The following is a 243,793-nucleotide window of genomic DNA, read 5'->3' as shown; positions in this document are numbered from 1 at the left end:
AAATGAAAGTGATTTTTATATGTTAATTTTATATCCTACAACTTTACTGAATTTATTTGTTAGCTCTTACAATTTTATGTTCTTACAAGTTTTCTATGTATAAAATCATGTCTGCAAACAGAGACTATTTAACTTCTTTCTGGATTTGGAGGGTTTTTACTTATTTCTCTTACCTAATTGTCTGGTTAGGACATTCAGCGTTAGATTGGACAGAAGTGATTAAAGTGGGCATCCTTGTTTTGTTTTTGATTTTAGAGGAAAAACTTTCAACTTTTCACCGATGTGTAAGATGTTAGTGATGGGGTTTGTACCCATGGCCTTTGTTGTGCTGAGATGCCTTCTGTATCTAATGTATGGAGAGTTTTTATCACGAAAGTATGTTGAATTTTGTCAGATGGCTTTTCTGCATTTCTTGAGATGATCATATGGTTTTTGTCCTTCATTCTGTTACAGTGGTGTGTCAAATCTATTAATTTATTGGTATTAGGCCATCCTTGCATTCCAAGGACAAATTCCACTTGATCATGTGAGTGATTTTTTTAATCTGGGTCTTGAGTTTGGTTTGCTACTATTTTATTGAGGATTTTTGCCATTGTGTTCATCAGGGATATTGCCTTTAATTTTCCTTACTTGTCTGGCTTTAGTATCTGAGCAATGTGATCTCATAAAACCAAATGATTTATCTTTTTTTTCCAAAACATATTCTTTTTTTTTTTAAATAAAGAAAAGCATTATCTTTTCCCCTCAAGTCTGGACTCCACCAATGAAATCATGGGTTATGGAGCCAGAAATGTCTGGAGATGTCACTACCAGGCTCCCGGGTGCTTCAGGAATTTTGACAATTCATTTAGTAGACACTTTGCTGTTTCTCCCCTGTGATGTGATTTGCCACATAGCCCATTGACTCTAAGTCAAGAAGGCTAGGAGGTGACTTCAAAACCTCCGCAGGCCTGGTGGGTTGGGATTTCCTGGATGGGACAACTATGGATACTCCAGTCTTCCAGACCTCCACAGATGCCAGAGAAACAGAAATGGAGCAGTGGCAGGTGACCCTGATTCTAGATGCTGGTAGCAGCTCTCACATCTTTAAGGGAGAACCTGCCAACCCTAGAATCATCTGACCTGGAAACGTTTGGCTTCAGGATGCTGAGTGTCATCTTGGACTTTTCTCTGTATTTAAGTAGAACCACGTGTGATGTCTAAGGATTGGATTCTGAGGGATTCCTATAGCACAGGAGGAAAAAAGTACCCAGTTTATCACATGCTGGGTAGTACTGTGCACCTGAGAGCATTTGCTTATTGTTGTGGTTTAGATATAAGGTTTCTCCCAAAAGCTCATTCGTAAAACAACGCAAGAACATTCAGAGTCAGAATTATTGGATTAAGAGAGTTGTAACCTAATCAGTGGCTTAATCCACTGATATGGATTAACTAGTTGGTAACTTTGGGCAGACAGGATGTGGCTGGAGGAGGTGGGTTACTGGGGGCTTGCCTCTACTCTGTCCCTAGTGAACAAAGCTCTCTCTGCTTCCTGTTGCCGTGTCCTGAGCTGCTTTCCTCTGCCATGACCCTCTGCCATGATGTACTCCTTGACCTTGGGCCCAGAGCTGTGGAGTCAGCTGGCCATGGACTGAACCTCGGAAACTGTGAGCCAAAGTAAACTTCTCCTCCTCTTCGTTGTTCTTGTCAGGTCTTTTGGTCACAGTGGTGAAGCAGCTGACTCACACACTCACTCAGTTCCCCCATGGACCCCATAGGTAGGCAGCCAGCCCTCTTCCTTTTCAGCAAACTGTGCACTAGGCTCCTCTTTAGCTTTGGTTCCTAGAGACATTGGTTTAGGTCAGTGGTTCCTCCCGGGGACCGTGGGTTCACCAGGAAGGGTTCACCTGTGTCCTTGACTCTGGGCCTGTCTCCCAAAGAGTCTGAGTCAGCACATGGTGTGTGCTTGGCTATGCCGAGGTAGAAACTTCTCCTGGGAATGTGGCTGGTTCTTAGCCTGGTAGTCAACACACACACTGTGCAGTTGACACTTAGGAGGCAGCATAAGTAAAGGGGACACTGGTGATGTGTATTTCTGACATCAGATGATGCAGACAAAGAGTAACCATAGGAAGGCAAGAGACCAGTAGTTGGACTTCACCTCGGGGCTGGGCCTCCACCTTGGGAGGATAGAGGCAGAACCCTGGATGGTGAGTAGAGAGAAGCCAGCATCCCTCCTAGCGCCCTTTCCTGAAGGAAAACATCCTGCCTGCCTTTTCCAAAGAGCATAGGGAAGCTTTGGCCATAGGGCTCCTTGGACTCCTGTGGGAGTGGAATTTCCAAAATTCCAGCACCTTCCTAGAAGGGTCCTTGCAACTGCCACTGTCTGCCCTGTGCCAGCATCTAGGAGCCAAGGGTGGAGACTCAGCTGCAGGCCAGGTCCTGGAAGGAGTATGTAGAGACCCCACATTTCTTCAGCCTGTCTTTATGAATGGAGAGGAGGGAGGAACGCCGGGGGTGGGGGGGAGTTAAAATATCTAGAAACACTTCAGGTAAATTTGACAAAATGCTATTTTTTCAAAAGGAAGCAGGATGTCTATATTCACCAAGATGAGCGTCTCATAGCCCTGCAGGATGTCCATAAACACCTCCTTGCGTTCCTTTAACCCAAGGAACTGAAAAGAGACAGAGCTGAACGATTTGCCATATCCCTTCATTTTGAAGGGGAGCAGACAGCAAGTTGTTTCTCGGCCATACTCCAAGACCCAGTGTTTAAATAATACATGGCCACGCGGAGCCAGGGAACAAATGAATTGTTTTCCTAATAACTGCACTTAACTGCCAAAGGGTGAGCTGAGGTGAGCTGCTCTCTCCTCTGGGGCCTGACAGTAGCCCAGAGCTTTCAAATGCAGCCACTGTCTGCCCCAGGCACAGTCAAGAATAAAAAAAAAACTGTAATTTAAAGCAGCCCAGATCTTATATAAAAACAAGTTCACGGGTAAGCAGCAGTGGTCCTGCTGCCCGAGAAGGAAAACATCCATTTAAATATTTGATTCGTGTCCAAATTCACTCCATCAAAGCCCTGGCCCCCGCAGCAATCTGCTGACCCATTTGAGAAACAACACGCACATTTCTGGTGTGCTTGAAAAGTGGGCTCCGCGCCCCAGGCCGCCAGAGCCCAAAGCCGTAACTGGCTCTGAGTATCGGGCATCGGGTTACTCCATCCCAGGGTAACACATGGTCAAGTTCAGCTGAAATTGGAGCTGCTCCAAGTGCTGATGTATGCTGGCTTTGGGGCCTCCTGGGTCACACAGCCAAATGGGGCCTGAGGTTGTGAGGGGGATGGGCTGGGAGCTGGGGGCTCCAGCAGCTTGGCCCCATCCTTCCCCGACTCCTTCAGCCTCCCTCTTCCTTCCTCTCGCTTTCCACTGCTCTCTTTGGATCCTTTGGTGGCAGATTTCCTAATGCTTCTGCCAAAACCCAAGGCAGCCAGCGAATCATCAGCTGCAGTTTGCGAAGCCATTCCATTCTGCGGCTGCTATTTTCATTCAGAATTTTCTGGAATCCCAGCTGCCCTTCACCACTCCCCCACCGCCCCGCAGTGGTCTTGCAGGGCACTTGGACCTTTGAGGTCAGCCTATGGGAATGACCTGGGTCCTCTGCCCCATGCGGGAAGGAGGGACTGAGAGGAGAGGCCGGCAGGAAGCCCCCCGGCTTCTGGCACTGCCCACCCTCAGCTACATGCTTCAGACAGGGGCTGACATCTGTGAACAAGCCAAGTCGGAACAAACGCAAAGTAATGAGACCAACAAATCTCCTGGCTCCCTCCCCTGCCTGCTCCTGGGAGTTGCCCAGTTAGTGTCAGCTGGATGGAACGGTGGGTGGAGAAGATGGCCCCAACTCCTTAACTCTCCTTCAAGGCTTGGGAAAGGTCAGGTTACTTGTACTTCGCAGACGGCTCTGGGAAAAGCTCCTCCTGATGGTTTCTTAAAAACAAACATTTTGCGGATGGAGAACATTAGAGACATTTTGTCTCCAATATTCAAATATGCATGTCGAGGAGGGAAGCAGACGCGGTGGAAGCTGTTCTTTGAAACACTTTGTTTATTTAAATTGTGGTAAAACATGCATCATAGAATTGACCATTTTAACCATTTTTTTTTTAAGAACACAGTTCAGAGGCATTAAATAGAGTCACAAGGCTGGGGGTGTAGCTCAGTGGTAGAGGGCTTGTCTAGCATGCACGAGGCCTGGGTCCAATCCCCAACACTGGGAAAAATATGTGTATATGATGTGTGCGTGTGCGTGTGTGTGTGTGTGTGTGTGTGGTCACATGGCTGTGCAGCCATCACTACCATCCATCCTCAGAACTTTCTCATTTTCCAAAACTGAACCTCTGTACCCCTTCCCCTCTTCCCCAGCCCCTGGCAAGCGCCCATGTCTTTGAATTTGACGACTCTTAAGTGCCTCGTGTAAGTGAAAGAAACAATTTTTTTAAATTTAGAAAATGTTTTGTGGCTAGGGAAGGAATACTTTGAACTCACTGAATTGAAATTTCTGTTCCATTAAGTCCTAGGGAGAGACCCTCCGGGGTCCCCTTTTACTCCCACCACCATGACCAGCTTGTTTCTTGATTTTTATTTTTTATATTTTTAATTTTATTTATTTATTTATTTATTTTTGTCTCTGAGGCAAGTCACCAGGCCTAAAGGGACAGGAGTTAAATTGTGTTAGAGTCTGAAATAGTCCCTGAGTGGCTGGACCCAGGCTGAGGCCTCCCAGCTAGCAGGGCAGGGGCTCCGGTGGCGTGGGAAAGCACAAGGCTCTGGAGCCTGTACCTCTCACCTTCCCTCCCTCGGTTCTCGTGTCTCTTCGGCCTTTGACCTGTTCCCGTCTCTCCTGAGCAGGAGACTCCTCCGCCCAGCTCCTGTCTGTTGTGGGCCCCCAGCCTGCCCCCATTCCTTCCCTCTCCATCCCCTCCTCCCCCATCTGGCAGCCTGGCTTCATCCCCCTCTTGTTGAACTCACCGATGACTTCCCAATGGCCAATCCCACTGGTCAGTTGTGGGCTGAATTGTGTCCCCCCCTCCAGATCCCAGGATTTACTTGTTGAAGTCCTCACTCCCAATACCTCAGAATGTGGCTGTATTTGGAGATGGGCCTTCACAGAGGTGATTAAGGAATGAGAGGATCATTGGGGTGACCCTAATCCAATACAACGGGGTGTCCTCAGAAGAAGAGGAAATTCACACACACACTCAGACCCAGGAGTGACCCTAGGAGGACTCAGAGAGCAGACTCCAAAGCAAGGACAGAGGCCCAGGAGAAACCAACACCGCCATCTTGGGCTTCCCGCCTCCAGAAATGTGATAAAATAGATTTTTGTTGTTGGAGCCTGTGCTCTTCTGGTACAGCAGCAAACTAACAAACGGCCACCAGACTCTGTTGGGTCCTGTCTTCTTTGTCTTCTCCTGAGCACACACTTTTCAGGGCCCCTGTGTGTCCCATCTTCTGTTCTGAAATCTCCCACCCACCCATCCTCTTCCTCAGCCTGTCGGAGGTGCTGCTGGTCCTGAGGGAACCCCTCCTCTCGGGCCACACACACTCCCTGGGTGTCTCTCGCGTTGCCCTGGCACCACCTACACACACAGGACTGTCCCATCTCCCGGAGCCTCAGAGGAATGCATTCAACTGCTCGCTGGAGATTGTCCACAGGCACCTCCAGCCCAGCGGGGTCGGAACAGAACGCATGGCCCCTTTCCAACACTCCCAGTTTTCCTCCCACTGTCGTCTGTTCCATTTTTGCAAGCTACAAACCTGGCCATCGTCACTGACTCCTCTTTCCTTCAACCCTAACCCGTCAAACGCCAAGTGCTGCTGATCAGACTTCTAAAGCATTTTTTAAAAAAATCCTTTCCATGGTTCCCAGTCACAGATTCTAGCCCATTCTCTAGTATATGAGGCCCTCAGAGACCTGGCCCCAGATTTCCTCTGCCCTAGACTCCAGCTCCACCTCGAGCACCACCCTGTCTCACGTCTCTGGGACACTCTCAGCCATGCCCGCTGCTGGGCTGTGTTCTCCTCGTGGGCCTCACCCCCTCAAACTCCCCCTTTTAGACCCAGCTGAGGTATCACCTCTGTGTCGGGCAGCTTTTCGTCACTGTGACCAAAAGATCTGACAAGAAGAGCTAGAGGAGGGAAAGTTTATTTGGGCTCATGGTTTCAGAGGTTCAGTCCACGGTGGACCAACTCCATTGCTTTGGACCTGAGGTGAGTAGAACAACATGGTGGAAGGGCGTGGCGGGGGAAGGCAGCTCTGTTCATGGCAGCTGGGAAGCAGACAAAGGAAGAAGGGGCAGTGGACAGAGAGAGTTCAAGGCTATGTCCCCAGCGATCTACTTCCTCCAGTCATTCCCCATTTGCCCAAGTTAGCACCCACTAATCCACATGAATTAGTTATCCATCAAGTGGATTAATCCACTGAGAGGTTACGGTTCTTACAACTGCATGTTGGGCACCTCACTGAGTGTTATATCTCCTTGTATCCTTACAAAACCCTGTGAGGGAGGTATTTTCTTATCCCCAGCTCACAGATGGGAAAACCGAGGCACAGAGAGGGTAAGCAGCTTGTCCGGGGCCATCGTGTACTGATAGCATCTGTCATAACATCCGTATCATCACTTTGTCTTGTAATCTGCTCTTATAGCCTCCTACCTAAGTGGTCTGAAGGCTTTTAGGTCCCCTCCCCCCCAAAAAAATTCATGTCAAAACCTAGTCACCAGTGTAAAAGGAGCATCAGGTGGGGGGATTGTTAGGAGGTGATTAGGTCGTGAAGTTGGAGACCTCATAAATGCTGGTTTTAGTCAGCTGTCTCATCACTGTGACCAAAAGACCTGACAAGAAAGACTTAGAGGAGGAAAAGTTTATTTTGGCTGAAGGTTTCAGAGGCTCAGCCCATAATGCTGGGCCCAGGTGAGGAAGGGCATCACAGAAGAAGGCTGCTGAGGTCTTGGTAACCCGGAAGTAACCCTTAGCGACCCACTTCCTCCAGCGACACCCTACCTGCCTACAATTACCCCCCAGTTAATCCATATCAGTAAATGAGTCCATTCATCAGGTCACACCTCATAATCTAATCACTTCACCTCTGAACCTTCTCGCACTGTCTCACACGTGAACTTCTGGGGGACATCTCAAATCTAAACCATAACAATGCCTTTACAAAAGGGACCTCAGAGAACTCCCTTGCCCCTTTCATCATGTCAGGATAGAGCAAGAAGGTGCGATCCATGAACCAGAAAGCAGCCCTCACCAGACACCTGGGTCTGCCAGTGACAATCTTGGATTTACAGTTTCCAGACTTGTGAGCAATAAATTTCTATTATTTATAAGCCACCTTGTCTGTGGTGTTTTGTTATAGTAACTCAAGCAGACTAAGTCACTGCCCTTAAGAATAGGATATAATACTTAATTTATTTTTGGATCCCCAAGGCTAGCATAAGCAGTACAGAAAGGAGGAGTTGCCATATAGACCTGAACTGGATAGACTGGACCTCGAAACCTCTCACCAGGCCAACCGACCTGTCAAAGTCAAGACACTCTACCTCCCGGCTCAGGCTCCTCCACTGTCCTGCTCTGCCCCAGGTCTGGAGCTCACCCTAGGTAAATGCTTAGTGACAGAGGGTTCATACATATTCAGGTCTGTCTCTGAGAAAGGACCTCTCTCATGCATAAAAAATATCTTTCCTCTGTGCTCTACCAAACTGCAAATCTCTTTAACTGAATGAAGGCTTTCATTCCATAAGTAAAAGTAAAGAGTTGAAAGAAAACGAAGCCAATCCCACATTTCTCTGCTTGACGTACCTCAGTTCCATGGGTCAGTTGGTTGATTTAGAGACCTGCCCTTCTCTTTATCAATTAATCCCAGAACTCACAGCGCTCATTTTTCCCTCTATAGTCATAAAGAATGCCTGAGCCTTTGAGAGGTACACATGTAAATGTAGTTATTTCGTGGAAACCAGTCTGATGAAATCTTTCCTGTATTATTATGTGGTGCAAAAAGAACAAGAGAGGGTATTAGGAGAGTGTTTTAGATAAAATGCAGATGCTTCTTGACTTATTGGTTATATCCAGGCAAACCCATCGTACATTGAAAATATCATGTCAAAAATATTCTTACTACTCCTACCCTATCAAACCTCCCAGCTGAGCAACCCAGCACACCACAGACCACTGGCTGTTTCCTCTTATTGCCTAGGAAAAGATCCAAATTCAAAACAAGTTTTTTTCCAAATGTATAGCACTTCCACAGTATCACATAGTTGAAAAAAATCATCATTAAGTCATTGTAAATCAGGGGGGTATCTGCTTAGTGCTTCTTAGTTGGAAGATCTTTTAAAAATAAACTTTTAAAAACTTGAAGTCGAATATATGGACAGAAAAGCCGTCCGTCCTCAGTACAGCTTGATGAATTGTCTCAGAGGGAACACACCGGGGACCAGACCCTAGATCAAGACATAGAATATTATGGGCTGGGGAGATAGCTCAGCGGTAGAGCACTTTCTAGATGCTCAAGGCACTGGGCTCAACCCCCAGCGCTGGAAAAAAAAAAAAAAAAGAATATTACCACCAACACCCATCCTCCTGTTGCCACTGAGTCTCTCAGTGAACTTCTGGGGGGACATCTCATATGTAAACCATAATGATAACCATGTCAGGACAGAGCAAGTGTTCTAATGCCGTGTTCAGTGCACATCTACCTGGAGTCCTGCAGCACCAACTCTTTTGTATCTGGTTTCTTTAGTTCAACATTGTGGTCATGAGATCCCTCCACCGACCACAGATATTCCATTTTTGTTACCATAAGGATTCTATTTGTAAACACATTACAGTGTGTGTGTCTGTTCTCCTACTGACCCACATATGCGCTATTATGAGGTACCGCTGCGGACATGCTGGGGCACATCCTTAGTGAACATCTGTATTTCTTTCAGGCCTGTGCCTGGGAGTGGGATTTCTGAGTAACAGAGTCGGCTTGGCCTCTGTGGATACTGCCAAAGGTTTTCCCAAGGCGGTCCAGCTGTTTTCTTGTCTCACCAGCAACATTTGAGCACTTAGTTACTTCACACTCATCAACATGTTAATAATGCTTTTGATTTTGGCCATTCGAGTAGATGTGTGTTGATTTCTTACTATTTCTATTTCTTACTATTACTATTTCTTAGTTCCATTTATCTCATGGCTGACAGGGTTCAGAGATTTTTCTCCCACCCTTCTTCCTCCCTGTCTGAGGGGGTGAGGGGGTGAGGGGAGGGAAGGAGAAGCTCTAGAGACTGAACTAGAACAAGATACATTCCATGTTTTTATAATTATGTCAGAATGGATTCTACTGTCATGTACGACTAAAAACAACCAATAAAATAAACACAATGCTTTGCCTATTAGGTATGTTACAGACATATGTCTCTATCTGTGACTGCTGTGGTTTGACTCCTAAATGTTCCCCATGGCCCACCTGTTAAGGGCTTGGCCCCCCAGGGAGCTTCTCTTGGAAGGTGGTGGAATCTCTTAGAGGAAGGACCTAACTTTTGACAATGCGGATTCAAGAGGACGGATCTGGATGACATGGTGTTATGTTACATAAGCCCTACCCAAAATATTATTTCATTTGTATGAAAAATCTAAACAAATAAAATTCATAGAATCAGGAAAAAAGAGGTTGAGGTCTTTGGGTCATTGGAGCTGGTGAGACCCTGGCACCCTCTTCTCTTTCACTTTTGCTTCTTGGCCAAGAGGCAAGTGGGTTTGCTCCACTCTGTGCCTCTGCCATGATGTGCTGCCTCACCACAGGCCCAAGGCAATGGGAGCCTTCAAAACTGTGAGCCAAAATAAACCTTTTCTCTTTATAAGTTGATTTTTCTTAGGTGTTTGTTATAGGGACATAACGCTGTTTAATACTGTGACTCCCCCCCTCTTTTTTTTCAAATATTTTTATTAGTTGTTGATGGACCTTATTTTATTTACTCATTTATGTGTGAGAATCGAACCCAGTGCCTCATGCATGCTAGGCAAGCGCTCTACCACTGAGCCACAACCCCAGCACCCCCCTCTCTATTGACAAAAGGAAGTGACTAATTTTGCTATCATCCAAGGTATCAGTATTTTCTTTTGGGGTTAGTGTTCTTTTGTGTGTGAAGCTACCTCCTTTGGAGCCTTTAAATCTCCACATCCCTACAAGTCCCACTGTTCTGATCCCTATTGTGTTCTGTGAAAGGAACTAGCACCTTCACAGATGTGAAGATCTTCTACTTTGTAGAAAAACAGTACCTTCACCATCTGCCAAAGGCAGGACAGCAATGGAGTTGGCCAACCAGGGACAAAACCTCTGAAACATGGGCCCAAATAAACTTCTCCTCCTCTAAGTTGTTCTTGTCCGGTATTTTGGTTACAGCAACAAAAAGCTGATGAACACACTATCCAACATCTGGACACCCTTCTTGCATTAGAAGAAGGTGGTCCTGATGCAGAAGTGGGGCCACCCCTTGAATCCCATAGGTTCAGGTTGTGGAGAAGGGAGGAGTGGGGTGTCCTTGGGCAGGGCCAGGTCAGAGCTGTGATTCTGCAAACAGACTGGGGAGACAGAAGAGCCTGCTTACATGGCCCTGGGCTGCAGGGCTGCAGGAGGTGGGACAGGAGCAGATAGAGCCAGTAGCAGGAGGAGCAGGACAGGAGGAAAGGTTGTAAGGGAGAGAAAGGGGAAGTCTCCTGTGCTGGCAGCTCAGTGTCACGGTGCGGGGGGGGGGGGGGGGGAGGTTGCAGCAGGCTGTCCAGGCTGTTGGGAACTTGCCCAGTACAGGTCATGGGGCAGAGCCAGAGAGCTCATAGAGGCGGGATCAGGGCTGCCAGGGGAGTGGGGGCTTCAGGTTAGGGCATGGCATAGGAGGAGCCCGCACCAGATTACCTCCCTCCCTCCCTCCCTCTCAGAATGGAGAAATTTAAACACATGATAACAAGCTCCTCCTACAAAAAGAAAGTATTTGCCTGCTGGGCTCAGAACTGTATTGTAAGCAGTTTGCAATCCACTTACTGTGATAGAAAGCAGATCAGCATGTTGTTTGGGATGGGACAGGGTGGGGAGGGTCTGTGGGGAGGGATTACCACCAGCAGAAGGAAAACTTTCGGGACTGACAGATACGTACACTGTCTTAATTTGGTGACAGTTTCATGGCGGGGCTAGAGGGGGATGTGAAAATTTGCCAAAATTTGTCACAGGGTACAATTTAAATATGTGCAGTGTTGTCGTGTTGATGACATGTCAACAAAGCTGCTAAAAAGTGTCCCCCCGCCCCTGCAGATCACATGCGTGTGCTTGTGCAAGCTCATGCACTCTGCCATGGAGTGGCCCAAGTCACAGATGAATCACTCACATGCCAGGATCTCCCTCTCCAGACCAGACCTGCCCACGTGCAGGAGCCCTGGGTCTTCAAAATGTCCTGGCCCCGGTTTCAGTGTGGCTGCGGACACCACATCCAGCTCAGTGTCCTAGAGTCTGTGATGGCCCAGACAGAGGACAGAACCTGCCACGGTTCAGAGAAGCACAGACTCTTCACCTGCATCTAATTCCTCCCCACACCCTCGACGCACAGGTGATCTCTGGAGCTTGTGACTTGAACTTCAAAATCGGCAGCGCCACCAGGCGATGGAAGAGTCCCTCCATCCTGAGAAAATTGGAAATTGAGAATGAGGAAGGCATGCGTGTGTGTGTGTGTGTGTGTGTGTGTGTGTGTGTGTGTCTGAGGTGCTGGGGATGGAGCCCAGGGCCTCCTCAGGCTCGGCACGCTCTCTGCCACGCAGCTGCTCCCCCAGCCTGGGGAGGTGGATATTGAATCATCAAGGGGATAAACCACATCTGAGGGACCCAGCACAGAGCTGGGGGCTTTGTTCTTGGGGTGATAACCACACACTTTTAGGGAACAAAAAGTATACGTATTTTTTTTTCTCCAAAAGTATGTTTTTGTGATAGTTTCTCAACGCAGAGGTTTCTAAAGCTCTGAGATTATCTCTAGTAATAAAGAAGGGGGTGGGGAACCAACCCAGTGATGACTGACTCAACAGGTTGCTACTTGCAAAACTTCACAGCAAGGTGTAAAAACCAACAGGTCATTGTTCCTTTTACTGAAAAACATGTCTTGGCCTGGGAAGCTGGGCTTCAGAGGTCACTGCCTTGCTGACCAAGGCAGGATGATAAGGTCCTTGCTTAGCATCTGGATGGCCATCTTAAGTGACAGCTGCCATCTTAAGAAAAAGTTCTGCTTTCCTGTCCAAGGGCCTGAGAAAGGCTCACCACTCCCTCACACCAACGTCACCCTTAACCGCCCACATTAGGACCCACCCAGCTCTGATCCCTGAGGCTCCCCTATAAAAGTCCAGAACCCCAAGCCTGTTTGGCCTCTCTCCGTCTATGGAGAGATGGCCTCTGTTTTTCAGCTCTGACAGATGAACTCTGTGTGTATCTCTGCCTGGTCTCCGTCTCTCATTTCTCACTTACCCATCCCTCGTTCCTTGCTTTCCCTTCATTTTGGTGTCAAAACCTGGGATCAGGTCCCCCAGTGTGCCTGCTCCCCTCTTTGAGGATCACTGAGTGACCCAGGGCCCCAATCCAAATTCCATTGTGGGACCAGGCCCTCTATTCTGCCAAACGCCCTCTCCGCACCCACCACCAGACATTTCGGGTAAGATCCCTGTCTCCAGTCGACCTAAATGACCTACAGGTCCCAGGAAGTGACCATCGATCGTCTGGCACTCCCAGGGTTACTGTATGGTCAGGGGGACCCCCCAGCCACAGCTTTCACAGCTACAGCTGGTCCCTACTGTCAACCGGGTTTCTAGGTGGTCTTTTGAGAAAAATGTTCTTGGTGAGACCTCGGCCTTGGGTTAATCTCTATGGCTTCTGCCCCTACTTAGTCCCAGGCAGGTGCCTAAGTGCCTCTATGGGCCCTGCCCCTGACGCTTACTCAGCCTCAGTGGAGTGATGACCCCCTGAGTGTAGCCATCCTCTGGACTGGGTGATACTAGAGGCTGGGGACACCCCTCTCTACACTCACCTTCTGCGTCTCACCACGGGCGGCTCCTCATCCCTTCCCTCCCATAGTTCTCTAGGCTCCTCCTGGCTAGCCTAGGGTCTCTCTCCTACCTGGACCTAAACCCCCCAAAAACTTATCCACTTGTGCCATCAGCTCTGGCCTCAATCTCCTCCTCTCTCTAAGCCCTCTCGCTCAACTCTCGCTCTCCCGCACAAGTCCTCTGAGCTCTCACCTCCCCTTTCTTTCTAATGAAGCCGCGGCTGCAAGTGTCCCCTCGGCCCCTCCGCCCTTCTCTCCTCCTACCACGGGCTCACGGGCTGCCGCTGCAACCGGCATCTCTGTGTCCTCTACACGAGGTGGCTGAGGTAGATGGTGTAATCCGGGTTCATGTGCCTTTCTCTTTGTCAGACCTTTCACAGATAGAAAAGGGGCTTAGGTGCAATACTTCAAGTCCCACCACATATATGCCCATATGGTCTTGTCTAACACCCTCCTGCCTGAGGAGTGCAGGCGAGTTTGGGAGCAACCTAGAAATTATGCCGATGAGGTACATGAGACCTCCCCTGTCCAACCGACTGCCACTGAAGCAGTCCCTGGTCAGGACCCCAGTTGGGATTATAATTCGCCTGGAGGAATAACTAGTGGAAGCCAATTCATTACTTGCCTCATGGCAGGACTTAGAAAGGCCGTCCATAAGGCTATCAATTATGAAAAGCTTCAGGAAATCATCCAAGATAAGAATGAAACCCTTCAGCATTTTTAGACCCCCTGACCAAGGCTTTATTACAATACACTAATCTGAACCCTGAGACTCCAGATGGAAGACAACTACTCATGACCTACTTTTTCTCCCTGAGTTTCCCCAATATTAAGGTGCCTTGAGAGGGGACCCCTGACTCCCCAAGCTGAGGTTCTGGGAGTGGCCTTTAAGATATATAATGGGAGAGATGAGAAGGCCCGGAAGCAGAAATATCAGATGTCACTCAAGCCATCCATCCGGCCTCAGCATCTGTCCAGTTCCACTGGCCTGTGGAAAGGTCCTTTGTGACCGCCCAGACTCCGTTTTACATGTGGTTAGATGGGTCACTGGGCTCATACATGTACCAAGCATCACAAGCCTCCAGGCCCTTGTCCTAAATGCCATCAGGAAGGACACTGGGCTGTGACTGTCCCTGAACCCATAGTAGCCCATGGACATCCAGCCCTTCTGGTTCCCTTTCCAAGTCTTAGGACTGGCTGCAGAAGTTTGATGAGGCCCAGGTCCCCATCACCTGACCACGACCACCACTCTGTGGGAACCCAGGGTAACTGCGTATTTCAGGTAGGCCTGTCTCCTTCCTCCTGGACACTGGGGCTACATATTTATTCCTCAAGGAGTTCCGGGGGCCTGCCACTCATTCTGTGACCTCTGTTGTCGGGGTAGGGGGCAAACCTTACCAGCCCTTGCAAACATCCAGCCTGGTTTGTACCTTTGGCTCTCTAGTTTTCCACCCACTCTTTTTTGGCCATTCCACAGTGCCCTGTGCCCCATATAGGAAGGGACATCCTCACAAAGTTGAGGGGTACACTCTCCTTCTCCCCTCATAGGCTTCCATCCAGACTCGCCTGCCGCTCCCCCAACCCTCACCCTTACCTTAGGACCATCCCCTATTCCATCTGCCAGTGCCTTCCCATTAGCCCCCTCCGAGGTGGACCCTACTGTCCGGGATGTTTCAAGTCCTGCCATGGCCTCACGCACGAGCCCATTCACATCCCTCTCAAAACTTTTTGCGGAGGAGCCTTGATCACGTTCTCCCATCTGCTTTGCTCTCTCCTCCAGGGATCTGAGCTGCTTTGGGATCCCGGCCTGCGGGCCCAGGAATATGACCACAGGCCTTCTCCCACTCATCTAGCACTCTTCTTCTTATCCACACTCTGCCTCATTTGGGTAAGTGACTTCGCCCTTCCTAACCCTGGAGACAGCAGTGACAAGTCTCCTCTAGAACTTAGATCCTGGCCCAGCACCAAGATTCTCGCCCATGCCTTCCCCTTGGCGAGTTCACCCTGGGTCTTGGTTCTCAGCTCCTCAGCAGAGCTCACGAAAGCCCTGGCCAGGCGCCAAGACTCTCTATGGGCAAAGCCCGGGACCAGGAAGTAGCGGGTCCTTTCTCTCAGCCCCAGACTCCAACTCTCCATGGGGACTCCCCAATCCCATCTGACTTACTTCTCGGCCGTCTCCTCGCCCACTTAGCCCCACTCGGTTTGGCTCCTGATCTAGAGGCCCATCGACCAGTTCAACCTTCCAATCTCCATAACTTTTGCGAGTGCTCAGGAAAATGGAAGGAAATCCCTTATGTGCAGACCTTCTCCTTCCTCCATTCTAAGCCTTCCTTTTGCTCCTCTTGCTCCCAGCCCGGCTTCTACTTGCCACTAAAGCTCTGGATTCCTCCAGAGACCGGACTTCTAGACAAACAAGGGACCCAGAGCCCTCCTACATTGTAAAACCCTAGGCCGCCATCTTCCTGGCCAAGGCCACACTGAAGTAAGTTAACAATGACAAAGGACAGACTCAGTAGACTTGATAGACAGGCTAAGGCGGGGGGGAGTGTCAATTTAACTTTCCCCTTGGCTACAACACAGAAGAATGACTCCAAAACTTTCTCTCTCCATCTCCCTGATCTCACACACTCATTTCACCTTTACAGGGCTGAAAAACAGGGATTTGCTTTAGGGGTCCTTGGACTCATGCTAGGGCCACCCTTTGCTCCTGTGGCTTATCTATCGAAGGGTCTTGACCCTACTCTTCAGGGATGGGCCCCTTGCCTACGAATGTTGGTCGCAGCCTTAACGAGTCAAGAAACTCACCTTTGGGGCCCCACTTACCATCCTGGCTCCCTGTCACCTAAAGGATCTCCTCACCTACAAGGGCTTACATTCCTTGCCCCCCTGTCGCCTGTTATTTCTACAGGTTTCCCTGGTGGAAGATCCCCGTCTCACTTTCCACACTGCTCACCTTTAAATCCTGCTACCTCCTCCCCGCTGCTCAGGACTCTCCTCCTCTTACCCATTCATGCACTGAAACTCTGGAGGAGTTACTTCCACATCCCTCCCGCGTACAGGAAGGCCCCTGGCTCCAGGCAACATGCACATGGTTCACAGAGGGCTTCCTTCCTTCAGGAAGGAGTTGGGCAGGGTATGCCATAGTCTCTCTAACCTCAGTTATGGAAGTGGCTCCCTCCCTAATAATACATCCTATCAGCAGGCGGAACTGGTTGCCCTCACCAGAGCCTTCACTGTGGCCAAGGGAGCCTCCCTCAGCGTCTACACTGACTCCAGATACGCTTTCCGCATACTTCTCCCCAGGGAAGGAACTTCAATTACTAAAGCCCCCTTTATCTCTGATCTCCTTCAGGCCTCAAAGCTTCCCACAGCCATTGGAACTGAGGATGGCAGCTACGCCCCCTTCCCCAGTAGGCACTTCCTTCCTGACCTCTCTCCTTGTCATAGGCCTTTTGCCCCCTGCATCATTAGATTTATTCCAGACCAGACTCAAAGGATCTCTAACCAAACTGTGAACCAGCTTCTGTTACAGGACTTTCAACCTCTCACCAGCATTGGGACATCCAGAGTCAGCATTGCCCTGCACCTCCTGACCACACCATTGCTTCAATGACACCCCAAGCCCCTTACAAGGGTCCAGACAGGGCCCCTTCCCAGCAGTAAGAAACTACAGAAGATTGATCTATGCCCCTGTTCCTTAAGGGGCCCAATAACAAACAAAAAAGGGGAGAATGTGAGGTTCTTGCTTAGCATCTGGACGGCCATCTTAAGTGACAGCTGCCATCTTAAGAAAAAGTTTTGCTTTCCCCCCAAGGACCTTTCTGAGAAAGGCTCACCACTCCCTCACACCAACCCCCCACCCTTCACTGCCCGCATGAGGACCCGCCCAGCTCTAATCCCTGAGCCTCCCCCATGGAAGTCCTCAACCCCAAGCCTGTCTTGCCTTTGCCTCTCTCTGTCTATGGAGAGATGTCTTGCCCATCTCCCGGTTCCTCGCTTTCCTTCTCCAGGAGGCACGCGGGCCCTGACCGTTTAATCCGCATCTGTCCATCCCTCTGCTGATGGACAGTTGTCGCCCGCAGTCAGCCAAGGTCTTTGGTGAGGGACCAGAGGACAGCAAAAGGCCCCCCAAGCCAGGACCACACTTGGTCAGCACAGCACTCTAACCATCACAGTGTCAGCCAGTTCCCGGGGACAAGGAGAAAGGAACAGAAAAACTGAGCCCCAAAGAAAACATTGGGAAGTTCTCTCCTCTCAAAAACATCCTGCAGTGGCCCTGGGGTGACCAGAGCTCCAAAGAGAGAATTGTTTGCTTCACAGTAAAACCTACCAAGTTCCTACACTGCACCTAAGAGAGAGGACGCTGCTAACACCTAGGCAGCCCACCCAGGCTGCCTCAGGATGGACCAGGAGAAGCTGAGGTCTCTATGTGGGAGGAAGGAGACCCAGGCTGAGGCGCCCATCTGGGGACATCAGCCAGCTCCCTTTTGGAAGTCTGGATTATGCTTCTTGAGATGGAGGACAAGAGGCACTTAAACAACAGGTGCGTTTTGTAAAAATCACTTAATTAGTGTGATAGCCAGATGTTCATCACTGTGACCAAAATGCTTGACAGGGACAACTCAGAGAAGGAGAAGTTTATTTGGGGTGCATGGACTCAGAGGTCTCAGTACTTGGCTGACTGACACCTGCCGCAGTCTGGCTGGGCACAAATCACGAGCCACTGAAGAAGGAACAAACTTTATTTCTGAACTCCACCAGCACACTCCACACACGCTCCCCGGGAATTCTCCCAAACGCGCCACGCAGCTCGTCCAGGAACCAGCAACCGGAAATATCCCTCCTCCGGCACTTCCCCAACCAATGGGAACTCTCCGGGAATCCCCGCGAGAGCTCAACTGGAACTCAATGGGAACTCTGTGAGAACTCGCTGGCGTCACCTCTCAACCACTACTTCTGGCAAAAATGCCATGCGTCATCCCCACTCGGCTGTGGCCCTCAACAGACACCATCGCTGTGGACTTGAAGTAAGGCAGCACATGGCAGAAGGGTTAGCAGAGAAAATCTACTCAGCTCTAGGAAGGAAGGAAGGAAGGAAGGAAGGAAGGAAGGAAGGAAGGGAGGGAGGGAGGGAGGGAGGGGGGACAAGGAACCAGGGACAGACATAGTCCAAAGGCTTGCCTCCAGTGACCTCCTAGCTCTAGCCACACCCTACCCATCAACAGGTTCCACCCAGTGGCCCATTCACATTAATCCATCTAATGGATTAATCCGCTGTTGGGTTATAGCCCTGATAATCCAATATTTTCACCTCTGAACATTGCTACGTTACCTGACACATGAGCTCTTTGGGGGGATATTTTTAGACTCAAACCATAATGAATATTTGATAAAAAATTAAAACACCATAGAAATTTATTTGGTAACAAGTTTCTCAAGGTCATACCCACTAGAGGTAGGCAGTGTCAAGTAAACCAAAAGCTCGGTGTGTTTTCTGTGCATCTGTAACTGCCCCTCACCACCCAAATCACCAAGTAGTTCCTGCCCTGAATGACACTAAGCTTGAATCAGGAGCATATGCATCCAAATGAGTTTCCTTCCTGAGTTTATGGGGGTGAGTAGCAAGGGTTTGTAGATAAAAAAGGGGTCTATGTAAAAATGTATCTAACTTTATCAGAGCTTGATAGTGAAAGTTTGTGATCCTCTGGGGTCATTTCAGCCCTATTTTGTATTTTATTTAGAGACAGGGCCTCACTGAGTTGCTTAGTGCCTTGCTTTAGCTGAGGCTGGCTTTGAACTCATGATTCTCCTGCCTCATCCTCCAGAGCTTCTGGGATTACAGGTGCCTGGCAGATTCAGAGGAGGCCTGAGGAGAAGTGGAACATCATGGCAGAGGTTATGGAGGAGGGAAGCTGCTCATCTCCTGACAGCCAGGGAGGAGAGGGGAAGGGGAGGGGGGAGGGAGGGGTAAAGAGAAGGGGAGGGGAGGGAGAAAAGGACCAGGAACAAGATCTACCCTTCCAGGCACACCTCTCAGTGACCTGTGTCCAACTAGGTTCCACCTCCTATAGTTTCTGCCACCTCCCAAAAACACCATCAAATGATTAATCCACCCATGAATTAATCCACTGGTTAGGTCAGAACACATGTGATATAATCAGTTCCCCAAAGTCTCATCTCTGAACGCTGCTGCAGTGGGGAACAGGCTTTCAATACACGATCCTCTGGGGTCATTTCAGATCCAAACCCTAACACATGGCTGTCTATGTCTATGTATATGTCTGTCTGTCTGTTTGTCTCCCTCTCTGTATTTATCGAATATCAAAGTGAGCTCTAATAAGATCTATTCTATGCTTGTATAGTTATATCAAAACGGATCCTACTGTTATGTATAACTAAAAAGAACCAATAAAATAAAAACATAAAACAAGCAAAATGAGATCTGAGACTGCACAGCCCAGGTGTGTGTATTGCTGTTGCTCAGCAAATTATCCCCAAACTCAGGGGCTTAAAATAACAGCATTGATAATCTCACAATTTCTGGTGCAAAACTGCAGGTGTGGCTTGGCCAGGTCTTCCAGCAGAGGGTCTCACTCAAGGCTGCTGGTAGAGTTGACCAGACTGTGGCCGTCCTGCCACGTGGCGGGGAGGGAGCCCTTGCAGGGGGGAGCTGGCAGGCTGGAGCGCCTCCCGGGCTGCTGGACTGAGGCTCTGCATCCTTCACGGGCTGTGCGATGGCCACCCTCAGTTCCTGGGCTCCTGGGCCTCTCTTTAAGGCCACTGACTTCCCCCAGAGTGAGCCAGAGAGAACACGTGTGTGCAAGTTGGAAGTGACAGTTTTCTACAGCGGCTTTCAGAAGTGGCACCCCCTGCTTTTCCTGGGTCCCATTTATTAGAAAGACATTTCCAGGTCCCGTGCCCACTAGTGGAGAGGGGACACGTGAGGATGGGAGGATCCGGAAGGGGACTGCAGGAAGCCAATGTAGAGGGTGTTGGCCACACTCAGGGACTTGCAGAAATCAAACCTCTCAAGACCTTTTACCTAACTGTGAGACCCCCACCCTCATGGAAGGAATAGGAGAGTCCATTCTGGTAGAATGTAGCTCAAAATATTTACAGGCACACTAAATAAAAATAGACCAAATTCTTGAGTGAAAAAGCAAATATTTTTCAGGTTACATTTAACATATGAAAATCTAGACATACCTATATGCTGTTTATTTACAATTACTACACCTAAAGCTGAAAAATTAAAAGTGAAAGGTAGAAAATATACACTGTGAAAGTCTCAACCAAACAAAAACTAACATAGCTATGCTAAAATCAAAATGCCTATTAAAAAAGTATGTTAGGAAAGAGAATTATTCCTTAAAGCAGCAGATTGAGATCTACTAAAACTATAGAACAGTTGAAAGATATAACGGTTCTCAATTTGTGTGTGCCTAGGTGCTTATTCTCAAAATATGTAGAGGAAAATTGATAACTCTGTTTAAAAAAAATGCAAAATCCTAAAGGGAGTCTTTTGTGTGAGGTTGATCTCACTAAATTGCTGAGGCTGGCCTCAAACTTGCAATCCTCCTGCCCCAGCCTCCCAAGTGTCTGGGGTTATAGGTGTGTGGCACTGTGCCTGGCTGTGGTTAATTTCTAAATGCTAGTTAGTGTTGGGAAGGCTTGTTGGACTTGCCCAGTTCCTCCAGATGTGGAAATAGCTTGCTGAACATTACAGTTCTTTAGTGTGTCCAACTTCCACTTGTAAACAGTCCTGAATCCTGAGCCACCTAAAACCTCAGACCACCCACCCTGCCCCACAGCACCACCAGTTCTGCCGCTGTAGAACTGTAGGCCCACGGAGTGCCAGGATGGGCTGCCCTTCCTCTTCGGGGCACAGACAAGAGGAGCTGCTTGCCCTGGGTCAAGGTCCCAGGATGCCGGGATCCCAGACCAGAGGCTGTGTATGATTTGATCGGTCTTGTGTGGCCAGGGTGTCCTGAGTTTTTAAAGCTCTCCCAGTGATTCTAATGTGCAACGCAGATCCACAAGCCCTGCTCCCATGAGCATGGTCCCTTTTATTTTGATCTGATTTTGGTGGGCGAGTATGAAGAGCACATTTTTCCCGGGTTCGGATCACCAACAGGCTGTGTGATGATGGGAAAGTTGCCTGACCCCTCTGGGCCTCAGTTTTCTCACAAGTTACACGGGTGCTTTCCATGTCCACTAAGTCCTGGTTGCTCCCCAGGACCTTTGACCCTGCCCTGAGGGCCTCCTTTCTTCTGCAGGGAAGCCTATCCCAGCCTCCACCAGGCATGTTCTGGAGGCTCAGAGATACCTTCCCATCTGTTTGCCGGGGCACACACCTGGGGATAGTGTCAGAAGTCTCAGAAGTTGCCTATGCTCTGGGACAGAGGGACATGGGCAGGGACAAGTTGGTCAAGAAGACACAGGTCAGTATCAGGCCACCCAAGAGGTGCAGGGGGTGTGGTCCAGGGGGAGTCGATGGGACTGGCTTCCTGGGGCAGTGACAGACCCAGCCGAGGGAGCAGGGGGTCCGTCCATGGCACTATTTAGTAGGTGAATCGTGCAACACACTCTTCACCTGGGAGAAGCTGTAACATCTGCTCATAAGAGTGCAAGACAGCAGCGTGCAGTGGGTTGGAGCCTCTGATGCTGCCCATCCAGAGGGTATTGGCCAAGCATGCTGGCCTGGCCCTCTGCACACCCCACGGTCACCCGTGACCAAGGGTGGGAGGAGCCACGGAGCGGCCGTAGACAGCCACCCCTTACCTGGACTTCCCTCCCAGGCCTTCCAAACTCTGGTTCTTTTCATTTCTTTAGCCTTCTCTGGTCTTGCCAGAGATGTCATAAACTGAGTCAGTTTATCAAGACTTTTTTTTGGTACTGGGAATTGAACCCAGGGGTGCTCAACCACTGAGTCACATCCCCATCCCCTCCAGTCCCTCCGGCCCCTGCCTTCTTTAAAAACACAGTCTTGCTAAATTGCTTAGGGCCTAAGTAGCTGAGGCTGGCTCTGAACCTACGATCCTCCTGCCCCAGACTCCTGAGCCACTGGGATTACAGGTGTGCACCACCACACCCAGCTCGAGACTTTTTGAGAGCTCTCATTTTATACATTATATATGAACATACCTCGTGTTCTCTATAAAATGTCGTGTTAGCTTTTCGTCACTATAATGGAGTACTCGAGGGAACTGACTTATAAGGAGAAAAGGTTATTTTGGTTCCAGTTTTGGAAGTTCCAGTACAGAATGGGGTGGACACGTGGCTTTGGATCTCCGGCGGGGCATGCTGGAGGGCCTTGGCAGGGTAGAAACAATTCCCTCTGAGGTCACACCCACAGGGCCCTAAAAACCTCCCATGTAGCCCCATCTTCTGAAAGTCTTACCACTTCCCAATAGCACCACCCCGGGGACCACGTCTTTAACACGTGGACTTTTCTGGGGGGATATTCAGGATCCCCATGATGCGTACTCTCAAAAAATTACATGGGCCAATGCACCAAGTATTTAGAAGAGAGCTGGGCATGTGCTGCCACACTACTGTCACCCTTGTCACAACAGAGGAAGCAAGTCCTGAGTGGCACTAGTGGTCTCCAGACCCTCTGCTTCTTGGGTGGAGGGGACTGAGCAGTCTTTAAACCAGGAGCAGGGAAACACCAGGGAAGAGGACCTAATAGACACAAGAGCATAGTTTGGTTTTGGTGCATATCCCTTTAAGGTTTTAAAAACATAAGATATTGTTGCTGTCTTCAGTATATTATTTTATAAATACTCCATTCTTTTTCTTCCTTCCTTTTTGTACTAGAGATTATACCCAGGAGTGCTTAACCACTGAGCCACATCCCCAGTCCTTTTTAATTTTTTGAGACAGGTTCTCACTAAGCTGCTTAGGGCTTCACTCAATGGCTGAGGCTGGCCTTGAACTTGCAACCCTCCTGCCTCAGCCTCCCAAGTCACTGGGATGGCAGGTGTGTGCCACCAGGTGGGGCTCCATTCTTTTTCAATAGCTGTGTATTCCATCGGGTGGTCGTTACACACAGCTGTAATCACCCTGTGAGCTGAAAATGCATTTACCACACGTAACCTGAGGCACGCTGCAGGGTGCTGGTGGTTTCCCTGGTGCCTGCTGAGCTGACAGCTGCCACTGCCCAGCCTCACAAGAGTATTAGACCACATAGACTCAAAATTCAAAGTACAGTTTCTACTGGCTGTGTATTGTCTTTGCACCATCATGAAGCTGCAAAACCAGAAGTCGAACCATTTCCAGTCAGGAACTGTCTGTAATTACTTAATCAAAACCCTATTGTTGGACACATGGGCTGTTCCTAACTTTTCCCCATTAGGCACGATCCTGAGATGAATGGAACTGCATATAGATCTCTCTTCTCACATTTCCAGTAAGAATTTATTCCTTAAGGTGATTTGTATTTAAGGAATTTATTCCTTACAAATGGAATTGCTGGGTCCAGGTTTTCAGTGATCTATTTTGACAGCGACTGTCCAATTCTATAAAATTGTACCGATTTAGACTTCCAATATCAAAGTTTGCATTTCCTTCCACACTCACCGACTGGGTGTGAATCTCAGAACTTCACCCACGTTGCCAGTGTTCCTCCAAGTGCTTCAGAGAAGGGCGGACAGGGCCTGGACCAGCCACGTCCAGGCTGATGGAGCCAGATTCCTACCCTGAGAATCTACTGGGCTAGTTCCCTAGTGGTCAATTCTAGAAAGCAGACAGAACCAGGGGTCGTTACTGGAATACGGGTTTTGCCACACTGACCTGGCCTAAGCCTGGTCTTATCCCTGACCGATTACCTTTGTGATTTGCGTCAAATGTTAAAAAGGGAAGCTTCCTTCCTCTAAGACAGGAACGAAAATACCTACACTGCAGGTGTGGGTACAGAAGAAATAAGTCACAGAGCCAAATCATAGAACTTATGTCTGATATGACATAAATGTATCAAGTTGACAGACCTCAGCAACATATTTTAAGAATATTTTCTTTGATAGAGAAGCAGGCAGTGGTCCCTGGCTGGGGCGGGGGTAGGGCTTTGGAAGGATCTGACTGGCTGTATCCTATTTCCTGCCTGGTGGAGAGTTACACAGGTATATTCATCCCACTAAACTGCACAGACGTTTTAGTACATTTTTCTATTTCACAGAAAAGATCAGAGAAGACATCTCAGGAGAAACCTTGCAAGTGAAGAATCACAGAAACATTTCAAATGTGTTAAGAAATATTAGTTTTATTTAACCAGTTTTCACAGCTGAATATTTATTCTATAAAAACTTTACAGATTGTACAGTTTATATATAGTTCAAACTACTGAACAAAAAGTAGGTCCCACAGATGCAAAAATACTGTACCAATCAATCCAAGTAAAGGCAGATTTACACACTGTACAGTTCTCCGCGTGGTCGGGGCGGGGGTCAGTTCTAAGTATAAACTTCAAAACTGTACAAAAATAAGGTTTTGATTTTATTTCATTCTTCATACATTCAATATGATTGCAAGCCCAGAAGCCTTACTAATAACAGGCGTCTGTCGTCAGGAATCAGTCCCCACTCCTGAAAGGAATGCGCGTCCCCGTCCACACAGGGCACTCTGGGACTCTGAACTGTACTCAGGATGTGGTGGAGACATAAAAGCAGAGACCAAGAACATTAAATGTTGAATATAAGGTAGTTCTTTTTTGTTTGGAAAGGAGTTTCTGTATTTAATAGTGTGCCAAAAGAATTTTAACTTATTAAATAAAATATATTCTAAGTGAACCTAAAAATTACACTTTATAAACATAAAAATACTTTTTTTTTTGGTGTAATTCAGTCATATCTGCAGATAGAAAACCAAAAACTGTATATAACAGAGTATTTCTCACCCAGCAACAAGAAGTGCTTATGTAGTTATTTTCCCAAAGGGTCAGAGGAACTATTTAAAACCCACTAAGACTAACTCATAACTTAGATACTCATACTGAGGCTATTCAGTGACTCACTAATACTGTAAAACAAGCTTTCTTGGAGAGAGTGGTTTCTTCATGTTAACTGGGTAAGAACTAGACATAATAAGAAAGAAGAATCAATCGACATCTCAGCATAAATCCTAAGTGCATGTTTATGTCTTTCAGCGGAACTACTTTTCCTTAAAGGTAAGTCTTACTTTTGATTTAGAATTTTCCATCTCTGAGGTATCTGTACCTCTCCCCTTGGAGACGAAGGAACGCCTCAGGTCTTTTTGTATCTCTATTTGGGGGAGGGGGAGATGAGGTTGGCTAATACCCCTTTAGATTCTGTGTTCGAGAAGGAAAATTGTAAAAAAAAAATGAGGAAAATAAACATTATTCCAGACTTTCTATCACCCAAAATGAATACAACACAATTCTCTTTTTATACAGTACTAGCCAAAGGAAACAAAAGTTAGAGCGTCCAAGAGCAGCCTAGTGCTCCCCATTATACTTTTATACTTGTGAGTATATAAGTATAAAATAATGACGTTTGCACAAAGGAGCTTTGTAGTTATTTATTTGAAAGTTACAGTACTTAAAAACTCCTCGATAATAAATAGCCTGGATGTTCCCAGCCCTGCTTCTAACGTGTGCTACAGGTAAACTTGTTTCAGGCTGTGAGGATGGATCGTGGCAACTGGGAGCCGCCGATGTCCTGCTCAGACCAGTTTCAGGGTTGCTGGATCACGGCCTGCCGATCAAAACTCATCGATTTTCCTCTGTAAGTACTTTAACATGGAGTCCATGCCCTGGGCCGAACCCCAGATTTTCTTCAGCACTTCACACTCCCTCTCGTTGGCCTGCTCCAACTCCATCTTCATGTTACAGCGCACGAGGGCCTTGGACTCCTCCAGCACCTGCAGCGGGCAGCAGGGGGCAAGTTAGCATGCTGACCTCTGCGGGCACTGGCCCTGCGTCCCCACCTGGGGAGACCGTCAAACCCGAGCCACTACTTGTTTCAAGAGCCAGCAGCCCACCTCCAGGGCCCCCACACACGTCAGGACAGCTGGCCTCTGAACCGGTGGGTTCCACATCTGTGGACTCTTATCAACACGGCACTGAAAATATTTGGAAAAATCAGTGCCTGTATTGAACATGTACAGACCTTTTCTTGTCTCAACAATAAAGGTATAAAACACCTACCAAAGTAGTATTTACAGTGCATTAGGCTTTATAGGAGGCAAATACCAAGGTGTTTTTATATAGGGGACTTGAGCACGCAAGGAGTTTGGTACGGGGAGGCCTGGAACCACTCCTTGTGGATGTGGAGGGTGACTCTACTGCACTACTGTCATAGGCAGGTGTGGACCCCTGAACTGGATGTCCACTCCCTTGATACTTTGAGAACACCTGTTGAGCACATTTTCTAAACAAAGTTTAATTTTAATTATGAAGGTTGTTCAGATGTCTGGGCAAGTTTAGATGACAGTTATGGCAGTTAATATTTCATCCTATAATGTGTTAAGTGCAATTTGTTAGAAGATTATTATTTAGCACATTTATTAAACAACAACAACAAAAAAAATAGGCTCACCAAGTGTGGGGGACACTAAGTGTGATTATATGAAGGGGCTTCACCAGCAGGAAAGAACGGTATCAGTGTTGGTTGTGGTAGACATTCAGTGGACACCTTAAATTACTAATTCAAAATGAAGTCTACTCCTTTAATTTGGGGGGATATTCATAGGGGGACCAGGTGCACAGGTCTGGGGAGACAGCACCCACTGTGGTCTGTCAGTACTGGGCTCGAAGGTGGCTGTGCTGCGGTGTGGGGGACTCAGGATATACAGGTGAAAGAACCAACTGCACGTACCACTGGGTTACACGAGGCCAGTTCCTTGATCCGAACCATGACTTCCTGGGTGAAGGTCCCCGGCCAAAACACCTGGGAGACCAAGCCTTTGCCACAAGCCTCCTGTGCAGTCAGCTTCCGCCCACTGAGCAACATTTCATTTGCCTGAAACAAGAAGCGTTGACGGGGTGTGACACTGGGGAGAAGACAGCAGGGGAGACCCATCCCCAGAACCCACCACTCAAAATCCAAACTGAGACGGAGATTTAAAAACGCTGGAATCTGCCGTGTCCTCCAGGGGCCACCAAGAATAAACCACGTGCGAGGGCACGAAGAGTGGGGCCTACTGGGAGAGCGGGGTCACCTCAGAGAGACCCTAAGACCAATTCTGGGGAAGTGAGCCCTAAGTAAGGCTAGGCGAATCAGAACCCAGGACCCGAGCCAGGACTAGGCCAACGGGGTGGCCTCTTCTCCAGACACAGAGCCAATGTTTTGGTGGCAGTGTGCTGGGGGTTGAAGCTTTGAAGGCCACACTGTCACCTGGATATTAAAATGCGAAATGATCCAGGCAGGACCCCAGTGTGTCCCAAATCACTGTGATCTGTTTAAGAGGGCTAACGTGAGACCCACTGGACAAAGCTAACATTTGCTTTTGTTTAAAAAAACCCACATGTATAATTGACACTGATTTTGTCCTGGATCCCAGGTCACTTTTCAGGTGCCTGGAGACTGTGTGTGGATCGGCTCACACTGTGAGAGGCAAGAAGGGAAGGACGCACCTGATGGGCTTTGGAGTGGCCTAACATGACAACTGCCTGCCCATGGTCATCCTGAGATGACCCCTTCCCCAGTTGGGAAGAAGACCTGACCACGAGCGAAGTCCTCTCAGGAAGGCCTACAGTCACTGAGTGTGTCCCCTGTGGGCCCTGCTTGTCCACTGCAGGTGCAGGCCGTGGGCACAGGCAGTGTGTGGCTGGTGTGTGCCCTTCAGCAGAGGGGCAGAAGAGTCGGGGACGGGCTCCTCACGAGATAGTTTGCCAGGTCCTCAGCTTCTCCCAAAGTGCAGCCTGCTCTACGGCTCAGTCTTGGGACAAAGCTGTGATGTGTGAAGAGTGCTCAGCCCCCGGCGGAGTGAACAGCTCCCTAACGTGACACGACCTCGCTGCTGGCTGTGAAGACAGCTTTTCTCAAGGCAGACTCCAGGGCAGTGAGGAAGGAGGCCGGAACGGGGCCCCTGTGGCAGGCTCGGTGATGCGCCCCAGGGTGACTGACTGTCGCTTTCCTGGATTTTGTCTCAGTATACAGTGAAGACAACACCACTCAATCCCTTGGTCAAGGAGGACGATGTTCTCCAACAAGACCCACCTGAACCAGAGCCTGAGCTGGGCCTCCCACACCCAGGACCGCCTGGCCGGGGAGGATTCTCCTCCATCCCTCCCACGGCTGCCTTCCCTGGTCCCCCTTTTCCTGGTTCTCTGGACCTGGGCCCGCCAATCAGAACTGCCCTCCCCTCCTGCAAGCACACTGCCCCGGGGGTCTGTCTTCCTCTGAGCCCAGCCGGCTCTGCACTGCGACGGTGGAAAGTCCTTCCCTAACCCTAGCTTTCTCTAGTCTGGATGGCTGGATGTGCCGGACATCCAAGGGCATTTCTGAATTTACCCCAGAGTATCAGCGTTGGGGCTGACCCTGGTGGCCTCACATAGGCAATGGTTCACTTGGTCATTAAAACCACCAAGCAACCATTAAGAAAAAGCTAATAGACTCCATCTGAATCAGGGCACCCACTGCCCCCGCCCCCATTTTCACTAGTCATAAAATGGGAGGTTTTAAACTTCTACCCAAATAACAGACTTGCAAAGCTGTGGTCTCTGGGAAATTCACTAGCTGTGGACTGAACACGAGACCCTGGGAGATGACCCACAGAAACAACTCATGTGGTCGGAACTGTCCAAATGTCTACAAGTCACCGTGTGAGACCTGGACCTGAGGAGGAATGCTGGAGGAAGGAGAAACACAGGCCTCGGCCAAAAGGACACGAAGAGGCACAGGGAGAGCTTGGGGCGGGGGGGGGGGGGTGGGGGTGGTGGAGGGTCTGGGTTTCGAGCTACAAGAGCAGCTGTGGCTGGGGTTCTGCCACTTACTCCTGGGGCCACCGTCTGTAAATGCCCCAGGAGGGCAGCTCTTGTTGGTGAACTCAGGGAAGGACGTGGCCATTGACTGGGCACTGCTCCAGCCAAACGCCCCATGAGGACTCAGTGGTCCAAGCTCACAAGTGGGGCCTGTTTGTGGGCCTGGGTCCTTCTTTGTGCTCTCCTCAGCCGAGACTCTGTGTCAGTCACAAAGTCCACAACTTCCCCAAGCATGTAGGCTCCTGGGGGTGGGGTGGAGGGTCACAGGCTGATCTGTGACCTTGCAGAGTGTCTGGAGTATAGTAGGCACCCCGTGAATGTCTCCTGGGGACAAGGAGGGTGACCCATAGAATGGCCTCCTGAGCTAACTGCCATGGTGTGGCTGCACCTGCGGCTAAGCGTCATCTCCCCGGCAATGGATGGAGGGCTCCTAGCTTGCTCCATGATCACGTGATCCCCTGTGTATCTTCAGTCTTGCCTCAGATACACCCAAAGTTCAAAAAAGGAAGTGCATCATTTCAACAAGAGCAACCCCAATAAGCGACACCTCAACACCACTTATTTACTTTTTGTAGAGGTTCAAATACTCTGCCTGAAATCTGATGCATTTGCAGGTGTGAAGTGTAGGATCCTCCCTCTTGCTCAGAGCAGTTTCTCTCTGGGCTCTGGAGTCATTCGGGGATGGTATTAACTTTGGTGTGGGGGCTGCTGTGTGTGTTGGAGGAGGCTGACCAGCATCTCCTCAGTTGGGACAACCAAGACAACATTTCCAGACAGACATTGCCCCATGCCCTGGGGTGAGCAAAGTTGCCCCAGGTACATTCTAGGGGAACCAAATGTATCTATTTGTCAAGACCTGTCCAGTGGGGAAGACAACTGACCCAGATTTGTATATGATTTGGCCAAATCCAAGCCATCTACAAATCCTGCCAAGCAGTGAATACCAAGACCCCCATCGCCAAGCAGCACGGGGCCCAAGGGCTCCACTTCCAAAATGCCTTTGCCCAAAAGGTGCCTGATGTCCAAGTTTGCCCGTTTCCCCCAGATCTGCCCTTCCCGTGCACCTACACCTCACAAATATTCTCAGGTCCTACAACAGGAGAGAACAGAATCCTCAGACTTCAATCTCTATAGAGAAACCCAAAATGAGCTTATTCGCATGATGTTATTGTTGATAAGGATTCTCTACGCCAGGATTATTATGAAACCACCTACCCACAGTGAGAACTCACTCAAAGAAATTGTAGTGATGACCTGAACCTGGAACCAGGCAGCGGCAGGTAGGTGCAGCCTGGTGATGCGGACAAGACGGACAACACAGATGACCCGAGCTTTCATGTGGGAAGCATGGAGCACTCCCTGGGGTGGACAAAAATACGCCCCCAGCCCGGGAAATGCTGGCTGCCCAGCTGCTGGGAGAAGGTCAGCAGGCAACTGAGAGCTTCCAGCTGGCCTTACCCATGGACTGGCCCTTCCTGGGGCTGCTACTGTAGCCAAGTGTGGCGTAACCATGAGGCCATGTAGGCTCCAGAGCTTCGGGGGCTGGACAAGGCTTTGCCAGGGCTGCACCCCAGCTTTGCCCTCTGCCCAACCCTGCTTCCTCCTGCCCTTCCACCGACGATGACACCAAGCTCACCAAATCCCACTTGCAAACTCCACCTCAGCTTCCAGAGAAGTGAACTTGTGGCAGGTGGGAATAGAATGAACGCGGGGGGAGGGACTCGGGGGCTGGATGGCTTCCTGTTGGCTGGCAGAGTACCAATGGTGCCCGCACAGGGGCCTTCAACGTGTCCCCGCCTAAGGTAGGTCTGTTAGGGAACCACAGAACGTGGCATGGGACCTCTGGGTGGATGCCTCCAAGCCCTGAACTTCAGACTCCTCTGACCCTATGTGTCCCCAGAATGGTCCAACTGTCCCCACTAACAGCACGCTGCCCTGCTTGAAGGCAATGTGGGTTCACTCTCAAGACAATACTGAGACCTGTCCCATCCTCCACAAACTGAGACCCCTAAGACCTGTCCCATCTTCGCTCAGGTGTCAGGCCTGTAACTTGTCTCCTCCCTGAGAGTAATCGTAGAGCCAGCCACAAGGTACCGGTGGGGGCAGTGGAAGACTTGTGGGTCTCATTCTAAGGGCATATGGCCCAGGGCCTGACAGGAAGGATCAATGGTGTGACCTCACTCCTGGATAGTGCTGAGAGTGGGGACTCACTCTGAGCAGAGCAGGAGGGCCAGGACAGCTGTGGCTGACAGTGGAGGGGGTGGGATTGGACATCACGTGGAAGAGCCAGGGGCAGGATCACAGGATAGTTCTCAACGCCCTGGAGCAAGGTGGTGCTAGTCTCAGAAGGGAAGGATGTGCCTGCTGTGCTGGCTGGGACTTGTTAGAGTGTGTGGCCATGGGGCACCAAACAAACACATGTCAGCAACGTCCACCAGAAGCTGAGTCACACCAGACCCACAGGTGTGAGGCACAGGGGTCCTGCCTTAGCCCATACCTGTGGCCACCGGGGGATTCCCTGTGACTATGCGTAGTCAGTGTGTGGGTATGCAAGCCAAAGGGGAACAGCAACTTGACTGATGCCTTACAGGGCCGTGGACATAAAGAACTGCGATGAGGGGAAACGCTACCAAGTGGGGGGTGCACCTGGAGCAGCAGCCGGAGATCCAGTTAGAACACTGATCCACAGCAGGGGTGGGGGGCCTGGATGGCTGGCTGGGCTGTCGTCCTGACTGCAGCCATCCCCGTGAGGACCTGACAGCCCTATGAACTGAGCAAGGGATGGTTTCCACAGCATGGGCCCTGAATGCCAAGGTGATTTTAGCTACTGCTGCCTCCAGTCAGCCTGCACAGCACTGTTCTTAGAAGCGCACCCAGTTGGCACCTGGTGGTGCCAATGGGAATGTCCCACCCCTGCCCCCAGTGTTGCCTGGTAATAGCAGGCCCTCAGGTCTGAGGCTTAGGGAGGGTCTAGTCCACCAGCACAGAGTGCCACAGAGCGCCACAGAGCATTATGCCCGAACAGAAGACCCTCCTAGTGGTGAGGGACTTACAGGAGGGGGCCAGGACCACGGGGCCGTCTGGCTGAGCCACACACAGCATCTACAGAAGCTGTGGCCTGATGGAGGGTCCGCAGACCAGGGGCAGGCAGAGCACCAAGGTGGCAGTGTGTTCCCTGGGCACAGGACTTTTTCTGACTCGTGGTGCATACAGCACACCCAACACCTGCTACAAGTTGTGTCCCCAGCTGGAAGGATGCATGGCCTGGGGCAAAGGTGAAACAGGACACTCTAGGTCCTGCCCTGCCCAGTGGTACCACTCTGGCTTGAGCAATGCAAGGTGACCAGGCCTGGGCCCGTTAGTAATGACACCAGCAGAATGTGGTGAGGGCACATCTAGCTGAAAAGCAGGATGGCCAAGGCCCGAGTGGCAGCGGGCTGCTGCTTGTTCTAAGGAGGAGATTCCTCCTCCTCACGGGGTTTTTTTTAAGGGGGTGGGGTGGGGGAGTATTCTACTTTTGGAACACATTCAGGCTTATGGAAACATTATCAAAACGTGTAGGAGTTCCCATTAGCTGGCCCAGGCCTCCCCACATTAACAGGTACCTACCTGTTAGGAGGAGCAAACCCTGGGCGTCACCACTGACATCACACGACTCACCTGCACCACCCTGGCCAGTTTCCCCACTCAAACCCTTTTTCTGACCTGGGATCCCAGGACTGCTTTGAGCTGTCCCATCCCCTGTCCTCCTGGGTGCAATGGTCCACAAGCCTCAGTGTCTCCATGCCGCTGACACTTCTCAGGAGCACTGCTCAGTACTGCAGACTGCCCCACGGCCCGGGTCTGTCGGGTTTTCCTGGTGACTAGACTGAGCAGTGCACTTTGGCAGGAGTGCTGTGATGGAAGCTGTGCCATCGCAGGTGTCACGCCTGGTGCACTGAGGTCCACAGGCCTGGCTGGTGGATTCTGACCACGAGTCTCTCCTCTGAAAAGCTCTTTTCCTCACAGCCCATAACGAGAGGGTGCAAATGTCCTCTTCCTCCCTCAGGCTCCCATTCCCTCAGTTTGGTAGTCTTGGACGGTTATTACCGCCTGACCTCGTCCTAACCCCGCAAGGGAGGTCTTGCCTCCGTTGTGGGTGATGCCACCAGCCGGCAGCCATTGGCCTCTGTAGGGACTCCCTCAGCTGCAGAGCCACCCTGTCCGGACCACATGGGCTCCAGAGCCCCCGGGTATGGCAGAGCTGCAGTCTCAGGTCCTCCCTGTCTCTCAACAGGTGCCCACTGGTCGCCTCCAACTTGTCAACTTCTGGGGAAGCACACCAGTGGCACTGCCCCTTGCCCTAATTCAAGGACCAAGGAAGGAGGTACGTGTGTCACTGTGTTTCTGCGCAAGGAATCAAAACCTACCAAACACATGCTATGGTGGGTTTGTTCACACAGTTAAAAAAATCAAACTAAAATCACGTGGGAAACCCCCTCTTTTATCCTTTGCAACTATGCTCCCCCATTGCTTTCCTGACAAGTGCAAGGTTTATGAGTTATTAGGTAAAGAATTTTTCAGTTGTAAACTCTGTTGTCTGGCTTACACCTGGGGAATTATCAGTGTTATCAGTGTTGGTTATGCAAAGTTGAAGGCTTCTGTATGAATGGGGTCCTTCTCTAGAGAAGGATGCAAAATAGTATCATAATGTCCCATGAACCAAAATCTCCATTACAAGTGTATTTGATGGATAGTTCCCACAGAATGACACACTGTATTTTGAGAAAAACAACAACCACACTAAATTTCTTCAGGACATTTTCTAGAATGATCTTTTTTTTTTTTTAAAGGTACTCACAGATGCTCCTCCCATAATCTTGGGAAACATAACGGTAGAACAGCCATCTGGACTCTGTCCGAAGGTAGTATAGGGTGTTTGAAACCAAGCCTTTTCGTTAGCCCAAACCACATCACAAAGAGGCAATATGGATGCTCCTAGTCCAATGGCAGGGCCATTTACTGCTACAATAATAGGCTTCTTAAACTGAATGAAAGTATTCACGAAGTTTCTAAAATGAAAAATAAATGGGGAATTACTCAAAACATTGCATATTTGAGCAGATGAAAAAAAATCTATTATGGAACTCAGTTTTTACCAAGATGTAAACTCTGTGGAAATCATTATAAGCTGAAATTTGTTGAAGGCCCTCTCCCAGAAGTTTCGAACTTCGGATTTATTTACTGAGTGTCGTAAAGGCTTAACAAGAGCCAGGACACAACCCAGGGGGCAGCTCCTTAGTCATCTGGGAACAACAGATTCATCCTGAACTTGGACTGAACTAGACTGAGTGAGTGACCTGGGGTGTGTGGAAGCAGGATGGCTCAGACACCAGACCAGAAAACAAGAACCGCAGGTCCAGCAGGCACACAGCCACACCCCCTGCTGACCCTTTAGCAGACTCCACTTGGCAGCAACTCAAGGAGAGCAAGACCAGGAGTGGGATGGCCGCCACAGAGCAGGCAGATTTTATTAAAGAGTCAACACTGCTTTAGGATCTGGATGGAAAAGTAAGCTGCTTTTCAATTTGGGGAGATGGTGTCAGACCATATTGGGAATGAGCACGTTCCTCCCAATCCCAGAGGCTACGCTGAGAAGTTGTTTCTTATTATGACTTAACACAGTGGAGAAAAGGGTAAACATACACCAAAATGAATTCAAGATAATCCCTTTAAGGCAGTTCAAGGTCTAGATTGGAAATGCACAATAAAGAGAGCTTTCACACTGGATGGATTCTAAACCTGAACCCTTGTTAGAACTGAAAATAGCCATCTGATGCGCTCTATAATTCAGCAATTTAAAAAGCTTGAAGCAATCTGTTCAGATTTCTGAAAATCATACTCAGCATGCATGAACAGCTCCCACCCCCAATACTGGCAGGATGAGTGGTATTTTTCTGGAGGGGGCAGGATGGGGAGGCGAGGAGGGTGGGCATGTACAGGAGTATGTGTGGAGACCAAGGCAAGGAGGGGTTACAGAGCCAAGGAGCTTGTTAAGCTCTAGTCACTGCAAGACCCCCAAGGTCTGTGGGATCTTTGCATTGAGCAAGAATCCATTCATTCAAATGAATGAGCTTGCTAAGACTTGCTAAGTGAGAAGACCTGAGGCATTGTCACCAAGATCACATGGGGTCTACTGATACAGAGAGGGTCAGGAAACCTCTTAGCCAGGCTCTTGAAATTAGCCTGGAGAGTCTATGAGAAGCTACTTCAGTTGTGCTGCTGTTTGAGGCTTTGAGATGGAAAGACATTTCTACCCTCAGTTACTGGTGCCCCTTGGAAAGAGCTGCTGACTTGCCCCCATGATATGGAGCAGATGCTCCCAAAATATGTCTCCTTCAATGCCTGGAGTAGCTCCACATACAGGCTCAGGTGGAGTATAACATGCCCCAGTGCTGACATCTGGGAACCACCAGGGTTGGCAGTGACATGAAAAGGACCATAAAACCAGGGTAATAATAAAATGATTCCGTAGAGAAACGGTAAGAGGAACTAATTACTTCAAAAACCCGGCTTCTAAGGAGATGAAGAAAAATCAGAACTGGGATTTTAGCAACCTGCTGAATTTTTTGCAACTGAAATTTTATTTTGATTTTTGCCTGCAATAACAAATTCAACTGAAACCGAAAGCTCTTTTTAGGAGGGGACTGAATTCACCAGCATACTCTAGAGCAAAGATTTTCTCTTCTCGGAGGAAACTGGCCATTTTGTATGTGAGCTCCACAATACCAGAAAAAAACATGGTCCGCCCAGAAAATTGTGTTGTCAACAAAACCCTTCTAGAAATGCTGTGTCTAACAGAAACTTCTCAGGGCCACTGAGAACTCAGCCTTGTGACTACAACTCTCCAGGGGTAGGGAGTGGGGACAGCCCTCAGGCCTGGACAGGACCTCAGCAGCCTGCATCAAAGGAGACCAACGCTTGTGCTGGGTGTAAAGCAAGTATATTCAAAACTAAAAACAAAACACACAAGTGTGTGAAATGCAACATTTAACTGAGTTAAAGGCTATGCTGGGGAGGGCAAGGAAGGAAAAGAGATGCCATAACATTAGCTTTAAAGATTTATAATTAAGTACATTTACCAATGTATAAACATCAAAAAGCTAGATATTCACCTAAGGTAAGAGACCAGGAATTGTTTGGGGAAAAGAGGCCAAGAGGGTTTCAATGGCTAGTCCCTGCCATTTCTCAGCTGAGCTATTCATAAAATTCCTGAAACTGGAAGGACTGAATGGGGAAGAGGTCAAGATTGGGTGCTTTGCCCCTCCTTTGTTCCCTCTCCTGTCCTCTAATCTGGGGACAGAGCCCCTCCCCTTGGGCTCCCTCCTTGGTGGGGCAAGACACCTAGCTCCTCGAGAGAGGAAGCTGCTTCCTTACCCACCACCTGAAAGGAAGCTACTGTTCCTGCAGACTTCAAAAGCCTAATGACATAAATGGATTCCTGGTCATTCTGTGTTTATCACTAAAGAGCTGGACACTTTATGACAATGAATCTGCAAACTGGTTATCACCAACAATTCCAATAATGGAATTAGCTACCTGGCAAGCTAATGTTTAGTCCAATCTTCTTCTTTTGGCATTGCTATGATGAGGTCCTTTCAAAGTTTTAAGAAATTTGAGATAAGACACATAGAAACAACAACAATATATATATTATACACACACATATACATATACACACATACATATGTATATATACACAGTAAGCCAATTTTGCACATATAAAAATTAATTTAAATGCAAATGAGCAAGAGAAAGGTTAAGTGAATGTGGTGTAACTAATTGTTTTTCTGATCCTTCCAGAGTATATTAAGAAAAATTGGCATGGTCAAAAATGTATTCACTTAGAGTAAAACCAAGCAGGTTTCCTGGAAGTAGGATTTGGCTCTTTTGCAGAACACCAATTCAGTTTTGTGGGGAGCAAGGAGAGCAGAACGGAGTGGGGGCGGTTGGGAGCAGAAATGGGAGTGGGGGCTCATGAAATTAAACACTGAAAGTCATCTAGAAGTCCAAGAAACGAGATCTCTAAACCTGTCTGGACCTGTCTTTTCTTTGTTGTACTAGTCCCAGTGTCACAAGCTGTGGCCTCTGCCAAGGGCAATGCCACAGCGGAGGGAGCAGTGGGCTGAATGGCAGAGACTCAGTGGCACTCAGGGCAGCGCCACATGGGAGTGCGTCCCTGTGGCTCCAAAGGCACTGGAGGACAAACCTCATTTTCTCACTGCAGCAGAGCCACCCAAAAGCACAGTACTAAGGGTGAATTCAGTGTGATCTCGCAGAAAATAGTCATCATGGGAGGCATAAGGAGTCTTTAATTTATGCAATTCACCCTGGCGGGGTGTGCTGGTAGTAAGGGTTAGCTGCAAGTAGTCACAGAGGTTCTGGGGCTCTGTCTCGAGAATCGTGCATATCAATCAAGAAGTTTAATTCAAATTAAATAATCTAGTACTATACCATAAATCTGAAATTATTTAGGAGAACAGAAATAATACTTACATTATAAATTTCAAGCTATTTCTGAAAACAAACAAAAAACTATCACGATAGCCTGAAGATGGCAAAGTACAAAAGATTAAGGAACAAATAACCTCCTAAATGCAGGTGTATACATAGATTGGTCATAAAATTATGAACTATATCATGAAAGGCCAAGATATACCCCATAACTAGGAGGCCTGGGGTTCCAGGAATCTCTGGTGGGCTGAGTGGGTAGTGCCCATGAAAAGCCCCTTGGGGATCTGTTACAGAGAGATACCCAGACCCATAAAAACTGAATGGTTTAGGGGACCAGAAAGCCCAGTGCCACAAAGGAGTGCTCGGAGCCTCAGCCTGTCAAAGCTCAGTAATTATCAAAATCTTAGCTTCAACTCTGTGAGTATCTGGGGCTTTGGAAGAGATCCAATCCACTTTACTGCCCTTCTGCAAGTCTGCATCTCTTATCCTTTTTATCCTTTTATAAATTAAAAAGGCAAAACCCCTTAGCGGGTCACGTAGGGATATATCCTTTTAGGCTACAGATACGAGCCTCCCTGGCTGGTGACTGGTCTCATTCATTTCATATAATTCACTTCTGAAAAATTAGATACTTTCAATTACACACATTGCTTAGTATTATAAATGAGAGGATGTGCTTACAGCGGAATTGGTGATTCTAGGGGGAGCTTTTCGTACTGTTATGATACAGTAGTGGAAAATCCAACAGAGGAAGTGGAAATAGCTCAAAGTCCTACAGTTAGAAAGGAGAAAAGCGAGCTGCAAAAAGCAGCACACGGTGTAATCCATTTATCTAACAGAACTACAACAAATCTGCATTATGTGTGTGTATATAAAACATACAATTAAAAATGCTGAAGTCAAGAAAACGACTGTACACCATGGTAACTATAGTTAACAACACTGTACTGTATGCCTGAAAACTGCAAGAAAGTAGATTTCATGCTCTCACCACAAAAATGGGTACATGAGACAATGCAGACATATAACAAAACATTATGCTGTAAAAAAGAATGAAATTATGGCATCAGTGACTAAATGGAAATGGAGAATATCATGCTAAGTGAAATTAGCCAAATTCAGAAACTCAAAAGATTGAATGTTTTCTCTCATATGTGGATGTTAAAGTTAAACAATGAAAAGGAAGAGAGAAGGATGATATAAAGGACCAAATATAAATTAGTAGGCAAGCAAAATAAAGTCCTGTGGAGTAGAGGAAGGAGAATTGGAGAGGGGAGGGATGTGGGGAGGGAAAAGGGAGAGAAGGGGGGGGGGTCATGAACTTAAATTGATTTCTATGCACGTGCGAATTTGTTAGAAGGAACCCAATTACTATGTATAACTATAAAGCTCTAATGAAAAATTCATTAAAAAAGCGAACATAAAAAAAAAAAAACACCCACTATGCTGTACACCATAAGTATTTGCAATCTTTACTTGTCAATTAAAAAAAATAAATCCTATGAAATAAAAAAGAAATTGTTTAGTGGAAGGTTGTGGAAGACATCAAGTGAAGAGTGGGGTGGAGTGAGAAAGGGGAGTCTTCCTCTCTCCTGCGATCCAGTCTCTGTGCAGCTGGAACAAGCCGCAGCGAGCGGGGTCTGCACTAGCAGAGCAGCTCGCCATGCCGCACTGAGGAGCCAGCCTGTCACAAAGCCCACCAAGGGATGGTGGGGTCTGGCAAACTAGTAAGTCATTATCTGGAACCCAGAGAACGACTATTCACGGGCCGAGGACAACAAATAACGGAAAGCCTGCCGACACATGATCCTGCAGAGTCCTCTGGTCACTGGAGCCTTCCCGGGCGCTCTGGGAAGGAGCCAGCCTGGAAACTGGTTACCAGCCCAAGGCCAGCAGGAATTTTTGCCAGGCCCACAGAAGAGGCAGGTGACTCATTCATTCTGCTGCTGCGCCCCCAGAGGTGAGAAGCCTGTCTGGGTTGCTCTCGCAGAGACTGAACACTGAGCACAGAACACCCCAGCCAACATCCACCACACACCATTTCTGCATACCTGATCGCTTCCGCCATTTTAGTGCTTTCTCTCTTCCTGTCGTCTGTGAGACGCCGTATAAAATAAATAAAGTCAAGACCGCAACAGAAGACGCTGCCCACCGCGCTCAGCAGCACCAGCTTGCTGTCGTCCGCAGCTGCCGTGTTCAAAGCACTCTGGACTTCTCTCATTACCTGAAAGTCACCATAAGTTCAAGTGGTAAAGAGCATTTGGGTACAGAATCCCACAGCATTTTATTATCAAATAATCTAGGCAAGGAAGACGCATTCCCAGCCTGATGGAGTTTGTTACACCCACCAAGACTAAATAATTCGCACATTTCTTATTTTCTATAACTGCAGACTGGGATGCTGGGAGTGGAGAATAAATATGACTATATAAGTAATTAGAAATAGGGCACAGGTATTTAAGACAGGTTATTTGTATCACCTTCCCATTCTGTGGCCACTGCGGCTGTCAGAAGATAAGGCAAGTCACACACGGTACCCAACGGGTATTTCTACAGTTTGGACAGCAGGTGGCATATTCAACCAGTTCAAAGGAACAAGTTCAGTTCTGTTTCTTGGTTGCTCTTTCACATCAGCCTACCAACCTAACACGCTTGGGTCCGAGACCTCAACGGTTCGGTGCAGCAGCGCATTAAGTACAAGCACTCAGCACGGGAGGGAATTTCAGAAGGGCAGAAACTCATTTAAAAGGATCTCTCTGAAGCATTTAAAAATAACCAGCGAGGGGACTCTGCAGTCTAAAACTGTACAGAGAGGCCTGGACTGGCTTGTTAAATGACCCTGGCCAGACACACAACTTTCTGTACTCTGGTTTTCTGTTTGGAAACAACTTGCCCAAGCTTCTCACAAGGACAAAACCACCGACCACCAGAAGTAAAACTTTGGTGCAGTACAGAGCGAGCCCCAACACTCTGGTCCTGATACTCTGTGGAATTAGCTTTGACTCCAGCCTCCTGGGTCTTTGGAGGCTGACTTTCTAGGTACTACCAACAATGAACGGGTGGCCGTTGTGTTGGGCTATGCTGAAGAGTATCTGTATGCTAGGATGTCACCCCCTCCCCTGAGCCTGGGACCCAGGGCATTTTAATCTTGTTTGAACAACAAAGAACCTGTTAAGAGTCTGATGACATCTAAGGCAAAGCACACACACAAACACTTCCCTTGTGACTTCGGGGAGGCTGTGTGGGCTCCCGTGTCCCCCATGTCCTGCAGATAAAGAGCTCCTGAGCTCAAAGAGGAGCGAAGACAGGGGTGTAGCTACTATCTCCCTGTTTGCAGCCACGGTTTGCACAGAGCTCACACACCCAAGAGAACTGAGTGGACACTCGGCACAGGCCTACTGTCCCCATGTCACTACAGCCAGAAGTATGAAGAGGAGCAAAGCTGTCAAAGTCACCTCTGCTTCCTACTTCTGGTGGGCATCGTGAGATGGCCCAGAAGGAGGTCAGAAAGAGCACAGAGAAGAGCGTCAACTCAGCAAAGCAGGCCAGGAAAATGGGGGCGTGGAGAAGCATGAAGCACAAATCAGCCCAAGGAGCATCTCACCTCTGGATTGAGTGAGTTATTCTCTGATGATTTTGTGGATAACAAGATGTGGGTGAAGCCATCCTGCTTCCTGACGACAATATCTCTGTATCTGTAGGCACTCTCTGTTTGCCTCACACTGAAACGCAACCGCTTGTCAAAAGGCTGGTCTCTTCTGTCGTCAATAAATTTCCTTTTCCCAGCCGTCACTCCTGTAACAGACGTCTGTATGTTGGTTGTCCCATTGGCTGTTAGCGCGTCCATGAACGGAGAGGAACCTGCCAAGAGCGTGAAATCACAGTGGTCTGTGATGTCCTACCACCAGCTCGCTCCCACTGTCACCTCTGAGCTAGATTACAATGTTCTGCCAGCCCAGGACTACACAAAAATCAAGACCTTCAGAAAGTTGGCTTTTAAGGTATTTGTTTCCTTCAAACAAGGAAACCACCCACTTACTTATCTGGCCTAAAAGATAAAAGATGGAGAGATACTTACTGAAAGGAAGCTACAAAATTTGAGAATTTTGAAGAACAGAATTGAAAGAGAATGGGTTGCTTGAAGAGTACCTATTCTAGGTTTGAGAAGTCTCAAGGAAAAAGGAAACTAATTCAAGAAAACAGAGTTAAGGCCATCTGCCATATAGCCCAAACTCCATTTTCTGAATGTGACTGTACAGACATGTGTATGCAGGCACCTGACTTCCCAGGTCTGGAGGGCTGAGTGATGGCTGCCATTTCTGACCACTTCTACCCCGGGTGCACTGGAAATTAACGATGTCTTCCTTAAAGGGTCCCAGTGGTACTTTTTAAAGAGCCTTTTAAGTAAATGAAGCCAGCTTCCTTCTCTTCCACCACATAAAGTATTCCACCAATGTTCCCATGTGCCACGGCTTCTCCATCAACAATTAGCCGTAAGATAGTCTCCTGGACTTAACATTTCTTTTTATTTATTTGTTTATTTATTTGTTAGGGATGAAACCCAGGGTCTCAGCCATGCTAGCTAGGTATGTGCCCTATCACTAAGCCACATCCCGAATTCCGAACACTTCCCCCCCTCTTTTTTTTGCAGTGCTGGGGATTGACCAGGTGCCTGGCACACGCTAGGCAGGCATCCCACTGAGCCACATCCCCAGTTCCTAACACTCTGAATTATAATAAAAGCCAAGGGTTTCAATTAATAGTTTATTGGAGTTACCAAGATGTCAGAGTAAGAATTTAAGTATTAAAACAAATAATTATTCTACTATGTATATTAACTCTCCAAATATTATCTAGCATGGTAATGAATGTAAGTCTTTGGGGAAAAAAGGAAAGAGATTATGAAAACTACATCAGATTTTATTAGTAAAATTAGCAATGGTACAAGTTTTCTGAAGGAAAAATTAAAAAACTAAGAATCAGAAATATTCCTTCCACAGTAAAAGAAAGTAAGCTATTGCCACCAAAAGACTAATAAATGGTCATTTTACAGAAGTCAAATAATCTCTCCCATAAAACAACTTGGCTTTCATTCAACTGGTAAAATGATAATATCTACTTTAATCTTTGAAATGAAAAAAATTTAAAGAGGTTATAATACATGTATATGTTTTAAGAATCTAAAAATATAAACATATACGGTTAAAGGCCCCCTCCTGCACCCACTATTGGCCCCAGGCCACTGTGCCCCAGTCAGCCCCTGGGGGTGGCTTCTCAGGTGTCCTTCCAGTGTCCTTGTCTATAGACAAGGAAATATAAATATGTACTTCTCTTCCCTCCCTTTTCAAAACTACAAATGATAGCACACTAGACAGTGTTTTGTTCTATTTTATTCTCTGCATTGAAGTTATTCTTTTCTCAGACTGCACAGTAGTCTACTGTACGGATGTATCAGAATTCATTTTTCTAATGCACACTGGGATAAACACTAATATTCAATGATTTTTAAAATATTATAACAATCCTGCAGTGTGCGGCCTTGGCCATGTCATTCCAATGCTGGCAAACCTAGAGGGCAAGCTCAAGTGCTTCTAACTGAAAGAGCACTTGACATGATCTACCTGTCGGACGGGATGCTGCCAGTCCTTCTGAGGAACTTGGGAGAGATCCTTTCTCTTTCTTTTAACCTCTTCTCTTCTGCGAACCCTCCCTGTCTGGGTTTAAAGTGCTCCCCAATCTCTTCTGCCCACAGACCCTCTCTCACCGCTCTCCTGGCACTGTCCTTCCCTCCCACACCTCTGCACCTCACCTGCTCTGCCCCTGCTGTCCCCACCTCTCTCTCTGTCCATTCCTGGACCCACTTCCAATTAAAAGCTAGAGTCAACACAGCCAAATAACTTCTGAGTACAGAAAAATGGGTCATGGATGTTCTGAGCCTCTGAGCTGAGCAGGAAAGGGAGAGAACTTGGTTTTATCCAGGGTGGGTCTTCAGGGTCGGAGATGGCTATTGGGGACCGGTGCCCAGAGAGGATGGCGGAACTGACAGGCAGTACTCCAGAGGGAAGAGCTGAGGGCAACTGAGCCTGCTGCCAGCCAGCCGGGGAGAGCCACACCCAGAGCCAGAAGACCACCAGGGCTGAGGGTGGAGAAGGGAAGGAAGGTAATGCAAGGGGAGGTCAGAGGGCACACTGCACAGAATCCAGACTACAATGAAACACAGACATAACATGTTAAATGAACACCATAAACATTCAAATCAAGAATATGCTAAAACAGCCGCGCATGGTGTCTCATGCCTGTAATCCCAGTGGCTCTGGAGGCTGAGGCAGGAGGATCACATGTTCAAAGTCAGCCTCAGCAACTTAGCAGGACACTTAGCTACTCAGCGAGACCCTGTCTCTAAATAAAATATAAAAAACATCCCTGGGTTCGATCCTCAGTAGTTAAAAAAAAAAGATAAGATTATGTTAAAATACTGGTTTCAGGAAAACTGAAACACGACTGAAGGTGAGAGGACACTGACATTTAGGAGAGGCTGACAGTAGGGATTTTTCTGGTCTAAAATACAGATCATGTTAGGAACAGTCAGGTTCAGGGGCAAGCATGAAGGCCATGTAGCCTGGTGCAGGAGGGATGTGACAAGGAACACGTAGACAGGCTGGGCCTCTGGCCTTCTCAGGAGGAGGGCTTCTCACAGACCACACCTGAAGGTGTGCTGGGTCTCAGAGTTACTTAATCCAACTTTTAATGATGCTGTTTTTCAAAGCACAAAAAATTGGTCCTGGCATCAGAGGGGGAGTGCTGTGGCTGTGGTATGAACGTGAATCCCCTCCCCATCCAGACCCTGAAATCCTCCGGGAGCCTCCACTAGACACAAGTCCGCCGGCCCCACACTCTGAATGGAGCTGACCCCTGCTGGAGCTGCGCTGGCTCCCACAGGTCCTCCCCTGCTGGCAGTCACCACCCTGAACTGCTCTTCCTTCTCACAGCATCTTTTCTTTCTCCGTTTGAAAGTTTTATTCCTCTCCCAGCAATTTTGCTGGTGGCTTCCTTCTACGGAAGCAGGATTTCTAGGACACGAGGTCCACACGGCCATTACACGTGAGCTTCAGAAAAAGCCCAACATTTTCTGAGGCAGCAGTTCCTAGGGAGCCTTCTGTGGTTCTGCAAATTTAGAAACGGATTCCTTTTGGCTCATGCTGCCCAAGACGACTGAACTTGGCTCTTGGCTGCTTGTGTGAAATCTGTGTTCGCTCGCTGTGCCACTGGGGTCCCTGCTGATTTCAGATTCTGATCTTGCTGGTGCCTCAACTACCACACCCTCCCCAGTATAAGGCCAGGGACCCTGTGTCATCCGTCTGTGAAGAGCACGAGACAGGAACCCTGCCCCGCTCCCTCTGCTCCTGGCCTCATGTATGTCACTCTGAGCTCATCCCAGGGGACCAAGCCACATGTTCTTACAACAGCCGGGTCTGTGCCCACTTCAAGATCTTTGTGCTCGCTCTTTCCTCTGCCTAGAATATCCTGTCCTAGAACTTCAAATGGCCAGTTTCTTCTGTTCATCTGGAGGGCAGTTCCAATGTTAGCTCCCCATACAGACTTGGATGTCCCCATCTAATGCCAGCCCTGTCTCGTCACCATTTCACATTACCCCGTTTTTCTTCAGAGCATACCTAAAGCCATTTCCTTCTCAGTGTCATCAGTGTGCTCCACCAAGCCTTGCAGGAGCCAAGACCCCCTGCTCATCTCCCTCACCCAGGTATCCCCAGGAACTCAGTGAATAGTCACCGAAATAAGAAATGAAGTCCTGCCACACTCTTGCCTGTAATCACACTCAGGAGGCTGAGGTAGGAGGATTCCAAGTTCAAGGCCAGCCTTGGCAACTTAGTGAGACCCTGTCTCAAAAAATAAAAAGGACTGGGGACGTAGCTCAGTGGTAAAGTATCTTTGGGTTCAATTCCCAGTTTAAAGCAAACAAACAAAAACAAGTCCCTTTAAAGTCCAGATCCCTTGATCTAGAGATAAGATGACTTGCCAGATGTCACATAGCCAACTGCCTCAAGCCAGAGTAGGGGCAGTCAACTCTACAGTCAGAGAATGACTAAATGGGAGCAAACCCTGGGACCCAGGGAGAAATGTCCTCCATGAAATAAACTGTGTGAACATTTGGAGTGATTCACTGGAGCAACAACTCTTACGAAAGCAGAGGAGTCCCAGTGGCCTTGAGAACGGATTGTCCCTTAAGGATGAGGACGCAGAGACCTCCAATGTGTTTCCATGGGTTATCAGTATAAAATCCAGAGAGAAAAGAAAGGAACTCATTTAGCAGCTCTTCTAATAACTGGTTTCCTTTTAAAGTACTAAAGAGCCAAAGATATCATCAAACATGGTCGGTGTGTTAAATATGGCTTCAAAAGGTAAAGTCTCTCTAAAAGTGCCTTGACACGTGCCTCGGGTCTTAGGAGAACGGAAGGACGGTGCCTGGCCTTCTCGCCTCCACTGATAACTAGGGAGCTGGACAGCGTGTATGCAGCGGCTGATCAGACGCTGGGCACAGGCAGGGCGGGCTGCTGAAGCCACGGGCCTGATGCAGCACCCAGCCTTCTGCTGGGAGGTGACCTCCACGCTGCACCTGTAGGGAGGGAGACCCAGGCAGTTTGCAGAAATGTTGCCCTCGAACGTGGGGACCCAGGAAGCTACAATTTTGGGGGCAGTGTCTGGGAAAGGAGGGAGCTACACACAATTAAGTTCCAGAACTTGAGTCTTTCTTTGCTGAGCACCAATGCGGGTATACACAGGGAGAAATTCTACAAGTCTGAGCAGGGAGCAAGAGTTCACAAAGGGTCCTCACCAGCCACAGTGAATAAACCTCATGGAACTCACGGGGCATTTGTGGAGAATCCAGGGAGGCACATATTATCAGCCAAACTAATCTAGATCTAGAATAAAGAATACTTTGAATTGTACCAACAAAGCTTAAAAATTAAGCCTCGTAAGGATCCAACTGATGTAAGTTATAATCTTCTACCAGAACAAATCTAACACTTTTTCAAAGCATACAACAAAATCCAGCATCCTGAATCATGAAAGTCATAATTTTCATCAACCAACCAGATATGGACAGGCAAAGAAGCAGCAAGACTAATGACCAAGAGTCAATCTGTTAACAGAATAGACCTAAAAATGAGAGTGATGGAATTAACAGAAAAGGACATTTCCACAAATTAGTAACCTCAACTTGAGAAGATTAAGGATGGAACAATAAATTGTAAATGGGATGGGAGAGAGCAGGCATGGCAAGTTGATGGTCCTTGAGGTGCAGTCAGACCTCCTGCACCCTGTGGGGACAGCACTAATTTACTACAGCTGCTCTCCATTATTTTTTTTTTTTTTTGTACTGGGGACTGAACCCAGGGGTGCTTAGCCACTGAGCCACATCCTCAGCTTTTTTGCATATTTTAGTTAGAGACAGGATCTCACTGATTTGCTAAATGCCTCACTAAGTTGCTGAGGCTGGCTCTGACTCTTGATCCTCCTGTCTCAGCCTCCCCAGCAGAACCGCTGGGACGACAGGCGTGCACCACAGCCCAGCAGCTGCTCTCCTATTGAAAGAAGAGGTGGAAAAAGTCTTTTCAGAACATGCCCCAGGCAGCTAGGACTGTTCAACCATGGTGGGCACCTACACAAATTGGTATATATTTGCCTTCCCACTCCTAGATATATTTCTGTAAAATTTTACTTATATTATACCTATTTCTTAGGGGATATATTTCAATAAAGAGCTACATTTTCATACTAATGAATTAAGATTGCAGACTCTTTTTTTTTTTCCCTCCAGTCACAAAGCAGGCAAAAAGCACAGACAAATCATTTGGCCCCTACTTCATAATACAAAGTGACATCTCTACCTTCTGACCCACAGAGATCCAGCTAGCTCCCAGCAAGTGTGAGCTTTGCAGATACTATCCTGTTTGCTAATGGCAAACACTGGATCATACTATGAAAAAATCTCTGCCTCTTAATGGCTCTTACTCTAGTAAAGGCAGTGGGGGTGGGGTTGTGGGACGGACTAGTCGGCTGTAAAGAGCATTGCTCTGCTTATGCAGACAAGCATTAGTAGTCATTGTATCACTGTCTGAAATATCACTTTATGATCTGTGTTTTGGATTTTAAAGATTCCAACCAAATACAGTTTCAGAGCAACAATCCTCAAATGTTGTTTCAGAAAAAGAGCGAAAGAGATATAGAGATAGTAAGAGAGTGAACACATACACACGTGCAGAAAAAGCTCAAGGATTTCAAAGACATGAGCACTGTGTGGAAATGGAAGATTAGAAATAAAAACTTCACTGGATATTTAACAGATTGGATACTACTACAAAACAAAAGATCAGAGAACTTGAAGACAGCAATAGACTATTCAAAATACCTCATGGAGAGAAGACAAAACAACGAACAGACCTACCAAGTAGTCTAGCATACATATAGTGTGAGTTTTTAAGAGTGTGTGCCAAATATCTGCAGAAATAATGCCTGAAAGTTTCCCATATTTGATGAAAGCCAGAGCCTACTTATTCAAGAACTTAACAGATCAGGAGACATGCACAACCTAAACTAAGGCACGTTATAAGCTGCTAAAATCTGAAGAAAAAGATGACAAAAAGGTGGAGGTGTACTATAGATAAGACAATGGGAGAACAGCTGTGTACTATCATTAAAAAAAGAATATAATACAGAAAAAAATGGAATGTATCTTTTTTTGTTTGGTGCTGGGGACTGAACTTAGTGGTATTACCAGCGGGTGCCACTGAGCCTCGCTTGGAATTGTATCTGTAAAGTATGTGAAGGGGGCGAGGGCAGGGGAGATGAACTTAGATAGCAAACAGCCAGCATAAAGGTCCTTCAACAACACAGGACAGGTCTGTTTTCTCACTGCCATGTCCTGAGCTGCTTCCCTCTGCCACATCCTTCTGCCACGGTGTCGGGGCTCACCTTGGGCCCACAGTCATCCTGGGTTGACTAGTCATCTAGGGACTGAGAGGTCTGAAACCACAAGCCAAAACAAGTATTTTCTCTAATTTGTTCTTGTTGGGTCTCTTGGTCACAGCATTGAAGGTCACTAAAAATGAAATTGGTCCTGGGAAGGGGGTTGCTGCTGTGCCTAACTGACCATACTGTTCAGCAGCCGTAGATAAACACAAGACTGAAGAACACCAGAGCAGAAAATATATGGGTAAAAACGAACCTACCCAGATTGCATATTTAGTGTAAGTTCCTAACAGCAGGAAGTAGAAACTGCTTGGCCCACTCACAGGAAAACAATATCTCCACTACGTTCCTATCGACCTAACAAAACCAAATAAAAACCTGTATCCTATAGAAGTATATTAAAATAGCTTCAAGAAAATGATCACTGTTAGAAAAATATGAATTATCAAGACTGATTTCTGATGTAGAAATTAAAAAGAAAAGAAAAATAACCAAGGGGGGGTTTTAAGAAAGGGAGTTATAAAGAATTTCTTCTGTTAGCTTCCCGTTACTGTAACAGATATCCGAGATGAGCAACTTGCAAGGAAGATGTGTTTGATTTGGCTATCAGTTGCAGAGGCTCCACCCAGGGTCACACGCGGTCCTGTGACCTTTGGGTCTGTTGTGAGGCAGTATTGACCGTGGTGGGAGCATGCGGAGGAGCAAGCCGCTCACCCAAGAGCAGCTGGGAAGCAAAGCAAGAGGAAGAGAACACAACCCACAATCCCCTGGGGACACCCCCCAGTGACCTAAGGCCTCCACCTCCTCCCAACAGTGCCAAACTGAGGACCAAGCCTTCAACACACAGGCCTTTGGGGGACACGTAAGATCTAAACTATAACAGCTTCTTAGGACCATTTTGGGGCCAGGCAGGTTATGAACAGTTGACTACAACAAGTGACTTCAGAGAACAGGGCTAGAAGGAGAGCCAGGATGCATTCTGCAAAGGCAGCTTCAGTGGGAGAACCTGACACGTACGGCCAAGAGCGAAACCACACACTGATTTTGGTTATTACACCATCACCATCCTATTTACCAATGGTTGATCGTCTGCGGCAAAGGGCATTTTAAGAATTGTGAGATATCTTAGTGCCAGGGGAAAAAAAAAAACACACCGAACAATAGCTCTTCTACTTTCTAGGAAGTGTTCAGAAAACAGACATTAAAAATCCATCCAGAATTGAACTAAAACTAGGGTCAACTTAGCCTTCAAGAAATACACACAATGAATAAGTAGAAATCAATCCTATTTTACCAAGGAACATTTTAAAAAAAGGAGTGGGGAGAGAAAGTGCTATGATTCTAGTGGACACCAAGTCCTGTTAAGCTCTCTGTTGTTCCCAATTTTAATTCTAAGATTTCCAATCAAAATCTCTGGTTAAGATTAAGCAAGAAGACAAACTAGGAGACTTTGAAAAGACTGATGAGTAACGTGTACCTTACTAGTTTTCTAAGTCTGCGCAAAGAACACAGGTCTGATACAGAGAAAGCTGATGGACTAGAATTAGCTCCCCAGTGATCGTACCTGCATTACAGACCAGATTATCTGGTATAAAAAACTATAAAGCTGTTCATTAAAAAAAAGTTTTATTTAATAAAAAACAGCACAACATATGATTTTCTAGATGAAAAGAACAAAAATGGACAGAAGAAAAGCTAAAGAAAAATTCAAGTACAGACAAATTGAAAACTTCCTCAATGAAAGGCTATTTTTTACATTAAAGCACTGATAAAAATGGATTTAAATGTAAAGAATAAAATAGACATAAAATATATAACACACTTAAAAGGTGTACAAAGCAAATTCAAATGATGGAATTAAAAACACCAAAACATGAAAAATGGATTTGAAGGAAGGAACCATCATCTACTTTTAGATTAGGAAAACTTATGGCAACTAAATCAGTGATAGTGAAGGGGATACAGACGTGAACTGGCACATTGTTAGAAAGCAACTGTGATGTACCAGTCAACTTCTGCCCACGTAATTCAACTTTCATAAGTTTACTTCTAAAAACTAAAAATTATATGAGGTCTTGTTTTATGTACAAAAGGTATTCACATAACTTTTCAATTCCAAAAAAAGAGCTATCAAGAGCTCTAAATTTAGTGCCTGAATGTAAGGAAATAGTCAAATTAATCATAGATAAACGACAATATTATGTATCTGTTAAGATTTAAAAAAAATAATCCAATAAGTGCATTACAGCTGCTACCATTTACATTAATACCACAAATGCTGAAGTCTTATCATAAGCCATTTCTAGGAGTCCACACGGTGCACCTGGAACTGTGTGCTGGGCCTGCAGACCTGAGAGCTAAGCCTGTGTCCTCCAAAGACGAGAAGAAAGAAGTGAAAATGAAAGATGACCAAAGGAATGCGTGGAGGGGGAGAGGTCAACCACGTCTCCATGCCAGTCTATTAGGAGTGTAAATCATAAAATTGCTAGTAATGGCTCCTTTTTGTAGACAGAGATGGATAATTCTTGTATTTTATATTTTGTAAATTTCTGTGATCCTATTACTGTTATGATCAGGAAGCCACTTGAAAAGATACTATAGCACCCCAAATCCAGATAAAAGTTCCTGGATGTTGCTTTTCATTAGGCAAAGACAGACTGGTATTTCCCCATCTGTGAGTTTAGGATTGTTTAATCAAGAGTCAGCAAGTTTACTATGCTGTGAAGGCAGACTTCAAAAGTATTCTTGACCATCTCAGATATTCATGGTCATTAATTTTCTTTAGTCTAAAGTTGGACTCAAGAACTATAGCATCTACAGAAACCCATCTTTGTAGAGTTAAAATACTGTCATTCAAAAATTTCAAAATACTGTCATTCCCATATCCGCCCCCCCCAAAAACCCCAACAATTTTATAATCTGCAAACTGAATTCATTAAGGGTATGTTTTCATATGGACATGGAAATACAGATAGGGTTTAGCACTTGTCTAGTGCACAAGGCCCTGGGTTCAATCCCCAGTACTGCCCCGAAAACCCAAAACAAAAAGGTAGGCTTTAAACACTAGTGCCTCTTTTCTCCATGACATGTTAAGTGAACCCTTTATAAATAATTATAAATCTCCTCTGCTCCAACTCCTTTAGTTAAATAAATTCCCTATTCACAGGGATCTCCGAGCTTAAGGTGACAAATGCTCATTCTCAGTCACCTTCAAGAGAGGCAGTGCTACCTTAATGTTCTATCCAACGCAAGTGATATGCCCAGACAATGAGTTATATCGCAAATTCCACGTGTTTATGTGCAATTATCTGGAGAAACTCAGGGAATGTATGACTGCTCCCAGCTGCACCTGGCTGAAAACACTTGAACACACCTTAAACCGCTGTGCCCCCGTGCCAGCTGTGACACTTTGCTTGATTTCAGATCACTCTCTTTCCACCACCTCACAGTACCTCACACTGCAATCCTTCCAACATCCGATTCCACAAGCAAACTGCTCATCTTTCCCAAGGCATGCTACCACAAAACCCCTTTAACCAGTGAAACTGTGCTGTTTCATTAGTGTCTTGTCTTGCATTTTTGATGTGCCAGTGATAGTTCCCTCCTCCCTCTTTTTTGCAGTGCTGGGTATAGAACCCAGGGCCTCATGCACGCTGGGCAAGTGCTCTACCACTGAGCTGCACTCCCAGCCCTAGTGACAAAGTTTTTGAGTGCCATGTCCCTAACGTTGTTTCCCCCTTAAGCCCTGTAGTTTTTACTGAGCACTGTGAGTGGTGTGGAATTTTCAGGAATGCACACATCACATGACAGCAAACTGACTTATACAGTACCGGTTGTTCTTTTTCACTTGATTCAAAGAAAATTCATTCACAGTGACATTTTAGACCTGGTCCTAAAACATAAAGTTATCTGATTGGTGATATGCCTCAGATGTCATAAACCAACTAGCAATAAGAAAGAAAAAGAAAGGACATTCCGAGTGCTGGGTTCTCCACGGACCCGTCCTTCAGGAGGAAGGGGCTGTCAAAGGGGCTCTGCGCAGACCCCACTGCAAAGCAGGCTCCTCCTCCAACAGGAAGGAACTGGGAACAAAGCACTTCCCCAGCTTGGGGCCAAGGCTTCTCCATGCTCCCACTGCCGCAGAGAGGCCTGCGGGGCCTCGGGGTTCTTCAGCAGGAAGCGGGGCTCTGCTTCCTCTGCTGGGCACCTTCTCCCCGTTCTCAGGGTTCCCTTGGCCCCTAGTCCTCCCTAGTTCTACCCACCAGACACACAACTGGCTACTCCCAGACCTTCGTCTCTATTTGGACATCGTCTTTGTAGTTTCAAGCTCATTTTCAAGGTGACTGTATCCTGTCTGTTGGAGAGAGAGGACACCTGAGCTTTGGAAGGGCCCTGGGACCTGGAGCGCACCTGCACTGCCCTGAGGGACTCAGGAGTTCCTGCTCATCCTTCAGGCCAAGTCACTGAGCACGGTCAAGGCTTCTTGAACACCACTCCGGGGCATATCCTGCCCCACCGGACACAGCCACTTCTGATGACAGCAGACCCAGTGCAGCAAATGGGAGGAAGGGCTACACTGTGCTGGCCCCACTTGGGCTTCTCCCCATATGTGTGCTAGAAACCACAACAGCCCACCACATCAGACGCGGCCCGGGCCTTGTAAAATTGCCAGCCACTCAACACAAATGCCTGAGCAGTCTTGCTGTTCCAGCAGCTACCGCCACTGGTTTCCATGTCGGGTCCAGACCAGAAGGTCTTCTTCTAGGTCACTGTGCTAACCCTGGAGCTGTCTGAGGGTGCTGGATGGGTGCTGGGTGGTCTTTCTCTGGAAGTAGTTTACACCACACCATGGTGCCTGTTGAGCTCTGTGATGCAAATGCAACTGCATGGCTACCAATCAATAATTATTTATTTCAAACAGAATAAAATACAAGAAATTAGAGATCATGGCGTGCCTGGGCAGTGAATCATCTCTTGGAGCGGGTCACCTTGGGAGAAGTGTGAGAAGGCTGCTTTGGTACTGCAGTGCCTCTGTGTGCCAAGGACATCTTTTGGAAAGCACCAGCTGTGCTCCCTGAGGGTTCCAACCCCTTACTCATCTGAGCTCGGAAGGCACCGACCCCAGTGTAGTATCTGACACTCGAGGCACATCTGATAAGTGAATAGCTCTCACTGGCCCAATCTCACGCACCTGCTTTCTAAGAATCATCACTGTCCCCCTCCCTGCTCATCACCACCCAGGGAGGCATGTGACACAGAGGGAGAGCAGGACACTAGGTAAGCCGCCCAAGTCTCCCATTAACAATGGCAGGGGTCATGTCATGGGCCTCTGGTGGCCTTTCTGGCAATAGAAGGAACAAATGCCTCACCAGCCTGGGCTGCCCACTGCCCTCTGCACTCACAGCCGAGCTGTCCACCCCTTCCTTAGGTCCCCCTCTGCGCTGCTCTCCTGACCTGCAGATTTCACGGTCCTTCTCCTGAACCTGGACTCCCCACCCACCTGGCGGCTTCTCTGGCATCTCCTCCTGCTACTGCTCTCGGCCACCGGCCAGCCCACAGCCAGAATGACTCCCCTCACACCTGTAATTTAAGTGCTTTCCCTGTGAACCAAAATGTAAAACCTACTAAATCTAAACTAAGATGAATAGTTGAGGTTTCTGTGACTCAGGTCTCTTTCTAGCATCCCTGGTGTCACTTTGTGACAAAGATCCAGGTGCCACATTCCAAGACAACTGGGCCTGAGACTCTGTACTGTATGGCTCCTGGCATGGTGTCAGCACAGGGGGAAAGAGTTGCAAATAACATTATTATTATTATTATTACTATTATTATTATGGCATCAGGGATTGAACCCAGGGGCGCTTAGCCACATCCCTAGACTTTTTTTTTGAGACAGAGTTTCACAAAAAAGGTTGCTTAGGGCCTCGCTAAGTTGCTGGAATGGCTTTGGACTTGTGGTCTTTCTGCCTCAACCTCCCAAGCTGCTGGAATTACAGGCATACGCCACTGTGCCCGGCACTAATAACTCATTATTTAAAGAGCAAAAAGAAACCTAAGAATGGAGGATGCATACGTCATTTTAGTCCATGATGCATACAAATAGCTGAGGAACGCCAGAAAGAGACGGAAGGCAAACAAATGGAAAATAAAGAAATGAAGACATTAAAAACCCAAGAGCACATAAGCACTTCAGAAACCAACAGGAAAAACACACGCTGTAGTTTCTTCAATTAAAATGATTCACTCTAATAGCTAACTTTTCATAGAGAACCAGTCTAAAAACAGCATGAAAAGCAGCGAGGAGGCTTAAACAGAAAACACCATTTTGAGTTGTAAAGGAAGTATGACTAGTGAGACTAAGTAACTTAAATCAACTTCAGATAGTTAATTATGATTTCCTAAACCTAAGTAAGACCAGCCTGATTAAGCCCAGGGATACCTAATAATGCTGCATTTGATGTGTCAAGTGCAACATGTGCCGTCTACAGTGGGGGTTCTCGCCCTGACTCAACAGAACCACTGGGGACTTTTAACAAAGTGCTCCTTGGGCCATGTTGGCGGCCACCTGAGGTTTCCAGGGTGGAGCACAGGTCCTCTGCCCACAGGATGCTGATGCAGGCTGAGGCTGAGGACCACAATTCAGAGTCAGTGTGTTTGACACCGTTTACCAATGGAGGACACTTGAGAACATTCAGGTAGGCCCAAAACAAAAAAATCAGGGCAGCAAGACAGATCCGAGTAGCAGTAACACTTCCTCCAAATCAGAGGAAGGAGTGTTAAACTCCAAGTAATCAAACAGATATCACAATGAAGAGATGGGGAAATGGACGCTGGGGGCTGGGAAGCCAGCAGGGAGCTGTGAAGTGGCTGACACCAACACTAACTTTCCTTATCAAAAACTGTACCCACAGAAGCAAGCTCAGGATTTCACAGTGCTATCGTCCTATGTGGAAATACTTCAGCGGTTGGTTCTTTTACTTCTTGTATTTGTAATTTTTCACGATTAGTGTCACTCAGGAAAGCAGAACTGTCCCCGCTGCGATAAGCCACAGGGAGAAAGCCTTTCTGTGTTACTTGGCGTGTTTCTTTGCAAACTCCCCCACGAAAGAGAGGAAGCTTATCACGTCGGAGCACTGCCTCCTCTCTGCCCTGGTAACTAGCGCACAGCCTGGTGGCCCAGCACGGGCTTTCTCCCCGTTTGTGGAAAAACAGTCCCTTATGGCCCTTCCTCCCAGGTTGATGTCAGAAGCCACAAGAGGACTGCAGCTGGGAGTCCTTAAAATTTAATAAGCTGTGAGCCATGTGTTGGAGTGACATCAGCACTTGGCTTCACATTTTCTGGCTCTTGGAAGATCTTTCACATCCTCTCTTCCAGGGCCCAGTTTTTAGTTTTCCTGGAAGTGGGGTGAGATTTGATCACCTTAATCCCTCCTCATTGCCTCCAGAGTTGTGTCCATATTATTTAACTTCTGCCTCTAACCCCTACGAGACCGACTCAGACCTGTTCTCTTCCATTCTGGCTTTGTGCCCTAAACCGTCCTTGGAGTCCTCTGAATCGAGGCGTATCTGGCCACCTCGGATTTTTGCTGACTGGCACAGTACCTTGATTTGCCATAATCTGATTCTTACTATTTACATTCAGCAGATACTTATTGAGCAACTACTGCATTCAAAGCATTTGAGAACCAGTTACAATCCCAAGTCCATCAAGCTTAACCAGCATTACCTGGGAGTGTTCCTAACCTTCTTGAAGACCCTGCTTGTCATTAATCACTCATTTCCCCATCTGGTTGTGAGCTTGAGACTTGAGCTTAAGACACTCAAGAATTCACTGAAAAACTCACCCCCCCTGGGGTGGGGGAGGGTAATTGGGGAATGAACCCAGGGTGGTTCTACCCAGCCGGTCTACTTTGTGATTTGAGATAGGGTCTCACTAAATTGCCCAGGCTGACCTAGAACTCAAAATCCTCCTGCTTCTGCCTTCCAAGGTACTGGGATTACAGGCATGTGCCACCATGCCTGTATTTCCCTGAACAACTTCTTGACCGTAGGGCAATAAAAATAACTTGACAATTTCTGTTTTTCCAGGACAAAACGTTCTAGTTGGCAATATCACCATGAACTATGCAAAGTTCAGGGTACAAGGAGAGCCAAGCAAGTGTCCTTGCCAGAGTTTTTAAGGTTTTGTGGTGTAAAGGTCAGTGGTCTGTTGAGTATCATATGGATGAGAACCCTCTGTCAGTTTTAATCTTCATTTTGAGTTATGCTGAGCTCCTCAGAAACCATTAATCCTTAAGGGGATTTGGATTCCTAAATCTAGAAAAGCGATCTTTAGTACCCAAAGGAAATGTAAATGCCCATCAACACAATGAAATTAAGCAGCCACAAAGCTATCAGCTATACCCAACATTGTACAATCAAAATTTAAGGGCGTTGAGGAGAATAAAATTCTTAAAAGTGAACTATCATTTGAAAAAGTTAATGGACAACTTAAGAGTCTTTAATTATAGATGCAAATTCAAGCTATTAAGCTTAGTTTCCTTTTGAAAAAAATTACTAGGCAGGGGCTGGGGTTATGACTCACTGGTAGAGCGTCTGCCTTGCACTGGGTTTGATCCTCAGCACCACATAAAATTAAATAAACAAAATAAAGGTATTGTGTCCATCTACAACTAAAAAAAAATTTTTAAATTACTAGGTAATATATAAACCCCACCATTCTAACTAAGCATACCAGTCTAAGTTGCTAAAGTAAATTCAACAAGATAGTTGATAATTCAAATTTAGTTCATTTTATTTCTTCAATAATACTTTGCAAATAGGCCAAATACTGGAGAGAAAAAGACCCTACAACAAAAAAGACCCATCAAGCTACAGAAAACAGTCATCCTGAAATACCAAAACCGAATGGAAAACCATTCAGACCTATCCTTCTGTTTAGGATGGAAAATAAAGGATTAACAGGAAAAACACAGTGAAAATGTAAGAATGACTGGGTTCAATCCCCAGCATCACACCCATACCTACATACACACACACACACACACACACACACACACACAACAATAAGAATGACATATCTACATGCTATAAGCTCTTATAAATAATAAAAGACCATATTGTTGATCATGTCAATAAAACTTTTGTTCCCAGAAATTATGATTCCATTTTACCTGATACTCATTCAAATTTCAACGATTTTCTTCACGATGTTTATGTTGTCTTTTAGAACCTACCAGCTTTTACAACTATTGTTTTAGTGAGGTAACTAATCAACTGTAAGCTAATTTCAAATCTTAGATTTTAAAGGAGGATACTATGTTGGTGAGATACATACAGAATAGTGAAACATTAACTCACAACCTATATTTACTATACTGGCATAGTCTAGGCTAACATGTTCAGTGCTAATTTTCCATCCCTACTGCAAAGACACCTCTTGTGAACCAAATCTTCAAATAACCCCTTTGGAACTATATTATTACCCACAGCAAAGTCATGTTCAAGGCTTTGCTGATAAGCAGTTTAATTCATCAACATCAACAGACTGAGAATGAAACTTGTTATCTACGTTTTTCATCTTTTCCAGGTGCTACCATTTCTATCAACTTCTTGAGTATTCAAGTAACAGAACACACCACGGGACAGCAATGACTTCTCTCTTCCACCCCGCCACCTATCTCTAAATCAGAAATAGTTAAAACTGGAATAATGCCTGCGTTAACTTTAATGCTCCTCCACACACCGTCATGATGACTCTTGACACTCAGCTCCCTCTGTGTTACTGTATGTTATAAATGCTGGGGGCAGAAGAGCCCATCAAGCTACAAAGGCCAAGACTACCCAAAGCACAGGGCCCACCATCAAGGCAAAACCAAAGGTGAGAACCCAGAAAACAGTCAGTTCTGTGGTCAGTTCCTGAAAGTAGGCCACAGACTTGACTTCTGGGGTTTCTAGAAGCCAGAAGAAGGTTGGTGATTTCATTAAATAAAAAAAATTAAAAAAAAAAAAGGAGGGGGCGGGGGACTCAGATACAAACACAGCTATGATTTAAGACGACAAACTGGTAAGATCCATGAGACATCTCTCCCTGGAGTTCCTTAAAAAAAAAAAAAAAAAGTCAACATACACACTCAGCCACCCCAAAGCAGAAGGAAGGAAAAGAAAACTTAACCACAAAAGCCAAGGGCTTGGCAGGTTACAAACCCAGAAGGCTCCTCAAACTGCACAAACCAATTCTTCCCTTAGCATCTCTCATACATACAGAGCCATTTTTTTTCCTTCCCTAAATAAAATCTCACCCGGACCCACAAAAACAAAACCAAAACAAGCAGAGGAACTCTGGTGGGTGGGGGCACCCACAGAGACCCAACGCCCAGCTGTACAGGTGGCCAGACCTCCTTCAGAGGAGCTGCCCAGCAAATGGGGAGAAACTCACTTCCTTGGATTTATGAAGCACCACAGAGAATGAAAAGATGGGACTCCATTAGTAAGAAAGACTGGGGAGGGGGCTGGGGAGACACCTCCGTCCTCACAGAGCTCAGCTGTTTGCCCGGAATGAACTGCCCCTCAGGATGAACGGTCAGAATCGCCAAAGGAGAAGTCCGGACTGGAGAACAGAAACTGCCACCAGCCTTGTCATCTCCTGGGCATGCTTCAGCTGGCCTTTCAGTTCGCTTTCAGAACACAGGAACATGGTCTTTGTTTTACCCACAGTGAACTTCTCAAGAACTGCCTGCAGTTATTCATGACATTCACTCAATCTTTAATTTTAGGGTTTTTTTTTTTTTCCCAGTCAAGATTTCATCACTTGGGGCTGGGGATGTAGCTCAGTGGTACAGCACTTGCTTGGCATAAGTGAGGCACTGGTTTGATCCTCAGCACCACATAAAAATAGATAAAATAAAGGTATAAGAAATAAAAAATACAATAACCTTAAAAAGAAAGATTTCATCACTCCAGGACTACTTCAAAGAAAATTTACTCATAGGAACAGATTTTTATATAAAGAATACCCTCAAAGTTTAAAAAGTCTGGCATGCAAAAGAGAGGGATATAAGAAAATATGCCATCCAAAAGATGGCCACTCCGAGCATGTCTACGGCTTTTTTCCTTTAAATTTCTAGGTACTGAAAGTGTGAAGCAATCAAGTTAATTATTCAGATATTACAAGAAATATATATGTTTACCCAACTTCTAAATTAACAAAAGCAAAGGGCAAATACTGTCAGGGCCACAGTATGCCCACAATGTACATGATCTGAGGAGCACGCATGGCATGCAAATCTGTGAGCTGTGGATTCTTACACACAGACCACATGTGGGCACGGCATGATGGCAAGGACAGGGCCAGACCTCTGCAAGCTGGCTCTGCTTCACCCTCTTGCCCACTCTCACCTACGGATCCATTTCCCAGTTTCCTGCCATGAGCACGGTCTCTTCTCATCCTTTCCCACATGCTGAGGACACAGAGGGTCAGCTGCAGGGCTTCTGCTGCTGAACTGGAATACGTCAGCACTAGGGCATGAGCTCACCATCTAAGGGCAGCTTTATAGACCACACAGCAGTGGCACCAGGCCACACGAGACCCAGCTCTGGCTCATCCTGGATGATGCCATCTGTGGTCTCTGCTCTAAGAAACCAAGTCAGAACCTGCTCCAGTTGGAAGACCCATTCTGTAAACCTCACGTTCTACTGCTACAGAAGTCCCATGGGGAAAGCAGATGAAAACTCAGAAGGAACAGAACTGTCAATGGGTAAAAAGTTGATTGAAGAGCTGAATAAACTAAAAATACAACTTTGTTGAACTCGGTGAGCTGAGGTTGCAAGATAATCAAGAGCCTGAATCCACAGAAAGATGGCTCCATGCAAGGAAAGCTGAGGCACGTGGACCGTCTCCACTGTGGAGAAGGAGGAAGAAGAGAGACCAGCCAAACCCTACAGACCTGCTAAGGGTGGAGGGAGCCAGCCTAAGTGTACAGACCTGACTCACAAGGAAGACTTGGGCTCCGCACAGCAGAGACGGCCTCCCTGTGGGAAAGGCATGAACCTCCTCCACCTCCCATCTGTTCTTTCTCTCAGGCCTCTGTGGGGGAGGGGAAGAAAGGGAGCAAACCCTGCTGACCCATTAGTCTGAGGAAAGGGCAGTGTGGGGAAAACCTCTTGAGACCTGGGGCAGGGGAATGGATTCCAAGGCTGAGGTACAGAGCTCTAAGCCTGAGACAGAACCAGAAGACCAAAGAAGCACCCCGCTCCCACTGCCCGCTGTACCCCCACCCCAGTCCAACAAGAGCTAAGTAAAAACCAACGGCTGGCTCCTGCCAGGAAAAGGCAAGGGCACACACTTAGGCTGATAGCTGCCAGCAGGCCACAAACATTGAGAAACACTCTCCTGCAGCCCGGCCTCCATCTGAACCACAAAGCATCTTGGGAGGAATCTGCAGCTCAGATGCACTGAGGGCAATCAGGGAACACAGTAAACACAGCTCGAGATTGACTGGCTGGCCGCTGGAGACACCATGCCCAGGTCTAGACATAAGTATTATGTACCTCAATCTCTCCTGCTTGTTGGGTATCCACCAAAATTCTGGAACCCACAGAGATCACTTTGAGAAATAAAGCAATCAACAGAACTGGAACTCAGCAGTGACTTGAGATTATGGTATATCATATTGGACGTCCCCTAGGAGATGTTCAAAATAGACTGGAAGAGGTGGACAACTTGCACGAACAGATGGAGAATTTCAGCAAAGATACAGAAACTCTTAAGAAAGAGTAAATATTATGGCCAGAAATAAAAAATACGCATTCCTAGGCAAATCATTTGCAAATCTCTAAGAACCACAGTGAAGTCTAGAAGGGTGCCAGGTGGAAAACCCACGTGACACAGGAACAGAGGCTGACTACAGACCTCTCATCAGAGCAGCACCTTTGAAATACAGAAAGAAAACAACTGTCAACTGAGAAATCTACCCAGTACAGACTGACTTAAAAAACAAAGACACAATTAAGACTTCAGGAAAAACAAACAAACAAATAAAAGGCTGAGAGAATTCCCTCATCTCAGTAAAGATATTAAAGATTTGAATAAATACACTTACATTTGTCTAACTTATACAAAAAGGACTAACAACTGAAGTCCAACATAAAATTTCCAAATGTTTAGAAACTAGTACACGGCTAAGTACAGTGACCCACGCTGTAATCCCAGCAGCTCAGGGGGCTAAGGCAGGAGGATACCAAGTTCAAAGCCAGCCTTGGCAACTCAGTGAGGCCATAAGCAACTTAGTGAGACCTGTCTCAAAATAAAATATAAAAAGAGGGCTGGGGATGTGGCTCAGTGGTTAAATGCCCTGAGGATCAATGTTCAGTACTCTCCTGCCCACCACCCGCAAATAAGTACAACTATAGGAAAATAAATTAGAGCATAAAATTGCTGAATAATAAAAATGTATATCAAAACATGCGGGATGCCACCAAAGCCTTGGGAAGCAGAAAATTTGTGGCCTTAAATACATATACTTAGAAACAGCTAAGAGCCCAAAACATAAATACTCATAGCAGAAAGTCAGAAAATAAGCAAGTAAAACCTAAAGAAAATAGAATGGAGGAAATAAAAGCACAGAAAACAATGAAATAAAATAACAGAATAGAATCAACAATGACAGAAAGCTTCTATTATAACAAAACTGACAACCCCCTGAACAAAACAGATAAGTTAGAAAGGGGGGCAGAAAGAACCAATGTCAAGAATGAAAAGAGCAGACACCTCTACAGAACCCAAAGAGATATTAGAGAGAAAGTATTAGGACCAACTTTATACAGATTTGAATATGAAGATGCAGTTCCTAGAAACACAAACTATTCTAAGCTGACACATGCAGAGACACAAAATCTGAATGGGAGTGACATCAGTGAAAATGGTTAAAGACCTTTGAAAATTCTCTTTTCCACATAGCAGTGAGAACTCTGTTAAAAACAGGAAGAAAAGGGAAGGCAGAGAAAGGAAGAGAACTTCAGAGGGCGGGGGTGCCAGCCGGGCGCACCGACATGCACTGGGGACCCCAGAAGGAAGGGAGAGCAGAAATACTCATCTGAAGAGACAGTGGCTCTTCCAAAGTCTGATGGCAAGACATTAACCTGCATATCCAAGAAGCCAGGGAACTCCAGGCAAAGTAGACTCAACAGACCCCCTCCAAGGCACAGCAAGATCCAAGTGCTGAAAGCAGGAGCCCAGGACAGAACCTCGAGAGCAGTGAGAGCGGCCCCTCCTGTTCAAGGATCTCAGTAAGACAACAGCAGCTGGTTTCTCAACAGAAACCACAGCGGGCAAATGGAATGTGGCAACGTATCTAAAATAGTGAAAAAATAAGACTGTCCACCAAGAGTTTGATATAACTATCCTTCAAGAATGAGGGAGAAATTAAGACATTTCTAGATAAACAAAAACAGATTCATCACCAACCCGACCTGCTATACAAAAACAGGAGACCTTTTGGCTAAAACGAGAAGACTCTAGATAGTGACTCAAATCCATGAGAAGAAATAAAGAACACTGATAAAGGGAACTGCAGAGGTTAAATATAAAACACAGGATAAATGTGCTTTGGTTTATCCTTCTCCTACCTTATTTAACAGACACCTATATAAAACAAAACGACTCTGTGTTGGGCACATACTTGTATGGCGACAGCAGCAGGAGGAGGGAGAAGAGAATGGAGTCTATAGGAGCAAAAGTTCCATATGCCACGGAACTTAAACTGCTGTTAACCTGAACTGTATTTTCATAAATTATCATGTTGACTTTAATCTGCAGAACAATCACTGAAAACAGCTAAAACTACATAGTATTAGTAAAGAAAACATGAAGGAAATAAAGTGGTATACTAGAATATACTTATTTAACACAAAAGAATGCTTTAATGGGACGGGGCGGGGGGGGGGGGTTGGGGCATGAGTATATAGAAAATGGCAAATGTAAATCCCACTACAGACACATGTTGTTTAATGACAGGATTAGGTTGTGAGAAATGCATCATTAGGTGATTTCACTGTGCAAACATCACAGAATGAATTTCCACAAATCTATGTGGTACAGCCTACGAAACCAAGGGTACATGGGTACTTGAAGCTACACCTGGACAGCATGTTACTGTGTTGAATTCTGAGGGCAATTAAAAAACAATGGTTAAGTATTTGTGCATCTAAATATATCTATGGGCTGGGGCCTGGCTCAATGACAGAGCAAAAGAAAAGGTACTGTTACACTACAGTATAAAAGATTAAGAAGAAGGGAAAAAGCTGGGGGGCGGGTTCGGGAGGCTGAGGCAGGAGGACCGTGAGTTCAAAGCCAGTCTTAGCAAAAGCAAGGTGCTAAGCAACTCAGTGAGACCCTGTCTCTAAATAAAACACAAAATAGGGCTGGGGATGTGGCTCAGTGGTCAAATACCCCTGAATTCAATCCCTGGTATCTACATATCCCCCCAAAAAAGAAAGAAAAAAAGAGTACACAGCTCAGGCACTTTCCATAAAAGGAGCTTGAATGTGAAGGCCCAGGCCATTACTGCACATGGCTGCAGACTTTATGATGACCACACACTTAGGCCACACTAAATTCATTAAAATTTTTAATAAATTTTAATAAATTAATCTAGGGCTGAGGTTGTGGCTTAGTGGTAGAGTGCTGGCCTAGCATGTGTTAAGCACTGGGTTTGATTCTCAGCACCACATATAAATTAATAAATAAAGGCCCACCAACAATTAAGAATATTTTAAAATAATAAATTAATTAATTAATCCGAGCTTACTGTACTTTAAAAATTTAATACCTTTTTACTTCTTTGTTAATAACACTTATCTTAAAACTCAGTGCAGGTAATAGGGATTTTTTAGCTCTGTTACAATTTTGAGACCACTGTCATATATGTGATCCATCAATGAATGAAGCGTGCACAACTCTAATTACATCCAAGGTGATGAAGCAGCCAATCCACTTAAAAGGCAGAGATGGGCAAAAGGAATGAAAAAACATGATACCACCTTATGCTGTCTACAAGGGACCTACTATAGATTCAACGCACAAACAGGTCAAAAATAGATGAATGGAATATGACTGACCATGTAAACATTTACCAAAAGAGCTGGAATGGCTATACTAGCATCAGATAAAACTCAAGACAAAAAAAATATTACCAGAGGAAAACAAGATGGGCTGTATTTTTATAGTAATAGAAGGCTAATATATCAAGACAACACACACACACACGTATAACAGAGACCTAAAATCAGACAGGACTGGAAGAACTAGGGTACTCAATAATAACTGAAGGTTTTAATATCCTGATTTCAATAAGGACATTGCACCAGATGGAATGAACAGGATTGGACTGAAGATGAGCAGGGAAAAAGACGACCTGATGGGATCCACAAACAACCAGACCTAACAGACAATCACCAAACACAACCATACACTCTTTTCCAGTGCACATGGAAGACTCTCCAGGATAGAGAATAAGCTAGGCCACAAAACAAGTCTGACTAAATGTTAGAGGTCTGAAATAATATAAAATATGATCTCTGAACACATGGAATAAAATTAGAAATCAGTAACAGAAGAAAATTTGGGAAATACCTCCATTTAAAAAATTTCCAACCACTGGCCTAAGCTTCCATCCCAAGAAACTAGAAGAGTAAACTAAACCCCAAACAAGCAGAAGATATAATAAAGAACAGAAATTAATGAACCAAGGAGCAGAAAAATAGCAAAACAACAAAAACAAAACAAAAACCCAACAACAACAATGAAATCCAAAGAAACCAGAAATTGGTTCTTAGAAAAGGTCAATAATATTGACAAGTCATTAGCTAGACTGGCTAAGAGCACTTAAAAGTTTGGAAATTAGTACTGAAACAGGAGACATCACTACCAACCTTACAGAAATTAAAGAGTTATAAGGGAACCCTATGAACAACGGTGTGCCAGTAGATTAAGAATACCTAGACTAAATGGGCAAAGTCCTACGAAGATACCAACTACTAAAAATGACTCTAGAAGAAATAGAAAATTTAAAAAACCTTTAATAAGTAAAAAGATTAAACTAACAACAGCAAAATTTTCCACCAGTCCAGACCAGAGGGCTTCTTTAACTGTTAAATTCTACCAAACATTTAAAGACTAAACACCAGTTCTTCAACATTCTCTTTAATAGGAGAAAACACTTCTGCACTCATTTCCTGAAGCCTCCTATTCACCTGATACCAAAACTAGACAAAGACCTCAAAGACCTGAAAGCTGCAGAGCAATATCCCTTATGAACACAGATCCAAAAATCAAGAAAACACCAGAGAACGGAATCCAGGAGCATATAAAAATGATTATACACCTTGACCAACTTGGTTTGTCTCAGGGATGCAAGGCTAGCTCCACAAAGGAAATAAATGCATTAAGACACATGAATAGAAGTGAAAAACCACATAACCATCTTATAGTTGCAAAAACGTATCTGATAACACCGAGAACGCATTCCTGATGAGAGCACTTGACAAAGCTGGGCAGAAAGGAACTTGGTCCACCTGACAGAAGGCCTCTATGAAAACCCCACAGCTGGGACCACGCAGCCATGTAGAGTGTGACGACAGTTCAGTCAAGAGCAGACTGCATGGCAGTCTTACGGCAGTTCCATAAGATCATAATGGAGCTGAAAACCTCCTACTGCCAGTGTGTTTTGAGTCACTGTAAAGTAGTAGTGCAAGGCACTACTTGGGTTGTGGAGATCCTGTTGTGAACAGACTCACTATGCTGCTGGTTGTACAGTAACACAGGATGCACAATTATGTACAGTGGATAATACCTGATAATGACGACTATGTTTACTATACTTTTTGTTATTTTAGTATGGTCTTTCCACTTCTTAAAAAGTTTGCCAGCAGCGGCTTCCTACAGCCCGTGTCTCTTAGCCCCATCAAGAGACCACGTCCAGTGACTGACCTAGACCATCTGAGTTTCTGCAAGTGTACTCTAGGATGTCTGCACAACGCCAAATTTGTCTAGCGAGGCCTTGGGCTATGTCCCCAATGTTAAGGATGCAGGATGTACTACTGCCACCGAGGGATGAGCCATCCCCAGGTTCACGGTTTGGCTCAGCTTGGTGTTTTTTGCATGACACTGGGTACACTTTGCACACACCAACTCAAAGGCAAGTGTAAGGTCCTTATTACAAACCATGTCCACTCTCCATCCCGGGCCCCAGCAATGAAGCTGTCCCTCCTCACATACTTGCTGCTCTTTCTCATCCCTGCCCAGTCTCCCCTGAGTTATACCCTTCTTCATTGCACTTGAAATTTCAAAATGAGTATGATTAAAGACAAATAATAATGGTAATTTTAATTATATCTTGAAAAATCATGTAATTTTAACTTTAATCATGTGATATCAGTGAGTGTTGAATCTTCTTGCTTTCCACAAACTTAAAGCAAATAAATAAATATCCCACCCCACGCCTAGGACAGCATTACACAGGAAATTTCCAAAGCCCAATGGTCTTGCAGCTTCTTCCCGCCCCCCTCCTGAGACTGGGCGGGGGGGGGGGGGTCTTCACACTCCCTAACACTTCTGCAGGTCTTTTTCTGTCTGTTTTCCCCATATCACATCTGTCTTCAGAGCCCTTGCACCCTGCATGTCCCCTCCAATCATCTTTCAATGCACAGCACCTTTTCAAACACACTGGCAAAGAGGCAGGCCTCCTTTTGGTATGCACAGAGACAAATCAAATTAGTGACTGCTTTATCTTCTCATATTAACAGGCACTTCATCTTTGAAGATGTAAATCACTGTCTGAAAAATACCAAATATCTCCCAGATCTAAAAAGGGACTCTTTCACAGTTATTAGAAACTGATTCTTAATGAGGACTTCTCAAAAATTTGACATCAAAATGAATCACTGAGGTGGCTCTAAAGCCCATTGTGGCTGAGTCCTTTGATAAAATTCTAAAATCAACAGTTTTGAGACATTTACATCTACATCCCTGTGAGATCTGAAGAGCTTATTTAAGATGTAAATTTTTATGTAAGACATTTTTATATTAAAACATATATCTAAATATTATTTAATATTTGCCACATCGTTTAATTTCCTACATGCTATCAATTTCAAGACCAAAGGTGAGCCAGGTGGTCACCAAGCACTTTGGCTTCCAAAGGCCCTCTTCTAGTTTCAGCCTCCTTCAATACATTTATTCTCCCCAGTTTTAGGCCATGTCAAATTTTTGGAAAGAATTGTATCAATTCTATTACACGGTTCTTTGAAAACCAATCTATAACTCAGAGGGAGTACTTAAAACACAACTACTCATGAAACACAGTAGTGCAGGTAACTTTCTTGTTTTCCTTCTTTTTATTCTTGGTGTGGTGCTAGGCCACAGTCCCTGGACCCTGCAATTTACTTTTAATTCTCTGTGGCAAAAGGAGTCAGGCACGATGCTCACCACCCGCTGCCCCTTCTCTCTCCTCATTCACCCGCCTTCCTGACACTGCCACAGCCAGGTTTCGGGGTTTTTTCCCTCTGTGCATTACGGTCATGCATGACACTGAGCTCTGTCATCACGCATTCACATGATGTCACAACACGATCAGGCGGACACCGCTTCCCAGCACTGGCACCTGTCATTTCTAAAAACTACGTTCAGTGCTTCTGCTGACCCATCAGTCTGGTGGGGTTCCTTGTGCTTCGTGCCATCCCCATTTCAAGGCTTGTCCCACCAGAATGACCCTGGGAAGTCCCAGTCTCTGTCCTCCCAGCCCCACTTGTCCTGAGATGACCACTAACCTGAACTGCTGCTCCCTCTCCAGCACAAGGCCCAGCAGATACCTTCTAAGGGAGCAGCAGGGCGAAGGCCTCCTCCTCACTGGGGACCTGTCTCTGCCCTCCCCATCCCCCCTGCTGTGGACAAACCCTTGGGTGTTGGCCCCTCTTTAACCTTCCCTCCCTCTTCTCCTGGAGGTGGGCAGACAGATGGCGACCCTGTCTACTTCCTGTCTATCTGGTCTAGAGGGCTGGAGGTGGTGGCAGCAGGAGAGGCAACCTTCCTATCAACATTATTTTGTCTCCAGAGAGTACATCTGAGAACTGCCCTATAATCAGAAAAGGGCTCTACGCAGCTCCTCCCTACACCCCAAAACACACTGAAACAACCCTTTGGATGCCGTCTTTCTCTGAATCCCACCCAGCCCTGCTGTCTAATAAAACAGCCCTCCCTACGGGCAGGCTCTATTCCACACTTCCAGGTTCCTGGGTTCAGAGGGGTCTATGGACGAGTCCCCGTGTGTGGCCCCTGTAACCTGACTCATCACCCCATCCTTAGGATCTGCTGCCTGACAACTAGAGGCCTAATTTGCTGCCCACTGGCAAGCCAATTTTCTAGACGAATCATTCCCTTGGCTTCAGTGTATTTTAGTTTCCATCTGCCTTGGTGTCTTCACTTGAAAAAACCAAACCCCAAACCATCTAATTCTGAACAGTAAACTGCCTTCAGTCTTTTTTTCAAAAAGGTCTAAAGGTGTCAGGAACACTTTGCCCCCTGCCTTCCACCCAGACCGTCTCTTCCAACCCTACCATTGGACTGAACCCCATGAAGCCTTCCAGGCCCATGGGGATGCCCTTCCCCTCTTCCTGCTTCCGTGGGGCTCAACCAGACGCGCCCTCGCCTGGAACCTCGGGAACCCTTCTCCAAGTCGCCAGGGGCATTTACACGCTGCCTCCCACAGGGTCCTGTCACTGGCTTCTCTCCTCCCCAGCAAACACCGGCTCCTGGACACAGACTAGTTACATGGTCACGTGTGTGTCACCAGTGGACCTCGTGGTTCTTGGCACAAAGTGTCCCGTGGGCTTAGTACACCAAGTCGGAGGACAGTGATTGCCACATGCAGAGCCTTCACTCCTTCATTCCTGGGCACTCGGCCAGGAACACAGGGACAAGGCCACGGAGCCTGCCCTGGCAGGAAGAGAAAGATAAGAAACCAGGACCACAACTTAAGAACGCCGAGCAGTCAGCCTGGCTGGCACTGTTGCCGAGGCGGACTGGGTATGGATGGTGCCTAACCTGTAGCCGGGTGAGTGACCAACATGAGCTAGAGCTGGAGGTGGATGCTGGAGTGGCAGAGTGTGGCCGAGGTGGGGGGGAAACTGGGGGGAGTCCAGGGGTGCCAGCTGGGCTGAGACCCGGAGGAAAAAAGCTAACCAGATTTTTAAAAAAGGGAACACGTGTAAAACCCTGAGAAAAGAGAGAAATTGGCCAATTTCATACAGCACAGGAAGCCCAGTCCACTGGAAGCAGTGAGAAACGCAGGGCCAGCCCCCAGGCCGTGGGGGTTCCGAGCAGCAGTATGAGTTCATCTCAGGTACATCAGAAAGTCAGGGAAGAGCCCCAGCAATATGTCAGTGATATGACTGACATATGCTGAGAAATAGAAAATGAATTGAAAAAAGGCAGTGAAGGATGTTAAGGCCTGGGTGCTGGCAACGGTGAGAGGCTGCGGAGGGCGTGGGCTCGGGGCTGGCTGCTGGGGGAGGAGGTGGGAGAAAGGAGCCTCGGTGCTTGGCCTGGGTGACTGAATAGAAGAGAGGGGCCGGGAACTGGCCTGGTGGGTACAGTGCTCATGGGCAAAGGCACCAGCTGGAGAAGTGAATACAGGGCGGAAGTGATCACATGACAAACACACCTCCTTCTAATATACTCGCTCCCCTCCTTTCTGGCTGGGTTCCTTTAAGAGATTTCGCTCGTGCCCACAGAACCACAGAGCAACAGAGCTGAAATGCAGAGGCACCCCACCCCATGACCCAGCCCTGCTCAAGCCCAGCAGCCTCCACTTCTGCACAAGGGCACGGCATTTTTCAACCCTGGGTCCAGGCTAAGTGAGGAACTCTCTGTGGATTAACCAGGCAAGCAAATCTCGCAAAGAACACAGCATCTCAACACAGCAGGAACATGACCATGAAAGGGAAAGGAGACTTCTACTGAGTGTGTGTCGCAGTACAATTAAGGAGGGCGGAATATCTGTACGTGGACGGACAGAGTTGCTGGAGAACTTACAGTGGGTCAGATGGGTATGGGCTGCAGGCTACACTAATCAGAATTAAAGCTTGTTTCTGCCGGGTGGAGGAGAAATGCAGAAAGACAGCAGTGAGCTCAAAGGTGGGACGTTACCTTGCAAGTAGCAGCAGGTTTTATGGTAAAGAAAAGAGACTCTGGAACCATGGAGAGCCAAGGAAGCAGCCTGCTGGCCCACAGTGTGCCATTTACCATGACTGTGGTCTGAGAGAACTGTGAAGGTGTGTGACACTGTCCCATGGTGAAGGACCATGGCGACTTATTTTCACTAAGGAGTCAGCTTAATCTGAAAAGCTAAAAGGCAAACAATCTAGGCTAAAATTAAATATTTCCTTAAGCAAATTTCTAAACCACACAGTTAGTTTTAGTCTGTACCAGTGCTTCTCAAATTTGGGTCCAAAACCACACCACAGTGAGGTTAACATGGCCTTTAAACCCATGCCATTGTCCCAGTGATGACTTACATGGACGGCACCGCCTGCAAGGACAGGCTCCCTCCCCTCCACCAGGGTATTTCCAGCAGCACCTACACCCTTGGCCTGAGCCACAGTCCATGACAATCCCTGAGAAGGGACCAAGATAGAGCAAGGAATTCAACATGTCGCTTCACAGATGTCCAGATGTCCAAAGCTACTCAAAATCCACTGCAGAAGGCTGACCTCAGCACAACAGACTCAGAATACAAACAAAAACCTGAAAGCCACACTTGCTAAGTTTTTATAAACATAATCTAAAAAATTACATGGTGATTTTAAAATCAAATTCTGAGCTCTGTTATGACTACTTAAAAACCATACTAGAGCCACACGCTGACACAGGGCTCATTGCTATTCTTCCATATATTAAGGAAGTGCGTGCTAAAACTGCAGCAGCATGCTCTGTGCCATCCTAAACTCAAGTGTATACTCACCTGAGTGGAGCTTGGAGCAGCGACAGTTTCTAATGTGGTCTTGTGATACAGTAACACGTAAAACTCTCAAGACTATGGAAAAGTGCCACCCAGGGCTGTCATAGCAGTGCACAGAGTATATAATCAAGAAAACCCAGTGTGTAACTGCTTATTAAATGCATATTAGAAAATCCCTGGTGAAACTGGAAAATGCACAGATCAGATTGTATGCTAGGTAGCTCTTCCAAATGGTTCATGTGATGGGGGAAAGAATGGTTTAGACCACTTGTTGAGAACACATTACTAGAAAATGGCATATGGAGTACCCAGCAAGTAGAAAATTGACTAGGGCAAGCTTTCTTCCAAAATAAAACCAAACCAAACCACAACAAAACAGCCTGGGACTATTTCACCCACTCCTCCAGTTGCTGTCATAAAGTTGTGGCAATTCAGGTAACAGAATAAACAGCTTGCCACAGTTTTAGAACTTTTGTTCTATCGAATATGGTTCATCAGAAAAAGTAAAGTCAAATTTAGGACAGGGATCAGGAGAATCTATTTTCTACTTTCCCTTTAAAATCCTTCCAATACTAGTTCATATCATGGGATCAGCAGCACCGTACCTAAGGTGACACCTTCCGAGCTGGCCTGGCAGCCTGGCCCTGTCCCTCCCTCCCCTCCCAGCCTGGCACCTTCTTAAGGCAGACACACAGAGGCAGCCATGCAGCACAGCACAGCACTCAACGATTCAACATGGCGACACGGCGTTTAAACAGCATGGTCCTTGCTGATAATGTTCACATGACGCTTTCCTATAGAATTCCTACAAAACCCAAACATCATTTAACCTCTGGAGGTAATGCCAGGCTTTGCTCAAAGTATCATCCAAAGAAGAAAATGCTAGAATTATATTGCTACCACGGGATACATAACTTAAAACATCAGCAAAATGAAAACTAATCCCCATCTCGTTTAAGAGCTTCAGGTTTCAATGTGTGCTGCATTCAATAAACATCACAGCACCCACCCACAGGTCAGGCAGTTTCCCTTACCTGATAAAATGCAATACTCTCCCCATATCACCAATATAATTAAAATTGTAGACTCTCCTCCTCACAGACCATGTCAGATTACTATTTGATTTTAAGAATTTACCAGGACTAGTTATCTTTTACAAGGACCTTCCACGTGACTATAGTTAATAGTAGAAATGGTGCTATGACTATGGAGTGTAACAGTATTTTCTGTTACTATAAGGAAATACTCCAGTTAGAAAACTTTTCAGGTTGCATTTCAAGGGCCTGGCACTGGCATTGGATTGGCTCGGCTCTGGTGATAGCCGCATGGCAGATGGCATCAGGGCAGGCGTATATGAAAATGACCACACAGACAGACAAGAAGCCAGGAGGAGTTTGGGAAAATCGGGACTCACAGTCCCTACATAGAGAATGCTCCCAATGACCAAATCCCTCCCACTGGGCCCCTGCCCCACCTCTTAGTACCACCACACTAAGGACTGTGATATACCAACATTCCGATAGCCACACTGTGGTGTGAATGGTAATGTAATGGTAAAATGTAATGGTAAATGTGGTGATTACCGTAAACAGGGGCTATAAGTTCTTTAGTTCAGAACATGCTAGAACAGGGACAATGGCCCAGCCAATGGAAGAGCTGTCGTTATCTTCCTAAGTCTATTGTGCAAATGGCGGGGGCTCACCCAGAGGTCAGCTGGGATGTCACAAGGACTAACAGGTCTGCTGGGATTAAACATCTGCTTTACTGCCTGGACTTTGTGACGATTACTTCTCAGCATGAGGGTCGGGTGAGGGGAGTTACAGGACATGCTGTGCTCTAAATAGACGACAAGGTCCTAGGCAACACCTGCACTTGTCCCTTGAAGCACAAGGTCATTTACACTCCTCTCCCCTTGCCACACATATATAAAGACTTACACTGCAGCAGAATTTAAGATGACCATGACAGAGGTAACTGGGCAGAAAGGGGGTTATTTTAAGGTATAATTGAGAATCTAGAACGTTCCCATTAAAAACACTAGCAACTCTTAAATAATACAGTGGGGGGGGGGGGGCGGGCAGCAGTTATCATAAATAAAGCTGATAATGAAGTATCATCTCCCCAAAAAGGGGGTTGTGGGGGAGGCCCAGCAATGAAAGAATGAGCAGCAAACCCATCTGCCCCGAGAGCAGGCGTGCAGCTCAGGAAGTAATCTGGAATAACTCTCACTCTGGAGGGAAGGTTTAAAAATGTTCTCCTAATATTCCCTATTTTGAATGCCTCGGTGGATTCTATTTATGGTCCTAGACAGAGAAGCCGTTACATTAGATCCTTATCACTAGGGGAGATGGGTATTTACTATATTAGGGTAATTACTTTTTTATAGAGACAGTTTATCTCATTAGATGTCACCACCCCAGCAAGAGCAGGTCTGTGCAAGGATTACTGCATTACAATCTCCTTAACAACGGTCTGGCACCCGGCTCTTGCTCTAAGGAATGCTGCCCACCCCTGCAGGGCAGAACTTGCAACACCACAGAGCATATGGGCCTCTGGTGTGCGGCCTGCGGCTCTGTCAACTACAAAGCCATTCAAATGGCCCCATGATCAGAAACTCAGGTTCTTAAACATCTGCCAGCAGGCTAGAAGCTACCAGAAGTCAGGGGCAGTGTGTTTCTGAATTGAGACTTCTTGGCACACAGCAGGTGTTCATTAAGCATGATGAGAGGGCATGGCTTCTGGAAATGTCCTCATGCAGGAGTGGCTGTCAGTATACGGCATGGGACATAATCAGAACCTCAAAACAAAGTTGATATAAATGCCTGATAATCAGAAAGAAAAAAAAAAAAAAAAAAACGTTTCTGGAACTCAGAAGCCACAGAAGATAGTTAATCAGGAGCCCAGAACTTGGAGAGCCTCATTCCTGGGATACCCAGAGGCAGGCGAGCACCCCCAATCCAGGTGGGGGTGCTCTTTATGATTCCTTTTGTATGTTGAAACCTAATGACTCTTTGAACTAGATTTTTCTCAGATAAAACAATGTAGTATTAATCTTCAAAAAAGGTACTTATGAAAAGCATGTTAAGAAGAAAATGCTTCATCTGTGCCAGTGTGGCGGGGAGTGGAAAAACAAGGATGGCACGTCTCAGTTCTCCCTTCCAGGAAGGTCCTGTGCATGCTGGGGTCTGCTGGGAAGAGGAATATATCAATTAAAAAAAAAAAAAAAAAAAGTGTAAGTGCAGGAGGGACGTGGGGGCAGGATCGTAAACCCGCTGACCTCATCTAATTACGAAAAGGTCCTCCAGGTGCCTAGAGCTGGGGTGCAGGTGGCCCTGGGCAGCCGGAATCCCACATGGGCCATCTTGTGCACCAAACCAACACCCTCCGTGAGTGCCGCAGCAAGCGGTGTCCCTTAGGGGTGTCAGAAGAACAGTTCACAAAGGCAAATGAGAAGAAATGGCCAAAGAGGCAAAAGGTGAACAGAGAGAAGAGTGTTCTGGCAACAAGGATCTTAAAAACCAAGGATGACATGAACGGTTCTGGTGAGGATGTGGAGAACTGGAGCCCCTGTGTATCTCCCGTAGGAATGGGACAGCTGCTGTGGAAAACTGTGCAGGTGGGTGCCATGGAGCACGCCTGTAACCCCAGCAACTCTGGAGGCTGAGGCAGGAGGATCGCAAGTTCAAGTCCAGCTCAGGAACTTAGCAAGACTTTCAAGCAACTTAGCGAGCTCCTGACTCAAAAATAAAGAGGGCTGGGGATGTGACTCAGTGATAGAGCACTCAGGGTTGGATCCCCAGTACCAGGGGGTTGGGAGGTGTGGGGATTTCTTCAAAACTTAAGAGCAGAAGGACCATACGACCCAACAGTTTCACTTCTGAACGTTTATCCAAAGAATTGAAGGCAGCAGCTCGAGTAGGTAGCTGCACACCCGTGTTCACAGCAGTGTTATTCCCAACACCGAAGGCGAAAGCAACCCAAGTGACCAGGATGGAGGAATGGATAAACGAGATGTGGCATATAACACATCAGGGAACACTATTCAACCTAACAAGAAATGAAGAGTCTACACAGAAAAAACTGCACGATTCCACTTCACCCAGGAGTGGTCAACTCAGGCGGAATGCAGGAAGGTAACTGGCAGGGACTATGGGGAAGGAGAGGCAGTATTGACTGGGTATGGAGCTTCTCTTTTATAAGATAAAAGAGTTCTAGGGGCTGGAGCTATAGTTCAGTGGCAGAGTGCTTGCCTTGCATGTGTGAGGCACTGGGTTCAATGATTAGCACCACATAAAAATAAACAAATAAAATAAAGGCACACTGTCCCTCTACAACTACAAAAAAAAAAAAATTAGGGAAAAAAAAGATAAAAGGATTCTAGGATCTGTGCATGACAAAATAAATACATATAATGTCACTGAACTGTATATGTAAAATGTTTAGCATAAAAAAAACTTAAAAAGAGGTCAGGGGATGTAGCTCAGTGGTAGAGTGCTTACAAGGCCCTAGGTTTGAACCTTGGTGAAGGGGGTGGGAGGGATGGGGCTGTGTAGCAAAAAATCTGAAGATGTGGTGAACCTTCATGTGACTAGAGTGTGGCTTGTTAGCTGGGATGGCACAGAGCCTTGGGCACTCTGCCACTGAGCAACAGAGCAATGCCCCCAGCCCCAGGAGGGCTGGTTCTGGGGGAGTCTGAGCACCAGTGCAGACCAGTGGCCCTGGTGCTGAGTGTCTGTGAGAGAGGAACGAGCCAGACGGAGGGGCAATAAGCAGGGAAGAGAGCTGGCAGCACTGAAGTGAATTCTCCAGAAGTGTGGCCTAAGAACAAAGCAGAGATCAAGGTGGCAACAGGTTTTCTTAAAAAATAATAATAAAATTCTCGCAGAAAAGGGACTAATGGGAACTCCAGACGCTGAGAAATTAAGATTGCTGGTTACAAGACGGGGATGGGGTGGGGGCAGGGGCATAAACTGAACAGAAAGAAGCAGGTGACGGGCATCTGCACCTGAAAACCATTTTTCCCCCTGTAAGAGAAAATCATTCCCAACTATGGAGAGGACATAGTGGGAATGGGACTTGGGGATTAGGGTGTGTGATTTGAGCAGGCTCCTTCCCATCTTTCTGCCTGGTGTATTTCATCACTTGGTGGCTGTGACCACAGGGGTAGTGGGCCTAGACACTGCAGGTGCACTGTGAATGGCAGCCATTGCTGGGAGGACAGAGGAGGCCCTACTGGCCTCCCCTTGCAGGCTGAGTCCTCTGAGGTTATGGGAAGAGCTAGAGAGTGACTCAAGGCCTCAACTCAAAAGCCCACCTCTCTGAAGGATGTCGGAAGAGGACCAGGAAGCTGGTCAATCAAAGCAAGAGGGGACAAAGGTTGGAACACAGGACTGGACAAGGAAAGGGCTCCTGGGAGTGCTGCTGGACACCGCCCTTTGCTTCCAGGGGCTGCAAGGGGAGCTGGGCTGGGTCTCGGCGGGGCAGGAAGGTGTGGGGAATCCTCATGGGAGGCTGAGCACTAGGGGAACTGGATGAAGGCAAAGCCATGAACATGACAGTGTGTCACCAGGTCAGGAGGTGGGTGAGAAGGGGCAGGAGCCAGCTCAAGGGGGAAAAGGGCCGTGAAGGCTGAGGCTGGCGTGACAAGGAGGAAACACATGGAGACAGGAGCCCGGGTTACTTCCCCCTCCAATGACCAGGAACCCTAGGAGCTGGGACAGATCTGCTGGTCTGCAGCTCATTTTGAGACTGCGAGCTGTGGAGGTGGATCCATCCAGGTGAGAGGCTTGACAGTGGTCACTATCAAACTCTGCCTGGATGCCGTCACAGAGAGGCCTTATTCACTGGTACTTATAAAAGATGTCCTGTAACGTTAACTTTGTTTTGTGGTTTTAGGAATCACTTCATATTTACCTCCTCCTGTTCGATAATTTCTTAATTACCCAGACAATCTTTTCAGACTATGCAAACACAGGATGGAAGCACAAGTGGTAGAAATTCCTCCAACAACTCATTCACACACACTGAAATGTAGGTTAAGCACCTGTTCTGTGTGAACAATTGGACTAGACAATGTAGGAGATTCTAAAGATGATTTGAGACGTTAGTCATGATACTTTTCCATTCCCACCATCTGAAGAGTTGGTGTATGTGTGCGTCTATTCTGGATCTCTCTGAATTTTTTCCATTACATTTTCCATTTTCAGAGATTCCACCAGAGAACTGACTCTCCTTCACCAGATGTAGGCGTCCCAGCCACTTTGTTGTTTTGCAGTGCTGGGGTCTTGGTGTGAACTCTGCCACTGGGCTGCACTCTTCCATGCCACCTAAGACTTTTTTTTGCACAAAGCAAGAGTTTGGGAAATTTTGTTCCCTAGCATCTTCCTTCAAGAGTTCCCAATAAACTGTCTTTCAAATAGCCTCTCTTTTGTAAGGAAGTGGCTGACTGATAAAAAGTGACATGTTAGGAGAGGATAGGTGCAGTGCCTCTCCCCGCAAAGACAGGACTTGAAAATAGAGTTAAAAATACAAAGTGCAAAGGTAAACACAGAGCTCAGTCTCCGGCCCAGCTGTACAAGGAGGATTAGGTTGTTTGAAAGGACTGCTCCAAAGCGGAGCTGCACATTCCTCAATATCATTATTCATGTGGCTAGTATCTAACACTCGTGATTATTTCTCTAACTTTGAAAAGTAGTAGGTTTTTAATGCACGTGGCATATTTGTTGTGTCGAGCCTCTTGACTTCTATGTTCAGGTCTGCCCAGTACCTACTTCCACTGCCAGTGGCCCTGGAATTCCCTCAGGGAATCCCAACTCCCTTTCTAGATTAGAGTTTAGAAGTTTAGATGAAGTTGATCTCTCCTTTTTAACTTCTTCTTTTTTTTTTTTTTGGTGGTATGGAAGACTGAACCTCGGATGCTTTACCACTGAACTACATTCCTGACCCTTTTTAATTTTTTTCAGACAGTCTTGCTAAGTTGTAAGAGGCCTTGAACTTGTGAACGTCCTGCTTTCGCTTCTCAAATTAGTGGGATCACAAGCATGCACCATATGCCTGGCTCCCCTTTTGAACTTCTGAGGAGAAGTCCCTTTTCTGTCTGGTCTGCTGAGAGGTCAGACACCCTGACAGTATCTTGATTCCAGGTGGGAAGGGTCTACCTGCACTCAGAGGAGGTTAAGGGCTGCCTCTCTATTTTTTCAGGCCCTGGATCTTAGTTATATAAGACAAAAGATGCATTTGACTGTTTGATCCAATTTGAGTTTAACTATGTACTTTGAAAAGAGAAAAAGTCCTGTCTCACATAGTACCTATCAGTAGTATGAACTGTACTTACAGAAAGTCACTTGAAACCATGTGACAACATTATAAAGAACTAGATGGAAGTCAGGAGTGAGTTCTCTACCGTGGATCCTATTCTCCCAACAACTCTGCTGAAGTTACTGTTATCAAATCACTTTCCCTTTCACAACCAGTTTCTTCTATTCAGCAGCATTCTCTGAATTAGGAAGAATGTTGGAGGAACTCAAGACAAGCAAAGGCAACACAAGAGCCTGCTCGGGGGTGAGAGCATGATGTACAGGACTGCCTGTGTGCACAGATGCCCCCACCCCTCAGATACAGGATGCCACTCCAGGAATCTTCTAGAAGAGCAGTACCCAGCTGCAAATGACAGCAGCAAAAACAGGAATACAGAAGATATGTGGGACTTGTAATAGGTATTCAGCTCCCACTGGTATAAAAGCAAATATCACAGCAATGAGAAAAAATATTAAATTCAACACAAAAATGTGACTTTCTTCTTTTGTCCCTGAACCAAAGTTCAAAAGGAACAGGAATTATAGCTAGAAATATTCCTTTGACATCTGCCCTAAAGAATCCAAATTTCTCTCATACTCCAAATTAAAGCAGTATCTTTGGTTTTAAATATGTATTTTTAGTTGTAGTTGGACAATACCTTTATTTTATTTATGTATTTTTATGTGGTGCTGAGATCGAATCCAGGGCTTCGTACGTACTAGGCGGGCGCTCTGCCGCTGGGCCACAACCCAGCCCCTAAAGAAGTATCTTTTGATGTATGCAAAATGCAGCAAGAGGGCTGGGGTGTGGAGCCCTCATCTCAGTGGTGGAGCACTCACCTAGCACACGTGACCCACTGGGTTCCATCCTCAGCACCACATAAAGATGAAATAAAGATATTATGTCCCCCTACAATTAAAAAATAAATATTTAAAAAAATGGAGCAATAACCATAAAATTAATGCAAATTAATTTGTGGTTTTCTAGTCCCTTGAGGCAGGGACTAGTCAGTTGTAACTATGGAAGTATCAGCCTATGAGTAGGTCAGCACTATAAGCCAGGGACCTCTTTTGAAGGGCACCCTTTTAAGTACGCACACTACAGCTCAAGCACACAGAGAAGACTGTGTAGTCCCTGGGCAAGAACATGCACATTCCAGAAATCTTCCCATTTTGAAAAGGGTAAACCACCCAAAAGAAAAGTAGGTAAGGGATATACAAAGGGAAGTAAGAGAAAAATGCATGCAAATAGTCAACGTATTTAAAGTTTTCCTAGTTTAAAATCTAAACGAGATATCATTTTCTACCTTCTCTGGCAGATACTGAAAAATGGACCAAACGTCTGTTAGGAACAGGTAAATGAAGAGTCCCAACCTCACAGCTTTCTGAGACAGCAATGTGGCAAAATCTATCAGACTCTCAAATCAGCTATGGAGCCTGCGTTAGGCTACTGTTTACAACAGCAAGTTGCCAACAAACTCTAAAATAGTTCAGGGAAAAAAAAGTGCCTCCACATATACGTATGTGTGTATACACACACGCCTGGGCAGAGGGAGACACGGGACAGAGAAAGCAAATAAGGCGGAAGACAAAGGCCTGGTGACTCTGGGCGAAGAGAACCTGAGTGTTTCTTGTACTGGTCTGGCAACATCTCCAGGAACATGGAATCATACCTATATAAAGGTAAAACTTTGAGAGAAATGACATATCTTAAAACAGAGCGTTCTCTAAGACATGATGTTAAATGAAAATGAAGGATCATGTATCTAGTATGATCTCATATTAAAGAGAACACACAAAGAAAAAGGTCTAAAATGATACCCAGCTATTAATGTTCTCTCTGGGGCACCCAGTATCCTGTGGAGAGGAGGTAACAAGTTCTATGTTTTGCTCAAAGTACTTCTAAAGTACTTGTGTGAACATCTGTGGCACTTATGCTGCTACTTCTGGTTAAAACAAGATGTGTTAACATTCCTGCAGCTGTAACATCAATGGTGGGGACCTTTGAAATGTCTACAGTGCGGCTCTCACAGACTAGGGGCCCCTGTGGGATATGAGTGTGTGGGCACCGGGAACCTGGGACTCTGGTTTATGACAATGCCCAAAGCCATACCAAAATCTTAAGGGCAGGACTAGGGACACTAAATGGGGGGGGGGGGGGAGTGTCCAGCCCAAATCCGAAGTGCTCCTGCTGAGAAATACTATTTGTTACGGTTTGGATGTGAGGTGTCCCCCCCTCACACATCTCCCTTATGAGATGATGCAAGAAGGCTCAGAGGAGAAATGATTGGGTTGTGAGCGTCTTAACGCAATCAGCGTTAAGTTAAGAACTGGGTGGTAACTGAAGTGACAGGGTGTGGCTGGAGGAGGTGGGAATTTGGGCATGGCTTTGGGTTATGTATTTGTCTCTAGCCAGTGGAGTCGAGTGTCTCTCTCTCTCTCTGCTTTCTGATCCCCATGTGAGCTGCTCCCCTCTGCCACCCTCTCCCGCCATAATGTTCAGTCTTACCTTGAGCCCCAAGGAATGGAGCTGGCCTTCTGAAACCATGAAACCTCAAATAAACTTTTCCTCCTTTAAAATTGTTCTGGTCAGATCTTTTAGTCACAGCAGTGAAAAAGCTCACTAAAACACTGTTTATATATATGTGTGTGTGTGTGTGTGTGTGTATAAAATCTGATAAACAAGTGACCACAAGTCTTTTAGAAGAATGGAGTTAAGTGATTTGTGTGGATATGAAAAAATATCCAAGATGTATTACAAAATGGGGGTGGGGGGAACAATCCTAAGAGAAACCAAACCACAAGTTGTAGAACATATAACAAGTATGTGCAGGTTTCTACATATTTAGACCATTTTTAAAAGAAGAAAACTGTTAACAGCAGTTATTTCTAGAAAGTAGGTAGGGATTTTGTGTGTGTCAATGATTAGGTGTTTTTTATTATTTTGTGATGCTTGTTAAAATCTGTATTAAAAATGATCAAGCTGGGTGCAGTGGCACACATCTGTAATCCCAGTGGCTTAGGAGGCCCAGATAGGAGAACGGCAAGTTCAAAGCCAGCCTTAGCAATTTAGCAAGACCCTGTCTCTTAAGTAAAATTTTAAAAGGACTAGGGATGTGACTCAGTTGTTAAGTGCCTCTGGGTTCAATCCCTAGTAGCTCTTCCCCAAGTCAAAAAGCCTAAAGACAATCTTAAATCAAGATGCTAGACTTGGGCTGGGGTGTGGATGGCGGTAGAGCACATGCTTATTAGCATGTATGAGGCACTGAGTTAAATTTCCAGCATGAGGAGGGGGCGGGGGGAAGATATGCAAAGTTAAACAATCTCAAGATAAAATAGGATAAGAAACTAAATATATGCTATAAATGGAATTATTTAACAGCATATTTTTATTTACTTTCCACTTTGCCAACCAAACATAAAACAAAATACAACAGAGTAAACCTTGGCAGGCATCAGAACACACAGAGAGCTTGCTGGATTGCTGGGCCCCAACTTGAGATTCCAATTCAAGAGGTGAAGTAGGGCCCAAGAATCTGCAATCTCACAGGTTCCCAGATGCTGCTGGTCTGGGTACCACCTATGAGAATCACTGGCATTAACAAAAAGAGTCAAAACAACAGAAAGTTGAAACAACAAGAGAACTAAGTGATCACATCACATTCCAACTTAGTTTCTAGGCTAGAAGCAGGGTTTTAAGGGCTCACTGGATAAGCATTGCCCAGAGTCCTAAAATCCTTAATAATGTCATAAAACATTTTAACAGTACAGTAAGGATGGGGGCATTCTCTGAAAAGTTTGGTGCCTACAGAGTAAGAAAGTCAGCGTTTAAGCCTGGCTGCCACAGGTGCTGGTCAAGAGCTGGCTGGTCTGTTCCCTTAACTTCTGCAAAGGATCAGGCATGCCACTGAAAATGTGCCACTTTGTTTTAAGGACTGTTTTGAGTTGAAGGCAAATGAGAAACTACAGCTGGAAGAACCACTGTACCCTCCCCCTTTCTGCTTAGAAGTGGGGCATAAATTTCCATTTACAAAAGCGTCCTCCTTTTCAGAACCAGGAAAAGAACCCTTATCAATGGAGGTGGAAATGAGATGAGTCTCCACGAACAAACCTTACTAACAAGTCCTTATCTTCATTAGTTTGCTCAGATATTTACCTTTCTCAATTTATATATCTAGAACCCAAGCCCTCGGTGCCCTGTCTAGTCACTTCATTGTCCTTTGTTAAATGGCACATAAACTCTTAACTCTAGCCACTCCTTGGGGAGTTTCCTCTTTTCTGTGGCAGCCTAACACCCAAACACATAAAATTAAAAACATCAATTCAGCGTATAAGCCTTTTTTCCTCCTGTTCTCCTCTCTCTTGTCAGTTCAGTTTTACTCACAGGCCCCCATGAACCTACGAGGGGAGGGAAATGCTTTTCTCCTTCCCTCCACTTCTTAGGCTGGTCCAACTGGTTACGTTTCATTCACTGTTGCATAAAATTGGAGATGTGACCACAAAAGGGGAGCTTACACTTCAATTAAAACTACATCACATGCTTTGGACAGGCTTTAGGCTAAAAATAAATGTGAAACCAGGTATGAAAAAGAAATATGAAGAATCCTTCCCCCCTCCAAAAAAAAACCCCCACAAAACAAAAAACTAGGACTATGCATTCAAGATCCAGAAACATAAGCACTTCTCTAGTTTAAAGAAATCTGAACTGGAAAGAGTAAATGATGATTCCTGGGTGTGCTCTACGTGAAACAGCACCCCAGTCAATGGATCCATACTTGAAAGGCCCTGGCTTTCCAACAAGTGGCAAACACAAGTATCCCCTTTTGAAGGGCCTGGCTATACAACAGTGGTTGACATAAAAACCATACATTTATAAGTTTTAAAATAAAATGATTACACTTTGTTTGTATGTTTTCAAGATTCCTGGGGACAATCCACTGCTGGATCTTCTCAACGTGGTATTGCGTCTAGTGAGAACTCCGCACTAGAATTCTTGAGCACACCCAGGTTTGGGGACCACTGAGCTGCCCGTGAGAAATGGAAGAACCTATCTGCGCTGGGTGGTCACATGTTCTACCAGAGGACATGGGCGATGCACACTGGGGTGGGGCGGGGAGAGAGTGTCTATGTACTTGCCTAAAAGGCTTATTTTCTTGCGGTGTGGTTTGGTTTTCAGCTTCTGAACCGTTCCATGTTTAAGCAGCTCTGTTCCTTGGAAGGACTAAGTGAGCACTTAGAAGCACTGAGCACGGGGCCTGGTACACAGAGATACCAACTGCGTGCTGGTTTCAAATTGAGACCTTTCTGGATCAAATCCTTACAGACACTTTCAATTGCTTGTCTGCTCTAACTTGGCTTCAAACATCTGCTGTTCTCAAGTGGACATTTCTTTTGTGACCCCACTGAATGGCTGTTGCTACTGGACACTGGCCTCCTGAATTCTTAACCTCCCCTGGGGTGAAGTCAGTTCTGACTTCAGAACCTCAACACTTCAATGAAAGCTACATCACATGCTTAAGGATTCATCCCTAACTTACTGATAAAGAGGGGTAATAGGACGACAGCTGCATTAACTGCATTTTTAAATTTCAATGGCCCTGTGGGGTGAGGAGCCTCTACATGAACCTGATGATCTTGGAGAAAGGGGAGCCAGATCATCTGCTGCCAGCGAGAGGAAGTCGCACTCCAGCCAGGATGCCTAGAGCAGGCTCTCCTGGGACCTTCCTTTGGTTGACATGCTCATGGGACAGAAGGTGTGCCAAGGGGCTTCCAGTCACCTTCCTGCTATGTCTGCTGGCTTTCACTTGAACATCTAACGGCCAGCTCCACATGATAACACTGGTGAGGTTTACACATTTTTTTGGTACCAGGGATTGAACTCAAAGGAACTTGACCCCTGAGCCATATACCCAGCCCTATTTTGTATTTTATTGAGAGACAGGGTCTCACTGAGTTGCTTAGAGCCTCACTTTTGCTGAGGCTGGTTTTGAATTTGTGATCCCCCTGCCTCAGCCTCCTGAGCCACTGGGATCACAGGCGTACGCGATGGTGCCTGGTCTCTTTTATTTATTTTTTCAAAGTTTTCTAATAGCATTTTCTCCAAATCCTTACATATGGAATGATGAACAATTGTATGTTTGAACTCATGAAAGAACAAAATCATGATAATCCAGTTTTTAAAAGCAAATTGCTTCTTTTGTAGGATTAATTCATTCGGCAATTAAAAGAGCAAAGATTCATCCCTAACTTACTGATAAAGAGGGGTAATAAGATGACAGCTGCATCAACTGCATTTTTAAATTTCATTTGAGTGAAGCAGTGTATTCATCTTTTAAACCTTAGCTTCACACTTAGAATAGTTAGAAAGTAAATGTCCATGTGGTTATCTATAAATGTCCCAGAAACACCCACCCTTTTGGTTCCCAGACACTCAAGTATCTGTTGTTTTATGTGGCAAATATATCCCTCGAGTGCACATGATTACTGTCTTGAACAGGAGATGGTTCATTTCCCAGCGACTCTACCAGTATCTGCTTCAATTAATTTTAGAAAACAAATCAGTTTTCTTATCATCTCTAAAATTAATCTGGAAAGTAGAAACAAACAACCACTTTAAAAATGGGTGAGTGTGGCCCAACAATCCACCGGAGCTTCACTCAGCAAAGGGCAACACGTGGCTTCTTGGAGGTCTTCTCTGGCCCTCGTTCCTTATAATCTTGGTTGCATTTCTCCTCGAGTTGCTCTGAGCCAGTAATGGGGGGCAGGGACAGCACAAGGACTTGTCACAGTCTCTTCAGTAAGCACCCATCCTCTCAGAATCAGTCACACACAGGGATCTGCAGAGAACCCCCCCCATTCAGCCGCCCCCCCTGGACACACTACCCCCAAGGAGCTTGCACTTGTGCCATGGAGCGGTGAAGCACCCGGGAAGCCAAGGCCCTGATCCTCCTAGGCCCACCTAAGAGTCCGCAAGTGGCCCAGCTGCCCAAGACACTACTGCTTTTGTCATCTTGTTTATTCATGAAGGACACTCCAATGGCAGGAAGGATTATTCTCTAACTTATAAATGTGCAAGTGTGACTTCAACACAGGCTATGCTACAGGGTATGCTACTCACCACTGTCCTATGCCCTCAGCCATACACAGGTCGCAGGGCCAACAACCAGGCGGAAGGGAGCAAGAGGGGATGAAGAGGACAGTAGCTTCTGGAGAAAGGCCATGGAATGACAGCATGACTCCCACACCAATCCCCCTAATGCCACAGACCAGGAGAAAATAATGGAAGACTCTATGCTTCCAAGTCCCTTGTGGTTTTAACCAAAGCCACCCTTGGGACTTTTTTGTTGCTGTTGCTTATTTGTTTGTTCCTACAGGAAACTGGAACATGGGCTTCTGCTGAGGAGCCTCAGTGTGAAGGCTAAATGCATCGCGGCCCACAGGAACACCTGTGCAAGAGCAGTGACCAATCAAAGCTGGCCTTCCAGGTTCTCAGCAAGGACCATGGTTCTCAACCTGGATGGGTTAAAGCCTTAGATCCACGGGTCCTCCCATAAAAATGTGCATACACATAGCCTCTGTGACCAAGAAAGGGCCCCCAATCTTCTAAAGCCTTTATGTTTCTCCAATTTAACAAAAAGCCCAAACACGATGACTTCCCAGAGCCAAATCGGCAAGCCTTAAACCAGTCTCTTTCAATGACCCAACTCTGCCTTGTTGAAGGAGCATGGCCAAGACAAAACACGTGATGGTGAAGCAATGAATGAATCAGTGAATGCGTGTAGCCGTCCTCCAACCAAACTTTATATACAGATGCATGAATTTTAATTTCTTAATTTTCATGTGCTAGTAGATATTCCTCTCAATTTTTTTCAGCCATTAGAAAATGTTAAAACATATTTAGCTTGAAGGCCATAAACTAGATGGTAGGCTGGCGGGCTGTTAATCCCTGCCCAAGTCCCTGACTGTGGCTCCAGAGCCCCGCTTAGTACCTGACCCTGGGTCATCAAAGACGGGAGGCTCTTGACTAGCAGAGGCAGCGCACCATGATAGGGAGAACACCGGAAGAGGGATAGTGGCACACTCTCCCTCCCTCCCTGGCGCCTGCTCTCTCCACGAACATCGTGCTCTCTGGACTTATCAGGAAAACAGAGCATGCTCTCAGGTGACTTATGAAGTCCCCTGCACCTCTGACCTTCTATGAGCCTTCCTGTACAATTAAGTAAGAGAACTGTACCCATGAACAGGCTGACCCAGAGGAAGGCACATCCGTAAACAAGTTCACACGTCCCAGGTGAGGGTCACACTGGAGCAGAGGAGTGGCAGCATCTGGGTCAAATGTGAATCTGAAAAATGCTAGCAAGGTGGTGACTTCCTGTCTAGAGGGAAACCCCCCATTTCTGTCTCTATCCCACTTGGCTGCTAAGCAAGGGTCAGGCCAAGATGGAAGCTTGCCGAATGCCCCACAGCAAGGCTGTCGGGGTACAGTCTCCCACTGAGGAAAGCAGCTCCCCAACAAACCGATACCTCTTTGTTTGGCTTTATACTATTCTAGTGGGCGGGGGCCGAGGGAGACTCACACAGATGGTCAGAGGCAGATTAGAAAACTGCAGCCCAGAGAACAAGGAGTGAAGAGGCCCCAGGAGGAGGCGCCCCACAGCCAGGCAGAGAATCGGCTCCAGGAGGAAGAGGGAGTACACTGCCCTGGTGCTGAGGGAAGGCAGGTGAGGGTGGGGGTGAGGGTGGGCTCACAGGTGCTCAGAAACACGTGTGCTACCCAAGGCCATGGGGGAGGGGGCACTGGATGGAGAGCACAAGAATGGTGGGAAATGGAGGGAGCTGTCAAAGGCAGGAAGCAGAGAGAGAAATTGGGGGGCGGTGCATGGTTCAGCAGTACAGTGCCCCCTTAGTGTGCACAAGGCCCTGGGTTAAAACCTTTGCACCACTACCCCCCATCCCCCCCCAAAAAAGGAAAGGAAAGCTATGGCAGGTAAAGTGAGGCAGTTCGACGCCTTGGAGGGGAGGAATATGATGGAATTCTGTAAACGCGGGTGACCAGGAAGGTGTGGGCAAGTGAGGGAGAAGTCTCAGGTGAGCCATCTTAGGAGACGGGCAGCTCACAGTATAAATGACGAAGCTGCAGAGTCTAAGAGCAGGAGCAGGGGGTGAGAGGAAACCCCCCGTGGTGCCATGTTGAGCAACGGGATCCGAACAGAGAACCCGAGCAAACTCCCACCAGGAGTCCCCTAGGCTAGTGATGCCCTCGATGAAAGGCACTCAAGGTTACTCAAGAAGGTGTGCAAAATAAGGAGCACAGCTTCTAAATCTATACTGGCCATGCTGAGAAACTACAGGTGGGTTCTTAAAGATGAGACCTACTGTAGAGGTAGAAAGGTAGGTAGTTTCAGAAAGGAACTTGATGCAAAGAAGTACCAACCACAACGAGTTTAGAGTGAAAAACTGTTCAGAGTGAGTCAGTGGGGGGACACAGTAGAGAGCGCAGAGACAACGAGTGCTGATTAAAGAGATGAATGCCGAAGACTTCAGGGAAAGAGAGTGAGTGAGTCGGGAAGACACCTGTGCAGGTTCCCGATTTCTGTGAGCACAAGTAGACGCTCTGAAAGCCGTCCACTGGGATCCTGCTCTTAGGCCTCTAGAGAAGGATGTGCCCCCTCCGGGGTCGCTGTCCAGCCAGCAATGGGCAATGGCCCACGGCAGCCCACTGGACACTCACCTTTCCCATTAACAGCTAAGCCAGTGGCCATGGCGGCAGTCACAGGGCCAGACACCTGAGGCACTAGTGGGTGTATTCGGGGCCTGCTCCCCATCCTGGCTCGTTCTACACCGGGCCCCAACAAAGCTCCGACAGGCTTCTCGGCTGCTACTTCCGGTGCCACTGTGTCCTCCACACCCTGCTCCACGGGGTCCAGTTTCTCAGGGCTCTCGCTCTGAAAGCCGTCCACCGGGGTCCTGCTCTTAATGGGGCTCTTAGGCACAAGGATCTTGATACCTGACTTTGCAAGGTCCATGTTCTTACGGCTCGAGGGAGATGGGGATGTGTTTTTCCTGAACTTCTGGCTGGCAGCGAACAACTGGCTGTTTTTGGCCTCGTGGTCTTTGCCGATTACGAGGGCCTTTGGAGAGGTCTTGGAGAAACTGCTGTTGGTGGACCTGGAAATCTGCTTCCTGGCATTGTTGGGAGAGGTCCTGTTGGTGCGGGTCAGGGTCCCCTCTCGCTGCCTCTCGGGGTGGCGCCGGTTGAAGTCATGGATGTACTCCTCACAGTTCACCAGGTGCTGCTCCGGCTCCCACGTGTCGTCCTCGCTGTCATAGCCTTTCCACCGAACCAGGTACTCCGTCTTCCCCTTCTTGTTTCTCCGCTTGTCCACGATTCTCTCAACCTGATGGAGAAAAGAGAGAGTCTTAATAAGATCTTATGCTTTCAGAAAGGTACAAGCTTAACAAGGAAACATCAAAAACAATAAAAAGCACCATAGATCATGAAAACGATCTTTTCTTCCCAACCCCAATCATCTGAAAATAAAACAGTAACAGAACACTTGGGATTTGGGCTATTTCCTTGAAGTGGAGTTGAACAAAAGGCTTGAATTTTATGCTTGGCATGTGTGAAGAGTATACATATATCAAAGCATTATATCAATATACATGATTTCTGTTAATTATTGGGCAAAAACAAATTTCAATGATTATACAATAATGATTTATCAAAATAATTTTATTTTAAAATGTATTCTTGATTTAAATATCAATAAGACATGAATTTTTATTTATCAGCAAAGAGATGATACATGGATGTGCATCGGTGGCTTGTTTCTTTGTGATGCAAAGGGGCTCTTTTTATTTCTACACTGAATCCTGTCCACCTGAGCTGGTTTTCAAAATTGTGACTGGAGCAGGAGGGGGCATCTGCAGCCTTGGGCCTGGTCCTCCTCAGGTGACCAGCAGTGGGCAACAAGCAATGAAACACTGTGGACTTCCCATGGTGTGGGGTTGGCTCACTGAGCAAATGTAATTGGGATTATAAATATCATTCTGAAGCACTCCCCCAAAACTAAAAAGGTAGTTTATGATAATAAAATGGTCCAGGATAGCCAGGTTATTTATCTTCAAATCTTGGTTTTAATTTTATGAAAGTATCTTTAAAGAAAGATGCTATTAATCTCTGAATTTAATGATCGATATGTTCTGTGCCAAACTGTGTAAAGTCACACACCCTTGCTTTGTAAGTATGTTATTACCCTGACATGTTCTACTACCTTAACATTCTAAAAGTAAATGGGAGATCTTCTACAGCTTACATGAAGAAAAAACATTTGACACGATGCCCTCATGTTATTGCAGAAATTTAGAATCTGTGGTTATATCTGCAGTTAATGCAAACTTCTCTCCAATCAGCCTTCTCCATCAGGGACAGCATGTGGCTCACATCTTGAGGTGGAGGCCCACAGCCAGAAAGCAGCTCTTTAACAAAGGTCTGAGCCCTTCAGTGATCAAAAATATCAATGTTTCTGGCAAATTTGAAGGTTATATCAGATGACACAACAGTGTACCTGACTTTGATACTGCCTAATGACGCTGGCTGATTGAATACAGTGTAGATAACTTTTGCAGAATGGGAAAATACCCACCCCCACCATTCCCCTGTTCTTAATATGTCAAGACAAACTACCCAGTACATCCACTTAAGATATACAGAATTAAAGCCATGAATTGCAGAAAAGCCTACAATTCAATGCACATTACTTCCGTGCAAAAAGGATTAAGAATAGAAAGGCCTTGTTTCATCGGGAGGCAGATTTCACGCCTAACAGATCTCCCGAGTCAAAAATTAATGTCAGATCAGCATGAGCAAGTCCACACAGTCCATAACATAGCAAGGAGAACTTTAAAATGTTTTTTCTCCCCCTGCTCCTTCACTTGTGAATAGTTTTGCATAAAGGTACAAGCATTTAAGTAAAAGATGTATTTCTGGAAAATTTCACACAAATTAATTTCACGGCAGCAACAGTTTAAAAGTTTTAAATGCAAGGGGTAAAGAGATTATCTCTGTGGGAAAACTATGTTTAATGTTTTTTTGTTCCCCCTAAATCAATTTCCATTCCAGAAGCATGCACATTAAATCAGGGTATCCCCTTTCCCTGTCCTCTATTTCCTTAAAGCGGTGAAGCGAGGGTCTGGGGGGCGGGGTATTGGGTGAGTCTCTCTTCCTCCTCCTCCTTACCCTAGTCTCCCGGGATTACCTCCTTAAAGGGTCAGGCCCCACTAGGTACTGTACTATACTGCTTCCTTCTGCAACCGACAGGTAGTACAACAGCACTAGCTTTGGCAGGGTGTGTGTGTGTGTGTGTGCGTGTGTGTGCATGCACGCGCGTGCACGGGCATGCACACGTATATATGTATGCTCAGTGGTCAGAGTTTTTACAGATGTAGAAAGAGAGCAATGGTAGATCACGAATTGGCTCTTTATGGAAAGTGCCAGTGTTTTAGTCAACGTTTTACGTTTGTGGGCCACACCATCTCCCAAACACTCAGCTCAGCCCCTGGAGCAAGGACTCAGGCACAGGTTATACTTAAACAATTAGGGAGGCATTAAACAAGAAAACCCTACTTATGGACACTGAACTTTGAATTTTGTTCATTTTCATGTGTCACAAAATAATATTCTTTAATATTATCTGTTAATTTCTTTAAGTATTTAAACATAAAAACCACTTGGAGTCAGCTGTGGGCTGTAGTTTGCTAATCCTGCATTAGACCATGATGGCACAGGAAGACCTTCAGTTGCAGACAGGGTGCACCACTAGGTTCTTGTGGTAGACACTGGGTGCGAATCAATGGAACACACACAGGGACAAGGAAACAATACATGAGACTGTGAAGTGGCGCCGAGCACAGGGTAGGAGGCACCAACTCACACCTTAAGGTACAGTGCCAAATCCAACTTTAGATTCAACTGGGGACATGAGGTATCCGAAGGTCAGATCTGAAAAGTCAAAGTCCTGTATGATCCCTTTCATTTGAGTTAATCTCCTACAAACAGACATCACCTAGATTCAGTAAATTGTTATATAATATTAAAACCTATTTCTTTTAGGATGGTCAGTGAGGAATTTTAATCCAAGCACGTAAATAAATCTTTCAGGTTTCATCGTTCCTTTCTCTCCGTCTCCCACCCCGTGTGACTGTTCCTAAACGGTATCAATGTACTACTGTCTTTCTCAAAGTCTAAGCAGTTGTCACTCTAGTTTTATAGAATTTCAATGCAAAGAATTTTACACAAAATGAACTCTTTGCGGAAGGATATACAGAATTGCAGTAAAATTCTAAATTTGTTTTCAAAGTTAAGACACAATGAAGAAAGAAAGGCAGAAAAATCTCACCCAAATCACACAGACACTGTTCTGCAATAATGTTGTTATCCTCAATCACACATGGAGTAAAAATTTAAGTGGAAAATCCAAATCATAATAGCCTTAGTTGCCTGTACAGTAAGCTGGCCAAAATACTTTTTTGTTAGGATATTTCATCTAAAACCCAATCTAAAAAAAAAAAAATTAAAAATGCTAAACAAGTAAAAACCTGGCTTTCCTTAACACTGCAAAGCCCTGTGATGGTTTGCAGAGCAACCCCCATCCAAAAAGGCTGCTGACCACTGTCCAAACACCTACCCGCCTGCTCGCTCTGCCTCCCTGGAGCACTCTGAGAGCCCTGGGCCCAGCGCTGCACTCAGAGCTGGAGGAGTCAGAAAGGAAAGGATGGAAGCAAGGCCCAAGACCACGTGAGCAGAAATGCACAGAAGAAACTGGTTCTGCCCAGGCTGAGAAGGAAGAAGGCACCTGTGCCACTACTGCAGCAGAAAACAAGCCAAGGCAAGGCACGCAGATACACTGACTTACGAGAAAAAGACGGAGCTGCAGAACCATCATGGTAGGAAAAGCCTGCGCTCCGCACCACTGCCAATCACCTCGTCAGCAGCAGCCATGCCGGCTCTGCGCAGCGCGTGCCATCAGAACTGTGTGAGCAGGCTGCCAGGACAAAGTGAAACCTGAAGCCATCTGAAAACTTCTCTTGGGTTTGGATAGTTTTAAATCACAAAGCTTCACTCCTGAGAAAGATAATGCCTTTATTTAAACTGCTTGTAGCAAAGACTCCTGGTGACCTTTAAAATTCAACAGTCCCTTGGATGAGTAAGGTAGGCTTTGCACCAGCCCTTTTGAAAGCTGTCTCAGCTATTAAGAAGAAGAAACGTTGCCTTGACTTTTAAGAATAGTTTTTTATGTACAAACACCAGTTCCCTTTCAGGTTTATTATGGTGTGAAAGCAATAGACACTCAGTAGAACCGGACTTCTGACCTTTTCCCACGCTAGCACTATGGGACCCGATCCCCTCTGGTGATGCTGGGCAGGGGAAGCGAGCCACAGCTCCGGGTCGACCCCGTGATCACAAGGGAAACCCCAGGCACTCCCCTGTGTGCCCTAATGCCAGGCTGTGGTGCTGGTGTGGTAGGAGTCTACACGCATTGCTAAGATTTGCAACCTATGATGGACTTACTGCCAAGAGCCCCATCATGACTCAAACAGCATTCTCTATTATAAAAACAGACAGATGGTTCCATGGCTGGAAATGGAATCATTTAAGTACAACTATCTGTAGAAAGTGGAAAGAAATCCAATCCAGGCAGAAGCCAGAGGGGACTGGAGTCTTAAAAAGAACCACACCGGGCTTCGGCTCCTCGGGGAGCCCCCCGCTGGCTGGCGCACGGTGCTGACAGAGTGGGAGCAGAGGGCCGAGTCTTACCAGCTGGAGGACAGAGTTGGGAGTTGACAAGGTGGCCTGAAATCTAGGGAGGAGATAAAGACAGGATGCATTACCGAGAAGTGAGCCCCTAAACCAACATATCAACACCTTCAGATCCTGGGCACACTGCTGAATGACACCAGGCCAGTAAAAACGCAATGGCTGGTGTGCCCAAAGTCCCTAGACCACCTGGGACTCACTGCGTGGGCTCAGGTCCTGCATACCATCTCACTCAACTTTATGACTTTACTACAGTAGAAGGAAACTAAAAAACCAGCAAGAGAAAAGGTACATGGGTTGACATCTGGGGTATGAGGCACAAATCCAAGAGTCCTCTCCTAGTGCCGTCACACAGGACACATTTCACTCCTCCACCAGCAAGCTGCGGCCACACACGTGAAATGCTGTGGCTAAGGAAACCAGACCAGGTGCCAGGGCTTTTATGGAGGATGGTCACATCAGCACCCACTGCCTGGTAGGTACCAAAGTTCCAGACTCTCAAAAGGCGTGCAGCATACTCCAGACCAACGAACCTCACAGAGAAACTTGAAAATAGACAACAAGGACCAGCAAACAAACAACAACAAACAAAGCTCAGGAAAGCAGGAACCAGTGGGTGGGGGCGGAGAAGTAAGGCCACAAAGCAGAGGCCCGAAGACAAGGGCACACCCACCACGTGCTGAAGGGAAGGCCCATCAGCTCAGAACTGCATCTGGAAAAGAAATGCGGCCAAAGCAAAGGCTGAGCCCCACTTCTGCAGTGGAGACACAGTGAGCCCTACAGACATGCTCCCAAACACACGCAAAGTTGGAGAAAACCAGTCCTGCAAATTGCCCTAAGGACACAGAAAGCATGAAGGAACATTTCTTTAAGAGAAATGTTACTACTCAGAACAGAGAAAGCGTGTGACATTTGAACCATACTCCATCACCTTCCGGTCTTCTGCCCAATCCCCAATTCAGGGCACAGCTGCTTACTCCAGGGGATGGACCCAAAATCTTGGGCTCCCCATGTCATCTTCAGCTCCCAATCAAGGCCACCACTGCCTACCACCCAAAGTGGTGGTTCAGAGATTTTGCCCAGGGGACAGGCAGTCCAGAAGAAAAAGAGAACCAGTACCCAAAACAACTGACTCTAAGACAGGTTCAAGCCTAAGGGCACTCCTGAAATGACAGTTAAGATTAAGAGCAGCAGGCACCCAGTCCACCCAAGGGAACCCGGGAAGAGCCAGAAACAGTCCTGCTGGGTCAGAACACACCTGGCTTCAATCTAGCCCCTGACCAGATTTCACAGGATCAGATTGATCAGCAGTTGAATGCACCAGACACTCAGAAACAGTGTAGCAGCAGCCACCAGGAATAAGCAGAATTTAATGAGCTGAGTGCACAGCAACTGAAACCACAGCTTGGCAGCAAGGTCGGGGAAAAAGACAAAGAGCCCAAACACTACAGTCAACCCAGAGTGACTGTGTGCTCCCCAGACCTGTGCCCTCGGAGAAGCCACATGAAAGGCAGCACACAGGAGCGACACAGGCTTCACAAAAATGGTCTAGCCAAGTCACAAAACAAAGACACCAAGCAAATACCAAACAACTCCTGGGGAGGGGAAGGGGAGCCAGGGTACAGAGTTGCTCTGACGTGCAACCTAAATACCCAGTTTTTTTTTTTTTAATTTGTTCTTTATAGTTATACATGACAGAAGAATCCATTTATACCAAAATGGAGTATATCTTACTCTAATTAGGATCCTAGTCTTGTGGACGCACACAATGGTGAGATTCGTTGTGGTGTATTCCTAGTTATGTCTGATTTATTCCATTTTCTTTCCTATTCCTATCCCTCCTCCCTTCCCTTCATTTCCCTTTGTCTAATCCAATGAACTTCTACCCCCTCCCCTACTGTGGGTTAGTTTCCACATATCAGAGAAAACACTTGACCTTTAGTTTTGGGGTATTGGATTATTTTGCTTAGCATGGTAGTCTCCATATCCATCCATTTACCACAGAATGTCATAAAGTAATTCTTCTTTGTTGCTGAGTAATATTCCATTGTGTATTTATATAAAATATATATATTTCTTTACCCATTATTCTGTTAATGGGCACCTAGGTTGGTTCCAGAGCTTAGGTATCGTGAATTGTGCTGCTATAAACATTGATGTGGCAGTGTCACTATAGTATGCTGATTTTAACTCCTTTGGATATATACCAAGAATTGGGACAACTGAGTCACATGGTGGTTCCATTCCTAGTTTTTTTGAGGAATCTTCATACTGCTTTCCAGAGTGGTTGCACTAATTTGCAGTCCCAACAACAATGTCTGAGAGTACGCTTTTCCCACATTCTCACCAATGTTTATTGTTACTTGTGTTCTTGATAATTGCCATTCTACTTGGAGTAAGGTGAAATCTCAGCGTAGTTTTAATTTGCATTTCTCTAATTGCTAGCGATATAAAACACCCAGTTTAAGTATGCATATTTAAATATTACATAATATAGTATATATTTTTGCCTGCAAAGAAACCAGGAATAAGTGACTCAAACATGTAAAACAAATAAAAACAAACTAACAAAAACAAAACAAACCCATGACTACTTGTGAAAGGGAGGGATTCGAGATATAACAAGATGTCAATAAGCCAAAATAAATATGTTCAAAGAACTAAAGGACATCACACCTGAAGAAGGAAGGTATGAAGACATTGCCATCTTAAAGAATACCAATGAACAGAAGACGTAAAGTCTGGAGTTGAAAGGTACAACTGAAAAGAAAAAATCACCACAGGCTCTTTTCAAGTTCACAATCGGTGAACTTGAAAAAAGACCGAGATTATACGTATGAAGAGAAGAGAATGGAATGAAGAAAATGAAGAGTCATAAGGAAACAACATATTTAGGCACACCAATATACATGTAATGGCAAGAAAAGAAAGGAGCAAGAAAAAAAAAAGAAAAAATAATGGCTAGAAACTCCCCAAGTTTATTTTAAAACCACAACATATATATATATATATATATATATATATATATATATCCAGGAAACACTAGAGACGACAAGGAGGATAAGTGAAGAGATCTATGAACAGACTCGTCATAGTTAAAATACTCAAAGGCAAGAGAACACTGAGCCGGAGCAAGACAACTTCTCAGGTGGAAGAAAATTAAGATGCACAGCTGACTTCTCATGAGAGAATGAGAGCAGAAAGCAGTGGGAGACATAGTTCAGGGTCAAAAGTTTGTTTCAAACATGTCAATCTTCGAGTCAGCGAATGTGTCTTTCAAAACTGAAAACAGAAAAGGATCTGTGCTGTATGCTTCCAACCATGGGAGAGTCTGTAAGAAGCAAGGTCAGCGGTCACTAGGGGTTGGCAAGAGGAGAAAAGAGTAATAGACAAAGGAGCACAAAGAGGTGACTACACAATGGTGGACACATGCCGTTACACGTTTGCCAACCCACAGAATGAACCTCATGAGAGAACTCCAAGGTAAACTGTGGATTGGGGTGGTATCGCTGTGCCACTTTGTTACAAGATGTTGATACTGGGGAATCTAAAACAGCAACAAAATATATGAAGCCCACACTGAACAAAAATGAAGGGGGAAATGACTATAAATAATACCTGGCTCAACCTGGGCTGGGGTTGTGGCTCAGCGATAGAGCACTTGCCTGGCAAGGGCAAGACCCTGGGTTTGATTCTCAGCACCACAGAAAAATAAATAAGTGAAATAAAGGTGCCAGGTCCAACTACAACTTAAAAAAATTTTTTTTTAAATCAACCCCAATGTCTATTAAGGGACAGAATAAAACAGAAGGAGACATAATCAGGCTGGGGGTGTAGCTTAGCGATAGTGCACTTGCGTAGCATGCATGTGGCCCTGGACTCCATCCCCAGTATTGCGAACACAACACAAGCGTGTGCGCGCACGCACACACACACACACACACACACGAAAATAAGACCTGAACAACACAATACACAACTAGACCTAAATGACACCTATGGGGACCTCTACCCAACATCTGCAGAAGACACATCCTTTTCAAGCACACATGGGACATTTCCCATGACACACAAAGTATTATCATAAATAACAGGAAATTGGGAATTTTTTTTTTTAAATGTGGAAATCAACATATACAACATTAGCAATGGGCCAAGGGTATGGGAGGAAATCACAAAATAAACTAGAAAATACCTTGAGGTAAAAGAAAACAAAAATCCACATATGAAAACTTACGGGAAGGTGCAGTGAAGAGGGGGAAAGGTATGCCTGTAGGTGCCTGCCTTAAAAAGAAGACAGACCGGAAGTGAGAAGTGGAAGCCAGGCGGATGGGGTGAGTTCAGGGCCAAGGCAAACTAAACCCAGAGCACAGAGAAGGGTGGCAACAAAAAGCAGAGAGCAATGTCAGGAAATAAAAACTAGAAAAGCGACACTAAAAGTGATAAAACCTAAAGTTCCCTTGCAAAAACTCAACAAAAGTAATAAACTTTAGCTGCACTGATCAATATGTAATAAAAAGTAATAAACCCTTAGCTACTCAGAGGCTCAAAAGGCTGATGCAGGAGGATTGCAAGTTCAAAGCCAGCCTCAAGAATGGCAAGGCACTAAGCAACTCAGTGATACCCTGTCTCTAAATAAAAAGTATAAAATAGGCTGAGGATGTAGCTCAGTGGTGGATTGCCCCTGAGTAGAATCCCCAGAATTAAACACACACACACACACTCACACACTCTCTCTCTCTCTCTGAATAAATCTATAAGAAACAAAAAGACTGAATTCGCAATTAAAAAAAAAAAAAAACACAAAGTACAGAACTCAATGGCTTCAAAGAATTAACACCAATTCTTCAAAAAAGTCTTCCAATAATCAGAAGAAAGAATACCTCAGCACTGATCATATGAGACCAATAATATATCTTGATGTCAAAACCAAAGACATTTAAAGAAAACTATACACCAATGTCTATAATGAACAGACACAAAAATTCTCAATGAAATACTAACAAATCCAGCAACACATAAAAATGACCATGACCAAGGATTTATTCCAGAAAGGCGAAGTTGGTTTAATATCCCCATATCCATTAATGTAATATGCCACATCAAATATTGAAAAGGGAGCAGAAATCAGGTTGTTTCAATAGATAAAGAAGATATGATACCTTTTCTTGATTAAGCAAACAAGTCAAATAAACATTCAATAAATTAGAAACACGGGAACTTCCTCAACCTGATATAAAAAGATCTAGACCAAATAACTTCCCACTCAAAAGTGAAAGACTAAGTTTTCTCCCTAACATCAAAAATAAGACAAGGATGCCTGCTATTGCCACTTTGTGCAAAAGTGTGCCAGAGGCTTACCAGAGCAAGATAAAGAAAATTTTGAGAAGGTATGCAGATTGGAAAGAAGTAAATTAGTCCCCATCCTCAGCCCATTAAAAACCATTAGAACTAATAAGGGCAGCAAGATTTCAGGATACAAGATCAATATATAAAAATCAGTTGTGTTTCTTTAAGAGTAGCAATGATAAAATCAAATACAAAATTAAGAAAACAATTTAATTTACAACAGCATTGAAAAGAAACATACTTAGAAATAATTCTAATATAATACACTGAAAACTACAAAACATTATTCAAAGAAATATCTAACTAAGTGAAAACACATACTATGTTCAGAGATCAGGAGTTAATATTGTAATACACCTCAAACTGGTTAAAAAAATTCAATTCAATCCCTGTAATTCCAGCTGTTTTCTTTCTATAAAATGGTGTGCTAATCCTAAAAATTGTACAGACTTGAAGGTCTCAAAAGAACAGAAACAATCTTCAGAAAGAAGGAAACTGGAAGACTCACACTCCCTGATTTCAGAACACTACAAAGCTTCAGCAAGTCCAAACAGTGTGGACCTGGCACAGTTACAGAGACCAATGAACAGAAGAGAGGGTCCAGAATAAACCCTCACATACAGGGTCAAGTGGTGTTTGACAGGGGCACCAAGACAGGGAGAATATTCTTCTATTTTCCCTGAAGAGTGCTGGGGCAAGACGCAGGCTGCCCTTTACCTCACTCCTTGCACAAAATTCAACTCCAGTGGATCAAAGCCCAGCATAAGGGTTTAAACCTACGTCCTGGAAGACAGGAGGGGTGCTCCTTCAACAAGTTAGTACACACTTACCATAAACTCTCAGATGTACAAATGCATAAGTGTGCACTGTGACCCTGGATCAGGCAATGGTTTCCTAGATATGACAAAAGTGACGGCAGCAAGATAAAAAAAAATGTAAAAAAGAAATCAAAATTAAGAACTTGTATGCTTCAAAGAGAACCACCAAGAAACTGCAAAGACAAGCCACAGAATGGGAAAAATCGTTTTTTCTCTAAAGGACTCGTATCAAGAATATATAAAGTCTTATAACTCTATTTTAAAAAGACAACCCATTTTAACAATGGCAGAGGATCTGAATGAACATTTCTTTTGCTTACAAATAACCTGTACTTGTAAGATAAGATGCTCAGCATCATTAGCTACTTTAAAAATGTGTCTCACAACCGCAATGAGACACCACTCATGACCACCAGGACAGCTACCATACAAAGGTAACGGGTGTTGGCAAGGATATGGAGGATCGGAAACCCTCATACTCTACCTGGGAAATGCTGAATGGCTCCAACATCCTGGAAGACAGGATGGGTGCTCCTTCAACAAGTAAATACACACTTACCATATGACCCAGCAATTCTCCTAAGTATCTACCCAAGAGGAGGAGAACTTGTCTCCCATCAAATCTTGTCCAATGAATATTTACAGCAGCATAATTCATAATGGTCAAAAGCTGGGAAACACTCAAATACCCTCTAACTGATGAATGAACATGATATGTCTATACAATGGAATACTACTCACCCATGTTATAACATGAATGAGCAGTGTAAAAAAAAAAAAAAAAACCCAATATGCTAATAAGCCAGTCACAAAAAGCTAAATGTTGTATAACTGAATTTTTAAGAAAATTCGTAGGGCTGGGGATGTAGCTCAGTGGTAGCACATGGACTGAGTACCCACAAAAACCCTGGGTTCTAGCTCCAGCACCCCCCCCCCCAAAAAAGGGAAAAAAGAGTATAAATGTCTATAACAGGCAATTTTATACAGACAGAAACAGATTAGTGGTTGGTTGTTTGGGGCTTGGGAAGAGGTAGTAGGGTGAATAGAGGGATGACTGCTAATAGATATGGGCTTTTTTTTTGAGGTGATATAAAAATGATCTAAAACTGACTTTGGTGATGGATACAAAACCCTGTGCTGTTTTGTATTAAGCCATACAATTTAAATGGGTGGACTGCTTGGTATGTGAATTAATCTTAACAAAAGCTATTTTATACAAAGACAAAAACAAAGAAATTTCAGATGAATGAAAGCTAAAGGGATTTTTTGCAATGGACCAATCTGAAGAACCATGAAGGATCTGAGATTTTACTATCTATCAGGTTAGTTTCTGATATTTTCATATATTGTGGCTAAAGATTCCTCATCAGAGCACAGCATTAGCTACTGTCAGCTTGTGAGCACTTACCTGAACCAGCATCTGAGCCCCAGATCCTGCAGAGCAATAAAAACAGGGCCAGGTAACAACTGCTCGCCCAGCAGGCAGCATTACCAGAGAGGAACTGAGCTCTGGAGACCAACATCTCTATGACAGGCAGCGACCTGCCTGTTCCATCCCTACCACACAAACTATAAGCAAAACCCATCCTAAAGTTTGAAGGGAGACACTATTTCTGTTTCCAAGGCTGTTTGCTCCATCAACACTATTGAAAATCACAGTCCAGAATAAATGCAACTTTTTTCCTCCAAAGACAGAAATGTAAGAGACCCCTGGAGAACTGTCTTGCAAGGATACCCTTGTTTTGACATTGTACTGGCTTCAGGCAACATTCCCTCAGAGCACCCACTCCATCAGTCGATCGGATCAATCTGACCAATAGAGGCTGGAACCAAATCTGCTCATTGTGTCTCACAACATTTAATGAAAGCTATCACAAAAGGACTCTGTCTCAGGATGAGCCAACCACACTGCTGACCTTACTCATGCCTACCAGTGAACTGGACCCAACCTGCCCAACAAAGGCAGAAATAAAGGCATTTTCAGATGAACGAGAGCTAAAAGAATCGTTTTGCAATGAACCTACCTGAAGAACCAAGAAGAATCTGAGATTTTACTATCTGCTAGGTTAGTTTTTGATATGTTCATAGATGATAGCAGAAGATTCCTCATCAGAGAAAAAACAATTAGCAATTGTTAGCAGATCAGCACTTACTTGCAACAGTATATCAGGGGTCAAACACCAAACATCAGGGCTCACCTCAGAAGGCCCCATGACTCTCTTTCAATGTATGAACTGATATTTGCTGTTGGCTGGGGCCATTGACACGGGTATGATAGGACACATTAGCAATTGTGTGAACTTTGTCTTGGCCCAAAGGAGGAAATGTGGAACGTTTATATCACCCATAAAATCCTGGCCAGTGGGTTAAGACTGTCCAGGTATCTTCTAGAACCAACGTGTTTCCAGGACAAATTTCCTACCACCTTGTCTGTTGCTGATGGAAGCTGTGTACAGTGAATCAATTATGCCTCTGAAGAGCTACGGAAGGGTAGCCTCACTTTGGAAAGAACTTCACAGTCTTACAACACCTAGATGATCTTTTGATAGTTTCTCCTTGAACTTGAGGGTCTTTATGTCCCTCCTAAGGTGTAAGTAAAACTGTGTTTTAGGGAGGGAAACAAATTGATACCTGGCCTCCACAAGAAATACAGTCCCAATGGTACATACTAGTCCTAAAAAGTGCTGTTTATAATTATTGGGGCTCCCCCAAGGGGTCTTACATTATGGGGACACAGTTGACAGTGCCTCCAACATAGGTGTGGTTGGTTACAGTCTGGTTACAGATGTTACAGTCTTCAGCTCAGTACAAATTATTTAGTCTCATCCTTATTTTTGGAGGGCCATGTAGAGCAGTCAGTCCAATCTGTCCCGTATCATCCGACCAGCCAGGTGGCATTATCCATGTCATGGGAGTAACTGAAGGACGGCCGTGAAAGGGGATGGGACGGACATGGAGAAGTGTTAACAGGTGTTCTGTGTGACAGGTGCAGGAGCTGGAGCCATCCTCTGCTGCCTAGGTTAGTCTTCTCAGTATGAGGCAGAGGAACACACTGCATCCATGAGCGGCTTGGTTCCTGTTGGTCTCATCAAAGAATAGGCCCCTTACCAGAGGCACCCACAAGAATGACCCCAAACAGTTCAGCAGCCTGCTTGGTTTTCCAAGGGGCAGACCAAAAGACAGCAAACCACCCAAGAGTCAAACCTTTCTTTCTGCCCAATGAGCAGAGCCGCCACACTGGGTTCTGAACAGCTGCCAACAGGATGAACAGCAGCAGTCTCGGCTTAGCTGAACCATGAGCAGAACATGTCCAGACACTTCAGGGGAACTCTGTGAATCCAGGCCCCAGTGAGCCAGGGGCTTTGCTTAGGGTGAAGAGAAGAGGCTAAAGATTCACCCCAGGGACAGCTGCCACTTTTCTAAATAAAATCAAGAAGCTACCAGGACCAGGCCATCTAGTTCAATAGGACATTCCCACTTAGCAATTGAGGCTTGCTGTGCCCGTCTCATCTGAGTCATGGATTCCACACTGACCACTCCAAAGAGGGAATAGCAGGCTCGAGAATCACAAGACCTCCATGGGACATGCATTTGGTTTCTCCGAGAGCCCAGTATCAAGGAAACACCCAGCTAATAATAGCTTGCTTCTTTTCCAAAGGGGTGTGCCTCCAGCCCAGTCAGAGTGCTGGGTGGCTTCCATACAACCTGTCACACTGACCCCCAGCAAAGGTTGCTGACTTTCAGCTTGGTCTACACGAAGGGACAAGCAGAATGCCCCAGTGAGGACCATGCTGTCTCCAATACCCAGAGTCCAATTAGGGGACGGCTCCTTTTCTATGCAGGGGCCAGACAGCAGTTACTACTGAGTTCTAAAGGAAACCCCCTGAGCACTGTGCCTCTGCCCGCACAGTCCTAGAAACCTTTATGTGGCAAGTGGGCCATCTGCTGGTATGCGTATCAGCCACTCAGGGCACTTGAGACTGAGGCTTCTAACATGTTGTGTTAGTCAGCTTTTCGATGCTGTGACCAAAATACCTGACAAACAACTTGGAGTTAGAAAAGTTCATTTTGGCTCAAGATTTCAGCAGTTTCAGTCGGCAGTCAACTCGCTCCATTGCTCTGGGCCTGAGAGGAGGCAGAAGGCACGATGGGAGAAAACTGCTCAGAGCCTGTGGCCGCCGGGAAGCGGAAAGAGACAGGAGAAGGGGCCAGGGCAGGAGACCCTCTCCACGGCATGCCCCAGTGACCTACTTCCTCCAGCTATGCTCCACCTCCTAAAACTTCAACCAACCCCCCACACCGACAGATTATTAACCCGTCAATGGATCATCCACTGAGGAGGTCGGTGTCCTCACGATCCAATCACCCCCACCCCGAACACGGCTTCATTAGGAGACAGGCCTTGCACATGAGTCTCAGAGGACATTTCAATGTGCCACACATCAGGGCATCACCTACAGAGCGACAGCTCTGGGAACAGAGGGTAGAGGCACTCCTGTGAGCCCAGACCTCTCATCAGGGGCAGATGGGGGAGGAGCTCGTCCACGCCTCAAGGCCCCAGCTCACACCCAGCTCTTCCCACCACTGATGAGAGGGAAATGCAAGCATGGAACCCGCCGGGAGAAATGCACCACACACACAGGACACTAAGTTAATCCAGGAGGCCCCGCCCACAAGGGCCACATGTTACCTGGACACAGCTGGGCCAAACCCCATCTGTGGGATTCAGATGCCACCTCTTCCCACAAGACTGGGAAGGCCAGTGACTTGGGCGAGTTTATCCAACAGAGTACGTGTGAGCTCCTCCCCGGCCCAGAATTCCCTAGGCTCCCTGGAGAAGTGGGCAGGAGCTGCCATCCCTCTTGGGGACCTCACCTGACCCCCAAGCATCTCTTCCTAGTGCAGTGGGGTCAAGGCAGAGTGGGAAGAGGGCCAGGGCACAGCAATGGGACGGTGCTGCCCTGGTGCTCAGCCCAACGCCCTCACTCACCCCTCTTCTCAGGGGACAAGGTCGCTAGTGCGCCATCTGTCTCAGTGTTGGGGACTCCTTGCCTCAGCAGTCTCAGCTAGTTTTCCAGCGGGGGCCACAGAGCTTGCACATTTTGGCTGACTCAGGCCTGAAGTGCTTGGCAGCGACTTTTAAAGGCACAGGCCCTAATTAGGAGCATCTGCTGTCCTGCCGTCCTGACATTGCCTCTTAGTTTTCCCCATGTTTTAGGGAAGGGTAGGAAAGTATTTGAGCAGCAGAACAGACTGCAAGGATCTATCTCACCTTGTATGGGATGGGCACCTTCCTCAGCACTAGACACCAGACCTGGGTAGGAAGAGCCTGAAGCCGCATTAATGCCTCTATTTGATGGCCTGTCGCTGTTTTCCCGCAGGTGTCTCTCTGTGTCAGGTTACCTCCCCAACAGCAGCCAGGATCCAGCACCAAAAATAAATGCTGAGCCTTTTGTTGTCATCTCCCAGGGGACCTGAGGTTGGCGAACTGGACAGGGCTACAGGAGTGAGTGTGAGGCAGTCCAGCTGTTACCATCTGCTTAACCAGTCCCCTGCCCCTCATGTCCCAAGAGAGCTGCCCCTTGTGGCTGTGAATTCCCTTCCCTTAACTGTCTGAAAAGGGCCAGAAACCATTGGCCTGTAAGAAGGGTCCAGGAGATCCTCCCACCCAGAGAAGAACTGGCCACAACCAGAGGACTGGTTCACATCTGTTGAAAAACCTCTTTCCTGGCAGCCAGTCACAGCCATCCCCTCAGTCTCTCCTCATCAGCAGGCAATGAAGTGGAGGATCGTCCTAGTAGGTTGACAGTTTGGTCAACATGTCAGAATAATGACCCGATGGATTTCCCTAAAATTTCAACAACCAATCCAAGAAGCTCTCATGCTCTTATCTGAGGAAACTACGTCCTCTGTCAGCTCCCCATCCTCATAACCTACACTGTCGAAAACCGTGACAAGTCTGCGATTTCACCTCTCCCACAAACTGGTTAGTGAGCCTGCCACTGTTTCATGGATGCTGGAAGAAGACAAGGGACTCTGGAGCCACAGACAGAAGAGGTTACTGCTGTAGCCAGAGTGCCCGAGCTTTCTTACTCCAGCTTAGTAAGCCTCCAGTGCCACAGAGCCGCATGACTCCTCTGCATTGCATACAATGGGCTACGCTGCACCAGAGGAGCCTGAGCTCAGACGGATGCAAGCATGCCTGCCCCGACCTTTGGTAGAAGAAAGGGGGTTCCAATCCTTTTCAAACAGTGACTTGGAATTGTCACAATGACAGATTCTTCTCTACAAACACCCCTGAAAAGAAGTCTTATGGTTTGGATATGAAGAGTCCCCCCAAAAGCTCAGGGGACAATGCAGAAATGTTCAGAGGTGAGATGATTAAATTTTGAAAGCTGTAACCTCATTGGTGGATTAATTCATCTGATTGGTAATCGGAAAGGACCACTGGGGTAACTGTAGCAGGTTGGGTGTGGCTAGAGGAAGGAGAGGTCACTGGAGGCATGGCCTTGGTCTATGTCTGGCCCTGGTCATTCTCCCCCACTCTTCTGCTTCCTGGCTGCCATGAGCTGAGCAGCCTTTCCACCATCATGTTCTGCCTCAGCTCAGGCCAGGAGCAATGGAGTCGACTAACTACGGACTGAACCCCTGAAGCCATGATACCAAAGAAACTCTTCCTCTTCTAAATTGTTCTTGTTTGGTATCTTGATTACACTAACAAAATGCTGACTAACACAGTCTAGGAGAATAGCAGCTAGTGTTCTGCTAGCAAAATGTGCAGAAATGCAAGAGACATGTGGAAACTGTCTCCCAGCAATATCCATTATTAAAAATGCTAAAGAATATGATTTGGGTTGAAGCAAAAATGATTATCAAGTGGAACCTCAGATCTACAGGAACAAAAAGGACCAAAACAATAAATAAGTGAATAAACATAAATGACTTCTTATTTCTCTTTTAATTTTGTAAGACACTGTAGTGTTAAATGAAAAATTTGAAATATAGTATTGTGAGACTTACCATTTCCAGATATAAAATTCACAATAGCACAAATAAGATAAATCAATTGGATTCTACTGTTTGTTAAAGTATGTGTTTTGCATAAAGTGGTACATCACATCTCCACACATTTCAACTGTTAACTATGCCCAAGGCTTCACCCAAGAGTCTGAGGCCTAGACACAGCCCAATAATTTATGTTCCTAATGAGCTCTCATGTGATGCTGAGCCTGGGGCCTAGGCAGAACCATCATTCTACAACAGTCACTAAGAACTAACGGAAAAAAACACAGTAATAGAAACTAATATGACCAAAAGCCATTAGACAATTAGAGTAAAATGTCAAATTTCAACAATGTTATCCCCTAAAAAAAAATTATATATGTATATATATATATGGTGATTGAGGGAATGAGAAGATAGGCCACACACTGGGAGGAAATATTTGCAAAAGGTATTATCTGACAAAAGACTGTTATCCAGGGGCTGGGATTCTGGCTCAGTGGTAGAGTGCTTGCCTAGCATATGGGAGGCACTGGGTTCAAGCCTCAGCACTGCATAAAAATAAATAAAATAAATATATTGTGTCCATCTACAACAAAAAAAAAATACTTTTAAAAAGACTCATCAAAAAGATACAAAGGTCTCTTAAAACTGAACAATAAGAAAATGAATAACTCAATTTAAAAAGAGCAAAACTCATCTCATCAAAGAGGTCTAGATGGCAAATAGACATGAAAAGATGCTCCAGGGCACACATCACCAGGGAAATGCAAATTCAAACAAGGCTGAGGCACATCACTATGAGAGCGGCCACATCCAAAACACTGATGACACTGAGTGTGGGCAAGACAGAGAGACAGGAACTCTTGCTTGCTGCTGGTGAGCATGCGAAATGGTACAGCCACCATGGGAGACCCTTTGGCTGTTTCTGACAAAACTAAACATGCTCCTACCATATGATTCTGCCTGCCATCATGCTCCTTGGTGTTTATTCAAACAAAACCTACAACAGACAGTTGTACACCTTCAGTTATAACAGCCAGCAGACAGCTCAGGAGGTGAATGGGTAAGTAAGCTGTGGTACATCTAGACAGAGAAATGCTCTTCAGTGGACGGCCAAAACACAAAATGACAGGGACCAGCCTTACCAGCCTATTGCCAAGTGAAAGCAGCCAGTGCAAAAAGGCTGCACGCTGTGGGATTCCAACTATAGGTCACTCTGGGAAGGCAAGGTGACACTGCAGTGACAATAAGATAGAAGTCGCCAGGGTGAGAGGGGAGAACAGGAGCGACACAGAGGCCTGCAGGGCAGTGAAACTGTTCTGCATGATCCCGTAATGATGGATGCGGGTCATTAAACGTTTGTGAAATCCTGAGAACGTACAACCCTGCGAGTAAATGCTGACGTGAACCATGGGCTCTGGGTGGGAACGATGGGGGGTGCAGGTTCATCACTTCTACCTAATTCTCCGCCCCGGTGGGATGCCGATGCCGAGGGAGGCTGTGGTATGTGGGGACAAGAAGTATGCTAGACATTTCCGCACCTTCCTCTCAATTTTGCTGTGAACATAAAACTGCTCTTAAAAAAAATAAAGTCCATTAAACCAAACAAGCAAAGGGAAATGGAAATATAACTATTCTTATATGTCAGGAGACATCATGAAATTATTTTTTTAAAAGCTGGTATTTATCAAAGTGAACTTTAAGACAGGCAGGATGAGCAGAGAGAAAGAAAGAATGGCTTTAACAACTGGGCTGGTTTATCAAGACACTAGGCCAATCCTCAATATTTACTCATTTAGTAAAAGCCTTCAAAATACATGAAGGAAAACCATCCAGGGACAAAGAGTAATCCCCAAACTCAGCTGGAAATGTTAACATCCCTCTTTCATTGAATAGAAGATCAATAATCCATTGAAGTGTTTAACAGCACTCTTACACCTTAACCTGGTGATATTTATAATACTACAGCCAATGACTAAAACTATATATTAAAATATACTTAAAATAGTCACAATTGGAGACCACTTGTTCAGCCACAAGATAAGTATATCTCAGTAAAAATTTAAATGATTGACTTTTATGTTCTTTGACGGCAGGGAAATTAAAGTAGACAGCAATAATAACATCAGATCTAAAAATAGCCCAGTTATTTATAAGTTTTTCTTTTAAAAAATGCAATCTAAGTTTCCACTTTAAAAAACACAAAAAGAAGTTTAACCCAAAGTAGTAAAAATAGGGCTGGGGTTGTAGCACAGTAGTGCCTAGCACATTTGAGGCGCTGGGTTCAATCCTTAGCATTATATAAAAATAAATAAATAAAGGTATTATGTCCATCTTACAAATAAAAAACATAAAAATAAAAAAGTAGTAAAAGTAAGGAAATACTTAGCAAGAGAAATAAACTGGAACAACAATAAAAAGCAAAAAGTCAAAAGATGCTTCATTTAAATATTATTAAAATTTATAATATATATAATAAAAATTTATAAATATATATAAATTTGTAATATAATTATGATATTATAATATAGTCAGGGTGGTCAGGAAATATGAGAATACATACGTTATCAATATTGAAATGAAGAGACAACACTACAGACCCTATAGACATTAAAGTACAAAATACTGAACACCAGTCTGCCAATATTTTCATCAACTGAGATGACACAGACATACTCCTTAAGAAATAGAACTTAACTAAAACGGACACCAACATGAAACAAAAATATAAAGCTATAGCACCTGATAAAAAATTCTCAGAAACCTCCCTCCCTAAGCCCCAGATGTTCAACTACTGAATTCTATCAAACATATAAGGAAGAAAAAAGAAATAAAGAAACTGTATCATGAAAAATAAGAGAGGGAAGCCAGGCTGGGGAGTAGTCTGCCCGGTATTCACAGGCCCTAGGTTTAAGCCTAGAACTGCAACTGAAAAAGAAACAGAAACGGGGTTGGGGGTATCATGTTTTTCAAGAGATGCAGGCCTCTTGTCAGGGACTTCATGACGCTGTCCCAGGTCCCCCCGCTGGGTGTCCCGGGGGAACTAGACAAGGCCCGGGACTAAGCAGCCAGCCTTACTGCTCATGAAGATTCCATGGAGAGTCACACGGTTGTGCCATCAGTATAATGACACAACCCTTTTGACGTTAGAGAAAATTAAGGACCATGTTTTATACGTCCTGAAACTCCATGACAAGACTGACCCAGAAAAGCTTTCGGTAAATTCTCATTTTATGAAAGACCTGGGCTTAGACGGTTTGGACCAAGGGGAGATTACCATGGCCATAGAAGGCGAATTTGGGTTTGAAATTCCTGATACAGAGGCAAAAAAGGTAATGTGTCCACAAGCAATTGTTGATTACACTGCAGATAAGAAGGATGTACATGAATAAAAATATCAGACCCCTTTCCTCACGGAGAGAGGACTCAGATGATATTGGCGAGTGTGTGGAAGTGAGAACCCATTCTGAAATCATCACTGACTGGGGACCTAGTTCGGGGACAGAGCAGTTCTCCTGGACTTGTACCTAAAGTCTCTAAGTGCACTGCCCTTTGAAAACAAATCTATTTTTAAAAAAAGGGCTGGGGATGTGGCTCAAGCGGTAGCGCGCTCGCCTGGCGTGTGTGCAGCCCGGGTTCGATCCTCAGCACCACATACAAACAAAGATGTTGTGCCCACCGAAAACTAAAAATAAATAAATAAATATTAAAAAAATTCTCTCACTGTCTCTCTCACACTCTCTTAAAAAAAAAAAAAAAGGAGTGGGAGGCATATCACTGAGAATTAAAACCTTAAATAAATACAGAGATATTCCATGTTCATGAAAAAAGAGCAAGTACAGTTGAGGTATAAATTTTCCCAAATGCAACACAGTCCCAATAATAATCCCAACAACGTTTTGTGTGGAAATTCATAAGATAATTTTAACGCTTACATGGAAAGGAAATGAACCAAAGCAATCCTAAAAAAGAACTTGAAGGCTCACACAACCTCAATTAAGGAGTATTCATCATAAAGCAAATTTCAAGGCAGTGTAATTCGTGCATAAGATCTACAAAGAAATCAATGACACATGAGAAAATAGATAGAAAGACTCCTGGTCTATATGGATGGTTGGTTGGTTGGTACTGGGTCACAAAGTAATCAACTTGGTTAAATAAATGGCACTGAAAGACTGGCTACCCATATATAAAAAGAGCAAATTGCAAACCTTATCATATCACATGCAGAAGTCAATTCAAGATCTATTATAGACCTAAATACCAAATCTAAAACTATGAGGATTTTAGGGTAAAACATAGGACCGTCATTTCTGTGACCTGGGGGAAAGGATAAGGTTACTTAGGTCACAAAAAACAATAACCATGAAAAATTAGAAAACTGATAACAACAGATGCTCAAAATTTCAAATCCTTCCCCATCAAACCATAGACTAGGAGATAACAGACATGACACATTCTGCTCTCAGTGCTGATCTCTGTCTTTACCTGTTGGGGCTGCGACAAATTTACTGCTCACAGTCCTAGAGGCTTGGGAAGACCAGGGTCAAGGAACCAGCAGTGTCTGGTGAGATGGTGCCTTATGTGTCGTCTTTGATGTGGGAAAGGTGCGAAAAAGCTCCTGTGGACCTCTATAAGATGCCAAGCCCGTGGCAGACCCTCATGACCTCACCACCTCCCACTGGGGATTAACCTCCATCATCGGGGAAAGGAGCCCCCACAGGTGCACAAACATTCCTTCCACCCTAGTCTCCAAAATTCATATTCTTCTCAAATACAAAATACATGCATCCCATTCCAATAGTTCCAGTACCTAAGAAATAAAATTTCTAGAATTTCATAACGAAAAGATAAGAGGCAGACAGCACAAGTACACAAAGGATCTGAAGAGACACTTCTCAGAAAATGATACATGAATGGCCAGTAAGCTCATTAAAAAGTGATAGACATTTTGTCAATTAAAAAATTTTAGAAAGTGATGAAACCTGCTATCAATGAAGAGACTACAAATTAAAAACATAACGAGCTACTAACTATATACCCCTGAGAATGGCCAAAGTGGAAAAGAATGGCCACATGATGGGGTTTGGTTACAAAAGTTCCCTGAGCAATCCATCTGGTCAAGTCTTTTTAATAAATGGTGCTAGAAGACTGGATATCTATATATGAATAAAGTGAACCACAAACCTTGTTACATGATATAAGTTAATTCAGTGTTGAGGAGCGTGGACATTCATGCATTGTTGGTAGGATTTTAAAATGGTTCAGCCACTTTGGCAAAAGATCTGACAGCATTTTACACAACTAAACAAATCCTACCCTACAACTCGGCAATCCTAATCCTTATTATCCAAAAAGATGGACCAACAGAGGAAGAGATGAATGAATGGTAAAATGAGATTCTGTGTCATGAGTTTATGAACGCTCAGCAAAATCCTCAACTTAGCTGTATATTTCAAAATTTTAAGATGTTGCAGGCAAACAATATATTATTATTAATTTTGAAACTCAGAAAATAGAAAAGACTTCACAATTGACTGGGGAAAATGTGTGAATTTAGTCATTGGGGGACAAGAAAAAAAATCACAAGATTTTTTACATATTAGTAGTAACCATTCAGAAAATGAAACTTTAACAACAATTCACAAAATAATCACAGAACAAAATATTCAGAATAAATTTAACCACAAAAAATAAGACATTTACAATGAAAATGACAAAACATGGCTGAGAGAAAACCGAGAGACAGACCATGTTTATAAACTGGCAAACAGTATTATTTCGTTGTCAGTCTTCCCCACACTGACATACAAAGGCAACATAACCCCATGCAACATAATCCCAATCACCGATTCCTAAAGGCTTTTTCGAAGAATTTGATCAACTCTAAAATAAATAAACCGCAAAGAGCATAAAAGAGCCAAAACAATCTTAAAAGAATAAAGTTCTTCAGGTCGTACAACACCTAAGTTCAAGAATTATTCTACTGGCTAAAATTGATGACAGGAAATGTTGCTGAAGATGTAAGACAAGAGCGACTCCCAATGTCTTGCTTTAGAGTAAAGTGACACAACCACTCTGGAAAATGTTCTGGCAGTTCCTTCAACACACAGCTACCCCAGCAAGTCTACTCTAGGAATGCTGCCCAGTCCACAAGCAGACCTTACAAGACTGCTCGAGCCGCCTTCTTCCCCGAGAGACAGATGGAACGAGCCCAGGATCCACTAACGGGAAAGTGCGTGAGCAGGCTGAGGTGCTCATATGATGGCTACAGTTGGGTGAGGGTCCCCCAAAGGCCTACACCAGCTTGTCACACTATTCAGAGTTGGTGAACCTTCAGGAGGTGGTGCCTCATTAGGCAGGATCGCGGGGGTGTGCCCCTGCAGGGGGTTCTGGGGCACCAGCCTCTGTCACTCTTTACTTCCTGGTTGCCAGGAGTGAGCAGCTTCTCTGCTGCTTGGTCCCACCCTGAGGTGCTGCCTCACCGAAGGCCCCCAAGAGGGGAGCTTACAAGTGACCATGGACAGAAACCTCTGTGAGATTTTTGTACTGTGAGCAAAAATAAGCCTTCCTCCTTGAAAGCGGACTCATCTCGGGGATTTGTTAGAGTAATGGGACACTAGGATGATGTTCACAATAAAAGGACTGCTACTGATCGTGCAATGTCACCATGCTCAGCAAATGGAAGGAGACACTAAAGGACACACACTGTGTGACTGCATCTGTATGACGTCATGGAGATGGCAAACTGGCGTGAGGAAAGAGGAATGGACAGTGGCTGAAGTGGTGGGGGTGGGGGGAGGAACGGGCTGGGTGGGGGGGTCTGGAGGTGATAAAAATGCGGGCATCCCTGTCAGGTGGTAGTTACACAGGTGTATATGTCTGTCAGAATTCACCTACCTGTGCACTTAAGATCCATAGACACTTACTGTATGTGAACCACACCTCATGTAACAAGTTTAGCAGAAAGTCACCTAGGCAGCCCGTGGTCTGGAATTAATCGTGGCGCAAAAAGATGTTTCTGGCCAAAAATATTTAAGACTCCTCCTGGTCTTGTAGAGACCCCCCGGTCCTCTCAGATTCCTGTGAGGAGCACAGCACACTAGTTTCTACCACACGATGGGGAGAAGGCGGCTTTGCCAACCCTAATGCCAACACTGAACAGAAACATTTAAAATGTATGTAATATACATAAAAAATGATCGTAAAATAAGACTGACAGACTGTGACTAAGAAGCTAAATCTTAATGCATAAAAAGCTCTTTCAAATCAGTAAGGCCAACACTCGAAATTGAGAGTAGACCAAATTCTGCCTAAGCCATTCATAAAAGAACATAAACTACCAATCAACCTGGAATAGCATTTAACTTTACCCATGTGAGAGACATGTTCTGTCTAAAAGGCTTCCTGGGTATGAAGAAGCCACTTCCTCAACTGCTGAGGCTAGCAGGACAATCTTACAAAGGGCAAGTGAACAGGAGCATCCAAGGGTTTCAAGACAATCTCACATGGGAATTTAGTAAGGAATAATCCCCCAAAATAATTCAATGGGTGCTCGAAAGAAGGAGCAAGCCGGAGGCACAGTACCCATGAGTGTTCCCCACAGGAGGTCTCTCGGCCGTTTCAAAGCAGGATCTCAGAGCCTGCTCTGTAGCACAGCACGAAACCAGATACACAACATTTCATTATTTAGTTCCTTCAATAATAACGAAATTCTATATTTTTACATCTGCCAATTAATTGACTCACTCTTGGAGCACACTGGTAGAATTAAAGTGCAGGAATTTTCAATAGCCCTGTTTCCAAAGAGTGAAATGGTAAGTTAACTTTTAGAACAAAAATAAAGGGGAAATTCAATGGCTTAGGTTATTAGCAAATGTGAATTTCCATCCACCCCATGAAAAACACTCAGGACACCATCAACACTGCCCTTCTCCCTCCCCTCCCGTGAGGACACTAGAGACCAGGGATGAAAAACGCCTCTCATGATACGAGGAATTGCAGGTTGTGGCCCTCTCCTCACCAATGAGACTGAGAGATCAAAAAGATCCTTTTGGCTAGGGGCCATAGAATTCAGTATCTGATTTATCCATTTTTTTTTAAATAGGGCTTACCCACGCCTCAAAAAACCTGAATAAATATTTTGCAAAGGAGAAGCCATTGAAAGATTTTACCAATAGGTCACATTTCTGGTGTTTCGTTTGAATAGTGTAGAGTGGTATCTGGTACGAATAAATCTGCTTGCTTCTTTTCTACTTGACAAACAAATCACAAATTGAATCAAATCTATATGTGTGTACTGTATAAACAGGGCGCATCAGAACTTCTCCCACACAGCTGCTACAACTGAAAAATAACTATAAGAACTAATTTCACAACAACTGCATTACTCTTCAGATGCCTCAAAGCAGGATAAGACATTGGCTATTTCTCACTGGCAACACAAACTAAAATTACTAAATAGAGAGATCGAAGAAATCATAAAGAAATTCCTGTTCTGAAGCTGAATGATGCTACTGTGCTTCCAAGACTGCTGTTCTTAAATGGATAGAGACAAAGATGATATTGTTGGGTAACTAAAAATAGATAAACTAGGATGTCTGAGGTGGGGAGTTTTCAATCTAATTCTATTTTCATAACAGCACAGTGAAGTTAGAAATTACAGTGCTATACGCAAGCCTCCACACATCTTAAATTTTGAAACACTTGTCCAAATATTCACTTTTAAACTTAATGTTCCACAAACAAACAACCCAAGCCAAAATGCCAAGAGATGCCAAAACATTCAGGTACAGAATATATCAGGCACCTGGTAGACTCTTGGTAAAAGCAACATTTATGATAGATTTCACTGAGGTAGTTGACTGGTATTGAAAAACTCCCAAAGCCTCTGCTGAAAGAAATGAATCTATCCACCCAGGAATAAAACTCACTCCAGTGTGTAATGCAGCCCACAAAAGACTATTCAAACTACGCAAAGGCACACCTACACACACACACACACACACACTCACTCACTCACTCACAACCAATGATAGGCAAATAAAGCACTTTAGGCAAATAAAGCACTTTATGTTCCACAAACAAACAAACCATAACACAACTGCTTTGGCCAGAAATCAAAATCTCAACTTTTGCAGAGGTCTGGCGCCATGTTATAGAAGCCATAGCATCTTCAACATCACAAAGCAACACAGCCACAGTGCCAAGGAAGAGCATGAGGCTCGCTGCAGAAGACTAATGGGACCTCTGGTATTCAACAATATTAGAAACGGGCATGAGCCAGACCAGGGTGCGGGGTGGCTTTTGTGAAAAGTGTACTTTCTCCAAGTCCAGCTAAGTAAGGGAGACTGTACAGGGTAAAGAGGACTTGGCCAAATATAAATTTTAAACAGCACTGCAACAAGCTAGAGAGAATCTTTGGGAGTGATGCTCAACGTCTGTAGACTTCAAGTCTGACAAACTAGCTCGGAGATCCGCCAAGTAAGAGGTGCTGACAGTCGGGTGGAAGCCCCTGAACCAGGTGGACTCCCTAACCAGTCAGTCCTCGCTCCTCCGATATTTGCTGGGACTCCACAACACATCAGGCTTCCTGCTGTTGCTGAGACTATAACACAGAAGAAAACACAGACATCACTTCTCCCTCTTATTCTCAAAGCTATGTTCAAGTGAGGGAGTAAAACAAAACGAATAAGTTTAGCACAGTCATGTACACAACTGCTGGGAGAAAGCCCACAGGAAGAGGACAGGGTAACGGCAGAGAAGTTGTCCAGGAGGCTGTGAGTCATGTGGATGCCCGAGGAAGAATATTCCGAGGAGTGGGCAGTGCCAACCTGGGGACTTCTCAGGCTCCACGATTACATGAGCCAATTTCCCTAATCAATGCCCCCCATGCACACACACCCCATCATCCACCCTTCCAGGCATCCGTGTCCTGCGGGTTCTCTCTGGAGATCACCAGTACCGGTGCTCACAGGACTTCCTGACGCCCTGGGCATGGACAGAAGAGACATGGAGGGTGAAGGTTGACCAAGGAATCTGACCCGAGCGACCGCTCCAAGGATGGAGCTATGCTGACTGAAACGTGACTGACCCAAGGGTCTAGTTTTAACAAGCTGAGAGGAGAGGGAGAGCAGCCTTTCGACTCACAGATCCAGAACTCAGGCTAGACAGAGAGCTGGCATCAGAGGGCACTAAAGGGTCATTAGATTCCCGAGACCCCAGGAGTGAGTATGGACCAGGGAAAGAGAGAGGAGCCCGACGGCCGATGCCCAGGGCACTCACCCAGCTGAGAACCCAGAGAGCAGGACGCAGGCTGCAGAGACCTGAGAGAGGGGCGTGGCAGGGAACCAGTGAAGTGGTGTCCCCAAAGCCAGGCTTCCGAAGAGGGGACAATCAACGAGTCAGATGTTTTTATATAGGTTCTAGGCCTGGCAGGGGGACTTCCGCTACAGAGTCTGACTGATCCTTTCTACCGGGGAGGAAAAGAAAACTTTAACTTGAGAAAATTAGCAAAAATAATCATTCCAGGCTCTAGAAAGCCAAAACAGGCAAGTGATAAGGCTGGGGGAAAGGGTCTCCCCAGAACAGCACAGTGACATTGGCAGTGACTGGCTGGCAGGGCAGACAGACACCACAAGGGTCCTGGGCCTCTAAAGCTCCCGATGAGCACTGCACGGCCCCACCCTCTGCGAGCCTCTGGGCACACTGCGCACACCCGAGCGGCCCAGAAAGACCTGGGGCAGCCCAGACAGTGGCCCGGGCCTCCACTGCATTCCCAGCCCAAGCAGGACGGGAGCTTGTGGGTTCCTGAGGTTCACACATGGCCTCCCACCAAACCTGGCTCACAAGTAAACCCTCCAGATATCCAAGAGTGACTCCTAGAGAGTGAGGCTCAGGAGTGGGGTGATGGTGGGGAGCTGAACAGAAAAGTCGGTGTGACAAGATTTCTTGGGCTACATCAAACAAGTAACTTTAAAGCACACATATAAACACATACCCCAAAATGCTTTGGGCAAAACAATTTTTTATATCCTGAAAGCAAGCAAGCGAACAGAGTAGGAAAGGGAGGGAAAAAAAAAAAAAAAGGAAAAGCATGAGCCCAGCTTGAACAGAAACATTCAATGGAAATTTTCTCCAGTTTTTCCAGAAATTGGATTTAGCTGAGAAAAGATTTCAAACTAGGCTAATAAAAACATTCAAGATATTTTAAACCAGGAGCAGTGGCACATGAAATCACAGAAACTCGAGTCGGAGGCAAGAGAATCCCAAGTTTGAGGCCGGCCAACCTATTCCAAACTTTACATGATAATAAATAATGATGATGATGATGGTGAGTATAAAGAACTGGAGCTGCAGCTCAGCAGGAGAGTGCCCCTGGGTTCAGTCCCCAGTACCTGCCCCCGACACACAGATGTTTAAAGAATGTTTGAAGAACTAAAGGAAAACATGACAATAACTCAAGTAGGAAACATCCACAAAGAAATACAAGTTATCAAGATTTTTTTTAATTAAGCTTAAAAAATACAATCTAAATTTTTAAAAATTTCACCAGATTTTGAGATGGCAGGAGAAAGAATCAGTGAATTATTTAGAGAGCAACAGAATTTATGCAAGCTACACACAAAAAAGATGTAAGAAAATGAAGAGGGGTGAGAATGTGCTCATGGTAGAGCATGTACCTAGCACGCAGGAGACCCTGGGCTCCATGTGCAGCACCCCAACAACAAAGACAAAACTAAACAAATTAATGGACCCAAGAAACTCTGCAAAATGCAAATAACATAAACACAAAAATATTCGCATAAGTACGTCCATTAAATATCTGGAAATACAGGCAAAGAGAAAAGCCTGAAATCAGCCAGGAAAGCAAAATGCCACCATGCCCGGGGGTTGACTGTCCATCAGCAAGGAGCAAGGCCAGAGGGCAGGGGAAGACATCCTCGAAGCACCAAATTAAAATCAAGATTCTATGCTGCACAAAATGCTCCTTCAAAAATGAAGGCGAAAGAAAGGCATTCCCAAAAACCAATGCTGAGAAAAGCTGTTGCCTGCTGAACACCAAAGGGGGTCTGGGGCTCCAAGGAAGACAGCAGACAGCCCCACCACGCCAGGGCAGGTGAGGGGGTCTGACAGGGTGAGCCACCCACCTCCTCTATGTGAAAACTATCTGGCCATTCCGGGAACAGTGTTCTCGCATACAAGTTGTCATCTTGTGTCACACAACAGTGACCAACGCGGAGAGGCAACAAAAACTAGGAAAGCAAAACCCTTCTCACTTTGGGATTTTTAGTGAAATTATTCTGCATCTATAAATGGGGAGGGGTAAGAATTAAAAGTAACAAGCCTTCCCATCCACCAACATGGAACACTAGTCTATTTATCTGGTTCGCTTTAATTGTCTTCAGTAACATTCTAATTCTTTTCATAAAGATTTTGCACATTTGGATTTATAGATTTGTGGTTATGATTTTGTTGCTACTATAAATGTTTTCTTAAGTATTTAAATTGGTGCTCTGATGGAAAAACAGTTCATGGTCTACCTTGTGTCCCCCCTTACTGACATCCACACCTGCCTGTTACATGGACAGCCTTGTTTCTTGGTTTCCAGGTCTCAAGCCCACTGCTCTGTATTTTAAATAGAATACTTGTAACATTTCATCATTCACCATGTTTAAAGCAAGTCTGAGTAGATACCCTATGTCAGAGCAGGTTCTATTGCTAATTTGCTAAGAGTTTTTAATTAAAGGCAATAAATTATAAAAAAGACCCAATCTCTTAGTTGAGATGATTTTATGATAATGATATATATTACATGCCATTTTTGTATGTTAATTTGGTCATTTTTTTAATACACTGCTGAATTCTTGCTCACACTCTCTTTAGGAAATTTTATGCCTATGTTCATAGACATAAAAACACCTGAATTCACCGATGAATCTTAACCTCACTATAAGTGGGACAACCAGATATCATGTGCTTCCTGGTTAGATGCCAACGGAAGGCTGCAGCACTGTCTCTAAGGGTTCTTGACAAAGAGACTGACCTGAATTTAACAAGCCCCTAGATCCAGTAACTATCAATTTATGTAAAATTCGCAACTTACATGGGGACAGAAAAACAAATACAACTAGGATGCAGTCAGCTATTACAGACTTGGGACAATCCACACCACAAATGCCCTGGTTCTTTCAAGGAATGATTGGAACGAGGACAATAAAATAGAGAGAAAGAGTCAGGCCAGCCAAATGTGGAGTCATAGTTTAGAGCCCAACTAAAATAAGCCAACTGTAAAAGTGGCATTTTGAATCAATATCATTTTATGTAATGGTGGTTATTATTAAAATATAATGGTATTATAGTATTCTTACAGTCCTATTAGGTTAGAAACATTTAGGATGATGTTGAATCAATATGCATTCAGGGGGAAAAAAAAAAAAACCTGCACTTCAAGTGTGTGTCTTTTCTTGGCTGGCAACATGCGCTCCAATCAAGGCAGAGCAGCAGAAGCAGCCAAAGCTCCAAGCAGCCGAGTAAGGGGAGGGGGGTGTGGTATGCCTGCCCTGTGGGGCAGTGGGGGTAGGGGGGTGGTACACCTGCCCTACGGGGCAGGTGTTGCTAAGCTCTGATGTGCCGCGGTTGGGGGCACTCGATGCATTTTATACTTGTACTTCCAACCCTGGATGGGCTTAACAAGACACAACCCCACTGTAACTTGAGGAACGTCTGTACACTGGAGTTATCACTGGAAGAAATCACATCTCTTGAACTTGCGTCACAGTAACCCACAAACAAACTCCCTAACACTAAACTATCGCTGGCTTCCTTCGACTTTTTCTTGGGGTGCATTGGGAACTCTCTGGGTCTGGTGTGGGGGCACGGTGTGGATGAGTAGGTCAGACCGCTGATTCCTTCAAGGCTCCCTGCTCGACCTGCGTCCCCGCAGGTGTCTGTAGGAGTTGTCTGCTTTCTGAGCATTCCGACTGCTCTCAGCCGCCTCTCAATCGTCTGGTGTCTTTTAAGTGCAGTGTGGTAATACCTGTACACTCCTAGTGGTATTTCAAAGCTATTTTGAATTCAAATTCCCAAAATGTATGTGCTTAGAAATTCAGTTTCTAATTTAATAAGCTGTGATCAGAGACCATAGTATAAATTTGGTATTTGTTGATGTTTACTGTTTTGTAGCTTAGTACACGGAAAAATTAAGATTATGTCTCACATTTTAAAAGTTTAACTACTTATTAAAGAAGGGGTATTCCTGTCCACTAGCTCAGACAAAACTGCAGCTATTCAAATCTATCTCAACAGTTTCTCTCTGATCAACCTACTAGTCACTTATGGAGAAGTCATTCAACAATTTCCACTAACTACAGATTTGAGGTTATATCAGCTTTGCCTTATATATTTTGAAGCTATGCTTCCAAAGATAAAAAAATTTAAGATTATTTTATCTTCATGAAGAACTGTGACATTTATTTTTGTTTTCCAATACTGTCCATGCTAGGCACGTACTGTACTTTCAAGCTATGTCCCCAGCCCTTTAAATATATATAATACATGTGTATATACATACATACATATATATAGGTGCAAATGGACACATTGTCTTCTATGCATTTATTTTTATGTGGTGCCAGAAGCAAACCCAGGGCCTCACACATGTGAGGTAAGTACTCTACCACTGAGCTACAGCCCCAGCCACTTTTTTTTTTTTTCAAACTTTGAGACAGGTTCTCACTAAGTTGCTGAGGGTCTTGCTAAGTTTCAGAGGCTGGCCTCAGACTTATGATCCTCCTGCCTTAGCCTCCTGAGTTGTTAGGATGATGGGTGTGTACCACCATGCCCGGCTGAGAACTGGTTGTTTTAAATCTACAATGGTATCTTCCTAACCATTATCTTTTCCAAAATTCTCTCATCAGACCCTCCTTTCTCTACTCAGAAACACATAATTGACTTACACAGTTGGACCTTCTTGTGCCTCAGTCACAGCCATAGGTCCCACAAGAAGCAAAGATCAGAACTGTAAGTTTATTTCAATGAAGGCATTTACAACTAAGCCGCTTTTGAGATCAGCTCTGCATTAAATATTTGTTTTGCATTCCTATGAAAAGCTTCAAATGGCTATTTATTTCCCTGATTAATTTAGATGCTTGTAGGAGAAAGTGGCTTTCTTGGAGCATCTTTTCAGACTCACCCCCATGGGACATACCATTTTGCAATAGGAATCAGCTGTGTCAAAGCCAGGATCGCTTAGGCAGGATGCCAACAAATGCAAACTTCGAGCAACACCTGGCTAGTCGAAACTCTTGGAGGGTTATTCTTTGTGAGTATAAATTAATTCCAAAGGATTAAGGAACCAAACGGCCCCCTCCCCCCATTTCTGGCATGAAGTGGAACTAGAAATGTTCTTCAGGAAGCACCCATCTGAAAAGACGTTTCTTGCTCAAATCAGCAGACACTGACTAGCTGGGAAGCCATACCAGGCCCTTAACACCAAGGTAGACTAGAAAGGCCTCGCCATAGACAAGCCAAAGAGTCACTACCAGGCAAATTCCCTTTGAAGCTACTCAGGAGTAAGAGGCCTAGGATCTGCAAAATAAAGACGAACAAATCAAATAACTGTCCTGAAGCATTTCATGCGTCTGACTTAGCCCCAACTTTATTAACTGAACTGCCCCCAAGAGGCAAAGAACTTTGTTGATCCATTAGGTCATGTTTAGAGGTCTTTCACAGGTTAGTTATAAAGAATACTGTTTTAATAGAAATCACAATGAGCGCTATTTACTATGGTTTTAAGTTTTATGGCTCTGGCAAAAATTACTTTCTTTTCAAAAGAAAGGGAGTAGTTCGGGTAGGCTGTCACCAGGTGGAGCTGAGATTTCGGCTGTGAGCTTAAGTCTTCTTTAAAGGTTCCACCAAAGTCAGTGTAAATTCACCCTACTCCCTTGAAAAAGAACAAAATGCCTCTAACCAAACAGCAGGCACAGCAGCACTTAAACCTTTCTTTTGGAGCTAAAGCACACATGGTCTCCGGGATCAGGCACAGCCCCAGGGAGGAGGGACCATTCGCTTCTCATCCTAAAGCATTTTGTTTGTTCGCAGGAGCTGTTAGAACACCACCACCAGGCGCCCCAGGGGCCGCACAGCATCTCCAGGAAAGGCTGCTTAGTTAACACCCTGTCTGTTTCCAGTTCCTGGAGGGGGGCTGGCAGGAGCAGAGGGGTCTCTTCCTGGTTCATGACCAGGGTTATGCATTCATATGACTGGCTTATGATTTAACAGGGAATAGACCCTTGGGCCGGGTGCTGATTTGAAGGACATGGTCACCGGTGTTCATAACCTGACCACTCTCGTGCCTCTGGCAGCCAAGTTGCTCACAGCTTATTGAGGACAGAAGTAGAACTGCACGACACGAGGCACAGGAGGTGAACTACACAGGGAGCCACACAGCAGCACAAGGGCACCAGGCTCAACTCCTGGGGCAGTTTCCAGAGGCCCTTAGAAGCAAATCTTTTCTAACTGTTCTCCCTAAAAGGCAATCCCATAAAATTAAAACTCCTTCATGGGGTGCACAGTGCAGCAACAGCTTTACTTCTAAGGACCTCCTTAAACATCACAGTATGCACCTTAAGAAGTGGGTTTCCCTTTCTTCTCCTGGAAGTCTGGACCATCATTTCCTGGCCCGCTTGGCCCTCACAGGAATCTGGTGCTGGGAACGGGGCTCAAACATGGCCAAGGCCTGGGCAACATCTCCAGCACGTCACTCAGGTGACTTTGAAGAGCTACTTAGGGACGGATGGGTGACACAACTGTCAGCAACCTTCAAGAAGGAGAACTGGGGCCACCTCCTTCCCAGCAGCCAGCCTGGCCCCCAGACAACTCTAGCTAGCCAAGCCCTCTGCGCCTAGGTGCAGGCCTCGGTGACCAGCCTAGAGAATTAATTAATTAATGTAGGCCTCCCTGTGTGAGCCCAAAATAGATATGACCAGAAAGAACATGGGTATGCCTCCCTAATATTTTGCTCATAATGTTGTGTTTTTCACTGACATTTAACTGGTCTGTATTTTTAGGTCTTCTGCGTCAGAGAAATAAATAACTGCTGCTAATGAATTAATGTCACCTTCTATACTATTCTGATCACTGGTAACAAGCTCATAACTGGAGCCTCACCACCTATATGCTAATGCCTGCACACGACAGGATCTCAAGTCACTAATGTAAAGCCCCAACACAGCAGCCGGCGGGGTGGAAAGGAAGTGAGGAGAGAGTATGACTGGCAAGAAGTAGTGGCGATGATTATATACATCATGCACATGTCATGAAATATGCAAATCAAACTTCAAAAAATAAAACCATTAAGTACAAGCTTGTTCTTATGATCCTTATAAACTGTGTATCTATTAAAGTCATCCTGTTGGTCCAGCCAGGACACAGCTATTCAGAACTTGGAGGACCTGTAGTCAGTGGTCAGGTTGAGGGAAAATGGAGGAGACAGAAGAGGTGGTTCCTGCAAACAAGACACTACTTGTTCACCAAACACTGAACCTGAACTTTAAAAGTGCTTGTAGATGGGGGCTCCCAAAAGATAACATACCTCCTAAATAAGGCATAATCCCTAATATGCAAAAGTGTGCAAAACTAGTACCAGCCAAACAGTCTCAATTTCTCACAACAAAATCACAGTAAAAATGTTCTTTTATGCAATTGTCAATCATAGAAAAGAAATGAAGCTTGCCTTGTATGAACGTGGTGAAGCCCTGGAGGCCAGGTGGGGTGTGGCAGGGACATAACCCTGCTTGTTCCCCATCTGCTTGGCCAGGACAACTGATTTGGGCTGAATTAAATGAATTCTGCGTTAAGCAATTCACTGAGGCATGGCTGATCTGCAACAGCAACAGTGGGCAGCAAGTAGCTGGTGCTAACTGGCACAGAGAGAAAAGACCTCAGGCAGAGGCACCCGTCTCCCAGAACGGAGCTTCCTTGAAACAAAATTTCCCTGTTGTCATAATCCAAGGACAGGTTTGTTCCACAGAACACACCTACAATGTGACTCACTGAAAACAACACACCACTAAGGAAAGCTTCAAAGAGACTCGCCAGCCACCAAACCAACAGAGAACCTTACTGAGGATGACACTTAGATAACAAATCAGTTAAAAAAAAAAAAAAAAGTGCACATGACTGGCTCCAGCACTACTATCAAAGCACCCTCCCAAGTGAATCCGTCATGAATAAGCCCAGAATGAACAAAGGACGCGATGGGTACCTGACATTTAACATGGGTAATTAACATTTGCAGGTGCTTATTTTGCAACCACTGCTTTAAGCTCTTTATCTATATTAACTCATTAATTCTTGCAGAACCCTAATCTGTCCTCCCCTTTCTACAGAGAAGGGACTGAGGCACAAAGAGGATTAGGTAACTTCATCAAGGGAACAGAGGTAGCCTAATGCAGAAGTCTCCCCTCTCTACCTTCATGACGGCCTTAAATTTTAATCTGTACAAAGATATGAAACTATTTCTAATATATACTTCAGTTTAAAAAAAAAAAAGGCAGGACACAGAAAAATACATTTGCTCTAGCTATGCACAGCAAGGAGGAGAGGAAGTCACAGACAGGTTGGCTGGGTCCCAAGTGCACACCTGCCCGGCTCTGGCCCAGTGGCTCTGAGCAGCTTCCACAGGCTCCAGCAGCTCCGGTTCACTCATCGGCATAGATACGCAGCAGTTGTCAGAGTATCCCTTATTCAAAAGGCTTGGGCACCAGAAGTGTCTCACATTTCTGAGTTTTTCGGATTTGAGCATATTTGCACAGACTTGACCAGCTGAGCACCCTAATCTAAAAAACCCCAAGTATGAAATGCTCCCAAAACCCAAAAATGTTATGTGCATTTTGACTGTGTTCCAAAAGTTTCGGACTTGGGGGTATTTAAGATTTTAGATTAGAGATGTTCAACCTGTACCCACCCCTAGAGGGTTGGTGTGAAAGCAACTCATGTGTCTGGGTGTGAAGCATTTTGGAAGTTGGTAACTAAGGCAGCATTCATGTTGCCATTACTGCATATGAACAAGATGATGATGTGATTAATGTAACAGTGTACCAGCCAAACAGTCTCAATTTCTCACAACAAAATCACAGTAAAAATGTTCTTTATGCAATTGTCAATCATAGAAAAGAAATGAATGCTTAAAATTTCTGATGCTTAAATTTTATGTGAGTTTCCACATTCTGGCATTATTCCCTTCACTGCTTGGTTTTTTCCCCCCCTAGATAAGTTTTTTTTTAAGTTGTTGGCAGACCTTGATCTATTCATTTATATGTGGTGCTGAAAATCGAACCCAGAGCCTCACACATGCCAGGCAAGCGCTCTGCCACTGAGCCATAACCCCTACATAAGTTTGTTTTAAAAATACAAACTATTTTTATTTGAAGGAGAACGAAATAAAAGCCTGATGTGAACAACAAGCACACTGTGAAATAAAAGGAGATAAAAGAAAGTGAACGCAGAAGGCTCCCAGTTGAAACTCTCATAATCCGAAACAAGTATGACTTTGAAGGGCGAGCAAAGCCGGTGAAGGGAGCCAAGAGCCTGGAGCTAGTGCCACACGTAAGAACCAGTAAACGGGACAAGCTGACTGGTGAGGTGGAAAATCTTCAGACTGGCTGGGCACAATCAGACGCAGCAAAGCCAGGTCTCTAAATCATGCTACTTCAGCAAAGCGGGGCGGTGGTTCTTCTAAACAGGTGCAATGGGAAATAAGGATGAATAAAGCTGACTTTAATTCTGCAGAGAGTTCAAGGTGAAGCAGCAAACATCAGGCAAGACCCTGCAAAGACACCTGAAGGACTTGGGACAAGCTTTAATTCAACAGGTGTTTTCTATTTTGTTTTGTTTTGTTTTGTTTTGTTTTGGGAGAAGCAAATGGCAAGGAAGAGGATTCTTGAGTCCAGTAACAGAGTTCAGGGACACAGAGAGGGACGCTCAGCACACAGGTGCAACTGTGAGCACAAGAATCCCCTGGGATTTCGCGGCAGGAGACTTTGAAAAGCATTCACACGTATCAGAAGGCCACAAGGGGTCTACGTAACTAGCCCAATTTGGAAGGGACTTTAAGGGCCAACAAAGCCATCCAGAAGACACAAGAGGACATTTGCTGAAGGGGGAATTGGCCAGAAAAGGTGGAGTCCGGCAAGAGTCCCCTGGACTTCACAAGAATTCTGTTTAGACCCCAAGTGGAGAAGCTGTCCGCTAGAGAGGCTTCCATGACATTTTTAGAATCAAATATTTAATCTATATGAAAACATTTTTATGTCTGTATAGTAATTTTTCATGGTAAATCTGGGTAACTCTGAGGTACATTTGAGAAGGAGATCTAAGTGCAGAATTTCATTTTTTAATAGTTCTGGAGATGTTCTGAGGTGGTGACTGCACATCAGCGGGAATGTGCTCAATACCACTGAACTGCACACTTAAAATGGCTCCCAGGTTAAAGTTTGCATTAGGTGTATTTTACCATTTTATTTTTAAACCCACATTTCTCTAATTGGAAAAGGCCACAAATTATACCACTGAACCATATGGGTGCCAAAAGATGGAGGAAAGGCACCCTTCTCCTCTTCACAGCTGGTTTTCTCTTTCTGCTCAACAGACTTCCTTCCCCTGGCTGGTTGAGAAAGAAACTACCAAGAACTCAGCCCCACAGGAAAGACAGAGTGGGGACAGCCACTCTGTCTACAAAAACATAGTAGCCAAGCACAAAAATGTCATGGCCACTCTCACCAGAAGCTGTTTTGGGCTTCTTTTTCAAACAAATGAAGAACTGTGCAAAAATATAAATGAAGGATCCTGACACCCTCTTGGCTTTTCCGATCAGACTGAATCACATCCCAAGTTCCTGTGGGCCCAGGCTGGGCGCCTGATGCCCCAGCCCCCACCTCAGTCTTCCCAGTCTGTCCAGGCGGCGTGAAGCTCGGCTCTCCTCTCCTCTCCTCTCCTGCCCAGATCCAGTCTTTCTGGAATGGGGGCACTCTGGCTGTTCCTGCCGCCACCATCCCACCAGGTCCTGCGCACCCTGCATGCAGTTCCTCTGATACCCCGTGCTCCCCAAGCCTGATCAACAACAGGCTGCCCTCTGTCCCCTCAGCCCCCTCCCTCCTCTCCAGAAACCATGGGACCCTCCCACTCAGGGCAAGTTGGCAAATTCCTACCTCAAAATAAAAAAGTAAAAAAAAGGGCTGGGATGTACCTCAGTAGGAGAGCCTCTGGGTTAACCCCCACTGCGGGGGTACATGTTCTCTCTCTCTCTCTCTCTCTCTCTCTCACACACACACACACACACACACACAATGCTAACACCTCAGTGACCCTGCCTAAAATCCCAAACCTTATCCCAGCCCTTCGTGTCCCCGTCCCTGCTTTGCCTCCTTAGCACCCACCACAATCTGCCATACGACATATTTTGTCTCCAACTCCACCTGTCTCATCTGTTCACTGCTATACCCTGCAGCTCTTTGCACACCTGTGCTCTGACCACAAGGAGGCAGTAGACTGGCCTTAACCTTAATCACTCTTTTTACTTTTTTAAAGGCAAGTAGTCAAGGATGCCAGCCGAGAAGGTAAGAGCTCTACAATTTATAAGACTAGTGTGGGTCAGATCTCGATACTGTTGATATGCCAGAGACCAACCTGTAATTCTTTCTGAGTGCTTGAGGTAAGCACATATCAGACCTGATCTGTCATCCTGAGCAACAAAGACATAATGACTATAAGAACTATGTGCAAACATGAGACACTCTGACACAGAGCCTGACTGTGATAAAGCAAGGGTTCTAACACCTGGCCCCCTGGCCCGCTGAGAGTCACATTTGTCCAACTGCAGGTGCAGACCCACTAGCCATGAAGTTGCTTTAACTGATGGCCCTTCATAAAATGAACTACACCATGACAGAGCACATAGCAAGGCCAGTGCTCTGCAAGACTTTTTATGTTTAACAAGTGTGTGCAGTAGATGGTGATGCACTAAAATATTTCCCACTATACCCTGAGGTCAACTTTTAGAGAGAAAGAGTCCACAAATAACTTTGCTGGCCCTCCTCACAAGGGAAACCTGGGGGCACACGGGTAGCTTTCCAGATTGAGGATGCATGGCTTTTGAGCAGACCCCAGAAGGGAACTACTGTGTGTGCAGGCTGAAGACTGCTGGTAAGAGAGTATTAATAGAAAAGAGGGCTGAGTCTCTCTCACTCTATTTAAAAATGAGTCAGATTTGGGGCTTTCACTGTTGAGAATCCATTATGGATCCATTCATTTATGCAAATAATTTTCAATCTAGCTATACAGTCCACCTAAAATACCAAGCTTACTACCTGTGAAATAATCCTTTCATTTTATCCTAAAACAACTTTGCCTAAACACAGACTAGATCTAGAATTCCAGTGCTTAGTAAAGAAGCTTCTTTTCCATATGTTTTATAAAACTGTAACTAGACTCCCTCGAATTCCAACTTTAGCCCCGACTCAACGCGGTCTTGGCTGGTGATCCTCAGGGGTCGCAGTAGACTGGCCTTAACCTTAATCACTCTTTTTACTTTTTTAAAGGCAAGTAGTCAAAGATGCCAGCCACATCTAACGCAGTGTGGAGTGTTTCAGGGGTGTGCTCTGCAGTTCTGGTCTCTATGTCACTGGTTGCACACATGGCGGGGGGTGGGGGGCGCAGGGGGGGGGGATCATCTGGGTCTCCCTTGTGCTGCCATAAATAGGTAGGGACTTAACCTTGAGGCAATATTTATCCTAAATGGGACAAACTTGCACCTGCCAGTCTTGACCACATATCTCCCCCAACTAGGGTCATGAGATTGTCCTGTACTTCATCCCAGGTGGCTTGGCATTTCCACACTTGAAAATTTTTGCTGTAGCAGAGTCTTGGCATAGGAACACTTCTAAAAGGAGGGTACACATTTGGCTCCTGGTGACTAAAGTCTGTGTCATTTAATACACCAAATTGTTCACTAGGAACCTACAGAGTGCACAGTTCTTTGTACTGAGAAGAATCAAGTTCAAATGTTGTGATCTGCTGGACTAAACATATAACTAAGCATTGGACTGTACTACAACCCATAAACAGAGTGCTGAGAACTGTGAATGTTGAGTTTTTAAGAAAACTGGCATGAGAAAAAAACGTCCTGAGGACAAGCTGAACCCTACCACAAGACAGCATCAACTGAATAAAGAGTCCAAGGGGCGACTCCCATGAGGAGAACCAAGCTTGAGCCTGTTCAGGTGTGTGCTGAGCGTTCACAACTGGTACTTACACGCTGACTGAAAGCTGCACAAGATGGATCTGTGGAGCTTTGTCCTGGTGTGGCCTGCTAGAGGAGATGGCTGTACCCTTGAGGACACATGTGGAAAGTACTGTGCTTCAGGGGAACTGGCCAGATGCAGGGATACCTCTGCAGAGAGAGATGGGAAAACACATTCCCAGGGGAAGCCCCTCTGGGCTGAATTTTGAAAAATAAATAAATAAAATGAAAATTTAAGAGTGGAAGGATTCCAAGAAGAAACAAAATGTGCAAGGTGTAAGAGCAAGTATCAGTGAGAGGAGAAGACAAGCTGGCCTGCCCTGCAGGTATGGTGGGAGAAGCCTGCGTGCCATGGAGGAGGCTGGCTCTGCACTGTCCACCAAGTGGAGCTGCCCTTTAACAGAAAACCCTTTTGGAATGAAATTATGGCATTTGCCAGTAAATGGATGGAACGGGGGACTATCATGCCAAATGAAATAAGCCAATCCCAAAGAACCAAAGGCCAAATGTTCTCTCTGATATGTGGGTGCTAACACACGGGGTGGGAGGGGTTCACTGGATTAGACAGAAGGGAATGAAGGGAAGGGGGAGGCGTGGGAATAGGAAAGACAGTAGGATGAGTCGGGCATAACTTCCCTATGTGCATACTGAATACACAGCCAGCGTAACTCCACATCGTGCACAACTGCAAGAATACCAAGTTATACCCCATGTCAAAATACACTCTACTGTCATGTTTAGCTAAAAACAACAACAACAAAATCATGCTGGCAGGACTGATCACATGAGGAGGTGGAAGGCAGGAGGCAGAGACCCGATGCAATAACCTAGAAGAGGAATGGGCACCTAAAGCAAGGAGAGGAAGCCGAGAAGAGCCAGGAGATGCTGCAAGGCTATCCTTAGTGCAAAAGGGCAGGGTGGGGTGGGGGCAGGTCTGCGGGAGCTGACTGACAGTAACAGGGCAACTACTGGATCGGATGCAGGCTGTACCATTAGCACCTAGCTTTGGAGAAGTTGTGTTACCACTTCTTAAGCTCACTGAGCTTTGGTGTCTTCATTTTACATGGAAAAATAGAAGTACCCATATCCCCAAGGTTGTGGTAAGGACTGAATGTGGTACATTCACTTCTCGTGAATTACCAGTCAGTGTCCAGTGATGGCTACTGTAATTACTATTGTGGTCAACTATGCAGAGAAGGTAGGCCTGGGCCATCTTTCTGTGCCAAAAAGCAATAAAGAACTTAAAGACCAATGAGGCAGTGAGGATGGATGTCAGAGGGGGAAAAAAAATAAGACATGCACAAGAAATGGTTCCCACTGGATAGAAGTTTGATGGTCAAAAAAATTGACTATTTGCACCACTGAATAAAAATCATAAGCCCACAGTAAAACATGATAAAATTTAAATCCTCACTTATCATCATCAATGAAGGTAATTATTAGACTGAATCTAAACTTTAAAAATTGGTTTAAAAATAAAAAGTAGCCCGTCTTCTTAGGAAGAACCCCAGGTGCTGAGAGAAAACCCCTTTACATAATATTCTACCCACGAAACACAGCAGCAACGGCAAACCTAGAAAATCCCACTGCGACACACAGCAAGTCCCAGCAGGAATCACCAGTGGGAAACGGGAGTTCCACCTGGTGCCAAGTGTCACCAACAGGCAAGGGGCACACATCCCTTCACAAGACAGACCACTTACTAAGCCATCAACCCAGAGCCAACCGCTGGGACAAGCTGCCGCTGGGCCTGGCAGTGGAACCTCCAACAGCACAGCAGAGGCTGCCTCGCGTCGAATGGAGCAGCCCAAGTCTCACAAAGCCTTTAGAACCTCCCCAGTGGAGAAGAGTACAAGGGATATGGAAATAAGTTGCATCACTGCCGGGAAACAGTCCAACGAATCCAGAATGTGAGACTCTCAACAAGAAACTGGCCCCATCATCTCAAAAACTCAACAAATACAATAAATAAAAGCAGGGACTGTTGAAGCAGAGGGTACAGATGCCCGCCTACTTTCAGTTAGTATCATCATCATCACTTCCACTGCAGGCTGGTAGTTTCAACACACCCACTCCCTGGGTCATTCCCCAAATGTGGTAGGAAGAATGGCAGCCACTCATTTCTATGGGCATAAGGCTGAATGCACGCACAGCAGTGACACATCACTATCCGTGATTCTTGGTAGGAGAATTTTACCAAGGGCAGATGTTTGCATGTGCAAAGGAACAGTGAAGAGTTCAGCAGAAATTTGTTTCCAGGTCCCCGTTTGAAAGCTCCCTCACAAAGGAAGGTAGGGGCAGGCAAGTCACCTGTTTCTACCTTCCCAAAGACCCCTTAACAACCTCCCGACTCCAGCTTCCTATGATCACATGACAGAAGGTGTCACAGATGCAACTTGCCACTATAGACATCAAAGGTTCACTCCTAATTGGGAGAGTACTGACATTTCCAAGCAGAGACTGGAACATGGTAGAGTGTTCAGGACTGTAGGGAAAACCTTTCCTTCATCAACACTGGGAAGCACTTTCTAGAGTCTGTACCCTGCTGCAGGCTAATCCCATAACGTGCACCAACAACTCATTTCGGTTCTCATCATCCTGTTACCATCCATTCACAGATGGCAAAGCAACAGATACTGTCTCGAGGTTACAGAGTAAGCAACCGAGTGGCTCTGATTACTTTCTGATGAGATATGCTCTGGCTTTGAAAGGGCGCAACTAAGTCCACCTGGAAGAATCTGCCTCCACACCGAGTGCTGTCATCGAAACCCAGTCATGGCCCCAAACATCAATGTCAGGATTTGGAATTGGTGAGGGTACAGTACAGTACCCTGGCTGCCTCAGACCTTTACAGCCACAGATAAAATCACAAACCCGAATCAATCACAACCAGTCCGACTTCAGTGCTCAGCCTTAACTGGTCATGGTCACACTGCCTCAATCATACATTTTTTCAAATAGTATTTTAACTCCTGAAAACTTCTCTTAAGTATCCAAATTATTTCCATCCCTCCTCCTCCTCCTGCTCCTCCTCCTCCTGCTCCTCCTGCTCCTCTTCCTCCTCCATCCCAAATGGAGAACGATTTACCTCCTTCACCAGTCAGCATTCAGGAACTCGGCTAAATTCCAGCGTGTGGTTTTGGACTAAATGCTTCTGATGATCAAATGGCATATTTCATTTCCATCTTAAAATCAAGATACTTATGGAATGAAACAAATTACTATGCTAAATGATGACAAGGGAAAATAAAACACTAAGTATCTGATCACAAGTTCTACTAAAATATAAACTTTTGCAGTTAAATGACAAAAGGTCACCAAACAACTTTTTCTGTAAAGCAACATAAGATGTATATGACATGACACTAAGTGTCTTCAACTAGACTCTACCAGAATGAAGACAGAAATCTCACACTATCTAAAACCCAGTTAGGTCCCAGGTGCTGAGCAGAGACACTGGTTAGTGAAGGAATGAGCTGTGATGCTGTGGGGCGTCACGGTGAAGATTCAATAAGCTGGTACTGAATAAAGGCGGAAATTATCACTACATACACCTGAGCTGCCTTTTTACTAACAATATTCCTCTTACCCACTGAACAGGTTGAATGCCTTTTTTTTCCGATTTATTTATGAGAAAACAGACTGCAGTGTTAAATGACTGACCTGAAGTCACCCAGCTAACACCCCTTATTTAGTGGCAGTGTGAACTGGTTTCTTCTGCCCTCAGCCGCAGTCCTATTCCCTTTCTCTGCCTTCTGTTTTGTCCTGAGCACTTAATGCCATCTCACCGACTCATTTCCTTATGGTCTACATGTGAGTTTCATGAAGAGTTCATCAGTTTTGTTTCCTGCCGACTCACTTGAATTTCTAAGTATTCAGCACATAGAACAAACAGGAATTATCTAACATGCTCAAACCGGGGAAGGGTTTTTTACCCCTTGGCTGGACTAATTTTATAATTTGGGAAAATTTTTTATTAAAAATATATTATGGGACTGGGGTTGTGGCTCAGGGGTAGAGCACCTGCCTGGCACATGTGATGCACTGGGTTTGACCCTCAGCACCACATTAAAACAAACAAAAAGAATGAATAAAGGAATAAAAATATAATTATATATAAATATCCTCTGATCACTGAAGTTTACATACAAAAGCAATGAAGAAAAAAAAGAACATTTATTTAAATACCCAAATTAAGTAACCAAATTAATTAGTAACATTCCACACCCAATACTTAAGATTGTTAAGAATCTTTTAAAGAACTTTCTATGTAAATATCATGCTGCTCAGTATTGATCGTTGTGTCTGTAGCTTCCTGTTTATAATTCTGTTAACCTCAGAAAGCAATTGCATTTGGCAGATAATCACTAATGTATGCTTCCATAAAGACTTGTTTTGCCAAAAGTCACTATTATCTGTTTTGTAACTGGTTTCTCTCTCCACATTTTAAAGGCTTCAATTTCATTATGAAGCCCCCATGTCTTTAAAAGTGTCTTACCAATTTATAAATCATGCCTTTGGTAACTTAATGGAGAGATCAAGCATTAAGGCAAAAGAGTTTCATCTAGCTGTCCCAAAATAATCAGACATAATTAAAACTAAATTTGATCAATTAAAAAAAATGGCATTAGCTCTATGGAGTTGATGACGATCATTCTATTACTGTACTATCTTTATTTTGCTGTTACCCAAAGGAAATGTCAAATATTATCAACGAGTTGACAAGATAAGCTTCAACTATCCTATACACACAGTGATTTCCAGCCCTTGCTGGTGTCACCATCAAGGCCAAACTGGCCCCAGATGTCCCACCCAGCCTCACAGGAGCACACCACCACTCTGTCTTTGAGGCAAAGACCCTGAACACTCAACATGTCCTAAACCCCACACAAGCCATCAGGCAGCAGAAATATCCTCACAACTAAAATTACCCAGTTTCCAGGAAGAACTACTCTCCTCAAGATGTTTGCCCCTGCACTGACTTGGACTTTCAGGCCAGGTGCCCAGACTCAATGCAGATCCTGCCCTGAAGACTCCTTGCTGACACTGAACAAGAAGTTGCGCACGACTGCTATGGTCTTGGTCCTTCATGCAGAGAACACACAGAGAACATTCTGAACTCTGGGACAGGAAGCACAGTAACTCTGGCTCTAGGTACCAGCAACTGTTTTCAAATTGACTATTTGGGAGAGGATATCACAAGCTATTTTTTTAAAAGTCTTCCAGGGAAGGGAAAAAATATCATACAAAAAAAATTAAAACACCAAAGAATCAATTTGCCATATTTGGAGCCTTACCTTAAGCTTGTTCATTTGATGATGTGACAGACGGTGTCAGACGCTGAGCTTGGGACCAAATACACAGACTCCCAACAATAATAAAACCCCTGCCTCATGAGGCTCACAAATTTCTGGAAAAGGCCTACCTGGTTTCATAGAGTAAGAGGTGACGATGGTTAAATTTTTATCAAATGTCAATATTTATAAGCAAAAGCATTAAGAAGAAAAAGAAGTTCCCAGTTTCACCTCTGGTCATTAGATTTCCACCAGGTCTTCACTAAGTGCAGGGCATGTCCCACTGGCATGAACCCACAGAAAAGCTTCAGCAGGTCTTTTTGGAACCAACTTTGTGGCAATCAACACATAAAATCAACCGAAGGACTCCAGCTGAGAGCCTGGGGAGCGGGAGGCTTCCAGCATCTTCCAGCTTTCATTGGTTGAGCTCTACTGTGGCTGGAGAGAGATGCAGTTACTATTTATTTTAAAATACAGCAGAAGCTGTTAGTGTTTAACAGGTGTTCCTCTGCTCTAAAACATGATTTTCAAAGTCTGAAATTAAAAATCACCACACCGACTGATCCTGGAGAAAACGGAACCTTCGGCCGCAGAACTTGAGATAAACAATGAGCTCAATGAAGTGGCTACGTAAATTCCATTTCAATTCACTCAACTTTCAGTTCGTGACAAACACAACAATGGGAAGATTACACCTTGGATTTTATATGGATAATCATCACTCAAGAGTCACCATGAGGTTTAGGTGTCAGGTTACGAATTCAGCAATGATCTAACCTAGACCCCGCAAGATGCCCAGTTTAGAGAGAAAGGGAATTTTAAAAAGTGATAAATATATTTCCAACAGGGAGATGTGTGATAACAGCCCTTAGTTGATGGGGGAAATTCCACTTAACAGGGCACTCGGGACACACAGCAGTTGGGATCAGCCGTGGTACTGGAGGGATGTGATAGTAATGAAGTAACCAGACAGATAGGACCCTAATTTCCCATGTGCCAGCATTTCCTCAAGACTTACTGAACCCCAAATCTCTGGGACAGGAACCAGAAATCTGCAGCAAGCCTCACATACAGGTAATGTTGGTGGCATACCATAACTGCAGGACCACAGGTGACATTTATGGGGAGCTCGTTCTGGGTTTGAAGTACAGAGAGCCAGTGTCAGGTTTTCACAGCTCACACAACAGGTCTGTACAAAGGTGGCATGCAGGGTAAGAACAGGGAGAGCAAGCTGAGTGGAACAGACCCCTGGAGGCACCTAGGTGGTTACTTTGCCAACTAAATTGAGACAAGGAAAGAGAAAACTACCCAAACTACAGCAAAGCTCAATTTTATGGATTTAAACAGGATAACCATATGTCCTGGCTTATGGAGAACAGTCTTGTCTGACACCTGCTGTCTCAATATCCTAAGTAGTTTGGCCTTTGCATTCTTCCATTTTTAATTGTGTATTATGATTCACCACAGCATTAACATATGCCAGACTGAGTTTAGCAGCCTCCACTTTGTGTATCTTGCTTCTGCCCCAGTCTCCTCTGGTGGTATGCAAGGCGTGCACCCAGTCTCTTTACTTCACCATGTTATTAAAGTCAACCAGAAACAAGCCACCTGTTTTCTGGACCTTTTCCAGCTCCACAATAACCAGCAGTTCCTCAGGCACACAGGGCACACTCGCTGACGGAACGAAGTGTGCTAGCCTCAGCAGATTCCTGGGCACGAATGCATGGGAATCAACCCAAGACCAGTCTCACAAGTCTGCTATTGACTAAAAGGTATAAATCCACACTTTGATTGGTTTGTTTGTCTTTTTGATTACTATTATTTTGCAATATGTCACTCAGTGGCATTGAACTAAAAAATTAAAATGTGGGCTTAATAAGTACGGAAATTGTTTAAGAAAGTTAATGGAAATTGTTTAAGAAAGTTAATTTCCACATTCTGTTCACATTTGCCATGGGGGCCATTATCAGTGGACCCAGGAAGGCCAGAAGAACTCTGAACTAGTGTCAATATGCACTTTAATAGTTGGGTTTTTTTTTAATAAATTTTTTTTAGTTGTTGATAGACCTTTAGTTTTTATTTACTTATATGCGGTGATGAGAATCGAACTCAGTGCCTCACACATGCCAGGCAAGTGCACTACCGCTGAGCTTCAGCCCTAGCCCCAGCCCTAACAGTTGTTTTTAAAAGAAGGCAGTTACCAAACTAATTATCAAGTGCAGAAATAGAATTGGCATTTACACAACTGCAGCATTAACATTTCCTTCTGAAATATAACTTTTCATTTAGATTAAACAGCTGTTTTAATTAATTGTACCCAGTTTCTCCTCTAAATGTTCTCCTGTACATATAAAAGTAACATAAGAGATGGGATGGTTCCAGTTTTTAAGCAGAAAGTGATCTATTTTTTTCAATCCAACTCATGGGATCAGAGTCTGCAAACTATGTCCTGCAGGTAAAATCCACTTGCAACCTGTTCTGGCATGGCTTACCAGGTGAGAATGATGTACACAGTTTTCAGTGGTTGGAAAAAGAATGGAAGAGGAATAACCATTTGTAATACATTTCAGTGCCCATAAATGAAGTTTTACTGGTACTCCGTCTTCATTCATTTGCATAACATCCAAGGCTACTTTCAGTCTTGCCCACAAAGCACAAAATAGTCCATTAATGCCCTGGCCCTTCACAGGAACACTTCACTGACTCTGACACCTCAGAAGGTTAAAATCCAGTATTACTGTAAATAATGCTGTAAAAAGTTCAATATAGAACATGACTTGTTTTTATGATTTTAACACAAGTGCAGATTTTCATACATACATAGCAACAAGGAACAAATTAAACCAAAGTTAAAAATAACTCCAGCATAATCGAAGTGTGGATTCTTTTTGCTGTTCACCAAGTTAAGCCTTCAGGAGAGTACTGTGAAAATCAATCCAAGTATCACAATATGATCTGGACTCTATTCTAGTAAGATATTTAAATCTGAGCTTTATTTTGTTCAAAATCAGATCAAAATTTTCAACAATTTTTTTTGGGTGGGTCAATTGTTAAGCCCTTAGTAAAGTACAATTATTAGTTAAAACTTATAAGAAAACATGATAAAATTAATCCTCATAAATCAAGAAGCTAACTTAAAAAACAGGTTTAAAATGTAGAATAATTTTGAAATTCACTGTATGTTTTAGAGTATTCAATTTGTGGAAATTATTTTATAGAGCTCCTATTTTTACTTGAATAAAGACATTAAATTTTACAACATCTAAATTTAGCCAAATATTCAAAAGAATGAAAGAAGCAATTTACTTGACAGTGTTTTGTCTGGTAAGATTATTTGTTGAACAAAGGCATTCTGAATGGGAGTTAAAAAAATAAAAGACAGTTCTTGTGAAAATATTTAAGCAGCAATACTTCATATTTCAATTTAACAAAACAACAACTAAAACTATTTTCCCTTCAGAAGTTACTCTGAACTTACTAATAAGCTCCCTTACCACCAAGAGAGTATTTTTTTCAATAGAAAAATATGATGGTGTACAGAGAAGAATAAACTAAAAATGTCAACTATCTCAAGCATATTAACTTGAAAACATTTTTAAAGAGGTGTGCAGGCAATTGTAAGAATTTCACAAATAAACCCACAATGGAGAAAGAAACATTCTTCAGAATGACATTAATAACATCATGTTGCAACAGAAATGATAAAACTACAAAAAAATGCAGCAAGAATGATTATTAATTTCTGTAATGTTCCAATGACCGTAGAAGTTCACTTTAGATTACTTGTGAATGAATAAAGCAAACACATTGGTCAAAAATATTTCAAAAATCATACAACAATCTGTAAGCCCCTTTTGCTCTTCACATGTCTCCATTTGAATGCTGTAACTTTTTTAACTTGGGATTTTTCCACTACAAGATGGTTTTATTGGGGTTCAATACATTTTGACTTAGATTTTCCATTTACGTTGGGTTTGTCAAGATGTAAGCCTGTTGTAAGCCAAAGAGGAGTATCTGTATATGGTCACTCTAAGATGGTCCTTGACTTACAAAAGGATTAAGTCCTGACAGGCCTGTTTTAAGTTGAAAATACTGTTAAGCTGAGGATGCATTTAATACACATAACCTACGGAGCATCGCAGCTTGGCCCTGCCTACTTTAAATGTGCTCAGAACACGTACTATAGCCTAGAATTGGGCAACAATCATCTAACAAAAACCCTGTAGGGCTGAGGATGTGGCTTAGTGGTAAAGCACCCCCCCTTGAGTTCAATCCCTGATACCAAAAGAAAAAAAAGAAAAAGAACTATTTTATGGTAAAACATTGACTATCTCGTGTGATTTACTAAGCACAGTACATTGCAGAGTACGGTATCGGCTCTTTCCTCTGGTAACAGTGCAACTGGCTGGAAGTTACATGTATCGCTAGACTGGGAAGAGAGGGAAATTAGAAATTCCAAGTACAGTGTCTACTGGATGTGTATTGTGTTTGTACCATCATAAGGTTGAAAAATTATTAAGCTGAACTGTCTGTCATAAATTGGGGACCATCTATAGGTAAAACATTAGGTGAGGAATGTATGCTGAGACAAATTAGTGAGCTAAAACCAATGGCCATTTGTATCACTGAACTCGGGATGCCTACCACTGGGGCCCAGGCCTCCGAGAATGGCTGCTCTAGCTTATCTGGACCCTCATTCATTTAGCACAGGAGTGACTATTATGTACAAGGCATTGCATAAGACACTGGGGACATGGGACACTGCTCCTGCCTTACTTTGAGGAAGTGAAATCACAGGCAGACGTGGGAGTGAAAACACACACACACATTCTCTCTCTCCCTCTCTCTCTCTCTCTCCCCCCCACCTCCATCCCAGGGAGCCACTCCAGATGAACCCCATTTTTGTTCCATCCACTTCCTTATCTCCCAATTCTCAATACACCCAGAACAAGGTAGCTGAGTCACAGGCCCAACCCTAGCAAGGTGCAGAGGCAGACAGGGACCTGCCCACTGCTGTTTTCCACCTACTCCTCATACACAGTCCTGGCATTTTGGCTTCCCTCTGCCACACTAAAGACCAGCACACCGAGAGTCAAGCTAGCCCCACAATTTCACTAAGCTGCTTCATTCCTCTGTGTAACATTTACGTGCAAATTAATTTTTAACCTGTTGTGTGGTGATATGCATTAAAAAGCATTTAGGATCCTCATTTTGCCCTAATTAAAAATATTTTAGGGGCAGCAGGTATGGCTCTGTGGTAAAGCACTTGCAGAGCATGCATGAGGCCCTGGGCTTGATCCTCAACACTACAGAAAAAAGAAAAATGTAACGAGTAGTTTCTTAAAAGATTTTAGCAAGAAAAGTACTTACTGCAGAAACAGAAGAGGAGGAAGGACAGCAAGAGCCCCTGCTCCACAGTGGACAAAGACAAGTGGTATCTCTGGAAAAGAGAGTAGAAGGTCCAAATTCCCAGGACCCTGGAAGAAGAAAATAAAAACTGGAGGAAGGAAGGAAAGAAAGAAGGGGGTGGGGGATAAAGAGAATTCACCACACTGAGTTAAAATTCCAGCTCCTCTAGAGTGTTGGAATTCTGAAAGAACATATATAAAATGAATAAATAAAACCCACTCTGGGTTCTGGAGAACCTGTTTCTAGGTACATAGTCATGGATGGCATTTGCGGCTGACAAAGAAACCTAAGCCTTGTGAATAACAGATTTAAAAGTTCCCAGATCAAAAAGCACCAATTAGGGCTGGATGCAGGGGTGCATGCCTATAATCTCAGGTACTTGGCTCCTGAGGCTGAGGCAGAAGGACCACAAATTCAAGACCAGCCTCAGCAACAGCAAGGCACTAAGCAACTCACTGAGACCCTATCTCTAAATGAAATACAAAATAGGACTGGAGATGTGGCTCAGTGGTCAAGTGTCTCTAAATTCAATCCTGGTACCAAAAAAAAGAAAAGAAAGAAGAAACAAACAAACAAACAAAAAAAAAACACCAATTGGGGGGAAAAAGTTTCAGATCACAAACCATGAGTTGTGGTGTGCCTGCAAGTCAATGAGGCTGTTACGACATATTAAACACAGCATCCTGGACTGGAATAGAGTGGGGGCTGCTGAAGCAAACTGCCAATACTATCCAATGTCTGTCTTTATGATAGGGGATTAGGCATGATGCTTGTCCTCCAGGGGTACCCAAGATGACTGCTTGGGTGGCACAGAATGAATGTTAAAATTTATGAACACTGTATTTACTTTATGCACATTAGCACCCGTGGGGAGCCATCCATGAACTGTGTGTGAACTAAAAGCGATGTTGAAGCCATGACATTAGGAACTAGTAGTAATCTCACTGGTTTGAGAATGCCTGGTTCACGTGGCATCCTGCCTTGCTCCATCTCAAGTTTAGCACAGCACTGGAGATGAGCGTCACCTGCTAAGAGCCATACAGGCTGCTTACTCTCTCATCCTGCTGCCCTGAAGAAGCAGGACTTCCTGAAGGAGACAAGACTCCTCCCACACTGAAGCTTTAGACCTACTGTATGGAGCATCTGCCTTAGACATGCTGGGAAATGCTGGGACTCACTGAGTTGCTAGCCATAAGGAACAGCAGCCATTGAACTGCTTAGTCATGTCTGCTTGCAACTGATAAAGAGCTGTAGGCAGCACTAGCCATAGGCACGCTTAGCAACGACTGGTTACAACTGACAGGGAGCACAGCTCCACGGACATGTGCAAAGAACATGCGCAGTTGCAATTCATCACCTCACTGGACATAACCAATGGATACTGACTGTCACTGGGTATAACCAATCACCAAATGACACCACCAACTTGGAACTGTGCTTAAATTGCTTGTCCTGCCACACTGAAGAGTTTTGCTCCAATGACATCCGTGAGACTGCCTGCCTTGCTGTAGGCCCCTGGACCGGCTCCACCATTCCCTCATGTCCAGACAAGGACAACTCTGCTCTTTGGCTAAGAGAAGTCTCATGACCTGTGAGGTATTTGGGGGCCTGTGGTTGCCCTAAGATTGTGTGATTTGCTTATAGTGTTTAATTAGTGTGCACCGAATGGTAGTTGGGGTGTTCCAGCACACCCAGCACTTTGCATTGTTTATATTTGACAATTGGAGTGGTCAAACATACACTTGCATTTAAAGACAATCCACCTCCGAATAATTATTAATAGCACTGATGGCGACACCTACCCATCCCCTTTGATCTGTACCGCTATAAATAAAGCAAGCATGGGCTCCATCCTTGTTAGATGCCATACCCCTCTGGTCTTCGAGAAGTACCAGCTGTTTATGGGAATGATGGCTTTTCTTATGCAGACCCTGAGCTGTAGGGGCCATGCTTCTGCACACTAGAGCACTTAAAATCTCTACTGACCTTTGACCACTCAGAAGCACAGACAGGGTCAGAAACTGTGGAGTAGGATGCTCTGACTTCCTACTCCCAACAGAAACATCAAAACCAGCATCGACTGTGAGAATGAATTTTGTCAGAACTCTGGACAAAGGTTTACAACCAACAAGTGACCTCAAATCACACATGCAACAAGGCAGCTTTAAAACAGTAAAAAAGCTTTGTGGTTATTTTTACCTTTCTCTTGCCCCACCTTCTTCCCCACCCGGCAGCCAGCATTCCCAATTGGGGTCCCTGGCTCACTACTCAAAGGAAGCAGAGCAGATTTTATTTACAAATTGTTTAGATATGTTCTAACCTGACTGGGAGCCACCCCTTCAGGACAGTTACATGATCCCTTAGGCAAAAAAAGTGAGGGCACATTAAAAAACACCCACAGACAGTGAGAGAAAAGATCACACAACTGAGGCATACAATGCACTTCAAAGGACATTGGAACAGAAAAGCCGGGCAAGAGCCTTTGGGAAACCAGGATATTTAAAAAGCATTCAGGAGTAAAGGGGCTGACAGAAAGCCATGCACATGCCCAGGACCCTCAGCTTTCAGCCAGGCTCAGTGCAAGCCTGGCTAATTGTGGGAGGAATGCCCTATCATGGGTCAGCATGCAAGGACCAAGTGAGGTATTGCTTTATTTAGCTCTGTGCATACAAAGGAAATGTCTGCCAAGGCACTAGTGAAACACAGGCTAAGGATCAGAGACTCCAGTGACAACACACAACAAGGAATATGGTCTTTGTTAAAAAAAAAAAAGGGGGGGGGGGGAGATGTCATTAAGCAAACTGCAATAGCCTTCAACAATTAAAAAATCCTGCAAAACTTGAGGAAGGGGGAATCTGATGTCCGGAATTCCTATATTGTAATAATCAAATTTCAGTTTCCAATATCACAAGGCTCATAAAATTAGAAAGTACGATCTATTCGGAAGAACAAAAACGGACAGAAACCAGCTACGAGGAAGCCCAGACATCAAACTTAACTTGAGAAAAGAATAGACCCTCTTAATATATTCAAAAAGTTAGTAGAAATAAAGAACTTAGGAAAATGATCTATAGGCAAAACCAATAAATAGAAATTACATAAAGGAACCGAAGAAACATTCTGAAAAATTTAATAACTGAAATTAAAGGGGTTCAACAACAGATTTGCGCAACAAAAATTGTCAATCACTTAAAAACAGGACAATTTAAAGAATAATAAGAATAATTAAACAAACCCCAAAGGACTAATGGGATACCATGAAGTACAACGACCAATGAATTAAGAGAGATCTACGATGAGAAGAGATATGAGAGGCAGAGGGACTAATTTTTTATAAAATGATGGCTAAAAGTCCAAATTTGAGGAAAGACATGATTTTACAAATCCAAGAAAATCAATGATCTCCAAGCCATTTAAAATTTTTAAAATGCCACAAAAGCATACTACAATTAACTGGCAGAAACTATCCACACAAAGAGAATCCTAAAAACAGGAAGAAAGGTGACTCAACACATATGAGGAAACTTAATAAGATAAACAGCATTATTTCTCAGGAGAAACCACAGGGGCTAGAAAGCAATGGGATGACATTTAAAGTACTGAAGTGGGTGGGGAATGGAACACACACACACACACACAGAGCCAATCAGCCTATATCCCACAAACTGATATTCAAAAATGAGGGATGAAGAAAAACAGGGCTGGGGCTGGGGCTGGGGCTGGGGCTCACTGGTAGAGCACTCAGTTCGATCCTCAACACCACATAAAGATAAGTAAAGGTATTGTGACCATCTACAACTAAAAAATATTTAAAAAGAAAAACATTCACAGATAAACAAAGCTGCGAGAGCCCACCACCACTACACCTGTCCTACGAGGAATGCCACAGGTAGTCCTCAAGTGGGAGCAAGCCGGATAGTAACTCAAAGCCTAAAACAAAGCAGGAAGAAGGATCGGTGGTAATGTAAAGACACAAGCACTATTGTATTTTGGGACTGTAAGCCCATTTATTATTCCATATGTGATTTTAAGATGAATGCATGAAAAATAATCACAAGTCCAAGTCACTGGGCACACAGAAAGGGGGCGGATGCAGAGAAAGACATCTGTAAGCTACTATGGTTAAGTTGGTACCATTCAAACTAGTACACTATTATAAATTTAAATTGTTACATGTGATCTTAATGATAGCCACAAAGGAAATACATAGAGGAAAAAAAAAATAAGAAAGGAGCCAGGCGCACACCTGTAATCCCAGGGGGGCTCAGGAGGCTGAGACAGGAGGATCATGAGTTCAAAGCCAACCTTAGCAATGGTGAGCAACTCAGTGAGACCCTGTTTCTAAATAAAATACAAAATATGGCTGGGGATATGGTTCAGTGACAGAGTGCCCCTGAGTTCAATCCCTGGTGGAAAAAAAGGAAGAAAATGAGAAGGGAATTAAAACTATCCACTATCAAAAATGAAAGAAATCCAATAACGTAAGGCTGTAGTTGAGGAAATAACGGACAAAAGAAGTAAAAATCTAGGTAACGGCAAAATGGAAGAAAATCTTCCTTATTAGTAATTACTTTAAATGCAAGATAAACTTTTCTGACAAAAGGGAGCAACTGGCAAAATGGATACAAAAACCTGACCAAACAATAATGAAAACAGACCTGGAGTAGGTACATTAGTTCAGGCAAAATAGACTTTAAGAAAAAAACTATTACAGGGAGGCTGGGGTTGTCAGGGCTAGAGGGCTTGCCTAGCATGTGTGAGGAACTGGGTTTGATCCTAAGCACCATACAAAATAAATGAATAAAAAGACTAAACAAAGTTTAAAAAACTATTATGGGAGACAAAGGGCATTGATTCAAAGGTCAATCCATCAATCAATCAAAAGACATAACATGGAAAAAATTGAGTTCTATATATGTAATAAGAATTGTGATGCATTCAGCTGTTATATATAAACAAAATAAATAAATTTTTAAAAAAGACATAACATGGGGCTGTAGCTCAGTGGCAGAGCACTTGCCTAGCATGTGTGAGGCACAGGGTTCGGTCCTCAGCACCACATTAAAAAATAAAAAAAAAAAAAATAAAGGCATGCTGTCCATCTACAACTATAAAAAAATAAATATTAAAAAAGATATAACATTACAAACATTTATGTGCTCTAAAGTATGTGAAGCAAAGACTGACAAAACTGAAAAGAGAAAGGCGGTTTTACTATGATAGTTGCAGACTTCAATACACCTCTTTCAATAAAGGACAGAACACCAGACATAAGATTGTAAGGAAACAGAGACTTGACTGAAACCATGAACCATGACACTAACAGAAATACGTACAACATTCCACCACACAGGAAAAACACCTTCCTCAAGTACACATGAATCATTTTCCAGAACAGACAAAATATTAGACCTCAGAAAAGTTTCAGGGCTGGGGATATAGCTCAATTGGTATAGTGCTTGCTTCGCAATGCACAAGGCTCTGAGTTCAATCGCCAGCACCATAAAAAAAAAAAAAAAGTTTCAAATTTTAAAAGACTGAAATCAAAGACACTTTGGTATCTGCTGGAATGAAAAGAAATCACCAAGGAATAAAGAAGATAATGAGACAAATGAAAACAAAATCACAACATAGATGAAATATGAAATGCAGTGGAGACAGCGCTCAGATGTTAATTTATAGCTGTAAATCCTACCGAAAAAAAGAAATCTTGAATCAATAGCCTAACTATATATCTCAAGAAACTTTTTTTAAAAAAGTCAAATATGAGCCCAAACTAGCTGAAGGATAGAAATTTAAAAAGACAGAGATTATATGAGAAAAACAGACAAATCAATGAAACCAAGAGTTGGTTCTTTCAGCTGGGCGCAGTGGTGCACGCCTGCAATCCCAGCAGCTAGGGAGGCTGAGACAGGAGAATCATGAGTTCAAAGCCAGCCTCAGCGAAGAGCAAGGTGTTAAACAACTCCATGAGACCCTGCCTCTAAATAAAATACAAAAGAGGGCTGGCAATCTAGCTCAGTGGTTAAGTGCCCCTGAGTTCAATCCCTGGTACCCTCCCCTACCAAAAAAAAAAAAAAAAAAAAAAGTTGGTTCTTTTAAAAGCTCTATAGGAATCTACAAATCTTTACAAAGGAAAAAAAGATTAAAGATACAAATAACTAAAATCAGAAATGAAAGTGGGGACATTATTACCAACTTCACAAAATGAAAAGATTTGAAGGGCATACTGTAAACAGTTGTATGCCTATAAACTGAAAAACCTAGATAAAATGGACAAATTCCTGGAAACATATAAATATCTGCTCAAGAGGAAATTAAAACCCTCAACAAACTTGCAAGACTGAATCAACAACAAAAACCTCCCAACAAAGTAAAAGACCACGTGTTATCACTGAATTCTACCAAACATTTAAAGCAAAGTTAGCACCCAAGCTTCCTGAACTCCTCCAAAAAATAAAAGAATATTTCCTAATTCATTCTGATACCTATATTATCCTAAGATATCACTAGAAAAGAAAACATTTTTATTAAATTAACAAATTAACTAATTAAGTTGGAAAACATTTAAACCAAAATCCCTTATTAATATATATGCAACTATCCTCAACAAAATAGAGTGAATTGTTATATTAGTAGCAGTTTTATTTTATGAAGATATTAAGAAAACTGAATTAGTAAATGATAAACCACTGCTGTCACACCAAATACACATGCTCACTTGCTCACACTCATTCACTCATCACACAGACTATAATCTTAAAATCCTACAATAAACTGATCCTGGTAGATTCTATTTTACAAAAGAGGAAAAACAAAACAAACCGGAAGTGTTAGTGACTTGCCTGAGTCACCCTTCAGACAGGTACCAGAGTTGGGATGCAAACCCCATAAACTGGCCCAGGGCACTATACTTCCATCTGCTGACCTCTCTGTGAAAAGCTGAACAAGCAGTGTGTTGACATGGTCAACCTCAACCAAGAAGGTGAATGTCAGGTGACTCAAATTTTCTTGCTTCCTTAGGCATGTCCACAGATGACATGAAAGTCCTGCAGTATTCATTTGGAGGTTAGTCACTACATAAATTTGCAAATGTGGAATCCATGAATATTGAGGACTGACTATACTAATACACTGAATCCCCCAGGATATTAACAGGATTATGAAACATGACCAAATGGAATTTATTCCCAGGAATTCAAGGTTAGTTCAATCAACATCACAAAGAATCCATTCATGAATAGAAGGAAAAGGAGGCTGGGGCTGGGGCTCAGTGGTAGAGTGTTTGCCTAGCAAGTGTGAGCCCCTGGGTTCAATCCTCAGCACCACATAACATACATACATACATACATACATACACACATACACACACACATACATACATACACAAACAAACAAAAAAACAAAGTAAGGGTATTGAGTCCATTTACAATGACAACAGCAAAAAAAAATTTTTTTTAAACACCTCAATCAATTCAATCAATGTAGAAAAGGTACTGACAAAAATCCAACATCCTTCCATAGCAAAAACTGAGAATAAAAGGGAATTTCCTCAACATGATAAAGAGTATTTGTTAAAAATCCATAGCTGGGCTGGGAATATAGCTCAGCTGGTAGAGTGTTTGCCTTGTATACACAAGGTCCTGGGTTCAATCCCCAGCACCACCAAAAACAAAAAACAAAAAAATCCATAGCTAACAACTTACCGAATGATGAGAGATTGGCACTTTCAGGAACAAGGCAAGGATGCCTGTTTTCACCAGTTCTGTACTGAGAGGTGTAGTCAAAGCAATTAAACAAGGAGGCAGGGGGAAGACACCCAGATTACAAAAGATGTAAAACTATATTTACTCACATACAACAGAAGAGAATATATATATAGAAAATTCCAAAGAATTCATAGGAAAGCCACTACAGTTAATAAATTCAGTAAAGTTATAGGATACAAGATTCACACACAAATCAATACACTTCTCTATACCAGCAATAAGTATAAACCAAAATGATACACAAATTCAATGCAACCCCTATTAAAATTAAAATAGGCTTTTTGGCAAAAATAAAATGCTTCTCCTTGAATGGAAATCAAAACCACAATGAGATACCCCTTTACAACTATTAGGCTGACTACAAAAAAAAAAAAAGCCTAAAAATAATTGCTATGGAGTTTTGTTGGTGAGAATGTAAAATGGTATAGCCACAGTGTGAAATAGTTTGGCAGTCCCTTAAAGTTAAAAACAGAATTACCATATGACCCAATAATGACCCACAATACGATATATGACTTACTCCTAGACATGGATCAAAAATAACTGAAAACAAGAGGCTCAAACAATGTGTAGGTCAATTTGCAGCATTATTCACAATAGACAAAATAGGAAAACGGCCCACATGTCCACTAAGGTAGATAAATACAATGTGGTATGACTATAGCATGGAGTATTACTCAGCCATAAAAAGGCAAAGGCAGGGGGTGGAGGCGTAGCTCAACTGGTGTAGTACTTGCTTAGCATGAGCAAGGCCTTGGGTTCAAGCCCCTTCCTCTCAAAGGAAATAAGATTCTGATACATAAAACATGGATGAACCTTGAAAACATTATGCTAAATGAAGAAAGCCAAATAAAGGACAAATATTGCATGGTTTCCCTTATACCAAATATCTGGGATAGGCAAATTCACTGAGGCAGGACTATGGGAAGAAGAGAATGGGAAATTATTACACGGTAGTTGCTGTTTCTGTTTAAGTTGAGTAACATTTCTGCAATAGTGATACAACATTGTAATTAATGTCACTTAATCATGCACTTAAAATGGTTAAAATGGCAAATTTTATGTTACATTCAGTTTATCATAAGAAATTAGAAATACAGACGGGATGGATAACATGCCTGACCTCCAACAGAGATGTGTGAATACTGAATTACCCCACGTGCCCCATGTAGTCTTATCAGTGACAGATCAAAAAGCCACTCCTAAAAACCGGCAGCATGTTCATAGTGTGCGATGTACAAGTTCACATACCTGGGAAATGGGATTGAGGCTGCTTTCTGAATATCTGTTCCTTCTGTTGGACCCACTGTGACTAAGATCAATTAAGTGATTAAAAAGTCTGAAAGGTAAAAGTCATCTTGGAAATATGAATACTAGTGTGAAATTCTAAATTCTACTTACTGTTTTTACATACAGAAGTAAACTCAAAATGTAACAACTTGTTAAAGAAAACTGGAGAATCCTGCACCTCTTCTCCCCAACTTCTGAAGGGACATAGGGGAGGACATGGAATCACAATGGAGGAAGGTCCACGTCAGGCACAGGCATGACCGTGTAGGCTTCAGGAGTCGGTGTGTTCTGCAAGGCGTCTGCTCACTCAAGGCATCTGCGTGGTCGCGGCGTCTAGACCTGTGCTTACAAGGTGGTATCCCACACTCAGGAAGAGATGAACTCCCTTGTGAGCACACATGCAGGGCTTTGGGTTCATAAACTGTACAGTGTACGGAGGCTGTCTCCACTGTCTGCAGGACCCTGGTGATCTTACCAGAAAAAGTCACTGAAAACATTTTCCACATTATAAAGAAATTGAAAGGCATGAAATAAGTTTCACTTAATAACAGATATCAGCAATGAGTGGCTAAGCCCTTACCCTGCTGTCTGTACACTACCCCCAAAACCTGACACTCTCAGATTTTGAGAACGGCTTCTGCTGGCTCCCTAAAACCAAAGTCACTTTCAATGCCAGCATTCGAAATTCTTGGTATTCAACCAAAATAAAGAAAATGATTAGTTATCTTCTGTACTTTCCAACTGTGCACACATCAATTAGATGAATGTGAGCCTATAAATCTATCAATCAATAAAATTTCTATTGACATATTCTCTAAAATTAACACGGTAGTTTTATGCTTTTTACACTTCTGTTTAACTGGGTGATACATTTACAGTAGAAATAAAGTTTGCTTTTAAATAAAAATGTTAAAAGCGATGATTTATTTAAATAAAAAAAATAACATTGTGGGTGGTATATTACTCAGTTTTCTATTACTACAACAAAATACCTGACAAAAACGTGAACGGGGAAGAGACTTATTTTGGCTCATGGCTGCAGAGGTGCAGTCCAAGGTCCCTCAGCTCCATTGCTTTTGGACCTGTGTGAGGCCGTGCACCAAGGAGCAAGCATGTGGTGGAGGAAAGCTGCTTACCTTATGGTGGCCAGGAAGCAAAGAGAGAACAGGAAGGTGCTGGAGTCCCCATATCCCCTTCAAGGGCAAGCACCCAGGGACCTATTTCCCTCAACTAGGCCCCACCTCTGAGCCTTCAACACGTGAGCTTTTGTGGAACACTGAAGAGCCAAACCAGGACAGGTGGTAAACACAGTGTTGCAAAAATAACATGTGGGTTTGGGCGCAAATGAAATTGAGCCAAATTATAATATGGACAATGCAGATGCATACCTTCCTCTACATAATCCCACAGGCACAAGCTTTTCATTTTTTAAATCACAATTGCTAAGAATAATACATGGAAATCCAAGGAACACTTTTACACAAAGAATTCCCATGTGGTAGTGATGATCAATGCTTCTCTGTAAACATTCTACATACCTTGGACTACAAAAGCATTACAGTCACAAGATGAATAGGTGAAGAAGAGATTAATGATGATAAAGGTGAAATAAGAGTCTACATTATATCATTAATAAGATTAATATAATTAAATGCAGGACTAGAAAACACAAAAACTGCTCTCACTGCTATTTCCACTGGATATTTTCTGTGCCCAGAACTCAGTAAAGATACAAGACAGGATTTCACATCTAGGTATAAGGCAAAAACTTTAGGTTTTTTTAATGGATTTTAAAAGTTTCACTATTCTGGTATTTTGGTATATTCTAGGCCTGCCAGTGTATCTTACCACTGTACTTTTCTTTTAGTTTTTAAGGGCTGTTTCCATCCACGTAATTAAGGTAGCTCAGTCATTTTGTGGACATCATTTCTAACTACTACATCATTTCCCCAAGCATTCACCATGGAGTTGGTTTAACTTGATCTTGTGCTCCTTCACAGAGCTAAGTCTCCTGTCTGTATGCCTCTTAAGTACACCAGGAGGCAGGAGAACAGAACGCACACTATCAACTGGCATGAATATTGTATTCCTCTATCCCATTCACTGAGAGACACCAGCCAAGATGCAGGAGCTGAACCTCAGGACCCTGAATAAAGCTTGACGCTGCTAGAAAGAGAGAAGAAATTGGCAGAATCCAAACAGCAGAGGAACTCATCTTTCTTTCCGCTGGTACAGACTGGGTTTAGAATTGTTAACTAATCACTGAGCCTGATTCATTACTGCACAGAAATCAGGGTGAGAGGAAGTAAAAAGGCCACCTTCACAGCCAACCACTGGTGAAACTGGATCTCTAAATTTTTTGTTTGACCCCACAAAGTAAGTTGGGTGTTTTTAGTAATCACTTTGGAGTCACCAGGTGTATTCAGGGCTCTGAAACAACAGAAATGCTACAATTGCAGGAAACAAGGCTGTTTATCTGCCTGTTGGGAGCAACTGCACTCTCTTAGGGAAAATCTAGATCTCTCCATGGTTATTTGTTTCTAAGAGCTCTCAGCATATCTGTGTGGCATGAGGACCAACCACCAGAGAGAATGGCGGAGGGAGATGGATTAGAAATCAGTATGCAATCCCAGCACTGGTTCAGCTCTGCCCCTTCTCCTCCTCCTCCTCACTGCCTAATCCACCTTCCTCCAGTCCCTTGTCCTGCTAGGGTCTCCCCCAGACTTTACCCCATCACTAACACCTGGGGCATTCCCATAAACCAGGGTTCCTTCACTCCAGCACTACTGACATTTGAGGCCAGCTAAGTCTCTATAGGGATGTCCTGTACACGGCAGGATGATCAGCAGTGTCCCTAGCCTCCCCACAGGTGCCAGGAGCACCCCCGCACACACACACACACACACACACACACACACACATACCAAGCTGGTCCTGACAAAGTGTCTTCAGACACTGACAAACGTCCCTGGGAAGCAAATTCAATCCACATTCCCCCTTGAAAACCCCTGCCATAAACACCTGCTCCAGACTATGGGGCAAAAGGAGAAATAAGCAGGGACCAAAGGGGGTGGTGGAGAGCATCTCAACTAACTTCTTTTATCCTCAAGATCTTAAACGAAAACTGTGGATACCATACACCTCATGTCATCGTCATGATGACGCCTGTAATACTAACCTGGGCCCCCAAAGCAGCAAACTTCATCAACAGGGGGTTATCAGCAGGCCAGCAACAGAAAGGGCAGAAGTCACAGCCACACTGCAAGTGGATGTTAGAAGAGTTGGAACCAGGATGAGTAGAGCAAAGCCCCCCACTTCTGGGCTTGGATTCCCCCACCAGCCCAACAGTGGGCAACACAGAGACCATGTCATCCTACAGGCTGAGCACTGGCACCACCCAGGCTGGGAGCATCTTGGCTTACACACATACAGGAGTGACCGACATACAGGAGTAGTCATCAACTAGCAAAGAGCATTCAAAATCTCAAAATACTAATGAGATTTATCACAAAAGATTACATCCAAAGCAATTCCCTAGTCACAAAGAACAGTGAGGAGCTATACACTAAAAGGAAAAAAGAAAAAAAAAAGTTTAAGCAAGTCATACAGTGGTCCCTCCAATTCTGCAGGGAATTGGTTCCAGGACCACTCAGATAACACAATCTGTGGATGCTCAAGTCCCTTATATAAAATGGTGTGGCATCTGTATGGAACCCACACATATCCTCTTGGGTACGTTAAATCACCTGTAGATTACTTATAATATCTGGTACACTGTAAATGCTATGTAAATGATTGAAATGCTGAATTGCTTAGGGAATAATGACAAGGAAAAAAATGCACATGTTCAGTATACACAACTGTTTTACTGTCTGGATTAGTTGAATCCATGAATAAAAAACCCACGGATACAGAGTGCCACCTCTACCTTCCTTTTCAAGGTATGCAGAAATTTGACTGTGGGCCCAACATCTCTGGGGGTCTCGGGGAGGCATTCCCAACTACAGGACCTCCAGAGAGCACTGCAATTACATAGCACTTGGGTTAACTTTCAAAACAGACTTAGGAGCAGGACATCAGCCCCTGGGAAAAGAAAAATGACTAAAAACAGAAGTCCTCCAGTCACCTAGTTAAAAGAATGGCATCCAAGTTGTCATAACTTTTTTTATTCTTTTCTTTTCTTTTTTTTGCAGTGCTGGGGACTGAACCTAGGGCCTTGTGCAAGCATTATATGATTTAAAAAAAATATTTTTAGTTCTAGCTAGACATAATACCTTACTTTATTCATTTATTTTTATGTGGTGCTGAGGATTGAACCCAGTGTTTCACACATAACTAGGCAAGCACTCTACCACTAACACCCCCAGCTCCATAACATGATTTTTTAAAATATTTTTTAACTTGTCAATGGACCTCTTACTCTATTTATTAATTTGTTTATATGTGGTGCTGAGTATCGAACCCAGTGCCTCAAACATGCTAGGCAAGCACTCTCCCACTGAGCCACACCCCCAGCCTAACATGATTTTTCAGTCCACAATTTTAATACTGAAAGCATGGTTCAGAGTTGGCTCTCACGCCTTCTCCACTTAGCGTTTCACTACAGAATACAACTGTGCCTCCCTCCTGAAGACGGAGTTAAAATGGTGTCAAAAGCTGCCCAACGAAGCAGGACGAGCACAGTATGAGCAGGAAAACATGGAAGACAATTAAATTATGGTCCCCAGTCTGGCGAACTCATGGAGAGTCTTGAGACTTAATGGAGAAAGAACTCAGAACACACTCACTGCCAAGACAACCAACCAGGGGCAAAGATGCAGACCAATCCAGTTGTACACAGTACAAACCCTACACAGAAGACACTACCAAGGTTTTCTTCAAAAGGCTTCCAAAATCTTTCCCTTCCCTGGGAACAAGTGATCCTTCCCGGGGTTACCAGTATCATATCACTTTTACTATCCACTGCCTTTCTTGGTTATTTCCTATTTTTAATTTTAGTAGTCAGCTACTGTCTTATTCAAGGGTATAGAAGCTGAGGAAACACAATTTTAGCAGTAGCCACAGAACAAGAATTACCAATACTTGAACATTCTTAATAGGTAAAAGATATACTTTCAAAATTTCTTCAGGGAAATGTTTTATCCCAAGAAACAGAACTGCACAGATAAATTTATTTAATTCTGATTTCGTAAACCTGCCCCAAACAGATCCCAGTATACAAAGTTTCCCTTTGGTTAAGGGGAAAGATGAGCCGTGAGTGATACTGGCAATACTGGCTGAATATGAAACTTAGACCACTCAAGACACAGCTTGGGCAAAATAAATCCTGCCAGGCAAATTACAAATTTAAAAGTTTAACATGATTAAAATTTTAAAATTACACTTGGGAATGGCATTTAAGTTCAAATTACAAACTGCAAGACCAATGGACCTACCTACATTTAAAAAAGTGAAATAGAGATAAATAAAAAGTGTCAAAGCATAAAGAAAATAAATTGAGAAATATATCTGCCATAAAAAGGTGTTAATATGAAGAGATAATGTGAAATTGTTGTTAAATAGAAAAGGGCTAACGAAACTCACTTACTTAGCTTCTAGTGATCTGAATAATACAAATTAAAAGAAACCCTCTTCTATCAAGTGAGCCTGGTTTTTTATTTTGCTTGCTGCATGATGCCCAGTGCAGGAAAGGGATGCTCCGGAGGCCTCTCAGGTCCTCCGGGTGATAGCTGGCTCCAACAAAAGCTTCACATGCTCACAGCTTCGGATCCAGTAATTTCACTGCATTTTTTAATCCTCTCTTAAAACGCTCTGAGAGCACGTCACAGTACTACTTATAACTGTGCGCCAGTAATCAAATACCTACTGGGAGAGAGCACACCCTCCAAGCTTGAGCCCTGAAAAGGCTCGCTGAGGTTAGCTGGTTCCTGGCGGCTCCACAGGTTATGCGCCATAACTGTAAGGGACACTCTTTACAAAAGAAAAAAGTATGGAAAAAATGAAATGGCTAAAAGATTAAGCAGATTTTAAAACAATACAGCAAATAGGATATAAAACATTCGTGAGTTGTACTTGTGTTTCATGATAGTGCAAAAACTTGTAAAAAGCAGGACACAAATCACAGTTAGTGACATTAAACATGAGGTGTGTGAACTGGTGTACATGCGGGGGAGAGGCTGGAGCCCCGTCTACCTCAGGCTACACCACTCACAGCCTAGATGACAGCAGAGTTCTTGGCTTGCCGTTGTTCCCCATTTCAATCTCACAATCAGATTAATTCTATGATTGCTGAGAAATAACTGCTTCTTCCACAACAATACTTAAAAAGAACTTAAAAGAATACCAACTACATGATAGTATTGATATGGGCAGCATTAATTACATTTTTTTCTTCATAAAATGTTTCCTTTACTAATCATAAAATCCAAAGTTAATCTCTTTTTTAAAAAATCAGCCTACATACATAAAAATAGCCACAAGAATTTTGGCCAAAAAGAACAAGGGTGAGGGAGACATGCACACTGAATTATCAAAATAAACTCTACTGCTATAATAATTAAAATTTTGTGATACTGTTGCAGAACAGTTCAACTGTTCAATGAAACTAAAGGGAAACTTCAGAAATATATGGAAACTTAGTATATGCTCAGTAGGATTTTTGAAGGAGAAAAACTCAAAGTATTGAGACAATTGGCTATTTCATATGGAAAAAAATCTTAAATTCAATTCCTAAATTCTCATGGGGGGGGGTTGAATCAAACAGAATAATCTAAAAGAAAACAAAACTAAAACTATAAAAATACTCAAAGAAAATATAAAAGGGTGTTTACAATTTTGATACAGGAAAGAACAATTTCACCAAGACACAAAAGCTAGTGGTCATAAAGAAAAAGACTGGACTATCAAAATAAAAAATTCTGTAGAGCAAAGAATATTTTTAAAAGTCAAAACAGGCAGCAGATGAGGAGGAAACGCTGTGACACAGACTATATATTTAGTATGAAACATGACTATGTACTGATGAGGAAGAACCTTAATGTAAGCGTGTCTTACAAAAGGGAAAAACAAATGATAAAGTGAGCAAATAAAAATAAAATTTAAAAATGATTAAGTAGAAAAATGTTCAACTTCACTATAAAAACAATAATATGCCAACTTTTTGTCTATTAAATTAGCAAAAGACAGTGATCACCATCAATACGCACAAGAAAACCGGTGCTCAACCTGTAAGTACAAACAGACGACCGGAGGACAACCTGGGAACACAGGAACTGTTCGGTGTGTGTGCTTTTTGACTCAGTAAAACCATCTGAAAAGCTGCCTTCCACTTAAAACTCAACAGAGAAATGGCTGATTAAGTTCAGTTTATATGCTAGGAAACAGAAACCTTGAGGTCTCAAGGAGGGTAGGATGACATGACTGATGGGCTAATGTAATGATAGGCAAAATAACTATTCTTAAATTGCAAAGGAAAAAGCCACATAGCTATATCTTTGTACATTTTCAGTGAATATTTTAAAAATCTATCTATGGGATACATACTACGTACAGGTGCACACACATATGCATGTTCTAAAAGGTCAAGATGGAGGATCAGAAAAAAAAATTCCTCTTTCCTGCCTATATTTATCACTAGAAGATAAGCATATTACCATCAAAACTCAAGTTCCTACTGACAGGCTTAAAAATGTGACTTTGGGATAGAAGAGAAAGCCAACTGGAAGTCACAAAGAAAAATGGGAAAGTCTGTGACAAGTGAGTTGAGAGATCTGTCACCAAGGAGCTGGACAGCACACCACTACCACTATTCACCATTCCGGCTGATCTACTTATCCTTTCCCTTAACTTTGAAAGGATTCCACTAAAACTCAGGACAACAGGACATGAATTCCATGTCCTCCACACCAGAGCACATCTGCAGGAGCTGGTCTCAGTCCTACACTCGTCTGTCAGCCCCGCGTTGGTAACATTAAATTCCCACAGCAAGCGGAAATAGAACTTCCTCCTGAATTAAACTGCTGTGATCTCTGAGGTTAACTTTGCATATGTGCTCAATGGGGCAGTAAAACCTCGGCTCAGTTTCACTTTCCACTAGGTTCAAGTCAAGACGTAAGGGTTCTTTCCCCTCATAATTTCATCTCTAAAATGACTATAAATACATAAATACAAAGAGTTTCTCATAGTAAGTTTTAAAAAACTTACTCGAATATTTTTTAAAACTGGTTTGTTCCCAAAAGCATGCTGAGAATAATTTTAACTAAGTGTAGTAATGAAAATAACTGAAACACATACCTAATTAGATGTACCCAAAGTTAATGCTTATTGTTATTTGAAATGTTAAAAAAAAAAAAAAAAATCATTAACAATTCTGCCTACAAGTCTGAGAAACTTCAGGCAAATTCCACCAAAACTTTGAAAAAAAAAAATAGTGCGCGCGAACACACACACACACCCACACACACACACACACACACACACACACACACAGAGTTATTCTCACAGCAGAGATTTAGACTTCCTAAACAAATAATGTAGCAAACTGAGTTCATCAGTGACTAAAGAATAAATAAATGGCTGAGTGTAATGGCACATGCCTGTAATCCTGGCAACTCAGGAGGCTGAGGCAGGAGGATCACAAGTTTGAGACCAGCCTCAGCAACTTAGCAAGGTCCTAAGCAACTTAGTGAGACATTGTTTCAAAATAAAAAATAAAAAGGGGTGGAGATATGACTTAGTTAGTGTCCCTGGGTTCAATTCCCAGTACCTCCCAAAATAAACGGTAACCCAGTACAATATATCACAGGAATACTAGGAAAATTCAATCCTACCTCATTATATAACTTAACAATCTAAAAATATCGATGAATGCTGCAAAAGCATATATAAAATTAAAACCCACTTGTGAGTTTTAAAAGTAACAAAGACCTCTTCACCAGGAAGTTTGGATGGAAGAGTACATGTAAGACATTGTGGGAAAGCCTTGAGAAGCCCTGCAGTAAGCAAAGCCCGACAGCAATGCCATCTACCATGCTACTAATGAACACCCGCCTGCCTACACATCCCCAGCCTACATTAGACAAGAAAATAAAATGAGAACAAAATATCAAGGAAAGTATATGAAACCATAGTTAGAAGGCATCTGATTGCCAACTGGAAAAATTCTAGTGATCCGACAATTAGTATCCAGCAAAGGAACCAAATAGGAGATCAAGATCCCCCCAAAACCCTGGTGGTTTCCCTGTATACTGGCATTCAATTAGAAATCAAGACTTCTCAAAAATCCCATTCATAGCTGGGTGACACAGGCCTATAATACCAGCTACTTGGGAGGCAGAGGCCAGTCTTGGCAACTCAGTGAAACTGTCCCACAAGGGCTGGAGGTACAGCACTTGCCTACCATGAGTGAGGCCCTGGATTCAATCCCCAGTAGCACCCCGCCCCATCCCATTCTTAAAGAGCTAGAAAAATTAAGATTAAACCACCCGCCACATATAAAAAAGAAAACTACGATACGTAACACACACACACACACACACATATATATATATATATATATATATATAAAATATACATTTCCATCCAACTACAAAGCTTCACTACAGGGCTTACAACTAAAAGAAATGGCGAGAAACACCATCCAGGGTCAGGAAAGAGTATCAGAAAGCTCAACAGTTAAAACAAGACTACCTCTCTGCTGAAATTCACCTGGAAATTCAATGCCATCTCTCCTGCCATGAAAATCTGACCAGAATTTTTCATTGAACTTGACAGGCTGAGTTTCAATTGCATTATACAAGAATAAGAAATTTCTTAAAAAGGCAATAGAACTTTGAACAGTTAGAACAAAGGGGGAATTGAGCGACTTGATGTGAAAATATTACAAACCTGCAGTAATTAAAATATTGTTGTAAAAATAAAGAATATGCAAAATGAACACAGAAATAAATTAGTGTCAAATTGACAGCACCACTCTGGAGGGCAATTTGGCTGGGATCATTATGTTTAAAATGTTCATACCCTTCCATCCAGCTACTTCCTGGCATGTATACATAAAACACACCTTGGGAGCTCACTGCCAACTGGACGTCTCAAAAAATAAAACTGCAAACAACCTAATTGCCCTTCAAAAAAGAAATGGCTAATCATTGAGTACCACAGAAAGAAAGAAACCAGAATCAAAGAGGTCTACACACAGCAACATGGAGAGACCATAGGGCAGCTTGTTGGGAAAAGTTGCCACATTATGCACTTTGGGTAAATTTTAAGCATAAATCTGCAACACTTTCTACATTTCCTAATACATGCATAAATAATTACATGCCTACAATCACCTAAAGATCTTATTAACATGCAAATTCCAACAGAGTAGATTTGGGTAGAGCCTGAGATGTTGTAATTCCAACCAACTCCTATGAGATGGTGCTGCAGCTTGGTGACATCCATGGGCGACCTTGAATACAAGTGTTCCCCTTCCTCTGGGAGGTTCTAGAGAAGAACAATAACAGTTACAGAAGTTGGGAAGAGAGAGGGAGACAAGTGAGATCGCAAGCAGGAGTCAAAAGTGGTTTGGGGCTTATTTATAATGTTTTAATTTATTTTACAAGAATCATATAATTGAGTACTTGTGTAATTAAAAACTAGATTCTAAAATCCCAGACAGAAAACTTCTAAGTATATAGTTACTAAATTCTACGAGTCTCATAATGGTAAGTCCACAGAGAGAGTCAATTAAGGTTGGCCGGCTGGCTCTGCTCCTCAAACAAGAATCAGTAATTGGGCCAGAAGAGAACAGCAGCAAAGAGAAATTAATCAATAGCTGGTGGTGACAGCTCATGACTACTGCAGAAGTACTTTTTAAAACACTATTTTACATTATGTGGTCGCCTTTTATTTAAAATTGTTCAAGTCCAATAAGTTTACTTAAAATAACTGCTATTTCTACCTGAAGTAGTAGTATTCATGCAACTGTAATTCAGGATTTTTCTTTTTTTAATGTGGCCTACTACATTTCATTCATCTCCTACTCTTGTTAATTAATCCTTCCAGAGGAAGTCACTCTTAACTATCCAATTAATGAGCTTGCATAAATATCTTTTCTATAGCCAACTACTAAAGACTCCAGAGCTGGCCCTTGCGAGTGAGGGTACCTAAATCTAGAGCTTCATTCACTCCCTGTGAACTGGCCTTGCTATGGCTGATCTGCTCTATTATGGTGTGCACTCACTAGCTATTTCACTACTGAAAAGGCTAACTGGAATTTATTGTCCATAAATGGCCATTCACTCTGGTCTAAATGTCTGTTCACCAAAATTCACAACCTGAAACCTGATCCCAACATGATGGCATTAGAAAGTGGGATCTTCCAGATGCGATTGGGTCAGGAGGTCTCACCCTCGGGAGTGAGCTTAGTGCCCTTACCACAGAGGCCCTGGAGAGCCAGTGACCCCCTTCCCCACAGTGAGAAGGCGCCCTCCATGAATCACAGAAGGAGCCCTAATTGGACACCAAATCTGCTGGAGCCTTGATCTCAGACTTCCAGCCTTCAGAACTGTGAGCAATCACCTTCTGCTGTTTATAAGCCACCCAATTTATAATATTTTCTTACTGCAACCCAAATGGACTAGGACGCTACCCAAGTTCACTTGGGAACACATCAATTTTATCATATGCTGGCACAAAAAAAGGAAAAGGTTTTGGTGAAAGTAAATTGATGAAATCAGAAAATATTAAGCAGGATGAATGTCTCTAATCCAATGGTGAATCATTCTAAACAGACCCTGGGGCTGATGCAATGTGAAACTCTTGAGTTAACCAGCACTAGTCACGTAGTCACAAGGAGTCACTGAAGGGTACCATGAAGATCAAACAACTTTTAAGCAGCACCCCCTGGGAAGGCATCAAGGCCATCCATTTCTTTCTTTCATTCTAGTTGAGAAATCATTTAGGAACTGTCCCCTGAGCTGAGACTTGTTGAGTAGGAGTTGTCAAGAGCAGAGAGTGGGCAATGGAGCACCCAGAGAACTAGGGATTAGGAGACTAGCCTGCAGGCAAGGAATGAAGCCATGCAGACAAAATCAAACTCAAAGTCCACCTGGAGAAAACACACAGAAGTATCGCCAAAGGCTGACATCCGTACCATACAAAGAACTCTTAAAAACTGAAGAACACAGACCAAACTCTGATAGTAACTGGGATAAACACAAAAACAGACAATTCACATCTACAATAAATTTTTAATACCAAAAAATATAACATATCAAACATGAAAAAATGTGTTCAAACTCATTGTGAGAGAAGTTCCAAGTTTAATATATGTAGATAAAAATTATTTATTGAATTAGGGAACAGTGATGACATATTCTCCTGGTGGCACTGAGGAAGCAGGCCTCCCACACCTGACAGAGCGCTGACTGGTCCACCCTTCTTGAGAAGAATTTGGGAACAATTAACAAAATGACATTTGTGCTTTGCCTTTTGACCCTGCAATCCCATTCTAGAAATAACAGTAAAAGAAAAAAAAAACTATTCATATATAAGGTTATTGACTACAGCACTGTTTATTACATTAAAATATTAGAAATTCTAAATGTCACACCTAGGAGAGTAGTCAAATAGGCTACGACGCAGCCACACAATGGAGTCGTACTGAGCTACTTTTTAAAACAAGGATGATCTCTCAGAGCTGATTTAGAGTAATTTCCAAGAATGACTACTAAGAAAGCAAAGTGCAAAACAGTGTCTTATTGTGTGCCACTCTTCTTGTAAGAAGAAAGAAATAAATCAAGAAAGTACACAAGGTTCTGCTGCTCTACTCCAAAGATATACGTGACGGACAAGGAGGAAGGAGGAGACTGGTCCCCCCCAAGGGAGCAAGCAGGAAAGGAGTCGGGAGCTTGGGGGAATGGCAATGGGGAAGTGGGACCGAGGAGTGGCATTTCTGAGAATACCTTCTGATGACACCTCCCATTGGCACCACTGTTTCACATACCCCAAAAATACACAATTAAAAGGGCTGGGGGTGTGGCTCAGTGGGAGAGCGCACCACATAAAAACAAACAAATCAAATAAAGGTACTGCATCAATCTACAACTTAAAAAATGTTACACACACACACACACACACACACACAATTACAGTTAGCCAGGATGAGTTTGTGGGGGAACTAAAACGGGAACACAAACTGTAAGGAAGCAGCCAATGCATTATAAAGGAATTAAATAACCACACTGAAGGCAGTGGGAAGGACAGGCTAGTGGGCCAGGTTAGAGTGGTGGAGTGCTTACCTAGCATGTGCGAGTGATTCCCGGCACCACATAAAAAAATATAAAAACAAACAAAAACAGGCAGGCTATATTATTCATAAAATGGGAGGGGGCTAGATAGGGCCCATGGGTATAGTTAGGTCACTGATCCCTGCTCTAGTTGATAAAGTTGTTCCTCATAGGCACATGGATTAGCAAGTCTGAAACTACTTTTATGTACATACTAGAATTTTATTTCCTAATGGTGATGGAACAAATTAATAAGTTATTTTTAAAGGAGTGAAGTCAGAATGGACACTATGGTGTTGGACTGGAAATGGAACTTACAATACAAATAGGGGGTTTTAATTATATACAGACAGATCCATATAAAGATGTGGAGGTATGTAAGGACTGATACCATACACGTGTCCACAGCTCTGTCCTACAGGAGACTGTGCAGCAAGAAGCACACTGTGCCCCCAGATCTGGGTTTCTAAATGCCACTCTCCAAAAAAACTAAACAGGGCACCTTTGAAGAGTGTTTCACTCCACAACGGGGCAAGGATAGTCTAAAGTGCTGAAAAAGGAAAGTGGAGGAGGGTACAAAGTAAAGATAAAGCAGCCAAACTGAAGGAACGTCCAATGACCAAAATTATAACAATCTAAGTAACAAAATGATAATGTTGGATTGTAACAGAATTTTTAAGAATTGAGTGCAGAAAGAAATGAATGAATGAACATCCATGGGGAAAGGACAGCTCCTCCTTATAAAAGAACCCCAGTTAACAAATGTAGAGGAAACAGGAGAATAAACAGTCACCATCAGGAAACAAATTTTGCAGATGAAATTCAGAAACCGAACACTGAGGTTAATGGGCAAAAGCTTGAGGAGATAACGGTTTATGTACAGTCTCAAAGTCATCTCCCCAAAACATGTATTAACTACAAAGTAAAAACTAACTACTATAAACCTTACACTTTCTGTATGTGTTATGCTTGGATGTGAGGTGTCCCCCCAAAACTCACATGTGAGACAACGCAGGGATTGAAGATTGGGTCATAGCCTTAACCTCATTAGTAAATTAATCCCTGATGGGATTAACTGGGTGGCAGCTGGAGGCAGACTTGGTTTGGCTGGAGGAAGTGGTTCAGTGGGGGCATGCCTCTGAGGTATATATTAGTATCTGGCAAGTGGAGACCTCTCTCTCTGCTTCCTGATCATCCTGTGAGCTGAGTCTTCCACCATGATGTCCTGCCTCATCTCCAGGCCCAAGGAATGGAGCCGGCCGTCTATGGACTAAGACCTCTGAAACTGTGAGCCCTCAAATAACCTTTCCCTCCTCTAAACTTGCTCTGGTCAGGTCTTTTAGTCACAACAGTGAAAAAGCTGACTAAAACAATATGCTGTATATTTGCAGATACCACCTTAAACCAAGTGATCGAGTCTATAAGATAATATCACAGGCTGGGCCTGTCGCTCAGTGGAAGAGCACCCGCCTCACACATGTGAGGCATGGGTTCGATCCCCAACACTACATAAAAATAAATAAAGGAAGATGTTGTGTCCATCTACAACTTAAAAAAAAGTATGACATCACATATCTTCCTACTGATGCGCGAGAGAAGGGCTGAACACCCCCCACCCCATTTATAAGTTGAAGCCCCCATCCTCACAACCTCAGAATATGGCTGCTTGGGAGGCAGGCCTTCAGAAGTAGAATTATGTTAAATGAGAGCTGTGGGTAGGCCCATCCAACAGAGCTGGAGCCCTTACAAGGAATCTGTATACAGAGACCCTAGGTGGCATGCATGCAGAGGACAGAGCACGCAGGAACATGGCTAGAGGATGGCAAAACTCTGGTCCTCTGAGGGAAGAAAGCCCTCAGGTGAAACCAAACCAGTTCAAACCTTGCACAAGACTCTGACCTCCAGACTGTGAGAAAATCAACTTCTGCTCTTTAAGCCACTTAGTCTGTGTTTTGTTATAGAGGCCCTGAAAAAATGCAGAAGAAGACAACATCGCTTCTGTGAAATTCTTGCCAAAAGTGTACTACCACTGAATTGAGGGATTTTTTTTTTTTACGAAATAACTTATTCTTTAAAAATGTCAAGGTCATGAACAGAAAGACTGAGGAACTGTCACAGATTGAAAGAGAACTAAGGAGAAATGACAACTAAATGCAACACTAGATCCAGGAGCAGAAAAGAGACATTAATGGAGAAACTGGTGAAATGTGAATAAAGGCTGTGTATATAAAGTCATGTCCCAATGAGTTTCCGGGTTTTGATGGCTGTGCTATGGCTATGAGTGATGTTAAAATCCAGGAAGTTGGGTGAGGGTATTTGAGGATCCTGTACTACTTTTGCAACTTTTCTGCAAGTCTAAAATTACTCCAAAATAATTTTTTAAATATTAAGAGCCATTAAAATGCTCTGATAGTGGAAGGCAAGGATCATTTCACCGTTTTAGAAAGACCACTCTGGGAGCAACAGAGGAGGTGTGAATTTACACTCAACTCCAAACTGTCTGCCCTGCTGTGTGACACTGGATGGCTGACTTGACACGGCTGCTTTGCCAACAGAGGGTGCTGAAGGGACACTGTAGGGAGGTATCCTCCCTTTTCCTTCTTCCTTCTGCTGAGCGTTTTCCAGGTGGAACCAGCCAGTCGGTCAGCCGGCAGGTCTGCACACTGGCCCCCACAGTTCACTTCAGTGCTGGCTGGTCCTGGGTTCTTATGGGACACATACACCCTTGGTAGTAGGAGGCTTAGCAGCAGGCAGGCTGTCCTCCACTGCATTCCTTCCTTGTCCCTCTTCATTAGCTGCTTTCTGTGGGTGCCACTTCTGCACACAGTAGCCTTCTTTCACCCGCTGGTGACAGTTTTTTACATGTCAACCTGACTGGCCTAAGTTATGTCCACGGCACTGGTGAAGCACTACATCTGGTGTGTCTACAGGGGTGTCTGTGCAAGAGGTCAGCACCTGAATGGGCAACTGTGAGCAAGACTGCTCTCCCCAAGGTGGGTGGGCACAAAATGGCAAAAGAAGGGCTGATTCACTCTCTGCTTCAGCCGGGACATCACCTCTGCTCTCCAACACTGGTGCTTCTGGTTCTCAGGCCTTTGCATTCAGATTAGAACTCAACGTCACGGCTCCCCTGGTTCTCAAGCCTCCGAGTCTGGGTTCCACTGGTTTTCCTGAGTCTCCAGTTTGCACATGGCATGCGGTAGACACTTTTTCCAACATCCATAATCACATGAACCAACTCCTGTAAGAAATGAGTCTACATATCTATGTATACCCTGTTGGTTATTCCTCTGGAGAATCCTAACACCTACCAACTCTTTATTGAAAATTCCACCCATTCAAATTACTGGTGTGGCTGCTAACTACCGGCTGTGCCCTGCCTAATACAAGTTCTAACATTTCTTCAGTGCTAAAGTATCTATACTAACATGAGTTATCAAGTTTGATTTTATTTGTGGTTGTAAATGAACAGAATGGCTTTATTTGTTTATTTTTATGTGGTGCTGAGGATCGAACTCAGTGTCTCATGCTAGGCAAGCACTGTGCTGCTCAGCTACAGCAGCAGCCCTTGAATTTGATTTTAAAATTCTCTAAAAATAAAACAAACTTGACTCACAAGTTGAAAGGAAAAAGAAAATTAACTCGTTGATTAGCATATTAATAGCTTTTGGAGTCCTAAGACATTAGTTTTAGACATACCTTACTGCTATTTAAAGTGCCTTCCAGTCTAATGTGGCTTTTTTTTGTATAGTTTATTTTATGTAAACCTTTATTTTCAACTAAAATCATTACTAAGTATGATCTACTACGAACTATTTCTCCCTTACTTCAATCATATTCAAAAATGATATAATCTGGAACACAGAGATAAATGTATAGCTGGGCATGGCGGTGCACACCTGCTGAGGCAGAAGGATCACAAGTTCAAAGTCAGACTCAGCAACTTAGTGAGGCCCTAAGTAACTTAGCAAGACCCTGTCTCAAAGTAAATTTAAGGGGTGGGGGGATCGCGCTAGGGATGTGGCACAGTGGTTAAGCACCCTGGGTTCAATCACCAGTACCAAAGGGGGGGGGGAGGGGAGAGGAGAAGATATAGATATGGGACAAATATACATGAGCCAATAATGCACACGATTTACCAATTTTGTTTCATTTAAGTGATGACCTTAAAAAGTCCAGTTAGCAAGTCTAATGCTTCTTCTTACAGGGTAATCTTGCCACCAAAAAAGCACTTCTCAAAGAACTAGGAATTTCTATCACTGGCCATAGGACAGACAATGCACAGGGATGCGTTACCAGACTTCTGACTGGTGACAGCAGTCTGTGTGAGTCAGGCTGGAGACAGGCACCAGGTCTACTAACAGTGGGAGGCTGCTCTGCTGCTTGGAGCAGTGGGGCTAGGGAGGGAGCAAACCAACCCACTTACGGTTGACTTCCAGGCAGGGAGAGGCCAGGGCACTGGTGTCAAAGGGGTGTGCTCTCTGGCTCCCGGGCTGCTGGCCAGGAGATACAGCCCTGGAGTGACGGAGGTCCTTGATATTTCAACATACCTGAAGCTCCATTCTCTTTCGCTATAAAAGGGGTGACTAACACTTGCCTTACAGTGACTGAGAGGAATATGTGGGTTAAACTCTTGCACTTGGTCATGATTCAATAATTACCTTCCCTGGGTCTCAGTCCCAACACAGGAAGAGGGTGATTAAGCAAAGTTTATGCCTTGGACCTCTCTCACAGGAACAGCCTCTGGTCTGTGAGACGTGGGTGTGGCCCAGGCAGGAGCAGTCTACAACTGAATGTTCCTCTTTCTTCTCCCTACCATCTACACTGGGAGGTGGGTCTTACGTGACTGAACATCCAAAACACTGCACAAAAGTTACAGCCTCTAGACTGGTTTCTTAAGAAGAGGATAGCAAAGCATTAGAACACACAGAGAAAGCAAAGGCTTCCAAAATCAGAAAGGATTAAGACAAAAAGAAAGTATGATGAGCCATGGCACAGAAGTCGTGATAAAAAGGATCAGACAAGCTTAAAGGGAAAAAAATGAAATTTCCATTTTCACCAATGTGGTCAACAAGGTCCTTTCTAGGTCCCTTTCTAGGACCTTAACTGCACACACACAGTTGAGTAAAGTATCTTTTAAATACTTTTAAAAGGCATCACTCAAGTGAGCAAAAAGGGATATCTTGAGTAATATACAGATAAATTTTTTTTTAAAATATCAAGGGCTGAGAATGTAGCTCTGTGGTAGAGTGTTTGCCCCACATCCATGAGGCCCTGAGTTCAATCCCCAGGACCCTAAAAAAAAATAAAAAATAAAAAAGTTAAGAAAGTAATCAAATCTGAAGATAATACACCAAAAACATGTGCTGATGCCTGTGATCTAGTGGTCAGGACACAAAGCTGTGAGAGGTGGGGGGGTCACCCTGGAGACCACACAGGCAGGCTAGATCCCCGGCTACCCTCTCAAGTAGAATGGTGACTAGGGAACGGAGACCATCAGGAAACCTCAGTTGCAGGGCGGCTTCGTGAGAGAATGCTTACCCACATTCCTGCCTTTGAAGCAGGATAAAACCGGACACCTCAAGACAGGAGGAAATAAGGGAGACCTGGGCATCTGAGGCGGCTTTCCATCTCCCTGGCTCCCTTGGTAAAAACCTAAATCTTCAGAGAACAGCCAAAGAAAAAGTTTTAGATCCCACAAGCTACCAAATACTCTGGGCAGGAACAAATCAGCAAAAGCTAAAGACCCAATGTATCAGAGTCCATGCAGGAGGAAGAAACAGGCAAAGGGTGTCAGTGGATGGGAACAACATCCCTGGCTGCAACAGTGAGCCGACGTCAGAGCAGCAGCCTAAACCACAGGGTCTGACACATTTCCATTGCAGGTGAGCTCAGGGATCAGTCAGGGGGAAGGGACTGCTGTTCTTAAACCTTGGAGCTCCTGAAAGCAGCCAAAGCACCCTTCCAGCACCCCTCCACCAAGAACTGCTGGGAAGAGCACCTAGAGGAGCGGAGGGAAAGGGAGGGGAGGGGAGGGGCAGTGGAAAGAGAGTGGAAGGGGAGGTGGAGCCTGAGAGTGCCGCACACATTTCAAACACTCACTGAGATGACAGAAGAGGGAGCTCTAGAGCTGTGGCTTCAGAAAACCTCTCCTGGCCCATCCCCCTACAAAGTGCACAGAAACTAATTTCAAATAAAAATTAACTACAGAAAAAGGATGGTGGTTAAATCTCATACAAAATCATCTCCATTTAAAAAAACTGAACAGAAAAATGACCCTAAAAGCAATGAAAGCACAGCAGAAAGATATGCTTACAAAACAGGTCATCTATGCCCTAATATTCCCAAACTACAAGTCAACTTTCTATAATGGCTAAGGGTGAGAGGGACACTGGAACACCCACAGGTGACATGTGTAAGTGGACTAGAACAAACAAAAAACAGACCTTCTAAAGACAGAGGTTAAAAGAGCCAGGTTAAGAATTAAAACCACAACCTGAGGGAGAAGAATGGTAAATTTGTGGCCTTTTGACTTAAAAACAATGGTTTGAATGAAAGGTGTCCCCCAAATGCTCCTGTTAATGCAGAAACACTCAGAGGAAAAATGAGCAAGTGAGAGCTGTGACCTAATGAACTGGGTGGTAACTTGGGGGGCTGGGGGGTGAGATGTATGCCTGGAGGAGGTGAGTCACTGGGGGTGCCCAGGGAGGGTGCACCCTCCCTGAGGCCCTTTGCTCCTTCCTCTGTGGGCTTCTGACCCTGCCATGAGCTGAGGAGCTTCTCCCATGACATGCTGCCTCGCCTGGGGCACAGAGCGTGGAGTCAGCCATCTATGCACTGGACCTCTAAAACCATGAGTCCCAAATAAACTTTTTCTCCTCTAAGTTGTTCTTGTCAGGTACTGTGGTCATTGACCCCCCCCCCAAAAAAAAAAGAAAAAAAAAACCTGCCTAAAACAAGCACTTCCCAATCCGCACAACTATGGCCATACCAAGCTATAAACTAATCAGAATTTAGAGTTGGGAAGCAACCATAAATCTAAAGGATTTTGACAGCACCAGAATTGCAGGAGTGGCACCCAAATGCAGAGGACCAAACACTGAAATCCTCACTGACAGCTTAACCACGTGTGCACCGAGGACTCCAAGCCAGCAAGGTAAAAGAAGCCAAGACCTGGAAGAGGTCTTCGTAAGGAGTGAACATGGAGCCAGATCTGTGAATGGGGTGCTTTCTACCAACCACACTCAGCTGGGGGGCAGAAGCTTGAAGTGTCATGAGCGCGAGCTCAAGGATGGCAGAGTAGCTAGAAGGCAGGGGAACCCAGCAAGAAAGAAGACTACAAAGGGAGCAGGACCACTCTGCCCAGAGCCTCCACCGTCCTCCAAGTCTTGCAGGCACAGGGGAGAAGAGCAAGCAGGGCAAAATGAAGAAGAATCAGCGGAAGACATAAAAACTGAGCAGAGAGAGAGATGATCAGCTTCGAACCACAGGGTTTGACTCCAAGCAATTTCACTGTCTGCTACAATAAAAACCCAATAATCCTCATATGAACACAAAAGAGTTCCAACTCATTATAGTATGTCTAAGTTTCAAAAAAGCATGACCAATATGCAAACAAAAAGAGAGTAAATCAAAATAGATTCCATTGGCCTTGGATATTAGACCTAGCAGCTATAAGTGTGTCAAAGAATTTTTTAAAACTTGCTCAAGAAACTGAAGGAAAATATGGTACCAATAAATGAACAGATAAGACAATCTCAACAAAGAAAATGAAGTTTGAAAAGTGAAAATTATAGATCTGAACATTTATTAAAATAAATTCCAACTAGATTGGCAAAGCAAAAGATTGATGCTTTCTTCTAACATCTACAATGAACTTGAATACAGAATAACTGGAACAAAAAAATGAGAATTCAATGACATGAGCAACAATAGGAAGTAGTGTACTACTTGGAATGTTGCAGGGGCCAGGGAAGGATGAGGAAAAAAAATAGATATAGATATAGACATAGATATAGATACATAAATCTGAAAACCCCCAAAAGCTCAACAAACCTCAAAGAGAATTAACAAATAAAACAACTCCCAGACACATTTTAGCTGAACTGCTAAAAGCCAAAGAGAGGCAATCTTGAAAAGTAGCTACAAAACAATGATATGACACAGACAGGAAAACAATGACAATCATGCTCAGAACAAAACCAACTGCTCACTAGAAACTATGGACATACAAAGACACTGGCACCACATCCCAACCACTGAAGAGAAGGGAAAAAAACCTCTCAACCCAGAATTCCAGCACACAGCACAGCTACCCTTTAAATGAAGGTATTTCCAATATGCTATCTGTCATGGGCAATCTGTGCTACAAGAAATACTAAAAAAGATTCTCTAATCCAAATGGAAAATATAGGAGCTGGTAAGATGGATCTACAGGCAGAAACAGAGTCAGGAATGGTAATTATGTGGGTATATATAATAAGCACACCCTATAAAAGATAACAGCTTAAAGCAACATGTTAAAACCATTAGTGACGGTTTTGCAAAGTATATAAACATAACACATGACAATACTGAAGATTAAAAGGAGAAATGAAAACATTACCGAAAAACTTCAATGTTACAACCACAGAGATTCAATATTAATGTTAAAGTAGACTGTGACATCGCCGATATATACGGTAACCCTTAGATCAACTATACACAAAATAAGCAAAGATAAGCTATAAGCTAAGAAAATTAAAATGGAATTTAAAATAGATTAATACGAAAGAGGGAAAAGGCAAATAAAATCCCCTCTCTAAAAAGGTACAAAATGATAGACCTAGATAGAATCATATTTATAATTACTTTAGATATAAATGGTATAAACATCCCTATAAAAGGGCAGAGACTGTCAGGTTGGATTAGGAAAAAAAGCAACAACCAACTACATTCAAATATCTAAAGAAGGGCTTTAAATATAAAGACAGAAACAAACTAAAAGTAACATCAAAACATTAAAATCATCAAGGATTAAATGGATATTATTGTAAAACAAAGCAGACTTTAAAGTACTACTAAAACAGAAAATGGGGAGGGGGACCTGGGGTTATTAGCTCCATGGTAGAGCTAATAAGAGCTAATAAGGCATGGTAGAGCACTTGCCTTGCCTATGTGAGGCACTGGGTTCAATTCTCAGCACCACTAAGAAATAAATGAATAAAATAAAGGTCCATCAACATCTAAAAATAAGTATATTTTTAAAAACTTCATACCAATTTTTAAAAGCCAGATTAGGAAAATAAATCAATATTAAAATCTGCACACAGCCGGTCATGGCGGTGCATGCCTATAATCCCAGTGGCTCAGGAGGCTGAGACAGGAGGATTGTGAGTTCAAAGCCAGCCTCAGCAACAGCAAGGCACTAAGCAACTCTGTGAGACCCTGTCTCTAAATAAAATATAAAACAGGGCTGGGGATGTGGCTCAGTAGCCAAGTACCCCTGAGTTCAATCCCTGGTCCGCCCCCCCCCCCAAAAAAAAAACTGCATGCATTCAATAACTTCAAAACAAACAAAAACTAAGGGAAAACAAATCCACAATCATAGTTGGAGATTCTAACATACTTTTCACTGACTGATAAAACTGGACTAGAAACAGGACAGATATGAGACATCTAAGTGGCGATATTAAGCTTAATTTAGCTGATAACTATGAAACACTCTTCTAACAACTGACAAATTTATCATCTTTTCAAGTTCTCCAAGAGCACTCACCAAGGCTGATGTTATACTGGGCCATAAAACAAGCCTAAAGAGATTCCAAAAGACTGAAATATTACAGAAAATGCTCTTTGACTGTAATGGAATTAAAATCAACAACAAAACATCTAGAAACTTGACTGTAAGAAAATTAACCTAATTCTAAATAATCTATGGTCAAAGAAATCACAAGGGAAGTTAGAAGATAGTTTGAACTGGATTAAAAGGAAAGCATATCGAACTCTGCAGGATCCACTGGTGTGGCGCTTAGACAGAACGTTCACATAAGAAAATAAACCAACAAGAAAGTCTTCAACTGATAAACTTTCACCTTAATAAAAAAAAAAATAAAGCAAATAAAATTAGAAATAAGTGAAAGGTAAATAATAAAGAGCAGAAACAATTATCAGCCAATAATCCAGCATTCTAATTCCTTTAAAGACGTAGCTTACACCAAATTAACTCAAAAAAACCCTGAAGTCTGCATATCCTTATTGTCTATTACAGATATTAAATTTATAATTTGCCGCAGTCTGGCTGGGCACAAATCACCCAGCTGCCACAAAGCACTTGTATGTTCAAACAGGAAACTTTATTGCCCGAACTCCACCAGCACTCCACGCACACTCCCCGGGGACTCTCCCAGCTCTCCACCCGGCTCCGCCCCAACTCTCTCGGAATTGGCAAGAACTCAATGGGAACTCCAAAGTAGCAGGGGAGGCAGCAAGAGCCACCCCTACTGCTGGACAGCAAAGGTCTAATATACAACTGAATACACAACTTAACTAACCATCATCATCTCAATGGCTCCCTGGCATCACCTTTCAACCATTCCCTCTGACAAAATGCCAGGTGTCATTCCGACTCGGCTGTGACCCTCAACAATAATTTAAAAATTTAACATAAAGAAAATCTCAGTCCCAGATGGTTTCACTAATAAATTCTAATAAACATTTACGGAAGCATCAAAACCAACCTAACACACCCAACTTCAGAAAATAAGAGGAGCGAATGCTTCCTAACACCTTTATGAGGCCAGTATAACTCTGACATGAAACAGGCAAAACAATGATAGATCCATGAACCTTCTGAACACACACACTTCCTCATTAGCATACAGTAACAGGACCGAATGTCCTCAGATCATTCAGATCAAAAGTACACCACATCTACTCACCCACAGAGCTGATGGAAGGTGATATTAACCCTCCAGAAAGAAAAAAAGAGATGGTAAGACTAATAAAAATCACAAATGATAAACTTATATGCAGCTAAAAAGTCACCAATAGTGATGACAGTGTTTCAACATATGAATAAAGAATTCAGAATCCTAAATCCTTATTAAAAAAACTATTAAAACATGACCACTTCTCCGACCTAACATAAATATATTCACACAAATACGTCTACATGAAGACAGAGCAGCGTTATTCAGAATGAAACACAGAAACAACTCAGATAGCCAACAAATGATAAATGATAAAATGTGTGTGCTCAAAATAAGATTATTCAGTCATAAAAAAAGAATGCAGCACTGATCCCTTCTACAAAGTGGATGCCTTAAAAACATTACGCTAAGTGAACAAAGCCAGATGAAAAACACCGGATGTTGCATGACTCTGTTTGCATGACATACCCAGCACAGATATTCATAAGATGAAAAGTAGTTTAGTGGTTGCCATGGGTTGGGGACAGGGACTGACAGGTATCATTTTGTACACTATTGGAGTTTCTTTCTGAATGATGAAGACGTTCTGGAATTAGTGTGGATTGCTCCACAACTTAATAAATATGCCCAAACCCCATGAACTGTATATTTTAAGAGAAATTCTATAGCATGTGAATTATACCTTGGTGGGGGGGGGGGGGATAATTCATGAAGAAAAATCAGCACACATGAAAGAAATAAAAGAAACAGCTAGCACTCAAAACACATGTAGGAAAATTTAAATAACCTGTGATTTGAAAAAAAATTGTTAGTCTATCTTTTATAAAAATATTTATTTTTTAGTTGTAGTTCGACACAATACCTTTACTTTATTATTTTTATGTGGTGCTGAGAATCAAACCCAGGACCTTGTACATGCCAGGTGAGCACTCTACTGATGAGTCACAACCCCAGCCTCTATCAGTCTATCTTTTAAGAATAAAATGCAAACAGAAGAATTAAGCTAACTGGAGTTGAAGCCTAGAGATTTCAAAAAGAATTAAAATGAGCAAATTTCCTTGTATCTTTCTTCTAGGAAGATAACTAGAGCTTCAGTAACATATGCACCACATTTTTGTACATTTAAAAGAATATAGCCTGGCATGGTGGCACATGTCTGTAATCCCAGCAGCTGGGGAGACTGAGGCAGGAGGATTCCAAGTTCAAAGCCAGTCTCATCAATTTAGAGAGGCCCTGAAAAACTTAGCAAGACCCTGTCTTTAAATAAAATATAAAAAAGGGGCAGGGATGTTGCTCAGTGGTTAGGCTTCCCTGGGTTCAATCACCAGTACAAAAAAAAAGGAATTCAAAATTCGGGATGAATATAAGATGGAGAGGGAAGAAAGCTGACATTCTTTTCAGGTTCCAAAAGTTATAACTGAATGATCTGATTATTCAGAATATTATTTAGGCAGAACTTAATGAAACTAATGGCAACCATAAAGCCAGACTTAAGATCTGTACCTTCCAAAATGGCAAAGGAAAAGCAAACTCATATAGAAAAGTCTCAAAACAGAAGAAAAACGCAAGCAAACAAGAGTGATGAACAACACTAAAAGTCCAAAATATTTCAGCGGTCATAATAAGCAAACACATCAAATTCAGAAGAGAGATCATATTTAAGATTTTAAATATGGCTGGCTGTTGCTTACAGCTCTAAACAAACCCAGACTTTTTTCTTTTCTTTTCTTGGAGACAGGTTCTCACTGTGTTGCCATGCTGCACCCAACTCCTGGATTCAAGCAAACCTCCTGCCTCAGCCTCCTGAGTAGCTGAGATCACAGGAGCACATCAGCACACCTGGCATAAAACCACATTTTTAAATGAAAAGGAAAGAAAAAGATGTGACTCAAAAATATTACCACAAACCAGTAAGTATAGCAATATATAAAAAACTTAAGGGAAAATGCATTGAGGGTCACTATATATTAATAAAAGGAACAATCATGAGTTTGACTGCATCTAAAGCTTAGGCTCAAAACATGCAGAACAGGGGGCCTGGGCTGGGGTTGTGATTCAGAGGTAGAGCATTTTCCTAGCATGTGTGAGACACTGGGTTCTAGTCTCAGCAAATAAATAAATAAATACCCACTGACAACTAAAAATATTTTTTTAAAAAAGGATGCAGAATATGTAATGATGAATGAATCTATAATAAGTTCAATGCCTATGTATATACTGAATACTGAACGCCACAAATACCAAACTTGAATCCCCAAAGGTCATAAAAAGAAAATTTCATAAATTTTGAACCTTCCTAAAGATTATTCTCTGACCATGATGCGATTCAAGTAGAATTCTGAAGTCTAACTGTGAAAGAAAAAAAAAATGCCTTAGAAATATAAATGTTCTCAAAAACAAACCAATCTGTGGCTGTCAAATTTTTTTATACTTTTTAAACATATGAATAAATATACTAATCAAACAAATGAACATATTTCAAACAGAAAAGAAAATTCTCAGAGCCATAAGACAGAGTTTATAATGCATCAAATTTATAAGATGCAGCTAAAGCTGTACTCATAGGTAATTTCATAGCTTTTACTAAAGAGCAACATGGGCTGTGTTCATCTCAATAAACAAGGGGGAAATAACCTAGAGAAGGCAGAAGTAAACACAGAGGAGGACATAATAAAGTTGAAGACAAGGAAGAGCAAGACAATAGAACCCAAAACTGGTTCTTTAAAAAATCAAGTAAGAGAAAACATATGTAAGAAGAAAGGTACAAAAAGCACAAGGCCTACTGAATTTTAAGTCTGGGACAGTACTTTAAAGATACTTAGAATCTCCTGATCTAAAAACCGTTCGGCCATAATTGACTTAAGAAAAAAAAGCACTTCCAGGTGTGGTGGCACACACCTATAATCCCAGCAGCTTAGGGGGCTGAGATAGGAAGACAGCAAGTTCAAAGCCAGCCTCAGCAACTTAGTGAGGCCCTACGTAACTTAGCAAGACCTGTCTCAAAATAAAACATATAAAGGACTGGGGATGTGGCTCAGTGCTTAAGCATCCCTGAGTTCAATCCCTGGTACCTTCCTAAAGACTATTCTGTGACCATGATGCAATTCAATTAAAACCAAAAGGGAGGTGGGGAATAAAAGGTACTAATAAATCAACAAGAGCTAGTGACCAAATATCTCCCCTTTTCCTACAAGATCATTTCATAAGCAATTAAAACCAAATCTAGAAAGCAGAAAATCCAAAAATTCTGGGAACTATGAATAGAAAAAAACATTACTGCTCTTCTAATAAGGCTATAAAAACAATGATTAGGAAAAGAATCTAGCAATGTGCATAAAATACCACATGTGACTGAAAGGATTTAGCCCAGAAATGCAAGGATGGCTCAACCAGAAAAATCTATCAATATACTACTTTAAAAAATGAAAAGCTGGGGCTGGGGCTGGGGCTCAGTGGTAGAGCACTTGCCTTAGCATGTATGAGGCACTGGGTTTGATTTCCAGCATCACATATAAATAAATAAAGAAAATAAAGGTCCATCTACAACTAAAAATATATTTTTTAAAAAAATTAAAAGGTGGGTAAAGTGACAATTCTCCAATAAACACAGAATATACAATTCCATGATTAAAGACTCTTCACATGGTAGACACAGAAACTTTACCAGATTTTTAAAAAAAATAGTTTTTAGCAAATATTCACAGCTTTTACTTAATAAAACTTTATAGAATGATTCTATAATCAACACTGTATTGGATAGTCCCAGAAAATACAAAAGAAATAACATATGAAAGCTTGAAAAGAAAAAGTATGACCATCCCTACTTGTACACGTCCTATCTAAATAGGACCAATAATCATAACCTAAAAGAACGAACAGATTTTCAAAGAACAAGTTAATTGTAAAAGTTTGCAGGCTGGATGCAGCGGCACACGCCTGTAATTCAGTACAACAGAGGCTGATGCAGGAAGATCTCAGGTTCAAGACCACACTGGGCAATTCAGCATGACCTTATCTCAAAATAAAAATAAAGGACTGGGAATGTTATACACACTGACAACTCCCCAGATTACCTTCTGCCCTAAACAGGACCTTACTGTTAGCTCAACATCTATCTCCCGAATCCAGGCATCTCCAACCTGCTCTGTCTCTCACCCAACTCCTAAAATCCACCTTCCAGTCTTCCCTGGCAATGAAACCAAAAGCTGCACCTTAAACAGCACCCCCCCCCACACCATCTCAATAAATCTCAAATCTTAATGACTAAAAACCCTGGGTTCTTTCCACTCCTTCTCCTTCCCTTGCATTCAATGTACAGTCCACAAATGGACCCTGCTGAGCTCTACTTTCAACACGGGTATGTATGAAACATAATCCCTCCTCGCCATCTCCCCGGTCCTACTCAATCCTGCCTCAAACTTCTGCCATCTTTGCCCGAACTACCTGTTAGCGAGCTATTCGGTCCACCTGTTCCTCCAAGTGTGCCCCCTTATCTCCATATAATATCCAACCATCCTTTTAAAATTTCAATTTCACTCCATCATTCCTCCAAGGCTTCCCATCAGTAGTTAGCATGTCCACAGGTTCTCCACGCACCCCCCCAACCTCATTAGCCATTCTGTAGGTCTCCAGACACACTGGCCTCCGTGGCCTGCCAGCACTCAGACCTTCATCTCAAACATCACCTTCCAAAAAAGCTTTCACTCATCGTCTTACATAAAAATAACATCCCCTCCCCACACCACTAGTACTCCAGATCCCAATTAGTTTTCTTCCATTAGCAGAATAAAAGCTCTTCAAGGGCAGGAGCATATCTTCCCCAGAGCCACAGAGGAGGCCTTGACGAGACGCAGTATCCAACCCACACCAACAAGGTTTCTCATGAAACTCATCAAGATGGTTCCAGTGTGTAAAGAGCACAACCACCGCGCCAAGGAGAACTGAGAAGTGCGCCACAGAGAACAAGGCAGAGACACGTGGCAGGGCAGGTTTCCAAGATGCACAGCAAAGCCACACAGATGAACAGTGTGGCATTGACAGCAACTGAACAGAAGGTCTGACCCATGCAAAACCTTCTCATACCAGTCGTGGTGAATGGGTAGGGGACAGATAAACTACAGATAACCAACAATAAAAAATTTAAAAAAATAATAATAAAAAATAAAATAAAATAAACTACAGATAATCCACACTTCAAAAAGAACCGAGACCCCTATCTTATATCATACATTAAAAACAAATACAAGCAGATTAAAATTCATGCTATAAAAAGCAAAACTTTTAGATGAAGACACTGGGGTAGAAAGGATTTTTTTTTTTTTTAAATACCAGGATTGAACTCAAGAGTGCTTAACCACCAAGTCATATCCCCAGCCCTTTTTATTTTTTATTTTAAGACAGGGTCCTGCTAAATTGCTTAGAGCCTTGCTAAATTACTGAGGCTGACTTTGAACTTGCAATCCTCCTACCTAAGCTTCCCAAATCACTGGGATTACAGGCATGCTCTACACACCCAGCAAAAAGGACTTCTTAAATGGGAAAACAAAGGAAAAATTTGACCACATTAAAACGTAAAACTCTCATCAATTTTACAGGTGAAACATGCGACTGACTTAAAAGACTTTTACGGAAGATCTAAAGCACAACATGTACCAAAAGGCATTTCCAACATAACAAAAATTGGTAACCATTACATAGAATTCCAACAAATCAATAAGAAAAACAAGCCAATGATATATAAAGAATTTTATGGGGCTGGGGATGTGGCTCAAGCGGTAGCGCGCTCGCCTGGCATGCGTGTGACCCAGGTTCGATCCTCAGCACCACATACAAAACAAAGATGTTGTGTCCGCCGATAACTAAAAAAAAATAAATAAATATTAAAATTCTAAAAAAAAAAAAAAAGAAGAAGAATTTTATGTAAAATCCTACTACTCCTTCTCATCAATTTTGTCTTGTTAAACAGCATGGTCATGACACAGTGACATAGAAGGCCAAACTCTTTGTTTCAAACAGGCTGTGGACAACACAAAACCTTCCCAGAACTTTCTCTTCCTTTAGTGCTGTCCTCTGACATGATCTTTGCAATATCCTCCGAGGTGCCAAGTCTTCACTCACTAAAGGAGAAATGGACTGTGGAATGAACTAGAGTAATTTAGAACCAGATGTCTAATGAGTGAGGCCGGGGATATGTTGCAAATCAAAAGTTGTTTCCCACACAGTAAAGTGTTCTAACAAGGAAATCTATGATTAGACCCCTGTCTTTTTGTTTTTGTTTTGGGGGCTATGGGTAGTTGGTACCAGGGATTTAACCAAAGGATGCTTAACCACTGAGCCATGTACCCAACCCTTTTTATTTTTTATTTTGAGACAGGATCACTAAGCTGTTTAGGGCCTTGCTAAATTGCTGAGGCTGGCTTTGAACTTGTAATCCTCCTGCCTCAGCCTCCAAACCACTAGGATTATAGGCATGTACCACCACAGTTAGCAGATCTGTTTTGTTCCCTTTGCTCTTCTTTGACTTTCAAAACTTCCTGATTTCCACAAGCTAAATTTATCTGATCTATGGACTTATTTAAAAAATGAACAATGCTATTGGTGACAAAGATCACATGCTGATTTGACACTGGTGCTTTCTTGCCTCTTAGGAATGCCAGCGCTTGCTGCTAAACAGGACAAGTCACCCTCCTTAATGTATTCCCCAAACATTCCATTCTATTTCTTACAGAAAAATAAAAACTCATACGTCAGATCATAATTTCTATTTTCATCAATTTTGTAGAAATTTTCAAATTCTATTCCAAAGTGAGCTTTTGCTAGTGATCAAAAGGCAAAAACAAATTTCAGTTGACCTACCTGGACAAATCCAATCTCTGATCTCTTCATTTCCATCAGTGTTTTGTTCTTCCCCTATAGACACCTGCTCAACCTGAAATGTTTGATGACAGTCGAACACTGCTATTGGGATGGGGATATAGCTCAGTTGGTAGAGTGCTTGCCTTGCAAGCACAAGGCCCTAGGTTCAGACCCCAGCACCACAAAAAAACAAACAAACAAACAATGTTATCCATGATGATGCCTTCAGTTCATTCACCTTGCAAACTTGCTTCACCTTGCATAAAACTTATGAACTTTCTATCCCATCATTAGCCACACATTTTGGTCCATACAAAAGACTTCCATGACGCTGAGTACAGGAAACCTACTGGCTGCCTCTGAAACTCCAGGCAATTAGCAGCTGAGTCTGCTTATTCTACTTCCTTCCACAAGCAACATTAGAAAACACGTCACTACTTTAGTCATGTCCGCAGTGGGTTCTGCTTAATGACCCCAAATATGATGACAATGGAAGAACAGATTTATCTTTGACAATGAATTACCATCACGTGTCAACTTACACCAAAAAGACTTTAAGATAACCTCATATCTCTAGTCCTCAAACCAAGAAAAAGCTGTTTTAAGTTGTTATTACTGTGTCCTACAGAACAATGACAACTCTAGCACACCAAAGTCAACCCTGCAGCACAGAAGTGACACCTCCTGTACTCAGACACACTGTCACACAGTACCCACAGGCCACTGGCATATAGCATGAGGTCACATGATTGTTAGCTGCTCACGGAAAAGTTCTTAGGTGAAAAGAATTTGGAAATGTTTTGGCTGTCTTCACATTTAAAAGATTTCCTTATTGTGGAAGCAACCTAGATGCCCTTCAATAGATGAATGGATAAAGAAACTGTGGTATATATACACAAGAGAATATTACTCAGCAATAAAAGAGAATAAAATTATGGCATTTGCAGATGAATGGATGGAGTTGGAGAATCTCATGCTAAGTGAAGTAAGCCAATCCCCGAAAACCAAAGGCTGAATGTCCTCTCTGATAAGTGGATGCTGATCCATAATGGGGGTGAGGGGTGTCACATGGGGAAAATGGAGGAACTTTGATTGGGCAAAGGGGCGGGGTGGGGGGGAGCATGAGGGAAGGAAAGATGGTGGAATGAGATGGACATCATTACGCTAGTACATGTATGACTGCACCTTTGGTACAACACTACATCGTGTACAACCAGATAAATGAAAAGTTGTGCTCCAATTGTGCACGATGAATCAAAAGGCATTCTGCTGTCATATATACCTAATTAGAATAAATTAATCAATTATTTTAGAAATGATTCCATTAGAAGGTGTGCTCCTATAGTCCCAGCTACTTGAGGGGCTGAGGTGGGAAGATTACTTACACCCAGGAATTTGAGGCCAGCCTGGGCAACACAGTGAAACTTGACATAAAATAAATACATAAAATAAATGATTACACGAGCATTACATTTTTTATAAACTCTTTTCCAGAAATCTTTGAAATACCACCTTTAACAAACACAGCATGCTTACTGAAACAGAAAATAGGTTTTTGCTCATATATATAAAAAATAGGTGACTAGGGAGAAAGTCAGTCTTCCTCTATTTTTGCTGTTCTTCTGTATCAGTGCTGATTGTCAACAACAACAACAACAACAAAAAAAAAAAAAAAACAAGCAAAAACTTGGTTGGATGGTACTCCCTAAACTGACAATGTGTAGCAAAAACAAGAAATCCATTTCCACTGAGGACCTACAGGGAAGTGGACAAACACCCAAGTAGTAGCTTAGCTGAGTTTGAAAGACAAATTTTGTTGTGCACTGATTTTTTTCACAAAGAATAGAAAACTAGGTTTTTGAATGGTTTACTTCCATATCACAAGATGGAGCACATAGGAAGGGAACGAGGCTCTAAGGGGTGTGTGAGGAGGTGGCAGGAGAAGTGGAGGAGACAGCCACACTCTGAGCAGAGCGAGACAGGGCCACACGCGCCTTGCTTTGAGACTACGGGCCAAAAACTTTTAAAAGCCATTCTTTTTTTAATATTTTATTTTTTAGTTGTAGTTGGACACAACACCTTTATTTCACTTATTTATTTTTATGTGGTGCTGAGGATCGAACCCAGGGTCTCGCATGTGCAAGGCGAGCGCTCTACGGCTGAGCCACAACCCCAGCCCTAAAAGCCATTCTCGACAAGTCCTTTCAACACATGTCTTTTCTTTGCATCAACATGACCCCCCACACTGTGTGGGCCCAGGAGAGGGGACTGCTACTCCAGGACCTAGAGGTGCCACCCCCAGTTCCCCTCTCTAGCTAATCGCGTGGGTAAACTTATTAATGTCAGAGAGGCTCCAGAAAACAAAAGTAAGGAACTTGGAAACACTTCTTAGTTCAATAATTGATCTTGTTGGAACAGTTTTCAGTGACAGGAGCTTCCAATACACAGTGGTCTTCAATAGCTAACCTTCGGCCCTGTAGAAACAGGTGCTTTGCTTCATCTCTAGTGTTCCGCACCCTCTGGGCCTGGGAGAGGCGCCTGGAGGGGAGGCCTGCCAGGACTGGAGAAGCGAAATGGGGCTGGCATGGCCTTGCAGGGGGGCGGCGAGGGCTGTGAGCCTGGCTCGGTGTCTATCCCCGGGATCTTCCCCTTCCCCGGGATGCTTTGAGACAGAAGATGCTCCTGAAAAGCAAGAGACCCTGGGTGAAGCAGTACACTTCACCTGTCCCTCCAAAGTCAAAGGAGGAAGAAGGAGAGGTATGAGCCTCCGTTCCTGCCAGGGTGAGGCCCACACTGCACTGGGCAGGGAAGCCTCTAGCTCACATCACAACACCCTGGGGGAATGGGTCCTGCAGGAGGCTGTCCCAACAGGCACCAAGCAGATAGTGGCAACAACCCTTTGTCCCAGGAGAGCAGACAGATAAAGTCAGCCATGTCCTAACAGGTGAGGTGGGAAGGGAGCTGGCTATCAGACAAACTCCAGAGAAGTGCGGGTAGATGGGGTCAAGCTTAAATGAAAACCCCAGGTCTGACGGGATCAGGGCAGTGGCAAAGCTCACAGAGGACGGGAATTTCCCAGCTCCTCTAGTTCCCGCAGGGCTCGGAACACACAGGGGCATTCCAATCTGCTGCTGCACTTCAGGGTGTGCACAGGCATTCCCTGGCCCTTCTCAGGGCACAAGAATGCCCTTATTTGCTCTGATGTTTCCTTTAACTCTTCAGAGTACTGTTCTTCAAAGGGGGAGAACTACTCCACTAGAAACCAACAGCTCACCCACATTCCTCCAGTGCCACCAAAGTTAGCCCCAAGGTGAGGACTCTCATGTTTTAGGTTTCCTTTTATAACGAAGAGTCTTGATTTTATAACAACCCTTGCCCACCTCTACTACATGGTTGTCTCCCCCCCCCCCCGCGATCTTCCTGACCAAGGGGAAGGTGGCTGCCCAGCTCTCTCCCACTGGCTGATCAGGTTAGGGTCTTACCAGTCAACCTCCTCTCACCACAGATACCACACACCTCAGCATGATCATTTAAACTTATTCCATACGATCACTGCCAACTCATCATTTTTTAGCAGCCCCAACTTGGGGCTACTTAGGAAGCAGCATCTCCCTGAGAAATAAACATTCAGATGTTATCTATCAGTTGAATCAAGACATCCTCAAAACACTCATTTGTGAGCAGAATCTAGTTGAAGGACGGCATACTAAATAATTCTGGAGGAAATGTTACTCAGACAACAGTGCCCACTGCCTGTATTTATGGTTTATTCACAGTTTTACTTTCTGTGGTCTCAGTTACCTATAGTCAACTGCAGTCTGAAAATACTAAATGGAAAATTCCAGAAATAAACAAGTCATAAATTTTAAACTGCACACCTTCCTGAGTAGCATGATGAAATCCCACTCCATCATACCTAGGAAATGAATCATGCCTTTGTCCAGCATATCCACACTGTATACACTACCTGCCTGATAGTCACTTGACAGCTGTCGCAGTTACCAGACCCTCTGTCACAGACTCACAGAGCTTGTGTTTAAGTAATCCTTATTTTACTTAAATGCCCAAAGTACAAAAGTTGTAATGCAGGCAACTACGCCAGCAGGAAGCTATACAATGCTTCCTTTAAGTGAAAAGGTAAAAGTACAGAAAAGTTGGGGGAAGAAAAAGAGATAAATCAAGAAAGCACAGTCACTTAACCTATTGCAGAATAATGCTATAATTTTTCTATTTTATTATTATGATTAATCTCTTACTATGTTTAATTAATAAACTAAATACCCTAGGTATGTATTTGTGTCAGCCAGGTCCATTTCTGTGACAAAATATCAGAGATACTCTAAGAAGAAAGTTTTATTTTTTCTCAGTTTTGGAGATTTCAGTTTATGACTGACCGGCTCCCTTGCTGCAGGCCTATGGCCGCACATGGTGGCAGGAGTGTCTACTAGAGCAAACCACTTACCTCAGGGTGAACTAGGGTCCCACCAACCCTTCAAGGGCACACCCTGAATGACCTGAAGTCCTCCCACTCCACCAGCAGCACTAAGCTGGTGGCCAAGCCTTTACCACCTGGGCCTCTGGGGAACATCTCAATATGAATAGGGAAACTCGATACACTAGGGCTTAGTGCTACCCACAATTTAGCACCCACTGGAGATCTTGTAGCATGTCCCCACGGAGTAAGTACCACAGTAGTCTGAAGGAATAAAACAACAAACCATCTTTTAGTTGCAACTTTCAAACACACTCACACCCTTTTCATCCTTAGAAGGGGTAATAAAATAATCCTCCTGCTTTAGGCTTAAAAGTTTATCTGCATACAAGAGGTGAGCAGGGAATTGAGGTCTGGGCAGTTCTGTGCTGGCCAAGAGTTGGCTAAGCTCTGCCTCAGGTGCCTGGAGTATAAGGGAATTCCTTTTGGACTGTACAGATAAAAAGCTAGGTAAGCAAAAGTGGGCAGTCAGTATCCTAGTTTCTAAGCCAGACCTCGGCAAGAAATACGCAAGTGCAGGGCCAGAGTGAATAGTCAGAATAGGATGAAGCACAAATTCACAACAGACATAGTACCAGAGCTGGGCATGGATCCAAGAGGGAGAGAGGGGATGATGATGGAGACTCCTCAGTATATTGTCAGCTTTCTGTTACTATAACAAAATACCTGACAAAATCAACTTGAAAGAGGGGAAGGTTTAGTTTGGCTCCTTATTTTTCAGTCCATAAGTGGTTGCCTCCATCATTTGGGGCCTGTGGTGAGGCAAACAGTATGGCAGAGAGCACATGATGGACCGAAGCTGTTCAATTCATGGCAGCCCAAAAGCAGAGAGGATGAGGATGGGGTCCCAAGACCCCTTTCTTCAAGGGCACACCCCCAAGGACCTAACTTCCTCCCACTAGGCTCCACCTTCTAAAGATCCCACTACCTCCCAATAGTGCCACGGGCAGGCAACCAAGCCTTTGATACATGAGCCACTGGAAAACACTGCAAATGTAGATGACAGCTCTTTGGAAGACAAAGAGGTGTCTGTGGGGACCTCACCCTCCTTCGTGGATGGGGCACTGTGGAGCAGACCTGCCCTCATGCCAAGAGCAACCTACGAAGCTCCACAGCTGACTCCATGCAGCAGCAGCATCTCTCTCTCAAGTACAGAGATGCAGCAGGCGGACGTGAGATGACAACAGCCAGTCACCCTTCCTCCCAAACACCCAGCAAGAAGATGATTTAGACAGAAAACAAGTATCTTTGAAGTTCATTGAGAAAACAATTACTGAAACAAGATTTTTTAATGACTCAAACCTTCTCATTTATTATCACCAAATGAGCTAAGACTTCCTTCACCTAGCATACTCCAGAAGTGAGCACAGTACACGTCCCTGTTCTTAAACCAAGCACCCACGTGTAGCAGGAGCACGGGGCTTCCTCGAAGCTACTCACCCATGCCTCGTCTTCCTAAAACAACACCTGGGGAAGATTTGTGGGAGAGAGTTAACCAGTCAGAAGAGTTCACTGTTAAAACATCTAACATGGAACCTCCCCACAAAGCTGTGGAATACATTGAAAGCATCAAAACAGTTTTAGGGTGACAGGCCAAGCAAACAGGGCAGGCTTGCGGAGGCCACTCGGCCTCCCCCACCTCCTCCAACTCCTTGTGAGAGTGTCTCATCACTCTCCTCTGCTCTTAGAACTTGGGTGGCAACTGTGAAACACGGACCATGGAAGTAAATCCAACTGTGTCACGTACACACCCAGACTTTTCAACCATTCTTGGCTGTTCTTTCAACACGTGCCCTTTCTCTGCACTGGCCTGCCCTTCCCATGCCGTGTAAGGTTCGGACCAGCAAGAGACTCTGCCTCCCCAGGGCCTGGAGGTGCCAACCCCAGCTGCCCTCTTTGGCTGACTGCATGAGCAAACTTACTTGTGCCAGTTTACCTGCCTTTGGCAGATCCCTGTCCCTCACCAAACTTCCTTTTCTAACATGCTAATGAAGCCGGTTAAGTCCAAGCATATTATGCCCAAAATAAAGAGTCTCCAAGGGAGACACAGGCAAAGCTGACCAATGGCCATGGGACACGATGTCTTTTTTATAAATTAAGATTATTTTTCTTTTTTGGTCCCAGTTCTCATATATGCTAAATAGCTGAGTTAGCCAGATTAGCTACATGTCAAAATAAGAAATGCTTCTGTATGCAGCTTTGTGAGACTCTGAAATCCTCCAGTACACTACTGGCGAAAAATGGGTACATTTTAACCAAAGAATATTCATGACCTGCAATAAACAAATGCTAGGCAACTACCATCCTCTAGAAAAATGCACACAGCAGAGCCTATTACAAATGGAAATCAGACAAAGTAAAAACACTTCCCTAAATATACCAAAGCTAACTTCTCCAACTATTCCACTCTGTTGTTAGCTGACACTGCACACGCAAAAAAAAAAAAACCATTTGTTTTTTAAATATAAAATCCACTTCAATGCTAAAAATCCAAATTCTCTTTCTAGGAACACAATTTCCTTCTTCAAATTATTTTCATCAAATTTAGAATTCTAGTTTGCCTCTAAGACATTTTGTAGGGTTTCCTCAAACAAGATAACTAAATGCATGGTTCTGACATGTAAGATAAAACCTCCAACAATGTGGCTCTAGTCACTGTAATCACATGCATGTCTTAGCTAACGGTGGGTTAGCAGTGTCTGACTGCTACATTCAAGTCTTCAGACTAGGCACTAGATACACCAAAAAGCACATGCTTCACCAACCATTCCAGAAAAGGTACACAAGACATCACATCTAGAAAAAAAATAGCATGTGAACAAGTGACCACTAAGAACTATAGTGTGAAACCAAGAGTAAACTGGTCCCACAAGATGGGAATGGGAGTTCCGCTCAGGTGAGGTTCTAAAGTAGAATGGGCACTGAGGCCGGGAAGGGGGAACCTCCCACTCACTGGAGAACCACGACTCACGGGTGCAGGGGAAGGGATATAGGTGTGAACAAGCCAAATTCAAACCAACTGAATAAGACAACCTCAGGGGAAGAAAAGTTAGAGACAGTATGCTTATGCATCAAAATTGTCACAATGGAGGTGAACATTTTGCTTCAGAATAACAGTTTAATTAACTACCATATCCATCTTCATAAACAGTACCCATGAAATCTACTTTATACTTTCATTGCTTTTTCAATATCAGTAGGTAAATCTCACTGTTGGCTCAAACCCTCAAATCCTCAATCATAATGAAATCTATGATTTCATACAAATTCCAAGTCAAGAACGCTTCTTTAGTTTCAAAAAAGAAAGGAAGGAAGGAGGGAGGGAGGGAGGAAGGAAGGAGGGAGGGAGGGAGGGAGGGAGGGAGAGAGGGAAGGGAAGGAAGGAAGGAAGGAAGGTTGGTTCCTGAGGGCTGCCCATTACAAAATAACTTGATGATCAATAAACTACAATTCTTATACTTTCTAGGGCTTGCAAGAAGCAAGAGAAATATCCAAGTGCCTTCCTAATTCCCCAACTCCACCATAATGAATAATGCACTCATGAAAGTGGATAAGCACCAAAGGCTGAAGAGGCAAGCAGCAGACCTGGTGGGAGAAACAATACCAGGATATTAGAAGTAAAATGCATTAATTTTTGCAATTAAAAATGCAACCAATGAATTAAACAGCAAATTAAGCACGGCTCATTTGATCTAAAACCTAGAGTGAAGGAAACACCTAGAATGCACCTCACAAAAAGAAAGCAAAGCAGAACAATGATTTTCATACATACATAGAAAAAGAAAGAAATTTTTAAAAATTAAAAAAAAAAATGGAAATGAGGAGGTAAGCAACAGAGAGGAGCAACAAGAAGATGCAATACATGGCTACCTGGAATTCCAGAGGAGCACAGAAGAGAGCAGCCTTTGAAGACAGAATGCACAAATCTTTAAAGCAGTCTTTGAAAAAGAGGCACAAACCCACAAAAGAAGCACATCACACCAAGCTTATTTATAAAAAAGAAACCACACAAAATACACTGTGGTCAAATTACAGAACACCAAAGTCAAAGAGTTAATCTCAAAAACTACCAGAGACAGAAGACAGACCTGCAAAGCAACTACACTGACAAGCTCCTCAAGAATAACAGGGGCCTAAAGACAACAGAAGAGTATCTTCAAAATGCCAATCAACTGGCTTTACAGGAAATACAGGGCAAAATAAAAATAAAAACATTTCCAGATGATAAAAAAACTAAACATTTCTATCAACAGTCTGAGATGCCTAAAGGATATACTTAAGGGAGAAAAAAAAGAAGTTTTGAGAAAGAAAGTTCTCAGAAAGAAGACTGATGATTAAAAAAAAAATTGGTAAAGATGTAAGTATAAAACTAAACAACGTCATCTATATGAAATAACAATGTTCTATTTTATGGCATAATAAGATGCTGGAAAATAGTAGACGGTGAGGGATGAATCAGAGTTTTAAGATTCTAAAGTTCTTGTATCATCAAAAGTAACATTAATATTGATTAACTTCAGACTTTATGTATGTGTGATTTAAAGAACAGCCACTTTGAAACTGGAAATAACAAAACAACTTCCAAACTCAATCGGCGATGTTTTAAGTAGACAGACTGTAGCTGGAGCATTAATGAGTTTGACCAAAAATAATTTCAAAATAATGTCAAAGCGGTCAATAAAGAGCAGACAAAGTTAAAGGTGTTGCCATGTGTCCATCACCACAACCCACCATACTGGAGATGGAACCCAAGGCCTCACCAATGAGCTACATTCCCAGCCTGACAGACAACAGCTTTCCAAGGGTCTCAAGAGCAGTTTAACACTTGAGCTAGGATTCTAGAACCCTCTTGAGAATCTTAAGAAAGCTCTTGGTAGTCTCAGAAAAAATGTTCATACAAAGTTGTACAAATTTCCATTCAAGGGGCTGGGGATGTGGCTCAAGCGGTAGCGCGCTCGCCTGGCATGCGTGCGGCCCGGGTTCGATCCTCAGCACCACATACAAACAAAGATGTTGTGTCTACCAAAAACTAAAAAAAAATAAATATTAAAATTCTCTCTCTCTCTCTCTCTTTAAAAAAATAAATAAATAAATAAATAAATATTTAAAAAAAAAAAAAAAAAATTTCCATTCAAATCCAGACTCCCTGGAGAACATGAACTCATCCAGCTGGAAAAGCTGAAGAGAATCAGATTGAGTGAGAGAAGGCAAAGTTAGAAGTTCTGCCATGAAAAAAGCACATGACAAACTAGGTGTAAAGGATGGCACAGGCATGTTGAAGTCAGGGGTCTTGTAATTCACTCTTCCAATGATGTAATTCAACACTCATGCAACTCCTGCAATAGTTAATGACCTCAAAATGATGCTTAGCTAAAGCACTCACACTCCAGCAAACATGCTACCACACAAAGACGACACCAACAGAAACTGCAATGCCCTTAGCCAACTGCCTTGTGTGTTCAGAGTTCTCCTTCCTGGAATGGCTTCAGTTAATAGCCAGCAATGGTCAAAGAGTCTGCAAAATGGGCCAGTCTCGCCCACCACTGAGCTCCTACTCTCCTGGGCTGATCTCCTGACCTTCCCACCTCCACTTGGAGCCTAGGTGCCCAAAAGGTGGGGTCCAGAAGTTCCAAAATCTACCAGCGTTCTAGGAAAACAAGCTTCCTGAAACAGATTCTGGTCTCCATCCAAACCGTGAAATTACAATCTAAAGGTCTGGGCCTATCAATCTGTATTTTAAAAGGACCCTCTAATGATCTTGTTCCACTAATGAACACACAAAACAGAAAAACTATTACTTAGGATTTACAAAAGATTGCCTAATTTGAGAACTGACTTTGTGCATCATAGATAGTCAGAATGACGAACCAGAAAACTGCAAATAAAGTGTTGCCTATATACCCTGAAAATGGACTCCATGGATGTGGCTCAGTGGTTAAGCACCCTGGGGGTTTAATCCCCAATACAAAAAAAAAACATAGAGCATGAGGAAATGTCCATGACTCTGACACACCACTACAAGAAAAGAACAAAATTTGTTCTGTACTCAGGGCTTAAAGCAAATGTAAACAAACAGCTCATGAGATGTCTTCACATGCTTGCTTAGGCAAATGAATAAATTTCCTCAGCAATCCACAACATGAAGATCATTCAAGATAACCCAGAAAGTTTCAAAGCACACATACTGTCTGACTTCACTGACCCACCACTCAATTTCTAGAAACCTCCCCACCCCATTCTGGTGATCACAATCACCAAGGTTATTTTTTTCAATTGTGTGAGTATATCTTTCTTGGTGCTACTTCACTTACACATACAAATTTCCAACTTTGTCATCAATACAAACACACACATCTGCATGTGCACACACCCCAGGGCCAATTCAATTTGCACTGTATGTTTTCCATAATCAAAAGCTGTGGATGTTTTCCCTTTTTTGAGGGGGGTACCAGGCTTTGTAAAACTCAAAGTTTACCTGATAGTCAGTCATATATATATATAGTATTCAGCAGTTTAATTTTGCTCATAATAAATATTATGAACCAAAATAAAATGAAATGCCACCAGAACATTATTTAAAAAATAAAAAAAGAAAACTGCTGCTAACGTGCCTCGTACATTTGATCACTGGATAAAGTGAGGTCCTTTTTATCTCAGTTTTCTTTGATAAAATAATCAAGTCACTGGATACTTTCAAATGAAATCCCAACTCTCAAAGTTTTAAGAAAAATAGAGTGAGTTTCAGGAAATGAAAGGTAGGTGGCTTGTTTGGTTTTTGTTCTTCTCTAAGAACGGAAGAAGAGCTGGGTGCAGTGGCATGTAGGAGCGCATGCCTACAATCCCAGCAGCTCTGGAGGGTGAAGCTCCAGGAAAATCACAAGTTCAATGCCAGCCTCAGCAACTTAGCAAGGCCCTAGGCAATTTAGTGAGACCCTGTCTCAAAATACAAAATAAAAAAGGCTGGGGACTGGGGTTGTGGCTCAGCGGTAGAGCACTCGCCTCGCACATGCAAGACCCTGGGTTTGATCCTCAGCACCACATACAAAAAATAAATAAACAAGTGAAATAAAGGTGTTGTGTCCAACTACAACTAAAAAATAATAAATACTTAAAAAAAAAAAAAGGCTGGAGATATGGCTCAGTGGTTAAATGCCCCTGGGTTCAATTCCCAGCACCCCCCCTCCAAAAGAAAAGAATGGAAGAAGACATTTCATTGGATGAAGTAATCACTTCACAACTTGCCACAGCATTTCATCAACTATAAATTGCTATCACTGGTAACGTCAATAGCCTCACGGATGTTCAGTCATCATCAAACTCATTTTACCAATGACAAAGCTCAGGGGAGGCAGCTACTTGACAAGTCACATAGCTATTAAGTAGAAGGGAAGAGTAGTATTCAAAACCTCTACGAGAGCCAGAACAGAAGGCCTTTAATCACTCAGCTTCCAACCTCCTCAGGCTCCAGCTCTCCTGTACAGCTCAGTTCCTGAGCAGATGCCATCTTTTCAAGCAAGGGTTACAACCTATGACCTACAGGCCCAAGCCAGCCCACTGGCTGTCTTTGTGGAACCTGTGAGTTAAGGACAGTTTTGGCATTTTTAAGTGGAGAGAAAAAGAGCATTTCATGACACATTGAAATGAAATGCTAACTTCCAGTGCATTCTATGGCTGCTTCTGTACTGGCAACACAGCTGAGTAGCTGCGGTGAACACTGTATAGCCTGCAAAGACTACAATATTGCCTATAAACCCCTTTACATACAGAGTGCAATTTAAGGGTGCTTGGTAATGCACATAGAATCTAAAAAGGTGTAAATCATGACATCAACAATTCAAGATGTGGAGATGGGATGGTGGCTCAAGCCTGTAATCCCAGCAACTTGGGAAGCTGAGGCAGGAGGATGCCAAGTTTGAGACTAGACTCAAAAACTCTGACAGAGAGACCTGTCTCAAATAAAAAAGGGGGAGAGGCGTATGCAGTGGTTTATGCCTGTCATCCCAGGGACTTGGGAGGTAGAGGCAAGAAAATCACAAGTTTGAGGACGGCCTCAGCAATTTAGCAAGGCCCTCAGCAACTTAATGGGACCCTGTCTTTAAGTAAGTAAATAAATAGGGATGTAGCTTAGTGGTTAAAGCACCCCTGGGTTCAATCCCCAGTACCATTAATAAATAAATAAATGGCTGCGGTGTGGCCCAGTGGTAGAGCACCCCTGGGTTCAATCCCTAGTACCAAAAAAAATTTTTTTAATCAAAATATGGGATAGGGAGTAAAAGTGTAGTCTTTTTTGTGAGCAAAATTAAGTTGTTATATTGGCTTAAAATAACCTATCATGCTGGTGGTGTAGCTCAGTAATAAAGCCTCTGGTCTAGCATGCACATGGCCCTGGGTTCAATCTCTAGCTGGGAAAAAAAAAATCTGAAAATAACCTGTTATACCTATAAAATGCTTTTTATAATGTTCATGGTAACCACAAAGTGAAAACTCATAATAAACAGAGAAAAAAATGAAAAGCAAGGAATCAAAACATAATACTAGAAAGACATTAAGACAAAAAAAGGACTCATGACATAACTAGAGAACAATTATCAAATGGTATCCCTAAGTCTTCACCTGTCAATAACTGCCTTGAATGCAAATAGATTAGACTCTTCAACAGAAAGGCAGAGTGGCTGAATGGATTTTAAAAAACCCCGACACAACTATAAGAGCTCCCCAATTCATTAGGCCCTGATAAACCCATTTTAAGTTGAAATACTGTTTAGTCTAAAATGCATTCACCACGCCTGGCCTGCAGAGCATCGCGACTTAGCAACAGAGGATGCTGCAGAGCATCAGTGTCCCCCACGACTCCAGGGCTCACTGTGGCTCACAGCCCCTGCTCCTTGTTAGGTATAAGGTTTGGTCACTAGTTTAAGGTCCTTTTTGAGAGGACCACACCACACACCACAGCCCAGGAAAAATACAAATTCAAAATGCAAAGTAGGGTTTCTACTGAATGTGTATAGTTTTGGCACGATAATAAAGTCAAAAGATCTTAAATCGGGCCATTTTGCCCACAAGGGACTCACTTTCAGTTGAAAGTGAAAGGATGGCAAAGACAGCCCTGCCAATGGAAACCAAAAGAGAGCAGGAGTAGCTACGCTTTGATCAGATGAAGTGGATTTTAAATCAAACTAAGAGACAAGGGCACTATGCAATTATGAAGGGCGTTAGTTCAGCAAGGATGTAACAATTGTAAAATAAAGGTGAACAGAGCTGAAGGAAGAAACTGGCTGTAACACAAGGGTAGTAGGGGACTTTTAACAGCCCCACTTCTAGCCACAGGCAGAGCATCAGCAAGGAAACACTGGACTTCAACCAAGGAAACTGCACACTTTAGAACAAATGGACCTAACAGACATGCACAGAACATTCCATCCAGCATCAACAGAACACAGTTCTTCCCAACTGCACCCAGAACATTCTCCAGGACAGATCACATAGGAACCCACAAAGAAGTCTTAACAAATTTAAGAACACTGAAACTGTGTCGAGTATCTTTCTTCCCTGAACACAGTGGTATAAAACTGGCAATGATTAACAGAAGGAACTTCAGAAAATTCACAAATACATGAAAATTAAACATGCTCCTGAACAACCAATGGGGAAATGAGGAGATTTTTAAATTTGGAACAAAAATGGAAACACAATACAAAACCTCTGGGATTCAGCAAAAGCAATTTTAAGAGGGAAGTATATAAGCAATAAATACACATCAAAAAGGACCTTAAACTAGTGACCAAACCTTATACCTCTACAAACTAGAAAGACAAGAACAAATAAAAGTCCAAAATCAGTAGAAGGAAGGAAACAATAAAGATCACAACAGAAATAAATAAAACTGAAACAAGAAAAATAGAAGATATAAAATGGACCTAACAGACATACATAAAACATTCCATCCAACATTAACAGAATTCAGATTCTTCCCAACTGCACACAGAACATTCTCCAGGACAGATCATTAGGAGCCCACAAAGAAGTCTTAACAAATTTAAGAACAATGAATTGGCTTTGGAAAATATAAACCAAATCAACAAATATTCAGACAAGAAAGAGGAAATATTTAAAATAAATAAGATCAGAGGTGAAAAAGCAGACATTACAACAGATACCAAGAAATACAAAGAATCCTAAGAAACTATTAAAATTACAAGCTGGGCGTGGTGGCACACGCCTGTAATCTCAGCAGCTTGGGAGGCTGAGACAGGAGGATCACAAGTTCAAGGCCAGCCTCAGCAATGGAGAGGCGCTAAGCAACTCAGTGAGACCCTGTCTCTAAATAAAATACAAAATAAGGCTGGGGATGTGGCTCAGTGGCCAAGTGCTCCTGAGTTCAATTCCTGGCATCCCTCACACCTTCAAAAAAAAAATTACACGTCAACAAATTGGATGACCTAGAAGAAACGACTTCCTGGACTCATATAGCCTACCAAGACTGGATTTGAAACAGCAAATCTGAACACACTAAATAAAAATACTGGTTGAATCAGGATAAAAAGGGTCCCATCAAAGCAAACATTTATGAATTATTTATTTGTTTGTTTGTTTATTTATTTTTGGTACTGGTGATTGAACTCAGGGGCACTCAACCACTAAGCCACATCCCCAGCCCTATTTTGTATTTTATTTAGAGACAGGGTCTGAACCCGCGATCATCCTGTCTCAGCCTCCCCAGCCGCTGGGATTACAGGCGTGAGCCACCACGCCCAGCTCTACCAAATATTTAAAGAACAAACACCACCTTCTAAAATCTCTCAAAAAAAAAAAAAAAAGCTGAAAAGGAAGGAATGCTTCCAAATTCACATGACAAGGCCAGTATTCTGACACCAGAAACACAAGAAAGAAAGAATAGTACAGGCTCATATCCCTGGTGAGCACAGATGTAAAATCCTCAACAAAGTCGTAGCAAACCCAATTTGACAGCTGATTATCCATAAAAATCAAAATAAAGTGGATTCATCCTAGGATATAAGGATGGTTTGCCATGCCATGATACATCATGTTAACAGAATGAAGGACAAAAAAATACGGTCATTTCAACAGGTGTAGAAAAAGCATTTGACAAAATTCAACATTCCTTCATGACAAAAACCCTCAACAAATTAAAGAATGCACCTCAACACAACAACAGATAACATCATAATGAACGGGGAAAACACGCAAGCTCTTCCTCTGAGATCTGGAACCCACTATCTTCTACTCAACTCAAGGATGCCACCGTCATCTACTCAACATGGTACTGAAACCCTAGCCAGAGCAATTAGGCAAGAAAAATAAAGGGCATCCCAATTGGAAAGGAAGAAATTAAACTCTCCCAGTTTGCTGACAATGTGATTCTTGTTTTTTGTTGTTGTTGTTGTTGTTGTTTTGGTTTGGTTTTTGGGAGGGAGGGGCAGGGGGGCTGCTGGGGATTGAACCCAGCAGCTTTATCACTGAGTTACATCTCCAGTCCAGTCCTTTTCTCCCCCCTCAGCCTTCCAAGTCACTGGGATTACAGTCATGGGCCACGATGCCCAGACAATATTATTTTATACATAAGAACCCTAAAGACGCCACCAAAAAACTATCAGGGCCAATTTAGTAAAGTGCAGAATACAAAGCCAATATAACAAGAATCCGTAGTGTTTCTATGCACTAACCACAAACTATCTGAGAGAGGAAATCTCACTTATGATAACGACAATGACATAAAATACTTAGGAACAGACTGAAGAAAAAGACCTCTACACTGGAAACTGTAAAACACTGGTGAAAGAAATTAAAGAAATAAGTGGAAAGATATGACTTGGAAGCAATAAAATGGTTAAAATGTCCATCCTACCCAAAGTGAGCTAATAAAGATTCAGTGTACTCTCCATCGAAACCTCAATGGCACTCTGCTTCACAGAAACAGAAAAGGCAATCCTAATATTTAGGTGGCACCATGAAAGACCCCAAATAACCAAAGAGTCTTGAGCAAAGAGAACAAAACTGGCGGCATCATGCCACCTGACTTCAAAATACACTGCAAAATCACAGTAACCAGAAGAACAAGGTATTGGCATAAAAAGACAAGACAACGGGACAAACTGGAAAGCTCAAAAACATAGCTTAACATTTACAGCCAGCTGATCTTCAACCAAGGTGCCAAGAACACACAACGGGGAAAGGATAGGATCTTCCAAAAATGGTGTCGGGAAAACGAATTGTCTACACTCAGAAGAACGATAAACTCACATTTCACCATATTAAAACATCAACTAGAAGGAATTAAAGAGTTAAACGTAAGACCCAAAACTATGAAACTACTAGAAGAAAACACGGGGGGGGGCCTCTAAGACGTCATTCTGCACAATGATTGCTTTGATATGACTTCAAACACAGGAGCAACACAGTAGGTCTGTGCAAACTAAGACATCTCTTCGCAGCCAAGGAAAGCACCAACTAAGAGCAGGAGGCAGCCTACAGAACGGCAGAAAGTACTCACAAGCTGTCCTCTGATAAAGGGTCGATGACCAAACTACGCAGGAGCTCAATTCAAAGCAGGGATAAAAACAAGGGGAAAAAAAAAAACTATTAAGAAATGAACAAATGACCTGAATAAACACTTCTCAAAAGACACACAAATGGCCAACAGGTTTATTAGGAATATTCAACATCACTCATCATCAGGGAAATGCGAATCGATACTTCAATGAAACTCCTGTTATAATGGCTATGCAAAAAAATAACAAGCAACCACGAACAAAGATGTGGAGAAAAAGGAACCTTAGCACACTGCTGGTAGGAACGTAAATTAGTACAACTTTTGTTGGAAACTGTATGTAGGTTCCTCAACAAATTAAAAACAGAACTACCACATGATCTAGCAATCCCTCTACTGGGTATATAACCAAAGGAAATAAAACCAATATTGAAGAAACACCTGCATTCCCATGTGTATTACACACTGTTGACCACAACAAGATATGCGCCAAGCCTGAGTTCATCAATGAAGGGAGAATATATGGTTTCTATACATAGAGGAATACCACTCAGCCATAAAAAAGGAAGAAATTCTGTCATTTGTGACCACATAGATGAAACTGGAAATCATTATATTAAGAGAAATAAGCCAGGCACAGAAAGCCAATACTATGTGAACTCATTCATATGTGGAATCTAAAAAGGCTGAGCTCAGAAGTTGAGAATAGTACAGTGGTAAGGCTGGAGTAGTTAGGAGCAGGGGATGGGGGGGTAAGTTCAGGGGATGATGGTCGAAGGACACATAATTATAGTTAGATAGGAGGACTAAGTTCAAGGGATCTATTAGACAACAATGGTGACTACAGTTAATGATAACACACTGTATCATTGAAAAATGCTGAGTAGATATTAACTGTTCTCACTACAAAATAATTGAGATACTACTCTTCTTAACTAGCTAGATTTAACTATTCCACAATGCATATAGACTTCAAAACATTGTTATACATAAGAAACACAATCTTATGTTAATTTTTTTGAAAGATTAACTTTTTAAATTTAAAATAAAAGGTGCTTGCTTGGCCTTTTTGTGAAAGATCTGAAGTTCTTATCTATGCTGAACCAAAAACCTGCTGCAACACGGGAGGTGAATCTATTCTATCCTTCCACTAATAAGAACACTTCAAAATTTGCAAGACTGATGGACCACCAACATTTCCAGGACTCGTTCCCTTATTGTTTTTTACAAAGCATAGTTTCAATAACCATTTAAATATTTCTAAGGTTATATTATCATATACCAGGGGCCATGCTAAACACAGGAGGTTACTTCCTTTTAGGTGGGAAAATAAAGGCTAACCAGTTAAGTTAGGTACCCATCCTTCTACCATGCCATGAACTTAGAGACTCAACATTCCCTTAGGTTTGTGAAACCTCAGGCCAAACATGAAACTTATTTTCATCTGGGAACAACTGGGAAAAAACATGGCCACTATGTCTCTTGAGCTGTCCAGAAAAGTACCTTGGTGTTCTTCCCAGCCTGTAGGACCACAGTATTCATTTACAGTTTTATATCATCACTGCCCCACAAATAAGACTGCCTTGATCAAAACAATCCAACTCTATGAATTTACAAAGAAAAACAGGACTCAGTGAGGAAAAACAATAAAAACCTCAGTTACCATACAATAACAATCATCACTTACTAAGTGCTTGCAGTGGGAATCGTAGGATATACTTTATGTATTTTCTTATTTAAACGTCACAGCTCTACCAGGGAAACACTAATCCCAATTTCACAGAGGAGGAAACAGGGCATTCAGGGCTAATTTACCCAAGGAGACACTGCTGGAATTCAATAACTAGTAGTCTAATTCCAAATCCAGGCTCTCAACCACAATGCAAAACTTTTACATGTCAATTTTTAATAGCAGCCGACCCGGGTGGCCCGCGCCTATAATCCCAGTGGTTTGGAAAGCCACGACAGGAGGACTAGGAATTCAAAGCCAGTCTCAGCAATGGAGAGGCTCTTCGCAACTCACTGAGACCCTGTCTCTAATCAAAATACAAAATAGGGCTGGGGATGCAGTTTAGTGGTTGAGTGCCTCTGAGTTCAATCCTGGGTACCAAAAAAAAAAAAAAAAAGAGAGAGAGAGAGAGAATTAATAGTAGTATAGTCACAGTGCTCACTACAAGAAGTTAGAACTAATAGCCTAAAAGATACTGGCCGCTAGGCACTTACTACATGCTATATCTCTTTACACGTATCACTCCCCCCCCCAAAAAAAAACCTACCAAAACAAACAACAACAATTTAAAAAAAAAAAAAAAAAAAAAAAACAGAATGGAAAGTTCAAATGTGCAGATGCATCATTTCTTTGCAATGTACTTATTTCTTCCCCAGTAGCTGCTCCTTGAGGGCATGAACATTCTCACTACTCCATCTTCTCAATGGAACCTCCATACAGCACAATAGAACCTCCATAAAGCACTCAATAAACACGCTGAATGAATACAAAACAGTATTAATTGTTACTTATAAGTAATTTCTGCTAGAAAAATAGTAGAAGAGAAACTTGAAGATAGAGAATAAATAGAGAATAAATTAAGCAGCACTAGTGATGAATACATTGTTTTAGGTTCATTTTTATAGGCATAGATACAACTTATGTATAAGGTGCTACTCTCATCCAAACACCAACTGAACCCATTACTTAAAATCACAAAACCAAATGCAAGAGTGAACACCAAAGACTAAACTACCCAAGAATGATCTAATACAGAAAGTAAAATCCCTCCTACTTCATCCTATGTATTTTCCCACTGTAGAACGTTGCTGGTAAAACCTCAAGCGTTCATCCTAGCCTCCACTCTGGGCCTTCCCCACACAAAACACTTATCCTTCCTAGAAGGGAAGCTTCTAAGGAAGCTTAGATCCTCAAAGGATCTAAGAGCATTTTGAATACACTAGGACACAACTAGTATGTAAAATGGTTGAAAATAATGGAACATTTTCAGCACCAGCTAAGGCACACTGACCACACACAATGTAGGGAGAGGCAACAACCTACTATTAGTCTACAGAAGGCAGCCTCCTCTGGATAACTTTACAAACACTTGCTTTTTAAAACCAACAAAAAAGTTGCTAAAGACTATCACTGTCAACAAAGCTCCATTCCAAGACAATAGCAAAAACAATCTGAAGACACCACACCTTGGAAGGATCACTTAGGGCCAAGGGACTCTACATGTTACAGACGCTTACACCCAGGTCCCTAAACACCAGGTCCCTAAAGGCACCATAGAGATGAGTGTAGAGAATATCCAGAAGTTTTAAGGCTCTTAAAAAGATGCATTTACAAGTACGTGTGAAGCAGGAGAACCATCTATCCAAACTAACAGAATGCCTGCCACACTTCTGTAGTCTCAGCAAGTCTACTTTGAACTACATCAAGAAGTTAAATCAAGACATACGAAACATGCCCAAAGATCCAAATGGATAACTCTCGGAAGTTGAAGCTGGCAAACCCACCGCCCATAACTTAGCGTTCTGATTGTACCCTTTCTTATTTGCAACGCTGCGGCGACGGTGTATCGGCGTTAAATTTAAATTTCCTGGCTCTGGCCACAATGCTAACCTAATTAAAGCATGTGGTCACCGTTTAGCATTTTCGGTGCGATATTTTGCATCGCTTTAGTTAGCAGTAGAGTCCAGACAGTTGCCTTGGTTCTCCTGCCCCCCCCCCACCAGAGACAAAACCCTCTCCCAAGTGCTTTATTAAATGGACAGGAAAAACACCACCACCCGCCTTGCACCGCCCACAGGGGCTTCACTCCCATTGCCCACGCCACCAACACTTCGGGCTCAGTCTAAGCAAGTCACTTATGTCAGCGCTACTTCCCCACGGCCGGGACCCCCCTCCGGCCCGACAACTCCAGGAGCCCCCACTCCGCCCGCGAGCCCCTCGGAGCAGCGTGGCTCGGGGTCCCCTTCGCACACATTTCCCGTCCAGCAAACTGCTGCCGCGGCGGGGGAGGGGCCGCGGCGGGCGCCGGCGGCGGAGCGGGGCCGTCGGGCTGGCAGCGGCCGGGCCGGGGAGGGGCAGCGCGGCGGCGACGGGGGGCTGCCCGAGGGTCCGGGGGGAGGGGAGGTACCTCGTACAGCTCCTCGGAAGCCATGGTGGGCGGCGGAGTTGCGGGCGCGCGGGCGGGCGCGGCGCCGGGCGGCCGACACTTTGTTTCAGTTGGGTCCCTGCGTGGCCTGCGCTTCCTGCTCCCGCTGCCGGCGCCGGGCGCTGTGCACGGACGAGCCTCTCCACTCCGCGGCCAGTGCGGGCCGGCGGCGGCGGCGGCGGGGTTGTGCGCAGGAGCAGCTGCGCAACGCGCCCTGGGCGCCCCGCGCTCACTCCCCGGCGGGCCGGCTGGGGCTTGGGCTCGGGCTCATCGCGCCCCGCCGCGGGGCCAAGCGGGCTGAGGCGGGCGCGGCGGCGGTGCAGGCGGCGCGGCCGGATCCGCGGCTCCCCCTCTCCGGTGTAGTGCAAAAAGCTTCCTACTTGCGACCAAAAAACCTGCCCTGGCTACTGAGCATGCCCAGTGCGGCCACCCGGCCCGGCGGAGCCGCGCTCCCGCGCTCCGGGTTTTCGGGACGCCCTCGCGGGAGGGGCCGGGAGGTGGCGGGGCGGGGCGGCGGAGGGGAGCAGTGGGCTCCGTTCCGGGCCCGGGCGGGCGGGCTGGCGGACGGCCGGGAGCCAGCCAGCAGGAAGGGGAGGAGCCGGCGTGGTGGGCGGGGCCCAGAAGAGCTGTGGGCGGGGCCAGGCGGTGGGCGGTACTCTGGCTTCCCCGAGTCCCGCTCGCGGGGGTCGGCCCAACTGTGGCGCCGCCCACCGACCAGCCTAGACGTGGGTGCAGGCTGGTTCTGAGAGGAAGGGACCAGGACCTCGAGGACCCAGGAGAAGGGCGGTGGTGCCCATTGGGACAGGCATCGGCGAGCCGAAGTTGGGCAGGGGACCTTGTAGACTAAAAGGCCTGCGCCCCGACGGCAGCGGCCGCACCGCCTAACGCGCGCCTCTCCCGGGGACGGCGGGGCTGCCGCCTCTGTGCGCCCGCCTCTGTCCGCGAGTCCCGGACAAGTCATCCAGCGCGCTGAGGCCAGCGGCGTGGCCAGGTGGAACCCCAGCGCTACCACGTGCCCGCCTCCCCGGAGGCCGCCGCCAAGACCCGGAACTCGGACTCGCGCCCCCCCGAGTGTCTGGGCGCGCTCCGGCGGGCACGCTGGCTGGGCCGCCGGCCGGGGGTGGGAGCCGGGGGCGGGAGTCCGGCGCCGCGGAGGGCGGCGCGAGGGCGCGGCTGCCCGGGCTCTGCCCGCAGCTTCCCCCGCGCCGGGCCTCGGGTTCCTCTTGGAATGTCCACCTCCTTCGAAGGGGAGCTGGGACCGGAATCTGAACTCCCGGGAGGTTCGGGTTCTAATGGAAGAAAGCTGTCAATGATGGTACTCGTTGGGGGCATGGTGTGGACAACTACGCGACAAGCCTTCTCCGCCACAAGGTTTGAAGGGCCGGCCCTTCCCCCAGCATACAGGGGAGATGGCCAAAGTGAGCCCCGCTCGCAGGGCTACCTGCCAGAGCTCACCTGCGGGGAACTAGACGTTTCACCATCTGTGGGGAAAGGAAAGGGGGCTTCCGGGCCGGACTCCCCCAAACAGCCGGCAACTCCGAACCCTCCCGCCAAATACGGCGGAACTTCCCCCCACCGGGCCCTGCAGAGACTTTTTTCTTTTTTTTCATGTTCTTCCCCAGACCCTACATCTGGAAGCCTTCACCAGTTCCTACATTTCTTCCAGTGAACCCTCTCCAGCCACCCATTCCTTAGTGCTCAAGCCTAACCAACCTCTCGGCCACCAGGCTCCTCCAACCAGTCCGAACAGCGTTTTAACAACCACAGACCTCGCGGAGTTTCCTGACCTCCCCACGCCCAGAAACAAGGACAACGCTAGACCAGAAGTCAAATCATCGCCGCGTCTTTTCACGCGCGTGTCTCTACCTTGGGCTCCCACTGCCTGAAAGCCCCCTTGGAACCTTGAATTCCCAGATCCGACGTCATTTCACAAAGCATGGTCTTCTAGACTTACCCCCTTTCCAGGAGCTTCCGAAGCACCCATGCGTGCTCCATTGCAGAACTTATTTCAGTATGTTTTAATGTTTATCCGTTCTTCGTCCCATCCGCATCTCTAGACCATGACCTTCAATTAGACCTCAACTTCCAATTTGACTCTTCTGCTCGTAGCACCGTCCTATACATACAAAACAAGTCGTTATGTCCAATCAGTGGAATTTAAGTGTTCACGAGAAAGCCAGTTACCCACAATTCCCATTATCAAATTCCTTGAATCACAAAGCCTCCAACTCATCTGCCAGTCCAGACGTCTTTCCCTAAGGGTCCGATTCTCTGACTCCCCTCCAAAGAGCACTTCTTTCCCCTCATTTAGCATTTCCATTATTTGCTACATTTGGCGATTATCTTCCGAGGTATGCCAAGCATCAATACAAATGATAAGCTGCAATTCATCGATATAAATTGCAAGCCCTTTGAAGGTAAGGAGCAGGGTTTTATACATTTGAGAAGTCTCAAAGCAATTAGAACCCATACAAACACTATAGCAAGTGCTCAGATACTTGCAGGTGATGTTTTTTAAAGAAAAAAAATCACACAAACAAAATAAACTCTTGACAGAAAAGGGGATCCTCGATATAAAATGAACAGATACATCTCACATATAAACCTATATACAGCGATAGATCAATATAAATCTGAGTATTTCTTCTTTTTCCCAGGACCATCCTACTGATTGCCACTTTCAGAACAGAAATTGTTAAGCATTCACATGATGCTCCATCATGGACTCAATGTTAAATGTTAAATATATTATCTCTAAAGAGCCTCAAACACTATCACTTTTGCCCAAGGAGAGAGGGCAAGTAGGAAGGAAGCCCATCCATGACAACCATATTCAGATACTGAGCTAGTACACACAGAGAATGATGATTCTTCTCATTGTGTTTGTGTGCGCGCGCGTGCGCGTGCGCGCACACGCTCGCAGAAGGGGGCGATTTACAGCCTAAAACAGGTAACTCAAAAAAGTCAATTTACATTAGACCTTTAATCCTGGTTATCTGGATTAAGTATATTGCCATGGGTAGTCATCCACGTTAAAAGTATTACCATTGGTAGCATCTGTACCAAGGCTGGGACAAGCCAACCTCTAAACTCAGCTCCACCACCTCTCTCCTCCAACAATGAGCTGCTCCCACCAACGCAGAAAAGGCCAGTACTAAGGTACCCAACTAGTGACTGAGAAGTTGGCCACGTTTTCTATTGTCCACTTTTGTTCATCTCACCTGCTCTTCTGGCTGCCCTCCACTTAAAACACCCACTAGTTTACTGAATGCTATTTTAATTTGTTTTTTATTTCATCAGTTCAGTTTATCTTACTTTTAAGCAAATTCTGCTTTCCTCTCTCACTTTTTAATATAAACGACATTTTATCGATGCTCATCACTGAAGTAAATATGCCCGATATCACTGAGTGGCTTTGAATTTATATCATCTTTTATAAAATAGTGAAGTTTTACAGTAGTTACCATGACCACGTGTGTGGGTGCTCTTTACAAAAGTACTTTCTCGGTGGATTGAGAAAAGCGAAATCACATTCCCTAAACATCAGGAAGACTGTACCAAAAATACACATTGTACAATAGAATGTGCTTATAAAGATATAGCCATTCTAAAAGATTATAGAAGTGGTCAACAAGAGAGATGAAGGACACACATAATTATAATACACATCTACCGGCAATAAACTCCAATGCTTACCTGACCTGAGCCAGTGATGGAGATCCACATAATCCATTTTACACCTTTTCCAAATATATCCAAACAACTGATAATCGACAACCAGTCTACCCAAGACTCTTCTGATATGGAATCACAGACGTTTTATATTTTGGAAGAACAATGACTAAAATCTTAAATTCGAGGTCTTCTCCTTTCCCCACTCAACAGCCAAACTGGCCACTCCTTCCTTTCTCCCTCGATAATCTGCATTTCATCTGCATTTGAATCCCAAGGCACGCAAGAGGAGGTGGGGGATGGGACTTTTAAGACAAAAGAATCCAAAATCTTGCAACCACTGCTCCCCAAGCCAAAGGCAGTTTAAGCTTGGGTGGCTGTGAAAAGATGTGAGTCTTGAGTCCCTTCAGCAGTTTTGTATCCCAAAAGCATACTCTATCTTCACAACCTGCTCCAAAACTCAAAATTTAATTGTGGTTTTTATGAGGAAGGGACCTAAGTTTGTTTGTTTAAACACACTGAGACTAAAAAGAAATCACTGTTCTTGTTATAGCATATCCATTCCATAAAAGTTGGTGGACTATCTATCCATCTCAGTCAAGAAAGTAAGAACATTGCAAACCTGATATGCAAAAAAGAGAAATAGAGAACCAGTCATTAGATGAATTCAGATGCTTGGGCACTTTTATGAACTTGGAGCCAACCAGTTCTGCCTTCCCAGAGAGCTTAAATTGGATACCAACGCCCTTTTCTAGCCAACCAATAACATCTGATTCCTGGTTTCAGCCGCTGTTTCCTTTCTTGGCCAAATAGTCAATTTCCCCATTTTAACTGGCATCCTCTCCCTGCCTCTCTCCATCCTGGTCCTGGGTATCATTTCTCTCTTTCATATGGAAGCCAGTAACCAGCTGCCACACTGCTGCTTCCCAGCCAAACACCATTTATTTAACTCTTTGCCCTAATGATGTCAATTCTGAGACTTCTTAACATTTCACCAGTTTCCTCTTGAGCTAGGTACCACCACTACCCAAAGGGCAACTGACAATTAAGCATCTTTTTCTGTCTCAATTAGTTTTAGTATTTTTAACTGTAGTCCCTTTTTTATTTACTTGATGGTGATTCTATGAAAGAATCCTTATATCTGTTGTATCTGTTGTGTCTTCTTTTAATTGAAGTGCTTGAGTAAGAGCGAGGAAGTTTTTACTGATAGCTTTAAACATCACCCCACCTTGGGAAAGAAAAAAGACTTGAATCATAAAGAGCAAAGAGTCCAAGGCACTCCTATGACTTGGTTGATTTTATGCCAGTTACGGCAGTAGCTAACTTATTTTGAATCCTGGGGTGGGGGGGGACAGTAAATATAACTTTTCCTTGAATTATTTTGATGATTAATTATATTTATCTTTAACCAAGACCATCCCCAGTAACCTCCTTACCCTCTGGTTTTGGAGAAAGAGTACATAACTAGGTAGGAGATGAGTGTGGACATTGTGTCTGGTAAGGAATATAGGAACAGCAGGTCTGCCCAAAATAGAGAAACCCAGAATTAGCTCAGGACCCAAGCAGGTGGGCACCGAATCTAAAGCAAAGTATAAATGAACTTGAAAGTAAAACTGGGGCCAAACAATATTGGAAAACACATAGTGGGGCTTATTTATTTATTTTAATAAAAAATATTATCTAATGTAGAAGTTCTCAAAGTGTGGTCCCCAGACCAGGGCAAGAGTATCACCTTAGAATTTGTTGGCAGTATAAATACTTGGGGCTGGAGATTTAGCTCAGTAGCAAAGTACTTGCCTTGTACGCGCAAGGCCAAAGTTTCAAGCTCCAGGTCTGCGGTGGATGGGAGATGTGAATTCTTCACCCTACCACCTTTTGGAGCCTGCCAATCTGTTTAACAAATCCCCCAGGAGATTCTAATACAAACTAACATTTGGAAAGACTGGTTTAGAGCAATACATTCATCAAGCTAAAGGTTTCAAATCATGAGTAGATCATTAGATCATTTTAGTAGATCTTGACTAACAGTTTTAAAATGAGACAGAAGGGAATGGATAGAATGGAATCAATGTAGGGAAAGTACCATAGTACATTCAACAAGTCACTTAGGGTACCTATTGTGTCATGAAATTCATCAATTTCCATTGTACTTATACATGTTCATACATGTATATATGTGCATATATACACACACACACACATATATTTTATTGTGACTAGATCAAAATGTATTTCTTACATTTTGAGTTAAGTCAAAAAATTTTGAAAGCCAATGTTTGTAAAGATGGATAACAAGCCCCTTGAAAAGTTGGATTGTTAATATTGTATGAATGGTATTACCTAAGAGCTCTGAAACCATTTTCTTCAATGGTGTAATGATCCCTTTTTTTTTTTTTTGGTAGTACACATTATTTCTCCATAAATACTACAAAGGTGTTCAGACCGGGTTCCTTGCTGAATTATCACATATCCTAGAGTGGTGTATTTTAAACTAATGAACATTTATAGTATGTATTTTAGTCCTTTTCTCTCCAAAGAATGTGGAAGACTGAATAAAATGAATGAAGTTTAATTTGGTCAGCAACACCATTAAAAAAAAAAAAAAAAAAGAACACAAATAAGAAGCCTTTACCCTGTGCTGGGAACTGTTCTAAACACTTCATAAATATTAAGCTCTTTAATTCAACAAGCACCTAATAAAATTATAGCTAACATTTACAAAGACTCCTAAGTAAGCACATTTGTCCACAAAAGCACCCTTTGGAATAAGCACCATAACTGACTTTATTCCCAGAAGTTGGGGAAACAAAAATTCATGCTCAGGTCTAGGTAACTCTAGTGCCTGGGTTTTTCATCACCAAGTTAGAGTCATTCATTCATTCAATGAATATTTCCGGCCACTTGTGTTCCAGGCCCCTTACTAATCAATATATATACAATCATCCCTGCTCCCAGACAGCTCACAATCTACTGGAATAGATAGACATTAAGTTGTCAGGGGAAAAAACATTCTTAATTACTAATCAAGGAAAATGGCAAGAAGCTGTGAGCCTCGACCACTTAAGGCCGACTCTGTCCTGCTGCTTTCCAAAAGACAGTGCCCATCACCCTATGGGCACAGGGGACCTGCCGGGGAACCAACAAAGCAGGATCACTGAAAAAGTATTTTCAAATAAATTCATAGCTTAAAAAATTTTAAGCAGACATCATGAGAGAAATCAACATTTTTTTTTCCTTCTGAATGATTGCTTTTCAGTTAACATGCTTAAAAAGTGAAATACTTGACTTTCAAAAAGGCATAAAGAAGTGCCAGGCATGGTGGCGCACACCTGTGATCCCAGTGGCTCAGGAGGCTGAGGCAGGAGAATTGTGAGTTCAAAGTCAGCCTCAGCAAAAGTGAGGTGCTAAGCAACTCAGTGAGACCCTGTCTCTAAATAAAATAAAAATAGGGCTGGGAGTGTGGCTCAGTGGCAAAATGCCCCTAAGTTCAATCCTCAATATAAAAAAAAAAAAGTATAAAGAATAATACAACAGAGGCCTGTGGACCTAATTCTTACTTTAAAAAGAATGGTAATCCTGTGTTCCTGCCATTATACTTTGGCAGACTTTTAAATTACTCTTGGGAAGTATAAAGTATACCATATTGTGTTCAGTATGGGGGGCATATTGAATTGTTGATGTTTTCTCATTAATGTTTTCTTATTTTAGATTTAGATTTACAGAAAAAAAAATTAAAGATAGGGCAGAGAGTTCCCATATACTCCACACCCAAATTCCACTTATGATTAACATGTTATATTAGTTTGTTTCATTTGTCACAATTAATGAACTAATATTGATATGTTATTATTGTTATTACCCCCCCCCCAGTGTCTGGGATTGAACCCAGGCTCTGGTGCATACCAAGCACAGTGTCCACCACCAAGTTACAACCTGTGCCCAACACATTATTAACCAAAGTCCAAACTTTATTCAGACAACCTTAGTCCTCACCTAATTTTCTCTTTGTATACCAGGGTTCCATTCAGGATGTCACATTGCAGGTGGTTCCCCTGCCTCCATAAGCTAATGTTGGCTGTGACAATTTCTCAGACTTTCCTTCTGTTTAACGACCTTGACAGTTTGGGAGATATTTGTCAGTTATTTTGCAGAGTGCTTGCAGAATCTCTTTAGCTGGAATTTGTCCGATATCAGCTCTTGATTAGACTGGGGTTTAGTGTTTTGGTAAGGAAGACCACAGAGGTTCAGTGCCATGCTCACATCCCATCAAGGGCACATAGCAACCAACATTACTTATCACTGTTGACCTTGACCTTGATCACCTGGTTGCAGCCAAGCCTGTCAGTCCCACACATCCCTGAGCCCCCTTTTCCATACTGTGCTCTTAGCATCAGAGTCAGAGTCCACACTTAAGCAATGAGGACCCACACTCCTCACGGCAGAACATATACAAAAGAATTTGGAATTCTTTTGCATAAGAGAGTTGTCTCTTCTCCCCCACTTATTAGTTAATTAATCATTTATATCAGTATAGACTCTTGGACATTTATTTTATATTTTGAATTATAATTCATACTACTTTATTTATCTTCTTGTTCAAATTGTTCCAGCTCTGGCCATTGGGAACTCTTTTACGTTTATTTATTTCGGGGGGGGGGTGGTTACTGGGGATTGAACTCAGGGTCATTTGACCCCTGAGCCACATCCCCAGCCCTACTTTGTATTTTATTTAGAGACAGGGTCTCACTGAGTTGCTTAGTGCCTAGTTGTTGCTGAGGCTGGCTTTGAACTGGTGATCCTCCTGCTTCAGTCTCCCAAACTGCTGGGATTAGAGGCCTGCGTCAGGGTGCCTGGTGGGAGATCTTTTAGTTGGCTCCTTTGAATTACACCCATCCTTATGGGGTGTATATTTTGAGCATTTCCTCTCTTTCTGGCACTATAAGACATTCCAGGCTCATCTTGTATATTTTCGGCTCTAGTCCTAGAATCAGCCACTTCTGCAAGGAGCCCTGGTTTCTTTCATGAAAAAAGCAATATTATGCTAGAAAGCAGTATCTGGGTGCCAGGTGTGTTCTTTGCTCCTGGAGATTGTTTTTACGTTTTCGATTAGGACATACCTAAATTAGTGAACTGAAATCTGAAGGACAAACTTAAACAAGAGGGCAGTGGAAACGGTCCCAGATGGAACTGGTGCAAAGACCTTGATGTAGAAGGAGCAAACACCTCTGAGAACCAGAAAGAACCGAAATGCAGAGAACAGGAAGAGAGACAAAGGTGGGGGTGAAGAGGCAGGTGAGTCTGGTAGGTTATGACAATGTCCTGGGTCTTGTGAACAATAATCTGCTCTGCTGGGGAGGGGGGTGTTGTTGTTGTTTTTGTACCAGTGATTGAACCCAGGGGCGTTTAACCACTGAGCCATATCCCCAGCCCTTTTCTATTTTTTATTTTGAGACCGGTTCTCACTAAGTTACCTAGGGCCTCACTAAGGTGCTGAGGCTGGCTTTGAACTTGTGATCCTCCTGCCTTAGCCTCCTGAGCTGCTGGGAAAACAGACATGCGCCACTCTGATCTGATCTGTGTTTTTAAAAAGCTTGGCTCTATGAAGAATTGGTTATAGGGTGGAGCAGTTAGGGAATTCTTGCATTATTGCATTAAATTGGATGCTTTGTGAGTTTTTTTGTTTGTTTGTTTTTATTGTTGTTCTTGCTTTTTTGTTTGTGGTACTGGGGCTTGAACCCAGAGACACTCTACCACTGAGCTATATCCCCAGCCCTTTTAAAAAATATATATATATTTTTTTAGTTGTAGTTGAATGCAATACCTTTATTTATTCTATTTTTATGTGGTGCTGAGGATCGAACCCAGGGCCTCCATATGCTAGGCGAGCACTCTACAGCTGAGCCACAACCCCAGCCCCATCCCCAGCCCTTTTTTATTTTTTATTTTGATATAGGGTCTCCCTAAATTTTCCAGGCTGGCCTCAAACTTGTGTTCCTCCTGCCTTGGCCTCCTGAGTTGCTGGGATTACAGGTATGTGCCACCTTGCCTCGCTGCTTGTTGGTTTTAGATATGAATTTATTTCAAAATAAAAATGTGGTGATCCTAGTTAGCTGATGCCAAGTGCATACTCCAAAGGCGATTAGGTGACAGGCACCCAATTTAGGCTCTCCAGTGTAAAACTGAATGAAAGTAGCAATAATGGATATCTTCTCCTAGGGTTTATTACAAAGGGAAAGCTTTTGCCATTAGAAATAATATTTGCTGAAGGAATTTTTGCTGCATCTTTAATCAAATAAGGAAGTCCCTTTCCAATCTTAGTTTTCCAGAAATCTTTTTCAATTAAATTATGAATGGATAGCAAATTTTGTCATCTGGTTTTATTTCTTCATTTTGTAAATGTGTTGACTTATATTCTTCTTCTTTTTTTTTAAACCCAAGGCACTAATTTTAATCTTAAGCCAATTTTCTTTTTCTGGTATATACTAAATAAGGTATTGGTGTATTATGCTTTTTATAAATTACTGGATTTGGTGTGCCAATAATGTGTTTAGGATCTTGAATGTATATTCATGAGGAAGGTTGACCCGAAATTTTCCTTTCTTATGTCTTTGTTAGGTTTTTCTTTCTTTTCTCTCTCTCTCTCTCTCTCTCTCATTCTTTGTTTTTTTTTTAATATTTATTTTTTTAGATATAGGTGGACACAATATCTTTATTTTATTTTTATGTGGTGCTGAGGATCTAACCCAGTGCCTCACGCATGCTAGGCCACAACCTCTCTAGCCATAACCTTAGTCCCTCTCATTCTTTCTTTTTGGTATCGGTGATTGGACGAAGGGGCACTTCACCACTGAGCCACATCCCCAGCCCTTTTTATTTTATATTTTGAGACAGGGTCTCACTAAGTTGCTCAGGGTCTCACTAAATTGCTAAGGCTGGCCTTGAACTTGCCATCCTCCTGTCTCAGCCTCCTAAGTGGTGGGTATTCCAGGCAGGCACCACCACATCAGGCCCCTGTCAGATATCAAAGTTATACAAATCTCATTAAAGAAGTTGTCATGTACTTCCTCTTTTCCAGTTTTTAGTTTATCTATGAATGCTTTATTTCTTCCTTTAGTATTTTATGCATTTGCTTGTAAAATCATCCAATAAGGGAGCATTCTTGTTAGAAGGTTTTAGATTAAAGATTCAGTGCTTTAAGAAAGAAATACTCGGGTTTTCTATTTCTTCCTGTGTCAATTTGTCCATTTCATCTATTTTCAAGATTAATGATATAACATTTTTTATAAAATTTTAATACTTGTGGGATCAATAGTCATGCCCCATTTTTGATTCTTGAGAGAGTATGTATGAGTTTTCTCATTTTTTCTTTATCAGCTTTTCCAGGGGTGTATTAATTTACTAGTCTTTTGAAAATGCCCACTTTGGACTTTTTTGATTCTCTGCTTTGTGAAGTCTATTCTACGTTGGTATACTCCTACTATTATTAATTCCTTTTTCCTTTGGGTCTTATTGTTCTTTTTCTAATTTTTAAGACAATTTTATTCACTGATTTTCAATTTTTCTACTTTCCAAATCTATGGATTTAAATTTACAAATTCTTCTTCATCTCACAAGTCTTAATATTTTATGTTTTATTATCATTTACTTCAAAGTATACTCTTTGTGGCTTCTACTTAGACTATGGGTTGTTAAAAGTATATTTCTTGATTTTAAGTTACAGGGAATTTTTTAGTTTTTTTTTTACTTTAACTTATGGATTAATGATATTGTGATCAAAAACAATCTGTAGAATTTCAATCCTTTGAAATTTGTTGATTTCATATATATCACAAATATTCTCAGGTTTTGTAAATATTCTGTGGTATTTCAAAGAGACTGTGAATTTTGCAGTTATTATGCATAGTGTTCTCACCATATATACATTCAATTTTACTATTTATGTTGTTCAAATCTTTCAGTTAGTGGAATAGGTATATATATATATATATATATTTTTTTTTTTTTGGTGGTGCTGGGAATACAACCCAGGCTCTCATACATATTAGGCAAGCACTCTACCACTGAGTCACAGCCCCAGCCCTAGGATAGGCATATTAAAAATCTCCCATTATGATCGTGAATTTGCGTATGACTATTGGTTTGTTTAATTTTTGCTTTATATATTTTTAAGCTATGTTATTTGGTACATACAGATTTAAAACTGTTTATTTCCCTGGTAAACAAAACATTCTCATCATCATGAAGACAACAATAATGCTTTTGACTTTAAATCTACTTTGTTTGATATTAAGATATCAAATTTCTTTGGATTCATGTTTTTGTGATAGAAAAGTCTTTCTCCATCTTTGTATTTTTAACATTTCTGGATCCTCATATTTCCATGTGTTTCTTAAAAATAGCAATTTCATTTTTTTTTATTCACTCTGACAATTTTTGCCATTTCATTTGAGCATTTAATGAATTTACATTAAAGGTAATTATTGATATGTGCAGTTTTGACTCTTCCATGTTATTCAGCATTTTCTTTCTTGTTTTTTTTTTTTAGGGGGGGGGGCGGTACTGGGGATTGAACTCAGGGGCACTCGACCACTGAGCCACATCCTCAGCCCTATTTTGTATTTCATTGAGAAACAGGGTCTCACTGAGTTGCTAAGCGCCTCATCCTTGCTGAGGCTGGCTTTGAACTCATGATCCTCCTGTCTCAGTCTCCTGAACTGCTGGGATTACAGGTGTGCACCACCGCGCCCAGCTATTGAGCATTTTCTATTTATACTACCTGTTGTTTTTTTTTTCTTCAATCATTGATTGAGAATTTTTGGAAAAATAAAATGACTATTTTTTCCTCATTATTACCTTGAAAGTCATTTGTTCCTTTACAATATACAGTGGTGCCCTTTACCTTTTACTGTCAGATCTATACCTCTGTCACTTCCTGAATAACATGAGAACCTTTCATTGCTTCCCAGCAAAACCCAGGCGCTAAGCAACTCAGTGAGACCCTGTCTCTAATAAAATACAAAATAGGGTTGGGGATGTGGCTAAGTGGTTGAGTGCCCCTGAATTCGATCCCCATACTCAAAAAACAAAACAAAACAAACACTCTGCTGTCATGTATGTCTAAAAAGAAGAAGAATGGGGAAAAATAGAAAAAAAATAATAAATGGGACCAAAGTCTTGAGCTGGGGTGATGGCGTCTGTGATCCCAGCTACTCAGGAGTTTGAGGCAAGAGGATCACTAGTTAGAGGTCAGCCTGGGCAACTTAGTGAGACTCTGTCTCAAAATAAATAAATAAAAAGGAATGGGGATGTAGCTCAGTGCCCAAAGCCCTGAGTTCAATTCCCAGTACCCCCCAAAAGGGGGAGGGGCAAAGTCGTAGATAGAATACAAGCTGTTTATTTGCTAATTAAGAGGAGGTGGTCTCTGGACCCTCAAATAACACCACATGAGGCGTTCCCTTTGACAATCATGGGGAAAGAGCCTTTATACCAGATATGTATGCAACAGATCCCCTGTGGTACTCTATATTCCTTGAAAATACAGCTTTGAAAGGATCTATTTAAAGATCTATTTAACTTAACTGTAACTGGGAGTGCTCAATCTGGGCCTTCATCTGCCCCTAAGAGTTTGTCTTAAATTAGCTCTCAGGTTGTGGAAATAGTTTTTAGGAAATGTATGAAATGGTTGAGAGCAAACGTTAATTTTGCCACAGTTACTCTGAACATTTCTATCAAGGAGAGTTTTTGCTTATTTCAATCACAGAGTAGGAAGCACAGTCAGAGAAACCCAGTTCCATATCAAGTTGCATTGAATGATAACACTTGAATGGAATTGAGAACATGTTCAATTTCCATATCAAAGAATGAGGCAAGGGCAGTAGACTTTAGTTTTCTGGGGTGGGATGGGCCTAGAAGTTGGGTTGGTTGGGAGAAAATTCTAGAAAAAAAAGCTTGAAGTGAAGCCCCACTGATATATCTTGTTTTTTTTTTTTTTCCCCTGAAAGGTAAGACATATCTTTGAGAGTTCCACCTACTTTAAGCCCATATTTTCCCCTCTTTACTACAAATCTTTCAACCAAGTATTTTTCAGGCTTCTTTTTTGTTCCTTTATGTTAATCTCCTCATAGCTTAGGTCCAGATTTCTCCCTCTGAATAGCTCAATTTCACATCTACCTTCCTGGAGGCCAGAAATAGTCGGCCTCTCCCCCCCCTCCCCACTCTGCTGAAGCTTCCTCTCATCTCTCTGTTCCTTGCCAATGCCATGAATATTCCTCTAAGGGAGAAAACTTTTTCCTGACCAATCTATAAAGAACTGATGCCTTCAGCATTTAGCACCAAACCCATCAACACTGCATAGTCCTTTGAAAGTAGCATAAACATTTATTTATTCTGGGGTATGTTTTCTACTTGGATCATCATTTTTTTTTATTGCTATGCTTTCTGTCTTTGTCCTTGTGTGTATGAGTGTGAATGCGTCACCACCCTGCTTTACAAAGAAAGGGCTCCAAAGGCAGACTTGCACAATATTTTGAACACGTGAGTTCCCAGAGTTCCCAGGACACAGGAGCCCTGGATGGTGAGGTCAAAATGCCATCCACTCTGGGTGGCATTCCTACCATAAATGTTTATGGAACATGACGTGGGGCATGTTCTTTCTTGGGTATTGGAGGATGTGAGTGTATCCAATCATAGGTCAGATCATGATGACAAGAGATTGCTGACTGTCTAGCTTCAGCAGAAGCAGTGATAGACAGGCTTTTGGGAACAGGAGTAGAAGGAAAGTTATTGGGACAGTTCTATAATTTCTAAAAATAAAGAGATGAATGGGCACTTTTGGCTTAAGCTCTAGAATCTGCAAAGTTAATAAAAAGCAAACTCAGAACATCTTCCCTATCTCATCTCTGTGACTAAATAGATCAATATAATATTAGGTAGTCCTTAGGGCTGGGCGTGGTGACACACAGGCCGGTCATCCCAGTGACCGGGAAGGCTGAGGCAGGAGGATTGCAAGTTCAAAGCCAGCCTCAGCAATTTAGCCAGGCTGCAAGAAACTTAGCACAACCCCCTCTCAAAATAAAACAGACAGGACGGGATGTGGCTCAGTGGTTAAATGCCTCTGAGTTCAATCCCCGATATGAAAAACAATAATAATAACGTTAGGTAGCCCTTAAAATTATAAGTTTTGTTTTTATTCTTGGTGCTGGGAGTTGAACCCCGGGTCGATTAACCACTGAGCCACATCCCCAGCCCTTTTATTTATTTATTTTTAAGACATGGTCTTGCTACATTGATAAGGCTGGCTTTGAACCCATGATCCTCCTGCCTGAGCATCTAGAATTGCAGGCAGCTACTTAGCAAGAGCCTAAGCAACTTAGCAAGACCCTGTCTCAAAATTAAAAAATAAAAAGGACTGGGGATGTGACTCAGTGGTTAAGTGCCCCTGGGTTCAATCCCTGGTTTAAAAAAAAAAAAAAAAAAAAAAAGATGTATAGCTTTTAATCCAGTTCATTCCATGCAGTAACAAAGTCATTCTTTGGAAAGATTTCAGTAAGTTTATTATTGATGAACAAAAATTATAAAGTCTTTTCTTCAAATGTCATGTGGAAAATCAATTCTTTCTGTTTGTTGGAAAGACAGTTTTTTGGAAAGACACACTCAAGGAGTGAGGTGTGGAGAGTTAATACACTTTGGGTCTGTATTAGTGAGTTGTGTGACCTTGGACAAGTCAGTATACTCTTAATTTCAAAGCAGAGAGCTCAAGCTAGATTAGGGTTTCCAAATCCTTGGAAAATAATATCAAGAACTAAGCAAATTCTTCTGAAATTTATGAAGTTAACATAATCCATCTTTAAATGCTTTTACTTTTGAAAATAATGCAATGAATACATTGCTGGTGGGACTGCAAATTGGTGCAGCCAATATGGAAAGCAGTATGGAGATTCCTTGGAAAACTGGGAATGGAAGCACCATTTGACCCAGCTATCCCACTTCTCATTTTATACCCAAAGGACTTAAAAACAACATACTACAGTGACACAGCCACATCAATGTTTATAGCAGCACAATTCACAATAGCTAAATTGTGGAACCAACCTAGATGCCCTTCAGTAGATGAATGGATAAAGAAAACCTGCTATATACACAATGGAATATTACTCAGCAATAAAAGAGAATAAAATCATGGAATTTGCAGGTAAATGGATGGAGTTGGAGAATATAATGCCAAGTGAAATAAGGCAATCCCAAAAAAACAAATGCTGTGCCGAAGTCTGGCTGCAGCAAAATAACCGGGGGGGTGACGAGGAACTTGTGTAGATTGATACAGCAGGAGTGGAAGCCCCGTTTATTGTAGGACAACAGAGGTATTTATACATTCCACACAGCTTATCTAATTAACATAAACTAGATACAGCAGTCAACCAATAAGGAATCTCCACACTTAATGGCTCGCTGGCTTTACTTCACAAACCACTCCCTCTGGCAAAATGCCAGGCGCCATCCAGACTTGTTTACAGACTCTAACAATGCTGAATGTTTTCTCTGATATAAGGAGGCTGATTCATAATGGAGATGGTGGGGAGCATGGGAGGAATAGATGAACTTTGGATAGGGAAAAGGGGAGGGAGGGAAAGGGAGGAGGTTTGGGGGTAGGAAAGATGGTGGAATGAGATGGACATCATTACCCTAAGTACATGCATGAAGACATGAATGATATGACTCTACTTTGTGTACAACCAGAGACATGAAAAATTGAGCTCTAGGGCTGGGGTTGTGGCTCAGTGGTAGAGCACTTGCCTAGTATGTGTGAGGCACTGGGTTTGATTCTCAGCACTGCATATAAATAAAGGTACATTAACAACTGAAAAAAATTTTTTTAAAAATTGTTCTCTATATGTGTAATATGAATTGAAATGCATTATGCTGTCCTATATAACAAATTAGAATAAATAAAATAATGCAATGATTCTTTTTAATTTAATTTCTATTTTTTACTTTATTTTTATTAGTACTGGGAATTGAACCCAGGGGTGCTTAACCACTGAGCCACATCCCCAGCCCTTTTTATTTTTTATTTTGAGACAGGATCTCACTAAGTTGCTTAGGGCCTTGCTAAACATTGCTGAGGCTGGCTTTGAACTTGTGATCCTCCTGCCTTAGCTTCCTGAGCTGCTGGAATTACAAGCGAGAGCCACCATGCCCAGCTTTATTTTTTGAGACAGGCTGTAAATCACCAAAGCTTATGATCCCTCTGCCTCAATATCACCACAACTGATTTTAAAAACAAGAAAGCTTACAAGATATGAGCAGGCAAAAAGATAAATATATCAGCAAAGGGGAAAGGGTAAGAAAATTAAAGCCAAGGATAAGATCACTATAGAATAATATAATCCATTTTCTAAATAAATTTGGCTCTACATTTCCTAGTAGCCAGAGCAAAAGGAAAAGTACTCTTCGCGTTACAGTCAGGTCTGAAATGTCCTCTAAGGGCCCACGTGCTACAGGCTCAGTCCCCAGCAAGGTGGTGGAAACCTTAAAAAGTGGAGGCCAGAGGGAGGTCCAAGGTCACTGAGGTCATGGCCTTGAAGTATATGGGACCCTGGACTTTTCCTCTTTCCTTTCTACTTTCTGGTCATCATGAGATGAGCAGCTTTGATCCACTACACAGTCTTGCCACAGTGTGTTGCCCCAGGCTCAAAGCAGAGGGGTCAAATGACCAGGGGCTGAAACCTCTGAAACCAGGAACCAAAGTAAATCTTTCCTCTTTTTTGTGGTGCTGGGGATCAAACCCAGGGCCTTGTGCATGAGAGGCAAGCACTCTACCAACTGAGCTGTATACTCAACCCAATCTTTCCTCTTTTAAGCTGAATATCTCAGGTATTTTATTACAGTAAAGGAACAGTACAGTACAGTAAAGCTAATATATATATATATATATATATATATATATTTTTTTTTTTTTTTTTTGCCGGGTTCAGTGACTCAGGAGGCTGAGGTGAGGATCTGAGTTCAAAGCCAGCCTCAGCAAATTATGGAGGTACTTAGCAACTCAGAATGACCCTTACCCTAATTAAAATATTAAAAAGGGTTGGAGATGTGGCTCAGTGGTTAAGCACCCCAGGGTTCAATTCTTGGTATAAAAACAAATTTTTTTGTGTTTTTTTTTTTTTGTGTGTGTGTGTGTGTATGTGGTGGGGAGGGAGGGACTGGGGATTGCACCATTTATTGGGGATTGAAGCCAGGGATGCTTTACTGCTGTTATATCCCTAGTGTTTTTTGATTTTTTTCATTTTGAGACAGGGCCTCGCCCAATTACTAAGGGTGGCCTTGAACTTGCAGTCTTTTTTGCTCCAGCCTCCTGGGTTGTTGGGATTATAGGTGTGACCACCTCACCTAGCAAGATAAAGGGTGTTCAGTGAAGCCAAAGTTCTCTTGCAGCTGTCGTCCCAGGAAAATATCTCCTGTGGGAACTTATGAAGAGGAATCTGGCACTCTCTCAGATTGGGCTATCAGTAAAATCCCTGAGTTAAATGTAAGAATGCACATCTTAGTGTTGACTGGGTAGCACCCCTTCACATAAGCACAATTCAGTCAAATCAGTTCTACAAGGAGGCAAACATCCGTGATCTACATACACATGGCTCTGATGATCAGACTTGATCCAAAGGTAAATTTTAAGATATCCAGCAGGATGGAGAATTCTCATACCCTTCCACAAACATCATTTCTCAAAAATTAGAATTTTGCTAAGGAATCGTAGAACAAAGAACTCAAGGTTGTATTTTGTAACAAGAGCTCAGAATACAATTATTCTACTACCAATGGCCTAAGGGAAAAGGGAAAGCTTTTCTTAGAAAGTTACTGTTATAGTTTGGAAAAGTGCCTTGTTAAGGACCTCATGTTGAAGGCTTTGTCACCTGCCCATGGTGCTGTTGGGAGGTGGTGAAACCTGTAGGAGGTGGGGCCTAGTGGGAGGTCTTTAGGTCATTGGGGGTGTGCCCTTGAAGTGAATACTGGGATCCACTCCTTGCCTCTCTCTTTTGCTTCCTGGTCAGCAAGAGGTGAGAAGCTTCCCGCTTCAAGCACTCCCTTCATGAAGTACTGTACTGCCTTAGGGCCCAAAGCAACAGAGCCAGCTAAGCAACTATGGATTGAAATCTCTGAAACCATGAACCCAAATAAACCTTTTTCTCTTTTTAAGTTGATTATTTCAGGTATTTTGTCACAGTGATAGCAGGCTGACTAACACATTTTATAGGCAATTATTAAAAAAGGAAGAACATCTTTAAAATCTCTTTGAGAGCTATTTCATAATTTTCACTATAAAATACCTTGTTTATCTAGCCTTTCAGCATAAGGGATTGCATTATTTTAACATTTACTATCCTTTTTGGAATATGAAATCCTAGGAGGCAGGGTAATTGTTTATGTTAGAAGAGCCCCAGTAGGAAGCTTAGTCAATATTATTCTGATCTCAGTGCAGACTCTACACTTAAATTTTCCCAGAAGTAATGATAAAAGCCTGTTAAAGCACCAGTTCAGAAATGTAAATTTTTAAAGTTGTCATGCCAGCAGGCAAAAGAGTCTATGACTGAATGACGGCTTTAAAGAGCTGTAAAAGACCTTTATTTGAAGGCACTCAAACCTGGCCCCACCCCCACAGGCCCTTCACAGCTTTTGTCTTGGGAAAAGAAGGAAATGGCCCACCACAAACCGTGCCCTTCCTATCCTGGTGATGGTGACCGGGCAGTTGTGGAGTTCCCAGGAGCACCTACCCAGAATGTGCTGTGAATATTCACACAGGCAAGAGCCGGTGAGGAAGAGCCACCCACCCTGTGCTAATTGCCCCAGAGTTCTTATTGTTGCTTCATTCTACAGGGCATTGAATCATCGGGTCACACGTCACGTGCAGCAACACATGTTGGAGATTGAGAAGCTATTTAATGGCTACACAAATAAAGAGGCCATGCAGATCAGCATGCAGCTGTGGCCTTGCCTGGTGTAACCATATTCATGCTGGGCCCAGAGCCAGCAAAACAGGCACAGGAAAAGATGGGCAAGGTACCCCATGGCGTGTGAGTATTCCTTTAACTGGATTCCTTCAGGAAAAAACCTTTTGTGAAATATTTACAGTCAACTAAAAGTGAAGATTTCCTGGAATACTTGGCATTTCCAAGTATGGTTTCTGCTTCTATCATTCTTTGTTTCTCCCTCTGGAAGTTTTTTTTTTTTTTTTTTTAATACTTTTATTAGTCGTTGATAATGATTATTTATTTATTTATTTATATGTGGCGCTGAGATTCGAACCCAGTGCCTCACACATGCTAGGCAGGTGCTCTGCCACTGAGGCACAATCCCAGCCCCAACCCTCTGGGAGTTTTAAAAAGAAAGTTAGTTGAATAAAGTTCAAGTAGATCTAGTCCGGGATGGAGCAGCTTATTGTGGGAATTTGTCTTCCATTGTTACCCCTGTGCAGAATGCATTTGTGGGAATGTACCGTTTTCTTTGTAGACAGCGTCCTCCTCATGATCATTACTTAAGATCTATACAATTAAATGGATTCAAAGCACAAAGAAGCACAATTTGAATATATTTTATAAAGGAGAAAGTAGATTTAAATGTTTAAATAAAATTTACTCTTTTGGAAGAATTAATGTGCTATTGGCCAGTTTATCTCAAATTTAATGTACCTACAAAACAACTAAAGGCCTCGTTCAAAGGCTGATTCTAACTCTGTGTGTCTGGGGTGAGGCCTCAGTATCCACATTTCCAGCAGATCCTCAGGTGATGTGGGCTTTACTGGTCTATGGAGCACACTGAATAGCAAGGGTATGAACCTACCTTTTTCTTAGCAACATTTCTTTCATTAAAAAGTCAAAATTCTGGACTAGCTTCACTAGACGATTAAGAGAAATTTACTCAAAGATAAATATCTGGAATCTAGAAAGACATGCTTGGCTTTTTTTTTTTTTTTTCAATCCCCATGAAATGCTCATGTCTACAAACTTAAAGCATGGGCAGAATTTCCTTTTATTCTCTTTCTAGCCTTTGTCATTTATGTATACTTTGTCTCCTCATTTTAATGCATCATATTTATTAATTATAAAAGTTAAATAGGGCTGGGGTTGTGGCTCAGTGGTAGAGAGAACTCACCTAGCATGCACTGGGTTTGATCCTCAGCACTGAGTAAAAATAAAGACATTGTGTTCACCTAAAACTAAAAAAAAAAAAAAAAAAAAATTATTTTAAAAATTGAATAGTAATGAGCCATGAGAAGTGTTCCAGCTGTGAGAACAACATATGCAAAGGCCCAGAGGCTTCCTCAAGCAAACGGAACATTGACCCTTTCTTTGAACTCCCTTGTACCTATCTTGACCATGTGGCCCAGCTGGTTCCATTGTCTATGCATATTAACAAAGCCACTTTTTACTCTCAAACGAGACCCAGTTTAAAGGATAAATTGTAAATCATCCTATTCTTAGCTCTTACTGTGTGGGCAGCCATGTGGTATTTAACACACCATTTTCCTACATTGTTAATCATTTCTACTTGTGTCCGTGTCTCATGTTTCCAGTGAGATGATAACTTATTTGAGAATATCACTAGTCTCCTTCATTCATCAGATCAACATTTACTGCGTACTCTTTAAAACAACCTGGGATCATTGCAGATGCAAGTTGGATTCAGATGCTTTATAACACCAGAAAATACTTATGTCTGTTTAATTGACATCTGGGTAGTGATGACATCACTAATAGGACACATCCATCCACCCACCCACCCATCCATCCATCCATCCATCCATGCACCCACCCCTTTCTCCATCCATCCATCCATCCATCCATGCACCCACCCCTTTCTCATCCATCCATCCATCCATCCATCCATGCACCCACCCCTTTCTCCATCCATCCATCCATCCACCCACCCACCCACCCATCCATCCATCCATGTACCCACCCCTTTCTCCATCCATCCATCCATCCATGCACCCACCCCTTTCTCCATCCATCCATCCATCCATGCACCCACCCCTTTCTCCATCCATCCATCCATCCATCCATCCATCCATCCATCCATGCACCCACCCCTTTCTCCATCCATCCATCCATCCACCCACCCACCCATCCATCCATCCATGCACCCACCCCTTTCTCCATCCATCCATCCATCCACCCACCCACCCATCCATCCATCCATGCACTCACCCCTTTCTCCATCCATCTGTCCATCCATCCACCCACCCAATAACACTCTATTGAAGAGGATGTGCCGGGCCCTGAGCTCAATCCTAGAAGTACAACGGTGAAAGCACAGCGCTTCCTCCCAGGCTGACTGCTTAACTCCTGCACATAGAAATGTTTGTCAACTCAAAAGTAGGCTTTTCTTTTTTTAGTATCCGTGACAGTCATCTGTTTGGAAAAATGGGAGCACGAGACGAGTATCTATTGGAGGAACATGGTTCTAGAAATACAGAGACTGTGATTTGGGCTCAGGCTCCATATGATCTGACAAGGTGTCTGCAAGGGAGTGGCCCTTGAGGTCCTGTGAGGCAAAGGAGACGGAGACCTCAGAGATTCCTTTCAGTCCTGCGGTTCTCTTATAGGAGCTAAGCTGCCCCTGGGTTGGGGGTGCAGGTCAGTGGTGGGGACGTGCCAGCATTGGGCCGGTGGGACGGGAGGGAGTGTTTCCTCTGATGGTGGTGAAGGCTTCTAGGAAGAGAAGAATTTCAGGAAAGCTTTGAGTAGTAGAGAGAATAAGATGGTAGGAACCTTTAGGGATGAGTAATTTTGAATATTTTCCTTTGTCTTTCAATTTCAATTTTACAATATGCCAAGATTTTCCTTCTTTATTATTTCTTTTACTAGAATTTACATTTCCTATCTGTCTGTCCATCCGACCACGTCATCTTCCTTGTCCCTCCTCCCACTGCCGTTCATCCTCTTGCCTTCTGTCACTTCTCTGGCATCTCTCAAAGCCATCGTGCCCCGGTTATGTCCCATTCCAATTCTCACTACCCATTTCCTTCTCTCCAGAATTCTCCCCACCTAGCCCATTAGCCATTTGCCTCGTGGCCTGTGTTATTAATAAATATTTCTTATGCTTTTTCCCAGAAGGAAGACAGACAGTAAGAATCTCGTGTCTCCTGAAGAACCTGCCTATGTGGCTTGGTGCCTTGGGAATCCCTCCGACATGCCCGGGGTGGCATCCCTCTGTGCCGTCACTCATTCAGTCTCTCAGCTGAGAAACATCTGCACATTTGCTATCCCCACGTTCTGTGAGTGGGATCTGTCTCTGCAGATTCATTCACGAAGCTGTTTGTTCAGTGGATATTGATGGAACGCCTGCTGCACATGGCACTGTGTTAAGGCCCAGGGACTCGGAGTGAGAAGATGGGTAAGATAGGACACTTCTCTTCCTGGAACTTACAGAATAGGAGGAAAGACATTTGTAAACAAAAAGAATCACAACCCAGTCTGACAAATGCCACACTGCCACGGGACATGGCAAAGCAGTCCCTAATAATTCCCGAGGAGAGCTTCCCTGGGGTAGTGGCATTTGACTTTCACAGCACAGTGGTTTCTTCCTGGCCACCCACTGCCAGGTGGCTCAGACATTGGGGACCTTGCATGGGTCAGAAACAGATATATGTTCCAGTTCTGTTTTGTCCATGTCCAGCACTAAAGTAGCCAGCACCTGAGTTGTCCACTTCTACAGATAGAGCAGTGTACTTTATGCTCCTAGATAAAAAGGATGAGGACCTGCACAGTCCATGTATATCCATGGCTCTGAAGCAAAAAACCAGGGGCTGGGGATGTAGTTCAGTGGCAGAGTGTTTGCCTAGCATGCATGAAGCCCGGGGTTCAACCCCCAGTACTGGAGTGGAAAAGACATCTAAATACAAAGCTAAGGGCTCAATTTTTAAAAAAAATATGTGGTTGAAGAAATGGGGCTTCTAGTGGCATGGGTGGAGGACTGAAGGGACGTTAACCTCAGTGTTAACCACCAACCAAATATAAGTAAACAAATAAATGAAAGACAGTAAGACCTCAGAGATTTCTGTGGATTCAAATCTTGTTGATTCTCTTCCATTAAAATCCAGAAATGTTGTAAGTAACAACAAGATTTGAATGCCTGTATAATTTTTATAAACCATTCATCAGAATGGCTAGGAGAGACACACTAAGAGACTCAGAACTAATTTTGGATGGGGATGGGGGCAACTATTTAAGTGCTGGCCAGATTCGGAGGAGTGGACTAGCGAGGACCAGCACAGTGGGAAGAACTGGCCAGCGCGTGCTGAGGCAGAGGAGGGAGGCCGGCGGTGCTCTTCTGGGACCATGTCATTGTCCCTCTGGCTCTAGAGACTCTGTATGCCAGTAGTCCCACACCTGCTTTCCTGGGCCTGAGCTCTCCTGTGGACTCTGAACTCCGTGACCTCTACATGACATGTAACTGTCTCCAAATTGCTCCTTGTTCCTCCTACCCACCGAATACTCTAAGTCAGAATCCACCACGTGGACTTGCCTGTCTTTCTCGTCTCATCTACCATACTGTGTTCTCTCCATCTCTGGTTTGGCTTAGATATTAGGTGTCCCCTAAGGATCACAGCGGAGACAGTACAAGAAACTCTGGAGGTGAGATGATGGGGTTAGGAGAGTCTTAACCTAATCAGTGTACTAATCCCTGATGGGATTGATTGGCTGGTGGCTGAAGGCGGGTAGGGTGTGGCTGGAGGAGGTGGGTCATGGGGGGGCACATATTTGGGGTATATATTTTGTCCTTGTTGAGCAGAGCTTCCTTTCTGTTTCCTGGTGCCAGGTCCTGAGCCAGTTCCTTCCCCCATGATGGGCTGCCTCACCTCAGGCCTTGGAGCAATGGAGTTAGCCGTCTATCAACTGAGACCTCTGAAACTGTGAGCCCTCAAATAAACGTTTCCTCCTATGAAATTCTTCTTGTCAGGTGTTTTGGTCACAGTGGTGAAAATTCAGACTGCAACAGCCTCCTCAGGGGCACAGCAGCCCCTCTGCTTCTGTCCCTTCTTGGTCTTGCCCCTGAGCTGGGCCACCCCCATCTCAAGACTCCTGTACCCTGACAGATGCTCGCGGGCACTGCCCACCTTAAGTCACCTCTCAAACCATTCTCTACCCCTGTGCTAGAATGGCCCTCCTAAAGAGCACATCTGATGTCCCTCTTGTGGTTAACATTCCGCTTCCCTTAGGATGCAGCCTACTTTAGTCTGTGGGGAATATGAAGACCTTCAGGATTTGACCTTCGGGTGGTCTCTTGCCACATCCCTTCCGATAGCTCCCCAATCCTGGCCGTCCTCAACAGTTCCTGAACACATGCTTTTGCACAGGTGGCCTCCTGTGCTCGGATGACCTTCTGACACGTGGTTTGGCTGGCTTCTATTATTTATCCATCTAGGTCTTCACTTGGGCAATTTTTACTTTATAAATGCTGGGAATGGACCCAGGTCATTGAACATGCTGGGCAAGCACTCTATGGCCGAGCTACATTCCAGCCCTAGAGGAAGCCTTTCTACCCCCATTTCCCACAGATGGGGGGTGACATGGTTTTCAAGGGTACACAGCTCCTGAGCTTGCCCACCCACCCCAGCGCCTGTTCTATGAGTGCAGAGCTGGGCTTTGGGACGTTTGCGATCTAAGAGCAGAATGGAGTGGATGCTCAGATGGAGGGACGGAAGGAAGGACGAGAGGGCTTCAAATCCCATTTGGTCTGTTTGCTCATTTTCCTAAATGCAAACCTCTTCCTTTCCCCTCCTTCCTGCGCATAAAGACTATAATATGTGGCTTGAAAATGCCAATTATGAATGTGGGGCTGCAGTGACTTTCCTTGTGATGAAATGAGACTGATTATGCAGATGACGGGTGATTGTATACTACTGAATAATTAACACAGCCAGGAATTGTCCCTCTGAAGAAAACAAAGTAAAAAGTGGGGGCACGGCAGTGTATGCCTGTAATCCCTGTGTCTCTTGAAGCTGAGGCAGGAGGATCGCAAATTTGAGGCCAGCCTCAGCAACTTAGTGAGGCCCTGAACAACATAGTGAGACCCTGTCTCAAAATTAAAAAAAAAGAAACAGGGCTGGTGATGTGGCTCAGTCGTAGAGTGCTCGCCTAGCATGCATGAAGCACTGGGTTCGATCATCTGCACCACATAAAAAATGAAGTAAAAATATTGTGTTCATCTACAACTAAAAAATAATTTAAAAAAATTCTCTCTCTCTCAAAAAAAAGGGGGGGGGGCTGGGGATGTGGTTCAGTGGTTCACCCCTTTGTCAATCCCTGGTACAAAAAAAAATGGGGGAGTTGGGGATGTGACACACAGTGGTAAAATGCCCCGGGTTCAATCACCAGTTCCAACAAAACAAAACGAAACAGAAAACAACAAAACCCCCAAACCGCCCCAAATTTACCATCTGAACAATGTACCACAATGTTCAAGAGATTAATTAGCTCAGGTCTCCAAGAGACCCGAGTTCATGCCCGGATTCCACTATTTGTCATCATCTTGGGTAAATTATTTAACCTCTTTGAGCTTTGGTTTCCTTATCTGTAGCATATAAAGAAGTTAGTACATTGCTTGGAACATAGTTACTGGTCAGCCAGACACTGTGTTGCTCACCTATAAGCCCAGCTGAGGCTGAGACAGGAGGATCTCAAATTTGAAGCCAGCCTTGGCAACTGCTACGATTTAGATCTGAGGTGCTCCCAAAAAAACTTACCTGTGAGACAATGCAAGAATTTTCAGAAGGGAGATAATTAGATTATGAGAGGTATAAGCTAATCAGTGGATTAATCCACCGATATGGATTAACTGGGTGGTTAACTACAGGCAGGTAGCGTGTGCCTGAAGGAAGTAGGTCATGGGGGCGTGCCTTTCAAGTTTATATTTTGTCCTTAGTGAGGCTCTCTCTCTAATTCCTGGTCTCCACATCCAGAGCTGCTTTCATCTGCCATGATGTTCTTCTGTGCCCCAAGCGATGGAGTCAGTCAACCATGGACTGAACCTCTGAAATCATGAGCCAAAATAAACTTTTCCTCCTCTAAATTGTTCTGGTCAGGTATTTTGGTTGCAGCAATGATAAGCTAATAACTAAAACATCAACTTAGTGAGACTGTCTCAAAACAAAAAGGGCTGGGGGTGAAACTCAGTGGCTGAGTGCTTACTTAGCTTGGGCAAGGCTCTGGGTTCAATCCCCAGTAGCGCTCTCCCAAAAGAGTTGGTTGTGCTGGGCGCTGTAGTGCAGGCCTGTAATCCCAGCAGCTGGAGAGGCTGAGGCAGGAGGATTGCAAGCTCAAAGCCAGCCTCAGCAACGGCAAGGCAGCAAGCAACTCAGTGAGACCCTGTCTCTAAATAAAATACAAAATAGGGCTGGGGGTGTGGCTCAGTGGTCGAGCACCCTGAGTTCAATCTCCGGTACTAAAAACAAACAAACAACAAACAAGAAGAGTTGTTTGTAATAATCAATAGCAGTAGGATTTTGGATTTCTCTTTGATTTCAACAAGTGACTCTCTCTCTGTCTCTCCTAATTTAGCAATTTTATAGTCAGATTCTGGACTGATGGACCTCCACTGATGGGCTTTCCCTCCATGTCCTTCTTCCCAATTCCCATCTGACCTTTGTCCCCCTCAGCAGTGAGTAAGCCCCCACCCCTCCATCACCAGCCTCTGCTCTATTTCTGGGTCAGGAATCAATTGACATTATCATGAAATATCTGGATCTCTCCTATGAGAGACATCATCTGAAATTCTGTTCCAGCTTGAGAAAAAGCTTATGAGCTCATAGGAAAAGAGATGGTTAGCACATTCACTCCTGGTGGTGTTTTATCTAAATCCTAAACTCTCAGGGGCAGGTTATTGCTAGGAACTATTTTAATTAATAAACTGTTATGATTAATAATGTGTGCAATAATTTGGATTGTCCTTGTCCTCCAAGGCGCATGTGTTAAATCTTGCTCCCTAGATTAATGCTATTGGTGGAAGTTATAAGAGGTGGGCCCAGTGAGGTTTTAGGTTACTGGGGGAGTGCTGATTATAGATGTTTTCTCCCTCTTTTTAGCTTTCCCAGTTATAAGGTGACCAGTTTTACTCCACCATACACTCCCTTCCACAGACCCAAAAGCAATGGCATCAACCAATCATAGACCCAAATCTCCAAAACTATGAGTAAAAATAAACCTTTTCTCTTTGTAAGTTGATTATTTAAGTATTTGTTATAGTAACAGTCAACTGACTAACACAATGTATTTATTGTCATGTTACATGGCTAACAAGTCCCATCTGTGGGGTTTTTAGCACTTTGTTCTACGAGCAAATCACATTATTTTGCATTTTTCTGTTTTAAGCAACTAAACTGTATCCTTATCAATATGAAATTTGACACCTGGCAGTTGGGTAGTGTATGTAATAAAATCCAATTGTGTTAATGGCTTAGTAAAGAAAGTCAGATATAGAGCAGAAATGGAGTGGATATTTTTGTTGTATAGTTTGTAACTTTGTTATGCTGTAGCAAAACGTTTGATCAAATGATCACCAGATGTATTATGTCAAGCAAGTGATATGCAAACTGAGGGTGCAGCTAGGGGAGATAGGAAATGCAAAAGTTTGTATTGATTTTCTTTCTTTCTTTCCTCCTCCTCCTCCTCCCCCTCCCTCCCTCCCCTTCTTCCCTTCTCCCTCCCTCCTCTCTCTCCTCCTCCTCCTTCTCCTCCTTTTTTGGTACTGGGGATTAAACCCAGGGATGCTCAACCACTGAGCAACATCCCCAGCCCTTTTTATTTTTTGTTGAGAGACAGGGTCTTGCTAAGTTGCTCAGGGCCTTGCCAAGTTGCTGAGGCTGGCCTCAAACTTGTTATCCTCCTGATTCAGCCTCCTGAGCTGCTGGGACTACAAGTGTGCACCACCATGCCCAGCGTTGATTACTTCTTATAGCTTCTAGCTATGAACTATAATAAAGATATGAACTTGAGCTGGAGCTATCCCACCCACCAGCAGAAGTGTAAGCAAAAAAAAAAATGCACTTTAAGAGTCTCTGCCTGCAATCTAAATCCACCAGGAGTCCTGGAATTGGGGGCCTTGCAGGGGTGAAAAATCCAACTGCTTCTTCCCCCAGATGGAAGCAGTAGTAGAGTGACAGCAAGCCCATGGGCCTTGGCAGGAGATAAGGATGTGGCCCCAGGCCCTTCCCAGGCATCTTCCTGGCAGTTGCCTCTGGACAATGGAATTTCGCCCAGCCCCAGTGATCAGTTTAAAGATGTGCCGTCCCACCCAATGTTTTCTCTCTGCCTTTCAAATAGTCTCAAAGGAGCTAGCATCACTTTGAGAGGGAAGGATGGGCAAAGCATAAAGAGACATAAATAAAAGATCAGAACCTTCAGGCTTACACCGTGTTTTTGGACACAACATTGGGCTGTAGTAACTCATGTTGGGAACCGACTGGAAGCAAATAGATTGGATGGCAGCTTACTTAGGTTTGGACAGAAACCCCAGGCTTGGCCTGCGAAAACGTCTGCTCATTCAGCTCTCAAATACACCCTCCAAAGCAAGTAGTTGGCTACGGAAATGATCATAACTTCTGATGCACGGGGCTTGTCCGTTTCCCTCCATAGAAGAACCTCCTAGAGGGCGGACAGAGGTCACGTCGGACAATGGACAAGAGAGTTTCTCCAAGGCAGAGCTGCCAGAGCGACAGTCAAGGCTCACACGGACAGCAAGGAGTGGGGGTCTTTGCCATTTCCATTGAGCAGGATTTGATCATTGCCATGGACAAATTCCTGTGATGTTTATCTTTTGTCCTTTGTCTACTGTGAGTTTTAAAATTAATTATTTTAGAGATGAGGGTCTCATTGTGTTGCTCAGGCTGGCCTTGAACTCTGAGGACCATGTGATTCTTCTGCCTCAGTCTCGCAAGAAACTAGGAACCACAGACCACACCACCATGCCTGGCTGGGGGAGAGTTTTTATGGTGGTTATCTGGCTTCTGCTCCAGCAGTGATGTTGCATGTAGATGTGGATAACTTGCTTTTGGGTTTAAAAATGAGCAGAGCACAAGGAGTCCCATCTGGACTCCGTGGAGATGATCACGTTTCATCTAGGGATCCTTAAAGTCTAGGTCACTTGGACTTTAAGTGAGATTTAGTAACAGTATGAGACTTTGAGGAAAATGCATGGGTATGAAAGAGAAGAGCATTCATGGGTATTTGGGGAGCCAAAGGAGCAGACCACAGTGGAAAATGCTAGATGCCTTCCAGAATCCACACTGCTCTTCTTTGATACAAAACCCCCGATTTTTAGTAGGCATATTGCCACTCAGCTAAAAAAAAAAAAAAAAAATCTAGACAATTGGATCTTCTCACCTGCAGCTTCCATGGTTGCAGATTCAACCAACAGTGGATCAAAAATATTTTTAAAATACTGCATCTGCAGTGAACCCGCGTAGACATTTTCATCATTATTCCCTAAATAATGCAGTGTTAACAACTATTTCCACGGCACTTATATTATATTACGTATTATAAGTCACCTAGAGATGATTTAAAGTCTACAGGGGATATGTGCAGGTGATCTGAAAATACTATGTCATTTTACAGAAGAGACATGAACATCCCGGAGATTTTGGTATCCACAGGGGTTCTGGGACCAATCTCATGTGAACACTGAGGGCCGACTTTATTTCCCTGCCTCCTTTATCATTAGGTATGGCTAGTAGGTAATTAAATACTGGCCAATGAGCTAAAAGCAATTGTGTGGCAAGGAATTTTCTGGAAGACTTCTTAAAAGGGGAGAGGCATGTCCTTCTCCCTTCTCCATTCTTCTGACTTGAAGGTGGATGTTCTTGTGACATGTCAGCCGCTATCCTGGACAATAAAAAGAGCCAAGCTACAGAGAATACTAAGAAGCATCCTGGGGCTGCCAAACCTGGCCTGGGCTAACTCTAAATTTCAGTTGACCGAGAGAGGCATCAAATTCAATTTTACTTAAGCCACTATATATGGGGCTTTGCTCATATGAAGCTGGATCATGATTGATACACTTTTCATGCATGATTTGGCCCATTGAACTTTAAGAATATGGAGCAATAGATTTAGGGGTGTGGATTTGAGGCCTGAGTCCCTGGATCTGCTAAATGATTTCCTGGGAGGTTGAAAGGAAACAACCCATGTTGTGCTTCCTTTAGTTCTGGAAACAGACAGCATTAGTCTGAATAGGATGCGAACCTATACGTATTCAGATTTGGGAGACTTTTTCTCAACTGAAATGATTGGAGTATATGCTGCTCCCTCCTGCAGATGACCTGGATAAGAGAACTGGAGGCTACAGTTTGGGCAGAAACATCTCTAGTCCTCCACACTCTTGGATGTAGCCCAGTGTCTGGGTTAAAAAAGAGGAGTGGTTTCAGTAATCCCCAGTCATTTAGAAAAAGGACTCATCTGAAAAGTAGTTAACTTTAGTATGTTATTTGCAATTCAAGGGCTGTGTGTTTTTAATTTTCTGTGGGCTTACACTGGGATCCTCAACCGTTGCACTGTTGACATTTCTTTCTCCCTCCCTCCCTTTCTTACTTTCTTTTCTTTGCTTCCTTTATGATTTTTCTTTTTGTTTTTTTGGCAATGTTGGAAAGTGAACAGAGGGCCTTGCACATACTAGGCAAGTGCTGGCTCCCTGACCCAGTCCTCCGGTTCTGTACCAGCTAAGTCTCTGTGGTGGGGGCATTGGATGCATCACAGGTTGAAAGTAGATCCCCAAGCTCTGTGCTCTGCATTCTAGTAGCAACACCCTCCACATTGGTTGTAACAGCCAAGATGACTTCAGACATTGCTATGTGTCCTTTCGGGGTGACACTTGTCCCCGGCTAAGAACCGCTGGCTTACTGTGAGGCTTAACATCAGTTTCACGTGTTCTACCATACACACAGTCTGCTGTTCAAGCTGGTGAACTGGGCAGGGAGAAGCTACAAGCTGGGTATAGTCAGGGCCACAGGACCAAAGTACATTTCACTTACCTATACTTGGTAGATAACTTAAAAATGGCTACAATTAAGTAAGGCACTAATAAAGGCCATGCATTCTCCTTAGTACTTCCTATTTACTTCTTTCCTCCCGCCAGAAAAGCTTTTTAAAAGTAGACAAAAGTATAACCACAACTCTCCTATGTATCTTTCCCATTAGAAATTTGGTGTGTATCCAGGTCACATTTTCATGTGTTTATATTACAGAGATTCTGTTTTTTGTCACTGTGACAAAATACTTGAGATAACCAGCTCAAAGGGAGAAAAGGTTTATTTTGGCTCATGGTTTCAGATCATGGTCATTTGGCTCTGTTGCTGTGGGCCTTTGGCAGCACAGAAGTACATCACGGTGGGGTGCAGGAGAGAGCTGCTCATCTCATGGAGGTGGGGGAGAAAGAGAGAGAGAGAAGAGAGAGAAAGGAGACAAGGTTCCAGTATCCCCTTCAAGGGCACACTCCCAATGACCTAACTTCCTTCCACTAGGCCCCACCTCCTGAGGTTCCACCAACTCCAATGGACATCATGAGCTGAGAACCATGTCTTTATCACATGGGTCTTGGGAGACATTGAAGATGCAAACCATAAAGTACACGCATATGTAAAGAACATTTAGTGTAGCTTTGAGTATCCATAAGTATTTACACAAGTGATGTCATAACTATATAAAACTTTCTGCAGCATTTTTTAACTTAAAAATTGCATTTTTTATCATTCACCCTTGATGTTTCATGTAAATCTGGCAACTTTGTTTTCATTGGCACATAGTATCCCACTGTATGAGGGTGCTGGAGTCCATCTGTCCATCCTTCTACAGAGAGAGGTTCACATTGATTTTAGTTCATCTCCACCCAAAAGCTACACTCCAGCAAAAGCCTTATCTGCCCCTTTGAGCACAGGCACTAGGGTCTCTTCAGATGAACTGTTGATGGGAGGTTGTGCCCATTTACTGAATCAAGCTACACTATTTTCCAAAGTGGTTGAATCAATTTATACTCCCACTAGTGGAGCATATGAATCCTCTTTTCTGCACAATCTTCTTCAACGCTATTATTAGGATTTTACAATTTTTCTAAGCTTAGGGGAGTTTTTCAGTTCTTATGAAAGGGGAACTATTTGATAGGACTGAAATGGGGATCGATTTGCAGTTCCACGTGTGCGGTGAAGCTATGCTTCTTTTCTTGCATTTGTTGACCTCCGTGTTTCTTCTGTCAATTATACCACCCCGTGAGCAATAGAAATTGCTCATTTTCTATTAGGTTTTCTTTTCTTTTAGATCAGGAAAAGGTGTTATTTGAGGTTTTTTTTTTTTTTAACTCCACTTATTTAACTTGGTTTTCTTCAACAAATTTATTTAAAAGAATTTTAGTATGTGCCACATACTAATGCTTTATTCTTTTAAAATAGGTTACAGACAGCTTCTTCCTGGCTTTGGGTTGTCTTTTTTACTTTTTTCCAAGATGTCTTCTATTGTGTAGACGTTCCTACCTTTGATGCAGTTCAATTTATATATGTTTGTTTTTATCATTTGGCCTTTGGGGGACTTTTTAAAGAAATCTTTTCCTATTCCAAGGTCATAAAACCATTATCCTGCATTTCTAAGAGGTTTAATGTTTTACTTGGACGTTTATCTTCTGATCCATCTGGAGTATTTTGTGTATATGATGCAAGGTTAGGATGTGATTCGTGTGTTATCTCTCAACCTCACAGCAAGTCTATGGGGTGCACACTGCTCCTGTTTCACAGACGGGAAAACCAAGACACAGATACATGACTGGCCCAAGTTGCACTGTCAGTAAAAGGCGGCAGGCCAGGACTGGGTCCATGTTTGTCTGGTCTCAAAGACCATGTTCCTTTCCACACAGCACAATGCTGTTCCAGAAGGCCTGGTGCAAATGTGCATGATATTTTATTTTTCTAGAAACTTTCATGCATCTTTATTGTAAGGGTCTGATCAATACCTTTTTTTTTTTTATTTTTTTTTGATCAATACCTTTAGGTGCGAGATAGAAAGGAGAATCTGAAGTTTATTTGTTTGCATTCCAGGGTTGCGGAAGTTCAGGTCCAGTTTGGTGTATGCTTCTCCATCTGGCTTAAAGCACCAGTGCCAGTAACAAACCTGAGCCTAAAGTGGGTACAAAAGTGAGGTGGAAGTGGTATCTGCCATCACTGAATGCTGACATTTGATCTGTATATTGGGCTTCACTCTCTTTCTCTTTCTCTTTTTTTTTTGGGGGGGGTGGGTCGGGGGGAGAGCAGGCTGGCAGGTACTGGGGATTTAACCCAGGGATGTTCAACCCCTGAGCCACAACCCCAGCCCTTTTTATTTTTTATTTTGAGACAGGGTCTCATGAAGTTGCTTAGGGCCTCACCAAATTGCTGAGGCTGATCCTGAACTTGCAATCCTCTTGCCTTAGCCTCCTGTGTCACTGGGATTATTGGTGTGTGCCACCAAGCCTGGCTTTCACTATGTATCTCTTTTGCTGCTCAGTTTTTCTCTGGAGGTAGATATGGTAAAATTAGGGCAGAAAGAAAAGTAATGAATAGTCCCAAACAGTTATTTATAGTATCTTACTTTTTTCCCTCTGTGATTTATTAGATTGCTTCACAATATATGACTATTTGCTCTTTTTTTTTGTAATTTTCATTGCAAATATTTCTTCATGCTTATTATTATTGTTATTTTTATTATTATTATTATTATTTTGGTTCCAAAGATTGAATATAGAGGGGCTTAATCACTGAGCCACATCTCCAGTGCTTTTTTTTTTAAAGAGAGAATGAGAGAGAGAGAGAGAGAGAGAATTTTTTAATATTTATTTATTTTTTTGTTCTCGGCGGACACAACATCTTTGTTTGTATGTGGTGCTGAGGATCGAACCCGGGCCGCACGCATGCCAGGCGAGCGCGCTACCGCTTGAGCCATATCCCCAGCCCTCCAGTGCTTTTTATTTTTTATTTTTTTAAATTTTGAGACAAGCTTTTGCTAAGTTGCTTAAGGTCTCACTAAATTGCTGGGGCTGTCCTTGAGTTTGTAATTCTCCTGCCTCAGCCTCATGAGCCACTGGGATTACAGATGAGTGCCACCATGCCTGGCTCTCTTTGAGTTTTATCTGTGATATTGTTGTTTTGACCTATATTTTCAAGTGTGTGTGTGTAATCAAATCTTTCAATTTCCCCATCATTTCTCTTATTACTTTTATACTCAGAGAATTCTTACTTGCCTCAGATAAGTTCAAGTCACATCAGTTTCCTTTAGAAAAACTTAAAAGTTTTCTTTCAAACTTCTTTTCCATCATATGAACAAGATATCTTTATTTATTTTTAAAAAATATTTATTTATTTTAGTAGGTCACAACATCTTTATTTTATTTATTTATTTTTATGTGGTGCTGAGGATCATCGAACCCAGGGCCTCACACGTACTAGGCGAGCGCTCTGCCACTGAGCCACAACCCCAACCCCTGAACAAGATATTTTTAAAATGAATTTTTATTTTTTTTATTTTTCCCCCTTTCCCCTCACTTCCTCTTATATGTAATTTTGTATAACAATGAGGGTCTCCTTCCATTTCCATGCAATTTCCCTTCTCTCTCCCTTCCCTACCACCTCTCGTCCCTGTTTAATGTTGATCTTCTCATGCTCTTCCTCCCTGCTCTGTTCTTAGTTGCTCTCCTTATATCAAAGAAGACATTTGGCATTTGTTTTTTAGGGATTGGCTAGCTTTACTTAGCATAATCTGCTCTAGTGCCATCCATTTCCCTGCAAATGCTATGATTTTGTCGTTTTTTAGTGCTGAGTAATACTCCATTGTGTATAAATGCCACATTTTTTTAATCCATTCATCTATTGAAGGGCATCTAGGTTGGTTCCACTGTCTAGCTATTGTGAATTGTGCTGCTATGAACATCCATGTAGCAGTATCCCTATAGTACGCTCTTTTAAGGTCTTTAGGGAATAGTCCAAGAAGGGGAATAGCTGGGTTAAATGGTGATTCCATTCCCAGCTTTCCAAGGAATCTCCATACTGCTTTCCAAATTGGCCACACCAATTTGCAGTCCCACCAGCAATGTACAAGTGTACCCTTTTCCCCACTAAAATGAATTTTTAATTAATTTTTTTTCAGGCAGCACAAAAGAGTTTAACATGAAAAATTATTCCCTCCTCCTCCTAACTTCCATTTCTACTCCCCAGAGGTAGTCAATAGTTTCAGTAGTTCAACAGCTTCTTTGGAATCAATTCTGAACATTGTAAGGAACAGGGAGCATAAACAGAATTTACAGCCACTGGTCCTTTATTAGACTTCTTCTTCAAGTTGCGTGTCTCAAAGCTGAGGACTTCGGGCTGTAACTTCGCTCCACTCCTAAAGGAGTTGCTAGGTGACCTGCAAACCTCACCAACAGGCCACCAAACCGGCCCTGCAGCCACCTCCTCTCCACCCCCGCTGACCTACATACTCCGAGGAAGGATGTGGGGAGATCCCTGGAGGAGGCAGCCTGCAGTCTGGGGCCTCCTCATCTGTCCCCAGGAGTCTGTGGATAGATTTCAGGAGGTCCAAGATCAAGGGTGGAAAAAATATTCTATCCTTATTTTCTCTATTCTGTAGTTGAAGTTTAGTATATCCTTGGATTATGAATGTAGCCAACAAGGCACAGTAGAATTAGCAACATTGGTAACTCTGTCACCAATGGAAACCTCAGGTTTTTTCACATCATATGCAGTCATTGTGGATATCTCGAAATGTCACTTAGATTCATCCCTACTTAGAAATTACTGCTAGAACTTATTGATAAGTATTAATAAAACAGCATTTAAGCAAAAATAAGCCAGACACAGAAGGAAAAATACCACATGATACCCCGTAAATGAGCAAACCAAAAAAGTCAAACACGTAGGAGCAGAGGGTAGAATGGTGGTTGCCAGGACCGGGGAGGAGGAAGCAAAAAGCACAACGTTTTACTTATGCAAGATGAGTAAGTCCTGGAGACCTACTGTGCAGCATACTGCCCCTGGTTAACAATCTTCTATGACATTCTTAAAAATTTGTTAAGAGGGTAGTAGCTCTTATGTTACATGTTCTCAGAATGAATGGATGGATGGATGAATAGGGCAGGAGGAAACTTTTGAAGCTGATGGACATATTTGGAGATTATTTGTGGTTTAAATTGTGGTGATGGTTTCATGAACATGCACTTGTCTCCAAACTCCTTAGTTTGTATATAGTAAATACATACAGCTTTTTGTGTGCCAATCACATCTCAATAAAGTGATTTTTTTTAAAAAGGAAGGATTATTATTAGAGCATCAATTTTAAAGTGATTTTGACAACTGCATTTCAATAACATTGGTTTCTTTTGTAATTCTGTATATTTTATCTTATGTACTTAAAAGCACTATTTGGAGAAGGAGGCCCATGAGATTTTGCCAAAGGAACAGAGCACAGGAAGGATCTAGTAGGGCAGTGTGTGATGTGGGGGGCTCTCCCTACTGGCCCTTAAGCCAAATAAGGGGTTCCAAGGTCACCACTAGGAACGGTCCCAACATAATGATTTGACTTACTTTTTTTTCCTTTAAATTTATGATTGGGTGAACGTGATGCACATTCAGTAGCAACTGTACCCGCAAAGTTTGAACTTAGGTCTTTTCCAGAATCGTCCAGTCCTCTGCCTCAGTGCCGGGCAGTGCCAGCAGCCGCGGCTCCCAGTCACCCCCGATCCCACGTGGAGCAGCAGACACTCCACTGTGGTCAGGGTTGCTCAGCGGGGGTGTTGGAAGGTTAGGTGAGTTAAATGCATTTTCCATTTATGAGGGGTTTATGGAGCCGGTGGGGGGAGCATCACCTCCTCCTAAGTCAGTTGAGAAGCATCTAGAGTACAAAGCCAGCCCTCTCTACAGACAGGGAGGCGGTGGACTTGTTCCCTTGCTGGCAGCTTACTGAGATGCAGGGGCCCTGGAGTCCCACCCTGTCTCCACCATGACACAGAGCAATTGGGAAAATGCTCAAGACGGATGGATCTGCACCGCCCCCTCAGAGTTTAGGGGCCTGTGCGAACCTAAAAATTGATCCCTACTTTCTCTTTTCCATCTAGAGAATTTGGGATGCCATGTCTTGCTGCAGCAGCCCACCCCAGGAGAGGGTAGCTCCCATTCTCCCCCTTCCAGAGCGCCCAGGATGGGAGACCGGGCTGTGGGCCCATAAATGTGGGCCAATAAATGTGGCTGGATGGTTGGTGCGGAGCCCCCTTCCCTGAGCCCCTCGGCTCTGATGGGCATAGGTGGGCGGGAGCCTTAAAGTGGGGCTATGAAAAAAGTGGGACCCCCAGTGCATCCAGCAATAGTGTGACTGACGAGACCTGGACATCAGAAGGACCTGCACCGGGAGACCCTCCCGAGACAGGACTGTAGCTGTAGGAATGACTCCTTCCCCCTAAGCCTTCCACCCTTCTTCCCCCAACCTCAGAGGGCCACAGAGAGATGAAGAGAAACAAAATTGCAAAACAGTCCCCTGGGTCACAAGCCAGGCCTGAGATGGTGGAGGGAGGTGGGGAAGCCTTTGAATGGGATTAAAATTAATCTCTGATTTAGCCTCCTGAACTTTTAAACACCTGAAATGGAATCTTAATGACTTGGATACAGCTGCTCTTCAAATTGAGTCACTAAAGAGCCATCTGTTCAGCCCAAGGAGTCAAGAAGGGCCCAGCAATTTGGAGATTTGGACAGGGGTTGGAGAAACTTTTCTGCTCGCTCTCTTTTTAAACAGACCCCCCTTTCCCCCCATGTATTCGAATCATATATATTTTTATGGTTTCATTTTAAAATAAACATGTCACTCTTTAATCCCACTGGAGTTGACTTTTCATGCCAGGTGGGGCAGAGGGCAACCTTGTTTTTAGTCTGAAGTTAGAATTGCCAACGTGGCCAGGAGACCCCTGGACCGTCACTGCACACCTACCTGGCAGGTTTCGGGAGAAACATGTTGCCATTCCTCTGGAGGCTTGTAGGGCTCTTCTTTCTCTTGGATGGGCAGGCTACTGCGCAGGCTCTGCAGGAGGGGAAGGAAGGACAGTATGCTGAGTCACCTCAGCGACACTCCTGAGCAGGAGATTCTGCACCCACAGCTGAGGGAAGGCCTGGCTAAAGACCAGCAGGAACTTGGCTCCTGTGCCTCCTGACTTTGCGCCACACAGTCTGGACAACAGTGAAAGACTGATCCCTGGGGTGGCTGAAGTCAAGGCCAAGGGCCATCATAGATTTGCTGATGGTTCTTGGAGGATTTGAGGCACTTTCCATGGCTCCCTGTCCTCCACCAGTCTGCATCTGCACATCTCACCATGGTGATACCTTTTTTTTTTTTTTTTTTTGGTACTGAGGATTGAACTGAGGGGTGCTTTGCCACTGAGCTACATCCTCAGACCTTTTTCATTTTTATTTTTGAGACTATGTCTCACAGAGTTGTTGAGGCTATCCTAGAACTTACCATCCTCCTGCCTCAGCCTCCCAAGTTGCTGGGAACGTAGGTGTGCATCACCGCACCTGGCTGTGATACTTCATCAACCTGTTGATCAACCACCTCCACCACTCCCATCTGGCCAAACCTTCCTTTCAACCCTACTCTTTCTTTCTTTTCTGTTTCTCTCTGTCTTTCCTATTTATTTATTTTGGTTCTGGGGATTGAAACCAGGGTCTCAAACATTCTAGGCAAATGCTTTACATCCCCAGTCCCCAACTCCATTATTTCAGCTCGCCTTTCAGACTTATTTATTTTCTTATTTCCTTCATTCTTCTTTTACTTCCTTTTCCCCTTTTTATGTTTTTTTTTTTAATAAATTTTCTTAATTAAATGCCTTCTTTCTTCTCATTTTTTCTCTATGACCTTTATTTTTTACTCAAAATTCGAGGGATACTGAGAATTTTCTTCCCACCTAAATTGTCCCTACGTATTACTTAAAATTAGGACATATTTGACATTTTCATCATGAAATATTTCATATATACAAGAGAATTTGATATACCAAAGACTTAAAGCGTTACCAATCTTTCTATCCCCTGCACAGGTTAACAGCATCTTGAATTTTTTTATGTATTCATTTTTATATATAGGAATATTTTGTGGTTCCTTGGTGGAAGGATGGGAGATAGAGGGAGCCAGGGCCACCTGCCCAGTTCCTGGAATCCTTACCATGTGAATTAGATCATGACAGTCCCCTCTCAGAAGCATGTTGGCTACTTAGATAGTTTAATACAGAAGCAACCTTTAGTACTGTGAGAAGGATTAGATCTTCACTACTCAAAGATGAACAGGAGAGGAGAGTCATGATTGATGTGAACATTTCATGTGAAAGCGACCTGGAGGCTTTAGCCAACTACAAGGCTTATCTGATGCTGAAAGTGTTAAGTGGTTTGGTAAAGGATGAAGTCAATCATTGAATGTATCATTGGAAGCGTTAAGTTCCAGACACAGTGGATACCAGCAACACAGTAGCCCCACTACGGTCCAACAGCATCCTCAGCGTTGAACACCATGATGAAATGATCAAACGAATCCTTGTTCCGAGGCCACACGTGGAAAATACAGAGTGAGGAATAACATTGGCCACATTTAGCATTTGGAGGGAGGGGCAGGGCCATGGGGGTGGGAACCGACTTCCAGTATGTTTGTCAAACAGGAGCAAAGAATTTAGAGGGACAGGGACACAGGATGTACCCAGAGGAAGCTGAGAAGAATGGGCAGGGAGTGAGAGTGTCTAACCACAGCCTTAGGGTGGGGACCATCACTTCTGCCTCCTTTCAGAGAAATGCAGAGGGAGGGGGAGCTGAGGAGGCAGACAGTCGGGATGTCCTGTCTGTGAATTCATCTGACTTTGCCTGAGGTCATTTTTCTTACTGTCTCCTGCCTTTCCGCTCATCTCCATTCTGGTCCTTCCCTAGTAAGGTGAAGACTTTCTCCTCCAGCACAGTTGGGAGCTTGTCATGGTCCTGAGAAACAGGTGGCAGTTTCCCTGTCTCCAGGATGACAGCTTATATTCTTAGCATGGCATTCCAAGTCCTGCATGGCCTGGTATCTGACTTCATTTCTAGCTGCCTCTCCAGTGATGCCTCTGGTGACGTGTCCTTGTGCACCCAGGGCCCCGTCAACCTCCTACTCTTCCTTTCCGCAGAGCACAGCTCACCCCAGCAGCAGTCTGTGACTAGCCTCCCTGTCCGTGCATTCTCTCTCTACCAATTTTTTTTTTTTAAATCCTTCAACATCAAGTTCAAATGCTACTACCTCTGTGAGCAGTCCTTCCCAGAGCCACTCTCCCAGTATCCAACTTGGATGAAGGTGCTAGATTTATAGCTCTGTCTGGACTCCAAATTTCTTGAAGTCAGGAGCCTCTGTCTTTTTAAATTTTTTATTAAACCCCTCTCCTCCATCCCCGGACAGATACATGTAAATATATGCTGGCTGATTTGACTATCGATTATGGGGGACAACCTATGCGAAACAATCTATGTTTCCTTGACTTGTTAATTTTTGGCCCCTGTATATGTATCCAGCTTAGCTCATGAGCAGTACTTTGAAACAGATTTGTTGAGCAAGAAGACATTTGGTGCCAGTACTGGAACCATTAAGCTTTGCCTCCCATAGGTCTTCCTCCCCTCCCTTGGGAAGGAAGGATAATGTAAATTACATTATCTAGTTATAGAATCCTAGAACAACATTGAATTATGTCTCCATGATCAATTGTCCACTTGACCTTTAGCGATGCTTTTAATCGGGCCAGTTCCACTGTGCCGCCCTGAGATCACCTTTACCATGTTCCAGATTACCCGTGGTTGTAAACTAATAATACCTTAATCAAAACATCATCAGAAAAAAATGTTGTGTCCTTAAAGAAAAAAAAAAAATCTCTTGATGCTTTTAGAATAAAAAAAGCTCTGAGAGTTTTAGACATTTCCTGCATTACAATCTGTCTTTGAATCCTAATAGGGAAATGGCTCTGGGGCCACTCTTAAAATAGTATTTTTTTTTAGATGATGGATTTCTG

At 43.7% G+C, this 243,793-nt stretch overlaps 1 protein-coding gene across 2 annotated transcripts; it reads right to left on the bottom strand.

Annotated features, from left to right (window-relative positions):
* Window positions 1-24,339: 24,339 nt before the first annotated feature.
* Cdyl (chromodomain Y like) lies at window positions 24,340-204,065 on the bottom strand. 2 transcript variants are annotated; one of them, XM_046453463.2, is made up of 7 exons: window positions 204,021-204,065; window positions 88,559-89,225; window positions 41,137-41,393; window positions 39,584-39,756; window positions 33,880-34,090; window positions 26,932-27,075; window positions 24,340-25,975 (listed from the first exon to the last, which is right to left on the bottom strand). In XM_046453463.2, exons 1-7 carry the CDS (start codon window positions 204,048-204,050, stop codon window positions 25,817-25,819), a joined length of 1,641 nt encoding a protein of 546 aa, XP_046309419.1. In that variant the 5' UTR covers window positions 204,051-204,065; the 3' UTR covers window positions 24,340-25,816. The 2 variants fall into 2 exon arrangements, with proteins under 2 accessions (XP_046309419.1, XP_046309420.1); XM_046453464.2 differs by lacking the exon at window positions 204,021-204,065 and adding an exon at window positions 202,049-202,469.
* Window positions 204,066-243,793: the final 39,728 nt, after the last annotated feature.

The sequence above is a fragment of the Marmota monax genome, unplaced genomic scaffold (assembly GCF_021218885.2).
Source record: "Marmota monax isolate L192 unplaced genomic scaffold, Marmota_monax_Labrador192_F-V1.1 WCK01_AAM20220418_F8-fsc00029, whole genome shotgun sequence".
NCBI classification, from domain to species: domain Eukaryota; kingdom Metazoa; phylum Chordata; class Mammalia; order Rodentia; family Sciuridae; genus Marmota; species Marmota monax.
The sequence above is the reverse complement of the archived record's forward strand: the minus strand, read 5'-3'. Positions and strand labels throughout refer to the sequence as shown.

Coding starts and splice junctions, on each gene's coding strand:
- Cdyl (XM_046453463.2), bottom strand. CDS start 204,050: ATGGGTGCTTCGGAAGCTCCTGGAAAGGGG. Junction 39,757..41,136: donor ATAACTCACTCAATCCAGAG/GTGAGATGCTCC, acceptor GGTGACTTTCAG/GTAATGAGAGAAGTCCAGAG. Junction 34,091..39,583: donor AAAATGGCGGAAGCGATCAG/GTATGCAGAAAT, acceptor TTTTCATTTTAG/AAACTTCGTGAATACTTTCA.